The following is a 220079-nucleotide window of genomic DNA, read 5'->3' on the forward strand; positions in this document are numbered from 1 at the left end:
TGCCTTAACTGAGCCAAAGCCAACGACGGCCTGAAATGCCAGAACTGACGTTCACCATCCAGCAAGGTCGCCGGGCAGGGCGGGGAAGCGCAGAGAGCGCCCTGTCATCTCACATTGTCATTATTTACTTCAGCCAATACATCCTAGATCCTGCCTTCTAAGACTCTAGGTGACTCTCTTGACAGCTGTTTCTGTCGCTCAAATGACACAACCACCTCAATGCTAATTGAATCCAAATTCCCTCACCTCCCGGGCGTGGTCCTGCAAGATCTATCCCTGCCTAGTTTTCGAGTCACATCTCCTATCTCATCCCTCTCGATAAGTACTCTCCAGCCACGGTTTTTGTTTGTTTTTTCTTCCTGCCCTTGCATGGAATATTCTTCCCTCTAAATCTTCATATGGTTGCCTTTTTCTCATCATTCTAGCCTTAGTTCAAATGACACCTGTATTAGTTTCCTAGGGCTGCCCTAATTACAAACTGGGTTAAGTACCACAAACTGGGTGGCTTGAACAACAGAAATGTATTCTCTCACAGTTCTGGAGGCTGGAAGTGAGAAATCAAGGAGTCAGCAAGATCGTACTCCCTCTGAGACTCTGAGTAGAATCTTCTCTTGCTTCTTCATAGCTTATGGTGGTGGTGGTCAACCCTCAGCATTCTTTGGCTTGCTGCACCCCTCCAATCTCTGCCTCTGTTTTACATGGCCTCTTTCCCTACGTGCTTGTCTCTGTGTGTCCTCTCCTCTTATAAGGACACCAGTCTCCTTGGATTAAGGGCCCACCCTACTCCAGCATGAACTCATCTCAGTTTAACTAATTACATCTGCAAAAACCTAGTTCCAAATAAGGTCACATTCTGAGGGAGTGAGTATTAGAACTTCAACGTATCTTTCTGTGGGACAAAATTCAACCTGGAACAACACCTCTAAAAAAAAAAAAACTGTTCCTGAACACCCGAAGGGTCATGCCTCCTCCGAGTCACTTACATTTCACCTGCTTTATTTCCTTCATACAACTTACCATTATATGAAAGTGTTTGTCTCCATGTTGGTTGCATGTTTCCCTCCATGGGTATATAATATAATCTACATGAGATCTTAGGGATCTTGTCTCTGTTTTGGTCATCATTGGATCCCTAAAGCACACAGTAGGCCCTCAATAAATATTTGTTGAAGGAATAAACATTAAAGATCATCTACTGCAGAGGTTCTCAACTTTTGGGGTTCATAGACCCCTCTGAGAACTCTGAATGGGGAAAATGCACAAGAGCACACGGAGAAATATTTGCAGTTCTTATTTGAGGTGTGAAAAAGAGCGTGACTTACTCAAGATTCCCAGCTAATTAATGACCAACTTTGATTTATGATTCTCATCTCTGGGGGTTGGGGCTTCAACATATCTTTTTGGGAGACAATTTAACCCATAACAACACCTCTCAAAAAGGGTGAAACAGGATTTGTTTGCAAGCCTGGTTATTGTTGACTGGATGTCAGATGTTGTGAAGTCTACCTTATTGCCTTCTTCCACCTCCCTTTTTCTCCTTCTCCTCCTCCCCCTCCTCCTCCTTTTGTATTTTAGTAGTTCTAAAAAATATTCTTGAGCTTTATATTGGATGTGGTTATTTGGAAACCATTTGATCCTTTTGAATCTTGCTTTTTTTTTGGCTGCGTTGGGTCTTCGTTGCTGCGCACAGGCTTTCTCTAGTTGTGGTGAGCGGGGGCTACTCTTTGTTGCGATGCATGGGCTTCTCACTGCAGTGGCTTTTCTTGTTGCAGAGCATGGGCTCTAGGCACGCAGGCTCAGTAGTTGTGGCGCATGGGCTTCGTTGCTCCGCGGCATGTGGGAACTTCCCGGATCAGGGCTCGAACCTGTGTCCCCTGCATTGGCAGGCGGATTCTTAACCGTTGCGCCACCAGGGAAGCCCTGAATCTTGCTTTTAACATTTACCTGGGACCAAAAGAGTGCTCAGTCTGGAGCTAATTTTTCTCCACTACTGAGGTAAGACCAGTGCCCACGAATCATGAAGTTTTCCAGTCTGGCTGGTGCAGGAGCAGACTGTATTCCTGGGCCTGTGTAGGTGCCACACACTCTTACCTCTAGTCATTTCAGGTAGCTCTTTTCCTGGCCTCCGGTAGTTGTACTTGCAAGGGCAGGTTGGCCAGGGCTCAGCTGATCCTAGAGGGGACTCTTTGCAGACCTCTGGATTCTCCATGTGCAGCTGTCTCCTCTCTAGAATTCTAACCTCCTTGGTTTCCCTGGACCCTCAGCTCTGTCCTCTCAACTCAGGGGGTCTGCCAGGCTCCACCTGGGGTCCCCCTGCCCTGTACCATGGCCTGGAAACTCTCTCAAGACAATAAGCTGGGGGACTTCCCTGGCAGTCCAGTGGTTAAGACTCCATGCTTCCAATGCAGGGGGTGCGGGTTCGATTCCTGGTTGGGGAACTAGGATCCCACATAATGCATGGTGCAGCCAAAAACAAAGAAAATAAGCTGGGCAATCACAGGGCTAACCCCACTTGTTTCCTGTGTCTCAGGGATCACCGTCCTCCACTGACTGATGTCCAGTGTCATGAAAAAACACATCATTTCATATTTATTTTCTCCATTTTTTTGTTGTTTCAAGTGAGAAAGTAAATCTCGTCCATATTACTGCATCTTGGCCAGCAGAAGTCAGCATGATGCAGTTGAGATTCAGATGATTATTGTATGTTTCCGTAATTCATTGCTTTTTCCTTTGCTGAGTGTATTTCATTGTATGGATGGATCCATTTGTTTATCCGTTCACCAGTTGAGGGAACTTTGGGATGTTTCCAGTTTGGCTGGATTATAAACAGAAGTTTTTAAATTAAGTTTTTAAATATAGAAGTTTTAAATCTAAGTTTTTAAATGTAAATTTTTTTTAATTAAGAAAAAGATGACAGTTTCATATAAAAATCCAGACTTTTACTTTCTCTTGAAAAGTGGAAAGACCTGGCCACACTGGGCTCATGTTCGTGCTCGGCAATGGGCTGGACCAGAGGAACACATGTCCCCTTCACAGGAGGCTCGCCAGCTGCCACAGTCCCCTCCAGGCTCAGTTGTACTGCCCCAGCCTACTTCATGTAGGCTGGAGACAGCTGAGCTTGAGACTCCTGATACATATGTGTCATGAAGCTTGCAAAACCAGATAAATCACTCACTTGGTGAAAAAGCAGAAAATAGTTTTTAATTGGGGTTAGTAGAATCAAAAAGGAAATCCAGGGCCTTGAAGGATGAATTAAATGTCACCAAGCAGAGGATTTGGGAAGATGATCCCCCTTTGCCTATGCTTGCAGCCGCTCAATCCTGGGCTGAAGAGGCTGGCCTTGCCCCCCAGGGAGAGCTAGGCAGATGTACCTTCTCTGCAAGCTGGCCAGCGGTCAGGTTGCAAATCTTAGGGACCGTTCTCTGTGGGGTCAGGACTTTACGTGCATTATTCACAAGCCTTTCTGTAGATGGCACGGGCTGGCCACCCCCATCAGTGTAGCTGCTTAGGTGCCAGAAGTATCAGATCTTACCTGGCTGCCACCCTGTCCCGGTTTCTGCCCAAAGAGCTTTCAGACTCACTCATCAGCTTCCTGGGGCTGGATCTGCCTCTTCTTAGGGATTTTGACCATGATAGGTGAGAATGTGTGTTGCAAGATTCCTCCCCCACCCCCTCCCCACACCACCAGGGGGAAATCTCTCCTATTTGCTTATTTTAAGGCACTCTACTTAGGGACCTACCAGCCGTAGAATTTGCTCAGTCAGCTGGGGAGAGTCATAAAAGTAGCAAATGGGAATTCCCTGGTGGTCCAGTAGTTAGGACTTGGTGCTTTCACTGCCCAGGGCTAGGGTTCAATCCCTGGTCTGGGAACTAAGATCCCACAAGCCTCGTGGCGCAGCCAAAGAAAAAAGGAACACAGAGCACCTACTATGTGCTTGGTGTTCTTCTATGCACTTTATGTATATGTATTAATACATTATGTATATGTATAATGCACGACAACCTTATGAGGAAGGACCTTTATTATCCCTATTCGACAGGTAAGTACTCTAAGGCATGGTTTCTCCAGCTTTCAGTGTGCTTTAAACCACCTCCTGGAGATCTTGTTAAAATGCAGATTGGGATTCAGTAGGTTCTAGGAAGGACCCGAGATTCTGTAATTCTACAGGCTCCCAGCCAATACTACTGGTCCAAGGACCACACTTGAAATAGCAAGAGTCCAAGGTACAGAGAGGTGAAAGAACTTTCCCCAGCTCATCCAGCTACTGGTAGCTGTGTTACTTATGCACTGCAGCATGCCAAGAGCCTATTCTAAAATAAGAGCAGCTGCCCAGGGAGAAGTGAAAATTCCAGGGACTTTTCCTTCGTCTGCTTCCCACAAACGCCCTTGCTCAAAATAGTCCCCCCCCCCAAAAAAAAATAGTCCCCAAGATTGTAAAAAGCAATTTGTGCAAAGATGGTTATAGCAGCATTTTTCAGATCAGCCACACACTGGAAGCATCCCAAGTGCCCCACAAGAGGGAAACAGTTAAGTAAGCTGTAGTCTGTCTTGGGAATTCCCTGGCGGTCCAGTGGTTAGGACTCAGCGCTTTCACTGCGGTGGCCCGGGTTCAATCCCTGGTTGGGGAACTAAGACCCCGCACGGTACGAGGTGCAGCCAAAAAATTAAAAAACAGAAAGAAAAAAAAAAAAGCTATAACCTATTTCATGTAATGCTATATGGCTGTTAAAAATCATTATGGGAACTAAATGGATACCTTTAAACAGGTACATTAAAGCATGTTAAGTAAAAAAGTAGAGCTCCAAATAATGTATATACACTGATTAAAGTTATATGATCATTCGTGTACCCTGAAAGAGATTGGGTGAATTTAGTATAACAGAAATAGTCCAGCATATGGTGGGAGGGAAGAAGGAAAGAAGGGAATTGAAAGAATTTCTCTTCCAATAAATAATATTGGGGCAAGTGAAAAAAAAAAATAGTCCATCATATAAACTGATGGAATTTTCTTTTTTCTGTTAAAATTTAAAGTAGTTTTTAAAAGAAAACAAACCAACAAAAATTTATTGGTGGCACTAAATAGAGCAGTTTTGACAGAGGGAAAACGTAGAGGCAAAAGGGTTTTAAAAGTAGTCTGAACACAGTAGATTAAACCCAGTTGTTTTTTTTTGCATTTTTGAATTTTATTTTATTTTTTATACAGCAGGTTCTTATTAGTTATCCATTTTATACATATTAGTGTATATATGTCAATCCCAATCTCCCAATTCATCACACCACCCCCCCCCCCGATATCTTTTTTCCTGAAATGTTGTTCAGGTGTTTGATAGAAGTTTTAAACCCCTATCTTTCTGTTCACAGGTTTATAATGTAAACAGTATTATCTATTAAAATTTATTTGTTTAATATTTACTCTCCAGGTATCAAAATGTCCTTTATGTCCTTATTCAGTTATTTGCATTACTGGGCCTACCTGGGACTGTAAAGTCCTGGCTGGCTGGGGCTGTGTGATTTACTAGTCGACAGACCTGAGTTCAAATCCCAGCAATGCCACTTGCCGGATGTGTGACCTGAGTACATAATTCGCCTTCTCTGTAAATTGGGGGTTGCTCTGTAGGATTGTTGTGAGGACTAAATGAGATGATATAGGTAAAGTGCCTGATATGTAAGCACCAGAAAGCACTAACGTTATATATTTGGGTTTTAAAAAAACAAACATTTTATTTTGGGATACTTTTTTTTTTGGCTGTGCCGCATAGCATGTGGGATTTTAGTTCCCCAACCAGGGATCAAACCCGTGCCCCCTGCAGTGGAAGCACAGAGTCTTTTTTTTTTTCCTTTTTAAATATTTATTTATTTGGCCGCGCTGGGTCTTAGTTGTGGCATGTGGGATCTAGTTTCCTGACCAGGGATCAGACCCGGGCCCCCTGCATTGGGAGCGCAGAGTCTTAACCACTCACTGGACCAGCAGGGAAGTCCTGGGGTACTTTTTTTTTGTTTTTTTTTTAAATTTTATTTATTTTTGGCTGCGCTGGGTCTTTGTTGCTGCACGCGGGCTTTCTCTAGTTGCGGCGAGCGGGGGCTACTCTTCATTGCGGTGCACAGGCTTCTCACTGCAGCAGCTTCTCTTGTTGCAGAGCTTGGGCTCTAGGCACGCAGGCTTCAGTAGTTGTGGCACATGGGCTCAGTAGTTGTGGCTCGCGGTCTCTAGAGTGCAGCCTCAGTAGTTGTGGTGCACGGGCTTAGTTGCTCCGTGGCATGTGGGATATTCCCGGACCAGGGATCGAACCTGTGTCCCCTGCATTGGCAGGCGGATTCTTAACCACTGCACCACCAGGGAAGTCCCTATTTTTCCCATTCTGTGTGTTGATTTATATACATATACTTTTTAACTTATCCAGAAAATCTCAAACTTAAAGGAAAGTTGCAAGTACAGTACAAATAACTTATTTTTCAAACCCATTCAGCGTAGATTGCTCATCCAGTTCACCCCATCACTCCTGAATACTTTAGTGGGCATTTCCCACAATAAAGAACATTCTCCTGGGCTTCCCTGGTGGCACAGTGGTTGAGAATCTGCCTGCCAATGCAGGGGATACGGGTTCGAGCCCTGGTCTGGGAGGGTCCCACATGCCGCGGAGCAACTGGGCCCGTGAGCCACAGTTACTGAGCCTGCGCGTCTGGAGCCTGTGCTCTGCAACAGGAGAGGCCGTGGTAATGAGAGGCCCGCGCACTGCGATGAAGAGTGGCTCCCACTTTCCGCAACTAGAGAAAGCCCTCGCACAGAAACGAAGGCCCAACACAGCCATAATAAAATAAATTAAAAAAAAAAAAAAAATGAATGAAGAAAATATTAAAAAAAAAAAAGAACATTCTCCTAATCAACCAAAGTACAATCATCAAAATCAAGAAATTAACACTAAAAAAAAAAAAAAAAAAAAGAAATTAACACTAAAAAAAAAAAAAAAAGAAAGAAATTAACACTGATACATTACTCCTGATCTTCCCAGACCAGGGCTCGAACCAGGTAAGCATTCCTGGTTCCTTCCAGTGGAGAATGGCATTTAGAAACCAGGTTGGTTTTTTTAATTAATATATTTATTTATTTGGCTGCGCCAGGTCTTAGTTGTGGCATGCGGGATCTAGGTCCCTGACCAGGGATCAAACCTAGGCCCCCTGCAATGGGAGAGCAGAGTCTTAACCGCTGGACCACCAGGGGAAGTCCCACCAAGTTTGTTTTGTTTTGTTTTTTGTTTTTGGCTGAGCCATGCAGGATCTTAGTTCCCTGACCAGGGATTGAACCCAGGCCCTTGGCAGTGAAAGCGTGGAGTCCTACCCACTGGACCACCAGGAAATTCCCTAGAAACCAAGTTCTGGGTACTAGATGTGTGTGTTCATCACTACGGGATGTCACTATTCTCTTCTCTCTGAGGACAGATCTAGGGACTGTATTTATATATTATGCATGTATATATGTACACATTTACACCTCTATTTATAACTCTATTTATAAATATTGAAAACCATGACTTCACACCAATATCCAATTCCAATCCACAGAGTTCATTCTAGTTTGTCCCTTTCCAGATTCACTATTCCCCTCTCCAGCAGTGGGAAACCTGGCTCCTGTCATCCTTAATATATTTACTTATCTGATCATTCCTCCTCATATGTAACCAATCTCCCATGGCCATCACCATCCTGTCCCCAGTCCTGAGGCCAACGTTGCCCCAAATAAATCTTTTATTTTTAAAAATATTTATTTATTTGGCTGCACCGGGTCTTAGTTGCGGCGTGCGGGATCTAGTTCCCTGACCAGGGATTGAACCCCGGCCCCCTGCATTGGGAGCGTGGCATCTTAACCACTAGACCACCAGGGAAGTCCCCCAAATAAGTGTATCTTAATGAGAAGGATGAGCACGTTGATCTCTTTCTTTGGCTTGGTGTCCAGATTAAAACGTCTTTTTTTCTTATGTGAAAACTTACCCAACCTCCAGTGGCTGTTATCAAAGAGATGTGAGTGGAAGGAAGTGCTTGATAAAGATTTAGAAACTGAACACTTCCTAATTCGTCTCAAAAGCCATCTAAGAAAATTAGAGGAATGTATTTATTATTAGACATCTTTGCTGTCCTCATTTGTTGCAGACACAAAAAGCCCTATAACCTGGGTCCCAGCCAGCCCTGTTATTTTGGAGGCCCTCTATCAAGCAACAGGGAGAAAACATCCAGTGTCTTCGATGCATTTGAAGAATTAGGTCTGACAGTTCCCTAATGAAGCCATATTTACCAGGTTCTTTTGTATAATGGTGGATATTGGAGGAAGATTGTAGGTAGTGGGAAATTCACCAAAATGTTTTCCAGTCACCAGGGGAAGTGTTGGCTGCTTTTTGGTTTTGGTTTGGTTTGCTTTTGAGCCTGAAAGACTAAATCTTATTTAATTGCGCCACCTGCTGGCAACTTCACAGAATTTCTTATTCTTCCAACAAAAGGCAAAAATCAACAAAAGATTTATTCACAAATAGCCTTTTTTCTTTCACCTGAAAAACTACTACTCACAGAGCTGGGGTGGTGGAAATATGTCAACATTCTTCATCTTTAGTAAAAAAAAAAAATTTGCTTTCGACGTTTTCAACAATGAGACTATATTACCTTTTTATGGTGACATATAATGTATACAGAAACATGCATAAATTGTATATGTACAGTTTAAATAGTAATCATAAAGAGAATCTGTGTGACTAAGACCCAGGTCAAGAATAAGACATTGCCAACAACAACAACAAAAAGAAGACATTGCCATCACCTTAGATAACCCCAGACCCCTCTTCCCTGATCCTAACCTTCTCCCTCCCTTCCCCTAAGGTAACCACTATCCTGATTTGGGGGATAATCATTTGAGCATGAATTACTTTTAAGCAGAAAACAACTAAAGTATTAAGTTTAAAAAATAATGTAGGGCCTTCCCTGGTGGTGCAGTGGTTAAGAATCCGCCTGCCAATGCAGGGGACACGGGTTCGCGCCCTGGGCCGGGAAGATCCCACATGCCGCGGAGCAGCTAAGCCTGTGCACCACAACTACTGAGCCTGCGCTCTAGAGCCCGCAAGCCACAACTACTGAGCCCGCATGCCACAATTACTGAAGCCTGAGCGCCTAGAGCCCGTGCTCTGCAACAAGAAAGCCACCGCAGTGGGAAGCCCGTGCACCGCAACGAGGAGCAGCCCCCGCTCGCCGCAACTAGAGAAAGCCCGCGCGCAAAAACGAAGACCCAATGCAGCCAAAAATAATAAATAAATAAATAAAATAAATAAAAATTATTAAGAATTTCAAAACAGTGACAGCAGAACATTAAGCCAAGCACAAGGCACTTCTGAGCAAGAGGCCCTGTGTGACTCCCCTGTGAGGAGGGTTGTACTAACTGGTGTATTTTGAGTCCATTTAAGGGTTTCCTTGTTTGCCATTTTCATTATTTTTCTGTTCTTTATGAGGTACCTATGAAACAGTTCATTCCTTTCACGGCAGGTCCATTCTTGGCTTGGGACCCTTCTTTTTTTTTTTTTTTTTTTTATAAATTTATTTATTTTATTTATTTATTTTTGGCTGCGTTGGGTCTTCGTTGCTGTGTGCGGGCTTTCTCTAGTTGCGGCGAGCGGGGGCTACTCTCCGTTGCAGTGCACGGGCTTCTCATTGCAGTGGCTTCTCTTGCTGCAGAGCACAGGCTCTAGGCACGTGGGCTTCAGTAGTTGTGGCACGCAGGCTTCAGTAGTTGTGGCTCGCGGGCTCTAGAGCACAGGCTCAGTAGTTGTGGCACACAGGCTTAGCTGCTCCGCGGCATGTGGGATCCTCCCGGACCAGGGCTCGAACCCATGTCCCCTGCATTGGCAGGCAGATTCTTAACCACTGCGCCACCAGGGAAGCCCGGCTTGGGACCCTTCTAAGATGCTATGTCTCAAGGAGAAAACAGTTTAAAGAGAAGGTGTCTACCCAAACGAGAAAAGCCCAGTAAGTGTCTGAGCAACTTCCTAAGGATACCCAAGAATCACCTTTCCTTTCCTTTTCATGGTTTGCATCCTTGATTAGAATTCATAACTTGGCAGTTTGGGAGGTTTTACTGCCTGCCAGGTTGAGACTTTGTTAGAGTTTTCCCAACTTCTCCCTGTTCAACCAATCACTGTGGTCAAAAAGTCACCTTCTGCCTCATTCCCTGCCAGCAGGGCAAGTTCAAGAAAACACAGTGGTTCCTGGCCACTGGATTTGGAGCCAACCTTCCTCAGCCTGGCATCTGGGCCTCCTCACTCCCAGTCTACCCCACTCTGTTCATAGCGCGTTCAACACGATCTCCCATGTTGTGTGAGGCCATCCTTCCACTTTGGTCAAGACAGTGGCCGGAGTCACTACACTATCATGCTTACCTCCAGGACCTTGCCCAGGGTATTCGTATCCCTGAACCCTGCTGTCCTTTCTTTCTGAGTGTGAACTCGTCAAGGGCAGGGGCTGGATTATATTCATCTTTGAATCTCCAGTATCCAGCACAACGTACATATAAAAAAGATAACACGTTTTCCACAAGGAATCAAGTTTATGAACTGACACAGGGGACTTCCAAAACATTTCTAACTTTTGCGTCACAAAATCACACTTACCTCTATGCAGACTTGTTTCTTTTCTGGCTCTTATTCAACATCTCTTCCTAATGATTTCCTGACTGGGAATCCTGACTAGGACCTACTTTGATGTGGGCGAGGTGTACTCTATTTTTTTTTTTTTTAAATAATACTTGTTTTCAACCTGGCACATAGGCACCCAAATGTGTCCTTATTGAGTCCTGAAGTCTTTTAGAATATAAGAATTCATAGGGGGACTTCCCTGGCGGCCCAGTGATTAGGAGTCTGCGCTTCCACCGCAGGGGACCCAGGTTCCATCCCTAGTGGGGGAACTAAGATCCCACAAGCCCCGCGGTGCGGCGGAGAGAAAAAAAAAAAAAAAAAGTCATGGGGAAAAAGAAAACAGGGAAAATTCTTTCTCCCTAAAACCTTTATTTAACACACATGTGAAAAAGAATAATCTTGTAAAACCTTTCTAGAATCGAAAATTAAGTTCCAGTGATCACATTCTGGCCTTACGTTTCTAGGTTCCGTAATTCCACAGCAGGGTATTTGGGCGGTCCCGAAATTCAGCTTTCCATTCAGCCACACTTGCCGCGCTTTCTCCCTCCGCCCTTTCGGTTTTGGAACACGATCCCGCCCACTTCCGGCAGAGGCGTCCACAGCGCAGGCGCAACTCCTGGAGCCATTCACGGACCTCCTGGTCTAGTGCCGAAGTACGCGCATGTGCAAGAGGGGGGCGGGGCTGGTTAATTGGGCGGGAGAAGGCAGGTCCACGGAACTCACGCGACTGTCTCCGCCCACCTAAATAGGCAGGAGGAGCCGAGAGCCGCCTCAGGGTTAAGGCAGCGCACGCGCACTGAGTGAGGAACGTGGCGAGGAACAAGGGCAAGCCTTTACGCAAGCTCATTTAAATAAGGCAAGCAGCTTCTCGCGTCAGCTCTTTAACCCGCCTCCTTTCTCTCTGTTTTACCCGCCTCTGACTTTTAAAGGGCCAGAGACCTTTTTCACCGAATTGCTTTTTTAAAAAGAATTTTTTGAGAGCCTTCTGTGTGCCGGGACCAGCTTACATTGTCTTCTGTGTGCATTTTCCAATTTTTTCCTTTGTAACAGTGGAATAATTACTTTAATATGTATATTTTTGCGTAAATTTATTTCCCCGCCCTAATTGTACCATTCCCTTGGAGGCAATTCTCTGAAGTGGGAGGCAATGTGGTGTTCTGAGCAGGTCTTCCTAGGTCAAAAAGTCTAAGATTGAATCCTGGCCCAGCCACTTATTTTGCTCTTTTACTCTGGGTATCTTCCTTAACTTTTGTGAACCTAAGAGTTTGCAGATTTTTTACATGAAGGTAAAGCTACCTACCTACCTCATAGAATTGTTGTGAAAACACGCGTACATTTTTTTTAAAAACTCTGTAAAGTACCAAGTACTGTGCCTCATACCAGCTATCTATTAAATATATAGTAGTCAGTAGTCGTTAAGTGGAATTAGTCAGAAAATAGCTTTATAGTTTCTGTAACATGGTTCCAGATGGTTCTTCAGGAGGATTTAACTAATTGCCAGGATGACTAGTGGTAGGTAATGGTGCGTTTTTCCCCACAGTGTTGGCAATATCACAGTCCATCATTTTTACACATTTTTCTAGTCTAGACAGTATGTAATGCATGGCAGGGTTATTTTAACTTTCATTTCTTTAATTGCTGGTGAGGTTGTGCATATTTCCTTGGGATGATTTATTAGCTGTATTTCTTTGCCTAACAACTATTTTCAAACACCGTAATTTCCACTGGCTTATCCCGGTAGACATTATGTTAGGTTCTGACAGAGCATTTCCTTGACCAACTTAAAAAAAAAAAGGATGGGGAGCTGTGGGCAGTGAAAGGAAACCTTGCAAGGAAGGGATAAAACGAGATCAGAGCTCATCCCTGAAAGCAGCACTGTCCAATAGAACTTTCTATGGTAAAGGAAATGTTCTGTATCTGCGCTGTCCCCTAGGATAGCCAGTTGCCACAAGTGCCTACTGGATACTTGGAACGTGGCTAGTACAACTGAGGAATTGAATTTTTATTTTTAAAAAATTCTTTGATGGCATAACCCTAGAGATTAAGAAAGAAGGAGAGAAAGGAGAGGAAAAGAGGGGTCCCATAGAGTCACTCAGAAGTGACCTCATTCTGTTTGGGGAAGGAAAAGCACCTCTTACTGAGGAGGCTGTAAAACGTTTAGGATCTAGTCTCTTATGGTCTTACATCTTGACCTTAGGATTGATTTCTAGTACTACTGTGCTGCAGGTAAGTGGCTCAGTTGAGCACAGCTGTATTTGAACAACTTTTATCCCCTAGTGTGGTAAATGGACCCAGAGGTGACCATTTGTAAAACATTGGAAAAAATATTTTCATTGTTCCACTTTAAAAATATTGCTTTTGTTAAACCCAATGTTTAGTTTTTCTTGTAATACATTTTGTTAACCTGTGTAAAAGGATTAAATTTCATTATGGTTTTTAAAATGCTATTTTTATGTGAATTTAAGTGCAGCCACATATTGTTTTTTAAAACCATATGGTTTACCACTAATATCCCAAAGTTGCAATAAACTCTCAAAAGAAAAAAAAAGTGGCCTCATATATACGACGGGACTCAAATTTAGACTTTTGGCATTGTTCCCAAGAGAGAGACAGTCCCAGAGAGTCAGTCGTGACAAGAATGGTGTGCTCAGTTTGCAAAAATCTATCAAGCTATACACTGAGGATATTTCCACTTTTCTGTATGTATTTTATACTTCAGTAAAAATTTAAATAACATTTTCTGCACTTTGTGTTACCCTCTTTAGGCATTACTCTGATTTTTAATTTAGCAGAAGTCTCAAAAAAAAAAAAAGTGGCCTGTGACTCTCTCTGGACATCTGAGAGCCCCTAGAGGGCACTCGTTCTGCACCGGAGACTTTTTAAAACAGCTTTATTGAGAGAATTCACCATACAATTCACTGGTTTAAAATGTACAACTCGATGGTTCTTAGTATATTCACAGAGTTATGCATCCTTCATCACAGTCAGTTTTAGAATATCTTCATCACTGCAAAAAACAAACAAACAAACAAACCTGCCCTTTAACTATCACCTTCCCATCTCCCCACCTCCCCCTTCCCAAAGTAACCACTAATCTACTTTCTGTCTCTATAGATTTGCCTATCCTAGACATTTCAAATGAATGGAAACAAACAATGTATGCCCTTTTGTGTCTGGTGTCTGGCTTCTCTCACTTAGCATAATGTTTTCAAGGTTCATCCATGTTGTAGCCTGTGTCAGTATTTCATTCCTTTTTATGGCTGAATAATATTCCACTGTATGGATAGATGACGTTTTTTATCCATTCCATTCTCTTTTCTTTTTTTGGCCATGCCATTCGGCTTGTGAGATCTTAGTTCCCTAACCAGGGATGGAACCCGGGCCCCCTGCAGTGGAAGCACCGAGTCCTAACCACTGGACTGCCAGGAGATTCCCCTATCCATTCATCTTTTGATGGACATTTGGGTGGTCTCCAGGTGGGTCCTTTCTGCCACTTCTGGGAAGGCTGAGACCCAGATAGCTCAGCTCCAGAAGGCCCCATTCTCGTTTTATTTAAACAGTGCTCTCAGGAACAGACTACAGTGTGAATGTCGGCCCCTGGAGTTGACAACTCAGTAAGCATTAGACAGAACCTTGGGATTTCTTGCCAGGGTGGAGCATCCAGGCTTCTAGCCAAAGCTCTGTGCCCAGGAAAGTATATGCCTCCCCAAGGGAATGTTTATCTGTGGGTGTGTGGAGGAGTCCCTCTCACCCAAGACTACACAGGAGAACTCCCTTCATCCCAAGCTGTAAACAAGGTCCTTGAGAGGAGCCCAGCTAAATTCTAGCCATTCAAAACTGACTACCTTTTTTTCTGGTTTGTTTTTGGCCATGTCAAGCGCAGCATGCGGGATCTTAATTCCCCGACCAGGGATCAAACCCACGCCCCCTGCAGTGGAAACATGGAGTCTTAACAACTGGGCCACCAGGCAAGTCCCAATTCTAGCCATTCAAATCTGGCAAGTAATTATCAGAAGGGTGTATGGGACAGAAGACCTCAAGCTTAATGTTCCTGGCACTTCGGTATTAAGGAGTGGCCAGTCCATAGCACCTGCTCAGGAGTTTGTGAGTTATGCTACCAAATTCTGACTCCATAAGGAGAATAATCTCATAGATTTGTAACCTGCCCATCCAGATTGCCTGCCGAGGCAGATAAACGTTAACCTACCCCAGATTCTTCTCTAGGGGACAGTCCTTGCTTCCCCTGAGCCAGGGTTTGATTAGTGGTTGTAAAAGGGCTTCTTGGAGGGGTGGGACTGAGGCTTGAGGCTGTATCTTAGCCTGGCCTTGGGAGAGAGAAAACTAGACCATTGAGGTGCCACTCAGTGGGTGGCAGGGCAGCTCTGGACAAAGCCACAGCACAGGGATAGTTTGCACCAGGATAGAACCTGCTGGAACAGCTGGCCAGGTACCTGAGGAGGAGAGGAGAATGCCTTGAGGAGAACCACAGCATCTGCGCCATGACTGGCCCTGGGCAGACTCCAGACCCCAGGTGAGCCAGTCATGAATTTGGGATTGGAATTTGGAAAGAGCCAATTAATTTCTGTGAGTGTTTGGAACCGAACCGAGGTGGGACCATGAGCATGAGAAAGCTGATTGGCAGAATGAGAAAGATGAAGGAGACATGGAGAGAGAGAGAGAGAGAGAGAGAGAATGGCTTTGCTGTTGACAGCTTTCCAACACTCTTGTATCCTTAATAAATTTCCTTAATTAGATAGTGTGAGATGGTTCTCTACCTGAAACCAAAGGAACCTTGGATAAGGCATTAAGATACATTGTATAAGTTCTATGTCAAGTACCTGCTAATGAGACAGAGAGACACCCAACAAATTAACTACAAATGATGTGATATGTGTGGAAATTAGAGCAAAATTCCCATTCCAGTGGGAGTGAAGAGCAAAGCAGTGAAGGGGAGCCCACTGGTAATCAAAGACAAGCCATCAGAACAAGACTTTTTTCTATGAGATGGGTAAGAGCTTTAAAAATAATACGCAATGTGGGCAAAGGGTAAAGATCGGGGAAAACAGACACTCTTCTATTCTGTGTATGGAACTGATACAATCTTTCAGGAGGGCAATTTGGTGATATATATCAAGAGTTCAAAAATGCTCACACCCTTTGACCCACAATTCTGTCTCTAGGAATCTTTCCTAAGGAAATAAGCTGCAATGCATAACCACATTTAAACGGAAGGACATTCATCAGATCAACATTTATAATGGGGAACATTGGCAATAAATCTGATGCCCATCACCAGGAGACTGGTGAAGAAACTATTCAGGTGTTAAAATGATGTTCTTGAATGTATTTCATCATGGAAAAGCTGTACCATTCCCTGGGTCTGTTGTGTTTCTTCTGTGGTCACAAGTTGGCTCCAGTTTTGTAAAAAAGAAAAAATGCATATATAATATTTATATGATTTGTTAAGGAACTGCTTCCAGTAGAAACTGGCTAATACACGGGGGGAAGGTAAGTGAAGAAGCCAAGTGAGTACAGCCTGATCCTGTGGGGAACTCTAGAGCAAAAATTATACCTCAACAAATATTCTGGGAATTCCCTGGCTGTCCAGTGGTTAGGGCTCCACGCCTCCACTGCAGGGGGAACGGGTTCAATGATCCTTGGTTGGGTAAGATCCCTGCAAACGGCCTGGCACAGCCAAAAAAAAAAATTTTTTTTTTTGCCTTCAAAGAGACAGACAATAAATAAGGGGTGTGTGTGTGTGTGCATGCAGTGCTACAGAGAACATGAAACAGGAATGAGGTTGGGAAAGAGGAAAACATTTCAGCAAGTATATATGGAGATTCCAGTTTTAAATACGGTGGTCCAGAAACTCCGTACTGAGGTGATTTGAATAAAGCCCTGGAGGGCAGGGCGTGATCCAGGCCGCTATTTGGAGGAAGAGATGGCCTGGCAGAGGGCACAGAAGAGGCAAAGGCCCTGAGGCAGGAAAACGCCTAGCATTTTCCAGGAACCGCAAGGAAGCAAGTGTGAGGCTAGAGCAGAGTGGGACTGGGCGCACAGAGTAGGGGACAAACTCAGAGAGGAAGGGGGAGGGAGGTGGGCAAATGACACAGGGCTTTGAAGACACTAGGCACTGTGGCTTTTACTCTGAGTGGTCAGGGGAGCCACTGTAGGGAAGTGAGCTGAGGAATGACTTGGGCCGACTTGTGTCTATGTAAATCGGATGCATCTTCCGGGGTGGAGGGGCAATATAGCTTCCCTCAGATTCTCAGAGGAGTCTAATAAACAAAACAAAGAACAGGTGTAATGTTGGCTTTCCCTTTAATTTTGCCCCTTTGTCTTTGCAACAAGGCAGAAAAGCCTTTGACACTTTCCTACCAGCATCGGGCGTGGTATTTGCTCTGGGGAAACCAGGACGGGAGGGAGGGAAGCCGGGGGGGGGTGGGGGGGGGTGGGGAGGGCAGTAACCTCCCGGGGCACACCGTGGCCCAAGCTCCGCGGATATCAGGTCTCCCGGGATCGCCCACCAGCCTTTGGCCACCGGGCCGGTGCACCAGCCAGTACTCGACCTCCGCAGGCCCGAAGACGTCCTTCCTCGTCGCAGGAGGATCTGCTGCCTTCCCCACACGCGGCCCCGAACTCACAGTCTCCGCAGGAAGGGGCGGGACCTGCCGGCTGGCTTTGCTGGGGCCCCGCGTTGCCATAGCGACCCCGGCCCGGCTTGGGACGCCGGAACGCGCGCTGCGGACGACGATTGAGGTTGGAGGCTGCGGGCGGCGACTCCACCGCTCTCGGCCCAGGACTCCAGATGCAGGATCCGCCCCGCAGGAGAGCGCAGGTGAGCCGGCGTAGGTGTGACGAGGCGCGGGCTAGCGACTGACCGCCAGCCGCCTGGGCCCTGCTCCTTCCACCTTCCACGGTGGTAATTATTGTTATTCAGTATGAAAACAACACGAGTAGAGTACGCGCACCGAGTGGCAAAGCTTTCTTTTCCTTTTTTTTTTTTTTCTGGCCACGCAGCGTGGCTTGCGGCCACGAACTAACTCGCGCCCTGGCAGTGAAAACGCCTAGTCCTAACCACTGGACCGCCAGGGAATTCCCCAAAGCTTTCTTTTCCTATCAGGAGCTCTATGTATTAAGACCACAACCTCCTCTAGGGTAGAATCTACGTTCCTGAAAGTGTGGGACAGAGGATGAGTTACACTGATGAAGCATTAAGTATCACCCAATGACATCGTAAGAAAGTTATTAGATTCTGAGTTCTCTTACAGTTCTGAGTAAGCCAAGGAGAAAGTGTCAGTTTGGGGCTAATATGGCATTAACAACACCTTTCTGAACATTTGCTAATCTCAACTGTAAGCCCCAGTGTCTAGCTAAGACCTAAGTAATGTTTGCAAAATCTTTCTTGGATAAATGTATTGATTTTTTAAGTGAATTAACTTCAATATAAAGATTAATCATAGTACACATGGTACATGCAAATGGGAGAAAAAAGAAAAACATTAGATTTAGGACATGAGACTGTTTCCCTCTGCCCAGTTTTCACCCTGGCTGTTTTCCTTGCCTGGAGTGACTTTCCCAATTCCTAGGCATGATTGTCAAAATATGTACTAGCCAGTACAGTTGGCCGGCTTAGTCAGAATCACTGAGGCCCCTGCTGTGGCCCTACAGGGAACTCCTTGATAAGCAGGGCCCAGTGCAAAATGAAAATGTGAGGCAGTAGCTCATAAAGTATTAAGAATTTCAAAACAGCGACAGAGCCGAGACCAAGTACATGCCCCTCTAAGGACCAGGCCCTGTGCAACTGTTGAGGTTGCACACCTGTGACGCTGGTCCTGGGTGGGTGGATGCCTGGGACACCAAGATCTCCTGAAACCTGCTCAGCCCTGAGGTCATTCTCATTGGTCAATACCTCTGCCTGGGAATTCCCTGGCAGGCCAGTTGTTAGGACGTCGTGCTTCCACTGCAGGGGGCCTGGCTTTGATCCCTGGTGGGGGAACTAAGATTCCGCTGGCCACGCAGTGCGGCAAACAAAAACAAAACCAAAAAAGACCTCTGCCTGCTGATGGTTAAATAGTTCACTCTAGTCCCCCACCACTATCCCCTCATTCCCCCATCCCTCCACTCCCCCACCCCCCATCCTTGGCTGCTAGCACTGCTTGAGTGTGTTTGTGTATTTCCCATCTGTGGAGCAGGATAGATGGTACCTGCTGAGGGGAAACAGGGATCCCCAGATTTGGAGACCATCTTTATCACCTTGCACAAGTCCCCTGGAGACAGACAAATAGACAAGAATGTCTGCACTGGAGATCCTGGGGACATGAAGAGCATAGATGGGGGGCTTCCAGTCTGGGGAGAGACCCAAAGTCTCTCTGCAACCCCACCAGGCAGGGTGGGGAGGAGAGAGCCCTGGTCTGATGAAAAAAACCTAACCAGGCAGACAGGAAGAGTACCTCGGCAGAAGGCAGAGGTCAGAGGTAGAGGGTGATCAACCATCCTGGTGTGCCTGGGACTGTCCCAGCTTTAGCACTGAAAGTCCAATGTCCTAGGAAACCCCTCAGTTCCGGGCAAACCGGTACAGGGGATCTCCCAAGAGGCAGTCTCTTTAGTTGATGGGCTCTCCTGACAGCTCACAAACCCCTGCAAAGCCAGCCCCTAGGCTTTTCTACCATCCTGTCCACCAGGCATAGGGGGCAGGACCCCAGGGGCTAAAGTGTTGGGTGTTGAGTCAGTGGTGGTAGCGGGGGTGCCCCTGTGGGCTGTGCCATCACGGCTGTCTGCCAGCCCAGACAGAGTGGCCTGGCTAGGCCCCAACTCCCCAGAGTGGGTTGTAGTGCTCACGACTGAGGGCTCCAGGCCAGCATCCACTCTGGTTGGTCATACTGGTTATTAAATGTGTGACTTTCACCCTCTCCCCCAGGGCAGCTTCTTCCTGATGTCATCACAAACCCCTCTGCTCTGTTGGTTTCCCCGGGTTCCCATCCCAAGCAATTGTGCCATCAGATCCCCCGCCCCAAGGGGCCCCTGGAGAGGCAGGGGAAGAGAGAGCCTCCGAGGGTCAGTCCAGCACAAAAGGATACCCCCCAGGGGCTGCTCATCTGCCCTGGGGACTCAGAACACACATGACTCATCCCACTTGACCTCAGACAAGTGTCTCCCTGGGAAGCCCCAGGATCCTGGTATTACTTACGGCAAACTGAGCCCCCGATGTCCCTAACCCTTTGCCAGCACCCTCTGGCCCACAGAAGCAGCCAACATGCCTATCTCCAAGTGCCCGCCAAAGTCAGAGCCCCTGTGGAAGGCGTGGGACCAGAAGGCCCAGAAGAACGGACTGAGGCACCAGGTGTTCGCTGTCAATGGTGATCACTATGTGGGCAAGTGGAAGGAAAACATGAAACACGGTAAGTGGGGGACCTTCGGGGGCTCAGGCGGTGAGTATGGGGTCTGGGCCATGGTGGGCAACCGGGGCCAAGGAAGCAGCTTGCATAGCTCACTGGGGATATAACATGTATCTCTGAGGAGTGAATGCCGACTTGGACCAACCAGGGGCCTCCTCCTGCTGGAGCTCTGGAACCCAACTCGGCCCTGGCTTCAACTGAGCAAAGGGACCAGTTGGGGACAAAGCAGTCTTTAGGCACCAGCCGCAGCCTCAGCCGGGACTCTCAGGACACCAGCTCATTCTCTACCTCTGACACCTGGGCTAAGCATGGGGCTGGCTAGCAGGAGGAAAAGGTGGCCCCCAGAAAGCAGCTTGCAACTGGGATTCTGGTCTTCAAACTCAGCCCTTCAAACCAGTAGGGGGTGAGGGAGGACACCCGCCATCTCCCACCCCCTATACTTCCACCCCCCACCCCAAGTGGCTGGGGCTCTGACTTTAACTGGGCTGGGCTCAGTTTAACTAGCAGGGAATACGGGGCTCTTTGTGATACAAACTAAGCCCTGAAGAAAAAAAAATAGTTTTTATTCAAACAAGGTGTTATGGCTTCTCAGTCCAGTCTTGCAATTTCAGATTCTCTGCTCTTAACCATTCTTCTCTCCTACCTTCCTGCGTTAAGCGCTTGAGTCCATAAAACTGGGTCAGAATCTCAGCTCCAGTAACTATGACCTTGAGAGATCTACTACACTACTCTGAACCCCAGTCTCCCCATCTGTAAAATGGGAATAATACCTATCTGTTAAGAGATGACATCTATCAAGTATTTAGCCAAGGGTCTGTGCAGAAGGGAACTTCTGGAGTGTTCTCAGAGGGCTGACCATGGCAGGAATCACTACTCAGAGCTTCCTTGTCCAAGAAGGCCCCCAAAGTTGACCTCACCCAGTGTGTAACACAACACCCACCCTCAGCACTGACTTAAAGGCCAGGGTTTAAGCAGCTGCTTGGAGCTCTATGTGCGGTTAAAGATGTCTGCCTGCATGTTTCAATCCTTGTGGGCAGCCTGTGGTGTGGACAGAGCCCTGGACTAGGAGTCAGGACCCTGAAGTTCTGAGCCTGGCTCTATTACTGAGTAGCTGTGTGACTTTGGGTAAGTCATTTCCCTTTCTCTGGACTTGGCTGCCCTACCTGTGATATGACCTTGTGGGCTGGTGTGGCCCTCTGAGCCCTCCTGTGTGAGTCCTGCCTCCCCTCAGACCCTGGAGGCATAGAGCTGATGGGGCTGGGGCTGCAGAAAGCAGATCTGTCAGAGAACCCAGGTCCAAGGCCCCCTCTCTTGACTCACCTTTCGACCAAGCTGAAGTGGGTTGCTGTCTTATAAGCAGGCTGGAAGCAGTCCAGAGAGCCGTCATTCAGGGCAAGGATAGGGTGTCCCCAGTGGTTACCCAGACCACTCACTCCACTAATACTCATTGTGCTCCTAGGCTGTGCCAGGCCCTATCCTGGGCATCTGGAATAATCCCAACACTCAGGGTCCTTCCAGTCTCACTGACAACCTGCACAGTAGGTAATGTCCCATTTTACAGATGAGGAAACTGGGGCTCAGAGAGAGGAAGTGACTTACTCAAGGCCACACAGCTAAAAGTGGTATCATCGGGATGTAAAGGGGACCAGAGAGAAGCCATGAAAGGAGCCATGAGAACATGTTTGAGCCGAGCCCAGAGGATGAAAATGATTAGCCAGGCAGGGGGGAGCATGTCTTCTAGATAGTGGAATCAGAGATGGGGGGATGTTTTTCACTATTACCTCTTGTTCAAGGAACGGACTGGAAGCCAGTGGGCTGGAACACAGAGAAGGAAGGGAGAAAGGGGCGGGTTAGGAGGGCGAATCATATAGGGCCTCTTAGGCCTTGGTAAGTTCTGCCTTCATCTGGGAGACAAACAGTCTCATTGGACCAACTTGGTCACATGCCCTTCACTGAACCAATCACAGAGGCCTGGGTGGATAGAATACACTGATTGTCTAGGCTTGCCAGGAGGAGAAGTCAGCCCCATGCAAACCTCAAGGACTGAGAGGGAGGGCTGCGTCCCCAAAGGAAATAAACTAGAAGAAGGACAGATGTAAACAACCCTTCATCCCCTGCAATGTGACTGGACCTTACCTCAAGGGCAAAAATCATTGATATCATCTTTTCTATTTGCAGGCATTGTCCTAAGTGTTCTACATATATTAATGAATTTAGTGAACAGAACAACCCCATGAGATATTCTTATCCCCATTTTACACACGAGGAACCTGAGGCCCAGAGAGTTAAGTTACTTGCACTAGATCAAAAAGCTCACAGGGGGCTTCCCTGGTGGCGCAGTGGTTGAGAATCTGCCTGCTAATGCAGGGGACACGGGTTCGAGCCCTGGTCTGGGAAGATCCCACATGCCGCGGAGCAGCTGGGCCCGTGAGCCACAATTACTGAGCTTGCGTGTCTGGAGCCTGTGCTCCGCAACAAGAGAGGCCGCGATAGTGAGAGGCCCGCGCACCGTGATGAAGAGTGGTCCCTGCTTGCCACAACTAGAGAAAGCCCTCGCACAGAAACGAAGACCCGACACAGCCATAAATAAATAAATAAATAAAATAAAATTAAAAAAAAAAAAAGAATAAATTCATTTTATAAAAAAAAAAAAAAAAAAGCTCACAGGGACAATGTTGGATTTGTTCCTGAGCTACCAAGGACCAAGACATGAGTTGGTGTGCATAGGTACTCCGCAAATATTGTATTCATCTCTTTGTTCAACAAATATTGGTCACCTGCAACATGCCAGACACTGTTCTTCCGTGCTGGGTATAGAGCAGTGAACAGAACAGATCAGTCTGTGCTCTTGTGGAGTGTACATTCTCCTGGAAGAGACAGACAATAGACAATAAATGATAAATAAGTGAATTATCTATTATGTTAAGAGCTGACAAGTGATATGGAAAGAAACAGAACAGGGTAAGGGATTAAAAGAAGCTTATACGGAATAATTTTAAACGGGATGGTCAGGGTAGGCCTCATTGAGAAAATGAGATTTCAGCAAAGACTTGCAGGAGGTAGGGAGTGAGCAAATATAGAGGGAAGAAAAAAATATATATATAGAGGGAAGAGTTTTCCAGGCTAAAGGAGGAGCAGGTACAAAAGCCCTGAGGCGAAAGCATAACAGGTGGGTTCCAAGAACAGCATGGAAACCACAGTGGTTGGAGAGCAGAATGGAAAACGGGAGTGGAGGACACAGAGGGGTTGGAGTAGTAGGAGATGGGTCTCCATGTGTGTTAAGGAGAACTGAAGAAATATGCAGAACATTTTCTAAAAATCCTGACCATCTGGTGTATCCATTCAGTATTATTAAAAGATGAAGCTTGGGACTTCCCTGGTGGCGCAATGGTTAAGAATCCACCTGCCAATGCAGGGGATACGGGTTCAAACCCTGGTCCGGGAAGATCCCACATGCCGTGGAGCAACTAAGCCCATGCGCCACAACTACTGAGCCTGCGCGCCACAACTACTGAGCCCATGTGCTACAAGTACTAAAGCCTAGAGCCTGTGCTGGGCAACAAGAGAAGCCACTGCAATGAGAAGCCCACGCACCGCAACGAAGAGTCGCCCCCGCTCACCACAACTAGAGAAAGCCCGCGTGCGGCAACGAAGACCCAATGCAACCAAAAATAAATAAATAAAAATTAAAATAAAAAAAAAGATGAAGCTGAAACACTGAAGGGGCAGATTTCTACTTGGGGTCTGCTATGTCAGTTTGGCTTCAGGGCAAAAGGCTGTAGAAATAGAACTTTTTTGGGGTTTTCCTGGGTGCTGGGGGTCTAGAGACCGGGCACAGACCCTGACCTAGTTCTTGAGAATTGTCCAGTCTAGGGACCCCTGAGGTCCAGGCAGACACAGCACCTGCCTCCCGGCACCCCCAGCCCCATAAAGGCCGTGTCTACCATGTTGGCGCATCTTTGTGTCCCTAGGGAAAGGAACACAGGTCTGGAGGAAGAACGGAGCCATCTATGAGGGGGACTGGAAATTTGGGAAGAGAGATGGCTATGGCACCCTCAGCCTTTCTGACCAAGAGACCGGAAAGTACAGGAGAGTCTACTCAGGCTGGTGGAAGGGCGATAAGAGATGTGTGAGTGGTTCCCATCATGCCCTGGGGTGTGGGCCAGGCTGAAAGCAGGCTGTGCGTGTGTGTGTGTGTGTGTGTGTGTGTGTGTGTGTGTGTGTGTGAGGGCGGGGGGTGGGGGGTGGTGGTGGTGGGAGCAGTCAGAGAGGCCTGGGAGAAAAGGGTGGGGGGATCTAGGGGAGGAGAACAGGGTTGCTGTGTGGGTGGGAGAAGGAAGGGGTGGGGGAACATCAAGGCTTCTCAGAACAAAACCCAGGAAACAGGAAGCAAGAGGAGAGGGCCCAGGGAGGAGCCCATGAAACCCTGTGGCTACAAGAAGCCAGCCAGGCTGTGAGGGGCCAAAGTCTCCTCCCAACCTCCCCACTCATTTCCTGGCTTTCTTTTCCCCTGGCAACCCTTTCTGAGAACCCCCCTTCTGTTGGGACTGGATAAGAGGTGGCAGCGGGGGTTTGGAAGAGTGGGAGCAAGAAAGAAAGCAGGGGCCACACCCTTGGCCAAGAGAGGAAGGTCCTGAGGGATAGAAACTAGCCAGAGGCATGCCCCCAACCCGTAAACACCTGAATCCTCACCATAGGTCATGGAGACAGATAATAATACAGTATTGCTATCGAACAGCAGCTACTGTAACCCTGGAACATGATATATTGTAAACTCTCACATCAACAACAACATCATCATCATCGTCATTATTATTATTCCCGTTTTACTGATGAGGAAACAAGCTCAGAAAGGCGCAGAAGGTGAAGTGCCTTGCTTGGGGTCACACCACTGGCAAGTTGTAGAGCCCAGCATTTCATGATCTCTACTCTCAAAATGTTTATTGGCCAGTGGGGATAAAGCTCCCAAAATAAATATTTTACATATAATATGGTGCTAGGATAGAGGTTTTTACAGAAAGTCCAGAGGCAGTTCATTGAGAATTCAGGGCAGGCTTCCTGTAAAAGGTGACACCATAAGATGCAAGGAGTTAGGGAGTAAAAAAGGAGAAGAGGAAATAGCAAAAGGAAGGATATAATAAACAGCAAGGTGTGTCTGCCCACAGGGGTGGGAGTGAGGCCTTGAAGGTTATGTAGGGGATCAGGATTTTGAAGAGTAGACTTGGGCTGCATAACCCAACCTCTTTAGGTGTGCTCTGCGGGGAGTTTGTGGTGATTCTCTGCGGCTGCATGATAAGTGCTTATGTCCATTTTTCTGGGGAGAAAGTCCATAGCTTTGATCTGATTGTCAGGCATCTGCGACTTTTAATAGGGTCAAATCAGAGTTGGGGAGACACGGCAAAGGTGATCGGATAGACGACGTAAAGATCCTCCTAGGAGCTGTATGGCAGATGCATGGGGTCAGGGGAGAACGGGAGAGTGGAGGAGGAAGACCAGTGAGAAGGGGTGAAATGATGGTGGGCTGCAGGAAGGTGGTAGCACAAAGATAGAGGAGAATGGACGGCCTGGGAGATTCTTCGATACACGACCGTCAGCTTGGATGTAAGACTGGGGGGGGAAGCAGGGGAGAAGCCCAGGTGTGTGGCTTGGGTGCCAGGGAGGATGGTGGGAGTTCCTAGTGGTGTGGGACGTCGTGAACAAGGACACCTTCGTGCTTTCAGGGCTATGGGATCCAGTTTTTCGGACCCAAGGAGTATTACGAGGGTGACTGGTGTGGCAACCAGCGCAGCGGATGGGGCCGCATGTACTACAGCAACGGAGACATCTACGAGGGCCAGTGGTGCAACGACAAGCCAGAAGGGGAGGGCATGTTACGCCTGAGTGAGTGCTTAGCCCTGCCCCCAATGGCCTGTTGATCACGCCCACCCGACCACGCCCTCAAGTCACACTCCTCTGGGCCCTGCATGGCCAAGCCCCCACCCCCCCCCCACCCCGCATAGCCCGGTCCCGGCTGGGTTAAGGTGAATGACAGGACCTGGTCCTTGCCCTCAGGAAGTTTATACTCTAAAAGGGGAGCCTAACAATAAATATAAACAATTAAGACATTGTCTTATGGTCGTAATAATCATAGCCTACACTAATACAGCCCTGAGCTCATTTAATCCACAATGCAATCCTATAAGATAGGTGCTCTCATCATCTGCACTTTACAAATGAACAAAGGCACAGAGAGGTTAAGTCATTTGCTCAAGGTTACGCAGTCTGTTCTGAGGTCAAAAGTGCTAAGGACTTCCCCTTGAAAACAGGAAGACGTGTTGGAGAATGACAAAGGAGTTGGGGTCAGGGCTGTTTAGATTGGCTTACGGTCTCGAGAACGCCTCCCTGAAGAGGTGTTGTTTGAATGGAGAATGGAAGGAGGAGAGGAAGCGGGATATGTATTGCGCTGGGGAAGAAGGTTCCCAGGCAGAGGAAAGAGTTCTGAGAAGCTCGCATTTGTATCAGGACTTAATCCATTCTCTACAAAGCAACCAGAGCGAGCTTTTCATAAACTGGACCTTGTCACTGCCTTGCTTTCAACCTTTCCATAGCTCCCTATTGCCCTCAGACTGAGTTCAGAGGCCTGACTGTGGTCTGTGGGGCCCAGCATGATCTGGCCCTGCTCACCACTCCAGTTTCACCTCCCCTCTTCCCCTGGACTCCCTTCTTTTTGGCCATACTAACTTTCTTTCAGTTCCTCCCACTTTCTGCCTCAGGGCCCTTGCACTGCTGTTCCCTCTTCCTGGAATAGAAAGAAGATTCCCCCAGGGACTTCCCTGGTGGTCCAGTAGCTAAGACTCCAGGCTCCCAATGCAGGGGGCCTGGGTTTGATCCCTGGTCAGGGAACTAGATCCCACATGCTGCAACTAAAAGATCCTGCATGCCTCAAGGAAGATCCCACGTGACGCAACTAAGACCTGGTGCAGCCAAATAAATAAATATTAAAAAAAAACAAAGGAGATTCCCCCAGATCTTTGCATTTGTACATTCCACCTAAAGCACATTCTTCTCATTATTCTCAGCACTTGCTTCCTTTGCTTCTTAGAACTAGGTGTATAATCTTGGGCAAACTACTTTGCATCTCTGTGCCTCAGTTTCCTCTCCTGTAAAATGGGAATAATGGCAGTACCCACTTCATAGGGCTATGGGGAGGATTAGATGAGGGAGTCTGTGTAAAGTGCTTAGAACAGGGCCTGGCACGTAGTAGGCTGTCGATAAAGCTAGTATCATTGTCCCTCTAGACTGTGAGCCTGCAGAAGGACTGGGAATGTGTCTGTTTTGTTCCCCACTGTTTCCCCAGGGCCTGCCATGTAGTAAGTAGATACTTTTGGTGAGGACACAAACCAGAGCCCAGTCTCCTGAAAACTCAAGATTCCAACTTCCAAAGAGATTTTTTTTTTTTTTTTGGCTGCGTTGGGTTTTCGTTGCTGTGAGCCGGCTTTCTCTGGTTGCGGCGAGCAGGGGCTACTCTTTGTTGCTGTGCATGGGCCTCTCATTGCGGTGGCCTCTCTTGTTGCGGAGCACGGGCTCTAAGCACGCAGGCTTCAGTAGTTGTGGCGCACGGGCTTAGTTGCTCCGTGGCATGTGGGATCTTCCCAGACCAGGGCTCGAACCCGTGTCCCCTGCACTGGCAGGCGGATTCTTAACCACTGTGCCACCAGGGAATTCCCTCCAAAGAGATTTGACTAAACCAAGGCATTGGGCAGCTGGGGAGGGTTAAGGGCAGCCACTCTGTCATTCTCAATCCCCCGTGCATCCGCCTCCGTGCCTGATTTCAGTGTGCATCTCCTAGTAGTAATAGCCTGCTTTCATTGAGCACCTTCTGTGGCCTGCACAGTGAAGGAGCTCTAAGTGCACTGTTTCTAAGGCTTGGACTCTGGAGCCGGCCAGCCTGGGTTCAAATTCTAGCTCAAGCTCTTACTAGTTGTGGGACCTTGGGCAATTAATTTCCTTATACTCTCTATGCTTCAGTTTTCTCAACTGTAAAGTAAGGAAAAAATAAAGCTTAACTAGAGTTATTGTGAAGGTTAAATGAGGTTTATATTTGTAAAATGCTTAGCATGACATGGAATAGTAAGTGCTCAGTATCAGTACATCCTTGTATGGGCTCAGCAAACTATTGGCCAAATCCAGCCCAACACGTGTTTTGTAAATAAAGTTTTATTGGCACACAGATGTGCTCGTTCAGTTATGTATTGTCCATGGGCTGCTTTTGTGCTGCAATGGCAGAATTGACCATGCGCAGCAGAGACCCTATGGCCCGCGATGCCGAAAACACTATCTGCCCCTTTGCAGAAAAAGTTTGCTGACCTCTTCTAGGTCCTGTCTGTGTATGGACTCATTTAATCTTCAGAATAATTTTATGAGTGAGGAGCTACTCTTGTCCCCGTTTTACAAATGAGGAAATGAGACAAAATGGTTCAGTGACTTGCTCAAGGTCACACGGCTGGTAAGTGTCTGAGCTGAGACATGTTGGCTTTATTATTATTTTTACACCACCACCACCGCGATCCAATGGGAAGTGGAAATGATTCCCGATTAAGAGCCGGGGCTCCTGATATGAACAGGATTTGGTTTGAAACCCTGCCTCTGCCACTTCCTAGTTCTGTGACCTTGTGCAAATCAGTCAAATTCCTGGAGCTTTTCAAGTTCCATGTATAAAATGGAATCCTTCATCCTTCACAGAACTGTTTTTGTGAGAAGTGAGGTCAGAAACAGCATGGAACCAGGCACAGAGTCAGTGCTGAGAAAACATTGCCTGTCAGTATTATTAGCTATATTTTTTACAGCTAGGAAACTATGGTGCTCATCTAAGTTCGGGGAGGTAGTGGAGGTGAGATGTGAACCATGTCTGAAACCAGAAGTCGCTCACACCCCAGGGCTCTATGGCTTTCTGGTGGGCATGTCTAGCCTGGCAGTGGCAAGGGTCCAGCCTGGGTATATGTAGTCTGGCCTGGTTTTGTGGGCCAAGACCCCCGACTCCCTGTTCTTTCCCCCAGAGAACGGGAACCGCTACGAAGGCAACTGGCAGAGAGGCATGAAGAATGGGTCGGGGCGCTTCTTCCACCTGGACCATGGTCAGCTGTTTGAAGGCCTCTGGGTTGACAACATAGCCAAGTGTGGCACAATGATTGACTCTGGCCGTGATGAGGCCCCCAAGCCCACCCAGTTCCCCATTCCTGAGGTGGGAAGCTCTCCCGGATCCTGGGGCCACACGCAGCCCAGGGAGAGACAAAACAGCACCCACAGCCACACCCAGCCTGGCCGAGCCCAGCCTGGCCAGGAAACAGACAAGGTTTTGTTTTCAGTCAGGGCGACCCCAGGGAGGCTGGCAGTACCCCACAAAGCAGGCAGCTCCCCGAAGGCTGGCAGCCTGGGCCTTCCATGCTCCTCAAACCAACCCCTGCTGCTTCCCTCCAGGTCAAAATTCTAGATCCTGACGGCGTGTTGGCGGAAGCTTTGGCCACATTCAAGAAGACAGAGGAAGAAGGAGATTGATGCCAGGTGAGAGGCGGGCACACCTGCCACCCTCTGATGTGGTCCAGGCAGCTCCTGGGGTCTTCTCTGGCCTAGGGGCTCAGGGGCTTGACCAGAGAGGGTGAGTTTCTTGCCTCCTGCAGTCCTGCTGGTCGTTTTTGCTTCCTCCCCTTCAAAACTCTTTTCCCTGCAGAAGTCCTGCCAAATCCTCCCATTTGCACCCTGGGCTTAATCGGATTGGAGTCAGGTGGTCTGCTCGCCCTGGAAGGCCCCGGGCCTCCACTTGCCTATCTGTCTTGTGGGGCCTTGTTCAGTGCTACCCCTCCTGGTGTTGGTATAAGTGGGGTCGAGGAGAGAGCACTGATACAGCATATTGGAGACGCCAGCCCCGCCCACCCCCACCCCCCACCCCACGCCTTGCCCCTGCAGAAAGAACACCAGCGCTTCAGGAGGAATTCAAACTGGAGTGACCCAACTGCTCGGACCGGTGCGGCTCCCACTGGTGGAGCAAGGGGGGACTTGGGCACACCCTCAGCACCCTCAGAAGGCACCTTACTCCTCGCAGCACTGGATCATTCCTTACCAGTAGGAGGCCAGTGCTTCTCTCCCCTGCTGGCCTTGGGGACGCCTTTATTCTTGGACCCCATCCCTGAGCAACCCAGAATAAAGGAGAGCCTGGCAGCGTGAGCCCGGGGCCTGTGGTGGGTGGCCGGGGTGCGAGGGAGCCTCAGGAGGCATTTCAGGTAGAGAAGAGGGGTCCCCATGGGTTGCATGAATTTACCTTGGGGCAGAAAGGGGCGGTGCCTCCAGGTCTCTGATCTCCGAGATATTCCGAGAAGATAGAGCCTGCATCTGGTTACATTGGTCACTAAGATTTGCATTAAAATGTGACGTGGCTTCTCAGCCTTAACACAGGGGCTCCCAACCTTGGAATCCTGTGGGAGATTTAAAAGCTAGGAATGTCCAGATCCCATGCCCAGAGATTCTCATCTGTCTGGGGTGAGGCCTGGGCCTTCAAAAAGCTCCCCAGCTGACTCTAATGTGCAGCTGGGGCAGAGAACCTCTGACTTACTGGCTTTGTGATCCTAAGTAAGTGACCTCAGTTGCCCCATCTGTAAAATGGGACTTCAGAGATCTCACAGAGGTGTTTTGAGGATTTGCTAGCAGATGTAAAAATAACAAATAACACGTATTAAGGTTAGTTGTAAAGCAGATTTCTGGGAAGGGCTTTGCATAATTCTAGACAAAATTCCTGCAAGGTAAGAGGAACTCTTACATAATGGGTAGGAACAGGAGTTCTGCAGTGACTCCTTGAGTGTGAATCCCAGCACTGACTTATTAGCTGTGTGTTCTTGTGTACGTCACCCAACCTCTCTGTTCTTCAAGTTTCCTCTCCTCTAATATGGGACAATAACAGTACTTACCGCCAGGGGTTACTGTGGTTACTGGAAGAATGAAATAAGGTGTGGTTCTAACCTGAGGGAGGGTGGTTTTGTCCCCCTTCCTTCCCCGGGAACATCTGGCAAAGTCTGGAGACATTTTTGGTTGTCACAACTGGCAGGGAAGAATTCTACTGGCACCCAGTGGGTAGAGGTTGTGATCCTGCTAAACATGTTATGATGTAAACACTCTACAGAAGAATTATTCAACCCAACTTCAATGGTGTAATACCATGAAATAACCCTGAAATACCACGATGTTCATAAAGCCCTCAGCAAGTACCCGGCATGTAGTAAAGCGTTCACTGATGCTGAAGTTCTCTCTGCCATCTAAACCCCAAGCAGGTGGCCCGACCCACGGCATGGTTCTCAGTCGGTACCTCTGAAGCAGGGAAGCTGAGCCTGGCTGCCTCTGGACACATAACTAACCAGACACAGAGCCACTCAGTGCTAGGCCCAGCACTGAGAGCTTTACACGGGTGCTCTCCCATGACCCCTCAACAACCTATGAGGTGTCCTGCTATTATTCATGTCATTTTCGAGGAGGAAACTGAGGTTCAGGGAGACTCACAAGTCACCGAACTAGGAAGTGACTGTGCTTAAACTTAGGCCTGTCTGCTCTTAAGGTGAGAACGGTGGCGGTGCATATAGAAAACTACCATTTTTTCAGAAAAGGTAGGATGTGTACTTGTTTATGTATAAAATCTCTAGATGGGAACAAAATAAACTGGCAACAATGGTTGTCTCTGGGGAGAATTGGGAACCTGGGAACAGGGGAGGGACAGCAATTTTTCACTGCTGTGTTTGGAACCTATGAATGTATTATCTATTCAAAACATAAAATTGAAATTAAAGACTGTGTTCTTAACTGTCCGTGTTCCCTAAGTTGCCTGAGTCTGAGTACCTGAAGTGCTTATGAAAAAGAGATTCCAAAGACACCCAGACCAACTTGAACTGGAATCTGCAGAAGAGCTTGGAAATCCACTTTTTACAAGCCAATCTGATGATTCTTGAGTTCAGGCAAGTTTAGCCCAGAAATTATTCCAGCAGGATCCCAGATCTCTGCAGATGCAGGGAGGTGGGTATCTTAGGGGAAGGATGGAAGATGCCCAGGTTTTCTCTGGGGAGCAGTGGAGCGTTTCACACAGGGGCACCTGCCCCACCCTACTCAGTCCCAGTCAGAGGGCCTTCTGGGAACAGGGGAGGGTGGGTCCTGGTGTATGTGATGCAGGATGGAGGCAAGAAGCTGCAATAGGATAAAGGAGGGCCCCCTCCCCCACTCAGCCCACCAAGCTGCTGTGGCCATATCCAAGTCTGCACAGAAGGACAAAAGCTTAAGGCCACACTTTCCCACAACCAACTTTCACTTCAGCCAGAGCACTTTGTTTTTATAAAACCACTTTCTATATCAGGTTTATGGGACAGAACGAGCTGTCAAACACAAAGGCCCTCTGGGGCCAGGTAAGTAACATATGAAGCTGGGCTGGTATCAGACAATAGGGAGTGGTGGGGACTGTGGCAAATACATCTCCTGGGTAAGAGGTAGCTGCAACTCAGCTCCTGTTCATTGTTGCTCTGCAAGAAGGCGGGCCCAGTAATGCTGCTGCTGGATCTTCCGATTTCTTAAGCAAAGCCAGAATCAGTCTACGTAAGATTTTTTGAGCGTCTAGGCTCTGAGCCAGATTTCCAGGCTCGAAAACTTATCCTCTTTGGACATCAATTTTTGTCATCTGCAAAATGGAGAAAAAATTCCTCCCAAAATGCACAACCTGATCATAAAGATGAGGAAGTATCAGAGAAACAAGACGGAGGCAGCATTCTACAAAACCACTGGCTCAGACTCTTCAAAAATGTTGATATTACAAAGGACAAAGAAAGGCTGTCCCAAATAAAAGGTGACTAAACAGACATGACAACTCAATGCAATGCATGATCCTGGATGGAAAAATCACTTCAAGAAAGGACATGATTGGGACAACAGGGAAACTGAAAACGAATGTTGTATTAGATAATAGTATCACATCAATGTCAAATTTCCTGAATTTGATCATTGAATTGTGGTTATGTAGAGGAATGTCCTTAGTTTAAGGAAGAAATCTGTAACTAATGCATATGCCTCAGGGGGAAAACATACTGTCATTCTCATTATTCACGGTTTCAGTATTTGTGAATTTGCCTACTTGCTGAGGTCAAACAGGGTGACCCTCTGCCTTCTTTCAGCTCATGCTGTAAACAAGTATCCTTTTCACAGTCTATTTAGTGCTACATTTTTCACATTTTGGTGCTTTTTGTTGGTGATTTCACTATTTAAAATGGTCCCCAAGGGTTACAATGAAGTGCTGTCTAGTGTTCAGAGCACAGGAAGGCTGTGATGTGCCTTACGGAGAAAATACGTGTGTTATGTAAGTTTCAGTCACAAATGAGTGATAGTGCTGTTGTGATAGCGATAGCATATAAGTTCAATGTTATATATAACATATATTAAGGCATCTTTAAAAAGAAACACACAAAAAACAAGGCTGTGTTTTGATTGGTTGACAAAAATGTTGTGACCAGAGGCTCGCAGGAATATAACCCCATATTTCTCTTAGGAGAAATACTCACTAATTCAGTGTTCTGTGACTATAGAACAGAACCACTGCGAATAAGAATTGACTGTATATATATTTCAGTTACTCTTCATGGAACTTTTGGGGGTAGGTTTGAAATTTCCCAAAATGTTGAAAAAATTTTTTTTGTTTAGAGGCTCACCTATTGGGGCACCAGGAGAAATACCAGGCAGTCCAGACCCAACAAATACAGACACAAGAGGAGGTGTCCCTTATGAGTATATTTCTGTGTTCGCACACGCACACACACGCACACAATCGACACTGAACGGGGAGGGGGGTCAAGACGGAAAGGACAAGAGGCATCCAGGTGGCACTGGCACAGGGGAGGAGGAGGGACAAAGGGAGCGTTTGTCCCCTCTCTGGCTCCCACCGGTGGCTTCCGAACAGGAGGTGAACCTGGAGCTGGAAGAACAGGAAGTGCTTATTCTCTTAGAGGAAAGTTTCAAAGTGCAGTAATTTCTCTTTAAAAAAGGCCTCTTCCCTCCACTCTCTGCCCCCTGACAAAAGCCCAGCCCCCTACACAGGCTGTCCTTGAGGCTGGGCCAGGACAAGGTCGTGGGGAAGGGCGTAAGGCCAAAGCTCCGAAGTGCCCAGCCCAGGAGGGCTTAGGCATAGTGGCTGCCGGGGGTCAGGGGGTGGTCCCCTCTGTGGTCCAGCTGGTCCTGCAGGCGGGCAAACTCGGCCAGCTCATTGAGCTCCTGGAACTGTCGGTCCGTCTTATGGCTGACCAGTGAGCGGTAGAAGTGGACGGCAAAGACGATGAAGATGAGGCCGAAGGGGACCATGATGGTGGTGGAGGCGATGGCGGCGGCCTGGCCTGGGGTGATGCCGCCGGTGCTGCCGCTGACGTTGGCGGCCGCGCCGCTGGCCGGGGGCTTGCTGGTGGGCCGCGCCTGACCCGGCTGTTTCTTGAGAGGCAAGAACTTGACCCAGCAGAGCAGCACGACCTCAGCCAGGAACAGCAGCGTGCCGATGACAGTGGAGAAGGCCCAGGCCAGCTCGATGTGGCGGTGCATGCGCTCGTGGGGAGACTCTTTGACCGAGTTGAGGTTGTGCACGTTGCTCACCGCCTCGATATTGGGCAGGATGCAGGTGCTGATCATGAGTGCAAACAGGTGCACGGCCACCAGCACCGTGGTGCAGGCGCTGAAGGCGATAAGCAGCCCCGGCGGGTAGTCGTGGTCAGCGTCCAGCTGCACCTCCACCATCGCCACCTGGGGTTGGGGGGGAGGAAGAGGTGGGCTAAGTGACAGGATAGTCATGGCTCAGAAGCTCTCCTCCCATCAAGCTCTGGGACCCTGGGTAAGTCACTTGGCCTCTCTGAGCCTCAGTGTCCGTATCTGTATAATGGGGATTATAAGACCCACCCACTTAGGGTTGAGAAGTGGCAGAAAGTACTGGTAGAGAGCGCAGGCTTGGAGCCCGGGCTGCCTGGATTTGAATCCCAGTTCTGCCACTCACGAGCTATGTGTCCTTGGGAAAGTCACTGAACCTCTCTGTGCCTCAACTCTCCTATTTGTAAAGTAGGGATATCGTATCAGTTCATAGGATTATTTTAACAATTAAATGAGAGCTCCTGGTAGATGGCAAACACCTCCCAAATAGTAATCATCACAAATGGTTAAAATGGTAAGTTTTATGTAAATTTCACTATGACAGAAAAAGTTTACATGAATGAAAAAAGGCTCCCTCCCTGTTGGCACCACACTCCCAATTCCCAAGCAGAGGTTTCTTTTTGAAAATTATTCTATTTTTAAAAATAAATTTATTTTATTTATTTTTGGCTGTGTTGGGTCTTCGTTGCTGCACACAGGCTTTCTCTAGTTGCAGCGAGCAGGGGCTACTCTTCATTGTGGTGCATGGGCTTCTCATTGCGGTGGCTTCTCTTGTTGCCGAGCACGGGCTCTAGGCACGCGGGCTTCAGTAGTTGCAGCACGCGGGCTCAGTAGCTGTGGTGCATGGGCTTAGTTGCTCCACAGCATGTGGGATCTTCCTGGACCAGGGCTCGAACCCGTGTCCCCTGCATTGGCAGGCGGATTCTTAACCACTGCGCCACCACAGAAGTCCCAAGCAGAGGTTTCCTCACGCCCTGCTCTGGGGACAAGGAGAGGGGTGGGGTGAAGGGATGAAGGCCCTCCCAGGTCATGCCCAGGCCCTTTCTGAGAACACAGTGCACCAACCAAGAAGGAATTAAGAGAGGCTTCCCAGAAGAGATGGGCTCTGGCTGGGTGCTGCGGTGCAGTCGGCAAGCCCCAGGGCTGATGCACTAGCTGCTCCCCAGTTCCTGGAGACCTGTGGATCCGGGGTCACCAGGGGCATGCTCCAGGCCGGCCACCCACCTCCTCTCACCTGGGCCTTGCAAATCACCCCCATGTGAAGAAGCCAGCTCATCAGATATGGGCCGGGAGAAGCGGGCAGTGGGCACACTGCCAGGGTCTGCCTGCCGAGGCTGGAGGGAGTGGGGAAGCAAGTGCCAATGGCAACAGCATTAAGGAGAATGACCCTTCATAAAGGGTTCGCTGTGTGTGCCAGGCTCAGAAGGGGGAGGCCTGATGCTGAAATGTACCCACGAGCCCCACACCTGCCCCGACCCCTCCTTACTCCTGGGGAGCGGGTGGGCTCCTTCCTTCCCAGCTTTCTTGTTTGTAATGCCTGGCCCTGTTTGCCTTCATTTCTTGTACCTCCACAGCCTTCCTAGGCCTGGAAAGGCAGTGTAGGGCAGTGGTTAGGAGCACGGGCTCTGGAGCCAGGCTGCCTGCTTTGAGCCCTGACTGCTCTGCCCTTTATTAGTCTGTGAGGCTCTGGCAAGTTCCTTCAAATTTCTGGGCCTAAGTTTCCTTATCTGTAAAAAACAGAATATTGCAGGACTTCCCTGGGGGTCCAGTGGGTACGACTCCGCACTCCCAATGCAGGGGGCCCAGGTTTGATCCCTGGTCAGGGAACTAGATCCCGCATGCCGCAACTAAGACCCGGAGCAGCCAAAATTAATCAATTAATTAATTAATAATTAAAAAATAGAAAATTGGGGGAATTCCCTGGCAGTCCAGTGGTTAGGACAAGGTGCTTTCACTGCTGGGGCCCAGGTTCAATCCCTAGTTGGGGAACTAAGATCCCACAAGTTGCGCGGTGTGGCCAAAAAAAAAAAAAAGACTGGTACATAACTCAGAGAGTTGTGAGGACTGAGTTAATCCCACATCAAATACTTAGTGCCTAGCACAGAGTAAACCCTCAAAAAAAGAGGCTTTACTATTATTATTGTTATTCAGTTTAAAAACCTCACCCTCAATCCCAGTGTCTTGATATGAAACCCTCTGGGTTTCTATCCTCCTGTCCAGCCTGAGAACACCAAAGCCAAATTGGCAGCCCTGGGTTTTGGCTCCAGAAACACCCCTGCTTCCCTGGGTGACCTTGGTCAAGACCTTCCCTGTTGTCTCTGAAAAAGGAGGGTATGTGGCAAAATTAAGGTCACCGTCTAGAGCTGATTTGGGGTTGGACAGTTTGAGAATTTGGTGAAAATACTGGATACTCCTTAAGACAGCCAGGTATATACAGTCATATGACTTTGCAGACAATTTCCACAGGAGTCACAGACTTTTGTCTTAGAATTCCCACAACTGATGATTGTATAAACTTTTCATCCCAGGAGTTTGTAAAATGTTTCAAGCCCATATAAATCTGGGGCAGTGCCATGAGGATTTTGACCATTTTTAGGATCACTCACTGGTGGCCTAAGGCCAATGCTGAGATTGCTTAGCACATGCGGGTGAGGGATGCAGGGCAGCAGGGCAGGCCACCAGGGCACGGCAGGTTAAGGGCTGCACCCCGGGCTCCCTGGTCTCTGTCCTCAGACCTGACCACACTGGAAAAGTGGGGCACCTCCGGCAGGGCGTACCTCCTGCCACATCCCCACCCCCAGCACTTCCTCTTCCTGTTTTGGCCTGCTGCCCCGGAACCTGAAACTGGAGAAGGGACCAGCAGGAGAGTCTGTTGCTTGGCTGCCTCAGGTCCACTGGCTACTGATTCACTCACCTGAAATGTCCGGACCCATTAGGCGCACCAGGCCCTGAGCTGGGTGCTGGGGGTCTATACGGCGGCAGGGGGAACGACACACACATATACAGGTAACCAATCTGTTCCCTTAAGCCTGGTATCTCTACCTCTACAGAGCCATTAAGAGTGAACTGGCTCCTCCACTTACAAAGCTGGTGACCTCTCTATGCCACAGGTTCTACATCTATAAAATAGGGGCTGTTATGAGGATTCAACAGATTAATGAATACAAAGCCCTTAGCACAAGACCTGGCATATATATATATATATATATATATATATATATATGCTTAATAAAGTGTAAAGTGTCAATGATTACTAGCAACACTATTATTACTTTTTTACAAATGAGGAAACTGAGGCTCTGTGCAAAGGGGTAATAGCATTTTCCTCACACCTGCTACTACAGACTGAATGTCTGTAAACCCTCTAAATTCATATTTTAAATCCTAACCCCCAAGGTGATGGTGTGAGGAGGTAGGGCCTTTGGGGGTGACTGTGTCATGGGGGTGGTGCCCTAGTGCCCTTATAGGAGAGTCACCCCCAGCAGAGACCCCCTCACCACTCCTGCCAGGTGAGGACAGTAGTCAGTGTCTATGAATCAGGAAGCCAGCCCCTCACCAGACACTGAATCTGCTGGCACCTTGACCTTGGACTTCTAGTCTCCAGAACTGTGAGAAATAAACATCTGTTGTTTATAAGCCACCCAGTCTGTGGTATTCTGTTATAGCAGCCCAGACAGACTAAGACAATCACTGAGGGGATTAAATGAGGTCTTGACATGGGTTTTAACAAAGGGCCAGCCCCCAGAAGGTACTCAATAAATCTTAGTTAAAAAGAAAAACGCGGGGCTTAAAGTGGAAGACAAACAGCCCCTGCACGCCCTCAGCTGAGGCTGGTGAGAGCTGACCCCGTGTGCCCGTGTTCTGCTCCCTGGGGAGGGTGAGGGGCTCAGACCCCCACTCTGCGCCTGGCCTGCTCCAGCTCCAAACCCTGGGTACAAGGAGAATGTGTGCCCCACGGCACAGCTGGCAAGATGGCCACCTTGGCAGGACAGAGACCACCTTGCCGGACCCCCAGGCTCCAGAGCCGTACACACAGCTGTTGGGACACACCTGGCCTGGGGACACCAGAATTTCCCCCGAGGTCTTGGGCTGGTGGGGAGCCTGGGCAGCTCAGCCTGTGACGCTGGGCCTTCTGAGGAGAAGGAAGGGGCCTTGCCGTGCTCCGGAAGAAACCCCATCATCCTCGCCGGACCCTACGGTTCCTGGAACTTGGAGCACGCTGGCGGGCTGTGTGTGCCGTTCCCACATTGGGGACCAAGCTCAGTGTCCTGGGGCTGTGCAAACGAATGGCTGGCACAAATCATGGCTCCTCATGAAAACTGTTCACAGGAATAAAAACTACTGCTTTTTTCAGAATGTGTCCCACTTAGGAAACCTCCCCAAGGGCAGGGAGGGTAAACCCGGGGTGGGGGGGGCCTCTCGGAATCTGGCAGGCGACTCCCAGGGCCCCAGCTGAGTCCCAGAGAGATCAGATCAGATTGCAAGCAGCTTCGCAAGGTAAATATAGCCAGAGTGCTGTGCCGTTAACCTAAAATAAACAGCTCCCAGCCAGCCACGGGCCTGCTTAAACCTGGCCATGTGGGTCCTAAAGGGTGAGGAAGGGCAGAGGGATGGACAGCCCCACCTCACTCTGGTCCGCAGACCTCTGACACCACCACCCCACCACGGGGACACCAAACCTCAAGCACGAGCCAAGAAGAGGCTCCTGAGAAGGGTAGGGGCTCGCTGGCCTTGCTGGGTGTCTGCCCACCACGCCCAGATGCCAACCACTCTTCTCACTCCTGTCGGGCTCCATGGAGACCCCTGCCACCTGGCGCCGAGGCCAGGCCCTTCCAAGGCAGCCTTCCCATGCCTGGCCTGACCCAGGCGCCCAACAGCTGGAAGACACAACTCTCCTTTCCCAAGCCTGGGCTTCTCCTGTTCACTGGTGCCGCCAAGCCTCAGTCACCCTGGGTCACCCAGCGCTGCCTGAGCCTGCTGGCCCCCCCCTCCGATGCAAACTATCTATTAAGAGAGGATTGAGGGCTTATCCAGTAATTTGCAAACTCTTTTGACCACCACAGACCAGTATTCCAAAGGTTTCCATAAATAGACACATACCCATTTATAACAGAAACAAGCTTCCCCAAACAATAATTATCCTTAAAGCATGCTAATCCAGGCTCCTCTCACAACACGTGATGCATGCTGCTGCTTTCTATTTCATTCCACTCTTATTTCAAAAAAAAAAAAAAAAAAAAAAAACACACACACACACACACACAAAAAACCTGCTGGTTGCGACTCACTCAATGTCACAAGCCACTAACAGGTTGAACCTGCAGGTTGCGGGGAGGGGGTAGAGAACAGGCCTAGCCTTTCTCTTCATCTGGCTAATTTTGACGTCCTCAGGTTTTTACCTTCCAAGTCACCCCTGTTCCATGGCCTCCCAGGTGAGGACGGGGCCATTCATTCGTTCATGGACATTTTTTTTTTTTGGCTGCGCTGCATGGCTTAAGGGATCTTAGTTCCTCAACCAGGGATTGAACCTGTGCCCTCAGGAGTGAAAGTGCGGAGTCCTAACCACTGGACCGCCAGAGAATTCCCCTCACGGACAACTTTCATTGAGAACTTACTATGTGCCTTAAGGATCTTGTGGCTCCGCTGGAGAGAAAGCAGGAAGACAGCAGAATCCCTGCCCCAGCGAGGATGACAGGTACTAAACGTTTAGGCAAGTATTTTCAGACGGTGATAAGTGTCCCTCCACCAACGCTCCTCCACCACTGCACTTGCCAAACACGTTCTGAAGATGTAATGACACGTCTGGTTTCCTCCACTCTACTTCCCTGTTTCTCCAGCTTCCAGCACTGGGCCTTGTCCCTCTAGGGGCCTCAGTAAACGAATATTAAAGGCGAGACTTGACCTTCGGGTATTTCAGCCCAGGGTTTCTAAAGTGTCCAAAGACAATCCTATGTAATCCATTGGAAACCCTAACAACTCTCATGACATTCCTTTTTCAGCTCATCCTTTCAACTTTTCAATGTTGTATTTTTATGTACTTTTTTTGTTGTTGTTTTGATTTGTCTTAATGTACTTTTTTTTTTTTTTCTATCTGGCCGCACAGCTTGTGGGATCTTAGTTCCCCAACCAAGGATTGAACCCGTGCCCCTGCAGTGGAAGTGTGGAGTCTTAACCACTGGACCGCCAGGGAAGTCCCCTATGTACCTTTTAATACTCATGTTTTATTAGCACACATATCATTCATTACCATACATATATGTATACATATACACATAGTGTGCATACCTATGTATACATATACACATAGTGTGCGTACATATGTATACAAATACTGAGCCTAGTGTTGACAATATTTTGAGCGGGGTGTGCACTCAAAAAGTTTGGAGACCACTTAAATCAGGGGTCGCCAAACTGGCCTTCAGTGTACTTCTTTGCAAATAAAGTTTTACTGGCACACAGCCATGCCTACTCATTTATCTAAGGTCTGTGGCTGCTTTCGAGCTAAAATAGCAGAATTGAGTACCGGTTTCCCCCTATAATGCACCTCTGAAACCTTTTGTAAGGGGAAATGGACTAAAGGGATGGAGCAATTACCTTAGGAGACATCTTGCTAACAGACGCACAAATAAACCGAGATTAAAGCACAGATGCTCACAGACACAGCTCAAAGCTCTGGCGACTTGATGCAGAGATGCTGAGTGCGGTTCCCGGGAAAGGAGTTTGGTGGTGCCAGTCTCACCCCTCGGGGTGCCTGCTGCCTCTATAACGGCTCGCTGTAAACCAAATGCTGCATGCTATTTTCACTTTTTACCCTTTTTTGGTAAAAGTAAAAATTCTCTTTGGGTTTTTTCAGGTTGGTGAAAACAGGTACTAACGTAGGTCTTTCGTAAAAGCGAGGTGGCGTAAAGCGAACTTTCGAAAAGTAGGGGACACCTGTAGTTACCACTGAGACTGTGTGGCCCGCAAAGCTGAAAATATTTACTTTATAGAAAAAGTTGGTCCGTTCCTGGGTTAGACCAATGCTCCCAAAGAGGGCTGTCAAACCACAGTCCCAGAAGATTCTCCTCTGAAGAGTTTGTGGTTCCATCCGTTTCCTTTTTGTTTTTTTTGGCCACACCGCACAGCTTTCGGGATCTCAGTTCCCCGACCAGGGACTGAACCCACGCCGTTGGCAGTGAAAGCATGGAGTCCTAACCACTGGACTGCCAGGGAATTCCCGTGGTTCTATCAGCTTAAGGCATGCCTTCTGGGGAGCATATTAAAGGCCTCCCAGAAGAAGTTCCACCAGGGAGAAACTTGCTCTTGTTTAAACTTTCTCAGTTTCATTTCTCCAGGGAATCGCCTTCCCAACATTAATTACCACAGTGCCACCTTGGGAAGCCCTAGAGCTCTTCTTCATCAGCCCTGGACCCAGCAGAAATCAGCAGAGCTCAACACAGACCCTGGCTGAAAATTCCAGACACGTGCCACAGGCACTTGTGAAGTTTTCCAAAAGGCTTCTCAGCTAGGCAGGGAGTGCCTTCCCCTTGGAGCATTCAGCAAAATTCCATTTGTACACGGCCCAGAGTGCAGAACTGCACATCTGGAAGACTTCAAAGGCCCAGTTTTCAACTAACAACAAGGGAAACGGTGAGAGGGTGGTTGAGTAGAAAAGACTCCAAGTCAGACGGACCGGGGCTTGAACTCTACTAGCTGGGTGATCAGAACCTCTGTAAGCCTCTGCGGAGGCGACAGTACATATGTTTAAGAGCTGTTCTGAGGCTTAAGTAAGAATGAAAGAAAAGGGTCCAGGCTCTTGCCTGGTGTTCAGTAAATAGTAACATCTTCAACTTTATTCAAGAATGCATCATGGAACTCCTCTGCTCCAAAACCTTCCATGGCTCCCCATTGCCGATACCAGAGTTCAAACGTCTCAAACAGCAAGTCAAGGCCCTGCACCATCTAGTCTGGCTAGATTCATCTTCCTCTACTATCCCCAACACACCCTCAACTCCAGCCACACCACACTTTCTGCCTTTTCCTGGAGACCCTATAATTCCTCGCCTTAGTAACTTTGCTCCTAATACTTCCTCTGATAGAGGGTTCTTCCCCAAGTCCTAACTCTACCACCCTCAAGGCTTAGCTGGAATCACATTCTTCTAAATCAGTTAACCCTTATAAAAGAAGCCCTGGGAATTCCCTGGCGGTCCAGTGGTTAAGGTTCAGTGCTTTCACTGTCGTGGGCCCGGATTCAATTCCTGGTGGGGGAACTAGGATCCCACATGCCGCAGCATGGCCAAAAAAAAAAAAGCATTCCCAACATCATGGGAACAAGGGTGAGAGAGTTTCCATCATACCGGGACCAGGTACATTCTAAGTGCTTTGCAAATACAAATGAATCCTCACACCAAGCCTATGAGGTTGGTATTACTATTACCCCCACTTTACAGAAGAGGAAGCTGAGGCCCAGAGACATTAAGCAACTTCCCCAGGATCTCACAGTTATAAGTGGTAGAGCCAGGATTTGAACCCAAGTTGTGTGGCTCTAGAGTCCCTGTTCTTACTCTGCTCTACAATACGCGAGCCTCCCAGCTCTGTCCTCCCACCACTCTCTCTGGTGCTTCCTCTCCCGTAGCAGTGGGGCCACACCATGGTCACAGGGCCCCACAGCTTACCAGCCAGGTAACCTCAGACAAGTCATTCACTGGGGAACCACACCTACCCTCACTCCCCAGGCTGTGAAGATCACAAGAGATAGTACAAGGAGCATACTTAGTACAACGTCTAGCCTATTCCAAGAGCCCAATCAACAATGGCAATGATTACCATGAGTAACGAGCACCGGGACTTCCCTGGTGGGGCAGTGGTTAAGAATCTGCCTGCCAATGCAGGGGACAGGGGTTCGAGCCCTGGTCCGGGAAGATTCCACATGCCGCAAAACAACTAAGCCCGTGCGCCACAACTACTGAGCCTGCACTCTAGAGCCCAAGAGCCACAACTACTGAGCTAGCCCACAAGCGGCAACTACTGAAGCCTGCGTGCCTAGAGCCCGTGCTCCTCAACAACAGAAGCCACCGCAATGAGAAGCCCGCGCACCACAATGAAGAGTAGCCCCCGCTTGCTGCAACTAGAGAAAAGCCCGCGCGCAGCAACGAAGACCCAATGCAACCAAAAATAAAAAAATAAAATAAAGACTCTGCCTTCCAAAGCAGGGGACGCAGGTTCGATCCCTGGTTGGGGAACTAAGATCCCACATGCCGTGGGGCAACTAAGCCCGCACACCGAAACTACTGAGCACGCGGGCCACAACTAGAGAGAAGCCCACGTGCCGCAGTTGAGGATCCCACAAACCACAACTAAGACCCGATGCAGCAAAAATAAAATAAATAAATAAATAAATATTTAAAAAAAAAAAAAAAGTAATGCGCACCATAGGAGTAATTTTTTGTTGCTCATCTCCATGCCCCCTGAACTCGGAACATGTCACAGAGGCTCAATAATGTCTTATGATTTGAGCCCTTCCTTCCAACTCATTTTCAGAGAAATTCCAAGCAGCTTCTGAACCCACTCTGGAACCTGGGAACAAAAGGGTGCTGGCAGGTGGAGAACTCGAGGAGGCAGATAATCCAAAAGTAATTGATCCCAGGTCACAGAAAGCATTTTGTTTACCCTTCCCAATTATCTACTGCTTAGGCTAACGTTACAGGCTGCCCGCCCCAGCACACCACGATGGCTGCGTGTGCTCACCACGGCCCCAAGGGGACAGGGTCAGGCCGAGGCTGGCTGCCTCTTGCTGAGAGGTAAACTGAGGCACAGATGGCCCGAGTCATGGCACCCTCGGCTCAAGGAGCACTTGCAGGCTGCTTATCATGTGCTACATCCAGGGCCCCTGGTTAAGAGTCTGGATGCTGAGCCCAGACAAGGCCTGCTGTTTCTGGAAATGCCATCAGGAATGGGAATCTTGTCTGCAGACTAGAGAGGGTCCAGCTAAGGTGTACGTCATCAGATCCTGATAATTCCTCAATCCTTCATGGGCCCAGTGGGACCTTGTAATGGCTCCGCATGCAAGTCCATGGGAGAGCAGGGTATGTGCCTCCTTTGCACACATGAGAAAACTGGCCCCAAAGAGTAAAGCCACTGTCTGAGGTCCCATGGCCTATCTCCCCAGCGCATCAGGGCACCTGGCCAGGCCCTTCCACCCATGAAAGGGGAGTCTCTCCATCCCCTCCAGGCTCTTGGGAGACCCTCCCTGAATCTCACCTTGTGCGCAGGTGAGTCTGGCATCCTCACCAACTCTCCCACCCTTGGAAATCAAAGGTCACGTCATGTCACTTCTTCTGGTTTTCCAGGTCTCTAGGAAGGAAGCCCTCTGGGGGCAGGAAGTTGGTTGTGCTGACTCACAGGCCACGGGAAAGTAGTCCAGGAAACCTGCTCACTCTAGCTTCCATGGCGCTTGGCTGCGTGGCACCCCTTCCTCTCCAAGTATCCTTCACGAGGCTGGGTGTCTTTGGTGGGAGCGGGGTGCGGGCAGACCCGCCCTGCTGAGCACCCGCTCTCCACCCCAACGCCATCTCTCCCATTCATTTCCAGATTCATGGCAAAGGCAGTCACTCTCCTGTAACTGCTTCCGCAGAACGGAGGCTGTCATGGGGTTTAGCCTTCCCTGCTGGCAGAATTTTGGGGATTTCATCAGTGGCGCCAGGAAGCCTTCTCCACCCCGACTGGGTAAAATAAAGGTCCCCAAGAAACAGCCTGGGTTGAGTCAAGGCCCACCAAGTGCCGCTGGCCGCCCCTGCTGCCTGACTTCCCCACACTGTTTTTAGCAAGAGGAAGAGGGAGGTGACATCTGATTAGAAGGCCCGGCTTCTAAGAGACGATTCAAGAAGGCAGGAAAGCTTCACCCATCAGCTCCTTACTTCTCCTGGAGTGGGAAGGGGCCTGGGCAGCTGTGAATTTATGACCCCAAGAAAAAGAGGAATAGGCATCTCACCATCTGAAACCCAGAGAGCTGCTGTGAAGAGCCGACACCCCCTGGTGTCACTCCCTTCCCCCTAACTGTAACATTTTATTTTGCTTAAGAGAAGTTTTTCTGCTCTATTTCTCGTTCCCTACAAGGCCTGCTCCTAACAGGTCCCTGGCAGGACATGGCTCAAAGCTCCATACACCACAAATGGCACAAGTGTCCAAGAGAGTTCTGGACGTCAGCCGTCCTGGGTTCAAATCCCGCTCCAGCAGGTGAGCTGTGTGGCCTCGGGAAAGTCCCATGACAAAACTACCTCAAAGGGTGGTCGAGGACTTAGTGCATAAGTTAGGGAACCTACACAGTGCCAAGCACCTAGTGGGTGCTTGGTTAAGTGTCAGCTATTCCTAGGATTTGGGGCTGATAGAACAGCATCCCTTCATATAGACCTAAATTAAAAGCTAGAGTGACACTTCTTACAAACACATACATTCTCTCCTCCCCTCTCAAAGGCTTCCTCGATTAAATACTTAGCTGATAGAACAGCATCCCTTCATATAGATCTAAATTAAAAGCTAGAGTGACACTTCTTACAAATGCACATTCTCTCCTCCCCTCTCAGTCTTCCTCGATTAAATTCTTAAAGTCAGAGAAACTTGAGTAGCAGCCTTCATTCACCAATTCAGAAACCGAGGCCCACATAGGGATTATTAGTCTGAGGCCGCACAGGCAGCAAGTGGCAGAGCCGGGAGAGCTCTTCCCCAACCTCAATCACCTGGCCTTTCCACCGTGGCCCCAGGGTGCTCTGGGAGCGCTAAGGGCTTCTAAAAAGTTCTTGCTCCCGTGTATCGCCCACTAGTTTGCGGAGCACAGGAAGAGTGCCAGACACGCTCCTTTCCCAATAAAACACGAAGGGTGCAGCCACTCCCTCCCTCAAGGCCAGGAGCTTACCTCACTCACTGGTGAGGCAAGAGTGCTCTGGGCTAAAAACCTTGGGGGTGGGGGAGCAGACCCCATTCATGCAGGCTGAGGTCACTGAAAGGTGATAATCAGGACTTGTTCTGTAGCTCCCTGCCCCGGGAGACTCCAAGATCACCAGCATGAAGGCATCCTCGGGGCCACTTCTCAGCCCAACTTGCAGCCTCACCTACCCCACTCCCCAGAGGCTGGTTCTCACTCCGACCCAGCCCGAATGGGGAGCGGAAACTAAGCCCACCGGCTACATCAAGAAAGAGCCCATTCAACGGGAACATGTCCCACGCTCCTCCCCCACACCCAGTGACTCAGTGGCAAGTTTCTGGAGAAGAAACTGAGGTGGGGAGCGGTTGTCAAACCCCCAGGCTGAGGCCTCGGAAAATGCCATAGGAGACAGGGTGTCGGGAAATCCCCTCTACTAGGTAATAAAAGAACCTGGCCCCAAGTGTGGGGGAAGTAGGGAGACGGCTCGGGGTCCTTGACCTCCCAACCTCCAGATACCTGCTTCCAAAGAGATCAGACCACGTTGTCTTTCCTTTCCCCCTGAACATATGTGGGAATGTCTTCTTACAGATCTACGTCGAGGATCCTGCTGTTTCTCCCTCCTTGCTGCATCAAGCTTGCCCATCTGAAGGTATCTGAGCCCCCCAACCCTGGACATGTGTATGATACACAGTCTCCCACATCGGGTGTCACTTGTCGCCCACCTCTCATGTCCAGCACCTCTGGACCCCTCCAGCGTCCACGACAGCTTTCTCCCAGCTCTTCCCTTCACCCCCAGCCCGCCTGGCCCGCCCAGCCAGCTCCCCTGTGGGCCCTGTCAGGGCTGCGGGCGACAGTGGCCAGACCTGAAAGGGGGCAGGGCAGGGTGGCCCGAGCTCACCATGGCGAAGCCGGAGAGCAGAGCCGAGGTCCGGCTGGAGGCTTTGAGCTTGGCGCGGCTCAAGTAGAGTTTGCGCCAGGACAGCGCCTGCATCGAGTGCTCGTTTAGGCTCATCACCGCCGAGTAACTCTGGCCGATCCAGTCCGGGTAGGTCACGGCGGGCGGCGGGGGCGACGGCGACCCCGGGGGCTCCCCGTCCCCGCTGCGGCGGCGGCTCCGGCGGCTGCCGCTGGTGGTGTTGCCGCAGCTGAGGGGAAGCTCGGGGCTGTTGCTGCTCGGGGGCGGGGCGGGCTCCGGATGCATGGAGCACGCTGAAAAGGCGCGGGCCGGCCCAGGCGCCTGCGAAGGCAGCGGCCCCCACCTCCCCGCACCTCCGCCTCCGCCTCCGCCTGAGGCAGCCGCCGCCTGGCCCCCTGCGCGGGTCCGGCCTGACCCGGCCGGCCGCCGAGGACGAGGAGGTCGAGGAAGCTACTACAGCACAAGCTCACAGGCCCGCCACGCCGCTTGCAAAAGCCCGGGGCTGCAGAGACGAGAGCCTGCGCCCGAGCCAGCGTCCCGGATCCCCGGGCCCTGGACCCCCGGCGCGCGCCACGATTGGCCGCCGCCGCGGGCTGATTTGCATGCGCCCCGCCCATGAGGAGGTGGGCGTGGCCTGCGCGAGTCAGGTGACTCGTCCCATCGGACGGTACCGCCCACAGTCTCTGGCCCCGGGCTGTCAGCGCCCGCGCCTCTTCCTGGAAGTGCCCCAGCACCCGGGCCTCACCGCTCTCCTGCTGCCGGCGCCTCCCATCTCCGCAGCTGCCCCAATGGCCCTTCTCCCAGAGCTCGAACTCCTGGGTGGCGCCTCCTGAAGCCCGTTTCCCCCTTGGAACAAGGTGACTCAAGGTCTGCAGAAAAAAAGAGCAGACTGTGATCTGGAGTTCATTCATTCTCTATTTATTGAGCACCTGCTGGGTGCCAACACTGTTCTGGGCACTGAGGGTAGGCTGGTGAACAAAATGGACAAAATCCCCTGCCTTCGTGGAGCTTACATTCTAGTGGCGGAGACACGCAAACACCGAGGAGTAAACTATAATAGTTTAGAAGGTGATACATGTATAGAAAAAAATAAAGCAGGGAAAGGGGGCACTGGTAGTGCGGGGGCTGCAATTTTAATTGAAAATGCTCTGGACAAGGCGTTTTGTTGTTGTTGTTGTTGTTTTAGGGCAGGGGCTTTTTTGGTCTGTTTTGTCCAACTCGTTCACTTACAGTTCACTATCTTCTGAAACAAGCCGGGGTGCAGGATCATAAACCCATTCAGTAAGTTTGCTGCGCACCTATCAAACGCTAGGCTGAGGGATTCCAAGAAAATGGTAACTTTCATGGAATCTTATATTTTAGTGAAGAGAACAGGCAAACAACAAACAAAATAAGTTCACATCTTTCTGACTTGGTCACTTTTGAGCTGAGACCCGAACCAGCAATGCAAAGAAGCAGGGACCTGCTTTCCAGGGGCGGAAGGGAACAGCAGATGCAAAGACGCTGAAGCAACAATATCTGCCCGTTGGATCATTAGGAGGCCAGCTGAGCTGCAGAATAGTGGAGGGCAGAGGGGAAGTGGGGGTAGAGTAGTGAGCTAAGAAATGTTCCCTAGGGTATCGACTCCAGGAGGGCAGGGACCTTCACTGTCGGTTTGACAGCTCTACCCCCAGCATCTAGAGTATTGCTTGGCACACTGCTCAGTAAATATCTGTTGAATGAATAGATAGTGTGGGAGAGAAAGGAATGAGTGAAACTCATAATTAGCCCAGAGTCAAGTCACAAGCATGAGGCATTCCAGGTCAGCTATGTGAAATTTAACTCTTGTCACCACTAGAGGGCGCCCCTCCACTCACCCACATTATGGGATAAAACTGAAGGCCCCCTCCTCCCAAAAGTCTCTGGGATTCTCCCAGAGACCTTTCTGTTTTTATGAGACCGGGAAACTTGGAATTTTAAATCTCACCCCATTGGGCTTGTTTCTTTGGTGGCCTTTGTACTTGTTACCTCTTTCACTTAACCATCTGTGTCTCAGCTCAAATATCACCTCCAAAGAGAGACCTTCCTTCTCTGTTTAAAGTTGCCCCCATTTCATGTTCTGTCACCTCGCCCTGTTTTATTTCCCTTATAGTTCGATCACTACAGTATCTGAAATCACTTAATTTATGTACTGACCTGTTTGTCTGTACTCCCCTCGCCCCGCCCCCGCCCCGGCTCCCCCAGGAGATGAGTGTCTGAGAGCAAAGTTCCCCTCTGTTTAAATTACTTCCTTATCACCCAGGGCCTCTCACAGGATATGGCACACCGGAGATTCCCAATAGGAACAGGTTCAGTGAAAAAGATAATGAAATGTCCTTGGTTCTAAGGGCCCCCCAGCTCAGAACTGGGTACACACAACGTTTTGAGGGCCCATGGGGCCTGAGGGAGGCTAGCAGGTCTGGAAGGGAAGAGTCTGGAAGCTGGGAGGAAAGATTTGCTGATTAAGGAGGAACAAAAGAGGTGGGAGTGGCAGTTCAGCAGGGGGCTTTGGGGTGGGGATGGGGCCAGGTTTCCTTTCTCCAGATCCTACATCATGCCCCTCCCACTCTCCTAATTCTGTGCGGTTTGAGTCCTACCACGTGCACAGAGCAAAAGAAAAGAAAAACAAAAATACTGTCAAGACTTGGGTTGGTGGCTTGGGAGAGGGGTGAGCATCTGAGTAATTCCTGTTTCCTGCTCTAGGGTCCTAGAGCCCTGAAGGGCCAGCGGTTAATAACTTTTCCCCACTATTGTTAGAGCTAGTTGGGGCCATGAGATACACCCACCCCATTCCAAGCCTCTACTTAACAGAAACTGAGGCCCCAGAGAGAAAGCACCTTCCCAAAGAACACCAAACAAGCCAGTGGAGAATGAGCCTGGGAACCCCAGAGGCCCACCCCGGCAGTGCCTCCAAGCACCATGTATGGCTCCCCCTAGTGGCTAGAGGGTGTGTGCTCTCAGCCTTTTGGGGTTTGTATTTGAAAAAGCCAAATAGAATTTTTCAATCAACTCTGTGTATGAGGGTATAGAGATCCAGCTGAAGGGACTGCTGCAAACTGCTTCACCACTGTGGCCAGTGGGCACAGCCTGGGGCTGACCAAAGACGGCAGGAGCTGCCTTGGGTGGTAGCAAGCTCCCCATCACATGGGGTAAAAAAAATACTTAGCACTTAAGTAGTACTTACGAGTGACAGGCACTATTCCAAGTTCTTTATTAGTAAATAATTTATATACTTATTATAAAGAAATATATAATATAAAATATATTAATAAAATAGAATAATTGATACATTTATTAAATACATTGTTATGTTAATATATCTATATTATCTTGTATTAAGTATGTTAAATTATTTTGTTGTTTATTATTATTTTATTGTATTGAATATATTATATTGAACTCGAGAATTCCTTACAACAACCTGTCGTATTAATATCACCATTTTAAAAAAATTGAAGTGTAGTCGATTTACAATATCGTGTTAGCTTCAGGTGTATATCACCATTTTGCAGATGAGAAAAATGCACAGAGAGCCAGTAAGTAGTAGTACAGGACATTAAACCCAGTTGGTGGGTCTCCAGAGTCTGGGGCTTAACTACCACCAAAGTCACCCCTACCCCTGCATCAGAATCTCCAGAGCTATTTTTTTAAATGCAAGTTACTAAAACCCACCCAAACAGTTTAGTTTTAGCAAGTTTTTTGGGTAAAGTTTGAGAACCACCAAACTAGATGAGCTTTAGTTTTTAAGTACTTTTAGTCTTCTGCAGTGGTTAAGGTTGGCTGTTCCCTTGGCCACTCAGTTGCAGTGTGACCTTGGGCAAACTACTTAACCTCTCTGAGCAACCAATACCCTTAGCAAAAATAAAGATATTACAAATACCTATTCATGGACCCTGAGTCTGGACACCCAGTCACCTTCCCAAGGCAGATTTTTAGGAGGGGTAAATCTGATGCCCAGCTAAAGAGGAAATACCTTGCCCGTTCCTGCCCAAAATGGCCTCAAAGAGTTCCCCACTTTCAGTTTGAAAAGAGAGCATTCTGTCAGAGCCCATCATGGTTGCTTGCCTCTATTTCCTTCCCCCATCTCTGCCTTACCCTCTGATTGCTCTAGGTTTGAAACCCCTAAATTAATAATAATAAAAGAGCCATCGTCTCTTATTTTTTTTTTTTTAATTTTTATTTATTTATTTATATTTTTGGCTGTGTTGGGTCTTCGTTTCTGTGCGAGGGCTTTCTCCAGTTGCGGCGAGCGGGGGCCACTCCTCATCGCGGTGCGCCGGCCTCTCACTACCGCGGCCTCTCTTGTTGCGGAGCACAGGCTCCAGACGCGCAGGCTCAGTAGTTGTGGCTCACGGGCCCAGCTGCTCCGCGGCATGTGGGATCTTCCCAGAGCAGGGCTCGAACCCGTGTCCCCTGCATTGGCAGGCAGATTCTCAATCACTGCGCCACCAGGGAAGCCCCATCGTCTCTTATTTATGTATATTTATTTATTATTTTTGGCTGTGTTCGGTCTTCGTTGCTGCGCGCGGGCTTTCTCTAGTTGCGGCGAGCGGGGGCTACTCTTCACTGCGGTGCGCGGGCTTCTCACTGTGGTGGCTTCTCTTGTTGTGGAGCACGGGGGCTTCAGTAGATGTGGCGTGTGGGCTCAGAAGTTGTGGCTCGCAGGCTCTAGAGCGCAGGCTCAGTAGTTGTGGCACACGGGCTTAGTTGCTCTGCGGCATGTGGGATCTTCCTGGACCAGGGCTCGAACCCCTGTCCCCTGCATTGGCAGGCTGATTCTTAACCACTGCACCACCAGGAAGTCCAGAGGCATCATTTCTTAAGCTCGTGCCTTTATAGACCAGTGCTTGTATACCTCTGGTGATGGGAAGTGCCTTCCTTCTGTACCAGTTATTTCTAACAGTTCAAAAGTTCTCCTTCTGTGGAGCTGGTATAGGCCTCCCTGTGACTCCTTCTATGTGTCACACAGAATGTGTGAAATCCCTCTGCTGCCCAGCCCTGGTGCCACCTCCACAGGACATCTGGAAGGCAGCATTAGTGAGTGATCCAAGGGCTTTCAGAGTCAAAGAATTGGGTGATGGAAGCAGGGGACTGGTGACAAGATTCAGAATTAGGGTTTGTGTTGATTTCAAAATGATTCTCTGTGTCTGAAGCTCAGAGACCATGTCCAGGGGAACCCCTGCCCTGCCTCCCTGCTCCCCAGGCCCTGGGTTTTTCGGGCTCACTCTTCTCCCTGGTCAGAAGCCATTGCTCGAACTGTGTGTCTGTGCTCATGCCTTTTATGGTTAGTGCTTTTTCTGTCCTGGCTAAGAAATCTTTGGCAACCCCAAGGTCAGGGAGATATTCACCTATGTTTTAAAATTTTAAAACGTAGATTTTTAAAAAGCTTTAGAAGGACCTCCCTGGTGGTCCAGCAGTTCAGACTCTGCGCTCCCAATGCAGGGGGCCCGGGATCAATCCCTAGTCAGGGAACTAGATCCCGCATGCCCTAGATCCCACATGCATGCATGCCGCAACTCAGACCCTGCACAGCCAAATAAATAAATAAACAATTTAAAAAAAAGTTTTAAAAAGTAAAAAGCTTTAGAGTTTTCGCTTGTATGTTTATATCTATGATCCATCTCAAACTGATTTTTGAGTGGAGTAAAGTTTCCCCATTGAAATGCATGGATCATTCTGTCAGAAATCAAGTGACAATACTTGAGGGTCTGTTTCTGGATTCTCTATTCTATTCCATTGCTCTATTTGCTAATATGCCAATATATACTTTCTTGATTACTCTAGCTTTAAAATGTGTTGAAGTCAGGTAGGTTAAGTCTTTCAACTTTGTCCTCCTTTTCCAAATTGGTTTGGCTATACTAGGTACTTTACATCTCTCTCTATATTTTGGGGTAAAATGTTGGGATAAAGTTTGGAATACATACATGACTTGGGAATCATTGCATCTCTTAAAGGGGTGGGGTCTTCCTGGAAATCTAGCATCCTCCATTAGAAAAACAGGTCCGGGAATTCCCTGGCAGTCCAGTGGTTAGGACTCGGCGCTTTCACTGCCGTGGGCCTGGGTTCAATCCCTGGTCAGGGAACTAAGATTCCCCCAAGCTGCGCAGAGCCACCAAGAAAAAAAAAAATTAAAATAGGACCAACTAGGTCACACTGTAGAGACTGAGCACCTGGGTCAAGAAGGACTGTTATGAGTCAAATTGTGTCCCCCCAGTACCTCGGAGCGTGATCTTATTTGGAAACAGGGTCTTTAGAGAGGTAACCAAGTTAAAATTAGGTCATTACAGTGAGCCCAAATCCAATATGACTAGTGTGCTTATAAAAAGGGGAGATTTGGACACACAGGCAGGCCCAGAGAGAAGACGATATGAAGAGACACAGGGAGAAGATGGCCATCCACAAGCCAAGGAGTGCCTGAGGCTTCCAGAAGCTGGGAGAGAGGCCTGGGTCAGATCTTTCCATGGAGACTTCAGAGGGACCATGGCCCTGCTGATACCTTGATTTCAGACTTCTGGCCTCCCAAAGCGTGAGACAATAAATTTCTGGTGTTCTTGGCCACCCAGTTTGTGGTACTTTGTAACAGCAGCCCTAGGAAGCTCATATACATACCCTAGAGTAAGTTGAGGTGGGATCTTCAGTCAGCCAAGGGACTTGAGTTCTAATAGGTTTATCAGGGAGCTGCAAGTATGTTCAAGATGTCAGCAGAGATTAGAAAAAGACAAGCAGATTTTGGAGCTAGGAGCTCCTCGATGAGAATCCCAGCTTTGTCAGTTTATAACTGTACCACTTTGGGCAAGCAACCCAACCTCTGTGAGCCCCACCTGTCAAATGGGAATAGTAATTAATGGGGTTTGGCAGAAAGGGCTGCTATGACTGTTCCACAAAAGAACATTTGTCTGGCAATGAGCGCAATGCTCGGTAAATGGTGGTTACTCTTTTCCCTTTTGTGGGATGTGCTGTGCTCAAGGAGAGGGAATTGTTTCATTCCGAACCTGATGAATTGGCTAATCTGTGAGTATTCACAAAAGGCAGAAAATCAGTGAGAATCCAACCAGGAAAAACAGATACTAGAATAGGGGAATTTATGCAAAGAATTGCTTCCTAGGTAATGGAAGAACCATGGAAGCAGGCAAATAGGGGAGGGAGGGTAAAGAACCTACAGATTAGCAACAGCAGGAAGGCCAGTACCACCCCTGGGATTGGAGGGACCAAGGGAGGAGGTGGTATTTCTGGTAACCAGGAAGGATTGAGGTCACCAACAGAAGGTGGACCCACAGTGGGCCTGTCTGGTGGGAGGTGGAGACATAGGAACTGTAGCTGCTACTGGAAATATTACCTGAGGCAGAGAGAGGGAGAAATACCCAGGCTTCTCCCTTCCTCCCGCCCACCAAGCTCCTATCACTGACTCCCATTGGTCAATCTATACAGGAAGTCAGTTGATTTGGCAGCCTGCAGAGGTTGGCCTCCCTGTGATACAGAGCTAAACAGAGGAAGGGCAAGGAATGGATTTGAGGGCAAACAAGCCCAGGTCCGACACTGGGGAGCTGGAGTTATATTTAATCTCTCTAAGCCTCAGATCCCCCATCTAGAAAATGGGGATAATGATATCTATGAGTATCTACTCACAGAATAGCTGACTGCATAAAACAAGATAACACGGAGAAACAGTTGAACCTGGTGCCTGGCATATAGTAGGGAGTACCCTGTAAATGTGAATGAATCATCTAGTTAGCTGTTTTCTGCTCAGAGGATGAAAGGAAAGAAGAGGACAGAGGCCTGGGAATAAACTCAAGGTGCTGGAGCAGTGCTGGTGCTAGTGATATTTTTATCTTGCAGACGTGCCCATCTGTCCTCTTTCTGTTCTAAGCTGGTGACTGTCATTCTCCTTTTAGAAACCCTGAGTCAGGGCTCACCACACCAAGTTCAGGGTAGTCTCCACACTCCTTCAAAAGGACTTCAGTCCACTAGATTTTAAGTTGGTGTCTCTGCATCCAACTGCTGCCAAATTTTTTTTACCTCCCCCGGCCTGGGGCTGAGCTGTTTCCAGGATCTCTCTTTGTATAATTAAAAAGAAAAATAGAACAGCAGATGTTGCCAAACACGTATTTAAAGTGACACCCTGGGTTCAGGGAGTGAAAAATAAAAATGTTTAAGGTTTAGATTAAAAGTCTCCATGCCCAGCTGTCTCCTGACCTTGGAATTTCTCCTCAGCCTGGCCGCCTTTAATCCCCTGCCCTGGCTGGTAAAAGCCTTTTAGACCAAGGGCATTTGTTTCCCAAAGAACTATTCCAGCCTAATCACATAAAAATGCCCAGCATCCCAGGAACGGCTTGTCAAGTGCAATGTGGTTCTGCGGTTCTCTCCAGAGGCCCTGGAGAAGGTGAGGAAATTGGGGCTCTGATCACCCTAGGAGTCACCCCTGAGTCTTTGCTTCCCTTCACTGTGCCCTTTCTCCACCACATCTAATCCATCAGAAAACCCGGTCGACTGTAGCCCGTCACATTTTCTTACAATCTGAGCTCTTCTTGTCAGCATCACCTCTTCCATCTTATCCAGGCCACCATCATCGCTCGCCGAGAGGTCTGCAGTAACCTGCTCCCTGATATCTCTGCTTCTAAAGCCATTCTGTAACAGCAACCAAACAAAAATCTTTCTAAAACAAATCTGACCCTGTCCCTGCTCTGGTTGTATTATTTTCCCACTGCTGCTGTAACAAACTACACAAATTTGGTGACTTAAAAACAGTACAAATGTATTCTCCTACACTTCTGGAGGTCAGAAGTCCAAAATGAATCATAAGGAGCTAAGATTAAGGTGATGACAGGGCTGGTTCCTTCTGGAAGCTCTGAGGAGAAGTCCATTTCCTTGCCTTTTTCAGCTTCTGTACTCCTTGCCTTGTGACCCCTTCCTCCTTCTTCAAAGCGTATTAGTCCAATCTCTGCTTTTGTTGTCATATCTCCTCTCTTGAGCCCTCCTGTCTACTTCTTATAAGGACCCTCGTGTTTACATTAGGCTCATTAGGATAATTCAGGATAATCTCTCCATCTCAAGCTCCCCCCTTTTTGCTACACGGCATGCGGGATCTTAGCTGCCCAACGAGGGACTGAACCTGTGCCCTCTGCAGTGGAAGCGTGGATTCTTAACCACCGTACCACCTGGGGAAGTCCCTCAAGATTCTTGACTTGATCACATCTGCAAAGCCCCTTCTGCTGTACGCAGTAATGTATGCACAGGTTCCAGGGATTAGGACGTGGATGTCTTCGTGGGTCATTATTCAGCCTACCACACCTGCTTAAAGCCCTCCAATGGCTTTGCATCTGAGTTAGAATAAAACCCAAGCTCCTTACCCTTGAGAAGAGGTATGAAAAAGCTTCATCTGATCTAGTGCCTTCCTACTGCTCCAACACCATGCTCTGCCCCACCCCACCCCTTTTAGCTTACTTGCTTCTCACAGTTCTTCCCACAGCCAAGTCTACTCTTGTCTCGAGGTCTCTGCACATGCTGTTCCCTCTGCTTGATTGCTTTCCCCCCAGATCTTCACATGGCTGGCCACTTCTTCCCTTTTAGACTTTAGCTCAAGTCTAAAGAGACTTCTCAGAGAGGTCTTTCCCTGATATCACCCACCGCTCCCTGCTGTCTCTCATATCACCTAGGTGTACTTAATGTCAACATAAGCACTTAATGTTACTGTTTTGTTGTTGTTGTTTTTAATTTGTTTACTTATTTATTGTCTTTCTCTTCCATTAGAATGTGAGCAAATGAGAGAGAAAAACCCTTCCTTGCCTTGGTCACTGCTGTATCCCCAGTGACTGGTGCACAGTATCCTTGATAAATGTTTTTTGAATGGATGGATGGATGGATGGATGAATGGATGATGATGATGGTCTGGACGTCCAATTTGGTCTCAGGGCTTCAGTGTCCAGGATTCAGGCTCAGGATGGAGGTAGGTGAGAAAGGCAAGAGGGTACTTCCTGTGTGCCAGGCCCTGTGCTAGTCTTTCCTTTATGCAATTCAACATTTATTGAACACCTACTGTGTGCCAGGGCTGGTGCAAGTTACTTATTCATGCATTATTTATTCAATTCTAGGAGCATTTGAGTGCCTACTGAATGCTAGGCAATGTACATTTAATAAGCCTCTACTGTATACCACCTGCCCCAAATTAGTGCCTGGGTACACAGTAGTTAAACAAATGTCTGAATCAATGAATACCCTCAAGGAGTCCCCAGTCTTCCTGCTAAAATGGCCTGTAAATACATAACTCTAACACACAAAGATAAGCCTATAACATGGGTGTGTTCAGAGTGCAGAGGGGCCCCTTATCACCTTGTACTGGCAGGTACCTTTCCCAGTCTTATCTTCTCACCTGGGAACTAGCTTTTTGAAGGTCAGGTAGACTCACCCTTCATTCACCTGCCTCTCCATCCCCTGGGCACCCAGGAAGGATCTTGCCTGTAGCACGTGCTCAGGCAATGCCTGTTGTCTGATTACTGCTGATCCCCTACTGGCAGTTGTTCCTTCATTCATACCCCGGGCAAGAGGGCAGCAGCTCAGTCCTAACCCTGGTGCTGCTGGCAGTGAGCTGGGAGCCTCTGACAGGCTACCCACCCTCCCATTTGGCCTGACTTTTCCAGCCATCAGTGAAGGATTTGGTCTCCTTCCTTGGTGTAACACCTTGCCTGGACTTCTATATAATCTATTCTTATAAAAATTCAGGCAATGCATAGAAATTGTTAAAGATTCAAATACTCACCATAAGGGATTTCCCTGGTGACCTAGTAGTTAGGATTCCAGGCTTTCACTGCGGTGGCCTGGGTTCAATCCCTGGTCGGGGAAGATCCCACAAGCCATGCAGTGCGGCCAAAAACCAGAACAAAACAAATCCTCACCATAGTCACAAGACTTTGCCTGATCTGACACTTTCCTTCCCTCCTTCCGTTCTTCTTGTTTTAAAAAATAGTGGTAAAATATACATAACGTAAAATTTACCATTTTAACCATTTTAAAGTGTACAGTTCTGTGTCATTAAGTACATTCCCACTGCTATGTCACCATCACCAGCATCCTTCCCTTCTTTTTTAATAATAATTTAAAAATTCACTATTTGCTCATTGTCTTTTATTGGGGTCTTACAGTTAATGATCAGTTCGTTTGAATATTTACAAAGATAACTTTAATAATGTACCAATTGTTTTGATAAGAAATGGCTAATATGGAGTTTGTCATAGTAAAATGAAGTCGTGAAATTACTTTTTGGAGTTACTGCCATGCAAAGTAATAAAGATTGTGCCACTGTGAGCAAGTAAAAAAATAAAGAAGAATACTATGCAGTTCTAAGCTTAAAAAAAAATAGGAAATAAACATATATATGGTTTAAAATAATAATATATTATTGTTATCAATTTAAGAAACAAAACTTTACCGCTTTCACAGCAGCATTATTCACAATAGCCAAAAGGTAGAAACAATCCAAATGTCCATCAGTGGATGAATGGAAAAACAATGTGCTATATACATACCATGGAATATTATTCAGTCTTAAAAAAGAAGGAAATTCTGACACATGCTACAATATGGATGAAACTTGAAGACGTTGTGCTCAGCGAAATAAGCCAGTCACAAAAGGACAAATATGGTGTGATTCCACTTATGTGAGGTACCCAGAGTAGTCAAGTTCATGGAAATGGAAAACAGAATGGTCGCTTCCAGAGGCTGGGTGGACGGGGATTTGGGGAGAGTTATTTACTCATCAGGTGTAGAGTTTCTGTTTGGGATTGTTTGGGCTGAATGTTTATTTCCTCCCGAAACTCTTTTTTTTAAATAAGTTTAGTTATTTATGGCTGCGTTGGGTCTTCACTGCTGCACAAGGGCTTTCTCTAGTTGCAGCGAGCGGGGGCTACCCCTCATTGCAGTGCGCGGGCTTCTCATTGTGGTGGCCTCTCCTGTTGTGGAGCACAGGCTCTAGTACATTCGCGGGCTTCAGTAGTTGTAGCTTGTGGGCTCTAGAGCGCAGGCTCAGTACTTGTGGCGCACGGGCTTAGTTGCTTCATGTCACGTGGGATCCTCCTGGACCAGGGCTCGAACCCGTGTCCCCTGCACTGGCAGGCGGATTCCTAACCACTGCGCCACCAGGGAAGCCCCTCCTGAAACTCTTATGTTGAAGCCCTAACCCCCAGTGTGATAGGATCTTTGGAAGGTGATTAGGTTTAGATTAGGTCACGGGAGCAGGATCCTTATGATGGGATTCCTGCCCTTATAAGAGGAGAGAGAGAAAGGTCCCTGTCCACACACATACCGAGGAAAGGCTCCATGAGCATGCAGGGAGAAGGCAGCTGCCTACTAACCTAGAAGTGAGTCCTCACCGGGAAATGAATCTGCTGGCACCTTGACCTTGGACATCCCAGCCTCCAGAACAGTGAGAAATAAATGTCTATTGTTTACGCCACTCAGTCTATGGAATTTTGTTATACTGGCCCAAGTTAACTAAGACAAGGATAATGAAAAAGTTCTAGAGTTGGATGGTGGTGACAGTTGCACAACAATGTGAATGTACTTAATGCTACTGAACTGTACACTTAAAAATGGTTAAATGATAAATCCTATGTTATACGTATTTTGCCACAGTTAAAAAAAAAAGTGCTCACCTCAGTCTACTAAAATTGGAACAATACAAAGGTTGGCATGGCCACTACACAAGGATGACATGCATATTTGTGAAGTGTTCCACTAAAAAAAAAAGAAAAAGAAAAAAGAACAATAGTAACAAGAAAAACCCCTGACCAAATGGCCTCCATCTGGGCTTTCCTGTGTGACACTGAGTGACTGCCTAGGTGCTCACATGTGGGTAATGCTGAAGAAGAAGGAAGTTTACACCCCATGGGGCAAACCTTTGATCAGGAGCCAGTAGATAATTCTTCTCCCTTCTTCCTCTCCCCAGAACTGTCCTAAGTTGCCATAGTAAATATGGCCTCTTCTCCGTACTCTCATTGACTCACCCGCTTTCCCTGCCTCACTCCCCCTTTTCTGCGCTCTTGCTTCCTTGGACTGCACTTCCCAATAAAGTATAATGCAAACTTTTGATTCAGACTCTGCTTTCTGGGGAACCCAAGAAAGACATATCTGTAATGTGTCCACTACTCTGTCGATGAACATTTGAGTTGTTCCAAGTTTTCTGAGATTGCATACAATGCAGCTGGGGCTACCATCCTTGTTCATGCTTCCTGGTGAACTTGTGTCTGTTTCTCTAGAAGGTTCCTAGCTCAGAACTGCAGGATCATAGGCTGCATGTTCCTTCAGCTTTATCAAATACTGCCCAATTAGTTCTTAAAGTTCCTACTTCTTTTTCCAGTTTATTTCATCCCTAACCCCCACCAGCAGCTCACTACATTTGGGTCATATGGGCCTTTTTTCAGTTCCTTTACTGTATGTGCTCCCCCATCATGAGGCCTTTGCATCTGCTATTTTTTCTGCTGAGAACACTTCCCCCACACTCAGCCTAACTCCTCAGAGCTCAGCTCTGTGCCTCACTTCCTTGGAACAGCTCCTTGACCTCCTCCTCAATCCCAGCCTGGGTCAACCCCCTCCTCATCCCACCCATATTATACATCTCGTAGCCTCATATACTTCTCTGCTGTGATTCAGTGATCCGTTGCAATGTTCTATCTGTGCAACTGTTGGTACAAAGTCTCCCCTCTGCTAAGTTTCACTAGCCTGAAAGTCGTGACCACCATGTTTGTTTCAGCTCGTTGCCATATCTCTAGCACCCAACACCATGCCTGGCACACAGTAGGCAATTGATATTATTATCCTAATAGCTATTCTATGTTCTCACTCATCGAGCTCAGTGTGTAATTTTTCCGACATGTTTTAACATTAATTAGCATGTACTGGGGCCAAGATCATGATAATGTAAACAAAATCCTGTTCCTTGAGGAACTCACGGATAAAGTTTAACAAACATTAATTGAGCTTGCTGGACCCTTACCTATTTTAAGTGCTTAGAGCTAAGCACTTAAAACTGTTTAATTGGCTCAGAAGTTACCCCTAGTCTGAGTGTTACTATAATGAGTAATGATGGCCATTGTTTATTGAGCACTTATTATGTGCCAGGCACTCTACTAAGTGCTTTGCATTTACCATCTCATTCTATCCTCACATCCTACCAGGGAGGTAGTATTATTACCTCCATTTTACAGATGAGGAAACTAAGCCTTAGGAAGGTGAAGTTACTTTTTCCAGATCACACAGCTAGTAAATGGTGCAGACAGGGTTTCTCAGCCAGAGTGCCTAACTTCCTATCACAATGTTAAACTTCCCCTGTCCCAATTACGCTGCTTTCAGTTAGATTCCAGAGACTGAGTTCTTAATCAGAATGGTAAACTATGATAGCTGCCATTATGGGGCACTTATTGAGTACTAATCACTTTATATCCATCCATTCATTTATTCAACAAATATTTACTGAAAACTTACAACATGCCAAGCTCTGTTTGAGAGGATGGGGGTACAGAGGCAAACAAAACAGAATAAAATCCCTGCCTTGCAGAGTTGACATCCTAGCGGGAGGAGAAAAAAAAACTAAACAAAATAAGTAAAATATATGATAGATGGTGATCAGTGCTACAGAGCAAATGGAAGCAGAAAAAGGAAATATGGAGTGTTATGGCTGGTGTTTCCATGATCTCATTTCATCCCCCCAACAATCTATTATTTTTCCCATCATAGAAATGAGATTCAGAGTGGTGAAGTCACTTCCCCCAAAGGCACACAGCTCACAGGCTAAGTGTGGAAAAACACAGGAACCCATCATGCACTTTTTGCTGTGCACCTACTGAGTGCCTTGCGTTGCAAACAAAAGGAGCATCAAACTTTGTTCCAGTTCCAAGAGTTGAAGATCTGGAAGGCTGGTAAGTTAACCCAGGTGAGTGGAGGGCTCACAAAGCTGTATTCAGGTGTCTATGCTTTGCCGGGGGCAGACATTAAGCGCAAGATCGCTTGTGGGGGATGCCGACGTTGAGACTGGACTCGAAGCTCAGGCTGACGAATCGATTTTAGAGATTAGGAGCAGAAGATGAAGGCCGCCTAGTTCGTTTTGGGGCTGTTAGTGACCCAGAGGCCCACCAGTCCTTGCCCTGCCCCCAGAGCTGGCTCTGCGCCCCACCCCCTTCTGCCTTAGGTCTCCAGCCTCCAGGCCATCAAGCTGGGAGATCTAGAAAGTGGCTATGACAGAGTGCTACCGACCCCACCGAAAGCCACACTCACATGCAAATAGGGCCTCCCCCACCCCATCCAGCATTAACAGCTTGAGGGGCCTCCCAGACTCCGAGGGTCCGGGGTCTGGGGTGGGATGCGTGTTTGCAGGCCTCAGCTGCCAGCGTTGACAGCTGGTCCCCTGCCCCCTGGTGGCCCAGCGGCTCGGTTTCTGCCCAGCAGATCTCATGAACCCTGAACCCGGGAGGCAGTCTGGAATAGAGTGAAGGAAGCCTGGGCTTTGGAGCTAGAAAAGCGTAGAGCACTGCCTCCCCCAGGCCACCACCTTGTCTGTTGCACTTCAAGAGGGCCTCTTAGAACCCTTGCCTCTTCTTCAAAGAGGTACACTTTAAGGTTTAGTTGATCAAGCTGAAAACAGACATATTTTGGAGTTTGTAGGACTCATTCATTCAACAGATGTTTGTTGAGTATATTTTATGAGCCCGTCCCTAGGGGTTGAGGATAAGCGGTGAGCAAGACCACGTCTCAGAGACTTCTCCTTTCAGTGGGACAGACAGACAGTAGACTATTAATACATGAGCATTTTATTATAATTGTGAGAAGTGCTCTGGATGAGAAAGGGTTTTGTGCTAAGGTAAACTGGGCAAACTTACCTGCTCTCAATTTGCAATGGGCAATATTTCTCTCTTCAGGCTGGGGATAAGAGCCAACGGTCCATCTCATTTCAGAACATCCTATTCTCACTGGGATAAAAGGGCTGCACTCGGCCATAGATAGGTGTTGCGGGGTGAAGAAGAGGGTTTCCTATAAAGTCCGCTCTGTGTATGAATCTAGGAGGCACTTAATAAATAATTGGTGAATTACTGACTGTCATTTCGAGGAGGGTTAAAAAGCCACTGACTCCATCTGCAAAGGGTGTTATACAATGGATCGCTAGGAAAAGAGAAAATCTTAGCACTTTTATTGCTAGTTTTCTGAAGGGGAGGAATTTGGGGACTAGGGTAGGAAAGTTAGGGGTGCTGGACTTCCATTAGACACTTTTAGAGTAGGTGCTGGCACTGTGCTACCTTGAAGATACATCAATGAATGAGAGAGACAGGGTCCTTGCCCTCCCAGGGCTCACTGTCTGGTGAGAGCGTAAGCAACAATAAAATAATGTGATAAGCATTATGAGGGGCCAGCAAAGAGAAGCCATCTCGGTTGATGCCAGGAGGATAAATAAGAGCTATTATATTATTCTATTATAAATAAGAGGAGGAGGGCTGGCAGGAGAGAGTGCTCTGAGTGGAGAGAGCATAGGCAAAGGTCTGGAGGAGAGAAAGCAGGTTTATTCAAAGGACTCAAAATAGTTCGGCGTGTTCAGACTTTGAAGGAGACCTGTTGGGGAGAGAAAGAATGTTGGAGAGAAAAGCGGGGCTGTTGCACTCATCTCAGGCAGCCTTCCTCTTGGGGGAAAACTAAATTTCTTCTTTTTCTTTTTTGGCCTTGCCACGCCGCTTGTGGGATCTTAGTTCCCGGGACCAGGGATCAAACCTGTGACCCCTGCAGTGGAAGGGCAGAGTCCTAACCACTGGAACGCCAGGGAATTCCTGAAAACTAAATTTCTTTCTTCCTTTTATTTTAATAATTTATTTATTTATTTATTTATTTTTGGCTGTGTTGCGTCTCTGTTGCTGCGCGTGGGCTTTCTCTATTTGCGGTGAGCGGGGGTTACTCTTCCTTGCAGTGCGCATGCAGGCTTCTCATTGCGGTGGCTTCTCTTGTTGCAGAGCCTGGGCTCTAGGCGCGCGGGCTTCAGTAGTTGTGGCTCGCGGGCTCAGTAGTTGTGGCTCACGGGCTCTAGAGCACAGGCTCAGTAGTTGTGGCACACGGGCTTAGTTGCTCCACAGCATGTGGGATCTTCCTGGACCAGGGCTTGAACCCGTGTCCCCTGCATTGGCAGGTGGATTCTTAACCATTGTGCCAACAGGGAAGTCCACTCTTTCTTTTTTAAAAAATATTTATTATATATTTATTTATTTGGCTGCGCCAGGTCTTAGTTGTGGCATGTAGGATCTTAGTTCCCTGACCTGGGATTGAACCCGCGCCCCCTGCAAAGGCAGCGCGGAGTCTTAACTATTGGACCACCAGGGATGTCCCGAAAACCAGATTTCTTGATTCCCCAACTAGTTAGGGTTATGAAGTCCAGGTGGTCGCCTTCATTTTACTGAAGACACACCATTTACTGACCACCCTGTTGCAGAACTTTGACTCATTCAATTGTCATATTAAGTCTTATACATTTGATATCACGACCCCCATTTTACAGGTGGGATAACTGAGGCTCACTTTGGGCCCTTGGTCCAAGGTCATGTAGCTCATTACATCTGGGAATTTATTTATTTAATTTATTTATTTATTTGGCTGCGCCGGGTCTTGGTTGCGGCACGCGGGATCTTTGTTGCTGCGTGGGGGGGGATCTTAGTTGCGACATGCAAACTCTTAGTTGCAGCATGCAGGATCTAGTTCCCTGACCAGCGACTGAACCCAGGCCCCCTGCCCTGGGAGCGTGGAGTCTTGGCCACTGGACCACCGGGGAAGTCCCACATTTGGGAATTTAGAATGTTCCTTTATGTAAATACTTCTGTTCTAGCAGTTTTTTTACATGAGGTAACGCATGTAAAAGCTTTTTTGTAATAGAACCATGTAAACATGAAGCATTATTATTAGTTTTGCTGGATTTCTGGCTCCATCCAGTTCAGCCTGCAACATTCAGGGAGCCCAGGAAGGGGCAATAATGAAAACCAAAAGCCCCAATGGCCTCTCTTAATATTCCCCCACGTCTATTCTGGTTCCCTCTCTGGGGCACCTCCAGATGTTACCTTCTGCCAAATAGAGTTTGTTTTTCAGAAGTTACAAGACGTGGGAGGTTAAAAACAAAAAAAACAAAAAAACAAAAAACAAAACCAGCAGCATCAACAACTTTAAAAACCCTTGCAGCAGCCTGAACACAAAGAGTTTGAATTTTGAACAAAGGGCAGGGTGAGACGGAAAGTAAATGCTGACACATCCTCTCTCCAGCTGTGAACTGGGGGGTCTGAGGGCTGCTGCAAAGGTCATCTGTCTCTACATCTTTGGGCAGGAAATGCAATTCAATCCTCTCAATGACTGATCGCTCTGTAAGATTAATGGAATCATCTCCAACATTGGTCTCTATTCTGACAGCACAAAAAGTGAATCAAGCTTCTCTCTCCTCCCCTCTCCTCTTACTATGCAAGGTCAGCTGATTCTGCATTTTAAAAGTTCAAAACTTTTCTCCAGGAAATTTGTCCCCGGGTGTTTCTTTGCAGGGCGAAACTCTTTCTTCTGGGGTGAGAACCAAAGGTGGCACTGGAAGGTTTGGGGACCTTTCTAGGCTTTTCATCTGTCCCTGCTTCATCTTTCCAAATGAAGTGAATGCAAAGGGCATGATCGTCCCTGAAAGGGTTAACTGCCAGCCCGGCTGTCCAGCCCTCTAGGATTGCCAACCAATGATAACTTAGCATGATGAAGTAATGCTTGCATTTTGAGTTCCATTGGTTAACACACTTGTCCATCAATCCAAAGATGCAAGTTTTGAAAGTATCTTTGAACTTTTATGACTCTCTTCCTGGCGTTAACCCCTTGATTAACTCACCTGTTATTTCCAAGATTCCTTCCAATTCTCACGCAGGAAGAGAGATATTAGAATATGCAAAACTCTAGACATAAACCTGTCTTCCCCAAATGACCAAAGCCCGACACTAAGGCCATGTGTAATTCTGCTCTTTCTTACTCAGATACTTCAATCCACAAGGACTGAGGAGCAAAACAAAAACCAAAACAAACAAAAGTCTCTGGGAACTACACCCACTTTAACTGTAATAGTGTGTGGTCTGTTGTCCCAGAGTATTTACTGAATTGCAAAAATAACACAAGATATGGCAAAACTCTAAGGTTCGGAAAAAGTAGGTGCTGGATACACAAATCCTTGCTGTATATATATTTATTTTCTATGCGTTTCTTTATGTTTGAAATATTTGATAAATTTAAAAGGGCATACTGGTTGTTAAAAATGCAAGTAATATATAAGTATAGACTATATAACCCCCTCAAAATTTTCTCCTCTCCTCAGAAGTCATCAAACAATGGTTTGTTATTCTATTCAAGCCTTTCTTTCTCTTTCTCTCTTCCTTTCTTTCTTTTTCTCTTTTGCATATCTATACGTTACCTATATATAGTTTGTTTTAATATAAATGGGATCATTACATGCATGTTATTCTGTGACTTATTTTGTTTCTTAACCAATCTTGAATTTTTCTGTATCACAACATTCAGATTTACTTCATCCTTAAATATTTTAGAATGAGGCAGTTCTACAGATCACATTAAGTGAAAAAGGAAGGGGAAGGACAGTGTGTATATTTGTGTGACACAATAATGAAAGAAGATACATGTAGATGTTCCTAAGAGCATAAACCATTTCTAGGAGGATACCCAAGAGACTTGCTAAGTTTTCTGGGGATGGGAGTGTGGAGAGGAGAAACTGGGGGTGGGAGAGAAAGAAAGCAATTTTAAAACAATTTTTAAATAGTAGAACATTTCATAAATACAATCGAATTTATAAAATATTTATGTACTCTTAAAGAATTACACTCAGCTGTCCACCATCTAGATTAAGAAACAGAAAATCACCAGTACCTTTCACTGTTTATATTCCCTGCCCCAGAGTTGAGTTTTTTCCTGCATTTTGTGTTAATCACTCCTTTGCTTTTATTTATGCTTTACCACTTATGTATTTATAACTAAATAATATTTATTTGGTTTAGACTGGCCTGATTTTGAAACTCATAGGCTCAAAAAGCACAAATAAAATGAAATTCAATTTTGAGTAGGTAATACATCTACATAGTATAAAATTTAAAAAAGCACATATAAAATGAAATTAAATCTATAAGGTTCAAAATCAGGCAACACTAATGCATATACATGGTAAAAATTTCACACTGTTCCAAAGAAAAAGTTTTCTTCTCTTTTCCCAGTTCTTTTCCCCATTCAAAAATTGTATTTCTTTCCAAAGAAAATTTTCTGTGCATATAAAAAAAATATGTAGATATAGATATATCCCCTTTGGTTTACATAAGTGGTCATCACAATTTAGTATTATTCTGCACCTTGTTTTAATTTAAGGATATCATGAAATCATTTTACATCAGTATATATAGAGCTACCTTATTCTTTTTAATGATTTGATAGCATTTCATTGGGCAGATAAATGGTCCAAGAATTATTTAATCATTTCCCCAACTTTTAGATCGTTTTCAATCTTTTCCTATTGGAAACAGGGCTACAATGAATTGCATCTTTGGGTTTGAGTCTGACAATAGGATATATATCAGGAAGTAGTTATCCATTTCTAAGGCTTCCTGCCCCATCACCAATTATCTGTCCTTGAGAAGTTTATTTGTCAGATCTGGGTAGGTGGGACAATTTTATATCTGACTGGCATCCCCAGGTGCCTACAGTGCCATGCTCTTGGCAGGCACTCAGAATGGGTGGTTTAAGGGCTAACACTCCAAACATTCACATTGTACCAGATGGCTCCTTCTAGAAAACCTTTGCAGATATCCCTGGCCTCCTTCCCCCGAGATATACTCTGGAAAACACTCTAAGGTTGCACTGTCCAGTAAGATAGATACTAGCTACATATATTTAAATTTAATTAAAATTAAATAAAATTCAACATTCAGTTCCTTAATCCCACTACCCACATTTCAAGTGCTCAACAGTCACATGTGTCTAGAAGCTCCTACATTAGACAGCACAGAAATAGAATATTTCCATCTTTATGTTCTATGGGACAGCCCTGCAGGGAGTTATAGTGAGAAGCCTGTGGGCTCTGGATTCCTACAAGCCCTGGGTTCAAATCCTGTCTTTGCCATTTCACAGCCCTAAAATGTGGGCAAGTTACTTGACCTCTCTGTGAGCCTCAGCTGTAAAAGTGGGCAATTACAGACCCTCCCTCATAGAACTTTGATGAGTATTCAGAGATAGCAAATGTGAGAGGCTTTGCTCAAAGACATAGTAAGCTCTCAAAAATCAGCAGCTATTATAATTATACATGAATATGACAGCTTTAGTTTCTCACAGTGTGAAAATGCTGGATTCTGAGAGTTCCATAGAGTATCAGCCTTTCCTAACTTGCTTGGGAAGCTGGCGGCCCACCCCTTGCCCAGCCTGGAGTAAGCCTACAGTCGGAGCTGGTGTTTCTATCTTCTGTCTTTAGAGCACAGAGCTGCTCAATCAACCTTTGATGAATGAAGAAATGAATGAAGGGGGCCAATACAGCCAGGATCTGACTGGGCCTTTTGTTAAGAAAGAGCAAGAGGCTCCAGGAAGTCATTATTATTATGTTTCAAATACAACTGGCCTGGTCTTTTTTTTCCTGCAAGACAAAACAAACAAACAAACAAACAACCCTCTCCTGGGGAATCACCTTAAGCTTCCCTCCGCTCTCTCACCTACAGTCCACTCCTCGGGGACAATTAGCCAAGGAGCTCAAGGGTCTTGGCCCTTCCCCCTTCGGCCCAACATAACCTCCTCCCCCCACTTTGAGCAAATGCCTGGAATTCTTTCAACAGGAGGACAAAGCCTTTCATCTGCCAATTACTGATAAAGAGAAAATGCAAATATTGCTGGGAAGGTGATCCATCAAGGGCCCAACATTTATTGAGTGACCACTTAGTAGCGGGCGGCAGGGTAGGCATTCTGGGGGCGTCAAAGGGGAACAAACCCCCGGCTGGCCCATTCTTCTCTCTGGTCTGTGGTTTCCTGGCGGTTTGTAGAGGGAGGGGATTAAATTAGGTGACTACTCAACCCCTTCCCACTCTGACAGGCCAGGAACTCCCCATCGGGGTGATATATGGACTTAACTGTTCTTACACTAAGGTGTCTGCCATTGGGTCTTTTCCTGATACCAGCTTTTGGGGACACCATGAGACCACATGGGGAGGCAGTAGGGTCTTTGGGAGGAAAGGAGCATTAAGACCAAGTGTTTTATTTCACAGTTTAGCTTTACTGCACTTAACTCATGACCTTCCAGCCCACTGCACCCTCCTTTGAACACGTTTATCTCATTATGTGGGAGCAGTGAAGATGGTCAATATCCAAAAAAAGGATGTGATGGCATAGCCAGGCTCCAGTCTGAGCCCCAGCAACCCCACTTATATAAGCTGTGTGATCTTGCATGATTGGCTTTCCCTTTCTGAGTTACAGTTTCCTTATCTGCAAAATGAGGAATAACAAAACTATTTCCCTTAAAGGGTTCTTGCGAGAAAGAGAGAAGCAAATAAAACGGTCCCTGGTTCTTGACAGAGGCTGAAGGCAAAACCCTTCTCACGCCCATTAAGCCAAGGTGGGCGATTTCAGTTTGGAAAAAATGTTGATGTTCGCCAGCTAGTGGACTTGGATTAAAACAGACTTCAAAGAGTCGTCTTTGGAGGGTAGGTGGAAAAAAATACAGAAAGATAGGACAGGAAACTTCAAGGTGAGTGAGGGGGAAGCTGTCTCTTACGGTGACCAATACTGAGCTGACGGCTCACATCTGATCTCTGATGGGGAAGCCACTTCCTCTCCACTTATCTGATCACTGTGTTGACACGGGGAGGATATGAGGGTAGAGCAATCATCCAGATTCAAAACTTCTCTGAGCCTCAGTTTCCCATCTGCAAAATGATTTGCTCCAACTATCCCACAGGGTTCATGAGAGAAGCAAAATTAAAAGTATGGCAAGTTTGTTTGCAAAGCCTGCTATGAGACTCCTTTACTGTAGCCCTGGTGCCATGTCATCTCATCGTGATCTTTACCTCCAAGATCAGGCCTAGTTGGGCTGGAAGAATGTTTAGGGCCAGCTTTCCTCACAACTAAAGGCGACCTGACTGTTGTTCATGATGGACTTAACAGGATAACACGTTTAGGATTCCAGTTTTGGGGGTGGTCACAGTGAACTAGGTATGTGGACAGCATACCGAGATCTAATGATACTCCATATTTGTATAGAGGGTGCCCATACCTCCGACAAGAAGCGCTGTAGGCTTAATCAAGGGGTGCCCAAAGTTCCCCGCGCCCCATCCCAGCGCCTTGCACCTTTCCACCGACATTTCTCCTGTAAACCGCCAATAAGGGCTTACCCTTCGCATGTTTGCCAGCTGCGTTAGGAGGCGCCAGATCCGATTCTCTCGGTAGTTCACTCCTGAGCATCTATTTCCTCCGCTTGGCGAGCGCAGGGATCTTTAAAAAATGTCCAACTTCTCTTCCAGGGCTTGTCGCCTAGTAAAGGACTCCACAGACGCGGGCAGAGTGAATGAATGAAAGGCAACGTCTTCCGGTCAGCTCGGGTCTGAAAAGGCTTTGGTCTGGCTGTATTTCCTGTACCTGTGTGTATGTGGATCCTTATCTTTGAGTCCAGGAGTTTAAAAACTATGCAATCCGTACAGGTATGGAGCTGCGCTAATTTCTTCCTGAGCCCCCAAATGCCTCCTCCGTAAGGCAGGTCCGCTTATGGGGATCTAGAGAGGACCCCCCCCCCAAAAAAGACGTAGTAGAAAATAAAAAAAAATTATATATACACAAAATGTTTTGAATTTGGGTCGGCCACGTAGGTAACGAGGTGGGGTGAGTGAAGGAAGAGGAAGAGGGGTACCCCGTGGGGGCCGTGGGCAATGGGGGCAGGGATTGAGGTGGGAGGTCGTTTTTGGGGGGTGCCAGGCCCCGGGGGCTTTCACTCCAGCATGCTCGGCTTGCATTTCCGCGCCTCCCGCTGAGGCCAGCCGTGCAAATCTGCACCTCCCTCCCCACCCCCTCCCTCCTTCCCTTCCTCCCTGCCCCGCCATCTCCGGGATGCGCCCGCCGCCTGCAACTCAGCCCTTCCAAAAGTCAGCTCTGCACACAACTCCCGGGCGGCGGCGGCGCCTGCGTGCAGAGGCGCACTCGTGACCCAACAACAAAACAGCGATGCCAGGGCGCTAACGGCGCCCGGTGCCTCCCGGGCGCCCTCCCCGCCCCACACCTCCTCAGGCCACCGCCCCCGCCCACCCCCATCCCGGGCCGAGTGCCCCCCCCCCCAGCCGGGCCGCGGGCTCGGAGCGCGATCGGCAACAATGTTTACGTTCCGGGGATTATGACGTCGACGCCTCCCCCCACAACTGCTGAAAATGGTTTCCTAGGACTTTGCAAACGGATCTGCTTAAGTGTTGGTGCAAAACTTTGTAGATCTCGGCTCTGGCTAGCTTTATTTATTTATTTTTTGGTTTGTTTTCTTTGGTCTTCCCTCCTTCCCCCCTCCGCCAAAATGCAGGGGGCAGGAGTGTTGACAATTAATTGGTGAACTCTCCTAAAAAAATGGAGGCAGAGAAAGACTCTGGAAGAAGATTGGTGTGTAGCTTTTTTTTTTTTTTTTTCCAAATCTGTATCTGGTATATGATAGATCTATTTTTTTTGTTGTTGTTTCTTGCTGCCTTTTCTTTCCTTTTCTGTATTTTGCAAGAGGACCGGAAAAAATATATAATAAATTGCATGCAAAAGGAAGCAAGCAGCTTACTCCTCCAGTCCCTTGTGAGGCTCAGAGTCTCAGACACTTAAGTGGGGAGGTGGTAGCGGGGAAAGGCGTGGAGGGGGGTGCTCAGCGGGCTCGGGGTTCGCCCGGAATCTGGGGGGCTGCGGGGCTGGGCGCTCGGCGGTGGAGGGAGGAGGCAGGGGATGCGGGGAGTGGCGGGGGATTCTCCTTAGGAAGTGAGTGTGCGCGCGCGCTTGTGGGGAGATGAGACAGCTGCTGGTGCGTTTTGGGGTCTCCGATGGGAGCTTTGTGGCGGGCCGTCTGCCTCTCCCCCTCCCAAGCCCCGAACCCCCCCTCCCATCTCTTCTTCTTGCACTGGCGGTCGGTCGGCGGGGGCGGCTGGGGTCTCAGCCCTTCCATTTCAGCTTTCCAGCTTCCCCCGTAGCTCGGGGGCGGCTCCAGTCTTAGAAATGCCGCCGGCCCCCGGTTCCGGCTTCCCGGCTCTGCCGCTGTGGCCGCCAGGGCTGCTGTTAGTGCCGAGCCGGGCGCTGCGGCGGCTCCTCCCGGGGCCTACAAATGCCCCGCCAGCCCGTGCGCCGAGCCCCCCTCGCGGGTTACATAACCAGGCTCCCGGCCGAGTGGGCAAAACCTAACACCTCTCGGGGGTGGGGGGCAAGGGAGACTCCCCCAGATATCCCTCCCATGGCCTCCAAAGATGCAGGAGGGGAGTGCCCTGTTTAGGGCGCAGCTTGACCCTGGGGGCGCGGGCCCCTCTCATTATCCCCATTTTCAGCATCTTTGGCTTTTGCGCAAAGTTGCTCCGGTCGCAGTGGTGGGGTGCAGGGGGCGCGCGGCTCCTGCACCTGTTCGAGCTGCGCCCAGGGTGAGAGGCGACCCCCACTTCCCCCAGTAATGTCCCGGGCTCTCTGGTTTGGGTCCCTGCAGCGCCCGATTGACCGCCAGAGATACGACGAGAACGAGGACTTGTCGGACGTGGAGGAGATCGTCAGCGTCCGCGGCTTCAACCTGGAGGAGAAGCTGCGCAGCCAGCTGTACCAGGGGGACTTCGTGCACGCCATGGAGGGCAAAGGTGAGGCGCCCCCTCCTCGGGCAGTCCTCCGCGGCGCGGCCCGAGCGCACGTGGGGAGGGAGCTGCCGGTGGCTGGGTTCGTATTTCGCGCCCGCGTCCCCCATTCCAGGGGATCCGGTGACGAAACGAGGCCGAGCACTGGGGGGGGTGGGGTGGGCTGGGTGGCGAGGGAGGAGGGCAGGCGGGAACCGGGGCCGGGCGTGGGCCTAGGCCCGGCCCGCGCCCACCACTAGCCCCAGGGTGGGTAGAGCCAGGGGGCCGGCGGACTGAGGGACCTGGGGACCGACGGGCGGACAGATGGAGGGCGGGTAAGCCGCGTTCTACCCCTCCCGGAGCCGGGCCAGCTCCTTGCGCTGCACGAGGTGCAGCCGATGGGCTGGAGCGGGGCTGGGGCACCCCAGGGGCATTGGGGTGGGGGACCCCCAGGCCTGTGGCCTCCCAAACCCCATGCCATTTCGGGCCCTGCCAGTTAGGACCTGGCGCTGGGGACGCCCCCGGTCACTTAGTGACACCTCCTCAGGCCTGGGGTCTGCTGAGCTCCATCACCTCGTGAGCCCTGCTAGATTGGAGCAGGGTGGGTGAGCCGGAGTTGTTGGCTGGCCCCCGCTTAAGCCTGAGGTCTCTAGCCCTGCAGCCCTGATGCTTGAAGTGGGGACTGTGGGTAAGGGGGTTATCCCCCCATCAGGCTTCAGGCTGCCCCGGGGCAGTTTGAGGTGAAGACTTGGGGCACCCCCCCTGGGAAGCAGGGTCTCTTCCCAGGGCTGAGGCCTTGCGAGCTCTGTCCCTCTTGTGGGCCCTGCCAGTTTAGAGCAGAAGTTGGAGAAGCCTCTGGGGTTTGGGAATGTCACCCTAGCCTGAGACCTTCAGGGCCTACCTCCCTGACCCTGGTACTAGCAAAGTGTCTGGGAGTGTCTTCCAGACTTTGAGGTGATGCTCTGGCTTGGGTCTAAGGCCTGCAAGGCCCCTGGTTTGACCTGTGGGATTGGGGTTTTGGATTTGCCCTGCCTACTTAGGCATCTCCCTATGCCCTTCTGGGGTTTGTAAGTTCATTTTTGCCCCTCAGACATTTGGGTTTCCTTTATATTACTCTGTTTCCATTTTGTTTATCCCCTTCCCCCTTGGAAAACCCTCCCATCCCTCAGGAGCTGATCACTGGGCAGCGCCTCCCGCCTCCAGGTTCCGGTTGAGTGGCTAGGGCTACGGGGTTAGCCCCTAGGAGAGACCGCCTAGGTTTGCATTTTTGAAGTTTCTCTTTTGTGCCCATTGCTTCCTGGAGTGCTGGGCTTCGGTGGTAGGGGTAGTTGTGAGGGGAGGGAAGAAGAAATTTCTTCCAGCCTGCCAGGTCTTAAGAGCATTGCACCCAGAGGCCAGACAGTTCAGGGGTCTAGTCTCAACTACATTTAAATTTCCTTAGCACAAATGGGATTTTAATTCCTCTCCTTCCCCATTTTTCTTGAGTCGTTTGGCGGATCGTAGGAGAAAACAGTATGCAACTCTTCCTGGTCATTGGTGAGGAATTCTCTGCCCGGGATCTCAGTGTTTTCTCAGGCTCATTTGAGGAAGTTGAAGCTGACCCTGGGGGTGGACTCTGGGTGTGTGTGTATGGGGTGGGCTGGGGGTGGTTTCCAGCGAGGGAGAGCCCTTAAATCTGCTGTCCAGGCTCCTTTCAAAGGAGAGGGCTCTAGGGTTTTTGGTTGTTAATTCAGATCTTGCCCCAAAACTCGAGGGAGGAGCTGAGAAACAGAAGGAGCCCTTAGCCTGGATTCAAAATAGAAGCTTCTTAAACTTCTCTGCCTTTAAGTCCTTAGGAATCCCCATTCACTGGGAGCTCCTGGGGATCTGAGCTGCTAAGGTCAGGACTTTCCCCAGCTCTGGTTTTGTTCTCTCTCCTCTGAGCAGAGTTGCCTTGGCCTCTCCCTACCCCCACTCCCCCAAGCTGCCCTAGTGAACTGTTCCCTGGGGCAGGGGCTTCAGTGGCCTGGGATCTCCTCTATCTCCCTTCTGACTGGCCAGGGAGGGCTTGTGCCTTTGTGAATTGCTTCAGTTACCTGAGGATTTGGAGATGTGAGGATTTATCTCCGCCTCCCTCACCTCCATATTTAGGGATATGGTTGGGTCAGATCCCCTACTTTTGGAACTCAGGAAGATAGAAGCTAAGGCTTCCTTCGTGCTCTAGGGCTTTCGATAAGGATATTGGGGGTCTACACTAGACAAGCGTCAGTCAGACAGAGAAACTACGTGGTGTATTTTCTTCTGGCCTCACTATGTCCCCTTCACACAGCCTCCACCTGGGGAGAATCCCTCTTGGTTATCCAGCTGAAGCTAGTGTTCTGATGGCTGCAGCAGAATTTCACTATTAAGACAGCAAAGCTGTGCCCAGTTCCCTAGTTATTTTGGCACCAGATACACAGTTTCCAGGGAAACCGGCTTTCCCCCCCTCCCCTTCACCATGCAGGATATTACAATAAGATCTTCCCTGATGCTCAGCTACAATGAGAACCCTCCTCCCAGCCTCCTCTCTGGGGCTTCAGATCCTCCCAGGTGGCATTCTTCAATTTTGCAGTTCCTTTACTTTCTGAGCTCAGCTTGGGATGTGTTTCTCCATCCGTCCCTCTCTTGCCATGATAACTGAGCTGTGTGGGGCTCTTTCATGAGGCTCCCTCCCCAGTCCTCTCCGGCCTTGGGCTGTTCATTGACAAGTTCTGACCCTTGGGGCATGCAGGCAATGACTGAGTAGGCAGAGGAGCTGACAGTTGGCATGGCTTCTCTTGGGCTTTGCCTAATCCATTTCCTTGTCATTTTCTAGGGAGCTCTTGCCCTTTGAGCTGGTGCCTGCATCCTAGTATAACCCCTGCCCCTTCCTCCATCATTTTTCTTCCCCTAACCAATGGATCATGGTTCATTTGCTCCTTCATGACTTAACCAACCTGTTTTAATTCCAATCTCCAAACAGATTTCAACTATGAGTACGTGCAGAGAGAAGCTCTCAGAGTTCCCCTGATATTTCGAGAAAAGGATGGCCTGGGAATTAAGTAAGTTGCTGAAACCAATTGCTTCTTCCCCTGTCTCCTTCCCTAACACAGTTTGTAGCTTGGGATGGATTTCTTCCACCCTTTTCCTTACCTCTCATCACTGAGAAGGATTTTTCTTCATTATTTGGGGATTGTATCTCCTTATTCAAGGCCTGACAGAGGGGAAAAACTCTTTAAAGATGAGTCTGGATTTTCAGAGAATTTGGATGGAGAGGTCACAGGGTACTTAAACAGCGTGGACTTTTTCCCCTGACCCACCCCAGTTACACGCAGTGACTTCCTGAAGAGAATTGTGTCCTCCCCCTGAATCAGGAAACTGAGGCAGGGCCTGAGCTGCAAAGGGATTGGCCAGCTTCTGGGCCCAGAGGCAGGACGCCTACATGCATATTTTCTCCTCAGACTCACACTATGTGGGAAACTGGCCCTTTTCTGTGGAGGGTGTGTTTCCTAGGTTGCTAGGCCCTCGTCTCCCCTTTCGGCTCTTTCGGCTCGGGCCCCAGCACCTGCCTCCCATGGTGTCCTGTCTGGTTTACATTCTCTTCGAGATCTGTCAGAGCTTCCGCTGGGGGAGAGAGCCATCCGGAGGCTGGATGGAAGAACAGGTTTCTGTCCCTTGGGCAGGGGTAGGGGGGGGGAAGCTGAGGGTTTCATCACAGACTCCCTCCCTCCACAGCGTCTACTGCCAGTCATTCCTACCAACAGAAATTAAACCTTTGGCATCACTATTAATTAATAGTGAACCTCATCACAGTTGTCATAGCCAGTGTCACCAAATGCCTGGAATTGATGCGATATGTTTTTTTTTTCCTCTAAACTTAAAAGGGGTCCCTCCCACCCTCCATACAACTCCTTATGGAGAGTATTTTCTAGAAGAGGAGCCACAGAGAGGGCTACCCACTCTAAAAGAAAGCAAGTGTTTGAATGCCCAACTCTGGCGCTTACCTTGACGGTACACTTCAGTCTTCCCCGGATAAGCGGCAGGGGGACAGTGGATGTCCATCCTCTTCTCTGTAGCTATGCTGAGTTCAGGTGTCAGGGAGAGTGAGGGGTTTGGTTTGCCGTTGAGGTGAGGAAGCTGCTGACCGTTTTGGGGGGTGACCCTTCCGCTGAGTTATCCCATTTTGGATTCCCAGCATGAGAACCAGGCAACTCTCTTGGAAAAATGGCCTCCCTCTGCCCCCATTGTTGGGTCTAACCCTGTTATTTCTTCTTATCAAATGTCTGTGTTCCTCTTTTTCGAGGATGCCTGACCCTGATTTCACAGTCCGAGATGTCAAACTCCTAGTGGGTAAGTTGCTGTGTGTGCGCATGGCCCAGAGATGCTGAATTGGGGGGGCGTGGTGGTGGCGGGGGACGAGGCCTGTACCACCTGCCTGTTTGGATATTTAACTGCCTCTGAAAAGAAAGTCCCCATGCGAGGAGGCAGGAGCAGGTGTGAGCTGCAACCGTCTCGTTCTGGAGAACAGGTCAGATTGCAAAGCCGTAAGAAGCTGTATTAGAGGGTGTTTGCCAGTGCAGTTTTATGAGGCTGATTTGGACCCTAGCCTCCAGCTTGGGTGTCATCAAGGCAATCTTAGATCTCTCCTTTGCGTTTGTTTGTGGGTTGCTGGGTAAACACTGGGTGCTGTGTGACCCCTGAAAGACTTTCAGAACTTTCAAGGGGAGGGATCATTCTTCCTGCTTCCTCAGGGTTCCAGACAGGTCTAGGGCAGAGCTTGGTGCTGAGCACCTACAGAGCTCGGCTGGACTCACTGAGTGCCCCGGACTCCTGACCAGGTAGCGGGCTGCCTTTCAGATTTTACAGGAAGTTGTTCAATACATCCATTCTTTCCAAAAGTGTTTCTCAAGTAGCTCCTACGTGGTAGGCTAATTCAGAGCTGTGAGCAGGACAGGCAAGACCCCTGCCCTCTTGGTTGGAGTGACAGGCAACAAAGAAATAAATAGTTTTAAAAAATTTACATCTTTTCAGAGGGTGACAAGGGATATGAAGAAGTAAAGCAGGGTAATGGGATGGAGCTAGCTGGAGCTGTGTTTTGTTTTAGATGGGGGGTGGTCAGGGAGGGCCTCTGGGTGGAGGTGATGAGGACGTTTGGACAGAGACCTGACTGATGAGAAGCCAGCTGTGGGAAAGGACATTCCAGACGGAGGAATGAACAAGGGCAAAGGGTGGGGGAGGAATGGAAGGAGTGAGAGGGGAAGTAGTAGGAGAGGTGGGAGAAGTTGCAGGGCCAGGCCCACGTAGGACCTTCTAGGCCCTGGTGGGGAATTTGGGTTTAACTGCTGGGGCGATGGGAGGCCACTGGGAAGTTTTAAAGTGTGGTGAGGCGGTAGCTTTGTGATCTGATTATTTTCTTGGGCGGGGGGGAATTAAAAATATTTTTAAAATTGAGATAGAATTCATATACCATAAAATTCACCATCTAACCATTTTAAAGTGTGCAATTCAGTGGTTCTTTTTTTCTTTTTGGTCACGTTGCATGGCTTGCAGGATCTTAGTTCCCTGACCAGGGATTGAACCTGGGCCACAGCAGTGAAAGTGCCGAGTCCTAACCACTGGACCGCCAGGGAATTCCCCAGTGGTTCTTAATATATTCACAATGTTGTGCAACCATTACTGCTAACTAATTCCAGAACATTTTCATCACCCCCAAAGTAAGCCCTGTACCTCCCAATTCCCCTCTCCCTCCATCCCCTGACAGCCAATCTGCTTTTTGCCTCTGTGGGTTTGTCTCTTCTGGATATTCCATATAAGTGGAATCATAATATGTGGTCCTTTGTGTGTGGCTTCTTTCACTTGGCCTCATGTTTTCGAGGTTCATCTGTGTTGTAACATGTCTCAGTACTTTATTACTTTTTATGGCTGAACAGTACCCCATTATATGGATAGACCACGTTTTGTTTAGCCATTAGTCTGTTGATGAACATTTTAGTTGTTTCTACTTCTTGGGTATTATGAATAATGCTGCTATGACTATTCGTGTACAAGTTTTAGTGTGAACATACATATTCACGTTTTTGGGGTATATACGTAGGAAGGGAATTGTTGGGTCATAGGGTAACTACATTTAATCTCCTCAGGAACTGCCAGACTGTTTTCCAAAGTAGCTACGCCATTTTAAATTCCCATTAGCAACATACGAGGGTTCTAATTTCTCTACATCTTTACTCACACTTGTTATTGTCTGTCTGTCTTTTTTTTTTTAAATTTATTTATTTATTTATTTTTTAATAGTAATTTATAAAGGTTTTACTCTTTTTTAAAAAAATGAATGAATGAATGAATTAATTAATTAATTTATGGCTGTGTTGGGTCTTCGTTTCTGTGCGAGGGCTTTCTCTAGTTGCGGCAAGTGGGGGCCACTCCTCATCGTGGTGCATGGGTCTCTCACTATCACGGCCTCTCTTGTTGCGGAGCACAGGCTCCAGACGCGCAGGCTCAGTAATTGTGGCTCACGGGCCTAGTTGCTCCGCGGCATGTGGGATCTTCCCAGACCAGGGCTCGAACCCGTGTCCGCTGCATTGGCAGGCAGATTCTCAACCACTGTGCCACCAGGGAAGCCCTGTCTGTCTTTTTGATGCTAGCCATCCTGGTGGGTGTGAAGTAATGTGATCTGATTTAAGTTCTATAAAAGCTGACTCTTGTGGTTGTATGGAGAATGAAGGCAGCTGACCAGTGGGTGTGCAGAGATCCAGCCTGAATTATTATTATTATTTTTAAAATTAATTAATTAATTAATTAATTTTTGGCTGTGTTGGGTCTTTGTTGCTGCCCGCGGCTTTCTCTTGTTGCCACGAGTGGGGGCTACTCTTCGTTGCGGTGCGTGGGCTTCTCACTGCGGTGGCTTCTCTTGTTGTGGAGCACGCGCTCTCGGCGTGCGGGCTTCAGTAGTTGTGGCACACGGGCTCACGGGCTCTAGCGCTCAGGCTCAGTAGTTGTGGTGCATGGGCTCAGTTGCTCCGCGGCATGTGGGATCTTCCTGGACAGGGCTCGAACCTGTGTCCCCTGCATTGGCAGGTGGATTCTTACCCACTGCACCACCAGGGAAGTCCCCAGCCTGAATTATTGACCCAGAGATGTGTTAACTCAGAAGGGAGAACCAGGGACTTCCTTGGCGGTCCAGTGGTTAAGACTCAGCACTTCCACTGCAGCGGGCGCGGGTTCCATCCCTGGTTTGGGGAACTAAGATCCCACATGATATGTGGCGGAAAAAAAAGAAAAAGAAGAAGGGAGGACCAGTTGGCTATACGGAGGTGCTGCTGTTGACAGAAGGATCTCAGTTAACTGGTGAGGGCTTGCTCAGGAGATAGATTTTTTTTTTTTTAAAGCTGGATTCTAGAAATGCTGAAGGAAGTGGACGTCAGAGCAGAAAGAGGCAGCCTTCCAGCAGTGAGCAGAAGATGGGGCGATGGACCCCGTAGATCAAATCTTGGCACAGGTGACTCTCTCTGGTGCCTCAACCCACCCCCAGCCTTTGTTGTTGGGACTCAGCTCTGCTGCTTGGCTGAGTGATTTGGGGCAAGCTACTCCTCAGCTGTAAAATGGAGCTAAGAGCAGAACCTGCCTCAAAGATGGGTCCTGTAAGAGAATGAATGAATGCTTAGCATTATGGCGGATGACGAAATGGTCCCCATTCTTCTTCTTCTTTTTTTTTTTTTTTAAATTTATTTTTGGCTGCTCTTTGATGCTTCCTTACTGCGCGCGGGCTTTCTCTAGTTGTGGCGAGCGGTGGCTACTCTTAGTTGCGGTGCGCCGGCTTCTCATTACGGTGGCTTCTCTTGTTGTGGAGCACGGGCTCTAGGCACGCGGGCTTCAGTAGTTGCAGCACGTGGGCTCAGTAGTTGTGGCTCGCGGGCTCTAGAGCGCAGGCTCAGCCGTTGTGGCGCTCGGGCTGAGTTGCTCCGCGGCATGTGGGATCTTCCGGGACCAGGGCTCGAACCCGTGTCCCCTGCATTGGCAGGCGGATTCTCAACCACTGCGCCACCAGGGAAGTCCTGTATTATTATTCTAATGGCAGGATGTGGATCCGATGAAGTTCTCTTTATGGGCAAGGATTAAAGCCAGATTCTCAAATCTGGGGATCAGGGAACATCACAGTCTCAGTAATGTTGCCCTCGGTGCTTTTGAAGAATTTTCAAGCCCTTTGTAGTTTTGTTATTCTCTGGTTGTATCCAGGCTGCCCCTTCTTTCCTGGAGCCTCATTCTTCTCATTGTGAGAGCAAGAGGATTCAATTAGATGGTCCTGACGTCCTTGCCGGCTCTCAGAAAAGTCTAGGATGGCAAAGAAAGTGGGAATAGTGAGACTTCCCTGGCGGTCCAGTGGTTAAGACCCCTTGCTTGCAGTGCAGGGGGCACGGGTTCCATCCCTGGTCGGGGAACTAAGATCCCGCATGTTGCACAATGCGGCCAAAAAAACCCCCCAAAAAGTGGGAATAGTAATACCTGCAGCCTATGTCTCTTGGCATTTCTGTAATGATCGAACGGATTGGTGAATATGAAAGTGCTTTGTAAAGGTATAGCCCCGTGAAGGATGCCTGTAATGGCAGTTAGCAGCGGGTAGGATTATTCCCACTGAGAGTGCACACAGGCCTCTGGAGAGTGGTGAAGGGGAAGATTTGTCATAGTGACATAAGTGACAAATGTAACTCAATCTGCCCTAAGCAAAGCAGAATTCAGCGGTTTACGTAATAAGTTCAGGATGTGACCTTAGGCATTTCTAGATCTAGATGCTCCAAGAAGATCTCAAGATCTTGGCTCTTACTTTTCATTTTTGCTTCCCTTTTTTTTGGTTCCTCTTTCTGCTTCATTCTCCGGCAAGTTTCTCCCCACATGGCAGCAAAAATGGGGAGCAAAACCCCACACCCAGCCCAGCTGAACCATGTGGACTGAGAGTGGGGAAGGAGTGACTCCCCAGGGTTGCTGGGTGACGTAACCATGTCCCTAACACAAATGGGAGTTCTTCTTTGTTTTTTGGCCATGTCACATGTCTTGCAGAATCTTAGTTCCCCGACCAGGGATTGAACCCACGCCCTCGGCAGTGAGAGCGTGGAGTCCTAACCACTAGACCACCAGGGAATTCCCACAAATGAGAGTTCTGCTTTGGATGGCAGAGTATGGGGGAGGCTGGACCATCCCTTGAAGTTAGTGGGGGATCTCAGCCTGTCTTCCAGCCTCTTGTCCCCTCCCCAGGCCCTGTATCTTGGGAGGCGACTGTCTGAGAAGCGGGTTGGTGCACAGCCAGCTATTAGGCCACAACCTGGGGCTACAGACTCTTCTCTAATCTCCTAAAATTGGGCTTTTTTCTCTCAGCCCTGTTTATCTGCCCATTGGAAGACAGGCACCTAGCCTCTGTTTTTAGCTCCTCACCTCTAAAGAACCAGAACAAAAAGTGGCACTTTCCATTTCTTTGGCACTGTACGCTTAAAATGAAAGCTTTTTATTAAAGTCTAATATACAGCTGTTACCTTGGAGAGCTGAAGGGGTCCGGAGGTCCTGTGATGGTGTTCTGGGCCGGAGATCTAAACAATCTAAACATTAAACAGTACAGCTGCCTCAAATCCCTGGGAATTTCAGAATGACTGACACTTCTGAAGCTGTTCCAAATTTTGAAGAGATGTTTGCCATTAGATTCACAGAAGATGACAAAGAGTACCAGGAATACCTGAAACGCCCTCCTGAGTCCCCTCCAATTGTTGAGGAATGGAATAACAGAGCTGGTGGGAACCGAAGAAATAGAGGCAGTCGGTTGCAAGATAACAGACAGTTTAGGGGTAGAGATAGCAGACGGGGGTGGCCAAGTGACAATCGATCCAATCAGTGGCATGGACGATCCTGGGGTAACAATTACCCGCAGCACAGACAAGAATCTTACTACCCCCATCAATATGGACACTATGGTTACAACCAACGGCCTCCCTATGGCTACTACTGATAGAAATGTCAGCAGCTTTTAGTAAAACCATTTACTCTGTTAACATGACAAAAGTTTATGTTGTATTTTCTGTTGGTCATAGTTTTACATCTGATTGTAGAGAGTGGATTGATTTTTTGGAACTTGAGACATTTTTTAAATTAGATCTTACTGGAGAGATATGATGGCTGCTGGAAATATCAATAAATACTCCCCTAAAAAGGTTGTGGCTTATAAAAAAAAAAAAAGTCTAATATACATATAGAAAAGTGAACATATAGTAATCCTGTAGTTAAAATTTGTATAATTTTAACAAATTGAACACATCAGCGTAATTGGAAGCCCAGGATCAAACCCGCCTTGAATTCCCATCCAGTCACTCCCTCCACTGTTCTCCTGACTTCTTCTAATAGTGTGGATGAATTTTGCCTGTTTTCATACTTTGTTTTAGTGGAATCATACAGGGTGTCTGTCCTCTTTTGGTTTTGGCGTTTTATCACTCAACCTTGTGTTTACGAGATTCATCCATATTGTTGTGTGCAGTTGTAGATGATTTATTTTCATTGCTATATAGTTTTCCATTATGTGGTTATTTCACAATTGATTTATTCATTCTATTAGTGGGCACTTGGATAACTGCCAGTGTAAGGCTGTATGCATAGTGCTGCTATGAGCATTCTAGGCATGATTGGTGAACAGATGGATGCATTTCTGTTGGGCATATACTTAAGAGCAGAATTGCTTGGGTCAGAGAATTTACATATATGTTCAGTTTTAGTAGATCCTGTCAAGTAATTGTCCAGCGGATTGTTCTGGTTCTGATTGCCCCATATCCTTACCCAGAGTTGGTGTGTCCATCATGTTCATTGTAGTCATGCCTCCACGCTGATGGGAGTATAGTTCTATTTCACTGTTTCACTTCGCATTTTTCTAATGATTGATGAAATTGAGCTCCATTTCATATGTTTATTTGCTATTTGGATATCTTCTTTTATGAAATGTTTGATCAAGTCTTTTCTTCATTATTTTAAAGATTGTTTCTTATTTAAAAAAATTTTTTTTATTGAAGTATAGTTGATCTACGTTGTGTTAGTTTCATGTGTACAGCAAAGTGATTCAGTTATACCTATATATATGTGTGTGTGTGTGTGTGTATATATATATATCAGATTCTTATCCATTATAGGCTATTGCAAGGTATTGAGTATAGTTCCCTGTGCTATACGGTAGGTTCTTGTTGTTTATTTTATATATAGTACTGTGTACCTATTAATCCCAAATTCCTAATTTATCCCTTCCCTCACATTACCCTTTGATAGCATAAGATTGTTTTCTACGTCTGTGAGTCTGTTTCTGTTTTGTGAATAAGTTCATTTGTATCATTTTTTTAAGATTCCATGTATAATTGATATAATATAATATTTGTCTTTGACTTACTTCACTTACTATGATAATTTCTAGGTCCATCCATGTTGCTGCAAATGGCATTATTTCATTCTTTTTAATGGCTGAATAATATTCCATTGTTAATACAATTAATATATTCCAATATAATACATATATATATATATACACACACACACACACACCACATTTTTATCCATTCATTAGTTGATGGACCCTGAGGTTGTTTCCATGTCTTGGCTATTGTAAATAGTGCTCCTGTGAACATTGGGGTGCATGTATCTTTTCTAAATAGAGCTTTCTGTCTTTTCTGGATATATGCCCAGGAGTGGGATTGCTGGATCATATGGTAACTCTATTTTTAGTGTTTGTTTTTTTTTTAAATTAATTTATTTTTTGGCTGCGTTAGGTCTTCATCGCTGCACACAGGCTTTCTCTAGTTGCGGCAAGCGGGGGCTACTCTTCGTTGCGGTGCACGGGCTTCTCATTGCAGTGACTTCTCTTGGTGCGGAGCACGGGCTCTAGAGCACGTGGGCTTCAGTAGTTGCGGCACATGGACTCAGTAGTTGTGGCTCGTGGGCTCTAGAGCGCAGGCTCAGTAGTTGTGGCGCACAGGCTTAGTTGCTCCACGGCATGTGGGATCTTCCTGGACCAGGGCTCGAACCCGTGTCCCCCACATTGGCAGGTGGATTCTTAACCACTGCGCCACCAGGTAAGTCCCTATTTTTAGTTTTTTAAGGAGCCTCCATATTGTTCTCCATAGTGACTACACCAATTTACATTCCTACCAATGGTGTAGGAGGGTTCCCTTTTCTCCACACCCTCTCCAGCATTTATTATTTGTAGACTTTTCGATGCTGGCCATTCTGACTGGTGTAAGGTGATACCTCAGTGTAGTTTGGATTTGCATTTCTCTAATAATTAGTGATATTGAGCATCTTTTCATGTGCCATCTGTATGTCTTCTTTGGGGAAAGGTCTATTTAGGTCTTCTGCCCATTTTTTGATTGGTTTGTTTGTTTTTTTGATATTGAGTTGTATAAATTGTTTGCATATTTTGGAAATTAAGCCCTTGCTGGTCTCATCGTTTGTGAATATTTTCTCCCAGTCTGCAGGTTGTCTTTTTGTTTTGTTTATGGTAAAGATTGTCTCTTATTGATTGTAAGGTATATCAGTTTGCTAGGGCCAAACATAACAAAGTACCACAGAATGGATGACTTAAACAACAGAAAATTTTTTTCTCATAATTCTGGAACTGGAAGTCCAAGATCAAGGTGTCAGCAGGGTTAAGTTTCTTTGAAGGTCTCTCTCCTTGGCTTATAGATGGATGTCTTCTCCCTGTGTCTTCCCATGGTGTTCCCTCTGTTTGTATCTGTGTCTAATCTCCTCTTCTTATGAGAACACCAGTCTTACTGGATTAGGGGCCACCCTAAAGACCTCATTTTAATTACCTCTTTAAAGACTTTATCTCCAAATATGGTTACGTACTGAGTTACTGGGGGTTAGAACTTCAACATATAAATTTTTGGGGACACAGTTCAGCCCATAACTTAAAGGTTCTTTCTGTTATGGATGTTAGTACATATTCCAAAATCATCTCCTACTTTTCACACTCTTAAAGATGTCTTTGAACTAACAGACAGTCTTAATTTTAACATAGACCATTTAGCTCTTCCTGGTCCATTAGTTTGTTTTGTGTCTCATCAAATTAAGAAAATTTTGCATACTCTGAGGTCACAAAGATATTCATATGTTTTTCTTGAAAAGCTTTAGTGTTTGAACTCTCACATGTACATATGTAGTTCATCTGGAATTGATTTTTGTGTTTGGTATGAGATAGGGGTCAAGATCCTTTTTTTCCTATATGGATATCTGGTTGATTAGTACCATTATTGAAAAAACACCCTCTCCCCATGGCACTGAATCAGGTGACTTTGTTGTGAATCAGGTGACTGCATTTGTGTGGGTCTGTTTGATGCTGTAATCTGTGCCCCCCACCCCCAGGATCGCTATTCTGGAGAGTTCATGTGAAAAGACTGGGATGTTTTCACATCTATGGGTTGGGAGTTGGGGGGATAGGGAGATTGGGGAAGAGATAATTCTTGTTGTCTCTGAAGATGCTTTAAACCCTCTGAGAAAACGTATCCATAAAGTACAGTGTCCCCACTCATTGTCTGTACTTATGTCACTGCGGGTTGGGAGGGCCCATGGCTATGGGGAGACTTGCATATTGTCTCTTTATTGTAGTTCTGTCTAATGAGGGTACCCAAGCCAACTGATGCTTTCTTTGGCCCCTTTTCTTAAAAAATCTTCATGACAAATCACCTCATTCAGTATTCATTTATTCATCCCATTAGAATAATAATCACTTATCTTTTACTGTATGTTTACCATATGACCTCATTTTGTCCTCACCAATAATCACAAAGTAAGTGTTATGTTCTGTTTTCCAGATGGGGGATCTGAAGCTCAGAGGGAGCTGCTCACACAGCTAGTGGGCGGTGGAGACAGGATCCAAACCCAGCCCCGGGTGCTTCCAAAGCTCATGCTTTTGCTTTATGACTTCCTACTCTAATCCTAACCCTCCTCCATTCTCTTTTTTTATAAATTATTTATTTATTTTTGGCATTGGGTCTTCGTTGCTGTGTGCGGGCTTTCTCTAGTTGTGGCAAGCGGGGGCTACTCTTCGTTGCGGTGCACGGGCTTCTCATTGCGGTGGCTTCTCTTGTTGTGGAGCACGGGCTCTAGGCGTGCGGGCTTCAGTAGTTGTGACGCACGGGCTTAGTTGCTCCATGGCACGTGGGATCTTCCCGGATCAGGGCTTGAACCCATGTTCCCTGCATTGGCAGGCAGATTCTTAACCACTGTGCCACCAGGGAAGCCCCCTCCATTCATTCTTCACTCACAAATTTACCAGGTGTCTGTGTTGTGTCTGGCCCTGCGGGAAGTGCTGAGACTTGTCAGACATGGGCTCTGCCCTTGACTGGCTGTGTTTAGGGAGAAGACTAAATTCTCACACCTTAGAAATCAAAGATAGCTGATTTGTCCCCAGACCTTATTTTTATTTTATTTTTTGGACCTTGTTTTTTTTTTTTTTTAATTTTTATTGGAGTATAGTTGATTTACAAGGTTGTGTTAATTTCAGGTGTACAGCAAAGTGAATCAGTTAAATGTATACATATATCCACTCTGTTTTAGATTCTTTTTCTCATATGGGTCATTACAGAGTATTGAGTAGAGTTTCCCTGTGCTATACAGTAGGTCCTTACTAGTTATCTATTTTATATAGAGTAGTGTGTATATACCAATCCCAGTCTCCCAATTTATCCTTGGCCCCCCAGACCTTATTTTTATTTTTTATTTTTACTAATATTTATTTATTTATTTATTTAGGTTGCTCTGGGTCTTAGTTGCGGCAGGCGGGCTCGTTAGTTGTGGCATTCAAACTCTTAGTTGTGGCATGCATGTGGGATCTAGTTCCCTGACCAGGGATCAAACCAGGGCCCCCTGCATTGGGAGCTCGGAGTCTTAACCACTGCGCCACCAGGGAAGTTTCTAATCTCTTTTTAAAAATTGAAGTATAGTTGACTTAACAATATTGTATTAGTTTCATGTATATAGAAAAGTGATTCATATATATATATATACATATATATATGTATACATATATATATATATTTTCACATTATTTTCCATTAAAGGTTATTACAAGATATTGGATATATACACTACCAACTGTAAAATGGATGGCTAGCGGAAAGCTGCTGCATATCACAGGGAGATCAGCTCGATGCTTTGTGATCACCTAGAGGAGTGGGATAAGGGAGGGTGTGAGCGAGGCTCGAGAGGGAGAGGATATGGGGATATATGTATACTTACAGCCGATTCACTTTGTTGTACAGCAGAAACTAATACAACATTGTAAAGCAATTACACTCCAATAAGATTAAAAAAATAATAATAATAAAAAAATAAAAAAGCAAGATATTGGATATAGTTCCCTTTGTTATACAGTAAGTCCTTTCTGCTTACTATTTTATGTATAGTAGTTTATATCTGTTAATCCCATACTCCTAATTTATCCCTCCCTCCTTCCTAGACCTTTTAAAGTTGGTTTAAAATCATAGACTTCAAAAAATTTTAGGGAATTACCTGGAGGTCCAGTGGTTAGGACTCTGCGCTTTCACCGGCGAGGGTGCAGGTTCGATCCCTGGTTGGGGAACTAAGACCCCGCAAGCCGTGTGGTGCTGCCAAAAAAAAATAAATAATAAATAATAAAAAAATAAAAAATTTTAAACTCTGGAAGAGTTTTTAGAACTCTCCTAGTCTTGCTTTCCCATTTCACAGGTGAGGAAAAACTGAGGCCTGGAGAGAAGTTACTTGTAAGTTGCCCAGACAGTAGATGGCACATCAGATTCAAACGTAGGTTTGAATGTCAGCAGTTGGGAAATGATGCTTGTAACAGAACCCAAGAGGAAAAGTAGACTTGGGTGGGGTTATAGATGAGTTCAGTTCTAGCCACTTTGAATTTGAGCTCAGGAGTGATGTTAAGGTTGGACAGGTATGTGGAGGAGGCATCCACCTGATAGGACAGATAAAAATGCTAGGAGGGGAAGGTACATGAGGTCTGGAGAGCTGAGAATCCCAAGGGAAGAGGGTTTCAGAGGGGTTCAGTTATGTTCTCAGGTATGTATTCTCTCTAAGAGAAACACCCGCCTCACTGATTTGTTCTGTTTCCCTTTTCCTAGAAATCTAGTGCTCTATAATCAAAATCTTGATTTTGATTGTGCTAGGGGCCTAGGGAAACTGTATTTGCTTCTGCCCATTATTTGCCTAATAGGAATCACTCCCCTGTGGGGTAGCTCCTTAGAGTGTAAATAATAGTATTAACTACTGTTTACTAAGATCTTGTTATAAGCTGAGGATCTTTCCTATATTTTTTTGTCCGATCCCATAAAACCCTATTTATCACTAGCCCCATTTAAAAAAAAAATAAATTTATTTATTTATTTGCTTTTGGCCACATTGGGTCTTCGTTGCTGCTCACGGGCTTTTCTCTAGTTGTGGCGAGCAGGGGCTATTCTTCGTTATGGTGTGAGGGCTTCTCATTGCGGTGGCTTCTCTTGCTGCGGAGTGCGGGCTCTAGGTGCGCGGGCTTCAGTAGTTGTGGCGCATGGGCTTAGTTGCTCCGCAGCTTGTGGGATCTTCCCGGACCAGGGATCAAACCCGTGCCCCCTGCATTAAGCAAGCGGATTCTTAACCACTGTGCCACCAGGGAAATCCCTGTCTTGGGGATAATTTTAAAAGGTGCAAAGGTGAGGGAGTCAGAAGATATTAGTGCTTAGGGAAAACCTGCGGACCTTTGCAAGCATCCTCTTATTTCACAAAGAGGAAACTGAGGCCTAGATCTGGGAAACGATTTGTCCCAAGTTGTGCAGTGACTCAGCCCTGTGTCCTCTCTTTCCTGTACCCTTGCACCTTCAATTTGGGACAGCGTTTTCACTAGGATCCCCACTTTTAAGTTTACAAAGTGCTTCCAATAATTGTGTGAAGCCACTAGGGCGGGTCCTATTATCTCCACTTTGCAGGTGAGGAAACTGAGACCCAGAGAGGTTCAGGGATATACCTAAGGTCTCACTGCTGGGAAGTAGTGGAGCAGTATTTGAACCGTGGCCGGTGCTCTTGATAATAAACTCTGGCTCTATGAGGTGGATGAGGAGATATTCCCAAGGAGCAGAAAAAAAACCAGTCCAGAAACTTGAGGATGATAGAGAAGGTTCCAGAACTATGATGTGGGACACTTGTGTGCAGTCTCTGAAGAGCGGACTCAGTGGGGGTTTGGGGTCAGTGCCCGTGCATGCTTTATGTTAGCCTTCAAGGTGACTTTCCACAGCCTCCTTCCGGCTCTGAGCCCGTGGCTCGTGGAGCTGACTGATGGAGCCTTCAAAGCAAGGGCCATGGGGCCACGGATTAATTTCTGCAGCTGGAATTTGTTGGATGTGTGTGTAGCCTGTGAGCTCAGAGAACCAATGAGGAGGGGAGGGGCTGCCGCTGAGCAGGTGGCCTACTTGGGAACTCCAGGCACCGCTCTGACGTGGAAAATTTCTCCTGTAACCCCTTGACTTCAGGAGCCTGAGTTTCAGCGCTGTGGATCCCTTGCAGGCTCCAAAAGGCACCTTGTCCTTGTTACCTGCCCCAGGGGTGGCTGCTCCCCAGAGCCTGGAGTACCACATTCCATTCTTAGCACCCATCTGTCCCTTCTGTCCTTTTGGGCCACTTGCCTCCTGCCCGGGGCTGAGCTTCCTGCTCGGAGACCCAGCACTTAGGCCCAGCTCCCCTTTGCCACCAGTGGCAGACCGGGCTGGAACCTGAGAAGATGGAGGCCTGGTGCTTAATCTCCCAGCTCAGACTGCAAAGGACTGGCAGGCCTCAAGTGTCCCCAGTGACCCCTTGGGCAAGCCTCTCCATCTCTTCCCTCTTCCTTCCTTCTACTCTGCCGAGTTCATATTTAAGGGATATGATCTGAGTATTTAAGAACTAGACGACACAACATTGTAAAGCAACTATACTCCAATAAAAAGTAACTAGAAAAAAAAAAAAACTAGGCTAAAAATCAGTGTGTTGGCCCTGGAAGAGGACCTAAAAATGACCTAACCCAGTGGTTTTCAAAGGGAAGTCCCAGGAATCCAGCTCTGAATTCTGAATGCCTACCCCCTTCCCACTTCAGCCTGAGCTGCTTGTTTTTATTTATGTATTTGGCTCTCATCAAAGCTTCTGTTTGAAGGAAGAGATCTGCGGCAACGAAAAAAAAAATTATAAAGGCCAACTTCTTCCTGCCTTTACATGCGAGGCAGCTGAGACCTGGAGCAGGGGCAGTCAGGGTCGCTGGGCCTATAGGGCTCAGTCCAGCGCTCTTGGCACTGTCCCAGGGGCCCTTGAGGCTCCCACTGCACGTTCTGGGGTCTCCTGTGCGCCATCACTGATGGAGAAGCAAGTCAGGCACCTATGCCTCCAGCCTGGCTCTTCAAGTGACATAAAGAGCCTGCATGGGGCTGTGGCTTCAGCGCTAAAACTGGTCTCTCTGAGAAGTCCACGTATGGGGGAGAAAGAGCTCCCTTTCCCTTTCTGTCTGATTCACTTTGTATTCAGAGCCACATGGATCTTTCCAGACCTGCTTATTAGCAGCTGGTGGGTAAATGTGTTGCAGACCCTACCGTGTGCCAGACATGGTGTTAGGCTCTCTTACATTGAAGGGCCCGTTTTACAAATAAAGACCGTCCAAGTCTAGAAACGGTAAGCGAGTCCCTGAAGCCATAGAGCTGGTAACCGCTGGAATTTATAAAAATATTTCTGATTGGAGAGAATTTTGAAAAGTAACAAGAGTAGACAGACGGGGTAGGGGGGTGGTGGTGGGATGAATTGGGAGATTGGGATTGACATGTATACACTCATATGTATAAAGTAGATAACTAAGAAACAAAATTCTATTAGATCACAAAATCTAAAAAAAAAAAAAGAATAGACAAAGTATAATGAACTCCTGTGTACCCATCATTCAGCCCCAATACCCATTAATCTGTGGTCTTGCCCCTTCCATACCCCCATCCACTTCCTCTTTTTGTGCAATATTTGAAGCATATTGAGACATCATGCCATTTCATCCCAGAAGTTTTCAGTATATAGTTCTAAATGTATATAGTATAGTTGATTTACAAGAGCAGGGGTTTTTAAAAACGTAATCACAATAGCGTTATCACACCTAGCCTTTTTTTTTTTTCCTCCAAAAGCTGAATCGTTCCCATTTGGTGCAAGGCTTGGGAGAGGGCTCCAAGGTGGTTAAAAAGCTGGCTAGTGGCTGCATTGAGAGGCTTCAGGCAGAAGCCCTGATACCAGAGGCGCTCTTCAAAGGCTGCTGGGCTCCAGAGCCTCCTAGTCCTGCTTGAGGGTGAGCGTTTCAAAGAGATCCTGGCCCAGCCCAGCCTGGGGACCAGCCAGCCTGCAGAGGTTAGTCAGGTGGTCACCCATCTTCTTGAGTTTCATCTCATCTAGGGAGTGGCTCCAGGGAGCCACAGAGGTGGGGGTCTGCATGGGCAGAACCCAGGGCATACAAATCCAAAAGGGCCTGGTTCAGGTTCTTCTCCACGAGAATGGTGGCTTCTGTACCATCCTGGGTTTTACCCCACTCATCTTGGGATGGCTTCTGCACGCTGGTTTTGCGTTTTCAAGAGATGCTTGGTGCCCTCGTGCTTTTCCTCTGCCAATTCGTGGAAAAAGTGGCCCATGCCCTCCAGAGCCACCCCCTGGCACATTGTCACCATTGAAATAGAAGCCCAGAGAGAGGTAGGTGTAGGAGGCCCACAGATGCATGTTTACCAGGCGGTTGATGGCAGCCTCCACTGCGGTGGAATATTTCTGACACATCTGGGAGCTCACGGTTGATAGGTAATAAGGAGCTAAGCGCAAAAAATGGTGTTGGCTGGTCCTGGAGGCCCAGGATGCCTGAGTGGCTCGTTCTGAAAGTTACCACTGGAAAAATGGTTGGAGGGTGGTTGGAGGCTGGGGGAAGGGGCGTTCCTGGGTCTGTTCCTTCCAAACATTGTTGAAGCAAGAGACAGATCCTCAGGACCACAGAGTGCACTCTCACACCTAGTCTTTTAAAAACTAGGAACCTTAAAAACTAAGGAATTTAAAAAATTCCTTAAAATGCGTAAATATCCATAGCCATTGTTCAAATTTCCAGTTGTTTCATATATAGCATAAATGTTTCTTTTTAAAAAATATTTATTTATTTATTTAGGCTGCACCAGGTTTTAGTTGTGGCATGTGGACTTCTTAGTTGCATGCATGTGGTCTAGTTCCCCGACCAGGGATCCAGCCTGGGCCCCCTGCATTGAAAGTGCGGAGTCTTACCCACTGGACCACCAGGGAAGTCCCTACTTTTCTTTTAAAGAGGTCTTTTTTTATTTTTGGCTGTGTTGGGTCTTTGTTGCTGCACGCAGGCTTTCTCTAGTTGCGGCGAGCCGGGGCTACTCTTGGTTGCGGTGCGCCGGCTTCTCATTGTGGTGGCTTCTCTTGTTGCGGAGCACGGACTCTAGGCACGCCGGCTTCAGTAGTTGTGGCTCGCGGGCTCTAGAGCTCAGGCTCAGTAGTTGTGGTGCACGGGCTTAGTTGCTCCGCAGCATGTGGGATCTTCCTGGACCAGGGATCAAACCCATGTCCCCTGCATTGGCAGGCGGATTCTTAACCACTCTGCCTCCAGGGATGTCCCCCTACTTTTTTCTTTTTTTTTAACAGTTGTATGAGTCAGAATGTGAATAAGGGTCTTGCATTGTGATTGGTTGTGTTGCCTTTTCAGTCTCTTATAATCTCTAGGCTCTCCCTCCATCTCCCTTTGGATTGTTTGACCTGTAGAATTTTTCATTGCCTGGATTTTGCCTTGGAGTAGCTTAACATGCTCTTCCATTCTTTGTCGTTTCTGTAGATTGGTAGTTGGGTATAGATGCTTGATCAGATTCAGAGTCTGTCTCTCTCACTCATTCATTAATTAGTCCATTCATTTTATTCTGACTGCCTCATAGATCCATCAGGAGGCACATGTTAGGTTCTTTCTCTCTCTCCCTCTCTCTCTCTCTGTTGTTGGCAGTCATTGATGTCTATCTCCATTATTTTATCAGGGGCTGCAGAGTGGTGATGGTCTGATTAATTCTGTCATTCCTCCCCCCCGCCCCGTTTTTTTTTTTTGGACCGTGCCACACTGCATGCAGGAATCTTAGTTCCCCAGTCAGGGATCTGATCGAACTTGTGCTTCCTGCAGTGGAAGCACAGAGTATTTTTTTAAAAAAAATATTTATTTATTTATTTGGCTACTCCGGGTCTTTTTTTTTTTTTTTTTTTTTTTGCAGTAACTCACATGCACTTCACAATAACTCTATGAGGTGCATACAATGACTCCTCCCATTATTTATTTATTTATATTTTAATTAATTAATTAATTTATTTTTAGCTGTGTTGGGTCTTCGTTTCTGTGCAAGGGCTTTCTCTAGTTGTGGCAAGCGGGGGCCGCTCTTCATCGCGGTGCGCGGGCCTCTCACTATCGCGGCCTCCCTTGTTGCGGAGCACAGGCTCCAGACGCGCAGGCTCAGTAATTGTGGCTCACGGGCCCAGTTGCTCCGCGGCATGTGGGATCTTCCCAGACCAGGGCTCGAACCCGTGTTCCCTGCATTGGCAGGCAGACTCTCAACCACTGCGCCACCAGGGAAGCCCTACTCTGGGTCTTAATTGCGGCACGTGGGATATTTAGTTGCGGCATGCAGGCTCTTAGTTGCTACATGCAGGCTCTTAGCTGATGCATGCAGGATCTAGTTCCCTGACCAGGGATTGAACCTGGGGCCCTTGTATTGGGAACATGGAGCCTTAACCACTGGACCGCCAGGGAAGTCCCTCCTTTGCCATTTATTGGCTGGAATATATTTATGGAGAGAAACTTTTCGTCAACTGCTGTTTGCTTCAGAGCTGGCCTTTATCTCAGATTCCTCAGACTCCTAAGCCGGTCACTTCAATTCGTATTGTTCTGCTTCCCTAGGAAGTGTGCTAATGTTCCTGCATTTCTCATCCTCACCTGCGGGCTGGAACCCAGCAGGGTTGAATCTGGTTACTGGTGCACTTGTGTTTCCCTGGAGGTTTATGGAGCCCAGGCACCCAGAAGAACCGACTTTCCTTCCTCCTCCCTCTATTCCCACTCCAACTCCTCCCACCAGCTGAGGCTTCCAGGACACCTGGGGAGCCGGATGGAGCTCCCTGCACACTGAGGAAGCTATTCTTAGAAGCGCTCCAGATACAGTCCCTCGGCCTCTCCCACCCCCGGGCCTCTTCCCTCCTGCCCGGCTCAGCCCCAGCCGCTCTTCACAGCTCTAACCACTCCAAGTCCTGACTTCCCTTTTTGGCTGAGGGTGGGGCAGGCCGAGGTGGGTCAACTGGGGACCTGCACCTGGCTAGGAGCAGAGTGGGGCGAGGGTGCACAGGGAGCCCTGGGGATTGTGTTGGGGAGAGGGGGTCTGGAAGCCTTGTAAGTGCTCAAAAAAGTAAAAAACAGGCCTTTTCTACCCACATCCTTCTTCTGTTCAGGAGAAGAATTGCTTTAAAAAAAAAAATTATTGAGGTGAAATTTACATAACATAAAGTTAATCATTTTCCCGTTTTCTTTTTTTTAAAAATATTTATTTATTTTGGCTGCTCCAGGTCTTAGTTGCAGCACGTGGGATCTTTGTTGCGGCATGCGGGATCTTTAGATGTGGGCATGTGGGATCTTTTAGTTGAGGCATGCGGACTCTTGGTTGCAGTACGTGGGATCTTTTAGTTGCAGCATGCAGACTCTTAGTTGCGGCATGCAGGATCTAGTTCCCTGATCAAACCCGGGCCCCCCTGCACTGGGAACGCAGAGTCTTACCCACTGGACCACCAAGGAAGTCCCGAAATTAATCATTTAAAAATGTACAATTCAGTGGCATTTAGTACATTCACAGTGTTATGCAACCATACCGTCTGCTGGTTCTAAAACATTTTCAACACCCCGAAAGGAGATTCATACCCCTTAGCAGTCACTCCCATTCCCTCACTCCCAGCCCCTGGCAACCACTCACTTACTTTCCGTCTCTGTGGATTTGCCTATTCTGGACATTTCATATGAATGACATCATGCAACATGTGACCATTTGTGTCTGGCTTCTTTCCCTTAGCATCATGTTTTTGAGGTTTATCCATGTGGTAGCACGTATCGCTACGACAGATCTTCCTCGACTTATGATGGGATTACATCCCAATAAACCCATTGTAAATTGTAAGTTGAAAATGCACGTAATACACCTAAGCTATCAAACTTCATAGCCTCACCTCGCCTACCCTAAATGTGTTCAGAGCACTTACATTAGCCTACAGTTGGACAAAATGATCTAACACAAAGCCTATTTTATAATAAAGTGTTGAAAAGCTCATGTAATGTATTGAATACTGTACTGAAAGTGAAAAAACAAAATGGTAGTAAGTGTTTCGGTTGTTTGTGATTGTGGTTGACTGGGAGCTGCGGCTCCTTAATGCCACCCAGCATCACAAGAGAGGATCATATCACTAGCCCGGGAAAAGATCGAAACTCAGTATTCGAAGTACAGTTCTATTGCATGTGTATCGTTTTTGCACCATCTTAAAGTCGGAAAACCTAGGTTGAACCATGGTAAGTCGGGGACCGTCTGTACTCTCCTTTTTTTTTTTTTTTAAGAGTAGATCATAAGTTTTTTTTTTGTTTGTTTTTTGTTTTTTTAAATTTTTATCTATTTATTTATTTATTATTTTTGGCTGTGTTGGGTCTTCGTTTCTGTGCGAGGGCTTTCTCTAGTTGTGGCAAGCGGGGGCCACTCTTCATCGCGGTGCACGGGCCTCTCACTATCGCGGCCTCTCTTGTTGCGGAGCACAGGCTCCAGTCGTGCAGGCTCAGTAGTTGTGGCTCACGGGCCTAGTTGCTCCGCGGCATGTGGGATCTTCCCAGACCAGGGCTCGAACCCCTGTCCCCTGCATTGGCAGGCAGATTCTCAACCACTGCGCCACCAGGGAAGCCCTGTACTCTCCTTTTTATGGCTGAATAATTTATATTTTTTATTAGGTATGTTTTAAGTGGATAGGAGACTTTTGAAAGAAAAAAATATTTTTTAGAAAAACCAACTTCGTTGGTCATTTAGTGCCTAGTGTTTTTGTTTAATAACAGCTTTACTGAGTTATAATCCACATACCATACAATTCACCCATTTAAAGTGTACAATTCAATGGTTTTTCATTTGTTCACAGAGTTTGTGCAGTCATTGCCACAGTCAATTTAAGAACATTTTCATCACCCCTCATAAGCCCCCCATCCCCCCCCCATTAGCCATCCTGATTATGTTTTAGGATGGTAAGTGGTCAGTCCTTTTGGACTGGCTGGCAGAGATTTAACTGGCTCTGATTTCCCACCACGTCACTTTCTCCACCTGTAATTATAAAAGAAATTGGCCAGTTAGGTAACACTTCCTACTTGCAGGCACTTCTCAGGAATGTTTCATGTACATTATCTCATTTAAGTCACAGGACAACCCCATAGGTTGGCTGCCATTTTTGTCCCATGTTACAGATGGGGAAACTGAGAGACGCTAAGAGGTCCGAGGTCCAGCTGGGGTTCAAACCCACAAAGTCTTAGCTTAACCACTGTATTGTACTGATGGGGCAGCTGATCTCCAGGCCTTTAATGCTGACTTGCACCAGCCTCTAGGTCTATGATTCCCATCACCTACCTGCCCAGCAAATCCCCTTCCTCAGGGGGCTTTGCAGATGGGACCCTGAGCAAGGTGAGGGAAGAGAGGCAGAAGGAGGAGAGGCAGGGGAGGTGGAAGGCTGGAGGCCAGCCAGAAAGCGGAGAGAGCTTGGGGGCCTGTTCTCTTCCCCTCCCCCACTCTAACATAGCAGGTTCTCTGACAGGTGGGCTTTCCAGAACAGCTGAGCAGAGCCCACCCGTTCCAGGAGCCCTGGTAAGGAAGGAGCCAGCACTGCCCAGAGCATGGCCAGAATTTCCAGCAAAGTTCAGGGATGCCCCCTGGTGGATTTGCACTCCTGACTCAAAAACAAAGCGGTTCTCCAAGGCTTCCCTGGATCTGTGGGGCGAGGAGCCAGCCACTGAAGGCGGGGATCATTTTTCAACCTTAGCATGTGATCAAGATTCAGTATTGCATAGGGCAGAGGTGGGGGTCGGGGGTTAAGAATTAAGAACCTGGGTTCCAGCATAAGATGGAATTGGCTTCAAATCCCAGCTCTGCAGCTCAATAACTGAGCATTTCGGGGCAAGTTAGTTGTGGTGGAGGGAAGCAGATGGACTGGGGAGGGATTCGTTTTAAGATTAGAGAGTGACTTGGTGAGGAAAACTGATAGGACCAGGTAATTGAGCAGACAGGGCATAGGGCGAGGCATATGGGGGATGCTAGGGCAGGGGCAGGTTTTGTTTTACGGGGCCTCCCAAGTAGGATCTGCACCCCAGCTGGCTGGAGCCACCAGCCTGTGGATTCTGCCCCCAGGTAGCCGGCGGCTGGTGGACGTGATGGACGTGAACACGCAGAAGGGCGCGGAGATGAGCATGTCCCAGTTTGTGCGGTACTACGAGACGCCCGAGGCCCAGCGGGACAAGCTGTACAACGTCATCAGCCTTGAGTTCAGCCACACCAAGCTGGAGCACTTGGTCAAGCGTCCCACCGTGGTAGGCAGCCCCCCCCCACCGCTCCCCGGCCGCGGTCCCCTCCCCGGCTGCGGTCCCCTCCCCGGCCACCTTCCGTGGCCACCTTCCACCTGCTCGTCCTGCTCGAGGCCAGCCTGCGCTGGCCCAGGGGGAGGGCGGGAGGCGTTTGAGTGCAGGAGGAGGGGTGGAGGTGGTGATGGGGCCCAGCTTCAGGGCACTGGGAGCCAGGAGGTGCTGACGGCGGCCTGGCTGGATTGCAGGTAGACCTGGTGGACTGGGTTGATAACATGTGGCCCCAGCACTTGAAGGAGAAGCAGACGGAAGCCACGAATGCCATTGCGGAGATGAAGTACCCGAAAGTGAAGAAGTAAGGCTGCCCGGCTGGCGGCGGGACCCGGGAGGGGGTGGCTTTCAGCCCTGTGGGGGGCGGGGGCTGGAAGTGAGCCTGGGCTGAGGCCATGGCCCTGCGGGCTCGCCGCTAGGACGTGAGGGCTGGGGGTCCTTGGTGTGGGCAGGTTGGCGTCTTGCTTCCCTGGAATGCAGGGGCTCTGCATTCTGCTCCGGGTCTGGATTCTCCATCCAGATCGTTCTTTGGCCTCCCTGCCAGCTCTCCCTGGGGGAATGTGATCTGAAGAGGAGGAAGAGTAATGGGAACCATCTCTGTGTGCATCTGTGTGTGCGTGTGTGTGTGTGCATGCGCGTGTGTGTATGTGTACTTGTCAAACATTCGTCTTCTGCCTGCAAGTGACAGCATGTCCTGGGAGTGGATTTTTAGGGGTCCGCCATGGACACTTTACCTTTGCCAAGGGCTGGGTAGGGGTCTGGTATTTTTTGCTTCCTGCTGTTGAGACCTGGGACCTCTGATTGAGAAGAACCTTTCCTGAAAAAAGCCAGGGGCCACTTCCTCACCAGACATTCCTTAGAGAGACGGTGCCCTCTAAGCGGGAGGTTGGTGGTGGGCTGGGAACGTGGCCACATCTAATTGCAGGAACATCACTACATGTGGTGTGACCAGGAAGTCCTGAGACTGATTATTTAACATGGGCAGAGGTAGCTACGAGCACCTTCCATGTTCTAGGACTTGAGTGGTGGACCCTTGGGATGAGGAAGTCACCTTGGGGCCCCTACCATCTCAGGCCCTCTGTGTTTCCATCTTCAAAATGAGAAGGAGATGCTGGTGGCCCAGGCAGAACTATTGCTTTGGGCTTCCTAGAAGGGTTGGCTCTGGTGACTCCAAATCCATTAGCATCTCTCTGCTCAGCCCCACTGCCAGGAGTGACCCTAGGAGCTTAAAGGCTGTGAACTTTTCATTCACTCAGCCCTTCATTCAGTGCATACTGAATGCAAACTCTGTGCCAGGCTTTGTAAGGGAGGCCAACACGCTGGCCCTGGGCTTCTCAAGGGTTTGCTTTCAGGCGCTCTCTCTCTTTAATTATCTCTCAGACATTTTTTTCTCCCCTCAAAGCTGAAGCTCCTTACACCCCTTGGATCTGGGCTGCCTCAAAGGGAAAGACTGGGCTCAAGGAGGGGTTGGTAGGAGGGTTTTCAATTCCGTTTTGTTCCAATCCGATCACATCAAAATTTATGGAGCCCTTGGAACAGGGAAGTAAAAGATGAACAGGACTAAAAGCCCCTACCTTCTGGAGAATGTGCCATTAACATGAGGGTAAGGTGCAGCTCTCATCCTAGGCAGAGGGAAACGGGTTCCCAGAAGGCAAATGCGGAGAGAAGGAATCCTTTTGGGTTGCTGGCATCAGGAAATCATCTCGGAGGGGATATTGACCTGGACTTTAAAGGACAGAGGAGATGGGACGGAAGTGGGGGAGGGATGGCAGTAGGCAAGTGCCAAGGTCCTTGATGGAATCACGGAGGCAGAGCTTGAGGAAAGAGTGTGAGACTCAGATTAGTGAGAGGCAGATCCTGACCCTCGTTGATTGAGTGATTGATTGATTCAGCCTATAAACTGAACATCTGATTGGTGTTGGGTACTGGGAATACAGCAGGGAGAAAACCAGATGAGCTCCCTGCCCTCATGGAGGTTACAGTCTATTCAGGAGACAGATGTTAATCCAACAGTCAGAGAAACAAATGGAAATTTGCAGCTGTGATGAGGCCACAAGGCAGAGACCCACGGTGCTATGGGAGCATGTACCGGGGGATTCACCAGGTTAGGGAGGGCAGGGCAGGCCACCCTGAGCTGCAGTCTAAAGGGGAGAGGGGTTACTTAAGTGAAGAGGCCTGGGAAGAGCTTTTCTGGCTGTGTGCAGAGAGCCTGGGATGGTGGGGAGGGCTGGGGACAGGGCGGGGCTGAAGGACTTGCCAAAGAAAGGCCAGTGGGGCTGGAGCAGATCAAGGGAAGGTCAATGGTGCAGGATTCGGGGTGGGTCAGGCTGACAGGGCCTGACAGTGTCATAGTGAGGGGTCTGTATTTCTCCTAAGAGCAGTCGGAAACCTCTGAGATTTTAAGCAGAGAGGTGTGTGTTCGGATTTGTATTCTGCAAATTCTGCAGCTGCCGTGTGGATTGAAGGAGGTGGGGGCAGACTGGTAAGAGGAGCCACTGCACCATCTAGATGAGGGTTAGAGGAGAGCAGAGGACAAACAGGACTTGTATTTAGGAAGGTAAAATAGACAGCCTTGGGTGACAGATTTCAATTAATATCTACTTTGCCTCTCTGAGATATTCAGTATATTCTACACTTTATTGAAAGATTACTTTAAATAGTAAGCTCTGTTAATACATTGAGAATTCTATCTAATTACCAGAAAAAGGCTCACACACAATTTTCTAGAACCACATGTCTAGGACATATTGGTTGGACTATGTGGCAAATAGATTTACAAACCCTGTCAGTGGCCGTGGGAGCTTTTTATAGGATTTGAACCTTGTTAGGAAGGAAATTGTCACCTTGGAAGTAGTCCACTTGTTCGGCTGAAAAGAATGCTGATTTCAGTTAATAAGCAAGGTAAAAATCCCATGATGATGAAGTCCTCTGGGATCGTAGAATGGTTCTTTGGAATTTAATTAAAACGACACTTTCTAGAAATCACAGAGCCTCCATGCTGGAGGTGCCTGGAGAGTGGAGACAGCTGAAGGGCCACCTGAACCGAGGGTTTGCAGGGGGATGAGAGGAGGGTTACAAACCCATGACTGACTTCTCCCTGGTTCCAGGATTTATGTCGTTTGATCATGGTGAGGGGGTTAGGAATTTTAATGGGTTTTGGTTCAGGTGTTTAAGACAAGGGGTGGAGACAGTTGTCGAAGGGGTAGTTGCAACTCTGTGGGAGACAAAGATTTCTGAAGAGTATACTGGTGTGGGAATTCCTGGGCGGTCCAGTGGTTAGGGCTTGGTGCTTTCACTGCTGTGGCCCAGGTTCGATCCCTGGTTGGGGAACTGAGATCCCATAAGCCGCATGGCGGGGCCAAAAAAAAAAAAAAAGAAAAAGTATACTAGTGTATTAGTTATACCTCTTGCTGCATTTACTTTGTATTTTGTGCAAGACACTCTTCTAAGTAGTTGGTAGAATACAGTGAATAAACAAAGTCCCTCTTCTCATGGAGCTTGTATTCTGGCTGGGAGAAGAGACAGGCCAGCAAACAAGTGAATAATATAACTTAGGAGGTGATAAGTGTCATGAAGAAGCAGGATAAAGGGAAAAGATGATGGCAGGGTAGGCTGCATATCAGCTGCGCCACGCATTTCTGCCACGGCCTACCCCCCGCCCCTAATTGCTGCCCCACAGAAATGTTTTGGCTGTACAGAATTATTTGTCTTGGAAAATTCCATAATCGTACAAACAGTGACAGTGATTTGGGAGGTACCCCTGTATTGGTTGTTTACTGCTGCATAGCAGATTACCCTAAAACCTCACAACTTAAAAAACTTTATGTCTTAGCAGCATCAGCTCACAGCTTCTGTAGGGCAGGAATCTGGGTGTGGCTTAGCTGGGTGATTCTGGCTCAGAGTCTTGCATAAGCTTGTGTCAAAACTTAGACCTGGGGAATTCCCTGGCTGTCCAGTGGTTAAGACTGCGCTTTCACTGCCGAGGGCCCAGGTTCAATCCCCGGTCGGGAAACTAAGATCTCACAAGCTGCGCGGCATGACAAAACAAAACAAAACCCAAAACTTAGGGCTGGGCCTCAGTTCTTCACTATGTAGGCCTCTCCATAGGGCTGCTTGAGTGTCCTTATGACATGGCAGCTTCCTGCCCTCCGCCAGAAATGGTTTGAGAGAGAGCAAGGAGGAAGCCACAGTGCCTTTTAAAACCTAATTTTGGAAGTCACACACTGTTTATTTCTGCCATATTATAGTAGTTAAAAGCAAGTCACGAAGTCTAGCCCACACTCAAGGGAGGGGAATTTGGCTCTGCCTCTGGAAGGGGTGGGGAGCTCTCAAAGACTTTGTGGACAGGTTTTAAAACCTCTACAATCTCCTGGGTCTATGACATGGGCACACCTTTTTCACTTAGGACCGTTGGGTATTTTAACACATTCCAGAAAGAAATTAGTGAGTCTTTTCTGTTCTCACCTGCTCCTGTAGCCCACTGGGCTTGCAGAAATGAGGTTTGCTGGTGTATTAGAGATATACAGTGGACTGAAAGAGCTCAGAAGCCCAGCCAAAAGGGGATCCCGTGTAAAGCCTACATTTGGCCCCCCAAAATTGAAAATTGACTGCATTTTCTTCCCACATACTTTCTGGGGGTGTGCAGCTGAAACAGGATGGAGACAGGCACTGGGATGACCAAGTTTCAGGGCTGCCTCTGTCACTCCCTGAGCTACGGCAAATCTTTTATCTCCTCTTAGAGACTCAGTTTTCCCTCTACAAAGTGGTGATCCTGTCGTCCCTGCCCTGCCTCCCTCCCATGATGTGGGGAAGATGGAGCCTGCAGTGGATGTGAAATGTGGTTGGGAGAAGATGTTTGTCTACGTGGCCTCCTGTAGACACACAGGGGCTGCAGCTGCCATTGGAATCCTGGCATCCTCTGCTTTTTAATCTACCCTCCCTCACATTTGCATAGGGCATCTCTACAGCCGATATTTACCTTCTCACTCTCATCAACCGTGTTTGTTGGCATCATAAATGATCGTCCCTGTGTAATGTATCACATAGAGAAACTGACCTAGAGAGGCTGCTGATGTCACATGTGGGCCACGCCCCGGACCCAGGTCTCTGGATTCCTGGCTTTTCCCTTCTACCTCAAAAAGAAGAACAAAGAGAGCCAGCCTTTCCTATGGTGCCATGTATGGCCCCAGGTGCTGTGTTAGATACTTAGCACACAGATCTCAATGATACTGGAAGCAGGTTACTATCCCCATTTAACAGACAAGGAAGCTGGAAATCTTAGTGGTTCAATGCAGTAATGGATGTAGCAGCTGAGTGTAAGACAGTAGGGGCTGGTGTGGCTTCTGGATAACTGGAGAGGCAGCCTTTAAAAAAAATTTTTTTTTTTAAAAAGTACTGGCCAAACCAAGCATATCTAGGGCCTGGTTTGATCTGTAGGGGCCACCAGTTAGAGGGCCCTGACTAGTTTTAACAAATGGGATGCAGAGATCCAGAAGGGGGAAAGATTTGGTCCAGTGTCACATAGCTGATTAGAATAATTATAGGGCTGTTGCTGGGTGCTGCACTTAACACAGATGAATCTGGTGTGGTCCCTACTCACAAGGATCTGGGCATTTGTGACTTAAAAAGTAATATGGGGGAGTTCCCTGGTGATCTAGTGGTTAGGATTCGGTGCTTTCACTGTGGAGGCCCGGGGAACAAATCCCTGGTCGGGGAACCATCCTGCATGCTGGGTGGTGCAGCCAAAATACAAAATAAAAAAAAAGAAAAAAGTAATATGTCTCCCATGTGGACAGCCTGATCCTGTTGTCAGGGCCTTCTCCTCTCTGAGTTCATTTAATTCAATGACTGGTGCTCAAATCCAAGGTCGGGGATAGTCTTTGTCATTACTATCTTTTCTTTTAAATAGGCAAAGCATACATAAGGTAAAAAATCAACCAGTTCCAGGGAGTTTACAGTTTAACCTCACAGCAGGCCATCAGGGAGGTACTAATGGGTGAGCCATCCAGTAAATGACACAAGGAAGCAACACCCTGGGCCAGGGCGTTGACCACCTTTAAATGGCTTAATGTTCAGTTCCCTAAAATGGGGATTATTAGGTTGTTTTAAGGGTAAAATGATATCATGCATGTAAGCAGCTATTATTATGAGCACTTGATAATTGGAACCTATTAATTAATAATTCTGGGTAGCCCAGGGAATGGGATTTGGCCAAAGAATCGAGAAGTTTGATTTCTGCCCCTGCAGACGCCATACCACCATCTCCTGGCCCCCCTTGTGGTTTATGGGGGAAGGGTGGGATGGGAAGAGGGCTGTGATCCTGATGAGCGTGCCCTGGAGGGGTGACTTCTGATTTGAGCTGGACTGACTTCTTCAGTTAGTGGTTGAGGTTTGGCTGTAGCCTGCAGACTCTGCTTCTTGAGATCTTGGGATTTACCAGGGAGACCTGGGGAGAAGAGCTGAGAAACTCTGAGACAGGCTGCTTGGGTAAGCACCCCACTACGAGGGTAGTGATCATGGTGAGTCACCACCTCTGAGCCTGTCTTGCTTTCTCATCTGTAAAATGGGTACAGTCCTGCAAATGACCTTACAGGGCTGTTGTGAAGATTGGATTAAGTAATCAAAGTGTTTATCTCAATGAATTCCCACAATAGTTCTATGATGTGGGGTTACACAGCTACTAAGGGGGCAGGTAGGGGCAGGCGCAGCAAAAGAGCATCTTAGATTGCAGATGAAAGTCAGGTCACCTCCCTGCCCCCAGGGCAAGGAAACTGCTGAGAGAGGGGAAGTGGTTGTCCAAGGTCACAGCTAGTCTGTTTTAGGGCCAGAGCCGCATCCCTGATCTCTGGGCTGCCATACCCGGAATCAGACAAGCCCTCCAACCCCTGGCACTGGTCCTTTCTATAGCTTTGCCCCGAGGGGTGCGTTTCAGGAAGGTGGTTTTGCTGGGTCGTCGCCTTCAGCAGCAGGACGGCGTCCACACTCCCTGAAAACGGGCGTGCGGGAGTCCCCGAGCGCCTGCCAGTAGAACGGAGGTGGGGAGAGCTACCCTCGTGCCCCCACCCAGCCCGGGCGAGGGGGCGGCCGTGGGCGGCGGCGGCGTCCCCTGGCGCTGGTCGGGCGCGCTTCCCTGTCGCCGCCGCGGCCTCCCTCCGCCTCCCTGGCAGCCGCCGTGCCGCGCGGGTGTTCAGTTTCTGCGCGGGGATGAGCGCAGGCTGCGCCCGGCTCCCCGAGAAAGGAACGAAGCGAGCGAGGGCTCCGCGGTCCTCGACCGGGGCCTGGCAGCACCGTGGAGGGGGCTCGGCTCTGGTCGCCGGGGCCGGACGAGCGTCGAGCCTCCGCCGCCAAAGGGGACGCCCGGGAGCCGCGCCACAGTCGAGGGTAACCGCGGGCGGGGCCGGGCGGGCGTTTCTGCGCTGCGCCCCGCGGGCCCGGGGCTGCCCTGGAGCCCCCCACTCCTTCGGGGCGCGCCGGGGCGGGGTGTGGGTCGCCTCCCTCCCGCGGGCTGCACGGCCGGCGTCACGGAGCCGCTCTTTGTGTCTCCCGGGGCTGCGTGTAAGTGTGTAGCGTGTGTGCACGCGCGCTCGGCGCCTCCAGCCCCGTCACCCGGTGCCAGCTTTCCAGGTCCCCCCGCCAGACCTTTGCCCGAGGGGACACCGCCTGGGCTGCCGGGGGAGTTTCGCTAAGTTGGAGGGAAAAGGGCGGGGTGGGGCTGCCCCGCCTCCCCAGACCCGAGGCAGCGCCCCGAAGTTGGTGCTGCAGGTGCAGCGCCCCCTCCTACCACGCTCCTCCCCAGCCAGCCCCGGCCTTGGGAGGCGGGAACCCCCCAAAGGCTTAGCTCGGGGGCGCGGGATTTTCAGCCGCCAACTTGGAGGGTGTCCTACACAGAAGCCGCCCGCGCCGTGAGTGGGGGTGTCGAGGGGCGCGGCTTTCCGGGCAGGGGGCGGCCGAGGCGGAAACCAGGCCGGCTGGCCGGCAGCGGCGAGAGCTTAGCGGCCGTGGCACCGAGCCGGGGTGCCCATGTGACTGCGGTGTGCTTTGGAAGAGGAAGCTGTTAGAGGTCAGTGCAAAGGCGTCACGCCAGAGCGCCAGAGCGAGCGAGAAGCAGGAGTGAGGGGGGAAACGCGGAATGAGTGCGGGGCAGGCGAGGAGGCAGGCGGGGTGACGGCTGTAGGGCCCCGGGACAAAAGCCGCCCCGTCCCAGCTACCCTGGCCACCCTAAAGCGTGCACTTGCCTTGCAGGAGGGGCGGCCCAGGCCTGGCAGCCAGGAAATGAGGGACATGGGAGGAGGGGCCTTTCATGGAGAGGCGGGGCTGGAAGTGGCGCCCCCAAGCTCCGAGGGGCCTCGGAGGGTGCTGAAGGGTGACTGGGAAGGCAGAGCAGACACAGGCTCAACTTGGAGAACTTTCCCTCGTACGCAGCAGCCGCAGCTCGCAGGGATTCCGTTTCCGCGTGTGCTGGGCAGGCTGGGGTTGCGGCAGGAGATTGGCAGGTTGGAGGTGGACGACCTGTTTGGCCAGGGCGACTTGGGTCCTGGAGCCCAAGAGCCAAGCTCCTCTCCTTTCTGCTTTGGGCCCCTGGGTGGGTATCCAGCTGCAGACCGAAGGAAGCACCTCACCTTTCTCTACCCCACAAACACTTAAATTGTTTTCCCCAGACTATTCTGCTCAGGCCTGGAGGAGGTGGAAACCAAGGTTAGATTAAAGAAAGAGAAGAAAACCGAGGAGAAGAGGTGGTTTTAGGAAAATGAGGACTAATATTTTGAAGTGGTGCTTGGAGAGAAGAGGCCGGTGTGGTCCATGGGGGTGGGGTGGACTGGGGCTTTAGCAGGCCCCCTACCCCTCCAGTTCCTTGGAGAGAAGGGAATCACCCAGGCCTTCCGAGTGGGGACCTGGCTTGGGTGGGCTGGGAGGAGGCAACAGGGTGTGCAGCCGGAGCTGGAGCCGGAGCCGGAGCCGGAGCCGGAGCCGGAGCCGGAGCCGGAGCCGGAGCTGGAGCTGGGACTTTAACAACCCCAGCGCCAGCACCACAGCCCGCGCCTGTCTTCGTGACAGGGCTGCGTCCTGTGCTGTCAACTACACCCCTCCGATGGGGTTGCTAGGCAGCGGGGCTCTGATGTGCAGGAAGGCCTTCTGATTTGTCAGCCTCCTGCAGACACATGGTTAAGGCTCCTTCCAGCCTATCCGGAGGAGGGACGCGGGGCACGCCGCCTGCATACTGCCGAGCCCCGGGTCCACCTGAATGTGAGGTGCAAAAGGCAACCAGAGGGAGGGGGCGCCTGGAACCCTCCAGCCTCCTAACCAGCTCAGCCCACGTCCCCCCTGGCCCCCACCGTTATCTCCTCTCAGGCTGCTGGCTCCTCCCTGCCCGTCCCCGCCCCATTCCTCTCCTCTTCCCAAACCATGGAAAAGCAAAGTGCAGCGGGGAAAAGAGGTCAGTGGGGTAAGCATGTGTATGCGGGCCTCCGGAGGTGCCAAGGTGTGGGAGCATGAGCTGTGGGGGACTGCCCCAGCCCTGCTCTTGTGGCTCTTGGGGGAAGGGGTGGGTGAGAGGGAGGGGGCCCTGGCACTGCCGTCTGCCAGGCCCGGACCTGGAAGCCTGTCTGTCCCCCCTCCTCCTAAGCTCTGCCCACCCCTAGGAGGGCAGCAAGTGGAGGGGGGAGGGAGGGGACGGGTGAGTTCCTGTAAGGAAGGGTGGGTTGTCTGGCAGTTGCTAGAGCTTAGAAGGGGGGCTGCTGGCAGGTTTCTTCTCCCGAATGCCCTCCCTCTGTCCAAGCCGCTCAGGGCCAGGCTCTCCCTCTCTGTCTCCTTCCCTCCCTCTCTGCCACTCCACCACCCCACCCCCAGGGTCTTTATCACTTTACTTTTTTTTAGCAGCTTTATTGAGGGACAGTTCACATACCATTCATCCACTTAAAGTGTACAATTCAATGTTTTTAGTATGTTTACAGAGCTGTGCAACCACCATCAATTTTGGAACATTTTTGTCACCCCACAACGAAGCCCTGTACCCATTAGCAGTCACTCCCCATTTCCTCCCAACACCCCCAGCCTCTGGCCACCACTAACCTGCTCTCTGTCTCTGTAGATCTGCCTACTCTGGACATTTCATACGTGGAATTATACACTTTCAGCTGCATTGCTTACTTTGCAATCATTTGCAGTTCGTCTTGCCATTTAACTTTCCCAGGGTAGTGCTCCCTTAAGAGTGTTTCATCCTTAATGGCAGGGGTCTTATGCGTTTCTCTAAGTGCCATGCCTAGCTCTGGGCTGGACCACTGGTTGGCTCTCAGTACATGATTGTTGAATGAATGAGGAGATGAATGGGGACTAGTAATTGGCAAGCTATACAGGTGGTTTACAGCTGAATTCCAGAGGGCGCAGCTGCTGCAAAGGGGCCTGGCAGCTTGGGAGAACTGCAGGTATAGGAGCTGAAAGGAGCAGAAATGAAGCCTCTTGCTTGGGTAGGAGGCAGGGGTGGGGCAAGAGTAAAAACCGTCTGCGAGGAAGGAACCAAGTGGCCTGTGGGTTGCCAGCTCTCTCTTGGGAACCTGAAAACAAAAATGCCTCTCCCAGCCTTGGGGGCAGGTAGCCAATGCTTGAGATTCGCCACCTGATCACAGGGGCTTCCCCCATGGGGAACTCCGATTAGATTTGGGTCTTAAAAAAAAAAAGAAAATTCCCCAGTGTCAGCATTTATAAAAGGGCAGCAGGTCAAGCATCTCTGAAGCTGTTTGCTCACCTCCTGTGATTCAGGCATTGAATTGTTTTTCTGCTTCCCCACTTCTGTGCTGCAGGTACTGTCTGATGAGCGTGAAAGGTTGTTTCACTGACTTCCACATCGACTTTGGAGGCACTTCCGTTTGGTACCATGTTTTCCGGGGTGGGAAGGTGAGTTGAGTCTCTTCAGATCTCTGTGCATGCCTGGCTGTTTGTGCATGGAGGGGCTCGCTCACCTTTCTGCTTCTGCCCCCGCCTCCAGCCAGACCCCGCCCTGTGAGGACTTTCTCACCCTCTGTCTTCTTCTGGAGGGAAAGATCAAGGTCAACTCCTCACCCTCTGTCTTCTTCTGGAGGGAAAGATCAAGGTCAACTCCTCACCCTCTGTCTTCTTCTGGAGGGAAAGGTCAAGGTCAACTCTTTTGTATCACATCTGGTCAGCCTTTCACACCTGCTTACCCAGTCCAGTGTCCTACGCATCTTAGGCCAGATTAGAACTCCAGATTTGGCTCCCAAGAACCTCCAGCATTCATTTCCCCCAGCTATAATTTCAGCTCCAGCACTGGGACCTTTTAACTTAAAAGTCTAGTTGCCTGCAAGAACAGTTTACATTAGGGACAGACGTCACCCAGAGGAAGGACGTGAGGCATGTGTTCAGGGTGCTCCTGCTGTGTCTGCTCCTGTGTGCATGTCCACGTGGGGGCATAGGGGTCCCTGCACGGATGTGGGTGCTCCTTGAGAATACGTGTGTGCTGCCCTGCTCCTCTGGGTCTGCGTGTGCATTTGTCTTAACCGAATGTGTTGGAAGAAATTCCGGGTAGGAAGTCATCCCTCTTGGTTCCAGATGTTTTTCCTCCTTCTCCAGAGCCAGCACAAGCTGGTTTTATTTATTGGGCCATTTTATCCTACAACTTAGGAAATTCCCCTTCTTCTCCTTCCCCCACCTCCCTGACAAGCCCACGGCTCAGGAGAAAGAATGTTCCACTCAGTCCAGGAAGTCTTCCCACCCTGGTGTTTCAGCTGGAACGGAGATTCTCTAAAGGCGGGCAAGGGGTGTCCCAGAAGGGCGGCACAGCCTTCCCTGCCACCCCAGAGACCCTTTGGGCCTGATCCTGGAAGGGTCCCTGGGGATGGGTCCTCCCCCATCCTCCCTGCTCCCAGGCAGGTGGGGCTGTCTTCTGGGTTGTGGCAGAACCTGGAAGAAATGAGAGACTTTGGCCTGGATCTTTAACTGATTGCTTCCTTTTCCTCCTAAGATCTTTTGGCTGATTCCTCCAACCTTGCACAATTTGGCACTGTACGAGGAGTGGGTGCTGTCAGGCAAACAGAGCGACATCTTCCTGGGAGACCGTGTGGAGCGATGCCAAAGAATTGAGCTGAAACAGGGCTACACGTTTTTCATCCCTTCCGGTAGGTTCCCGCGAGGCTGGCTCTGGGCTCTTGCTCGGCCACTGACTCTTAGCAGCCTCCTGTTGGCCCGGTGGCCTCAGCCCGGTGTTTAGGCCAAGTGATGGGGTTTCTCTGGGCCTCCTTGCCCTTGGCAGTCCCTGAGAGAAGGAGAGAAGCAGGCCTCAGGCGGCAGGGAAAAGTAGCCTCTCACATCTTACCTGTTTTTTCCTGCCTGTGGGCTAGAATTCTCTCTTGGGGAGAAAGCCTCCTGAGGGCCCTCCCTCAGGGGAAGTTTGAATGCCTTCCTCCAAGATGTCCTGCTGAGATTTCTGAGGGTGGTCCCGTGGGGAGGGGAGGGGCAACTTTATCCTGACGGCTGGGGAGGGGAGAAGGGAGAGTTGGCCCAGGGGAAGAGGGTAGAGGGGAATGCGCCCAGAGTGGCAGCTTCCTTCCTGCAGAACAAGATGAAATGTAATTGGGATCAAGGTCAATTTCTGTACTTGGACTCTCCCCTTTCAAAAAAAAAAAAATTAACTACAACTATAGAAGAGGGCAATAATTAAGAGCATGGACCCTGGGGCCAGAAAACCCCACCCTAATTCAAATTCCTGCTCTGCGGCTTACAAGCGTGACTTCCTGGAAATGACTTAATCTCAGTGCCTCAATGTTCTCATCTGTAAAATGGAAGACTTCCCAGGGTGGTAGTGAGGACTGAGTGAACCGAGACCTATTTGCCTACAGCTCCTGGGAGATGGGCTGAGGGCTTTTGGCCAGTTACAGGCTGAGTCACTAGTGGATGTGGCAGATGACCTGGGAATCTTAGGCTACATTTTAGTGGAAGTGTTTTACCCAGCATGAGGGAGGTGACAGTCCCACTGTATAGAGTGAGAGGGTCGGGCCACATGTAGGAGACTGTGTTCCTCGTGGGTTGTAATTACTTACCCTCGTGGGTAAGTCAACCTCGAGAGAGAGAAGAGTCTGGATACCATATCAGGTGAGATGAATTTGAAGGAGGAATTGGGTTGTTTTACCCAGGAAGTGAAGGTGTATGGTAACGGCCACCAGCCAGTTGAAGGATCATATCTTGGAAGACGAGGTATAGCCAAGTGGTATTGGAATGAGTTGCTCTGCTAGGCACTGAGCTCCCCGTCACTGGAGGTACACAAGTAGAGGCCATATGCCAAGGAGCCTGCAGGGAAATTGCCACTGAGAGGAAGCTTGGATCTTAGGATCCAAGGCCTCCTTTGAGGCCACTAAGATCCATTGGATGGAGAAGCTGGTCACACTTAAGTTTCTGAGAGTTGGACTGGAGTTGGCCTTGGGTCTGGACATCAAGTCAGTGTCAACTGAAGGGGGAGCGGTTGTGGTGGCAGTTCCCACCATGGGGATGGGACCTGCACATGCGGGCTCTTCTAGAAAGTTGGGCAGAGATTTCACTATTAGGGAAGTTTGGGATTTGGAGGTGGCGGGGTTTAGTGGGGGTGACTTTATTGTCAGGGCCTCAGGTCCATCCTTGGAGCTGCTTGACTCCGGGAGGGGAGGGACTGCTGCTTGGGACAGGAGGGAATTGCAGTTGGTGGGCAGCATTTATGGAGCACACCCTGGAAGGAGGTGGTATCCTGCAGCGTGTTCAAGGCCACTCTGTAGGTGTTGGAAGATTGGCCCTGGTAGAGTCAAAGGGAGGCTGGCGTGCTCTTGGCCTTGCTGCTGTCTTTGTGACTTTGGGCTGATCTCTTCCCCTCTCTGTGCCTCAACTGTCCCATCTCTACAGTGGGGGCAGGGTGAGGCTGAACTCTGGGATCCTCAAGATCCCTCCCAACTCTGTCCCCTGAGTGCAGGCCTCCTTAGCCTCCCTGGGAGGACAGGCGTTTTTCTCTCGCAGGGCCTTTTTCAGAACTGGGAGGTGGCCCATTGCTTTCCCCCGATCTGGGATGGGAAGGGTGTTAATTTTGGTGCCTTAAGCAAGTTGGAAAAGGTCTCAAGAAGTAGCATCTAAGCCCCAGCAGGGGTGTGACTGTGTGTTGAAGGTAGGAAGAGGGGACGTGATTTGAACTGCCGCTGGTAGGAGTCTATTTAGAACTCAGCAAAGACTTTTGACCCTAACAGTCTTGAGTGAGACACTAGGAATTTTTTCCTGGGTTTTGGGAAGCAAAAACGGGACAGTTGGAATTTGTCACCTTCTCAAGGGCAGGGTGTACATGTGATTCCCAGACATTGATTTCATGAAGTTAAAAAAAAAAGTTGGGAACTGATATCAACGTTATTATCTTGTAGTTTTGCTAAATATGGGCATTAATTTAAAAAAACAACCTGTCAGCTACTTTTGCTGATGTTTCATGAAAGGAGGACTATTCTGACACTAAAAAAGGTGGGAGTACATAATTCCAAAATAAAGGACAGTTACTACTTGAAATTTGATGGGTTTGAGTTTATGAGAATCTATACCATCTTCATTTTTCTTATTTTGTTGTCAACCAGTGAAAACTAAAGGACCAGAGTTTTGGAGTCACTGAACTAGCTGAGCATCTTGGGTCTTCACACCCTCTGAACCAGACGCACATCTGAGATTTTGGTAGCTGGGATGTGGCTTTGGGGAGAGAGCCTTGGGGAATCCCGCCACTGCATGTGAGCTTTTGGGTGTGGAAAGTGGAGAATCTAATTCTGGCATTTCCCACCTCTGACCTGGGTTTTCACCTCCACAGTGTGACCTTAGATGTGCCCTACCTCACGCTGGCCTCAAGCCTCACCATCAGCTCTGTGAAAGCTCATGGATGCCATTGGGTTAGGAAGATTTTAAATGTCACAGTATCTTTGTGAGACTTGGTTTATCTTTTTCTTCTTTTGTCTGAGGGTGAAGGGGTTGGGTGCTAGCTATGCTTCAGAGGTGGTGGTTCTTCAGGCCTCATTCCTGGTTAGTCCAGGAAAGCTGCCTGGAAGAGGAAGACTGTTGAAGGTGACTGAGGAGTAAGATGACCTGGAGAAAGGGGCTTGGATTTGTCCCGTTGAGCTGGCCAGCTCTCGAAGGTGGAGGAGGTGGGAATACAGTGGCCTCGCCAGGGCACACAGAGTCAGAGTCAGAGTTGGGAGTGGCCCGGGAGTCACCAAGATTCAGCCTGGTCATTAGGAGTAAGGAAAGCTGGAGTTGGAACTCAGCAGTGGAACTGGTGACATCTTTTTCCTTCCCTTGACCTGACCTATGGCCAGTTCCCCCTCTGGCTTCACCTGCCCAGGTGAACTGTAGTTAATAGTAATAACTTGCATTACTGAGCAACAATCATTTTATGTACATCACTTCTCTGTAAGAATGTAAGGAAACATCCCCCTACCCCCACTCCCACCCCCTTTTTAAAAGTGAAGTTTCCTGAGGCCCAGAGAGGTGAACAAACTTGTCCAAGGTCACACAGTTAATAAGTGACAGGACAGGATGAGAACCCAGGTGTGTCTAGTTTGAGAACCCACCTGGTTCCCTGTCAGCCTGGGAATCAGCAGGCTTGGGATCTGGTCCCCCTTCTCGGCTGTGTGACTTTGGGAGAATTATGTGCTCATTTAATAAACTTTCTTAAGGGTCCACTTGGCAGTGCAGAACGTGCTGGGGAGGACGTGAGATGTACACTCCATTGTGAGTGTATGTCCAGCCAGGTAGCAGCAGGTGGAGCCCAGTACAGGGGCTTGGGAAGGACCCTGGGGTCCGTGGCTTGGGCTGGCCTGAAAGTATTTCCCATCCTTGCCTTGTAGTAAAATTCACAGTAGCCCCAGGTATTTCTTAGACTTGGGCAAGTCTGAGAAACAGTAACTCCTAGCTATTTAATGGTATAACATGGCTTGGACCTGAGATGATCTATCTGTAAAATGAGTACAGAGCAGAGAAAGGCTGGCAGCGAAGCAGGCTGGGGTGGAGGGGCTCTGGGAAACTGGGGAATTGCTGCTCAGCTCCAGCCTGGTGGGCCCATCTTCTCGTTTTTCTGGAGAGGAAAGGAGTTCAGATAGCCTTGTGAAATTTCCCCATTTTTTTTTTTTTAGTTAATTTAATTTTTTGTTTTTGTTTTTGGCCGCATTGGGTCTTTGTTGCTGTGTGCAGGCTTTCTCTAGTTGCAGCCAGCGGGGGCTACTCTTAGTTGCGGTGGGCGGGCTTCTCACTGCTGTGGCTTCTCTTGTTGCGGAGCATGGGCTATAGGTGCGCAGGCTCAGTAGTTGTGGCGCATGGGCTTAGCTGCTCCGCGGCATGTGGGATCTTCCCAGACCAAGGCTCGAACCCGTGTCCCCTGCATTGGCAGGCGGATTCTTAACGACTGCGCCACCAGGGAAGCCTGAAATTTCCCCATTTTGATAACACAGGTGGGTCAAACTATACACGCCCCTGGGTCTGATGCAGCCCGTGGCCTGGCAGTTTGGGCCCCTGGTACCAGCTATGAGGTCCCAGAGAGGAGAGGCCCTCCTGGCTTCATCCTGGCAGCCACAGTGCCCAGCCCCCAGTGGCCAGCACAGGGAGTTCGTGGGTGCTCCTGAAGGAAGCAGGCCGTGGGCCTCTGTGAGGCACCCCTGAGTTCTGGGACCTTTGGGTTTATCCCTGCAGCAGCCACACAAATGTGGGTCAGGGGCCTTTTCATTCCGAACCCTGAGCGTTTGGGCTGTGGGTCAGACACCATGTGCCCCCGCGGCCTTCTCGGCCCTTCACGTCCCAGAGAATACCCGTCAGTTGGTTTTGTGGGTTGCCTGCTTTCCTTCCATGACTGGATCTGTCCCTTGTCGCTTGGCCTGATAGCCTCTGTTAATCGCCTTCATGTTGTTGGGGACTCTGGCCTGGAAGCAGGAGGCAGATGCCAGCCTCCCCGGTGCAGTCACCAGTCTGGGAACAATTGCTCTCTCGTGCTTCCTGGGATGCAATGAACGAATATTGGGAGGGTGGGTTCAGATGGGGCTTCTGAACGCCGTTATTTCCACTCCCTGGTTCTTCTGGAGGCAAATGTTTATTTTAAAAAAATTTGTTTTTAATCTTTTTTTTTTTTTTTAATTTTTAAAATTTTTTGGCCGCGCTGCACGGCATGTGGGATCTTAGTTCCCCGACCAGGAAAGGAACCAGTACCACCTGCGGTGGAAGCGCCGGGTCTTAACCACTGCACCACTAGGGAAGTCCTAGAAGCAAGCGTTTAAGTAATGGAGCAGATGTGAGGAGGGCTGGGGGCAGGGGCTGGGCAGCTACTCTAATCCAGCCCAGGCTGCCTGACCTACCTGCGAGGCACCGGCCTGGGGAGGAGAGGAGAGTGGAGAGAAGCTTCTAGAACCCCTGGAATGTCAGTACAGATTCCCTGCCCCTCTCCTCGCAACAGCACCTCTCACATCAGGGGAATAGGTGTAAGTCAAGTGAGTCTGCGTTTCCAGAAGGGAGAGTCCGGGGCTGATGAATGCAGATTCACGAGGGTGCCGTTCTTTCCAAAGCCCTCGTGATGGACGGGGCTACCACGAATATCAGCGGCAGTTGCTTACACGGTTTGAGTTCTTACAAGGGAAGCAGTGGTCTTCTTCATTTCACACGGGCACGTGGAGGCCAGGAGAGGGGACAGTCAGGTGCCCCGGGCCACGTGGTGAGTCAGCACTGGGGACAGTCTCCAACCCGGGCCCCTGGACGTGGGCTTTCATAGGCATTAGGTGGGCATGCGAGGAGCATAGGAAAGGGACCCAGGAATCCTTGTCCCATTCAGGCTTCACCCCACCACGAGCATGTGCTTGAACCCGGCCGTCCTAGGTCCCAGTCTTAGGAAATGTTGCTTAAATAATGCTGGTGGTGGTAACAACAATAGTAATAGACAGTGTGGCTCCGCTTGGTAGAAACAAAAAAAAAATGTACAGTTGAGGATATCAGCTGGTACACAGCTGAGGCGCAGAGGCTGAAGCAGATGTGGAAACCGGGACTTGTTTTTTTTGGCCCCGCCGCGGGGCCTGCAGGATCTTGGTTCCCGGACCAGGGATAGAACTTGTGCCGCCTGCAGTGGAGGCGCGGAGTCTTAACCACCGGATCGCCAGGGAAGTCCCGGAAACCGGGAAACCGGGACTTAGAGACGCAGCCGCACTGCTGCGCGGGGCGGGGGGCAGGGAGGTGGTGGGGAAGGATCCCAGGTAGCTCCGCAAGGGCACACCTGGCAGGCAAGGGCACACCTGGCGGGCAGAGCGGCGGGCAGAGCTGTGGGCGGGTAACTGCAGAAGCGGGTTACATAAAGCCTTTGCTCCTGTGCTCCTGGCTGGCGGGTTTCCCCTGCCCTCCCCTGAGCACCACCAGCTCTGTCCCACCTATGGTCCCCAGCAGGGGAGGGCCCGCCGCCCAGAGTGTTGACACAGATGCCAGCAGTGGCCTCGCAGCCTCCGAGCTCTCTTTCCAGGTGGCAGCCCGGCTCCCGGCAGCCGTGGCCACCCGTGGCTGCCCGTGACTCAGGGCTGGCGTGTTCGGCTCACCGAGGAAAGAGGCTGGAACTGCTCCCGCTCGGCGTGGGCGGGGAGGCCTCTATACTTTGCCTCCGAGCGAATGAATTAGGCTCAGGGTTGTGGAGAAGGCTTGGGATCTCAGGTTGCCCCTGTCTGTCCCCTTTCCCCTCTGCTGACCCTCTGTCTTTCACCGTGAGTCCCTTGGCCTCTGTCTGTCCTTGTCTTCACCTCTGTCTTTCTTGGTTCCCTTTTTGCCTCCCCTCCGTGTTTGCAGGCCTGTCTCCCGGGACTCCCAGGCCTGTGCTAATAAGCCTCTGATGCAGCGGCAGTGCAGCATGGCGGTTAAAAATGGAGCCGCTGTCACTCACCTGCTGTGACGTCATTCAGCAAGTGACTTCCTTCTCGGAGCCTCGGTTTCAGCATCTGTAAATGGGAGTGGGTTATAATGCCACCCCTCCCCTCGCTCTGCACTGTCCAGTATGGTAGCCAGGAGCCGCATGGAGGACTGTTGAGCACTGGACACACGTTCAGTCCATCATTGAAGGAATTAGGCGGCTTGCTTTGTCTCTAGCCTTCATGGACCAAGCGGAGGCCAACTCCCTGGGTTCCAATCCTTATAAGTGACTTCACTTTTCTGTGCCTCAGTCTTCTCGTCCGTAATTTGGGGGTGAATATCGCATGTACCTTGTAGGGGTCTTGTGAGGATTAAATGAGAGGAGCCCTGTAAAGCCCTCAGGCCAGTGCCTGGTACAAAGGTAGTCCTCAATTATCCTTCTCATGATTGCAGTGCCAGCCTTTGGGCCAGGAGCTCAGGGAGATGAAAAAGCCGTGCCCCAAGGTGTTAATAAGCTGCAGTCGGCAGGAGAGAGACTTGTCAGCAGTTATAGGGCAGAGCAGAAGCAGAACTGATATGGGGATGCAGGTGTCGTGTGGCTGAGGAGACCACCTGGAAATGGGCCTTGGAGGATTTTGATGGCAGGGGGTGGCTTCGGGCAGAGGAGGCATCTAGGTTCTGGCGGGATGTCACAACCCTTAGTTGTGGCCCCGAGCAATCCTTGACACCTCCTGATGAGGAAAAGGCTTAAGGACATATGAGTAGCCTGAGTGAGGGGTTTTCAGCTCCCTGGCCTGCAGGGGAGAGGGACACGGCCTGCCTCTCTGTTGGCTGCTGCAGCCAGGTCCATTGTAACACTTCATCACCAAGGTCTTCAGGACAAGGGGGTTGGTCTGCAGCTGCCCAGGACCGACTTGAGCTAGCCAGGGGTCACTGCCAGCAGCAGTCGGTGGGGCTTCGGGTCTGGGTCCTCTAGGCCCGCCAGGAGCTCAGCCCTCGGCATCAGGCGGCCCAAGCATCCTCCCTCTGGCCCTGGGTGCTCACCTGGGCCTCCTGCGCCCTTCTGCATGTGGGCGTAGTGAGGGGCCCCAAAGGGCCAGTGGCTGACCCTCTCTGTGCCCTCCCCACCCCAGGCTGGATCCATGCAGTCTACACCCCCGTAGACTCTCTGGTGTTCGGCGGAAACATTCTGCACAGCTTCAACGTGCCCATGCAGCTGCGGATCTACGAGATCGAGGACAGAACGCGGGTGAGGCGGCTTCCTTTTCTTCTCGTGGCCACACCGGCCCCCGAGCTCTGCCTGGTGCTTGGGGTGCACGGGACGGTCATTCCGAAGTCCTTCCTGGTCCCTTGTCCCTCCTGCTCCCTGCCTCAAGCCGGGTCTTGGTCCTGGTTCTGCAGGGCAGGGGGTGCCCGCGAGAGCCCCACCCAGAGCCCCGGGAGTTTCTGTTCACCTCCAGGCCGGTGACAGCCGAAACCCCCTGTTGAAGAGGAAGTATCTCTTGAGAAAGCACCGTGAGATGTCAGGAACCGTGCCTCTTCCTTCTTCCCACGTGTATAAAGGGATGTGAGGGAGTGGGGGGATTTCATGGTTGTTGTGGTGGTGGTTTGGAGCGGGGGAGGCTGGACCTTGGAAGGTAGGCAGGTCTTGACCATGTGGGGACCCCAGATGTGATGTAGGACCCCGAGGAAGCCAGTGTCTGTGAGTCCCCTAGGGACTGTCTGAGTTTTGCCTCAGTGTCTGCTTGTGGCTGGGGGAGGGTCCCCTTTTCTCCTTGACGGTTTCTCAGACACTGCATCCCACCCCCAGCCCCATGCCCTAGGAGCAGGGGCCAAGGCTCAGACACCTGACATGGGCCCTCTGCTGTGCTCTGTTCCATTCCATGAGGTTCCTCTGAAGAGCACTGGCTCTTCCTTGCTGGAACTTGACCCAGCGTCCCCAGGCATTTGAGACAGGTCTGAGAGTGGGAAACTGGGGCAAAAAGGGCCTACGTCTTCTTTTCTCTTACAGTTCTTCAAATATTTCTTCTCTCTCTTTTTTTTAAACTGAGATATAATCCACAGACACAAAGTGCACAATTCAGTGGCATTGAGCACATTCACAATGTTGTGCAGCCATCACTTCTAAGACATTCTCATCACCCCAAAAAGAAACCCCATACTCAGTAGCAGTCACTCCCCATTCCCCCCTCCCCAGCCTCTGGCAGTCACTGGTCTGCTTTCTATCTCTATGGATTTGCCTGTTCTGGATATTTTATGTAAATGGAATCATATAAAATGTCCTTTTGGTCTGGCTTCTTTCACTTAACATCGTGTCTTCAAAGTTCATCTGCGTTGTGGTATTTGTCAGTGCTTTGTTCCTTTTTATGGCTTAATCATATTCCGTTGTATGGATAGACCACACCTGGTCTTCTTGGGCTTTGCCTTGGAGTTGACTTTTTTCCCAGAGAGGGTTGTCATGCCTGGACCCTAAAGAAACATCTCATAGAAGCAGATGCTCTGTGCCCAGGGTTCGTGCCTTTCTTGGTCTTGTTTCCAGGCCTTGGTCTGCATGGAATCACATACATGAGTCAAAGTCTTAGCCACTGTGTATGCATCTGACCTTTTTAATAGCCCCAGTGTTGAGGGACCTCGTCCAAGGGTTTCCTGGGGACCACTTTGAACCATATTCAGTGGGCAGGTAGGTGTGTTAACAAGGTCAAATGTACATTCTTCAGATAGGCCAGTTTGCTGCTGGGATGCCCAGATCTGCAGAGACTGGGTCTTGCTTTGTGGATTTTTGTGCCTCTCTTTTCTGTTGCCTGCCTACCATCCCTTTCCGGGTCTGGCGGGGAGGCCAGTCCCAGCCCTGGTCTGGGGGATGCTGCCCTGTGGCGTTCTAGAGAAAGGCACCATTTGGGTGTGAGTGGTCATCCTATCATCTGGGTCAAGTGTTGTCTGGGACTCTGGCCAACTGTTCTTTGGCCAGCCCTGATGAATGGGCCAGTTTGTTTGTGAGCAGACAAGTAGGTGTGGGATAGAAAAGGAGAAAAAAGTCAAGCCCACAACTTTCCAGGCAATTCCTGAAAGCCAGAGTCGGGCTGGGATTTCTAAAGGCTTCAGGAACTCACTTGGCAGCCGTCCCCCTCCCCCAGGGAATCTGGATCATACATCTCAGTGGATTTGGGCCTCATCATTCCGTTAGGAGCCCAGATCCCCCTCCCCCGTCTGCGGGAGGTGGGAGGGAGGGTAATGGAGTAGAACCCCGAGCACCATGCTGAGCTGCCATGGAATATCGCACCCACGTGGACACGAGTATGGCAGCGCCCCCTCCCCCAAGGCCCACTGTCCCTGTTGTCTCAGTGGGCACCCCATCTGGTTTCCTGAAGCAGGTGGATGGGGGGGGGGGCAGGCGGGCAGGCTGAGCGGGAACCAGCGGCAGGCTGTTTAATCTGCTTTGATTTCTGGTCTTTGGAGAGGGCTTGGCTACAAGGCCCAATTGTTTATGTCTTAGGAGCCAAGGCAGACAAAAGATGCTGGGGAGAGAGAGCACTGGAAGCCAGATAAAATGCCAGGGCTCCTTGTCAGCTCGCTACAACTTAATTCTTTATATCCCTGCGAGCTTTCTTAAGAAGGTTATGGCCATTTAAAAATAGTTTTTCAAGAGTCCTAAAACATGGCTTTGCTTGGAAACCAAATGCTGAGGGTGGGACAGAGGAAACTGTCAGTCTCTAAGCCCCATGGTGTGGGTTTGTTTTAGAGAGATGAATTTGCTTTTGTGGCCCAAGGTGGGGGACCACCCCATAGAGACCAGGGGAACCCCAATGTTCTCCTGTGTGTAGGAAGCATGTCTTGCTCTCATGATTTGAATTTTTCTGGGCTGCATGATAGGTGATTTTACCCTGCTGTCCATAAGGCAAGCACGCACAGGTGCAGGCATTCTGGGACTGGGGGGTTTTTCATTTCCCGACCCCCTTTTGTAGATTAAATCTTTCCCCTCTCATTCTAAAGGTAAGCAGAGGGGTGAAGAGATAACACCGAAGAATGGTTGTGTTGCATGTTTATTATTTGAAGATAACATCTCGACAACTCTCACTACATATTTTTAACTCCAGTTAGCTTGATAAGGGATAGGAATGGTCCAATTGATCATTAAACTGCCGTCTCTCTTATATTTATCTTTTTTTTTTTTTCCCTAATGGCTCTAGTGAAAGCAGCCTTCTCAGGAAAGGTAATGCCAACATGCCCTATTCCCTCTCAGCCAGTGAATCTATTTGGAAATTGCAAATAATTTACCCTTCCTCTCACCTTTCCCCTACCATTGGATTTTTTTTTTCTTCCATTGACTTTTTTTTTTTTTTTCCAGGAGAAAAACAAATTTTAAGACACTTCCCACCCACCCTATTTTAGTTTTTCAAGTCCTTGAGACCTGGGAGCTGTAGATGCACCAAAACATCTTTGGTTCTGATCTCCTGAAGTCACTCAGCTCCAAGAGGAAGGGCTTAGGCCAGGTGCCACTCAAATGGACCTTGGGGAACTCAAACTGACCCCTTGAGACCCGCTGATAGATTGATTACCCACCCCCAGGCTGGGAGCATGGCCTGCTTTCTGACTGCCTTGCCTTTCGGTGAACAACTCAATTTGATGAGGCTCCGAAGCTGTCAACAAATAATGTTGAGCAATCGTGTGTTTAATGTTCCCAGGCATGTGGCTGAAACCTTTTGAAGGAGAAGGGTGGAAGGCGACAACCCGTTTGTAAGTCAATTCTTTGCAAGTTTTGTTCCCTGTGGTGGTCTCTTGGAAGAAAAAAAAAAAAACAAAAAACAAAAAACGAAAAAGAATTTGAATTCCTTCATCAGCATTTGTTTTCACCCAGCTGGTTTCCCTTGGGTTCAGCAACAGTGAGGGGAGACTTATCTTCCTCTCCTGAACTACAGCCAAAAAAAAAAAAAAAATTTTTTTTTTCCTAACCTAGAAAGATTCTCAGGCGCCATGGTGCCCATCAGGGCAGAGTGGCTCAGACGGTTTCCCAAATTGGAAAAGTCAAAAGCAACTTGAGTGTTTTACCAATCGAGTCAGGAGATGTGAGTGAGGGTCTGAGAAGAGGCAGGCCTACCTGTCCTCAGCCTGCTCTGTAGGTTTTGATGATTTGTTTCAAAATTGCTTGGCCCTTGTTCTGGAGTGGGGGTGGGGCTGAGAACTGCCCCCTCCCCAAACTCTCTTCACAGGAGGACAGGGTCTGCCTCAGGCCAAAGAGCCTTTTTCTCCTTTTCAGACTCTGGAGGACACTGATCCAATGACTGAAAAAAGATTAATACTCTCCCAGCGATAAAACTGGGGTTCTCGGGAAAGTAGCTGGAGCCAAGGAAACCGCTAGATGATGTTCCCAACTCCATGCATCCCCCTGAAGAGCTCAAAAGCATGTGGCGGCCAGGATCTCATTCCAAAGCACACCATCCACCAGAGGCAGGGAGGTCAAATGGACCCAGGACGCAGATGGGAGAAGCGAGGCTCCCTCAGTGTGGGAAAAAGGCCTCGCAGCTGGAAACTGTGTCAGTGGGGCCTGGGGTGGATGGGGAACTGGAGCTGAGACTCTCCGAGGGCAGGGTGGGGGCCTTTTCCAGGTGGGCACTGAGAGATGCAGGAAAATAGTATTTTAGGGCAGATGGAGCACCCAGGTCAGCTTGTATTCAATTCGCCTTCCTCCCAGATGTAGAATGTCGCCTGTTGGTTGTGAGCAAAGCAAGGTGGGAGAGTGTGCTTCCTTGACATCCAACTCCCTGAGTTCCTGGAGGACAGGAGAGGTGAGGAGGGGTCTCTGGCTCCTGCACAGGTTCCTCAAGGCAGACCCACCCTTGGTGAGAGGGTCCAGGAGTGAGTGTGGACATGTGGGATCCATGTGTAGCCTCGCAGAAGAGGGCCCAGACGTGGTAGACAGGGACCACCTCCCACCACCCTTGCCTGCTCGGGATGTAGTTTCTGGAAGGCTCTTCTGTGCCAGGGCCATCAGTGGTATTTCTTCCTCCCCATCTCTTGCTGCCATCTCATCGGTGTAGACCCCATGCTGCCACCCATCAGAATCCCCCTGGGGCTGGACCTTTCACAGCTCTGATGCACAAAGCTCTCTGCACCTATACTTCCTCCCCTGTAAGAAACAGCCAAAAGAGAATCTCCAGCTGGACTGCTGCTCCAGACTCGGGGTTGTGTCCCCCAGTGTTAGGATGGTCCAGGGTCACACCAGGAACTTGTGTCAGAGGGAGTCATCTGTGGAGATACAGGCTGGAAGTGCCAGGTGTTGTAAGGGAGGAGCAGGAGGTGGACCCCTCTGAGGCCCCGCCCCTGTGGTAGGAGAGGCCGCGCCCCCTCCATCCTCATTGGTCCGCCTCCTGCGGCCTCCCTCTTTGGGTACTGGATATGCTTGACTGCCTGTCTCTGCAAATGGTTAAGGTTTGGGGTTTGATTTCTGTTTTTCAAGGGGGGAGGGAGGGGTAGTAGAATTTTGGAGAACCAGCAAGGAGCCTGTGCCTGTTGTAGCTAGAATCAGGCAGGGGCTCGCATCCGCAGGTACCCGCACCCTCCATTAGCAGGTCAGGAGACAACTCTGTTTCTCTGTATCTCACAGAAGCACAAAGTGGACCCCGTACAGCTTTCCCTGCGCAAAGCTCAGGGACCTTTGAAATGATGCTCTTACGTAGGCCTCTTCACCCGCTCTTCCTCCTCATTTGTGCATGCTGGTATCTTGCCCCTTCCAGCACTTCCCTCCAGCCCACCCCCATTTTTCCTTCCCATCATTTGTGCTCTTGCTAAGATGATGAAAATAACTCCCACCCCCAGGAATTTTCCCCTCCCCCGACCCCAGTGCCGTTCTCTCCCTCCTTTCCCCTCTGCCGTCCAGAAACTGACCTCTGCACCTGGATCTTTGCTTTCAGGTGCAGCCCAAATTCCGTTACCCCTTCTACTATGAGATGTGCTGGTATGTCTTGGAGAGATACGTGTACTGTGTGACCCAGCGGTCCTACCTCACTCAGGAATACCAGAGAGAATCAATGCTTATTGGTGAGTGAGCCTTGCAGTCTGGCCGCCTCGACGGCTCAGCTGGGGCAGGAATAATTTTTTTCAGTGGGGCTTTGGGAGTCCTGGGTTCTGGGAATTTTTGAGCCTGAGTGTCAGCAGATTCCTAGAGACCCTTGAGGAGGGGAGGGGAAGCCATCCTTGTCAGTTTCCCACTTGGAATACAGAGTCCAAGGGAAGGAAATTGTGACCCCAACAGAGTCATCTTGGTGGCCCCCAAGTCTTGCTGGTTGACTATGCAGATGTGGGGTGGGGCCAGTCCCGGGCATGGTTGCTGAGACAGGCTCCCTACAGAGCAAAGGATCCTGGTTCTTTTTTTTAACCCCTCCCTGGCCACCAGCTGATTCTTTTTTCTCCCTGTGTTGGGGGTTAGGTTTTTGTCTATATAGAAGGAGGCCTAAGAGATGCAGCCAGTCCCTCAAAACCCAGGCCAGCTAAAAGCTAGAGGGAGGGGTGACCAGGGCTGGGGATGCAAGCTTGGCAGAGCAGTGGGTGGTTTTGACAGAGGCAGGGAGAGAGCTTTTATAAGCCACAGCTGCAACGCCCTGTCCTGCTGCCATTACTTAAAGGGACATCATCCCCCCAAAATGGCTCAGTCCTTGAATCTTGACTCACAGGCACCCACCCTAAAGTTGCATCTAGCTGTGACAGCCCCGAAGAGCAATCTGTAGGAAGAACGTGCTTCTTCCCCTCTGCCTCTGCGCTGTTACTGCCGAAGGGTTTTTCCTGGATGCTAGAGTCACTGTGCCTCATTCACTGCATCTTTCTCATCATGGGATAGAAAAATGTGACTGGTCTGTCTCCGTTAGGGTCTGCACGATTTCTCCTGCAATCTCCAAGAGTTTTAGATTCTTTTTTTTTTTCACACTGTAAGCCTCTTCCTTCCTTCCCTTGACTCCCCTCCTGACTTTAGGGGTTTCAGGGCAGACATGTGATGGGGAAATGTTTCTCCCGGGATCTTTACTGGGGAGTGCCTCCTGGAAATTCAGTTCTGTCGGCTGGGGTGGGGTGGGGTGGGGGTGGTTCTCTTGTGAGTTTCATTCCTGTTAGATGATTCAGGCATTGAAAAATACCAAAATCCTACAGCCTGCTCTTCTGAAGTTTCCAGCCGGTAGGAGATGGGAAATGACTGTGAAGTAGTGTGATAACCTCTGTTGTTGCAGTAGCTACACGTTCCCGTGGGGACGAGAGGCTTGATTTTGTGGCATTCCCCAGGACCAGGCAACTGAGGGTCACTTCTCTCATTTGGAAATTTAGGGCCATAGAAGAAAGTTCCCGATTTCATTCCAGGCTTGAGAGGAAATGTTGAGGCAATGTTTGGGTCATTGGTGCCCATTTTTTTCTTAAATTTTCTTGCAACTGTTTCCCCCTGCCTCTCCAGTCCATCTGCCAAAGAGAAGGGGGGGTGTTCGGGAGACACCTCACTTTTTTGAGTGCTAGTTGTGTGCCAAGAACTGTGCTCTGTGATGCCTTATTTAATCCTCACTACAAGCCTTCAGGGGAAGTATTCTTTGCCTATATTTTGAAACAGCATTCTTGGGATATAGTTTATATATCATACAATTCACCCATTTAATGTGTACCATTCAGTGGTTTTTAGTCTATTCCCAGGGTTGTGCAAACATCAGAACAGTCAATTTTTAGAACATTTTCATCATCCCAGAAGGAACTCTGTACCCTTGAGCTACCACCTCCTCCTCTCACCCCATGCCCATGCCCTCAGCCCTAAGCAACCACTCATCTACTTTCATTCTCTATAGATTTCCTCCTGTTCTGGACATTTCATATGAATGGAATCATATAATATGTACTCTTTTTGCCTTATTTTTACACACTGAAAGGTACAATGCCAGGTGTGTTCAGAGAGGTGAGGCAACCTGTCAGGGTACACACGGCTGGGGAAAAGCAGAGCTCTGACTGACCCCAGCCTTTCTAGAGCCTGAGGGAGGCAGAGGCCATTAGAATTGTCAAAAGAACTCGATTTGCAGGGTAAAGGGGAGGGGTAGTGCGTGGGGGTCCCGGTTACTTCCAACAGGGAGTTCGGGATGTTCATCTCAGTCTTTCTTGTGACATTCTCCCCCACTCCCCACCCCGTAGATGCCCCAAGAAAGCCCAGCATAGACGGCTTCTCATCTGATTCCTGGCTGGAGATGGAGGAGGAGTCCTGTGAGCAGCAGCCCCAGGAGGAGGAGAAGGAGGAGGAGGGGGAGGAAGAGGAGGAGGGTGCAGATAAGACGCCCAAAGCTCCCACCGATGGCCCTGCCTCGCCCACCAGCACCCCCTCCGAGGACCAGGAGGCCCCCGGGAAGAAGCCCAAAGCCCCTGCCATGCGGTTCCTCAAAAGGACTTTGTCGAATGAGTCAGAAGACAGCGTGAAGTCCGCCACGGTGCCCATAGACTACCCCAAGACGCCCACCGGCTCTCCCGCCACCGAGGTCTCTGCCAAATGGACCCACCTCACCGAGTTTGAACTGAAGGGCCTGAAAGCTCTGGTGGAGAAACTTGAATCCCTCCCGGAGAACAAGAAGTGTGTTCCTGAGGGCATCGAGGACCCCCAGGCACTCCTGGAGGGTGTGAAGGTGGGCAGGGGGTCACCCCGGGCTGGGCAGCTGAGGAGGGTCGGGCAGGTTCTGTTTAACAAGCAGGTTCCTGAAGGCGGCTCAGCTCCGGGGGGCTTGGTGCAGACTGTCCTGGGGGTACGTCCATGTGCGGAGAGGGTCCTTTGGTCTAAGCAAGCCCATCTAGGGTGTCCCAGCAGAGGCCACTGTTGAGACTTGCAGGGGTATCTCATGGTGGAAGCTGGCTCTGCAGTTGACAATGGACTCTCTCAATGAACTCTCTCAGGACTTGTTGAAAATTGGAGGCTTCATGGGAAGTAGGCGTTACTGCCTACAGTGCACCGGTGATGCTGTTGTTGGGCCTGGGGACAGACTCCTCCATCCTGGTCAGGAGGACTTGCTGCTCTGGGCTGGCTTCCCCCGGAGCATGCTTCTGTTTCATGTGAGCAGGTTGTACATCCTGATTGTCTTCTAGGTGGCCAGTTAAGGGCCACCTGGCCACCCAGGATTCAGAGGTCTCCAAGTAGAGCCTAATTATTGAGCAAACTCATTGAGCACCAGCTGTGTTGGCCATGGGGGAATGGGAAGCAGGCAGATAAAGAAATCAGGAGGGAATTCCCTGGTGATCCAGTGGTTAGGAATCGGTGCTTTCACTGCTGTGGCCTGGGTTCAATTCCTGGTTGAGAACTAAGATCCTGCAAGCCGTGCAGTGCGGCCAAAAACAAACAAAAAAGAAATTAGGAGACAGGGAATTGAGTGCCACAGTGTGTACCCAGGGCATGGGAGTGGTGTGAGGGGACACTTATTGGCCACACCAGGGGCCAGGGCTCTGGGACAGTTATGCAGTGGGAATTTGAGTTGGGCCTTAGAGACTGCGTAGGAGTCCTCCAGATGGGGAAGGCTGTTCTAGGCAGAGTGCAAACGTGCAATGTATTTAAGAAACAGGAAATACATTGGGAGGCCTTGTCTTGTGGTAATCATAACATTTGTTGAAAGCTTACCACCTGCCGGGTACCAGTGCTAGGGAAGTGGTAGGTACCCGTATTATCTGCACTTAACCGATGATGAAGTAGACTCAGGGAGGTTAAGGGACATGCCTGAGGTGACAGAGCAGGTAGATAGTAGGGCTGGGATGAAGCCTCCAGAGTGCCTGTGTGGATATCACTACTTGGAACTGCCTCCTGTCTCAGCATTGGTAAGGCTTTTTGATGTGAGGCCTCAGAGACATTTGGGCTTCCTTCTCCAATGTCTGATTCTCAAGTGAATCCAGCTGCCCGCCGCGGTTGGAAACTGAATTTGTCTCTTCTTTGATGGCTGCAGACTCAACCGAGGACTTGTTAATTAGTTCATTTGTATATTTGTTTGTTTAGAAAACATTGCATCAGGCCCTGGAATCTAGAAATATTAAGACTGTTCTGCTACCCTTGAGGTGCTCAGTGATGAGGCGCTGAACTCTTGGGGTCTAGTGGAGGGGAGACCTGGGGCCCAATCAGGTAGCTTAACAGGTACCACCAGCAGAGGGAACTGGTGTACAAGATCTTTAATCCAGGTTATGTCTTACTTTATATAGCAGGTATACCCCCTACAGGTGCCACAAAATTAAAATCTTATAACTCTGGGAAATTGCCAGGTAAAAGAACTCTGTGGTGAATGTCCCGACAAAACAAATCTTTACTTTCAAATAGGTCTTTTTCATTGACTGTTTTGGAGGTTGCTGACCTCTCTTGAGAGTTTTGTGAAAATACGCTTATACACACAAAATTTTGTGTGCAGAATCAGGGGGTCTTGGACTCCTGAGCCTATTCCTGGACCTCAGAATAAGAACCTCTAATCTTGTGGAATGGAGTTTTTGGGTTTCCTAAAGGAAATATTGGGTTTCCTAAAGGAAACCTTAGACTTCTGTCATGTGGCTACTTTTTTCTTCTAAGATCCTATAAAGTGAAAGCAAGCTATTTTCATCAATAATAAAATCACTAATAGCATTAAGGTTCCAAAATGTTGTAAATGAGTTAAAAAAAACCCCACATTCATCTGAAGAGGAAATGTTGTTCTGTGCTTGTGAAGAGCCTTTTTTACTTTGTTATGTTTATGTGCAGTGTTCCTGGTTGGTCAGATTTCTTTCTAGGGGTAGGACTCAGACCCTTGTATCCCTCACCTGTACCCACCTGATCGACCTCTGAGACTGGATTCAGCCTAGGCCCCGTGATGGTGTGAAGGAGGCCTGGGGTAGGGGCTTAGACAAAGTTCAAGGATCCCAGTTTCCATCCTCCCCAACCGCCACCATGGGGTTCAGTGGCAGCTCATGATAATATGTGGTAATGAATCTCAATTACTGTCTGTTGTTGTAGATCTTTTTCATATATAAACTCATTTAAACCTCCTAGCAATCCTCTGTGGTACTTTTGTTACCCCCATTTTACAGATGAGAAAATTGAGGTACAGATAGGTTAAGTAACTTGTCCAAGGCCACACATACTGCTCGATGGGGGAGTCCATGCGCTCACACACTAGACTATGCTTTTTTGGCCGCTATAGAGAAAGTGATTTTCTCTCTTCTCAGAGGCGACTCTGAATTTAGGGGGAAGGTAATAAGGTGACTGTTTGGACTTCCTTTACAGAACAAGCAACATATTTGTTTGGTCCTGGGACAAAAGTTGTAAATTGGCAGTCCCAGGGCCAAATCCAGCCTCTAGGCATTGCATTTGGCCTGTATAGTGTTGAACATATTTTTGTAATTACTTGCTAACATTAAAAAATCAGGAGAATAAATTAAAGTCAAGAAAGTTATATAAAATATCCTGGCTATCCTGGCTCATGTTCCTGACTGGCTACAAGCAGCAGGAAGTGAGTAGCAGGTGATCTCATACACCCCAGTCCCCACCACTCCCTACTGTCTCCCTAATGTCTACTTACCATTCGGCTCACACATCTCTTTTTAGTATAATCTAACCATTTAGCTTACTTATTGAACTTACCTGTCTCCAGAGATAGTTATGGTCTTGAGCCTTGTCTGAGGAGGGCCTTTTTCAGGCTAAAGAGCTTATAAGCTGGGTGGACAGGTCTCCTTAGAGCCCCAGGAAAATTGGAGCCTCTGCTAGCATCTCTGAATGCCGTGTGGCCTGTATGGGGGAATTGGACCACTCGTCTTTTCCAGAGTAGGTAGATAGAGCTACTTCCTTGCTCTCTGGCCAGGCCATTAGCCCCAGTCCCTCCCAGTCCCTGGAGACCCAGAGGAGATTTTGAACCCAAGACTGGCCTCTAGAGTGAGTGTTGTCACAGAAAGCGAGCAGCTTCTTCCTGGCTGCACGCTTAGGTCCCTTTGTTCACTCTTCTCAGATGTTGGGGTTTCTTTTACACTGGCTGAGAACTAAAAGTCAGCTCAGGAATGTGGGTCCAAGACAGAATTCTTAGCCGATGCCCACTGCCTCCACTACCATTGAGTGATTTGTGTTTCTCACCAGTGGTGGTTCACCCTTGACGGTTGATCAGTTATGATCTTTGGCTTGTGTTGCAAAAAGATGATGTCTTCTTTACTTCTCTCTCTTTCTCTGGGACCTCAGAGACTGCTGCTAATGGTGGCTCATGGTAACCAGAGCCCCTGGGATTAGAGACAGTCCCCAAAATAAGTCAGCCTCCAGATGGCTAGGTTTTAGCTTTTATCAAAAACCCATTTTTTCCTTTCATTTTTAATGTATGGTGTTTTGTTTTTTTTTTTAATTTTATTTATTTATTTATTTTTGGTTGCGTTGTGTCTTCATTGCTGCGTGGGCTGTCTCTAGTTGTGGCGAGCGGAGGCTACTCTTCGTTGTGGTGCACGGGCGTCTCGTTGTGGATGCTTCTCTTTGTTGCAGAGCACGGGCTCTAGAACGCAGGCTCAGTAGTCGTGGCGCACGGGCTTAGTTGCTCCGCGGCATGTGGGATCTTCCCGGACCAGGGCTCGAACCTGTGTCCCCTGCATTGTCAGGCGGATTCTTAACCACTGTACCACCAGGGAAGTCCCTATGTTTTTTAATTGTGGTAAATTATATACAACATTTATCATATTCATTAGTTAATTAATTATAATTACCAGATCACCAGTTTAGAATCTTGAAGGAAGAAACATATACCATTTTAACCATTTTAAAGTGTACAGTTTAGTGGTATTAAGTACATTTACAATACTGTGCAACCACCACCCCTGTCTAGTTCAGAACTTTTTCATCACCTGAGGCAGAGCCTTGTACCCATCAGCAGTCTCCATTTCCCCCTCCCCCACAGTCTGCTTTCTGTCTTTATGGATTTACTGATTCTGGATATTTCATCTATTTAAGAGTTTTAAGTGTAGGGAGTTACCTGGTGGTCCAGTGGTTAGGATTCAGGGCTTTCACTGCTGTGGCCTGCGTTCAGTCCCTGTTGGGGAACTGAGATCCTGCAAGCTGCGTGACGTGGCCAAAAGAAAAAAAAAGAGTTTTAAGTGTAATGTTGTTAAATGATGAGTGTAAAAAAAAAAAAAAATTAAACATTATAGGCTAGAGGATAGAAAACGTCCCCTTCCTCAATTTTCACATCCTGGAAAATAACCTTTGTTAATCACTGACTGAATGTACTTCTGGAGCTTCCCCCTCACTCCTATGTATACAAACATATATAAATTTGTTTTTAATTAGTTCATACTTGCTTTTGTCCCTTAAAGCTTGCTTTTTTGTGTCTGTTTCTATAGTTCTAGTTTACTCCTTTTTGTGGGCAGGACTTTTGAAAGTTGAGTTTTTCCTTGCAGCCATGCTAATGAGAGTACCTCAGTGACCCTATGGTTTAAGCAAGGCCAAGTGAGCTCAGTCGGACCTTGAAAACTTGACTGGGGGTGGGGGTGGGGTCTTGATTTAGATTCAAGTCAAAATGACCATCTACTTTTTTGCTTTTTGACAGGAAAGGAGATGCCAACATCCTGTAAAAATCTAAGAAAGCCATTTCCTTCCCCATTTTTGTGAAGCTCTTTGGGATTTGGCATTAAGGTGCCTTAAGTGACTCCCTTCTTTTAAGACAATTATTCTGCGGAGGGTGCAGGATACTGGCTTGTGCGTAATGGGAAAAACAAGAAATCAGGACACGAGAGATGCTTGAATTCAATTGCAGTTTCTGTTCTTAGCTATTTGCTGTGTGGCCTTGGGCAAGTCACACCACCTTTCTGTTTACATGTGTGTAAATCTAAGATATTAGACTAAATGTGCTTTGTCCTTTCAGGGATCAGATTCTGTTGGTTCCTTGGCCATTCTTAAGTGCATAACTGATTGAAATCTGAGTATTCTCACTGTAAAATGGGGATAATAACAGGGACCTAGGTCACTGATTTATTTTGTGGAACAATGAGGTAATGAACACTTAGCTCTCCTAGTAAGTCCTTGGAAAAAAATTAGGTGTGCTTAGGTAACAGGCAAAGGAGAGTCAGACTGGCTTTGACCAGCTCCCCACCCTTCCCATGCTCTTTCACCACCTTTCAGCTTCCCCCATCCCTGTTTTAGGTTAACGATTACCGTCTGTATTAGTTTCCTAAAGCTGCTGTAACAAAGTACCACAAACTGGCTTAAAACAACAGAAGTTTATTGTCTCACAGTTCTGGAAGCCAGAAGTCTGAAATCAAGGCCATGCTCACTCTGAAGGCTCTGGGGGAGGATCTTTCCTTGTCTCTTCCAGTTTTTCTTGGTTGCTGGCAATCCTTGGAGCTCCTTGGCTTGTAGCTACATCCCTCCAGTCTTTGCCACAGTCTTTACATTGGCAGTCTGTGTTCTCTGTGTGTTTCTGTGTGTCTTCTCTTCTCATAAGGACGATGTCTGTGGATTAGGGCCCATCTAACCCAGTATGACCCATTTCCCAATAAGGTCACATTATGAGGTTTTAGATGAACTTGAATTTTGAGGGGCTCACTATTCAATTCATTCCATTGTTTTTTTCCCCTTTTATCTCTTGGATTGGCAATCATTAATCGGTGGACAAAGTAATTCCTAGTGAGGTGGGAGTTGCCCTGCATGCTGTCCCTCCTAGAGGAGTCTATACTTTCAGCTAGAACTCCAGAGAGCTGAGGCTCCTGATGGGAGGGAAGGAGGGCATGAGGCCATTCGTCTAATCATTTGTAAATGACTTGAAAATAACCAGATGCATTACAAGGTTGTGAAGGCTTGGGCCTAAGTGCTGCGCAGTGACCACCAAGATAGGAAGTGGGAGGGTCTTTGTCAGATATGCTTTTGCAAGGTGATTCTGCAGCTGTCCTTGTCAATTAAAATAATGCCAGGCTCTCTTTCCTATCATTTCATGCTCTTCTGGCTGCCAGAGTGTCAGCTAGGGGTGGAAATGTCAGCTCACTATAGACAGCCACCTTTCTTATTGCATGGAATTATGGGGCCTCACAGAATTACGGGACTGATGGAATTGTGAGGCCACATGGAATTGTGGGTCTGCATGGAATTATGGGGCTGCATGGAATTATGGGACTGCACAGAATTATGGGGCCACATAGGATTGTGGGTCTACATGGAATTATGGGGCTGCATGGAATTATGGGACTGCATAGAATTATGAGCCACATAGAATTGTGGGGCAGAATGGAATTAAGGGGCTGGAAGAGACAGTGAGGGGCCACTGCTTTCAGCTGTTACTTAAAAAAAAAAAAACCCACTAAAAAAGAGATCAATTGTATTGTTCTTTCATCAAAACCCAAATAGGAAAGAAAATAATGCTAAATTAAGAGTACATCGCCCCAAACAGGTGTTATCTTTTAAGATCAAAGGTTGTGGAGCCAGGCTGACTTCCCTGTACCATCCATTAACCAGCTGACTGCTCTGGGGGAATGCAGTCAAATGGGGATAGTAAGAATCATGCCTCATCGAATTAGTGAGGTGACATGGGTAAAGAAAGCCTTAACAGAGGGCCTTTAAGTGCTCAGTGAGCTAGAGCTGATATTATTATTTCAGACGCTGTGGAGTGAGAACAGGCCCATTTAGGGTCAAGTGTGAGAGTCTGTGAAACCCACGACTGTGAAAGGAAGGTGTGTACAGCTTTTCTCCCTTGGGGTCATCAGGTCTGGACCCCAGAACACACCTGCTTATCTAAGTTGCCCTTTCTGGGTCTTGCTCTTTTGCAAAACAGTGAGGCGTAGAGCCCAGACCTCCAGCACTGTCAGCTCTTTAAAAATCTTCACACCCCTCCTGCTTCAGAGGAGCCAAAAGGCGGGAAGCCAGTGGGAGGGCTGCAGCCTGGCTTTCTCACACCCTGAAGATGACCCAGAGCACAGAAAACAGGGAACGACCAGATGCAGCCTGGCCAGGGGGTCAGGCCTCCAGAAGTCACCAAGGCTCTTCTACTGGGGGCTGCATGTAATATTGAGCCCTGTGTTTGGTATTTTTGCTGGGCTGTGAGTGGATAGAGGGTTGATACAGGGATGAATCCTGTCACCTAAGGAGCCAAACAAGCTACGTGTTTTTCTGAGTCCGCTGCTGGTACCACCTCAGGAGAACGAAGGAGAGCGGTGAGGGGCCAGAGATCTGAGTTCCAGACACCTGTGCGAACCCTAGACTTGAAAAATGGGTGGGTTGATCCATGCCACTTGGGGTTCCTTTTAGCCTAAAACTGACTTCTGGGTCCCTGAATCACATTTTTATCCCCACTAGTTATGCAGCTAAATCAGCTTTTAAACTGCCCTTCAAAATTAAATAAACTTAAAATTTTTTCCCCTATGCTTAGAACTTGTTAAATGGATGAATTCTGCAAACAGAGGATGGGGACTGTGTATCCCAACAGGAAATACGGCGTAAGCCAAAAGGGATCGGCTAACATTTGTTGAGCATTTTCCACATGCCAAATACCTTTCATGTATTATGATGCTGGCAAGGTGGGGACTGTTATTATTCCATTTCTTAGACGGGAAACTGAGACTCAGAGAGATGTGGTGATTCGCCCAAATCATGTAGCTAATAAGCTTTTTTTTTTAAAAAAAAAAATTTATTTATTTTATTATTTCTTTTGGCTGCACGGGGTCTTAGTTGCGGCGTGTGGGATCTTTAGTTGCAGCATGCGAACTCCTAGTTGCAGCATGCATGCAAGATCTAGTTCCCTGACCAGGGATCGAACCCAGGCCCCCTGCATTGGGAGTGCGTAGTCTTACCCACTGGCCCACCAGGGAAATCCCGCTAATAAGCTTTTAATCATGATGCACTATGGCAAGTGTGGTCTGTTAGTTTCCTGTGACTGCCATAACAAATGACCACAAACTTGGTGGATTGAAACAACAGAAATATATTCTCTAACAGTTCCAGAGGCCAGAAGTCAGAAGCCAAGGTGTTGGCAGGGCTGTCCTCCCCTGGAAGGCTCTGGGGAGGATCCTTCCTTGCTCTTCCAGCTGCTGGTGGTTCCTGGTGTTCCTTAGCTTGTGGCTGTGTCGCTCCAGTCTCTGCCTCTGTCTTCCCACGGCCTTCTTCCTTATGTCTGTTTGAATCTCCCTCTCCGTTCTCTTATAAAGACACCAGGTTCTCTTATAAAGACACCAGTCGTTGGATTTAGGGTCCACCCTAAATCCAGGATTATTTCATCTCGAGATTCTTAACTAATTATATCTGCAAAGCCTTTTTTCCCCCCGAGTAAGGTCACATTCACAGGTACCAGGGATTAGGACTTGAACATAGTTTTTTTTTTTTTTTTTTTTAATCTTTTTTTTTTTTTTCTTGGCCGCACCGTGAGGCTTGTGGGTTCTTAGTTCCCCGACCAGGGATTGACCCCGCAATGAAAGCACGGAGTCCTAACCACTGGACCGCCAGGGAATTCCCTGAACATAGCTTTTTTGTGAGACACAGTTCAACCCAGTACAGATGGGTTTTTACAGGCAGGCACAAGATGGTTGGGCTGGAGTAGAGGCAGGGGTCTTGGGAGACCTAAGGTGCATTGATGCCTGGTTGCAGGGGTCCTTACCTACGGCCAGGAGGGACCCCTGAGACTGCTGGGTTCCCTACAACAGCAGCCCGAGCTGCTCCATGCCGTGTTACTCTCCCTCTACTGGCCTGTGGTTGGTGATTTTTTTCCTGATGCCTGCTTCTGCTTTATTGTCACAGTGTTGGTATTTTTAGTCACAGTTATAGATGGAGTTTCTAATTATTAATGCCCCATTCTGGGGAGCAGTGGGGCCTGAATCCAGTGTTAACTAATAAAGCTCTTTGAGAGAAGTTGGCATAAGGAGGAGCAGAGGCCCAGCCCGTCCATTGTCTGTGGTTATCTTGTTAAGTCAAAAGCAGGGCAGTTTGCATCAGAAAGGGCCTGGTGGCCCCAGTCTTTCTCTTCTAGAAAGCCTGCCCTATTCTTTCCTACTCAGAAGGGTTGTATGGTATAAACCCAATGAGTGCTGGCTGTTACAGGCACCCAGGCTTCCTAGTCTCTGCTTCCAGGAGCCCCAGGGAGTGTGTAAATGCTAGCAGAGCCCAGGGAAGTCAGTGACAAGATTCCCTCCCTTCAGCACAATTTATTTCTCAGAGAAAAAATCTCCAATTAGAATAATCTCTTCCTGCAGCCTGTCACATACAGACGAAAAATACTTCCCTGTGGGACAGAGGCCAGAGTGCCCCCTGGTGGCCACTGACAGCCACACATGGAGAGGAACTCTGCTTCCTCCAGGAAGTGTGTGTATGAGCTCCGAGACTCAAGGATGCTTGGCGAGGTCTCTTTATTAATTTGAATTATTATTTATCATTATGTATTAATTATTAATGATACTTATGCCTTCAGTAATAGCTTTTTTAACCAGCCATTCCTCTAAAGAGGCCTTACTTAAGTGCTTGTGAGTTACTGACACCAGCTCTGATACTGAAATGACAGGAAATCTTGAGACAATTCAGAAGGAAACTCAAAGCAAACCAAGGCAAGTGGGCATTATTTTCAGTCACATGCAGAGCAGTGTTTGTAAACTGGTCACCCATGGCCCAGGCCGGCCCACAGATATATTTGGCTCACAGTGTTTTTTTGAAATTTTCAGTCAGTTGCCAACATTTGAAATTGGAGAGATTTTGTTTTATTTTATTTTTAAGATTTTTTTTTGATGTGGACCGTTTTTAAAGTCTTTATTGAATTTGTTACAATATTGCTTCTGTTTTTTTTTTTTTTATGTTTTGGTGTTTTGGCTGCGTGGCGTGTGGGATCTTAGCTCCCTGACCAGGGATCGAACTCGCACCCCCTGCATTGGAAGGTGAAGTCTTAACCACTGGAGCATCGGGGAAGTCCTGAAATTGGAGAGATTTTAAATAAAACTCTGGATCTTTGATTTCTTCTGAAAAACCAGAGATCTGGTAGGGTTCATTTCCACAGGAGGTTAATAAGTTGAAATTGAGAAACATTTGCCGTCTTTAAACTGGGCATGCGGTCTCTAGTTTGCCATACGCTGCACTACTCTCTATCGCTCTAAGAGTCCATTTATATTTTTAACTTTCCCTGCTTGGTTCCTGGAGGCATTTGAGTTTGTCACCCCCCAGCATAGGGTTTGAGATCGGGATAAGGGGGCAGAAAATCCTGTGGAAGTCCTCTGCCCTCCCAACTGTAGGGTAAGATATACGTATATAGCTTTGGCTAAACAGGGAACATCTTCCTGAAAAGCTTTTTTCTTAATGATTGGTGCGGGAGGGGGCAGGAAACATTATTTTTAGAAGAAGACAAACCCTGATGTATTGTGGAGGAGGGTGTGAAATTCACATGGGTTATTAAGAACCATGAAATGTCAACAAAATTTCATTCCTGTGCAGGCCCACTTTGGTCACACGAGCCTCTTCTGTGATGGGGGGGGCATGTTTCAGAAAGGCTTTATAAAGATGTTAGTGGCTGAATGGTGTTAGTTAGTCCCTCTCTCTGTTTTGCAAGGAATAGGTGGGAATAATTCACTTCTGTATTTGTGAGTCGAATGGTAAATATGAGCCCAGATTGTCTCTTGGGTGTCTTTTTTTTTTTTTTTTTTAATTAATTAATTATTTATTATTTTTGGCTGCATCGGGTCTTCGTCTCGGCACGTGGGCTCTTTGCTGTGGCGCGGGCTCTTCTCTCTAGTTGTGGCGCGTGGGTTCCGGAGCACGTGGGCTCTGTAGTTGGGCACGCAGGCTCTTTAGTTGAGGCGCGCGGGCTTAGTCACCCCGCGGCATGTGGGATCTTAGTTCCCTGACCAGGGATTGAACCTGCGTCCCCTGCACTGGAAGGTGGATTCTTTTTTTTTTTTTAATAAATTTATTTTATTTATTTATTTTTGATTGTGTTGGGTCTTCGCTGGGCGTGGGGGCTTTCTCTAGTTGCGGTGCGCGGGCTTCTCATTGCGGTGGCTTCTCTTGTTGCAGAGCACGGGCTCTAGGCACTCGCGCTTCAGTAGTTGTGGCACGCGGGCTCAGTAGTTGTGGCTCGCGGGCTCTAGAGTGCAGGCTCAGTAGTTGTGGCGCATGGGCTCTAGAGCGCAGGCTCAGTAGTTGTGGCACATGGGCTTAGCTGCTCTGCGGCATGTGGGATCTTCCTGGACCAGGGCTCGGACCGTGTCCCCTGCACTGGCAGACGGATTCTTAACCACTGCGCCACCAGGGAAGCCCAAGGAAGGTGGATTCTTTACCACTGGACCACCTGGGAAGTCTCTTAGGTGTCTTTTTTTTTTTTGAAATCACGTTCTTTTATTTATTTATTTATTTATTTATTTATTTATGACTGTGTTGAGTCTTCGTTTCTGTGCAAGGGCTTTCTCTAGTTGCGGCAAGTGGGGACCACTCTTCATCGCGGTGCGCGGGCCTCTCACCATCGCAGCCTCTCTTGATGCGGAGCACAGGCTCCAGACGCGCAGGCTCAGTAGTTGTGGCTCACGGGCCCAGTTGCTCCGTGGCATGTGGGATCTTCCCAGACCAGGGCTCGAACCCGTGCCCCCTGCATTGGCAGGCAGATTCTCAACCACTGCGCCACCAGGGAAGCCCTTAGGTGTCTTTTATAAATTTATTTATTTATTTATTTTTGGCTGCGTTGGGTCTTTTGTTGCTGCGCCCGGGCTTTCTCTAGTTACAGCGAGCAGTGCGATGCACGGGCTTCTCGTTGCGGTGACTTCTCCCGTTGCACAGCAAGAGAACAGGCTCTAGGGACACCGGCTTAGTAGTTGTGGCACACAGGCTCAGTAGCTGTGGTACACGGGCTTAGTTGCTCCGCAGCATGTGGGATCTTCCCGGACCAGGGCTCAAACCCGTGTCCCTTGCATTGGCAGGTGGATTCTTAACCACTGCGCCACCCGGGAAGTCCCTCTTAGGTGTCTTTTTAATAGTGGGGTAGGGATCAGTTCGAGACGTTGCTAGCATGGTTTCCTGAGGCTTTATCACCCAGTGTTACTCGTTAGGTTTGTTGTCAGATGGACCAGGTCAATGCCAGTTTTCACCCACCTCTCAGCTCTGTGACCCTGAACTGTATTACTGAACCTCTCTGAATTTTAGTTTCTGCTTTTGTGAAATGGGGAGAATCAGCCCTACCCCACAGATAGGATTATTTTAATGTCTAGAGCAAGCACTCAACAAATGTTCCTAAGAATGGTAGTAAAATCACATCCAGCTTCATAGCCTACAATCAAGGTGTAGACGTCACTGTTCTACTCCGAGGACACACAATAGGAAGCTGTGGCTCACCCGAGGTGACACAGGTTGTAAGTTGTAGAACCTGAACCCAGATCTTCTGAGTCTAGAACTAGTGTTGTCCCAGGCATAACAGCAGAAGTTTAACTAGTGAGATAGTATGTCCCCAATCTGTACTTTCTGGAACCTCTGAATCCATTCCTTAGGGAGGGACTGCCTTGCCCCACTCCTTTCTCCCCTTTTTAAAAATTGTGGTAAGATATACATAACATAAAATGTATCATTTTAACCACTTTTAAGTGTTCAGTTCAGTGGCATTAAGTACGTTTACACTGTTGTGCAACCATCACCGTCCATCTCCAGAACTTTTCCATCTTCCCAAACTAAAACTCTGTATCCAGAAAAAAATAAAATAAAACAAACAAACAAACAAACAAGAAAACCCCCTCTATATCCATTAAATAATAACTCCCCATTTCTCCCCTCCTCCAGCCCAGCAACCACGCTTCTACTTTCCGCTTGTATGAATTTACTGCTTTAGGGACCTCATATAAGTGGAATCATATGGTACTTGTCCTTTTGTGTCAGGCTTATTCCACTGAGCATAATGTCCTCCAGGTTTATCCATGTTATAGCATGTGACAGAATTTCCTTCCTTTTTCAGGCTAAATAATATTCTATGGTATGTATATTATACATATTATTTATCCGTTCATCCATCGGTGGACACTTGAGTTGTTTCTGCCGTTTGGCTGGTTTTTGTTTTTCTTTTAATTTTTTTTGATGTGGACCATTTTTAACGTCTTTACTGAATTTGTTACAATATTGCTTCTGTTTTATGTTTTGGTCTTTTGGCCGTGAGGCATGTGGGATCTTAGCTCCTTGACCAGGGATTGAACCCACACCCCCTACACTGGAAGGTGAAGTCTTAACCGCTGGACCGCCAGGGAAGTGCCCTGTTTTGCTGCTGTGAACAGTGTTGATATGAACACGGCTCCCTTCCCTTTTTCAGAGATGGGCCGAATGATGCAGTCGTTAAAGAGCGCAGGTCGTGGAGTGGAGGAGTCTCCACCCCTTACTGGCTGAGTGGTCTTGGACAATTCCTTTCATCCCCTAAGCCCTGCTTTTCTCATCTGCACTGTGGAAATGATGATAGTTCATCCCACAGGGTGATCAGGAGGATTGGGTGAGAGTGTAGATATGAAATATTTAGTACGGTACCGGCCACAAAGCAAGCACTCAGTACTTCTTACTCTCATACGTTCATTCAGCAGAACATGTGGTGCCTGCTCTCCTCCTGACATTGACAGTTACCCCTCCCCTGGCTAGTCTCACCTACCCCGAGTGGTGACCAGGTGGGTAGAGGGCCGTGGGAATGACCCACTCAAGTGCAAGTTGTGAGAGGTACAATGTCCGCAGTGCATGTAAAAACAATAATGAAAGAACAAAGCTGATAAAAAGTTGGTTTGCTTTTTGTCATCATCAGGAACTGGCAATTCTAAACAATGTCAGTGATGAAATACTCCTCCCTCCAGGCACGATCCAGGGAGCGATCGTTGCCACTGCTGCCAGCCTTTGGTTGCCTCATACACTCCATGTGAATTCCACACCTGAGTTGCATCGTGTCTGTATACTGGTTTCCTTTCTGTTGTATTTCTTTTAAAATATGCTGCATAGGTGTTAGAAAAATTGGCAGCCTAAGAATCCTGTTTTCCTTTATTGTAGCTGTTTCTACTGTCTGATTGGCATTTTAAAACTTATTTTTTATTAATAGCCTTTATGTTTTAAAACAGTTTTATATTTTCAGAAAAATTCTGCAGATAGTACAGAGATTCCACATAACCCCCACACTCAGTTTCCCCTGTTATTAACATCCTACGTTAATAGAGTACATTTATTACCTTTGTTATATATATATAAATTTATTTATTTATTTATTTATTTATTTATTTATTTATTTATTTATTTATTTATTTTTCGCTGCGTTGGGTCTTCGTTGCTCTGCACGGGCTTTATCTAGTTGTCGTGAGTGGGGGCTACTCTTCATTGTGGTGCGCGGGCTTCTCATTGAGGTGGCTTCTCTTACTGCGGAGCATGGGCTCTAGAGCGCAAGCTTCAGTAGTTGTGGCTTGTGGGCTCTAGAGCGCAGGCTCAGTAGTTGTGGCGCACGGGCTTAGTTGCTCTGCGGCATGTGGGACCTTCCCAGACCAGGGCTCGAACCCGTGTCCCCTGCATTGGCAGGCGGATTCATAACCACTGCACCATCAGGGAAGGCCCTGCATTTGTTACTTCTAATGAACCAATACTGGTACATTATTGTTAACTAAAGGCTATCATTTATTCACATTTCCTCAATTTTTACCTAATGTCCTTTCTCCCTCCTTTTGTCTGTGATAGTTTCTCAGAGTTTGCTTGTCTTTGTCTCCCTTGACAGATTTAAGGTGTACGGGTTAGGCATTTTGTAGATAGTGCCTCTTCGGGGATTTGTGGCTTTATTTATTTATTTATTTAAGTCATTTACTGGAGACCTACTGTAGGTTAGTCATTGTGCGAGGCTGGGGATATAGCAGTGAACCAAGACATTTTATAGATAGCATTTATAAATCATTGACATTGACTCTGGGACTTGGAGAAGGTTGTACGTGCTGAGAATTGAACCCAGGCACCCCCAGAGGCCAAACCCTTGACCACGGTGCTGTTGGCCCCCTTCTGTGGGGAGAGGAAGGAGTTGTTCAGGTGGGTTTGAGGTAATAGGCACATTTAAAGAATTTTTATTTATTTATTTAAAAAAATTATTTATTTTACTTTTTATTTTTACTTATTTATTTATTTTTTGCCGCCGCACAGCTTGTGAGATCTTAGTTCCCTGACCAGGGATCGAGCCCGTGCCACCTGCAGTGGAAGTGTGGAGTCTTAACCACTGGACCGCCAGGGAAGTCCCAACATTTTGAAAAATCGGGCAACCAAATGATGATCATAAAAGTAGGAAATAAGTAGATAAGTTAGAAGTGAGTTAGATTCTTTCTGGTGAAGATTTGGGAAAGTGGGTTAAAATCATCTTCACCTACATTTATCTTCTCAGCTCTTCTGCTCTTCCTGTTAAGTGCTACTGTGCAACTTAACTCTGTTCTTAAATGTCTCTGCAGGAATGTTTTGTACAATCCACAAATTAATGGTCGAGGTAGGCCAGTAATGAATAGGCCAGTAACACATCTGTGTCCATCCCTAAACACTTTTTTATGGCATGCTGCAGATGCAGCCAAAAAACCCATGTGTGACATGGTCATGGGGCAGCTAGTCTGGTGCCAGAGAGCAGGGTCCAGGGCCTCTGTCCTCCTGGTCTGGGGCTGCATCCAAGTCCTTTGAGCATTTCTGAACCTTGGTTGCCTCACCAATAAGTTAGGGATGATTCAGTGGGGCGACATCTTACACCTTGATGAGATTCTAAAGTTAGCAGCACACGAGGCCCAAATCTGGTAGAGTCAGGATTATCCTGAAAAACCTTGAAACCACCCACAAAGGAGTGAACACAAAGTGCCTGTGTGGGAGACCCTCACACAGTCTGGCAGTGTGTCCATCACAGCCCATTTTTCTGCCAGCACATGGCTAGCAGACTCCAAGCTTGGTCAGACCAGATTGAGTATCTACTTGTGTTTAGGGCCCTTGATGCAAAAGACAATGCCATGTCTTTACACACCAGGATGAGAATACCATACGGCTTGCCGACTGATGGAAAACCAGAGGCGGGGCTCATGGGTGAGACCTCGTGGTTGATTTTGTTTCTCTGAGTACGTAGCTGAATTGTGTACATTAGAGGATCAGTTGGGTCACTGCCCAGCCCCCTCCCAGAGGACTTGGTAAGGATTAAATCAGGTTGGATCCATGAGGGTCCCTGGAGCTCTGGACAAATGTTTGGTGTCAAAAGTATGATCAGTGAGTGATACATTCATGCAAGTCGTAGGGAGGTGTGTGATTTGCTTTTAAAAATTTTTTTTGGAGAAGGGGATGTTCTGTGTTTTGTGGATCCTGGGGAAGCCCGGCTGCTTGGTTTCTATTGAGTGTGTGGGTATTGGTGGAGTTGCGGGGACAGGCAGTGACTCTGCAGAGACTTCCCCGCTGGGTAAGGTGCAGCCTCCAGCCCCCTTCAGAGACATCCCCTCTACCCTGGGCTAATATGGCTCCTTTGTTTCACCACAGAATGTCCTGAAGGAGCACGCAGATGACGACCCCAATCTGGCCATCACTGGGGTCCCGGTAGTCACTTGGCCAAAGAAGACTCCAAAGGTAAGACACAGATCACCCACAGCTGGGAGACCATAAATCCACTGCTTTTTCACATCTCCTGTAAGATGAACGTTGGCAGCCTTTCAGGGGGAATTCCTGGGAGAGGGCACCCCAGTTAAGATGAATGGTGTTGGTGAGTTGTTCATTGCAACTTTTTTATTTTAAAAGGGGTCATTTTCCCTAGCTGTGGAAACTGCAGGCACTGCCCCCTGGTGGTCACTCAGAAAACTGGGGGAGTGATGCCTCACCTTTCTTCCTTTCCTCCCCTCTCTCCTTTCTTCTGTATTTCCTTCCTTCCCTTGACCTCTAGCTGCATTGTGGGCTGTTTTCTCCTCTTTTGAAAGTAGTTTTTTTCTCTTTCTAAATGGGTTGATGCTGGGGAATTCCCTGGCTGCCCAGTGGTTAGGACTCTGCGCTTCCAATGCAGGGGGCACGGGTTCGATCCTTGGTAGGGGAACTAAGATCCCACATGCCTTGCAGTGTGGCCAAAAAAAAAAAAAAAGGGTTGGTGCTCACCATGAAAAATTTGATCAAGCAGGAAAGGACAAAGATGCTGGGAAGAATAGTAGTGACGTCACTGAGAACTTACCAGAGGCAGGTTGCCTTGCCTAGTCCTCTGCATCCCCTGTCTTATTTAGACTCCAGCAATCCTGTGGGATAGACACTTGTGATTTGTTTTACAGATGAGGAAACTGAGGCTTAAAAAGACGAAGTTACTTGTTAGGTTACTTGGCAGAGCCGAGGATGCAAAGATCAGTCTGACAGCAGAGACCAAACTTTCAACCAGTGCGCTACCTCAGCTGCACCACTTTCTTGAGCAAGTTACATAAGCTCGCAGAACCTTACTTGCCTCATTTGTAAAAAGGGGTTATACCAGTACCTACTTCAAATGGTCATTGTGAGGACTAAACAAGATAATGCATGCAGAGTCCGTAGGACAAGGGCTGATTGATGGTAAGTGCTCTAAATGTCAGTTGTAACCTAAGCAGCCTTCCTGTTGATGGGTATTTTGCTAATTTCTGATTTTTTTTACTGTTATAAAGAACACTGAGAGGAACTTTCTAGATCTCTACTGTCCAAAAGGGTAGCCACTAGTCGTATGTGGCTATTGAGCACTTGAAATAAGGCAAGCCCAAATTGACAGGTACTGTCAGTATAATATACGCAATAGAGTTCAAAGACTTAGTACAAAAAAGAACAGTGCACAATACCAATTTAATTTATTTTTTACATTGATTGCCTGTTGAAATTAAGGTTGCCAGATTTTGAAAAGGAAGCCCATTTAAATTTGAATTTCAGGGCTTCCCTGGTGGCGCAGTGGTTAAGAATCCACCTGCCAATGCAGGGGACACAGGTTTGAGCCCTGGTCCAGGAAGATCCCACATGCTGTGAAGCAACTAAGCCCGTGCACCACAACTACTGAGCCTGCGCTCTAGAGCCCGCGAGCCACAACTACTGAACCCACGTGCCACAACTACTGAAGCCCGTTTGCGTAGAGCCCATGCTCCACAACAAGAGAAGCCACGACAGTGAGAAGTCCGCGCACTGCAACGAAGAGTAGCCCCCACTCACTGCAACTAGAGAAAACCCCCACGCAGCAACAAAGACCCAACACAGGCATAAAATAAATAAATAATAAATAAATTAATAAATAAATTAATTAATTAATTTGAATTTCAGATAAACAGCAGATACATTTTTTTACTGTAAGTATATCCCATATAGTGCACGAGATATACTTATGCTAAAAAGAGTTTTTGTTCTTTATCTGAAACGTAATGGGGCATACTGTATTTTTATTTACTAAATCTGGCAACCCTAGTTGAAATGATAAAATTTTGGATATATTAAACAAAATGGATTATTAATATTCACTTCACCTGTTTCTTTTTACCATGTAAAATGTGGCTTCAAAAAAATTTTAAAGTACATATGTGGCTCACATTATATTTCTATCAGACAGTGCTGTTCTGGGTTATTCATTTCACTTTTGTTTGATTATCTTCTTAGGGTATATTCTTTCTTTTCTTTTTCTTGGCCACGCTGTGCGGCTTGTGGGATCTTAGTTCTCTGACAAGGGATTGAACCCGGGGCCACGGCAGTGACAGCACCGAGTCCTAATCACTGGACCACCAGGGAACTCCCATTAGGGTATATTCCTAAATGTGGGATTGTTAATAGGGAAAGTACTTGTGGGTATTGAATTCTAATTCTCTTTGAAGCTTAGTGGGAACTGAGGTGGCCATAGGAATGAAAAGGAGTTGCCTGCACATCTGCCTTTAGCTCCCCAATCTGTGGATGTGAGTGGGGTTTTAGAGTTGACTTTCCCCTACATGGGCCATAAATATAAATGTCATTTATCAGACCACAAACCGTGCTTGCAGACATAGCAACTTGAAATAGCCCAGCCAGGTCCCACGGCTGCTTTGAACCTGCAGAGGAAACTGTGGCTTTGCCTTGCTGCCGCCTGCTTCCCTCCTAGCTGAGGAATTGCTCCACAGGACAGATTAGGGTTTGTAGAGGGCATGGGCTTGGCTTTTTTTTTTTTTAATTTTTAAATTTTATTTATTTTTTTATACAACAGGTTCTTCTTAGTTATCCATTTTATACATATTAGTGTATACATGTCAATCCCAGTGTCCCAGTTCATCCCCCCACCCTTCCCCACCCCCGCCACTTTCCCCCCTTGGTGTCCATACGTTTGTTCTCTACATCTGAGAGCATGGGCTTTTAAAGAAACACACTTGCCACTACTCACTGTAATCTCAATTAATGGAGGGGTCCAAACCAGCCTCTGGGTGAAATCACTTAAGGACCACAAATGTGCCCTGTCTGGAGACCCTTAGCCCACTCCTCAGGGGCTTCTAGGCATTTTCTTTTTTAAAAAGAAAGCTCCGCCCCTTCTCCTCCCAAGGCCTGGAAACAGGAAGCTGGCTTCTGGCGGGAGTAGCCCTTATTTAAGATTCCCTTGGAGGACTGGTTTATAAGCACTGGTCTGTACGTAAGTTGGGCATGGCTGGTATCAACACTGGTGGGAGAAACTGGAGCCCTTAGGCTGGTTGGGAAGGAGTGGGTGGGAGGGAGAAGAAGTAAGAGCCTTTGACGTGTAACAGTGCTTGTGGAGCGCCAGGCTTTTTTTTTAAACACCTTATAATGAAACAAATAGAACTCACATACCTTACAGTTCTCCCACTTAAAGTGTACAATGAAATGTTTTTAGTACGTTGAAAATATTCAGAGTTGTGCAACCAACACCACAATCTAATTCTGGAACATTTTCATACCCCCTTAAAAGAAGCACCATCAGCGGTCAGTTCCCACTCCCCCAAGCCGCCCCTCCCCCAGCTGCTGGAAACTTTGTCTCCATGGATTTGCCTATTCTGGACATTTCATATAAATAGAACTGTACAGTATGTGGCCTTTTGTGACTGACTTCTTTCACTTAGAAGAACGTTTTCAAGGTTCATCCAAGTTATATATCTGTCAGTATTTCATGCCTTTATAGGGTTGAATAATATTCCACTCTATGGATGGACCACAGTCTGTTTAATCTTTCATCTGTCGATGGGCATTTGGGCTGTTTCTACCTTTTGGCTATTGTGATTGATGACGCTATGTCATGTACAGGTTTTTATGTGAACATATGTTTCCATTTCTCTTGGGTAGAAACCTAGGCATAGAATTGACTAGTCAGATGGTAACTCTCCGTTGAAGTTTTTGAGGAACTGTCTGTTTCTCAAAGTGGCTGCAGCATTTTCTGTTCCTCCCAGCAATTATAAGAGTTCCAGATTTCTCCACATCTTTGCCAACACCTATTATCTGTCTTTTTGATTAGAGCCATACAAGCACAATCGTTTTCTTTTTAATTTAGTTAGTTTTCTATAAATTATTTGAAGTTTATTGTATGAGTTTGCAAGGGCCGGTGTGACAAAGTACCTCAGACTGAGTGGCTTAAATGACAGAAAATTAATTTTCTCACCGGTCTGGAGGCCAGAAATCTGAGATCATGGTGTTAGTTGGCAGGATGTATTTCTTTCTTTCTTTTTTTTAATAGAGCTGAAGAGTCTTTATTTTTTTAAATAAATTTATTTATTTATTTATGGCTGTGTTGGGTCTTCGTTGCTGTGCGCGGGCTTTCTCTAGTTGTGGCGAGCGGGGGCTACTCTTCGTTGCGGTGTGCAGGCTTCTCATTGTGGTGGCTTCTCTTGTTGTGGAGCACGGGCTCTAGGCACACGGGCTTCAGTAGTTGTGGCACGTGGGCTAGTAGTTGTGGCTTGCGGGCTCTAGAGCTCAGGCTCCGTAGTTGTGGCGCACGGGCTTAGTTGCTCGGCGGCATGTGGGATCTTCCCGGACCAGAGCTCGAGCCTGTGTCCCCTAAATTGGCAGGCAGATTCTTAACCACTGTGCCACCAGGGAAGCCCGGCAGGATGTATTTCTTCTGAGTACTCTCTCCTTGGCTTGTAGATGGCTGTTGTCTCTGTGTCTTCACACGGTCTTCCTTTTGTGTGTGTCCTAATCTCCTCTTCTTATAAGGACACCAGTCATACTGAATTTGGGCTCACCCTAATGACCCCATTTTAACTTAGTTACCTCATTAAAGACCTATCTCCAAATACAGTCACATTCTGAAGTGCTGGGGGTTCAGACATCAACATATGGATTTTGGGAGGACACAATTTAAGCCCATAACATGTATTATAAATTATACAAAAAGGAATAAATAACATAATAATGAATACCATGACTCCCCCCTGCCCCGACTCAGCTCTAGAAATAAATTATTGCCAGTATAACCAAAACCCCTCTGGGTATTCCCTCTAAATGTATGCAACAGTTTTTAGATTTTATTTAATTCTTACATCGAGGCTGGGAGGGGGTTAGGATTGTCTTCATGATGCAGCTGAAACTGGGGACTCAGAGAGGTAGGCTGGTAAGCCTGGGGCCACACAGCTTGTGAATCTAAGGGGTTCGTCCCCAGATTTATCCCTGCGCCTGAGGAACTCAATGAAACGTGGTGGAGGGCAGGAGGAGGGGAGGCTGGCTGCTGTATTTATGCATTTCCTGGCTGGTGGGGTTAAAAAGTTAACAGGAAGGGAAGAAGTAAGTAAACGACTGACTGCCTGGGCCGCCCGGGGTCTCTTGATTCCCAGGTTTGCAGTCGGCTTCCTCCCAATTTGATGCAGGTTGGGTTGAAAGATCAAGGGTGCTCATTGAGGCTGTCAGGATGCAAAGTTGGGATCGGTACTGGGTCTGGCTCAGGTTACTTAAGTAATTAATGCTAAATGATGATTAGCAAGAAATGCTTTGATCTCCCACCTTGCCTCCTGGAGAAGAAAGTCCCTTTCTGGAACTGATTAGGTGCCGTGAGGTCATTTCTGATGTGGTGTCTTTCAAATCAAAGATGCTACTGAATCACCCTCTGTCACAATTCCCCTGATTGGCTGTTTTCCCCAGTGGTGATGGATTTGTTTTGATCCGTCTGTACTCTGGCCACTTCCTTTTATGACCAAGTGGTAGGAATTGGGGGCCTGTCTGTGACCTTAGAACCAAGCTGAGGGAACTGAACTTCTTGGAGGCCCGACTTCTGACCTCAGCCTTATTAGCAAGTTGACCTTCTGCCCACCAGCCAGACGCTTGTACTCAGCCAGCTTGCGGGTTGGTTCCCAGAGAAGGAAACCGAGGAAGGAGGTGAGATGAAGCTTTCCTGGAAAGCGAGCATGTTGGTGCATTTGCTTCTTAATCTCTAGTGGCCAAACCAGGCTGCTTCTTGAATTTCAATTACTGGCAAGTTTTCCTGCGTGGAGGAGCAGAGAGGCTGGAGAGTATACCAGTGAGAACCCTGCCGGGGACATGGGGACAGCCCTCTTCAGCAGTTAGTGGATCACCTCCCTCACGGGGACGTCACAGGAACCGCGGGAGGAAGTCTCACACACACACACCTGATGTCTGTGTCACCCTCAGTTCCGCTTTGTTTCTCTTCCCCTTCCTCCACACTTGGTCATTCAGATCTGGGAGACCTGAGAAATCTGGGGTCCCCCAGGAGTGACACGCAGCCTTTCCCTGAAGGACAGGCACATAAGTCTGTAAAAGAGGCCCCCATGTACTTCCTATTCCCACTCTGCCCTGCTCCCAACTCCTGTCTCCCCCGAGTAATTAAGCTGGTGATGTACAGTGGAGGAGGAGGAGGGGGAGGATGACTGCCATTTATTGTTGCCTACTCAGGGCCAGATAATTTTCTAGAAAGGCAGTGTGGCCTAATGAGGACCGGTCCTCAGGCTGGTGGCATCTGCTTTACCTGGGGAACGTTTCTGTTTTTTTTTTTTTTTTTTTAAATACAGTTTCCTGGGCCCCACTGAGACACTCTGATTCAGTAGGGGTGGGTGGGACCTGGGAATCTGCACTTTCTAAATGCTTCACAGGTAATTCTCATGCACAACTAGGGTGAACTCTGGGGTCAGATGCACCTGGACATTGACTCCTGGCTCGGCCACTTACTAGTTGTGTGGTCATGGGCAAGTCTGAGGCTTAGTTTATTCATCTGTAAAAAGGGCCGATAGTGCCTTTCTTACAAGTTCGCTGTGAGAGGCTGTCTGTAAAATACCTCTATAGTAGCCTATCAGTCAGTGATAGCAATTATACTTTTTCATAATTATGGTTTATAAGTAAACACGAATTCTGAATCTGCTCACCCAGAAGGCAGAAATAGAAGACACTGAAGGAGGAGATGGATCAGAAGGGGGTGATTGGTTTAGAGACATTTCCCATCCCTAAATTATTACTGGCTGGGACAAACACTGAATCTCAAGTAAGGGCCTGAATGGCTTAATTTCGCGGAAGTAGTCACAGCTGGCGTTTCCTGCGATGGGGCTGGTTTAAGAAAGTGCTTCTCCTTTAGGTCCTCCGCACTCCACCCGAGGGAGAAGTCCTAGGCCTGTGAGCGGTAGGGTAACTGTTGTCTTAGAATGTGCTGAAAGAGGCCTCGTGAGAGCCTGGTGGGAGAACGGGAACAGGAGATGCTCAACAGGTGTGGGGAGGCCGACAGCAGGGACCACAGGGCCAGGATAGCAGAGAGTGGACGGCGGGGAGGGTGTAGTGAGGGGAGCCAAGTGGACAACAGTCTGGGACCCTAGTTTGGAATCCCCAGGGCTTCCTGAAGTGACTGCTAAGTCATTTGTGGAGTTTGGAAGCCCGCAGGTTCCCAGGAGCGCAGGCAGCAGAAACCCCTGATCAAAGAATACCCACAAGGGCTTCCCTGGTGGCGCAGTGGTTGAGAGTCCGCCTGCCAATGCAGGGGACACGGGTTCGAGCCCTGGTCTGGGAAGATCCCACATGCCGCGGAGCAACTGGGCCCGTGAGCCACAACTGCTGAGCCTGCGCATCTGGAGCCTGTGCTCCGTTACAAGAGAGGCCGCGATAGTGAGAGGCCCGCGCACCACGATGAAGAGTGGCCCCCGCTCGCCGCAACTGGAGAAAGCCCTCGCACAGAAACGAAGACCCAACTCGCCAAAAATAAATAAATAATAATTAAAAAAAAAAAAAAAGAATACCTACGAAAGATGGTCTGCTCATTCTGGGTAATGTTCTCTCCAACATCAGCAACAGAAAAATCCCATTGAAAGAAGATTGTTGGCGGTCAGGGGATGCCACGGTTTCTTACAAGCTGAGACCCAGGTCTGACCAGTTATTTGAGCTCGGATTCCAAAATCATTAGTGTCTGAACCATATGACAAGAATCCCATCAGGGCCCCCCTTTTTTTAGTGGTGTGAACTGAAGCCAGAAAGTGGAAGTTTGTAGAGTCTCCACACATGAGATCCAGGCAGGAGAGAACAGTAACCTTCCCTGATGGCTTTTTTTTTTTTTTTAAATAAATTTATTTATTTATTTTTGGCTGCATTGGGTCTTTGTTGCTGGGCGCAGGATTTCTCTAGTTGTGGCGAGCTGGGGCTACTCTTTGTTGTGGTGCGAGGGCTTCTCACTGCAGTGGCTTCTCTTGTTGCAGAGCATGAACTCTAGGTGCATGGGCTTCAGTAGTTGTGGCACGTGGGCTCAGTAGTTGTGGCGCATGGGCTTAGTTGCTCCGTGGCATGTGGGATCTTCCTGGACCAGGGCTCAAACCTGTGTCCCCTGTGTTGCCAGGCAGATTCTTAACCACTGCACCACCAGGGAAGTCCCCTGATGGCTTTTTGTAGATAGTCTTAACCGTCTTCTCCCTGTGTCTTTGCATTGTCTTCCTTCTGTATGTGCCTGTGTCCAAATTTCCTTTTTATAAGGACACCAGTCATATTGGATTAGGGCCCTAATGACCTCATTTTAACTTCATCATCTCTGTAAAGACCCTGTGTGTAGGGGCTTCCCTAGTGGTGCAGTGGTTAGAAATCCGCCTGCCAATGCAGGAGACACAGGTTCGAGCCCTGGTCCAGGAAGATCCCACATGCTGTGGAGCAGCTAAGCCCGTGCGCCACAACTACTGAGCCTGTGCGCTACAACTACTGAAGCCCGGGTGCCTGGAGCCCACGCTCCGCAACCAGAGAAGCCACTGCAATGAGAAGCCCATGCACCGCAACGAAGAGTAGCTCCCGCTCGCCGCAACTAGAGAAAGCCTGCGTGCAGCAACGAAGACCCAACGCAACCAAAAAAAAAAAAGACCCTGTGTCTAAATATGGTCACGTTCCGAAGTGTTGGGGGGGTAGGGCTTCACCATGTGAATTTTGGGACACAATTGAGCCTGTAAACTTGTCACACCTTCAGTGACTCTCCATCTTCTTTATTTCTTTTATTTTTATTTTTTTTAAAATTTATTTATTTTTCTTTTTGGCTGAGTTGGGTCTTCATTGCTGTGCGCGGGCTTTCTCTAGTTGCGGCGAGCGGGGGCTACTCTTTGTTGGGGTGCGTGGACATCTCATTGCGGTGACTTCTCTTGTTGTGGAGCACGGGCTCTAGATGCACAGGCTTCAGTAGTTGCAGCACGTGGGCTCAGTAGTTGTGGTGCATGGGCTTAGTTGCTCTGTGGCATGTGGGATCTTCCTGGACCAGGGCTCAAACGCTTGTACCCTGCATTGTCAGGCGGATTCTTAACCACTGCGCCACCAGGGAAGTCCCTCCATCTTCTTTAAAGTCATCTCCCAAATACCTACCCTGGCCTTGAGGTCCCATGACCCCAGATGTTGCTCTGCCTTAGAATCTCATGCTGGCCTCTCTACACTGCAGGGGAACTGAATTACTCCATATTTTCCATCTTCTTGACAGTCTTGGCCTTAGCTCATACTGTTCTCCTTCTGGGAATGCCCATCTTATTTTCCCACATATGAGTTCTCCCTGTCTCGAGGCTCAGCCTGATTCCTTCTTTGCCAGGAAGCCTCCTGAGCTGGATGTCTTCTAGCTGTGCCTCCAGATCCTCTCCAGCCTCCTCAAGCCTGCTGTGTGGGCTGCATCAGAGAGGTTCCTTGCATCTCTGGCTTCTGGTTGGGCTCAGCCTAGGGAGGGAGGTACTGGCAGGAGATGGGAAGACAGGAGGAGAGAGAGGCTGGGGTATTTATTCCCCCAGCTTTCTCCCTATGGGATCATTGCAGGTTGGCTGTCTCCTTCCATTGGGGACCATGGCTCCTATTTCTTGGCCTTCTCCAGCTTTTCTCTCTGAATTTCTGGTAACAAAGGGAGGTAATGGCTCATCACTGTCCTTAGGCTTGGGATGCATCACCGTGCCTTGCTGGCTTCTGTTAACCCCACTTGTACTCTGCAAATTGAGCCTCTGTTAAACTCCCCTCCATGGCCTAGTGTGAGGGTGCCAGGATGCCATCCATTTCCTGCCAAGATCCTGACTGATAGATAGACTTCCCGCATTTCTCCCTCTGCTGGACATCCACATTCTAGTCTGCATTTTGTTGCATATCTGTCTTAAGCTTCCGTTATCTTCTTGAGACTGGAGCTCGTCTTATTCATTTTTTCTTTATCCATTTTTGTATCCTGTCATGCGAGATTGCTCCCAGAAAATGTTTATTGAATGAATGAACTTGATAGCAAAGTTTCCCCAGAGCTTCTAAAAGATGAAGTTGCATTCAATCAGGTCATTCTGTTTGCCCTCTTTCACCTGCTCTGCAAATGCCTCTGAGTCATCTCGTTGGTGAGAATAAGTTTCTCTCCTTACTTTAATTTGTGTGTCCCAGTCCCAGCCAACTGTTAAAAGAATGGTAAATAGAAGAGAACTAAGAAGGGCTCTTGGTATTCCCTGGACCCTTTTGTCCCTCACATTTAGGCATCTCCCTTTATCCTCCTGGACTTAAAAAGATCTTATCTCTCACCTGGAATTTTTCAGCCATCATCTGTATCATTTTAGAACCACTTTATTGGAACTTTAAGACAGCGTTCAGCTGAAATATCTTGTAATTAAAGTCTGCAGCCCAGGATTTCTTTCTTAGTCTGATAACCTGCTCGGCTGTCTGTGTTAATAATGCCAAAGACAAATTTTTGGAACGCAATTGAGATATTGAGGGCTCCTGCCTTTGGTGCAGTAATTAGAAAGCCAAGCAGGCACTGTAAGTGATTGCTTGCCATTATCATGGTTATATTTCTGGAACACTGGTCTATCCTTCAAACTTTTCTTTTTGTCAAATGCCATTGTATATTTCCTATTTTAAAGGAGAATACTTGATCACTGACATTGGGAATAAGTTGTCATGTTCTCCCCGCCACACTCACTAACCCGCCTCTCTAATTTGGCTTTGTTAGGACAGTGGATATGTGTGCAACCAAATGATGTTGTGAGATAATCTGCTCCCCAAATTTGGGTGATCTAGAGAAAAAAGGGGCACAATTATGTGAACACAGGTGAAACATTTGCATTATTAAGTTTGATTCTCGTTACAAGGGTGGGAAGGGGAAGTATATTTATTGGGACAAGGGGAACTTTATACGAAAAGAGAGTAGGTGGGAAGTGAACGCTGTAGTAATACCTGCTCTAAACCACTGAACTTCTCCACCAATGAATGTAAAGGACTAAACAGCAAAGCACTTTGCAGGAGTGAAGAGATAATCTCACTTATAAGATTGATTTTGTTGTTGTTGTTGTTATTTAGATTCATTTCTCTCTTAGTTAATGTTTATGGTACAAGATGGCAGGAGGGGCTGGGTTGGGGACTGCCCTGAGGAAGCTTGTTGATTTGAATGTTCCCAATTGATTGATTCTTCTGCGGGAGGGTGTTGTTTCTTTGATTTCTTTTCATTTATTTATTTATTATTTGTTATTTATTTATTTATTTAAATGGAAGTATAGTTGATTTACAGTGTTGTGTTAGTTTCTGTTGTGCAGCAAAGGGATTCAGTTTAATATATATAAATATATAATTTTCAGATTCTTTCCCATTATAGATTATTATAGGTTATTATAAGATATTGAATATAGTTCTCTGTGCTCTACAGTAGGACCTTGTTTTTTATTTATATATAGTAGTTTGTATCTGCTTATCCCAAACTCCTAATTTATCTCTCCCCCCTCTTTTCCCCTTTGGTAACCATAAGTTTGTTTTCTAGGTCTGTGAGTCTGTTTCTGTTTTGTAAATAAGTTCATTTGTATCATTTTTTAGATTCCACATATAAGTGATATCATATGATATTTGTCTTTCTGTTTGACTTACTTCACTTAGTATGGTAATCTTTAGGTTCATCTTTTAATTTTATCTTTTATCACATCTTTTTAAATTGTGGGAAAAGATACATAACATAAAATTGACTATTTTAACCATTCAGTGGCATTGAGTACATTCACATTGTTGTACAACCATCACCACCATCAGTCTCCAGAACTTTTTCATCATCTGAAATGGGAACTCTTAATCCCTTAAACACTAACTCCCCATTCCCCCTTTTTCCAGCCCCTGGTAACTTCTATTCTACTTTTTGTCTCTGTGAATTTGACTCTTCTAGGTACCTCATATAAGTGGGATCATACAGTATTTGTCTTTTTGTGACTGGCTCATTTCACTTAATATAATGTCCTCAAGGTTCATCCATATTGTAGCTTGCACCAGAATCTCCTTCCTTTTTAAAGCTGAATGGTATACCATTGTATGTATACACCACATTTTATTTAACCATTCATCTGTCAGTGGACACTTGGGTTGCTTCCACCTTTGGCTATTATAAATAATGCTGCTGTGAACATGGGTGTATAAAAATCTTTTCAAGTCCTCATTTTCAATTCTTTTGGGTACATACCCAGCAATGAAATTGCTGGAATCATAGAATAATTATATGTTTAATTATTTGAGGAAATGCCATACTGTTTTCCACAGTGGCTGTTTCAATTTATATTCCCATCAACAATACACAAGGGTTCCAATTTCTCCACATCCTTGCTATTGTTATTTTCTGTTTTTTGTTTGTTTGTTTGTTTTATGATAATAGCCATCCTAATGGGTATATTATTTCTTTTTAACTAACTTAATTTTTTATGCTGAAGTATTCTTTAGAGAATTACAGACATCATGACAATTCCACCCCTAAATACTTAGGTTTGCATCTCTGAAAAAGAAGAATATTTTTCTCCATACCTGAAATAACATTATTACACCTAGCAAAACTGACAATTCCTCCTAATGCTGGGTCATATAAATTATCTTTTACAGCTACTTTGTCCCAACCAGGATCCAATCCAGGTTCTTAATTCTCTCTTTTAATCTTGACCTTTCTCAGGATATTGATTGGTAGAGAAGATGGAACCATGTCCTGAAGAATATCTCGCTTTATGCATTTGTCTGATTGCTTTCTTGTGGTGTCATTTAGCTTTTTCGCTGTCTCTTGTAATTTCTGTAAATTGGAAACTAGGTCTAAAGGCTTGGTTAGATTGAAGTTAAATATCATGGATTAAGGTGATGGTGGTCTGATTATTCCCCCATTATTCAGTTATGTTCATCCCTCTTTTCCTCCAGAGCATAATCTGGAAGGGAATATGTGGGGCCCGTGCTTCCCTCTACCATTCACTGATAGTTTCAATACCAGTTATCATTCTTTCCTGTATCAATAATTTTATCAGGAGATGAAATTGAAGCTTTGGGACTTCCCTGGCGGTCCATTGGTTAAGACTGCCCACTTCCATTGCAGGGTGCACGGGTTCGATCCCTGGTGGGGGAACTAAGATCCCACAGGCAAAAAAAAAAAAAAAAAAAGAAGAAGAAGAAGAAAATGAAGCTTTGAAGTTTTTTCTGTAGAGCTTTCCCTCATCAATTGGAGCTACCCTTAAATACAGTTCCTCCTGATAAGGCAGTACACAGGCTTAATTCTTTCCCTTTAAATACCAATTTTCAAACTAAGGAGTTGGTATAATGGCTGCTTAAAATGGTGACAGATGAGTTTTGTCAGACTTTTTCTATTTTGAGTGTCATGGTAAACTCGTGAATTTTCATGGATCCAGGGGGCTTTTAGAGGCAAATTGGCCTGCTGGAGATGAGCCATTTTTAAAGGAAAGCAAGAATGTAAATGAAGAGAGTCCCTAGGGAGCAGCCAAAGTGTGTATCAGTGTGTGTGTGTCTGTTCCCCCCCATCCCTACTCCTGACCATACCAACCTGTGTGTATTTGCATTTGTCAGGGGTCCCTAAGTGAAGGGCTTTCAAGTGCAGTCAGAGCCCATCAGATCCCCACAGTGACTGTTAGCAGCTCATTGAAGAGGTGATTCAGCTGTCACTTTGGTTTGGTTAATTTCAACCTGCTCCAGGACTTAGGGGCTACATTTCCTAACCAGGTTACCTTTTAGGAATAGGAACTAAGATCACTCTTAAATGATGACTGATGAAAAGAAAAAAAAAAAAATGTATATATACACACACACATACACACTTTTTAAAAATTGAAGTAAAATTCACCTAGCATAAAACTAACCATTTTAAAGTACGAATTCAGTAATATTTAGCATATTCAGAATGTTGTGCAAGCATCACCTCTTTCTAAATTCCAAGATATTTTTATCACTCCCAAAAGAAACCCCATTCCCATTAGGGGTCACTCCCCATTCCCCCTCCCCCCACCCAGCCCCTGGCAACCACTAATCAGCTTTCTGTCCCTATGGATTTGTCTATTCTGGATATTTTATATAAAGGTAATTATACAGTCTATGGCCTTTTGTGTCTGGCTTGTTCCACTTAGCATCATGTTTTCAAGATTCATCACATTGTAGCTTGTGTCAGCGCTTCATTCCTTTTTATGGCTGAATAACATTCCATTGTATGGATAGAGACCACATTTTGTTTACCTATTCATCAATGCACAGAATTTGATTTGTTTCCACCATTTGATCATTGTGAACAGAGCTGCTAACTTTAATCCTCTTTCGCCTCTTTACTGTATGCTTTATCATCCCATTTTGAGTAAGCTTTGGATTTGGTCTTTTGGGTGCTCTGGTAAGGAAGGAAACCAAGGGGGAGATTTGGTCCTGTTAAGAGAAATATTTTTAAATTACAAAAGTCCCGGTTGTAGGCCCGAATTATACTGGCATTTTATGTATTTTTAGCCCCTGTTTTCTGGGGGTTGGGGGTGGGATTGTAAAGTGCATCCATTAATCTTGTCTGAATTGTCTGAGGGCTCAGCCTTAGCCTGGATTTTTGTAGGGAAATGAATGGAGAAGGGAAGTAACTTTCTAAGGTCAGTGATTGAGTTGGAAATGGGGTGGATGGCGGGAAGCATTTCTCAGATCAATGCCAGTCACCTGTTAAATTAGCTGATTAAAAAAAATCCTGTGCACAGTCACAAATCTTCCAGGGAACGTAAATATTTATTGGTTGATCTTGGTAATTTAAGGAGACAGTATTAGGAGAGGAACCCTATTTAACGGAAAGCTTGGTCTCTTTAAAGGACCCATATGACAGATATATGTGGGTTTTAAATGCTTGTGGAATGATTCTTCAGGGGGAAAATAAAAAGCAATTAAATAACACTAGTAATTACCTTAAGAGAAATCACTGTAGCCCTTGGCCTGTCATACGGTCACTCTTTGAACCATAGTTTTATCCAGGCAACCCTGGAATTAGTTCTAAATTGCTGTGTGACACGATGCAAAAATTTCTCTTACTTATGTTTTATTAGAAGAATAACTCTGCAAAAGACCTTGTCCTTGTGCTGTTAACGGGGAAAAACCTATTGAAGAACAGAGACAAATGGCAAAATAATAGTAAAATAGCTGAAGCATGCATTCTCTATTGCCTGTTAAACATACATTATTACGTGCATTAGGAAGCAACCCTTTGTATCATTTCTGTTCCTTCCTTAGGGACACGTTTACAAATGGTGTCCCTTGGTTCAGGAGCGTGCCAGCCAGTCACTGGTCTGGACACAGAGAATTCATTCTCTTTCCCTGACCCGATCCTCTGGAAAATAATGTTCCCAAGCTTTAGCCATGCCCTTTGTGACATGGGCACAAGGAAAAGGGCCACATGCCAGGGAAACCCTCCCCTATGGATCCCAGATTCCAGGGGGCACTTATCTAGTCTGTCCCTTTTCCTACCTGTTCCTGGATGTGGGGATGGAGAGGACTGGAGGGGATGGCTGCCCTCTTCCTTTTACCTTAGGTCACTGCCTGTCCCTGCCCTGGGACAGCCTGCAGTGCCCTTTGGTGGCTAAGTCTGGGCAAAATCTCTGGGCAGACTGGGATCACTCCCGGTGTCATGATCTGCTAGGCCGACCAGAACATTAAATGATACTCAGAGAGAAAGCAGGGAAGTGGGTGACGGCTGTGACTGAGGCTGACTTGGCTTCCATCTGTTTTTGTTTTATTTCCTCGCCACTTGGTGAGAGTTCTGGATCCTCCTGGTTCAGGACAAGCATCAATGCCCTGGTGGCATCAGCTTTGGGGAACTCTTTCTAAGAATGTAAGCCTTGGCTAAGTGGAGCTGGGAGACCATTCAGTTCTTAGGGTCACTTGAAAAGGAGGTCAAAAGGGAGAAAGGACGAGCCTAAGGCACAATATAAATGCTAAATTTTTTTTTTTTTATAATAATTTTTTTTGTTAATTTATTTTTACTTATTTATGGCTGTGTTGGGTCTTCGTTTCTGTGCGAGGGCTTTCTCCAGTTGTGGCAAGCGGGGGCCACTCTTCATCGCGGTGCGCGGGCCTCTCACTATCGCGGCCTCTCTTGTTGCGGAGCACAGGCTCCAGACGCGCAGGCTCAGTAACTGCGGCTCACGGTCCCAGTTGCTCCGCGGCATGTGGGATCTTCCCAGACCAGGCACGAACCTGTGTCCCCTGCATTGGCAGGCAGATTCTCAACCACTGCACCACCAGGGAAGCCCCTATAAATGCTAAATTTTAAGGTGGCAGTTCTACTGGGCAAATGCTGGCATAATGTATTTTATATACAGTCCAGCACACTATTAATACAAAACAAACGTTGGATAGTTGTGTGTACCAGTTAGCTAAAGGAAGCTTGATCGAGGAAGTAGAGATGTTAAGAGGCCCTTTGCAAGTGTCAGAAGAGGAATCTTTAAAAGATGTTAGGGTGGTGACTGCTGGCAGGAGCCTTGTTAGAGTTTGGAGAGGACCCACCTCCTTCCACATCAGTCCCCACAGATCCATCAGACAGCAGACTGGTTACCAAAACCATACCTATCCGTCCTGAAATATCTGAACTAAGAACACAGAATTTGCAAAATTTAGTAAGGGACAGTTAATTTTCTGCATAAGTCTGAGTATTTCACTTGGATGATTACACTGGTTTCACTTGGCATCCTCCTCTCGTCTCTGGCACGAGGCATTGGTGCGATGTGATTAACAGCCCAGGCTGCAGGCTCCAGCTGCTTATGGGTTCAGATCCAGGTCCTTTCACTTCCTAGCAGCGATGTGCCTCAGTTTCCTCATATGTAAAATGGGTGAACAATGGAACACTCCTCACGGGGCTGTGTAAAAGAATAAATGAGATATATCTACATCACACTTAGCATGGGGTCTAGCCCTTCAATCATGCTTAGTAAACATTAGCTGCTGTTATTGTCCGGACCCCTGGAGGGGGTCTCTGGATGGTGTTATGTAAGGAAACCTGGGCTTCAGAGCTACCTCCTAATTTTCTTTGAGCCTCAGTTTCCTTACCTGTAAAGTGAGAGGGTCTGGTGAGGCCCCTTCTAGCTCAGAAATGATGTGACGGATGGAAGTTTTGTGTTAGCTGCAGCTTCTGTGTATCAACACTTTCCCTTTCTCTTCTTTGAGCTATGATAAATGAGAGCTTTTTACTTCCTTAAATACAGAAGTGAGCCTTTGAGAATTCTCAGAAGAAATCAGCCCAAAGACAAGTCTAAATATTCTTGCACTCCTGATTCGGAATGAGAAAGACCTTTGAGAAAAAGTCCTGTTTCCATACCTCTCTTGAGGTATTATGATATTTGTGTATCTCTGTACCTTTGCAGTTTTGACCAATTACAGTGAAGCGAAAGCATGATTAGCATTTTTTTCAGCCTCTCTTTCTTTAAGGGACTTCCTTCTGGGTGGACTGGCCCCCAAGAGGTCATGGGATACACCAGATACAGACTTCAGTCCTGACAAGGTAGTTTTATAAAGGCTGAGACTTTGGGGGGTGGACTGAGATGGAGGGGGGAGTATTCTTTTCAAAACCACAAGTTTTTGTTAACCTTGAGTGAATTGTGAAAAATGTAAGAAGGGAGAAAGGAAACTCAGAACAGGTAAAGAGCAGGTCTGCTGGGAGTTTTTCCCCATAGTGTCAGTGGGTGTATAAATTTCAGAGGGACTTTAAATCCACTCAGTAAAACTGACATCCCTGTTTATTCACTCCTGCAGACTCCCTGCTAGAAGCCTTCTGAGTTTTACGTCCACTACACATTCTGCCTTCCTTGAAAGCCCAGGCCATGACCTGCCTGTGGGTCCCTTCTGTTCTCAGAGTGGATTTCATGGCCAGTGGCCTGGGCATGACTAACAGTTGGACGACACTGCACAATTGGTCACCAGATTTCACAGCTAATGAACTTTTTCTTGGGAAAGCCTCTGATCCTTTGGTTACGCAAACCTTCCCATTTTACAGATGAAGAAACTGGTGCATGTATGCATGGTTAGTGTCACCTTGGACATTCCTAGTTAGATGATGAGTATGCCAGCTACCTAGCTAAGTCACTCTGCTCCTTAGCTTGAGTTTATCTGTGGTTTTGATGCTTATAACAGCATTGATCACTCTAGCTAATGGTCACTGAGCTCCTCCTTCAGAGTAAGGGCTGCTGGCATAAGTGCCCCCTAGACTTTTTTTTTCCAGTTAAGAGTTTTCTGCAAGGGTGGGCTGCTTTAGGAGTAAGCATTAGGAATGTTTCCAGTTTAAGAATTTAGAAACCCACACCTTCTGGGCCAGCTTCAGGCACTTGCCAGTCTTTTAGGAGACTGGGTTCTGGCCTGCCCTCACCCCTTCCGAGATCGACCCCTGGGCACCTCAGGAAGCGGGGGTTCCTGTCCAAGAGAGTGGGGCGCCCACCTCAGGGCAGAATGCATTCATGGTGTTCTGTCTGGCAGCCTCCAAGGCAGGCAGCTCGGTTGGAACTCCCGTCTGTACCGCCCCACGTTTTACGCTGATTCCCTCGCGACCTGGAAAGGCAAACCTGAGGGTAGAAGAGGGCAACGTTAGGGGACCAGCCCAACACAACTGCCGGCGTCCTGGGGAACTGGCTCCCCAGACTGTACCCGGGCCAGCGGGCCTGCAGTGGGTACGGGACTCCCGGGTTCGCAGGCATACCAGGTCCTGGTCCCAGAGCTTGTACAAACCCGAGAGCCCGTGTGCCCGCTACTGGGGGGCACAGGGACCCGTGCCTGGTGTCTCGTGCAGGGCCGCTCCCTGTGACCGTGCACCCCGGGGCTCCTGCGAGACGCCCCGCAGGACCACACAAAAGACCCCACCCCAGGTCGGGCGTGCATTTCCTGTTAGAGCAGCGGCGGCGTGCAGCCACCCATGTGCACCCCGCGGCGCGCGGGCCGGGCGGGGCGCGGGGCACGCCCCCACGCAGCCCCAGTCCCAGAGCTCCGGCCGCGAGGGGCCGCCCTCGGCGGGGCCCGCCCCCGTGTCACCGCAGGCCGGGCTCCCTTTGTGTGCGGCCCGAGCGCCGCGGCCGCGCCATTGGCCCGCCGGTCCGGGGGGCCAGCCCCTTCCTGGATCGCCTCATGCATATGCATGAGCGCCCCGGCCCTCCCCGCGCCGGCCCCTCTCCACCCCCTCCCGCGCGGGCGTGTGAGGCGCGCGGCGCGGCTCCCTCCTCGCGGCAGCGGGAGCCCGAGCCCGAGCCCGAGCCCGAGCCCGAGCCAGGGCGAGCCGAGCCTGCTCCGGGCGGGCGGCGGCGGCGGCGCCGCTCCAGCCATGTCAGCGCGCGCGAGCCTGGGCCCACCATGAGCCATGGCCATGTCCGTAAGCGCCGAGGACGACGACTATGAATCGGAGCCGGACCAGGTCGGTGGCTCGGGGTGGGGCTGAGGGAGGGACCCGCCGCCCTCCCTCCAGACCTCCCCACCGACCTACTGACGCGCCCCGGGCGGCCGCGACGCCGCCGCCGCCACGATGAGGAGAAAGTTTTGCAGCCGCCGCCGGTGGGGCTGCCAGGGCCGGGCCCGAGCGGGGCGTGGAGGAGCGCGGCAGGCCGGCGGTCGCCCGAGCGCCACGGGCCCCGCAGCCGGCTGGGGCAGGGGGCGTGTGCGAGCGTCTGTGCGCGAGGGTGGCCGGCCGTGCCGCGGGGACAATGTGGGCCTCGCCGTCGGGCGGGCCCTGCGGGGCGCGGGCCACGGCCCGCGGGCAAGTTGAGGGCGCCGGCGCGGGCGGCCGGGCGCGCCTCGCCCTCCCCTCGCGCCCTCGCCTGCGGCCCACGCGCGTGCCGGCCGCCTTGGGCGCACCCGGACCTGCGGGCGCCGGCGCCTCCTTCCTTTCTGTTTCCAAAGTTGCACCGGGACCCTCGGCCTCTGGGCTGGAGGACGCCCGCGGCCCGGAGGGTGGGCGGCCCGGGGCCGGTGGGCCCGACGGCCCGAGCTTTTGTCTGGGCGCCGCGCGCCCGCCGCCCACCGTGGGCAGACGGAGACAGGAAGGGGTGCGAGGCTCGGGCCGGCGCGGGGAATCCGGAACCCAGCGAGTCCGCTCCACGGCGGCAGCGGCGAGAGGAAGCCGTGACCCCAGATGGCAGTATTTGGCCTCCGTTGGATCTAGAAGGGAAAGCAACCTCTCTTGGGACCAGGGGGGAGAAATCTGTATAAAACAAAGCCCTGGGTGTGTTTACAGCGTGACTTTACTCCGGGAAGATTCGTGTTTAGGAAGCAGGGGAAGAAAGTTGAGGATTTACGAAGTAGAATCTGCACGATATTTGAAACAGGGTACGGGCTAGGTAGACTTGTCTGAGGAATAAAGCATTAGACGGGTTGAGTTATCGTGTGGGCATGACTAGGTGAATAAGATGCTTACATATAAGCCCGGGTGCATTTCCTCAGTGGAATGAAGATGTTTTGGAATGTTGAGGCCGAGATGTAGAACGTTTTTTCCTTCCATCAGGCGTCGTTGAGGAAGTACTATATGTGCTGCATTTAAATCGTAATACACATATTATTAAGTGGTTTTATATGACAGAGACAAAGTTAAAGTGTATTTTCTCAGTTTTGTTGGACGTTTTTCAGGCTTATGTATCTTATGAGGTGTTCCTGAATCTCACTTGTCTTATGGATCAGGGGAACCCAGAGACAGCCCAAGCGGTTTTGGCTTGGAACTTTCATCAAGTCAGTAGGACAGCATGTGAACGGTTCTCAGTTCTTGCTGCTTAGTTCGTACCTCAACTCTTGGTCTGAAAATTTTCAGTTCAGTTTGGATCTGCCTAGTCCCTGCCAACAGTGTACGCTTTCTGCATCTGGTCATTCGTAAGACCCTTGTATTCAGTGTTGACTGCGCTTTGGTGTTTCATGGGTGAGGTTCCTGTTACCTGTTTTGTTTTGGTTTTTTAATTCGACCACACCCTATGGCCTATGATAGATATCATTTTTGACACTACATCAGATAGGACTCCTTATGTCTCCTTTTCACTTACTGCCACTCCTGAGAGAGACTTCCATCACGTGAGGACCCATAAGTCCTGTAGCTGGATTTGTTCCCTCCTCCTCGCATTAGTCAGCCCAATCGCGGCACTTCTGGAGTTGTTGGCAACTTAAGTTCTCCTGGTTGCCTTGTTCACTTTATTTATTTATTTATTTATTTATTTATATTTTTGGCTGCGTTGGGTCTTCATTGCTGCGCACTGGCTTTCTCTAGTTGTGGTGAGCGGGGCCTCCTCTTCGTTGAGGTGTGTGGGCTTCTCATTGTGGTGGCGTCTCTTGTTGCAGAGCACAGGCTCTAGGCGCACGGGCTTCAGTAGTTGTGGCTCAAGGGCTCTAGAGTGCAGGCTCAGTAGTTGTGGCTCACGGGCTTAGTTGCTCCGCGGCATGTGGGATCTTCCCGGACCAGGGATCGAACTCGTGTCCCCTGCGTTGGCAGGCGGATTCTTAACCACTGCGCCACCAGGGAAGCCCGCCTTGTTCACTTTAAGATGTTGCTACCGGGCTTCCCTGGTGGCGCAGTGGTTGAGAATCTGCCTGCCAATGCAGGGCCCGCGGGTTCGAGCCCTGGTCTGGGAAGATCCCACATGCCGCGGAGCAACTCGGCCCGTGAGCCACATTTACTGAGCCTGCGCGTCTGGAGCCTGTGCTCGGCAACGAGAGGCCGCGATAGTGAGAGGCCCACGCGCCGCGATGAAGAGTGGCCCCTGCACCGCGATGAAGAGTGGCCCCCGCTTGCCACAACTAGAGAAAGCCCTCGCACAGAAACGAAGACCCAACACAGCCATACATACATACATACATACATACATAAAAAGAATGTAAGCAGACAAGAATAGCATTAAAAAAATTTAAAAAAAAAAAAAAAGATGTTGCTACCACTCAGGTACATTGAGGGAGACGACCTCTGAGCCAGGCCACTGGGCAGCAGGTTTTCCCCATAGTCCCAATAGAGAAGTTGGCTGTCAGTCACGGACCCTGCATTTGCCGACCCTCCAGGCGGTGGCTCACTGCTGCTTGTCTCCTCTAACCTTTCCTCAACTTTTATCAGCCCCACAATTTCTTGGGCCTGAGAAGAGTGGCTTCCTCTAAGGACCTCTAAGGCATCTGTGTCTTTCAAATTGGAGCCAGAGTCTCTGGAGTCTAGCTCGCAGGCTATAGACCCCACTCTTCTCTAAAGAAGTCTCCTTCGGGCTTCCCTGGTGGCGCAGTAGTTAGAAATCCGCCTGCCAATGCAGGGGACACGGGTTCGAGCCCTGGTCCGGGAAGATTCCACATGCTGCAGAGCAACTAAGCCCCTGCACCATAACTACTGAGCCTGCGTTCTAGAGCCCACGAGCCACAACTACTGAGTCCACATGCCACAACTACTGAGCCCGCGCGCCTAGAGCCCATGCTCCGCAACAAGAGAAGCCACCACAATGAGAAACCCGCGCACTGCAATGAAGAGTAGCCCCCGCTCAGTGCAACTAGAGAAAGCTCGCACACAACAACGAACACCTAACGCAGCCAAAAATAAATATAAATAAATAAATAAATAAAAATTAAAAAAAAAAAAGAAGTCTCCTTCAAGGAGGGGTGGAAGTCTTGGAGTGTAGGCATGCAGGTATGCTCGGCCACCTACTGCGTGAAAGGTCCCAGTGGAGACCCTGTTGGGACATTTCTGTTGCCCAGTCTGTCCCTGCAGCTGAGCCTAGCCCCTCACCCTTCATCAGAATTTTGCCTGCTCTGTCTTAAAAGTCTGTGTCCTTCCCTCATCCCCACTCGAGGCTGGTGTTCAGTCCTGGGCGGTATCAGGCTCCCTTATGCCTGTCCTGCTGGGCTGGCCTGTCTGCCCAATGCCTTCCCACAGCATCTTGGGTTTCCACTGCTCCCGATGTTGGGCCCGGGGCGGGAGAGACCCTTGGCTGGGCCTTCTCCCATGGACTTCCTTTGCTTCTGCAGTGCAGAACGTGCTGGAAAATTCTTCAGCTCTGCTTTTTAGTTTGAGGAGATGACGCTCAAAGAAGGGCTCTTAGTAAGGAGAATTCCATCTTGTGTTTTTTTAACCCCTGAAATGAAAATAGCATTATTCCTTTTTTTTTTTTTTTTTTTTACTAAAAATGATTACTGCCTGTTTGTTAAAAATAATAACTAGAGGGAAATCCCTGGCAGTCCAGTGGTTATGACTCCGTGCTTCCACTGCAGGGGAAATGGGTTCTATCCCAGATCAGGGAACTAAGATCCTGCATGCCGTGTGGTGTGGCCAAAAAAAAAAAAGAAAATTAGGAAATTATGCTGAAGAAGATCTCAGAAATTTATATGGCTATAACCACTGTGTTACTCATTATAATTGCTTAAAGAGTGAAATTTTCATATGGGTCCCTGAACCTTCCCAAAATTACATACGAAAGTTTTGTGACTTTGTGCGTAGGGGCATTTTTCTAGGGGAAAGGTCCTTAGCTTTCCTCGGATTCTCCAGAGGTCTGCCCATCCGCTGGGTTTCTGGTAGCTCCTGTGTTTTTATTCTCTTGCTCCTTACTCTCAGTGTGTAAACAAACCGAAGCCCTCCCTGGAGCCTGCAGGTGTGTGTTAAGGGCCCTGCAGCGCAGCTAAAATCCAGCTTTTCCTGGGATATCCGTTATACTTGAAGATTTGGGAACAGACATGATGTTGAAACAAATTTGTTATACAGTTGAAGGCAACGTTAGCATGACAAGGAATTCCACACTGTTTGGGGGCTCTGGCTATCCTTCATGGGGCTACGCGTCAGTGTGCTCCTGTTAGCAGCAGTTTGGTGAGGAACAAAGAACTGTCTGAATTGTAAAAACAGACAGCCACGTTTACTGTTCTTCTCACTGACTCCTCTTGACAGTTGAAACTCTAGCCCGCTGCCTTCTTGAAACTCTTCCCTGGCTCCAGTGATGCCACAGGCTCCTGCCGCTTTTCCTGCCTTTCTGGCCATTCCTTAGCAGGTTGCTGTTTTTCACCCGGCCCTTGGATGTTTTCAGTCTTGAAGGTACTGCCCAGGACCCTCTTTTCACTCTGCCCATTCTCCCTGAACAACCTCGTGGACTTAAGTAGTGTTCAGCACTACGCGATGCTGATTCCCAGCTGTGTATCTCAGCGCCAGTCCCTCCTGGCTGCTGCTGGCCACCTTCCTTGGGCGTCCCGTGGGTCCCTCAGATTCCAAGTGTGCATGGTGGTTTCGTGTTGTCTCTCCTGACCCCCTTGTTCTTCTGTTGCTCAAGCCCGAAACCTCAGAGTCTTCCAGGACTCTTCCTGCTTGCATGCTCCCTATGCAGTCAGCCTCCTGGGTCTTCTAAACCGGCTCTGCTTCTAGAACATCCGTGAATCATCCCCTCCTCATCGTTCCTTCTGTGGCTTCTCCTCAAGCCTTCGTAACCTTCATCCTGGACTACTGTAGCATCGTCAGCTCGTCTCCCTGGCTTTCATCTTGCCCACCACCAAAAAAATTCTCTCCCCACAGTGTTGCCAAAATACGATCATGTTGCTCCTGCGTGTAAAGCCCTTTAACTGCTCTTACAGGGGCCACTATTTCTGTAACGTGGTGTACGGGGCCTGCAGGTTTAGGCTCCTGCCACTTCAGGGCAGTTTTCCAGCAGCCATATCAAGCTATTCCTTGAATGTGTTATCTAGTTTCACATCTCTATCTTACTCTTCCTTCTGCCTAGACTATTCACTCTCTAACCCCACCCCTACTCCTGGCCTGCAGTGTCCTATCCTCCATCTAAGACTCGTTTTAGTCACCACCCCCTGTGTCTGACACTTTTCCCAGCCTCCCTTCCCAGTGAGATGAGGCATTCCTTCTGGGTCAGCATGCCAGAGCCCAGGCTTTAGAGCCATCGCCTGGGTATCTCGGCTTCTCATTTATTGGCAGTATGACACTGGGGAGACTACTTAAATGCACCGTGCCTCAGTTTCCTTATTTCTAAATGGAGATGATAATAATTCCTACCTCATAGGTTATCGATACAAGTATTGAAAAGAGTGTTGCTTCAGCACATGTTAGCTTTTGATATTATCATCACTGTGTTGCAGTGTGTTTATGTGGTAACATGTCTTTCTTCCCCCAGACTGTATGTAGTGCCTTTGAGAGTATGGAACAAACACATCTTACTCATCTTTGTAGTCCCAGCACCTAGCATTGAGTCTGTACATAATTCACAGCCAGAAAACAGTTGGGTGGGTAGGTGGGTGAAAGTGTGAGTGAGGGGGTGAATGAATGAGTCTGTAGCACAGATCACATGCTCTATTGGCTAGTGATGTAGAACATTTTTTCATGTGCTTATTGCCCATTTGTATATCTTTTTTTTGGGGGGGGGGAGAGAATTATCTGCTTAAATCCTTTGCTCATTTTATTTTATTTTATTTATTTATTTTTGGCTGCATTGGGTCTTTCTTGCTGCGCACAGGGTTTCTCTAGTTGCAGCGAGTGAGGGCTACTCTTTGTTGTGGTGTGCGGGCTTCTCATTGTGGTGGCTTCTCTTGCTGCAGAGCACGGGATCTAGGCACACGGGCTTCAGTAGTTGTAGCACGTGGGCTCAGTAGTTATGGCTCGTGGGCTCTAGAGCGCAGGCTCAGTAGTTATGGTGCAGGGGCTTAGTTGCTCTGCAGCATGTGGGATCTTCCCGGACCAGGGCTCGAGCTCATGTCCCCTGCATTGGCAAGTGGATTCTTAACCACTGCACCACCAAGGAAGTCCTCCTTTGCTCATCTTAAAATTGGGATATTTGTCTTTCTATTGTTGAGTTGTTTTATACCTTAAGGATACAACTCTTACCAGGTGTATAATTTGCAAATAATTTCTCCCATTCTTCTTCTTACTTGATAGTGCTCTTTTAAGCACAGAAGTTTTAAATTTTGAAGTTCAGTTTATCTTCTTTTGTCACCTGTGCTTTTGGTGTCATATCCAAAAAAATCATTGCCTCATCCAAGGTCATGAAGAGTTACCCTTATGCTTTCTTAGAGTTTTATGGTTTTAGCCCTTACATTTAGGTCTTCTATCCATTTTGGGGTTAATTTTTGTGTATTGTGTGATGTAAGGGTCCAACTTCATCCTTTTGTATGTGGATATCCATTTATCCCCACACCATTTGTTGAAAAGTCTGTTCTTCCCCCCACTGAATTGTCTTGACACCCCTGTTGAAAATCAGTTGGTCATAAATATTGTGAGGCTTTATTTCTGCAGTCTCAATTCTAGTTCATTGATCTGTATATCCATCCTTATGCCAGTACCACACTGTTTTGTTTACTGTAGTTTCATAGTAAGTTTTGAAATCAGGAAGTGTAAGTCCTCCAACTTTGTTCTTCATTTGCAAGATTGTTTTGGCTATTTCAGGTCCCTTGCATTTCCACATGATTTTTATCTTAATTTTTAAATTTTATTTTATTTTTGGCCATGCCACACGGCTTGCGGGATCTTAGTTCCCTGACCAGGGATTGAACCCAGGCCCCCTGCAATAGAAGTGTGGAGTCCTAATCACTGGACCACTAGGGAATTCCCTCCACATGAATTTTAGGATCAGCCTTTCAATTTCTGCAGATGAGCCAGCTGTGATTTTCGTCGGGGTTGCATTGAATTTGTGGACCACTTTGTTTCCACTTTAGTTGGAAACTTCCTTTTGTTTCCTTTAACAATATTATCTTTCAGTCCATGAACATGGGATATCTTTTCACGTGAATTAGTTAATCCAAGTAATGTTAATTCCAGTATTTTAGAAATGAGAGATTGAAGGTTCTGCCCATGAATATTCTGGAGAATAGGATCTGATAGGAGGCACTTAGTTAATATTTGTGGAATGAAATGAACTATCTCAATAGTATTCCTTTTTTTTTTTTTTTAATTTTAATTTTTGGCTGCGTGGGTCTTCGTTTCCGTACACGGGCTTTTCTCTATCTCTGGTTGCAGCGAGCAGGGGCTATTCTTCGTTGCGGTGCACGGGCTTCTCATTGGGTGGCTTCTCTTGTTGCGGAGCACGGGCTCTAGGCGCATGGGCTTCAGTAGTTGTGGCACTCGGGCTCAGTAGTTGTGGCTCGCAGGCTCTAGAGCTCAGGCTCAGTAGTAGGTGGCGCACGGGCTTAGTTGCTCCGCGGCATGTGGGATCTTCCCGGATCAGGGCTCGAACCTGTGTCCCCTGCATTGGCAGGCGGATTCTTAACTACTGTGCCACCAGGGAAGCCCAATAGTATTCCTTTTTAAATTTTATTTAAAAAATAGTACTCCTTTTAAGGACGATACTTGTGAGATGTTGATGGAGAAGAAGTGTTGGAATACTAAGATTTGTGTGTATGGGCGTGTGGACCCAATTTTCCTAACCAGATGGAGCTGAGGATATGAGTTCTGGGCTGATAAAATCAACAAACGGCTTTGGGGTTTGGGAGGCTGGTTTGTATGTGGAAGTCAGTGGATGCCATCATTCCCTTTCGCTGAGAAGAACATTTCAGGCTGAAATTAACAAAGGGGCATTTTGGGTTACTTGAATGAATAGAGGCACAGGTAGGATAGAGCGGAATTGAGTATTGGTTTGTGAACCTTTAGATGTCACCGAAAAGAGGTTAGGACAGAAGCCAAAACGAGGCTTGTTCACCTTCCCTAATAGAGACCCTCCGATGTCTTTCTTACCTGTTGATTTTCTCAGTGGTCTTTAGGAGGATCCTGCATTACAAGTGTTGCTCAGTTGACTCCTGACCAGCAAGCTGGCCCGCGAAGCTGCAGGCAGCAGCAGCTTTTCTAGCTTGTTTGGCAGCCTGGCAGAGAGGGCCTGAAACAAGGTCTTTGGAAACAGCCACCCTTATATCTCTTCCTTCGAGGCGTTGTCTGTCGTTGGCTCTGTCATTTTCCAGGATGTCTCAGCTGCCATCAAGATCCGGGCAGATTTGGTTTTTTCCATCGTTTGGAAAAGTGCCTCTTCAGATGAGAATGAACTTTGGAAAGCACAGGAAAGTGGGCTTGTTTCACAGTCAAGTACGAGCTTTGTGACTGTGGCCGGATCGACCCAACTCTCTTACTTTTGAGTGGCCAGAGAGGCCAGAGGTGCTCAGCTGCTATGTATACCTGACGCTCCTGAGTGGGAGGCAAGAGCCATGTTTGGACTCCTGAAATTTTTTCTTTTTTTTTTTCAGTCCTTCACCAAAGAAACTAGTCCTTAGACTCTCCTGCTCCAGGGTCAGAGTGTGAGCCCTTCACCTCTGGTTTTGTCCTTGGAGGCTGAACCACGGGCTGCCTTCTCTGTACCTGACTCGAGGCTTTGAATCGCCCACCCCTTGGCCCATGTTTTAGGGATTTGAGGAGTGGGTTGCTAACAGGATGTGTGCTCTTTACCAGAGAGTCTTCCAGGCTGTGAAGAGAGGGAGAAACCTTCCTGGTCTCCATTTCTCTGGAAATTGATGTGCTTCTCTGCACCTCCTGTTGGCACCTGTCCTACTAAGGGCATCAAGGCACTAGCTGTGGGCCCCTTCCAGGGCGTGTGGTCAGTTCCCGTGGACTCTGGGGTCTCTTGTCCTACGTGGCCTGTGCATCACTGTGGTTTATAGTGTTTAGATGTGGTTTTAGTGTTTAGACGCACATCCTCCTCTGGCTCCGTGACCTTGAGCCGGTCACTTAACTTCTAGCTCCAGTTTCCTCATCTGAAATATGGCATCTCTCATAGGGTTATTATTGGGAAATTAGGTAATATCACACGTAAAATGAAGAGCAAGATGACAGGCACTTGGCAAGTACCCACCTGCACTGCTGTCACCGTCCCTGTCATCGCTGCTTCCACTCAGCACTCCTTGCTGCTTAGTTTTCAGGTCCACAGTTCCTTACGTGCTGTTCTCAAATCTAAAGTCTCTGAAAACTGATTTTTTTTCCTTTTTTTTTTTTTTTTTTCCCCACTACTCATCTGGCAGCAAGACCTGACCTGAATTGACAGGCAGTGCCACGGCTGTGGAACTGCCCATGTCCGTGACTGGGGGCCCCAGACCTCCCTGGGCTGCGGTGCATGGGGAGGCCCTCCACTGCTTGCAGGAGGAGTAACTTGCATTGGGGCAGCCCCTTACCCCACCGGGTGGTGTGGCTTGTGGGAGCGGCGGGGTTAGGGCACAGGGAGGTGAGGACATGTGGGCCAGTAGAGCCGGGTCTCCTTTCCTCTTTGGAGTTCAGAGCAAGTTGAGAGGGATAAAGATCCAGAGCCGCAGCGCTTCCTGACGTGGGTGCCTCACCACCAGAGGCATTCGCAGTTTCCTTGAATGCTGCAGGCTCTTGGGAAAATAAATCGAGGGAAGGGATCCACTTAGGTGTCAATACCAAAAGGTGTGTGTGGGACCTTCGGGTATGCACAGGGACCACGGCTCTGCAGGATAAAATGGTGGGGGTCAAGGCTTGATTCTCGGAGAACCATGGACTGTTTTCCTTGCTGATGTGGTTATAAGTTTCTAAGCAGCCCCAGTAGTTTGGGAGTGGGGAGCTGTGTGCATTGTGGGAGAGCGGGTCCCTGGAAGGAAGATCCTCTGCACTATGGTACATTGTAACCACACTTCTGGACCCAGGAGCTAGCGAGCGATGGGATTTTGTTTAGGGATCCAAGTATGACAAGCAATTAAAATGGAAAGCCTGAGGTGGACTGAAGCTTGTTTAATTGGCTGAGAAGGGCTTTAAGCATTCGATGCCAATTAGATCAGATAATTTTGGGGTGAGAGTGTGTCTCTCTGACAGAGGGATGGACCATTTTTCAGCAAACTCAGAAAGGTGCTTCAGATGAGACACTCTCCCTACCATCCTGGTCCTTCCTACTTGTCATCGTGGGTGGACAGCGTCCCAGCGGCTGGTCTCTGATCCTGGTTTGCAAGAGGCTCTGGGGCTGGTGGCCAGGTTGTAAGGACCTCAGAGCAGGACATGTGGCTGGCTTGTGCCCTGTTCAGCATTTAGTACCACTTTCTGTTCATCTGCCTGTCTCTGTTTCCCTGAGTCACAGGGAGAAGGTCTCAGAAATCAGTTCCTTAGGGTTACTGTCTCATTCTCTTGGGGTCTGGTTTATTGAGCACATGCTAGGTGCCAGCCATCTTGTCGAGGGACAGTGGTGACAAGACACCCTCCATAACTGCCTCTCTGAGCTCCCTGTCTCAAAAGGGAAGACCCATGAGAGAACAGACAGTTATGCTGTGTCAGGGGCCCAGTGCAGGGCGGTCAGGAAGGGCTGCCAGGAGAAGGCAGTGTTTAAACTGGGTCCTGCAGCCTGAGCAGGCATTAGTCGAGTGGGGTGGGGGTGGGGGGGTGTCCCTGGCAGAGGGAACAGAGGCGGATTGTGTGGCCTCCCTGCAGAAGCACAGGTAGCCCGAGGAGCCTGGCCTGACGTGGGGGGGCTGCAGAAGGCTCTTGAGCCAGGTGCGCTGCCCTCCAAAGCAGGGTGTCCCTGTCAGCTTCCCGGGGCTGCCATAGTGGAGCACCACAAACGGGGTGGCTTAACGTACAGATGCCAAGGGAGGAAGGGGTGCTGGTGGGATGACTTGGGAGATTGGGATTGACATATATACACTATTGATACTATGTATAAAATAGGTAATCAATGAGAACCTACCATATAGCACAGGGAACTCTACTCAGGGTGACCTAAATGGGAAGGAAATCTAAAAAATAGGGGATATATTTGTACATAAAGCTGATTTACTTTGCTGTACAGCAGAAACTAACACAACATTGTAAGGCAACTATACTCCAATAAAAATTAAAAAAAACAAAACCCAAAAAACTGGGTGGCTTAAAACAACGTATTCTCTCACAGTTCTGGAGCCTAGAAGTCAGAAGTCAAGGTGTTGCAGGGCGGTGCTTTCCATGACGGCTCTAGGCAAGGACCCTTCCTTGCGTCTTCCAGCTTCTGGCATTTGCTGGCTTCCTTGACGTTTCTTGGCTTGTAGATGGCGGCATCCCTCCAGGCACATGGCCGTCTTCTCTCTGTGTCTTCACATAAGACTTCTCTGTGCTTGTGTCCAAATTTACCCCTTTCACAAGGACACCAGTCCTATTGGATTAGGGCCACCCTAGTGACCATATTTTAAAAGTTTCGTCTGTAAAGACCCAATTTCCAAGTAAGGTCACGTTCTGAGGTTCTGGGGTTTAGGACTTCAACATACCTTTTGGGTGAACACACTTCAACCCATAACCCCCCAGACTCGGGGCCTGGCCGGCCCTGCGGGCCCCCATCTCACCAGTCCTGTGTGTGCTCCCACAGAACCGGGCCGTAGGTCGGCCCAAGGGGAAGCTGGGCCCCGCCTCCGCGGTGAAGTTGGCCGCCAACCGGACCACTGCGGGAGCTCGCCGGCGCCGGACGCGATGCCGCAAGTGCGAGGCCTGCCTGCGGACCGAGTGCGGAGAGTGCCACTTCTGCAAGGACATGAAGAAGTTCGGGGGCCCCGGGCGGATGAAGCAGAGCTGCATCATGCGGCAGTGCATCGCGGTGAGTGCCCCCAGGGGCGCCCCTCCCAGTGGCTGCGGTGCTTCTCCACCCCCCCCCCCCCCCCGGGAGTGGAGGTGGCAGCCCTTCCTTGCTCCAGGACGCGGGGGCTCCTGAATGCAGGCCCCACCTGTGCCTCAGGCCGGTCTGTTCCTCTGCTCATTGGTCTGTCCAGTCCCTCCGCTTGAAGAGAATGTGGCCACAGCAGAAACCCCGGAGGGGTGCTCCCTCCTGGGAAGAAAGGGGAGACTAATGCTGTTTTCAGATTCCACGCTGCAGGACTCTGGGGTCCTGCCATGTGCTCAGGCTCCCTTTCCTTCGTAGTCTGCTGGTCTTATAACTCCTTCCTTCCCTAGATGACTGAGTACTTTGAAGTCTCTGCCATTAAAGATGTCAGGGCAGCCTGTCCTGTCTGTGACCCTGTTGCCATCATTTATGGTCCAGTTCATGACGGTTCTGGGCCCTCCCTTCCTTCCTGTCCTGCCTTCAAAGTCAGAGGTCTGGGTGGAAGGTCAGTGCCCCTCCTGAGGGGGCTGTCCCAGAGAAGGAGGACTGATTTACGGTGTCCAGGAGGAGCTGGGCCGCTGGAAAGCCTGGCCAGCCCCTCCAGGCCATCTCACCTGGCCTCCGGCCTTGCCCCAGGACAGGGCAGTGGGCTCAGGCTCTGGCAACTCAGCAGGGTCCTGGCTCTGCCCGTGTATCCCCCCTGCACACACTTAGGCATTCTGCCTTCCTTAGGGCACTGCTCCGGGCCCCAGGGTCCTCCCTGAGGGAGCGGTGATCTCCGTGCTCCCACAGGAAAGCAGGCTCAGCAGGAGGGACAGGATCCTTGGCCCTGGGTAAGACCCTCACAGGCCCAGCCTGGCATCAGGCGAGGCTTCCTCCCTGGCTGCTGATGCCCCTCCAAGCCTGGGGCACCTTCCCCTTCTCCCTCCAACACATACTGCTTGTGTTTTTGTGTTTTCCTTATGTCTGTCTCTCTTTTTAAAATTGTGGTCCAAAACTTATACAATTTACCATCTTGACCATTTTTAAGTGTACAGTTCAGTGATATTACCTATATGCTCGTTGTTGTGCAAACTGATCTCTAGAACTTTTTCATCTTGCCAAATGGAAACTCTATATCCATTGAACAGCAGCTCCTCATCCCCCCTCCCCCAGCCCCTGGCAACCACCCTTCTACTTTCTGTTTCTAATTGTGACTACTTTGGACACCTCATGTAAGTGGATTCAGGCAGGGTGTCTCCCTCTGTGAGCTTATTTCACTTAGCTTTAATGTTCTCTGTGAGCTTATTTCACTTAGCTTTAATGTTCTCAGGGTTTATCCACATTGTAGCATGTGTCAGGATTTCCTTCTTTTTAAAGGCCGAATGATATTCTGTTGTATGGATGTGCTGCATTTTCTTTATCTGTTTATCTGCTCACGGACATTTAAGTTGCTTCCACCTCTTGGCTATTGTGAATAATGCTGCAACGAACATGGATGTGCCAGTATCTCTTTGAGATCCTGCTTTGGATTCTTTTGGATATATCGCTATATCTAAAAGCATATTGCTATATATATATATCTCTCCAGAAGTAGGATTGTCGGATCATATGGTCGTTTTGTTTTTAATTGGGGAATCTCCATACTGTTTCCCACAGTGGTTGCTCTATTTCACATTCCCATCAGTAGTGCACAAGGGTTTCAGTTTTTCCACATCCTTGCCAACACTTGTTATTTTTTTCTTTTTTGATAGTGGCCATCCTAATGGGTGTGAGGTGATAACCTCACTGTGGTTTTGATTTACATTTCTCTGATGATTAGTGATGTTGAGCATCTTTTCGTGTGATTGTTGGTCATTTGTAGACCTTCTTTGTACAAATGTGTTGAAGTCCTTTGCCTATTTTAAAATTGGATTGTTTGTATTTTGTTGTTGAGTTATAGGAGTTCTTCATATATTCTGGATATTAACCCCTTATCAGATAACATGGTTTGTGAATATATTCTCTCATTATGTACATTGCCTTTTCACTCTGTTGATTGTTTCCTTTGCTGTGTAGAGGTTTCGAAGTTTCGTTGCTTGTGTTTTTGTCACCTGTACCAGGTCATTTGAATGGATTTCAGGGAGTTTGAGCACCCCCTTGAAATTAAATACAGATTTTTATATGTGTGCCTGTGTGTATGTGCACTTTTCTGGAGTGAGGGTCCATGACTTATTGCATTCTGTCATGGTTTAAGAGGAGTTGTCCATAGGGACTCTGGGTTTTGAGAACAGTGTCACCTAAAACTTGGCATGTTAGCAGTGCCCCAGGACCGTCTCTTCCTCTTAATTTTTTTTTTTTAATTTATTTATTTTTTTGGCTGTGTTGGGTCTTCGTTGCTGCACGTGGGCTTTCTCTAGTTGCGGCGAGCGGGGGCTACTCTGTTGCGGTGGGTGGGCTTCTCATTGCGGTGGCTTCTCTTGTTGCGGAGCACGGGCTCTAGAGCACAGGCTCAGTAATTGTGGCGCCCGGGCTTAGTTGCTCCACCGCATGTGGGATCTTCCTGGACCAGGGCTCGAACCCATGTCCCCTGCATTAGCAGGCGGATTCTTAATCACTGCGCCACCAGGGAAGTCCCCATCTCTTCCTCTTTAGCCATACTTTCTCTTTCACCCTCACCTTCCCTCCAGTGACCCAGGTCCAGTTATAGGAAGCTGTCTCTGCTGTCACCTGTTCTTTGCAGCCCTGGTGTCTGGCCCAGTGCCTGGCACAGGGATTGTCGGTTGAAGGAAACCTCACTTTTTTTGTGTGTGTCTTCCTCTCCAACCTGGGACTGATGGCAAATGCAACCTTAGCCCGACCCTCACTCGAGGTCCTTGCTCTTCTTCCAGGCTTCGTACTCTGTTGGGGCACTTCCTGCCACGTTTTACCCACCTCTGACCCAGGCAGACCCACCTCTACTCCTCTTCCAGGCCCTTTTCCCTGATGAGTGAGTCTCTCTCTTCCCATGGGGGAGGCTTCCTCCACAGACTTTATCCCTTCCCACTGCCCAGCACGCTCTCCCTGTAGCCCTGGCCGGGGTTTCCCCTCCTGCAGTAACTTTGCAGAGACTGGTTCTGTCTCTCCTCGCCTACTTCGGAGTCTGAACGAATGATGACTCTTTTGCTTTCAGTGTTCTATCCATTTTCCAGACTTTTCCAGTTATTGGTGGAGTGTATCTCAGCTTATTTGAAGCTATTCTAACTCAGTTTAATAAAAATTGGTTGCGTGTTTCCTCTGGATCCCAAGTACTGGGAGGTGGACGTGTATAAGGAGGAGAGACTGAGAGCCTGTCCACAGGGGTTTATAGTCTGGTACATCAGCTCTCAAACTTTGTGGTCTTGGGACCCCTTTGCTCTCTTAAAAATTATGAAAACCCCAAAGAGCTTTCGTTTATGTGGGTTGTTTATTTATTAATATTACTGTAATAAAAAATTTTAAATATTTTGAATTCATTTACAAATTACAAGAAACCCACTACATATTAACATAAATAACATTTTTAGGAGAAATAACATCTTCCGAAACAAAAACGATTAGTAGGAAAAATAGCATTGTTATATGTTTTTGTAAATCTTTTTTATGCCTGGTTCAGTAGAAAAGACCTAGATTTTCATATATGCCTCTATATTCATTCTGTGATGTTGTTTTGGAGGCACTATATGAGGAAAACCTGGCCTCATAAATATGTGGTTGAAAAAGGGAGGAGTCTTTTTTGGTGGGTGGGTCTGCGCTGCTCAGCTTGTGACTGTGAAAGCGTGGAGTCCAAACCCCTGGACTGCCAGGGAATTCCTGGGAGGAGTCTTTTAATAGCCTTTTCAGATAATCGTGGATATACTTCTCATCCACCACCAGAGCTCAACAGGTGGCAAGTGCTTAAAGGTTAGTTGTAATGTGGAATCTGAAACTGTATCAGTGAACTTTTCCTACTGTTACATTAAAATTCATTAGTCGTTCTTGCCCCTCATTTGCTCATGCCTAATGTTATAACATCAGATATTGGTCATTTGGAAAACACTGGCTCACTGAGTTTTACAGATTTTCCAAATAGGCGTACATAGTGTTATACAGTGTTTAAAAAAAAAAACACATTTGTTAACACCAGCACCAATGTCCTCAGAAAAGTCTTTTAAGTATCGAGAAGCTGTCTAGTTCACAGTGGCTGATGTAAGTTTTCCAAAATTCTAATTTTTGTTTGAAAATTCAAATTTCATCATCTGCAACAAATGTTTTAAGTTATTTTTCTGAAAGTGACAGGCTTACTTATTTCATCTTTGAGAAGATGTGCCAATACCTTTTTTTTTTTTTTTTTTAAATAATCAGTCATTCTTTCAAGTAAAATGGTGTTCTATGGAGAAAGTGACCAGTTCAGTTCACGGCTTGGTCACAAGAGCTTTTCCTTTAGATAACCATCATCCTTTGGTATTCAGCTGAAGTAGTTGATGCATACTTCCTATTTTGTCATGCAGAATATTAAAAGAATGTGTACTCGGAGGTCAGAGTTTTAATAAAATTAATAATTCTTACTGCTTTATTAAAGATATCCTTAAATGAAACTGGTGATCTTTTTAAGAAGCATGTGGCCAGGAATGGCCCAGTGACTGCCTGGGCACATTGGAGCCTCTGCCCTGACAGGTGCCAGCAGTTTCACCCACCAGTGCAAGTGTCAACACAGTGAAAAAGGCAGATGATGTCTTAGTGGTATTCTGAAGATAGTTTGACCTCCCTGTAAAGTCTCGAGGACCCGGAGTCCTTAGACTGTGCTTTGATAGCCGCTGGAGAGATGCGGCCTCAGCCCCTACAGATCTGGGCTCAGTTCATGCCCCACCTCCTCCTGCAGGTCTTTTCTCATACGTGAGGCTGTCCCTGACCCCTGCGTTTCAGATTAGCCCTCCTTTCCTCCACCTCACTGCTGGCCTGGCCCTCCTTGCTTTATTTTTCTCCATTTCCCTTGTCACCATCTAACAGACTCTTCTTCATTTTGCTCGCCTCCCTCCACTAAAATGTAAGCTCAGGATGGCAGAGACTTTTATCTCTCTGGTTCAGTGCTATAGCCAGCACTTGGAGTGGTACCTGGCACGTGGAGGTAGTAGCCAGATAGGTATTTGAATGAATGAATGAATGAATGCATGAATGATGGGCAGTGCCTGGGCTGGTTCTCCCCCAGCCTTCTTCTCTCCTGGAAGGCCCCAGGGCAGCACCTCATTGCCTTTGATGTGTTTCCCATGGGGTCCCGGCCGTGCTGACTCCTGTGTGTTCTCCCCGCTCTTCAGCCAGTGCTGCCCCACACCGCCGTGTGTCTAGTGTGTGGCGAGGCAGGAAAAGAGGACACAGTGGAAGAGGAAGAAGGCAAGTTTAACCTCATGCTCATGGAGTGCTCCATCTGCAACGAAATCATCCACCCTGGATGCCTTAAGGTGAGCAGCCTCGGGGACATCTGGCTGTGCCGCTTGGCGCCTCACCCTGGGCCTCTGGTGGTGCCGATGCCCTGGGGGTTTGGGGGGTGGAGGGGAGTGAGACTGGGTTCCCTCCCTGGAGGACTCTGAGTCTGGGGGATCCTCTGTGTCCGATGATGAGCTGAGGGCGAGAAGGTTCTGGAGTAGCTCAGACCTTGCACCCATGTCTTTGCGGGAGTGAACACATACACAGACACACACATTCCACCTCCCAGGACCTCAGAACCACAGAGAGTTCCCAGAGTCTTGCACCTGGGCCAGAGGGAGAGAGTGGGTAGTTGGGCTGCTCTCAGGGCTTCTGGGAAAAAAGGCCTGGGCCAGGGGAGGGCGGGTCCTGTAACAACAGGTGGTTGCATTCCTGTCCCATGTGCCAGGAACCTGTTCCCTTGGTGTGCCCAGGGCAGGACTGCCTCCTGGGGACCGTCGTGCTGTGCCTGCCTGTCTTAGGCAGCAGGTTCCACCTTTGAAAGGAAGAGACTGCTCTGGGCTGGCACATAGCTCATACCTTCTGCCTCAAGAGAATGTCAGCCTACTTGGCACCTCCCATCAGCCCAGCTGTACCTGTGTTTAGAGAGATGAGAGTGGGCCTGCCCCAAAGGGTGCTTCAACTCTGAGGTGTCAGTCCCCTTTCCCTCGGTGCTGGTAGTGGGGTTTGTCGTGACTCTCCCCTCTCCCCAGCACACACACCTCCCCCTCTGAAAAGGGGTGCTATGCTTTTCCCCTGGCCCCTGGTCACTTCTCTCTCCCCCGGATCAGAAGCTCCAGGGAAAGCACATCTGACTTGCTGACACCACGCACCCAGTTTGGTGCTGTTAAATGACTGAATGGTGTGTGGGTCCTTGCTGGGTGCCAGGCCCTGAGCTAATTGCTTTTACCAGGTTACCTCATTGAATTCTCACATAACTCCAGTGAGACAGGCACACTCCATTTTATGGCTGAGGGCACTGGCCCACAGAGGTGGAGTGATCTGCCCAGGGTCCCGGAGCTAGGAAGAGGCACTATCAGGATTTGAATGCTGACCTGAATCCAGAGCCGCCCGTCTTAACCACTCTTGTTCTCTCTTGGCCAAAGGTGGTATGGAAATGGCTTTTGGGAGGGGGTGTTGATGCCCTTGGTGGAGCTGGCCTTGTCCACCCCCTCCCTGCTTGCTGACTGCTGTGTGTCCCTCCCAGATTAAGGAGTCAGAGGGCGTGGTCAACGATGAGCTTCCAAACTGCTGGGAGTGTCCAAAGTGTAACCACGCCGGCAAGACCGGGAAAGTGAGTGCCGGGCTCCAAGTCCCAGGGGTCAGCCCGGGAGGGGGTAGACCTTGGCCTTGCCAGACCCAGCCTGTCTCCCCGCCCACGGCGATGTGGGCTTGAGGGGTACCGCGGACTCGGGGGCAAGGGCATGTCCAAAGATATACAGTTCGTGTGTTCCTTCTCTGTTTTTGGCCTACAAGCAAAAGCGTGGCCCTGGCTTTAAGTACGCCTCAAACCTGCCCGGCTCCCTGCTCAAGGAGCAGAAGATGAACCGCGACAACAAGGAGGGGCAGGAGCCTGCCAGGCGGAGGAGTGAGTGTGAGGAGGCGCCCCGGCGCAGGTCGGACGAGCACCCCAAGAAGCTGCCCCCTGACGGCATCCTGCGCCGAAAGTCAGACGATGTGCACCTGAGGAGGAAGCGGAAATACGAGAAGCCCCAGGAGCTGAGTGGACGCAAGCGAGTACGACTGGGAGGGGCGGGCAGCGAGGGGTGGCCTGGCTGGTCCCGGGTGCAGGGGCGCGCGGGCGGGGGCGGGGATGGGCGGCGGGGAGAGCTGAAGTCACGGAAGTCCTGAGAGCCCGGCCCGAGAGAAAGGAGGGGAAAACCAGCGAGTCACTCCTCTTCCCACCCCTTTAGGCCTCGACGCTTCAAACGTCCCCCGGTTCCTCCTCTCACCTCTCGCCGAGGCCCCCTCTAGGCAGCAGCCTCAGCCCCTGGTGGAGATCCAGTCTCACTTACTTCCAGCAGCAGGTGCTCCCACATCGCCCCGCCCTCCCCAGGCCCCGGGGACTCACGAGTCCCGGGCCGCCCCAGCCCCGCCCCGCCCCGCCCCACTGGTCCTCGAACCCATTGCCGCAGACGCTCCGAGGCACCTGTTCACCGTAGCTTCCCAGGCCTCAGCCCCGAGGCTCTGGCTCGTGGTTCCGGCGTGGGGCCTGGGAAGCTGAAGCTGCCGCGGGGAAGCCCTGTGGATCTGGGGAACCTCGAGGATCCTGGCGGCCCCTCTTCGCCCACCGGCCCTTCCAGCATCAGCCACGAGGTGGCGCCTGGTTGTCTTCTCGCTCTAGCCATTAAGGCTCGGCTGGGAATCCTGCAGACCCTGCCTCTGGGACAGGCTCCCCGAGCCAAGTCCGACCTGAATGGGCGACTGCATATCTCTGGGTCTGTCCAGGGGTGGGAGGTCAGTTGGGTGGGGACAGCTCGATCACCCTCCGCCAGTTCCAGCTTCTTCCTTAAAACCAGCAGGCAGGGCCCACCCATCTGTCAGAGCAGAGAAGATGGGATTTGTTGGGAAGGTGACCCTCCAGCCTCTGTTGGTGGGGCTGGGTGTAGAGGGGATCAAATCCCACGAACCCTGGGAGCAAGCTCTGCATCCTTTCTTTCCTGTGACAGCTAAAACCCGGCAAAGAAGATAAGCTTTTCAGGAAAAAGGTACCATCTTCCGCCCTCGCCCCAGGTCCGCTCCCGGGGCAATGGGTCCTGGGGTGGAGGGTGGGAGGCCTGGGTAGGCGCAGCCCCGGGTCTAGGGGCTCACCCCCCCACGCTCCCCCTCCTCCCTCAGCGGCGGTCCTGGAAGAACGCTGAGGACCGAATGGCTCTGGCCAACAAGCCTCTCAGGCGCTTCAAGCAGGAGCCGGAGGACGACCTGCCCGAGGCGCCCCCCAAGACGAGGGAGAGCGACCACTCCCGCTCCAGCTCCCCGACCGCCGGCCCCAGCACAGAGGGGGCGGAGGGCCCCGAGGAGAAGAGGAAGGTGAAGATGCGCCGGAAGCGGCGACTCCCCAACAAGGAGCTGAGCAAGGAGCTGAGCAAGGAGCTCAACCAGGAGATCCAGAAGACGGAGAGCAGCCTGGCCCACGAGAACCACCAGCCCATCAAGTCGGAGCCTGAGAGCGAGAACGAGGAGCCCAAGCGGCCCCTGGGCCTCTGTGAGCGCCCTCACCGCTTCAGCAAGGGGCCCAACGGCACCCCCCGGGAGCTGCGGCACCAGCTGGGGCCCAGCCTGCGCAGCCCGCCCCGAGTCATCTCCCGGCCCCCTCCCTCCGTGTCCCCGCCCAAGTGCATCCAGATGGAGCGACATGTGATCCGGCCGCCCCCCATCAGCCCCCCGCCCGACTCGCTGCCCCTGGATGATGGGGCGGCCCACGTTATGCACAGGGAGGTGTGGATGGCCGTCTTCAGCTACCTCAGCCACCAAGACCTGTGTGTCTGCATGCGGGTCTGCAGGACCTGGAACCGCTGGTGAGGGGCGCCGGCTGAGTTCGGATGGGGGCACCAGGGGGTCAGGCTAAGGCTTAGGCTAGACCAGGGATGGCACATGCGTCCCCACTGGAGTCGCTCGTGATGCTCTTTCTTTCTAAGCCCCGTCCAGCTTAAGTGTCCTCCTCAAAGAGGTCTAGCAGCTAGTCAGTGTGGTCTTGTCAAAAGAGGGGAACCCTATTTGCTTTCCTGATTTAGCTTCGTGGAAGATGAACTGAGGACCAGGGGGAGTCCTTGTCCTTAAAGAGCTAGCCCAGGTTACGAGTGCCATGCCAGTTCCTGACCTTAATCCCTGCTTTGATAGTTCCCAGCTGGAACGGTCTCTGACCTTGGCCAAGTTACTTACCTTCATCTGTGAACAGGCATGATGCAGGGTTGTTCTGAGATATGGCCTGTGGAGGGTGTAATTAAGCCCCCAGTAAATACACTACAGCTTCTGGTACTTTCCATGGGGGTGGGGGGGAAGGGCTGTGACAATCAGAGCAGAGGCTCTCAGGTGCCAGCGAGACGGAAACTAAACAGAAGGGTCCAGGGGACGAAGTTAAGGAGCCTCCCCCTGGGCTTGGTAGGTGGGGGACTGACCACAGCCATGCAGGGGGGCTCCCCAGGAGAGCTCCCAACTCTGACGTTGCCCCCTCTGCTGGGCCTGGCCCGCAGGTGCTGTGATAAGCGGTTATGGACCCGCATCGACCTGAACCACTGCAAGTCCATCACACCCCTGATGCTGAGCGGCATCATCCGGCGACAGCCTGTCTCCCTGGACCTCAGCTGGACCAATATCTCCAAGAAACAGCTGAGCTGGCTCATCAACCGCTTGCCTGGTGAGCACTGGGCCAGGGACCCTCAGTGTGCAGTAGCAGGGGCTGGGGTGTATCACCTGACCTGCCGCCTCCTCTCTGTCCCCCGCCAGGGCTCCGAGACTTGGTGCTGTCCGGCTGCTCATGGATTGCAGTCTCAGCCCTCTGTAGCTCCAGTTGTCCGCTGCTCCGGACCCTGGATGTCCAGTGGGTAGAAGGACTAAAGGACGCCCAGATGCGGGATCTCCTGTCCCCGCCTACAGATAACAGGCCAGGTGAGTGTCCGGGACAGGGGTGTACCCAAGGCGGGGGGTCACAAGAAGGTGGCATGACCAAGCTGTGCCATTGGATCTGGTCTGACTACCAGACCCCATCTGGTAGTCATGTCTTCAAGCCTTCTCTGGCTTCCGCAGAGCTGAAGTCCCAGCTGAGTCCCAGCTGCTGTTCTCAGTTAGCTTTGGGTACAAGAGGGGACCCGTGAGAGAGCAGAGGCTCCCAGGATGCCACTTTGGGAACTCTGTGTGCCTCTCACTGCTTCTATGTTAATTTGTCCTTCGTTGGCTTTAAGCCTCAAGCATCGGGGTCAGTGTGGCCGGACAGGGCCTCACGGGATGAAGCCCTCCTAGGTCGGGTTGCAGGGCTCACTGCTCCCCACCAGTACCTTAAATGAGGAATCTGTGGTGACCCAGAGATGCTGTGCTGTCTGTACTCCAACTGGCTGAGCACTGCTGGGTGGAATGCAGGCTCTGTGTTTCTAGGTGTTCTGACTTTTAAAGAACCTACAAGTGTAAAACTTGATGTGGAATATTCCGACTTTTAAGTGTTGGAACCAGTTTTGATCTTTTGGGGGAGACACTCAACGGCTAAATGAAACCCAGGTGTTCCACCTGGCTGGTAGGCCTTGTAAAGTGTCATGTCAGGGTGACATGTTGCCTCTCTGTCCTGCTCCCTCAGGTCAGATGGACAATCGGAGTAAGCTCCGGAACATTGTGGAGCTGCGTCTGGCCGGCCTGGACATCACAGACGCCTCCCTGCGGCTTATCATTCGCCACATGCCCCTGCTCTCCAAGCTCCACCTTAGTTACTGTAACCACGTCACTGACCAGTCCATCAACCTGCTCACTGCTGTGGGCACCACCACCCGAGACTCCTTAACCGAAATCAACCTGTCAGGTCAGTCAGGGGCACCCATCGGGGTCTGCCCAGGACCCCGGGGGACAGGCTGGGCATTCTGCATTCGAAAGGAAATACTTGTGTGCCTGTTGCTATAGGGTCACAGTGTTAGACGCTACGACACACCAGTGAACAAGACAGACCCATGGCCTAGTCTAGAGGGGAAACACACATTAAACAAATCAGCGTTATTAGATTTTAAATAATTGCTACCAAAAAATAGTGCTAGTGGCAGTGAGAGCACATGAGCACATAGCAGTGGATCTTGACCCAAAATATGGGCTAGAAAAGCTTCCCTTGGGTGCTGTGGACGACCTGGCGCCTGGCAGCAGGGGGTGTGGGAGAGTAGCCGGCAGTGAGGCCAGGCCGGGCCAATGGAGTAAGCAGCTTGATTTCTGCCATGGTTGTTGTCGCTTACGTGTCCCCCTCCTGACCCTGCTATCAAGGGGCCTGTTGTTGACAAGAAGGAAACCCCACAGTGGAGTCCTCACTCCCCCCACTTACTGATGGGGCTGGAGTTGGTTCCTAAGGACTTGGGGCACAACCAACAGGGAGGTGGACAGAGGCAACGCTGCCCGTTCTCAGCCCAGCTAACCCAGTTCTCGTCTGATCGCTCAGGATGGTCAGGTTGGGCGTGTAAGATTTGGACGCGACCAAAAAAAAAAGAAGGAGAAAAGAAACTTTTTTCCTCCAGAAATTACCAAGTAATAAATGATACCCTCACCTCATTTAAATTACATTTTGACACAATCCAATCTGATGTCTGGCTTGGTCAGGATTCACATACTGTTTAGCTGTTTCCCTCTCTCCATCCCACGTTCATGCCTGAGAAACGCCTTCCTGTTACCAGTGCCACATCCGAGTGGGAGCTGATGCTGTACCTTAGTGCCTAGGGAGCCCACCCCCCTCCTTGGCGAGTATTGGTGGCGAGGTGGGGGGCGGGGGGGTGTTGCATTCCATGGAGGCAGAGAACAGAGAGCCACACTGAGGTGAGCTTTCACCAAGACCCCAGCTCCAGGCTCAGCTCGTGGTCTTGAATTGATGCTGGGGCCGCCCCGTGGAGAAGGGCCTGGGGAGCATCTTGTTCTAAAGTGCCTGGTAGTAATGAACTCTTTTCACTTATTCTCATTTGGTTACTGTGCATGTGTAGCAGAGATGCCAGTATAAATCCCCCTCCCCTGCAGCACAGTCCATGATGTGTGTTTGTATAAATCATCTTTTTGCATTTTGTTTTCCACCACAATCCTTTCAGGTCGTCGTTTTGTCTCAGGACCTACGTACAGATCTCTGCGTTTGCGTTAAGAGCTGTGATGTATATGAAGGCCCATCTCTCTCATACCCGGTCTCTTCTAGATTCAGTTCCTTTTAAAATGTTTTCCCCTCCTGTCAGTACAACTAGTTAATGATAAAATAAGTCTCTGCCACAAAATGGATGGCACTTGACATGTTTCCAGATCCTTCAGTGTGGTTGGAGGATCAGGTCTAGTGGCAGAGTGAAGCCGTGGTTGTCTAGTTTTTGATATTCAGGCTGCATTTCGTGTAGAAGTGCTAATTGGGTGCTCGAGGTGGCCCTTTGGCTTCCCCTTCCCTGCCCCTGATTCTCACCTTGAGGCAACCACCTTCAACTCTTGAGCTCTTTGTTTCTGTTTACCTCCATTTTTTCCAAACAGCAAGCCTACATTGCTATTTCTTGTTGTTTTTTGTTTGTTTTTCCTATTCAGATGCTCTGTGTTTGTTAACTTGCTATGCAGAGAACAAGGATTACCATTCTTACATTCTCTTACCCTGCTCCTTTTTCTCCCTTCATCTTCCCAATTTGTGGTTAAGTCACTATTATTTACCTTATTATGGCCATGTAAGTATTGTCCACTGTTGAGCCAAAGTGTGTATTATGGGTATGTTTCCTTTCTTGCACATTTTTTTGGTTTGTTTTCCCTAGAGTTAATAATTGCCTCATTTTTGTTTGGTTAGTTTCTAAACAGACTCTGTAACAGACTTGAGTACTATTCTTTCCCCCCGTGAACTCATCAGGCCCTCAACCAGTCTGTGTAGGAAACCACCCTCCTGGACTTCTTTTCCTCCTGCCCCCACTTGAACTTGGCTGTCTCTGCCTGCTGCACAGCTCCCGTCCTGGGACTTCCTTGGTTTCTGTCTTGTGCAGGGACCCTTCTTTCCTTGGTCCCGTATCTTCTTTCTTGGTTTATCTACTCATTTGGTAGAGGACATCTTCCAGACCTTATATGTCTGAAAATGGCTGTATTATACCTTCATGTTTAATTGATAGCTTAGCTGGTTATATAGTCCTAGTTTGGGAACCATATTGTTTCACAAAGTGGGAGGCACTGCTCCTTTGGCTTCTGCCTTCCAGAGTTGATATCCAAAACGATTTGATTCTCCATCCTTCAGTGAATATTTTCTCTCATTGGAAGTTTGTAGAACACGATCTTTTTATTTATTTAATTTTTTAAAAAATTTATTTTTAAAATTTAATTAATTAATTTGGCTGCGCCGGGTCTTAGTTGCGGGATGCAGGATCTTCGTTGCGGCGTGCAGAATCTTTAGTTGCGGCATGTGGTCTAGTCCCCTGACAAGGGATCGAACCTGGGCCCCTTGCATTGGGAGTGTGGAGTCTTAGCCACTGGACCACCAGGGAAGTCCCGTGTAGGACATGATCTTTATCTCAAAGTTTTTTGCAGTTTTTGATGATGAGCCTTGGTTTGAGTCCATTTTCAGGGATTATACTGAGCATTCCTGAGCGCTTTCAATCTCTCAATTTGGTTCTGGAAAATTTCCTTGAATTATTTAATTTCCTTCCCTTCTGTTTTCTTTCTTTAGTAGTCCTTTGATACCTTTAATTTTTTTTCCTTTTTCCCACCTCTGTATCTGGTTTTCCTCCACTTATCACAGAATTCATATACAGCTGACCCTTGAACTAGTTAGGGGCTAGGGGTGCAGCCCTCCTTGCAGTAGAAAATCCAAATATAACTTAACAGTTGGCCCTTGGTATCCGCACTTCCTCCATAAACTCAGATTCAACCACTAATCTGTAGCCTGTAATATTTACTATTGAAAAAAATCAGCATATGAGTGGACCCACACAGTTCAAACCCGTGTTGTTCAAGGGTCAACTGTAGTGAGTTTTTCATTTCTGCTTTTTTTTAGGTTCAAACATATGAAGCTGCTTTTTATGTAGGTCAGAAAACAGTCAAATATTGGCAGTTTTCATATGGTTTAGCCTGTGTTTTTAATTTTACAGCTATAGTTTGTTCTCTGAACTTTTGGAAAGTGGCATGTTCTTGTTTCTTGGATCCAGATATTGTCCATCCTGAGGATATTGATGGTTTTATTTTCTTCTCCACATAGACCATACATTCCTTCAGATGCAGTCAGTGGGCCTGCCTAAGGGGCCCTTCTCAGATTTAGTGTTAACATGAGGTTGTCAGCTCAGGTGATTGGAGGCTCTGGGGACACGGTGGGAGCTGGTCTGCTGTGGGTATCATTGGGTGGTCAGCATGGGTTGTTTTCTTTGGGGAAACCCAGACATGACATCTGTCAGTCTTTCCTCTTAAGCTGGTCAAGGTTGCCAAAGGACACTTTTTCCTTGACCTCCCAACCGAAGGGCTCAGGCCGGGCTGCCAGGGTTCTAGGGCTTGGCAGGGAAGGAGTCTGGAGGTCTCGACAGTCAGCAGGTAAATTTCCCTGTAACCCCCATTTTTCATGGGGTGCCCCTACCTTCCACGGTGCCTGGTGGTGCCTGGTCTAGAGACTTTCTCTTGCCCATCAGAGACAAACTCCCCTCTTTTGCTGGGGAAGGGAGTTTCAGCCTCTTACTGCTCCTTAAATATATTTTCAACCAGTCCTTCTGTCTCTAACCCCATCTTTAGCCCCACTTTCGTTGTACTTGTTGCTTCCAGTACCTGTACCTTTGAGGTCTTCTGTAGAAGAAATCTGCTTCTCGGCTTTTCCTTCAGCCAGTTTGGGGTTAAGCTTTCTCAAGTCTAGTGAACTGTTACCTTTTCTCCAGCTTTCTAAATTAAAAAAAATTTTTTTATTGTGGTAAGATACACATAACATAAAATTTACCATTTTAACAATTCTTAAGTGTCCAGTTCACTAGCATTAAGTACGGACATGTAGTTGTGCAGCCGCCGCCATCCGTCTTCAGAACCTCTTCTTCACCCTGTCAGAAACTCTGTACCCACTAAATACTAACTCCTCACTCCCTTTCCTCTCCTGCCCCCGGCAACCACCATTCTACTGTCTGTCCCTGAATTTGACTCTTCTAGGTACCCCACATAAGTGGAACCATACAGTAGTTTTTCTTTCGGGACTGGCTTATTATATATACACCACATTTTATTTATCCATTCATCTGCTAATGGACACTTGGGTTGCTTCTGTCTTTTGGCTATTGTCAGTAATGCTGCTGTGAACATGGGTGTATAAATTCATTGTTCTTTGGGTATATAACCAGAAATGGACTGGCTGAATCAAATGGTAATTCTGTGTTTACTTTTTTTTGAGAAACTACAATATTGTTTTGCAGAGCAGCTGCACTGTTTTACATTCCTACTAACAGTGCAAAGGGTTCCAACTTCTCCACATCCTTACTAACATTTTCTGGGGTTTGGGGGTTTTTGTTTGTTTAAGTGAAAACCATGCTAATGCGTATGAAGATCTCAATGTGGTCTTGACTTGCGTTTCCTTAATGATTCGTGATACTGAGCATCTTTTCGTTTGCTTATTTACCATTTGTGTATCTTCTTTGAACAAATGTCTATTCACGTCTTTTGCCCATTTTTTTTTTTTTTTTTAATTAATTTATTTTTTTTTTTATGGGATCTTCCCGGACCAGGGCTCGAACCCGTGTCCCCTGCATTAGCAGGCGGACTCCCAACCACTGCGCCACCAGGGAAGCCCCTTTTGCCCATTTTTTAATCAGGTTGTTTGTGGTGTTGTTGAATTGTAGGATTTCTTTATATATTCTGGATATTAATTCCTTAACAGATACATGACTTGCAAATATTTTCTCCCATTCTCTGTGTTGTTTTTTCACTCTTGATAGTGTCCTTTGTACAAAAGTTTTTAATTTTGATGAAGTTCGGTCTTTTCCCTTTTGTGGCCTGTGCTTTTGGTGTCGTGTTTAAGAAACCGTTGACAAATCCAAGGTCATGAAGATCTCCCATGTTTTCTTCTAAGAGTTTCATAGTTTTAGCTCTTATGTTAAGTCTTTGAATAATCTTAATTTTTGTATATGGTGTGATGGGGGGGGGTGGTCTAGCTTCATCCTGTTGCATGTGGATACCCAGTTTTCCCAGCACCATTTGTTGAAAAGTCTGTCTTTTCCCCCACTGAATTGTTTTGGCATCTCATCAAAAATCATTTGACCATTTGAGGGTTTATTTTTGGGGCTCTCAATTCTATTCCACTGGTGTATATGTTTGTCCTTATGCCAGTAACACATGCTGTGGCTTTGTAGTATTGAAATCAGGAAGTGCGAGTCCTCTGACTTTTTCTTTTTCAGGGTTGCTTTGGCAATTCAGGGTCCCTTAAATTTCTACATGATTCTTAAGATGCATTTTTCTTTTTCTGCAAAAAAAAACGCTTTTGGTATTTTATAGCAATTTCATTGAGTCTGTAGACTGCTTTGGGTAATACTGGCATTTTAATATTAAGTTTTCTAATCCGTGAACATCGGCTGTCTTTCCATTTATATCTTTTAATTTCTTTCAGCGTTTTTAGTTTTCAGTGTACAAGTCTTTCACTTTCTTCGTTAAATTTATTACTAAATGTTTTCTTTTTGATGCTATTGTAAATGAAATTTTCGTAATTTTCTTTGATTGTTCATTGCTAGTGTTTAGAAATGCTACTAATATTTGTGTGTTGATTTTATATCCTGCTAACTTTGCTGAATTAGTTTTGTGTGTGTGTGTGTGTGTGTGTGTGTGTAATCCTTAGTTATCGCATTAAGATCATGTTGTCTGCAAGCAGAGATATTTTTACTTCTTTTCCATAAGTATCATTTTAAAAAATTTAATGCTTTGATCTGTCTAGAATTTATTTTGTTGTGAGGTATAGGCCACATGGTTTGAGGTTTGTAGTTCTTTTTTTTTTTTTTTTAAGAGGGAAGGATTATTTATTTATTTATTTATTTATTTATTTATTTATTTATTTTTGGCTGTGTTGGGTCTTTGTTTCGTGCGAGGGCTTTCTGTAGTTGTGGCAAGCGGGGGGCCACTCTTCATCGCGGTGCGCGGGCCTTTCACTATCGCGGCGTCACTTGTTGCAGGGCACAGGCTCCAGATGCGCAAGCTCAGTAATTGTGGCTCACGGGCCTAGTTGCTCCGCGGCATGTGGGATCTTCCCAGACCAGGGCTCGAACCCGTGTCCCCTGCATTGGCAGGCAGATTATCAACCACTGCGCCACCAGGGAAGCCCTGAGGTTTGTAATTCTTAACCCAGATTGTCCTTTCATTGGACATCTATTTTTCACTCTTAAACAGACTTTGTTTAACCCATCATGGGCCTATCCATAATATTCCCCACACAACCAATTTTCGTGATGATGAGGAAAGGTCTCCAGCTTAATATACCACTGAGATGAAGGAATCATTGGGCTCAGGGTGGGGACTCAGCCTCAGTTGGATGTGAGCTGGCGTTGCAGCCCGTTGACTGAGGATTCAGTTCTAAAAGAAAACAGTGCTACAGAAGCAAAGTCCAAATTGATAGAAATACTCGGTTGAAGAGGACATCTACCGGTGAGGGCATGGTGGAGGGTTCTGAATTCTGGTTTTGCTCCCTGTGGACAGAATCTCTCCGGCCCCTTCAAGCACATTGGTCTCCTGCATAGGTTTGAGGTAAACGTCCCCCAGAGGGCGGGCAGGCACACGGGGCCTCCGTCTAAAGGGCTGGTGCCCAGGGGAGTGGGAGGATCCCAGGATGACCTTACAGGTGTCCTCACTCCCCCAGCACTTCTCCCCTGTGAATAAGCAGACAGCGCACAAGAACCTGCAGAGAGAGGTGTTCTCAGCAGTAGAGTAGACATGAGAAGCAAGCTATTTTCATATATTGTGTGATCCTATCTTTATAAAACAACATAGACAGGACCTACTGATGTGAGAATATATACATATAAGAGGCGGCCATGGGGTAAGAGTCCAAGCAATTTCACTTGGAATGTGTGGATGCTTTTCAAGCATATATGAAACTTCTGTAAGTGGTAGATGAAACCATTCTGCATTTGAAGAGAGCTTTCCAGCAAGGACGGTTGCTGTTCTGTTGCTGAGTGCCTGGGGCTTGGGGAGGGCCCTCGGCTCCACGCTTCCTCCACCTCACCTTGTGTCCTCTTCCCTGCAGACTGCAATAAGGTCACTGACCAGTGCCTGTCCTTCTTCAAACGGTGTGGGAATATCTGTCATATTGACCTGAGGTACTGCAAGCAAGTTACCAAGGAAGGCTGTGAGCAGTTCATAGCTGAAATGTCTGTTAGTGTCCAGTTCGGGCAAGTGGAAGAAAAACTCCTGCAAAAACTGAGTTAGTCCAAGGACAAGTATGTAAATATGGGGTGGGTGAGGGGAGGGGACGCGGCAGGGGAGGGTAAAAGACTTTACAAAAACTAGGGCTTTTATTTTCAATTTGGAACTTGGAACAACAGACCACAGAACGATTCCATTTTGCAAGTCTCGCTGAGGGAGAAGCCAGTCCGCCACCGTTTTGGGGATGAGTGAGTCAGGCGCTTTCCTTTGGTCTTTCTGAAACAAAACTGCACTGCTTTCTGGACCATTTCTAAGGCAGCCTTTACCAAGAAGACATTCCCGTCGGAGAGGAGGATGGACTTGGGAGAAATTCTCTTACTGGAAGCATGAGCTTAGGAATTTTTTTTTTTGGTGGTGGTGTTTGTTTTTTGTTTTGGACACCTTATTCCTGGCAACTTTGGGGGTTTTGGTGTCAACATAAAATGGACCACACACCACAGCTGCCGTCTTGACATGTTTGTTTGTTTGGTTTTGTTACATCTTACATTATGCAGAACTATTTTTGTACAAATTGTTTAAAAGTTATTTATGCAAGGTTTGAATGCATACCAGTGTTTTTTATTGTTTTGAGATTGCCAACTTTCCTGGTTTCCTTAAGGTAGGAGAGAACTTAACCTGTACTTCATATGAATCCATTTACACACGTGCCCAGATCTGGCAGAACAGGCTAAGACCTTCCAGTTAAAAGCATGTCTAACTGGAAGTTGAGAGCCTGCTTTGTATGTCAAGAAGTTACATAAGCATGTTGTGGATATGTGTAAATTTTAGTCAAAGTGAGACACTTTGCTAAATTTCCTCTGTATAGAATTCACCTTTCTCTCAAAATTTTAAAATTCAGACTTCAGCCTTTGCACTCAGGAGGGTTTTGCTCCCGCATATGAGCTCTTGTACTCTACACAGATCTAATTTATACAGTGAGTCAAGAAGTTGAATAAACGATCCAACATAGCCTTTCTTTTCCTTTTTTCTCTCTGAAGTGTGAGTTGAGTTCTCGTTTAAGGTTTATAACATGGCTGTTTCCTAGTTGTAAAGTTATGCATTCATAAGTGCCATTGTTGTAAGGTGGTGTTTTCCTAGACCTTCCCTGACGCGGTTTTACCTTTGTTGAATTTGTATAAACAATTGTACAAAAAAAACCACTCTTGGACTTGGAGGGTTTCTGTTCTAGGGGTGCACTAGAAATTTGACTAGGAAGTCCAGAGGCAGTAGTCTCAACACCAGTGTATACTGTTTTGAAGGCAAACAAGGTATAATTTCTTATTCATCTGAGAAATGCGGCAGCCCCTTGGTACGTGTTTTTTCCATTTTCAGAAAGAGATCTTGCTGTTTGTAGCTAATAAAGATAACAGGAAAGAACTATGCTACACCAATGTCCATGTGTAAGAATTAGGTACAAACTGCCTTAAGGGGCAGGGTGGCTTACCTGTTTGGGTGCTGCTGACCACACCTGTATAAAATAACTTCCACAGCCACTTGGCATTTCCACTGCCAAAGGGGGACAGGGGTTCATCTCCTCAGCCGCCACTGGACGCAACTCAAGGAGGCCACATCCTGCACTGGTAACCTGGGGCTGGGGTGCTGGAGGCACCTGGTTAGGTGGTAACTTCCCCAGGTGGCAGACATAGAAACCAGTGAGAAGTAGACTTTAGATCACAGGATTTTTATACTGGAACAACTGCTCTAGTCATCTGAAAATGAAGATAACCCAGCTTCCTTCCTCAGTCATCAACAGCAACATCAGACTTGGGACGCGTGGGACTAGCCTCTCCTGCTATGGTAGTTTCATACTGCTCCTGCCCCCCATCCTTTTTTTTTTTTTTTTTTGCCACGGTGAAATGGTTTTACATCCCATCTAGTTTGTGCTGCCGCCTATTAATTTAAATCCAGAGATACTTTCTGACTCAAATTGGAGACATCTGAAGCTGTTGCACCCCAGAATTTAACTCAGGAGATGCATTTAAAAGAGGTTAAGATTAGTTTAACACCCTGTGGTTTATTTACAAAAATGTGGCTTACCTTTGCAAGCCTGATCGTTCATCGTGGAGCGCCCACACAAGAGGTCAAGTTGCAGTTTTCCTGGCAGCCTGAGTGCTGTGAGCCTCCGAGTTAAGAGCTACCCTGATGTCCAATAAAGGCATCTTCTCCCTTGGGAACCGTTGAAGGAGGACAGTGGTTTTCAAGTGGAATCTCGGCATTAGAGGGCCCTCTTTCCCCCATAATGTTTCCAGGAGCACACAGGTCGGCCAAGAGAGGAGGTGAAGGAAGGGCTGCCAGGGCTGAGCAGCCGGAGTTACCGTAAGGACACACCATGGTGTGTCGAACAGACTTATTCCTTCAAAAATGAGCTTTAGATGAGGCCAGGCCAAGCTAGATGCTTGCAAACAGCTGCTCTGAGCCCATACACTGTATCTGATGAAGTAATGGAAGGACCATAAACCAGAAGGACCACTTCCTGTGTGAGATCACAACTTCTTAACCCAGGAAAGAGGGGAGGCCGTAACCCTCCTTCCTCTAGGCATCCTGGCCTTTACAAAGGCAGGCACCACGGCCCATCCAAAACATGGAATGACATTCTTCCATCCTGTGAGGACAAGGACAAAGAGACATCATTGCATTCCATTGTGAACTTCCAGAATTTTATCCATATGATAGATGACCTATTCAGAAAATTAAAAGAGGCATGGCATGCAGCTAGAAAATGCAGATTCCAGGGAGGAATGTTTGCCCTCTGCCAGATAAGTTAGTCCCTTGCAATTCAGTTATTCTAAGTGTTGAGCCTATTAGGCTAAAAATTTGTTGGCTTCTCACTGAGCCAAGGTTATTTCAAAATGCTACCTAAGAAGATCCACCATTAAGAGTTTTTGTTCATTGCTGAAACAAACACCTGAAACTATAGATAAGTCCTAAAAGAAACAGTAAACAAGCTGTTCTAAGCTGAGACTATGAGCAAATAAATCTCAATTTTCTAATTTAAGATACACCAACACCTGCTGCTCAGCTTCTATTTCGGTGTGTTTACCATCACCCACTGGCCTGGATTTGAAGACTTCTCTCCACCAATTTAGGGATTTGTGGGGAACGCTGAACTTCTGGAGTTCACTGTCTCAGGAGAAGTACAGACTAAGTGCTCCTAAAGCTTCAGCAGGGGCTGAGCTTTTACTGTCCATGTGAACTGTAACCAGTACCCACCCTGGGCTCTTCAGGCAAGCAGAGGAGAAGGTATTTGAGAATATCCACAAGGCTTTGATTTACATGCTCTGACACTCAAAACCAGAAAACGTAGAAAGGCAACTTTTTTTTCACAGCTAGCCAAACTTTCTGCCTTAAGAACAGCGGGGCAAGACTGTTTACCTCCTTTGCTGTAATTTTCAGGTCTTGTTGATTGACTTCTGGACCCTGAGCACCTGAAGGCATGTGTTATCCACTGCAGAGTCAAAAGATAAAAAACCTACAGGACTCAGCCAAGAAGTTACGTAGTTTCCTAAAAACATACCTGCCCACAAGGCGTGGGAATGAATCCACAGTTGGTCTCAACTAAACCAAAAAACCACCCTGATTAGAGCTGGACCTAAAAGAAAAGAGATTTCAGATCATTAATGTCCCAAGAACCTTTTAGCATAAGCTAATGTCTCAGGTTTCTCAGTTGTGGTATTAGAAGAGTTAAGAAAAAAACACTGTCATCAGAGCTAGGTTCAAATTCTGATGTGGTGACTTTTTTTTTTTTTTTGGCTGCACCACACGGCTTATGGGATCTTAGTTCCCTGACCAGGGATTGAACCAGTGCCCTCAGCAGTGAGAGCGTAGAGTCCTAACCACTGGACCGCCAGGGAATTCCCTATGGTGACTTTTTAACTGAGATTTTCGACAAGTTCTTTAACTTCTCAGATATCGAGTTCCCCATCTGTGACGTGAGGCAATATCTATTTCAGAATGCTGGAGGTAACCATAAAGCATCTGGCACAATACCTGGTCACACAGTATGTGGCAAACATGTAGTTAAATTTACTGGTAAATTAGCAGCCAAGGTAGACAGGTACAACATCTTTGAAGGTGCTCCTTTCTCTCATGAAGAATGTGCTAGACCAGGCCTGGACACCCATTCATGCTCTACCGAAGTAAATTAGGAACTGACCAGGACAAATGTAAACAAAAGCATTTTTTAAAACCTAATTTTATTCCTAAAGTTCAAACTAGCTAGTGGGTAGCACTGAAAATACACTTTCACTATATAAAACAGTGTAAACTGATTACACGTTAATAAAGAATTTAACACACACACTTCTCTAATGAAGGAAGCTAGATGCAGCCCTTGCTATAAAAAGCTGTACCTGAACAAAAATGGACATGTTTAGTCTCAGGCCCTGGCAGTTGACTATAGAATGTCAGTTGTTCCCAATTACGTTTAAACGCAGAAATAGCAACAATGTGGAAAATTACATTCATCAAATAGTAGCATTTAAAATATACATGACTAATAAAATGAACATTCAGAGGTGCCCCTGTTCTGCGTGTACCATGTCGGCCATTTGCAGACAGTGACCTCATCCAAAGAGAGCAGAAGTTTCAAACATCTGAGTAGTTAAAGTTAAAAATAGGATGAAGGAGAAATAGGAGAACAGGATAAATGTCCTCCAAAGAGAACAGTAGCTGATGCCATAAGCAGTCTGACTTCAGCGATTAGTAATCAGAGATGTGTGAAGAAGCCCAGCAGAAACTGGGAAACTGAGCCAGTCCTCCAGCTGACAGGCATACGGCATGGACCAGTGTTGCTGCAACTTAGGATGAATCTTTCCCGTCCCCAGTTAGTTGTGAAAATAATTTTTAAAAATAGCTTCAAATTTTGAACAGGAAGTTTCCAGTCCCTTCTGTGCACTGAAACGTCTGGGATCGAGCTTGGGGGGTCCTCGGCTTTAGGACTTGAACACGTGCACAGCGCGCACCACGTACTGCCGGCAGATGGGACACTCGCTCATGCGCTTGCCGCACTTGGTGCAGGTGACCATGTGCCCGCACTCGAGCAGGACGCAGTCGATGATGGCGTCCATGCAGATCCGGCACAGGCTGTCGTCCTCCTCGTCCTGCAGCTGCAGCCGCTCGCCATCTGAAAGGGAACAGAGAGCTGGGGCTGCGGGCACAGCCTCTGAGTGACCCAGAGTGACCCCACTGTAAGAGAAATAGTCCCCGCTTCTCGGCACATCCATTCCTTCCACTAGAAATGGCAATAATTACACCTCGTAGGGTTTTGTGAAGAATAAATGAGAAATACTTATCTCAGGACCAGGGATGAAGTGCCTAACACGTTAGCTATTTAATTCGTTTTTTTTCCCGCCCCCGCCCCTATTTAATTCTATTTTACATCTGTATATAATACAAGGTTTTTGTGATAGCTTGCTTCTATAAATAAAAATGAAGAAGCCCTAGGCTGTCCTACACATGGGCCTCAGAGTCAGAACACGATTCGAATTTCCAGCCCAACTGTGTGGCCTTGGGAAAGTCACAGGCTCCAGAGCCTCATCTTAGTAGGAGGAGGAGCTTTATTTCTACACCGACGGGAAAGTTATAGAGTCATACATCAAGTAGCCTGTAGTTGAGGGACGGCACCCCCTGAGCCTTGGAATCATCTCAAAATTCATCTGTGTTTCTGGCTACGATGGTACTGTTGGGAGTTTGTCTAACTCAAAAGGCATGGGACGTTCTGGTTCTGAATAAGAAAGGTTCAGAATGAGTTTAAAAAGTTCATTGCAGCCTGAGATTTGGCCATAGAGCTATGGACAGTGAGGCTTCCCTTTCTACAGGTCACAGAAGGGATTAATGGGAATCATGAAGAAGGTTAGAAAGAACCAAACAGGAATTCAAGCTTGAAAAGCCAACAGTCCCTGGATTTAAGGAAATAAACACTGTCGTGTCAAGAGAATCTTGTCATCTGGGGTCCTAGTTCATGGCCCATACCATTACTGGAAAGTGGGGAGAAAGGATCCATGAATAAGATAAGAGATGAGCCTCTGTAGGCTCCAATGATTAAGATGCCTGTATCTGCTACTGTTGCATCATCTTTGAAGTAGGTGTGGGACTTCCTTGGTGGCGCAGTGGTTAAGAATCCGCCTGCCAATGCAGGGGACACGGGTTTGAGCCCTGGTCCAGGAGGATCCCACATGCCTCGGAGCAACTAAGCCCGTGTGCCACAACTACTGAGCCTGTGCTCTAGAGCCCGCGAGCCACAACTACTGAAGCCCACGTACCTAGAGCCCGTGCTCTGCAACAAGAGAAGCCACCACAGTGAGAAGCCCGCGCACCGCAACTAGTGAAAGCCCGTGCACAGCAACAAAGACCCAACGTAGCCAAAATAAATATATTTTTTAAAAAAAGAAAGAAAAGAAATAGGTGTGCCAAAATACTATCTGCATATTCTGGGCATAAACCTGTTTATCAACAAATGCTGTATTATAACCAGGTTTTAAAGAAAAAAACTCAAGATGATACACGTTAATGATGGGAGGACTGTTTTCTAGATAAGAACATAATATTTGTCAGTCTGAACACCACTGAATTCTTTTTTCTTGCCTATAAATGCTCTGTGGCTTGGCCCTGTTACCAGCTGAGGATTTCTGCTCCATGCTCCATCAATAAATAGTTCAGAAGTTCTTAACCTTAGCTTTTCGTGACTTAACAAAGAAACCTACTGATACTTGATGTTAAGAACTACTTAACATCTTGGCTCTAGGGAATTTTTTCCCCCCACTGTTTGATTATCTCAATGGTAGCTTTTAAATCCTAAGTACTGGCCTGCCAGACAGGTTAGTGAGAAAACAAGCCTTTTTTAGATACAAGGAGTTTCATTAGAGTTCTAACAAATTATGACCAGAAAAACCAGACTGAACAAAAGATTATCTAACTCATTGGCAATGGTGATCTCAAAGCCAACATCACATAATGAACTTACTGCTTAACAGATCTATAAGCAGGTTTATATAACTAATTCATACTCAATAAAAGGATACATAGGTTTCTCAAAAATAAAGTGGACTTAACTGACAGAAACAGGCCAGTTTTTAAAGGCCTAAAGAAAGCTACTACAGGGAAACAAAGGAAAAATAAACCTACATGACTTTTGATTTTCTTCATTCTCTTTGTATAACCGGTTTACTTTCTCTACTAGCTCCCATTTTTCACAACAGCCAGAATAGTTGACAAAATTCCGAGCCAGGATTTCCTTGAGCTGGCGCACACTCATCCCTTCCACGTCTTCAAGGCTTGACAGGTCAGACAGAGAAGCTCTCACTCTCTTCTTAGCGAGGCCAGATGTCTGAAATCACAGAGTGTGTCCATTACCTCTGTTCCTGCAAATCCAGCAAGGAAAATAGCATGCTGCCTTCACCCTACAGTCATCACTGGCCCTGGATATTCTCCCCAGACTTCCCACCGGTTCTTGAAGTGTTTTATATATTGTGCTGCATTCAAACCAGAAGAAACATCCTGTGCTAATCTAGCGACAGTCCACATGGGCATTTTCCCTGCCTACCAAGGTGACGTGTCAGGGAAACCAAATTTTATAGGCAGTCTCACCCGCTCCTCCAAGTTTTCTTCATCCTCGTCATCGTCGTCGTCATCATTGTCATCTTCTTCATCATCTTCTGTGTTTGCTGAAGCTATTTCACTTCGCACCTGCACACATAATGCATATTAGGTCAGGAATCATTTTCCTAATGGCACCAACCCATATTTATCACTGGAGAAAACCCTTCCAATAGATCCTCCCCAAGAATGACCCTAATGCCTGGCATACTCCACACCTTCCTAGGATCCTGAGTGCTGCTGCCCCTCCCAAGGAGTTGGGCACCACATGATTCCATAAACAATTTACCTTCCATAGTTATCTCAAAAGTCAAATTCCTATGTGTGTGTGAATTTGTCAAATCTAACCATAGTATTAACTCCCCAGAAGTTAAGAAGGTCCCATCACAGAATGTCAAAGCCAAAAGTGTATGGAATTGCACTGTGTCCTTAGCAAAGGACCTGCAGCTGGCTGGTTTAACTGGAGCCTCTAAGATGCAGGTAGAAACTAAAGCTCTAAGATCAGCCCTAGTGTCAAGGGTATTCGATTTCAAAGATCTCAATCCTACTACCTCATGCTTAGACATTCTAATTCCAAACGATGCTTTCTAGACTAATTCACTGATGGTTGATGCTATTTCTAGTTTTCAGAAATTCCTCAACCATCAGATACTCTTTTCTTTAAGGAGAACAGAAAGCCTAGGACAATGCCCAATTTAAAGTATTCTACCCCACTAGTTCACAAACACCATATTGTATCATCCAAAGACCCACATCTCCCAAGTGGTGTCATATACCCAAAAGTGACACAAAAGTCAGATGTGTCTTATCTTTGCATCATAATTATGCCAGCTGCCATTTGGGAAAATAATAAAACTCCTAGCTTGGGCTTATCTAATTGATGACTATTTAGAAAGCAACTAGACCACATTTCCCTCTGCTTCTAACCTCTTTCCTCAGAGGAGAAAATTAAATGTGGAAATAAATGTTCAAAACAATTCTTTCAGCATTTTAGAATCATTCATATATACAAATTGAGTATTAATTACAAGACTTGGCATGTTATTCAATTAGTATGCCCAAGGACCTCACTGGGACAACATTCTGCACTGGCGTTTCTTTGCAATGAGTAAATAACCATATCCTGTCACTAATTCAGATGGCTGTTTCCCAATATCTAAATTAGAACAATTTTACGGTAGCAAGGCAACTGGGCATTAGGTTAACTTATAGTTTCCATGGTCACTGACACACAAACAGTCCTGCAAACGTTTATATGCTACATTTGACAGTCATTATTTCGACAGCTAGTATTTAACTATATAAGATAGGGAAACTGAGGTAACTAAGGTCAAGAGACTGATGAGCTCTTTTTGGGCCCTTCAGGCAGCATCTGAGCTTGGAGCCTCACATCAGGAGAGCCTGCAAGTGCAGAGTTCAGCAGCACGTGGAACCCCGGCTCAGCAAGGAGTCTTCAGCCCTAAAGCCCCCTCCATATTGGCCGAAAGCAGACAACATGCCAGGCCCTCAGGGTAATTACACCCTCGTACCTGTGCCAGTACTCCAGATCCTAAGGTCCGGTCTCCACCCATAAGCTCTCCCTGAAAGGAAGACACGGTAGCAGATGGGGCTGTATAGTTTGAAAAAAATGAATGTGTAAAAAAACTAGAAGTCTGGGACCTTGAGGAATTCAGACTGCTCGTGTCCAGGTTGTCCTCAGAGCCCAGCCCACGGTGACACAGTACCAGATCTACCAAGTCTTCTTTCTCTCGACAGGTATCGATCGGTATGTTTCTAAGAATGAGATACTGCCGTAGATCCTTCACCTTCAGTCGCATTAACTGAGGGCGCTGAAAGGCTGTCTCTTGTAATAAGTGACAAGTGGAACATCTACGGAGATTTTCTTGTAAGATCGAACAAACGGAGCAAAAATCTTTCTTGCAGTCACAACATACATGCTGAAGAAACAGACAGGAAAGAAGCATTTAATGACAGCCAGATATAAGCCATTGTGAAAGCACTAGTTTTCCTTTTGCCTTCTATTAAAATTAAATTTTAGTTCTTATGAAGTCCCCCATGGCACCAGACCCATGGGCATTTTCGTGTTCTAAAAGCGGTGAAAATCAAAACAGTCACTGCTGAGGCAGTTTGGATTCACAGAAGTTCAAATACAGACCTTTAAGAAAAACATACTCTGTGTTAATGAATTAAAACCTTTCCACCCCTTTGGGCAAACGTAATTAGCAAAACAGAGCTGACTTGAACCACATGGAGCAGAAAGCACAACCACAAACTCTCTTCCTGCCCTTTGCCTATGTGAAAATTACCCCATTTAAAGAGAAGGGGGACTGCGGGCTTCCCTGGTGGCGCAGTGGTTAAGAATCCGCCTGCCAGTGCAGGGGACACGGGCGTTGTTCCCACAAGCTAACACCTTGTTTGTTAAGTATTTCAAAGGACTGAATTGACAAGCCTGGGAGATGGCCCAGCAATATGATGGTTCTCAGAAAGAACAACTTTCTGTCCTAAAGAAAATAACGGTTTTAGCTGTTATTTTGCATGTTGAATCTTTAAACAGTAGCTAATGTTAATATACTCATTTCTTCACTTGAGTTAATGTGGGTGGGGATACATTTTTTGAAACTTGAGATCAAAGTTATAGTAAATCTTCTCTTAACAAAATTGCAGACTAATTAAATCTCTTGCTTCAGAACATAAGAATCAAAGTGTATGAACAGGTCAGAGTCCAGGAGAAAGGATGGCTGAGCAACATGAGAAGTGACAATGTCTAGTCAGAAAACCTGAGCAGTGATACAGTCTCTGCAACTCAGTACTTTTCTAAATGGGAAATGGTTATTAGGACTAACTTTCTGGTATTTGTATAAGAAGAAATGAATATTCATTAGTACTCAAAATAACACACAATCAAGAATTCTGATACATGTGTTTTTTTGTATGTAACATTTCATCCAACTCACCTTCTTTCTAAAGACTGAAAATGAAAGTCCACAGGCTTTGCAAACTATATTAGGCCCTTCTGTAGGTGCTGGTGGGTAAGTGGAAAAATCAGAGTTTGGTGTAAATCTGAATGGACCAGTGCCTCCTGCAAATCCTGACTGCTGGCCCCTGACAGCTCCAGTCCCCATGACTTCATTCAGCAGCCCACAGCACGAAGCCCACATAGACGTGGCACCCGCCTGAAAAGGAACAAAAATAGGCACCAGTTTAAAGCTGATTGGAACCTGGGCTCTCTGGGATTCTCGGGGAATGCCATTCTGGAGAGGCACGTTTGCCCTAAATAATTTCGAGATTATTCTTTTAAGCATCAAAATTTTAAGCTATTTGGAAGTGGATAATTTTCTGGTATTTACAAAGAATATTTGGCTTTGGTGATACTCATGATATATTGTTAACAAAAGGAGAAGATACAACATGAACCCAATTTCGTAGAAAAACAACAAAAAACACACATACGCTTAGAGATACACGTGCATGCACACAGAAGAAAAATGACTAGATAGAAGTAAGTGCTGTGCAATATTTGGGATATGCTTACACCAAAAAAAGCTGTTCATTATTTATCTGAAATTCAAATTTAACTGAGGGTCTTGTATTCTATCTGGCAACCTTAGACTGGTGACTACAGCACTGTTCTATAGGCTGAGTCAGATTTTCCCAGCTATCATTTAGCAGAAAGAATATAAATTCAAATTACTTAATTTCATTAAACTTCTGTCCTCTTATTTATATCTGGGCATAATAAACTATGGCATGTGAAAACTTTTTTGATTTTTTAAAAATGACTGGGAAAACATCAAAATGCCAACTGAAGTGCTCTCTAGGTTTTCATGTATATCTCGTATAATTTGTTTTCTGGAGTTTTCCCCTGCTTTCCAAATCTTTATAAGGAATATATTAATTTAACATTAAGGAAAATATTTTTAAAAAGCAAACTGAGAATACTGAACACAATTTTTGATGACTTGATAATCATAATGCGTTTTGAGGTGTAAGGGCTATTTGCCACTCCACTAAGTGGCTTGAAACTAATATGCTGCCTTTTATGTTTTTTTCTCTCATCTCTTCCCTTTCTGTGAATCACCACTGCTATCACTATATCTACCTCTAGCAACCTGTCTCTCCTTTTTTACTGCATTCAGAAACCTGATAACCAAGCTTGTTAGAAGCGTATATAAAAATACATTTTCAGTGAGGGCTCAAGGCATTTTCCCATGCTTAAAATATAAAGCTACACTGTTTGGAACCAATGAGCTTTTGCCCCTTGTCCTAATTCTTAAGCATATTCTAGACTCTAGATAATGTGATAAGTAATGGAAGTCCAGGTAGGTGAGGTCCTATTAGTTAAAAGGGCATAACAAAGGCACTGTTCCATTTATTTTATTATCTAATTCTGTCAAACATTTACTGCTTGTCCAATGAGCTCTTAAAACAATTTTTTTTTTAAACAACTTTAAAAGGCTATTTGGAGGGACTTCCCTGGCGGTCCAGTGGTTGAGACTTCGCCTTCCAGTGCGGGGGGGGTGCGGGTTCGATTCCTGGCTGGGGAGCTGGGATCCCACATGCCTTTTGGCCAAGGGACCAAGGCATGAAGCAGGAGCAATGTTGTAGCAAATTCAGTAAAGACTTTGGAGATGGTCCACATCAAAAAATAATAATAATGGGACTTCCCTGGTGGCGCAGTGGCTAAGAATCCTCCTGCCAATGCAGGGGACACGGGTTCGAGCCGTGGTTCAGTAAGATCCCACATTCCGCGGAGCAACTAAGCCCGTGTGCCACAACTACTGAGACTGCGCTCTAGGGCCCGCAAGCCACAGCTACTGAGCCTGCGAGCCACAACTACTGAAGCCCGCGTGCCTAGAGCCTGTGCTCCACAACAAGAGAAGCCACCGCAATGAGAAGCCTGCGCCCCACCACGAAGAGTAGCCCCCGCTCCACAACTAGTGAAAGCCCGCGCGCAGCAACGAAGACCCAACGCAGCCAAAAATAAATTAATTTATTTTTTTAAAAAAATACATAAAGCTCAAGTTCTTTAAAAAAGAAAAAAAAAAAAAACGGGGCTTCCCAGGTGGCGCAGTGGTTGAGAATCTGCCTGCCAATGCAGAGGACATGGGTTCGAGCCCTGGTCTGGGAAGATTCCACATGCCGCGGAGCGGCTAGGCCCGTGAGCCACAACTACTGAGCCTGCGCATCTGGAGCCTGTGCTCCGCAGCCAGAGAGGCCGCGATAGTGAGAGGCCCGCGCACCGCGATGAAGAGTGGCCCCCACTTGCCGCAACTAGAGAAAGCCCTCGCACAGAAACGAAGACCCAACACAGCAAAAATAAATAAATAAATAAATAAATAAAAATTAAAAAAAAAAAAAAAAAAAGAAAGAAAAAAAAGGCTATTTGGAGGGACTTCCCTGGCAGTCCAACGGTTAAAACTCCATGCTTCCACTGCAGGGGGTGCAGGTTTGATCCCCGGTCGGGGAACTAAGGTCCCACAGGCCGCGTGGCGCGGCCAAAAAAAAAAAAAGTCTATTTGGAATGGTATAGAAGGATCAGGCCATTCTTGCTACCACCCAGAAGTAATATGCTATATTAAATATAGGGAAAGGAGAAGGTAAAGTAATATGAAACCACAATATAGGTTCAAACAGTCTTAAGCATCAGAGTCACTGACTTAAGTATTACATGGCTTCAAACCCTGTAATTCTCAAGAAATAGTGATGTCTTTAAAAGTCAGGTTATTATTAATAGTTTATACCTTTAAATAAATATATACCTCAGGGTCTAAGCCATGGTTTGTTTAAACATAAAGGCATAAAAATCCAGATTTAGGGGCTTCCCTGGTGGCGCAGTGGTTAAGAATCCGCCTGCCAATGCAGGGGACACAAATTCAAGCCCTGGTCCGGGAAAGTCCCACATGCTATGGAGCAACTAAGCCCGTGCGCCACAACTATTGAGCCTGTGCTCTGGAGCCCGCGAGCCACAACTACTGAAGCCCGGGTGCCTAGAGTCCGGCTCCGCAACAAGAGAAGCCACCACAACGAGAAGCCCGCGCACCACAACGAAGAGTAGCCCCCGCTCACCGCAACTAGAGAAAGCCCGCGCGCAGCAACGAAGACCCAACGCAGCCAAAAACAAAATAAATAAAATAAATTTATTTTTTAAAATCCAGATTTACTAATAGTTCATTTAAAGTGAGTGTTCTCTTAGCAAAGGATTCATCCGCAGTGCCATTTTTTAAAAAAATTAATCATCCGCAGTGCTTTAAACAGTGAGTTCTTAAAACAACTGAGAATGTTTTTAAAAATTCAATTTGAGCATAATACTTTTTTGGGAATACCTCAACTACAGAAAGTACCACCAGGAGAAACTTTTTTCATTCCAGGAGTTTAAAGAAGTATAGTTTTTGAGAAGCTTCAGCTTCCTGCTGACCTAGCTACTAAACAATTAAATTGCTTTTAGCTTTTATCCCCCTTTTGATGCCTGGGTGATGTTGTCTCCTCAACTTCAGTGAAAGTTCCTTGTGGACAGAACTTCTTTCCTCCACAGCATCTAGTTCCATAATTATGACTAATAAGTAAAATAACTGTGTAAAAGGTTTATGTTACCTCTTTAAAGGCAACATAATTAAATTTTTTGTTCGTTTTTGAACATAAATTTTAAGTTCAAGTTGTGTCTTGTAGATAAAGAGTAATAAAGGTAAAAAATATTCTAACCTAGCAGGCCAAAAATCTCAAATGATACTCCCTTTCAAAAGCAGCACTGTTACACATTTTGTTCTTTCTCTCAGAAATCAGTTTTACAATGAGAGTTAAGGAAGGATACAAATTTTCAAACCATGTTAATGAGTATGATCATTAAAATTCTAGACTGAAAATATACACAGCTCTGGTGAAGGGAATAGAAGGATTTGTTTTGGGAAAACAAGTGTATCTCTTTGTAGACATCAATATTGGAGGGTAACTATTTCATCTAATTCCTCATGTTTCTATAAAGGGGAGGGAATTTCCTCTTCATTCCCCAGAAGGGAAAATAATGAAAAGAATGCTTCCATCTTCTTTCAGCCATTTCATTATAAAATAAAAATTAAAAAACAAAGCCCAAGTCAACTCCCAAAGTGTTGTCCCAGGCAAAAACATGTTGTATAACCTAATATTTGGTACAAATCAGCCAGAGACCATAACAGAGGGAAAAAAGAAACACTGAAAAATCTGTTTCAGCCTCATTAGTCCTGTAAATTTAATTTTGGACAAAATCTCCCAATAAGAGAATAATCTCCCAATAAGAGAATATTCCTAGCATCATACTGAAGGGTAAATCCACCTGTGTATACTGTCACCCTCTGACAGTAGCATTTGCAACACTCCAGCCTTTCTTGAAAGAGTTCAGAAATTTCAAAGTGGAAGCCCCAGTCACCAGTTTTATTCGATGTACCTTTCTTTCCCATCCAGCATATTTTAAAAACTTAATTTCCATTCCCCTAGTAAGACTGTTTTCTGGCACCCCAGTGCTGAAATGAAGGTGATCTCTTTAGTGATTCGACCTCCCCAACTTCGGAGCATGTATTTTTAGTCCTGCACCACAGCGGCTGCTGTCACTGCCTCTTGCTAAGGAGCTGCCTAGGCCTGTGAAACTGCCCTTAAGACAGTGGTTGGACTTCCCTGGTGGCGCAATGGTTAAGAATCCGCCTGCCAATGCAGGGGACACAGGTTCAAGCCCTGGTCCAGGAAGATCCCACATGCCACGGAGCAACTAAGCCTGTGCGCCACAACTACTGAGCCTGCGCTCTAGAGCCCGTGCGCCACAACTACTGAAGCCCGTGCACCTAGAGCCCATGCTCCGCAACAAGAGAAGCCACGGCAATGAGAAGCCCACGCACCGCAACAGAGTAGCCCCTGCTCGCCGCAACTAGAGAAAGCCCGCGCACAGCAACGAAGACCCAACGCAGCCAAAAATAAATAAATATATAAAATAAAAAGAAAAAAAGAATCTGTCTGCCAATGCAGGGGACACGGGTTCGAGCCCTGGTCCGGGAAGATCTCACATGCCGTGGAGCAACTAAGCCCGTGAGCCACAACTATGGAGCCTGTGCTCTAGAGCCCGCGAGCCACAACTACTGAAGCCCGTGCACCTAGAGCCCATCTCTGCAACAAGAGAAGCCACCACAGTGAGAAGCCTGCACACCTCAACGAAGAGTAGTCCCTGCTCGCCACAACCAGAGAAAGCCCACGCGCAGCAACGGAGATCCAACACAGCCGGAAAAAAAAAAAAAAAAGAAAGAGACAGTGGTCGGACTCACCAGGAGAGCCTTAAAAAATACTGGTGCCTGAGTCCCAGCCCCAAGATTCTGATTTAACAGGTCTGGGGTACAACCTGGGCGTCAGAATTTTTTTTAATTCCCCATGTGATGTGAATGTACAGTCAAGGTTAAAAGGTTAACACCTGCTCGGTCTAGGGGATTTCTCCTTTCTGCCTACATCATTTCAGCTGGAGAATCACTCAGATTCCCTAATGGAAGGGGCTGTGGTTACTTCTGAAGCCTGTGCCTCTAGAGTTCTAGGACCAACATCTCCGCCACGTGCTCCTCACTACCTGTGTACATACCGCCCCTTCACACCCCCATCCCTAAGTAGTGGGATTTGCCTCTAGTGTTTCCTTTCCCACTCTGGTTTCCCCTAATCCTTTCAGAAAGGATTAGCTCAGAAAAGCCTCAGCTGAGTTTTTAACAATTTAATCTGATTCTTAAATCAGTTCCTTTCCTTTTTTTAAAAGAACTTTTTTTTTTTTTAATGTTTTTGGCCGCACCACACGCGCATGTTTTAGTTCCCCGACCAGGGATCGAACCTTCCTGCAGTGGAAGCTCGGAGTCTTAACCACTAGACCGCCAGGGAAGTCCCCAATCAGTTCCTTTCCTTTACCACATATTAGCCTGCAAGTTAAGCTGAAATTTGGTGCCCTCCTTCATTTTATTTGCTCTTTGCTTTTTGGCCCAGATTTCTTACTTCCTAACTTATTCCTCTACATATTTGCTTGGGTGAACTCTCCAATACTGGGAGAAAGACAGTGATTTCTGGGTCTGTCAAAAAGCCATTTGGCAAACTATTTTTGTCCTTCTTCACCTCCAAGTTGAAGAATCCACCCAGAAGATGAATCTTCCAAACTTAGGGTCCATCTCCCTGCCTCCCGTTAGTATGTTTCATCTTCTTGCACTTTCCCTTAAAGTCCCAATTGCCTGAATTTCTTCTGTGTGTCCCCTCAGGGCACAGGGGATCCCTAGCTAAGGACTATTACCTTGCCCTTCACCTAATAATGCTTGAAGTGTCCTATACTGACCTTTCTCCTCTCAAATCTATCCAAATTTCTGTTAATACTTGATATAACAGTCCCATTTTTCAAGTGACAGAATCTACAAAAGCAATTAGGGAACAATTTAAGAGAGCATTTTCCCAAGTTTATTGAATGTGTGCTCTTGGGAAAGGGGCGGGGAGGCGAACATGAATTTATTCTGAGCTCTTGACTCTCTGTCTTTGTTATATTTCCTTAGAGCCCAGTTACCATACCTGGTAGGGTCATAACCAAAAAGCTTCCCCTTTTTGCACCCTCCCCTTAAAAGCTTTAGAGACCCAAGTTCATGTTCTCTCTACTTCCGTCGTCCCTATCCTCTAAGATCTTCCGCCAGTTTAATCAGCCTGCATTCCGTTATTTTTCTTTTATTCACACTCTGCTCACCTTTTGATAGTAAGATTGAAGCATATTTTCCAAACTACTCCATTTCCTCCTAAATTTTCTGGGTGAATCCAATTCCTAGGCAGACAGTACACAAACCACAGCCCTTTGGTTTTTGGATTTGCAGTAAATTCACTGAGTTGTTGCTATGCCTCACTTCGAAAGAGGTGTATTACTTATATAAAGGTCGCCATCCATCTTTCAGTTGCTTGCTTTGTAAAAAAAAAAAAAAAAAAAAAAAATCTACTACCCTTCCACGAATAAAGCCAAAGTCTGGATCTCTGCTATGACCTGGGCTTATGTGACTAACAATTCTAAACCCTACTTGGGACCATGGTTGACAGCAGGACTCTACAGACTAAACCACATGAATCTAAGAGGTGAGAAGGATGTAAAGATGGCTACATTTCCCCTCTTGACCATGAATATAGTTCAAAAACAACATAGAGAATAACCGAATAAGGCAACCATCTACTTAACGTCTGATACAAAACTCCTAGTTCAGAGAATTTAGCTGTGTTTGTAGTTGACTTTCTAGCCATCAATGACTACTGAAGATAAATGACTTTTTGATAAACCTAATCCCTTTCCTACACACCCTCTCAGACTAAAATTGTTCCTGAGTAGATTAGCCATGGAACCATGGCCTGCCTGGCATCAATTAAGAACCAGATCTCATATTAAAAACTTACATGGCCCACAGTAAGAAATTAAATTCTAAAGCCTCCTGTTTGGACTGCCCCAGACACCTAGATCTCTTCATGTTATTCTGGTATCCAATGCCAGTTCTCATGTTTTTTTCAAAGACAGTGCACCAAGATTTTAGGGAGCCAATAACACTACCTTTTTTTCTCACTCCCATTTTAAAACTGAGTAAAGAAATAAGACAAACAGAAATTTAAATATTTGCTTTTTTACTGGTAACACCAATTGGAGAACATGCCTTTAGGTCTGCAGCCAACTGGTCTTGATAACATGCCACCCAGCCACCAGCACAGCTGACCAACAGCAGCTTACCATCTAGTTGACCAGAGTCCCTTCCCTACCCACAGGAAGATAGATCTGAGAAGGTCCCAGGAAAGTACTGAGGCAAGCATGTTCAGCTCCTTTGCTAAAATCACCAACATAAAAGTTCCTCTTCATTCTCTAGTAGCAGAAAGGCTGAACGTGTTCCTCCTGTATTGTTCCTTCCTAAAGAATGAATTAGAAATTCCCTCCCCTCTGTAGGAGTATAGAGGAGGGGAGGGGGCTGTGACCCACAAATGTAAACACTTTGCAGGAGAGTGGGACTGACAGTTTCCAGTGCTGTGACACTTATTTCCACAATAGCAGACCACCAATTTTTTAAGCACTCTCTTGGGTTCCTCGGTCAGATTCACACAATAGAGGCCCATTCTGAATCATCATTTCAGTCAACAAAAGCAAGAGGGAATGTGTTCTTTCTTTGCAAGAGCAGTAGCCCAGCCTTCTTTTTGGCAGAGTGCCAGTTTTCAAATGGCTCAAGGTTCAGCTGTCTTTGATTGTGCGTGTGTGTGTCTGTGTGAGATCTAATGTGCTTTTTAGAATATCTGGGGGTTGGGGCGGGGAGACTTCCAAAATGCTCAACTTACAGAATTAACAAAAAGTTTACTACAAACTTTGAATCCTATTCTAAACTACATCAGGATGTGATCCCTTTTAATGATTCCACCAAATGTAATAGTAGCCAGGCAAACTAGAATGAAGACTAAGAGAAGCTATAGTGATTTCCATGAAGATTAAGTTGCAGCCAGAGAGAGAGAGAGAGAGAGAGAGAGAGAGAGAGAGAGAGAGAGAGAGAGAGAAGGGGGAGTAGGGAAGTTGATGGGTTTGAAAACAGCAAAAAACTAAATGATCATAGTCTAAATCATTTGCTTTTGATTAAACTAGGTAAACAGCAGTAATCATAATGCCAGCTCCTAAGAGTTGCTTGCCTCAACTCTAAATTAAATACGGTAATATTTTACACAGTTATTTTAAGGATAAACCTAGAAGTTTCAATTTCAAGAACATTAATTTTCTTGGATGCTGTAAGAAGCTGCAAGGACCAGGCAGGGATTCAGTTCTTCCACCAGTGGAAGCTTCTTCAGAGAACTCAATCACCACAAGCTTTGTCTTTAAACTCTGAACAACCTTCAGTTTGCTAAAACTCAATGTCCTTGTGTTAAACAATATGAAAAGATGTTTCAAATCTCAGTACCAGTGATATAAGAGAGTAAGTTTTACAGTTTAAATTTCAATTAGGTTAAACTTCCCTACAGAAATTAAAGCAAACCAGAAGAAACGATTAAGATAATAAGCAAAAATCTTTACCCTATTTAGAGCCACTGGAGCAACAGTTCCTTAAAAAGGGAAAGGATTTCTTACTGAAACTGCTGCTTCAACTGAAATATAATACACCAGGAACTCTGCGATCTTAATGACTAAATATCAGGCTATATACCACAAAGGAGGAAATTCTACGTCCTAAGTTCTTTCTCTCATACCATTTGGACATTAAGCAGGATGCAAAAACAAATGCTAATCTTAAAAATGTAATATTTTTAGGTAAGACATTTGGCCAAATTGATTGATTTTTACAAATAACGTGTTCTGGAGATCATAAATGTTATCTTCTTCATGTTCGGGTTTTGTTTTCTTTTCTTAAAACAAACAAACAAACAAAAAACAGTGTACTTGGGGCTTCCCTGGCAGCGCAGTGGTTAAGAATCCGCCTGCCAATGCAAGGGACACGGGTTCGATCCACGGTCTGGGAAGATCCCACATGCCGCGGAGCAACTAAGCCCGTGCACCACAACTACTGAGCCCATGTGCCACAACTACTGAAGCCCGCACGCCGCAACGAAGAAGAGCCCCTGCTCGCCGCAACTAGAGAAAGCCTGCGCACAGCAACAAAGACCCAATGCAGCCAAAAATAAATAAATAAAATTTAAAAACAAAACAGTATACTTGACCCTTAGCATCACTCCCCCACCTTTCAGAGAAAAGAGAAAAAAAAAAAAAAGGATAAGGAAATTATGTTAAACAGATTACTTTCTTCTTGATGTCTCGTTTTGAGCTTGGAAGAATGAACATGATTAGTACAATTAAGGGTGAGATCAATATAAATATGGGAAAACAGGAAGAAGGTTAAATCAAATTAACATAAGACACTAATTTGGATTTTTTTTTAAATCCGTTATAGGAAGTTAATTAGATGCTACTCTAAGGTAAAACGGTTACTTGAATCTTTGAGACAAACCTATTTCAAAACAACAGTTTCTAAACAATAACAAAAAAAGACAAAAAAAATTAAAGAAAGAAAGTAAAGAAAATACCCATTCTACACATATACTAAAATCAGCTCCTGCTCCTGGGTTTGTGTGAAGATGTACTTATCTGATTGCTTGGCTTTTAAATTAATTTTAATTCCACTGAAATTTTAATTTTAATTTAATTTTAATACTTGCTTAGATGAACATTCACATGTTAGAATTCCATGACATCAGGAATCAATGCCCCTGCCCAGAAATCTATAGATACTGCAAAATTAGACAATTTCAATATGAAACAAAGTTAATAAATAGCCCCAATCCTAAATTTTGTGAATCCAGTTTTCACAAAAACTTAAATGAAAAGCAGTATCTTCATAATTGTCATCTTGTTCAGACTGATGTCTATTTAGGTCTGCATTTTGTTTCATAAAATATACCTTTTTATATTTTCAAATCCCATCCAACTTTGTTTCTAAAATTTCAACTCAGAAAGCAGTATCCTCCACCTAAATTCAAAAACACTTCTGAAAAAATTTCAACACTGTACTTGCCCCTAATTCTCTCTCTCCTTCTACACCTTGTTTCTTGATGGGTCACAAATTTAATATTTACTAATAAAGGTACTGACATTCTTTGAGGCATTATGTATAAAGATCCCTTATTTGTTTTTGGATCTTAACACAGAGCGTGATGATGGTTTTCAGGAAAGAAAGCTAGTTTTAGATATTTTAAGAGGTATTCTAAGTTGAAATATTTTACAGCTGAACTGGGAAGTTAAAAAGTAAGCTCTTTGAATATCCTCATACTTTAAACCCAGTTCAGAAGTTACCTATTCCAAAAATCTTCCTTGCTTCCTACAGCCAGAAAAAATCCTTTCTTGCTCCTGAGGGTTTTGTATTTTTTTGATACCTTACATCAAATTCTGCCTCATCATGTGGTTTCTTGAGAATGTCTCTTCTCTTTTGGTTGGCAAACTCCTAAAGGGTGGGATTGTATTTTGAATTACTTCTACGCATGATATATCCCTCTTAGCTAACACATAGGAAATGCTCAACAAAATATCTTCTTGGGGCTTTGTGAAGGTAGAGTTTTAAGCTAGCAGTTCACTCTGTTATTTTTCTTACTCACGCCAATCACACCTCTTCACTGAGATTAATGAAATCATCTATGTCTGAAAGAGTATCACCTTATGACTCATCCCACTTGGTTTGAATCAATACGTGAATTGATTGTTGTACCCAGAGCTCTTTAGAACTCTCAGCGATCAAGTTGAGAGAATCAGCTCCCCAAAGTAGGCCAGAACCTCCCCCCTCCCCCCTCTTCCTTAAACTTCTCACTCAGCGATGCTCCCACGCTCTCACACCCACCTTGAAGACTCAAGCTGTCAAATTACTTGCTGCGTACCTAGCGGCGATGGAGACACAACGGGTTTGCTAAGAGCTCTAGGTCACGGCCCCAGTGTTAAGCCTGCAAACAGATCCTTCAGGGTGGGATCCCCGCCCCGAGACATTTCTAACCAGTTAGCCGGGCCCCAGCCTCACGACTCCCCGCACAACTCCTTTTCCCTTCGTCCTGCAGTTTCCGTCCTGCGACAGTCCCGTGGTGCTCCCGACATTTGGGTCAGTTCAAGGACTCGGGGCGGGAGAGGGCACGCTGTGTGCAAAGGCACGGAGGGTGAGGCGAGCACCAGGGGGTCTGCCTCCGGCCCCAGAGGACGCGGACAGGGCCCAGCGCGGAGAGGGGCCCACCAGGCGTGAGTGCGGGCGGGCCCGGCCTCTCCCCCGGCCTCGGGCTAGCTGACGGAGGCGCTGTGGGAGTTGGAAACGTCCGGGAGCCCACGACATCCGCCCTGCGGGTTAGGGCCCCAGAAGCCGGCGGGGGACACCCCCTCCGCGGAGCTCTCCGAGGTGCCGGCAGGGTAACCGCTGAGGCGAAAGGAAGGCACTTCGGGCGCACTGGCCGGATAGGAGAGGAGAGGAGGGACTGCCCGGCCCCACCGGCCCCTCACCTTCATGGCCGCGACCGCCGCGTCTGGGTCGGCTCTGCAGGAGAATTCAGCACCATAGCAGCTCCTAGCACAACCGCCCTCCTTCCTTCTGGGCGGCGATACTGAGCCTCCTGAGGCGACCCAGCGTCCAGACGTAAGGGGCGTGGTCACGCCCGCCGCGCGCCCCCGGGAAGAGCGCCGAGCGGCGGCCGAGTCGGCCAATCCGGAGCCGACACTCGGGGGGCCGGTCACCAAAGCCAATGAAGTGGCGGGAACGGGGCGGGGCCTCCGTCGCAGCCTGGAAGGCCGAGAAAGAATCCGTTCCGCCCCAAGCAGAGATGGGCGGGTCTGGGCGTGGCGGGAGTCTCCGGGCTGTTTTCTCCGCTGGATCGCTGAGCTCGGAGTCAGCGTCCTCTTAGGAACCTGCAGCAGAAATTTGGGTTTAGGGCTGGGTGGTCAAGTTACCCTGGAGATGAAGGCGGGAAAGGGCGTGGTAAATTTGAAAACGCCGGTGGGTTGGAACTTTTTTGCTATAACGGTCAAAGCAGGGCCTCGGATTTCCTCCCCAGACATTCAAGCCTCTCACAGTCGGTAATGACCTCAGGTCTCCTCTCTGGAGAATCCAATAAGCAGTGACAGCTGCGCACGCAAGGACGCGGCTTTAAAAAACGTTTTATTGAAAACACTTGAAGAACCAACGGTTCTCAAATCCCAGCTGCTCTTTTAGAGCGACATACAAAATAACCAAATCCTAGCACGGTGAGAGAATTAGGGTGAGCCCTTGGAGTTGACTTTATTTGGACAGAGAAAATTAGTTTGTAAGTTAAAGTATCGATTTCTTCAGCCTGACTTGATGACACTCCGTTGGTTTTCCGATACTTCTTCCTCTCCTCTCTAACTCAACCAGTACTTAAATAAATATTTAAGTAGAGAAAGAGATATGAAGATGTCAATTCACGTCTCATGAGGACCTGACTGTTGTATTCCTTTTGAATAGATTTGCTTATATGTACTATGTCAGTTTAAAACACAAAGCCACCCCACTTCCTTAGGCTGCAATAATACTTGGGGTATTTTTATTTTTTTATTTTTTCTGCTGCGTTGGGTCTTTGTTGCTGCACGCAGGCTTTCTCTAGTTGCGGTGAGCAGGAGCTACTCTTCCCTGCGGTGCGTGGGCTTCTCATTGCGGTGGCTTCTCTTGTTTTGGAGCACGGGCTCTAGGCGCGCGGCCTTCAGTAGTTGCAGCACGCGGGCTTGGTAGTTGCAGTGTGCTGGCTTAGTTGCTCCAGAGCATGTGGGATCTTCCTGGACCAGGGCTCGAACCTGTGTCCCCTGCACTGGCAGGCAGATTCTTACCCACTGCGCCACCAGGGAAGCCCGATACTTGTTTTTTAGCTTACTTATTTTTCTTGCTTCAAGCATTGCTCAGATAATATAATTTAACATCTACAGTCCTGGATTTTCTTCTTTGGAAAAATGCAAAGAAAGCCTTTCATTCACCATGTGGGAGCAGCAGCTGAGCCTCAACGGAAGAAAAAGTACTAATCCTTCTAATGATCTAGGCACAAAGAAACTCAATAAAAACTTGGTGGTGGTACAAAGTCATGTTTCTCCCTCATTAGAAAGGAAGCTGGCAGGTCTACCTGAAGAGTTAACGATTAAGCACATGAAAAGATGCTCAACATCATTAGCCATCAGCGAAATGCAAATTAAAACCATGAGATACCACCACACCCACTAGGATGGCTAAAAAATAATAATAATAATAAATGCTGTTAAGGATGTGGAGAAATTGGAACCTTAATTACATTGCTGGTGGAACGCTAAAATGGTGGATCTGCTTTGGAAAGCAGTCTGGCAGTTCCTCAAAATAGTAAACATAGAATTACCATATGACCCCACAATTCTACTCCTAGGTGTAAAAACCTAAGAGGAATGAAGACGTATGTCCACCAAAAAGCCTTATACATAAACATTCATAGTGGCATAATCACAATAGTCAAAAAGTGGAAACAACCCAAGTGTCCATTATTTGATGAATAGATAAATAAAATATGGTCTATCCATACAATGGAAAATTATTTAGCCAAAATAGGAATGAAGTACTGATATCTGTTATAATGTGAATGAACCTTGAAAGCATGATGCTAAGTGAAAGAAGCCAGTTACAAAGACCACATATTGTATGATTCCATGCATATGAAATGTCCAGAAGAGGCAAATCCAGAGAGACAGAAAGTAGAGTAGTAGTTGCTTAGGGTTGAGGGGGTTAGGGGGAAATGCTAATGGGCCCAGGGGTTTCTTTTGGGGGGCAATGAAAATGTTCTAAAATTTATTGTGGTGATGGTTACCCAACTCTGTAAATACACTAAAAACTATTGAATTGTACAATTTAAATGAGTGAACTGTATGTGAATTATATCTCAATAAAGCTGTAATCATAATAAAGATATTGAGAATCAGCACCAAAAAAAAAAAAAAGAGTTAATGCAGCTGGAGAGTGACCAGAGAAAAGCAATAAAAACAACAAAAAAAACCAGGAGTACGGAGAGATTGTATTGAAGACCATTTTAAAACTGCAATTCTTGAGGAAGACTTGTCTTATTCTGTGCCTAACTTAAAGCAAAGCTCCCAATAAATGTTTGAGTGAATTCGTCCTTCTGGAAGACTGAGAAGGAATATAATATTGAATAAAATAAGGGAGAAAAAATTTTTCAAATAAGGAAGTAAATAGGGTACACATGAGTTCACAATTGCTAAATACTTGAAATTGGAACGTCCTGAAGCTTGAGAGGCATTTTTGTGCTTAAACATCATAGTTTTTCAGTAAAAGAGACACATTATGTGATCAAAATTTTTTCTTTGTTTCAAACTTTATATAATGACACCTTTCTTTCAACTGTGTACTAACTGTACCAATTGGGGTTCAAGAAAATGTGGTCTGTTGCTAACATAATCATCAACAGCCTAATACTTTGTATTTCAGAGTAAAAGTATTCCCAAGACATGTGGGATAATTTATTGCAGCTAAACTACTTGCTTAATACGTAATGGGGCTGATCTCTGAGTTTGTCTTTTTTTAATCCCTCAAAAAAATTCTTTTATTGAATTCACAATGCACTCTTTTATTTATTTATTTTTTAAAGGTCACTGCAGTAGTGGTTGGAATAAGAGGCTGAAAGGACTGTTTTTTTTTTTTTTGGGCTG

General features: G+C 47.8%; 5 protein-coding genes and 1 pseudogene across 10 annotated transcripts; 4 read left to right on the plus strand and 2 right to left on the minus strand.

Moving 5' to 3' along the window:
* Window positions 1-17409: 17409 nt before the first annotated feature.
* On the plus strand, window positions 17410-29597 carry MORN3 (MORN repeat containing 3). Its single transcript, XM_068562393.1, has 6 exons — window positions 17410-17503; window positions 19894-20066; window positions 24035-24192; window positions 25784-25943; window positions 29099-29283; window positions 29520-29597. Exons 2-6 carry the CDS (start codon window positions 19922-19924, stop codon window positions 29595-29597), a joined length of 726 nt encoding a protein of 241 aa, XP_068418494.1. The 5' UTR covers window positions 17410-17503; window positions 19894-19921.
* A 4233-nt stretch (window positions 29598-33830) lies between these two features.
* LOC137776154 (calcium release-activated calcium channel protein 1) lies at window positions 33831-48099 on the minus strand. The gene is made up of 2 exons (XM_068562392.1): window positions 47540-48099; window positions 33831-34841 (listed from the first exon to the last, which is right to left on the minus strand). The coding sequence occupies exons 1-2, from the start codon at window positions 47840-47842 to the stop codon at window positions 34233-34235; spliced, it is 912 nt and encodes a 303-aa protein (XP_068418493.1). The 5' UTR covers window positions 47843-48099; the 3' UTR covers window positions 33831-34232.
* Window positions 48100-60212: 12113 nt separating this feature from the next.
* LOC137777112 (U6 spliceosomal RNA) lies at window positions 60213-60308 on the plus strand (annotated as a pseudogene).
* An 11530-nt stretch (window positions 60309-71838) lies between these two features.
* Window positions 71839-195598, plus strand: KDM2B (lysine demethylase 2B). Of its 6 annotated transcripts, none has more exons than XM_068562386.1 (24): window positions 71839-72214; window positions 73281-73425; window positions 76379-76457; window positions 77699-77745; window positions 98856-99034; window positions 99274-99380; window positions 109873-109966; window positions 111051-111204; window positions 119068-119183; window positions 124843-124969; window positions 127082-127563; window positions 144324-144410; window positions 175646-175870; window positions 181144-181287; window positions 182499-182585; window positions 182768-183028; window positions 183205-183318; window positions 183961-183999; window positions 184130-184809; window positions 185485-185648; window positions 185738-185899; window positions 186579-186797; window positions 194154-194346; window positions 194452-195598. In XM_068562386.1, the coding sequence occupies exons 1-23, from the start codon at window positions 72182-72184 to the stop codon at window positions 194333-194335; spliced, it is 3927 nt and encodes a 1308-aa protein (XP_068418487.1). In that variant the 5' UTR covers window positions 71839-72181; the 3' UTR covers window positions 194336-194346; window positions 194452-195598. The 6 variants fall into 6 exon arrangements, with proteins under 6 accessions (XP_068418487.1, XP_068418489.1, XP_068418488.1 ...); XM_068562387.1 differs by lacking the exon at window positions 71839-72214 and adding an exon at window positions 72600-72614; XM_068562388.1 differs by lacking the exon at window positions 183205-183318.
* LOC137776716 (RNA guanine-N7 methyltransferase-activating subunit-like protein) lies at window positions 82920-83589 on the plus strand. Its single transcript, XM_068563389.1, has one exon. The coding sequence runs from the start codon at window positions 83030-83032 to the stop codon at window positions 83384-83386; it is 357 nt and encodes a 118-aa protein (XP_068419490.1). The 5' UTR covers window positions 82920-83029; the 3' UTR covers window positions 83387-83589.
* A 2906-nt stretch (window positions 195599-198504) lies between the features above and the next one.
* RNF34 (ring finger protein 34) lies at window positions 198505-217008 on the minus strand. The gene is made up of 6 exons (XM_068562818.1): window positions 216894-217008; window positions 204859-205077; window positions 203434-203841; window positions 201896-201994; window positions 201434-201635; window positions 198505-199433 (listed from the first exon to the last, which is right to left on the minus strand). The coding sequence occupies exons 1-6, from the start codon at window positions 216897-216899 to the stop codon at window positions 199243-199245; spliced, it is 1125 nt and encodes a 374-aa protein (XP_068418919.1). The 5' UTR covers window positions 216900-217008; the 3' UTR covers window positions 198505-199242.
* Between the last annotated feature and the right edge of the window lie 3071 nt (window positions 217009-220079).

The sequence above is a fragment of the Eschrichtius robustus genome, chromosome 14 (assembly GCF_028021215.1).
Source record: "Eschrichtius robustus isolate mEscRob2 chromosome 14, mEscRob2.pri, whole genome shotgun sequence".
In the NCBI taxonomy this organism is placed as follows: Eukaryota; Metazoa; Chordata; class Mammalia; order Artiodactyla; family Eschrichtiidae; genus Eschrichtius; species Eschrichtius robustus.

Excerpts from the sequence above, each read along its gene's own strand:
- MORN3 (XM_068562393.1), top strand. The coding sequence starts at position 19,922 with ATGCCTATCTCCAAGTGCCCGCCAAAGTCAGAGCCCCTGTGGAAGGCG. Across the intron at positions 20,067-24,034 it reads GAAGGAAAACATGAAACACG|GGAAAGGAACACAGGTCTGG; the intron begins GTAAGTGGGGGA and ends TTGTGTCCCTAG. Across the intron at positions 24,193-25,783 it reads GGAAGGGCGATAAGAGATGT|GGCTATGGGATCCAGTTTTT; the intron begins GTGAGTGGTTCC and ends TCGTGCTTTCAG.
- LOC137776154 (XM_068562392.1), bottom strand. The coding sequence starts at position 47,842 with ATGCATCCGGAGCCCGCCCCGCCCCCGAGCAGCAACAGCCCCGAGCTT. Across the intron at positions 34,842-47,539 it reads TGCTCTCCGGCTTCGCCATG|GTGGCGATGGTGGAGGTGCA; the intron begins GTGAGCTCGGGC and ends CCCCAACCCCAG.
- KDM2B (XM_068562386.1), top strand. The coding sequence starts at position 72,182 with ATGGAGGCAGAGAAAGACTCTGGAAGAAGATTG. Across the intron at positions 184,000-184,129 it reads ATAAGCTTTTCAGGAAAAAG|CGGCGGTCCTGGAAGAACGC; the intron begins GTACCATCTTCC and ends CTCCTCCCTCAG. Across the intron at positions 185,649-185,737 it reads GCTCATCAACCGCTTGCCTG|GGCTCCGAGACTTGGTGCTG; the intron begins GTGAGCACTGGG and ends GTCCCCCGCCAG.
- LOC137776716 (XM_068563389.1), top strand. The coding sequence starts at position 83,030 with ATGACTGACACTTCTGAAGCTGTTCCAAATTTTGAAGAGATGTTTGCC.
- RNF34 (XM_068562818.1), bottom strand. Across the intron at positions 201,995-203,433 it reads GATCTGGAGTACTGGCACAG|GTGCGAAGTGAAATAGCTTC; the intron begins GTACGAGGGTGT and ends TTATGTGTGCAG. Across the intron at positions 199,434-201,433 it reads TGAAGAAAATCAAAAGTCAT|ATGGCGAGCGGCTGCAGCTG; the intron begins GTAGGTTTATTT and ends GTTCCCTTTCAG.